Source organism: Macaca fascicularis, chromosome 15, assembly GCF_037993035.2.
Source record: "Macaca fascicularis isolate 582-1 chromosome 15, T2T-MFA8v1.1".
NCBI classification, from domain to species: Eukaryota; Metazoa; Chordata; class Mammalia; order Primates; family Cercopithecidae; genus Macaca; species Macaca fascicularis.
Window position 1 is genome coordinate 113,314,590 of NC_088389.1, and position 269,398 is coordinate 113,583,987.

Below are 269,398 nucleotides of genomic sequence, written 5' to 3' on the forward strand. Positions count from 1 at the left end.
ACTTGACCTATCTTGGACCCTTGCTGTTGCCATGGGAGTATGCCCAAGCCAACTTTCAAGAAGACAAGAAACATGGAACAGCTCATCTGCCCTAGTTGCCCCAACCAAGGCCAGAGAGAACTGCTGACCACCACCTGACCCCCTAAATACATGAGTTAGTCCAGTCTAGGTCAGCAGCGCCACATAGCCTGCTGGTCACCCCAGCTGCCCCCAGGCATGTAAAGCTTGTCTATTATTTATTATTATAAGGTTTTGTGACAAGAAGGTGTCACATAAATAACAGACTTAATATCCCACCAAGAAATTATTACTTTCCTTTTTTCACCTCTCCCATCACACCTCACCATAGTAGATTTTGTTTGCTTTGATTTTTCATTTTTCTTTGGTTTCTTTTATTTACTCCACTTACCATTAAGTACATATCACTGTACTAGACAACATGGTTAATACAGAGACTGGTGAATCAGAGAACTTTCTCTCAAAGAGTTCTCATTCTAACACAGTAATTCTCAATATTTTTTATCTTGACACTTAATGGATGGCATTAATATGTGCAACACATTCTCAAGAGCAAACTCAGAGTTATGAACAATTTCTGATGCATTTGCTTTTTCTGTATCCATGTCTCCAGTGCCTAAGAAATTGCACTTGAATGCCAGTGAATGAAAGCAGCATTAAGGAGTTTGAAACATATCATAGCTGTCACCCTGAATCATTTGTATGTTGTTATTTTACCTCCTATTAGTTATAAATTACTTACAACCCACTTCACTGCTGATTACCACATCCTGGGTTTTGATGTCCCAGATGAGAACAACTGGCCTAGTGAAAGGAGAATGCTGACATCCAAGGCATTACCTGCAATCCAAAGCAGAGTGAAAGAAGGGTGTAGCAGAGATACTGAGAGGGGGCACAAAAAGGCGTAACACATTCCAACTTGGGCAAACAGGGTGGCTTTCCGGAAGACTTGACATCCCTCCGACCTAAACCCAGGGTTTCAATGGAGATTAACTCACTTCATTAGTAAAAGAGCACTCTTTCTCCTGTCTCCTCCAAACCCAGATGTTCCCCAGTTCTTTGACTGAACTCAGTGGAGGCTGACATTTCAATTAGAGCAAGGAAATTCCATGTGATTGCCACACCTTCCTGAAACAGGTGATAGAAAGGTAACCCTTCAGAATTCAGCTTCCGTGACGCTGTCACTGTGTCTCCCGCAAAAGGATATTCAAAGAGTCAGCCTCCCTCTCTTGCGTTTCTAGACAAAAGAGTAAGTCAGGCCAGATTCACCAGTTCTCTATCATCTGTCAAATGGCAGACCTGGGACAAACATGGTTTTCTTCTCCCTGGCCTAATGTTCCTTCAACTTTATTGAGTGTGCGATGACCTTTAGAGGTTCCTTTTAACCCTGGCTTCTGAACCATGTTTTCTTTTGAGGTCTTGCCTGCCAGTCTAAAGGAAGGATTTATAGACACCATCCCTCCCATCTCTGCTTCTGAGTCAAAGCCGTTCTTTACAGAGGACTTACAGACTCCAGAAGACTCTATTTTAAGCAAAGCTCCTTCCCTGTTTCCTCCTCTCCTGTCTATTCTGGCACAGTGTGATCACTGGGTTTCATTCTACTGCACGGTTTTCCCAAGTGGCTTTTCCATTCTGTGATAGCAGAGGAGTAGGAAACAGCTCCCCACTGGAAGTAGGTGCCACAGCGAGAGCAATAAAGTTCTACAGAACAGTATTGCATAAAGAAGATGGCTTGCAAAGGTGTGTTCTTTCATGTATGCTGAAAAAAGGGAGCTTCACTGGCAGATCGGGAAGTTGTGTGGGGCCTTTGCTCCTGTCTAGGAAAATCACAGTGAAGACTTTCAAGATTTAGAAATAAAGTTAGGCCATCCTCTGCAGTTAACTATTCTTTTAGAAACAGCTGCTGGCTGGCTACTCAGCCCTAATAGGGATTAAATGCTTGATTAGAGGCTGTAATCTGCAGATTTACAGAATACTTTGTTACCATTATGGCATTGCACACAGCAGTGCTTCTGACCAGGGAACTCATGAGCAGAATGCAGTCTGACACTCCAATATATCGTTGGAGAGGCATCTTATCATCGAGGGGAAATGATGTACGTGAAACTCTTCATCAGCACATGACTCAGATTATCACGGTTCCTACTCTTGCTGCATTCCCTCTTTTCTCTTAACCCACCCCTATGGCTTTATTCCAAGTTCGCTATGACCATCTGATAGCGAAAGAAGAAAAAAAGTCCCAGGCCTGGTTTATAGATGGTTCTGCAGGATAAGCTGGCAGAATCTAAAAGTAGATGGCTGTCACACTGCAGTCTCACTTAGGGGGATCCTGAAGGCAGTGGTACCAAACAATGCACCTGATTATTCATTTTTGCCTGGAATAAGATAGAACAAGGTATAGAACCAAACTGATGAATGGTAAGTGACTAATGGTCTGGTTGGAATGCCAGGGACTTGAAGGAATACCACTTAAAAATTGGTAACAAGAAGGTCTGAGGATATGTATGTGAATAGATCTCTCATATTAGACACGATGTGAAAAGATGTTTGTATCTCACAAAAGAGGAACCTCAGCAGAAAAGGAATTTAATAATCAGATGGGCAAGATGACCTATTCTTGCAGGTCTTAGATGATCCATGTGTTGGTAGATGTCTGTCAGCCTCTTTTCTGAGCCACCCTGTCCTTGTCCAATGGGCTGAAAAACATAGTGGTCATATCAGCAGACGTAGAGGTTATGCATGGACTCGACAATGGACTTCCACCGACCAAGGCTACAGCCCTCGCTCCAAGCCCTCTCCCCATTGCTGGCTATGCACCACAGAGGCAGTAGCCATGCAGGGACAACAGTTCTCCATACAAGTTACTGGAGCTCCCTTCAGTGTCCCACTGGGATGGTAGGATGTGTGGGCTTCTTGTATTTCTCTCTAAGTTCCGACTTCAGGAGCTTGCCAGTGTGCATCACATATATTAACAATCTGATCCTTCAACTTTCATTTCCAGATCTTCGCTTCCCCAGCAGGGGGCCACGTTTGTATAATGTCTAATTCCTAAAATGAATCTCCTAGTCCCCTAATACTAGTGGGGGCTTTGTTTCCCTGACTGAATCCTGGCTGATAAAAGGGAACTAGGAAACGAAAGTAACATGCATTTCATCCAGCTGAGGTCAGTTACGATTGCTGGCTTTTCCATTGGCAACTGTTTGTGTAGTTGGTCCACACTCTTGAAAGGGAGGAGTAGGATGGAATGGGATTCCTATGCATAGAATGAAAAATAAACACTGTAAGGAAATGCCTCAAATCCAACATGATAATAATAATAATAATAATAATGACTTTCTTTTGGTGGTGAGATTGTGCATAATTTATTTTTTCCTTTTTTCTTATGCTATAGAATTTCCAAACTTTTATAATAAATATACTTTATTATTGGAAAAAATGACAAGCTTCATTTTGAAAAAAAAAATTTAAATGTATAGATTACTTGATGACATATACATACACTAGATCATAACACAACATCTATTTGTTTTCTAGGGTTGAATTAATAACTTTGCATCCAGTGTATACTGACAACAAGGTTACCAGTTCAAAAAAAAATTTAGTTTTCAGTATCTTAAGCAATAAATAAAACTAAATGGCTAGTGAGGCTCCTTCAGCTACAAGAAGAGGCTTTCTAAGTCTCAAAGTATGGTGACTTATTGTAAGGACACATATAACATTAAGATTGCTGGAATTTTTAATTGCCCCAAGTTTAAAGGGGGTTAAGAGTACAGAGGGGGCATCTTAGAGCCTGGGTCTGACTTAGGGGTCACTCTGACTCTGAAATATCTCTTGGGAACTTAAGAGAAAGTTGGGGGTCTTTACTCAAATACTGTACTAATTATGTACTAATTAATAGATGATTTGGCTTTCCCCATGTATTTCTGTGTGTGTGTGTGTGTGTGTGTGTGTGTGTGTGTGTGTGTGGTTGCTAATAAGGAAAATTAGATCATTTCTTAGAATACCTTAATCCTTCGCATATTGCCAGTACTTTATGATAGACAATGGGGAGCTATGGTGGAGTTTGAAGCAGGAAAGTTATTCAAGTCTGAGGTCGGGATTAATTGTTAAAAACTCGGGTAGCAGTGTAAAAAGAGAAAAACTCCATAGGCAGAAAGGCCAACTAAGACGTTGTTGTGACAATCTAGGCAAAGGAATAATAGCTAACTGACTCAAGGAACCTGCAAGAAAAACTAAGAATTATGTTGGAGAAACTAATGAAAGTATCATATTAGCATAGTTAAAATCTATCTGTTTGACTTTAATAAAAGGCTACATTGTTCTGGAGAAGAGCAAAGAAAGATTTGCCTTGCTTTTAGCTGGGCTAAGAACAGATTTCTTCTTACCTATCTGACAAAGCAACTTGGTGATACATGATAATATGATTACTACCCCTGGATGAGGGGAAAACATTAATTGGCTGAATGCATTAATCACCCTAGACTGGGTTGTGCTGCAGTAGCAAATAACCACCGAATCAAGGCTGAAAACCACAAGGCTAATTTCTCTCTCATATTATAGTGCATCATGGGTCAGCTGGGGGCACTGCTCTTCGGCAGCCCTGTGCTCCAGGATCAGAGCAGCTACCATCTGCCATCATTTGCCTTTCACTATGGTAGTTGGAAAGAGAGAGTGACCAGTAACACACCAGTTTTTTAAGCATCCATCTGGAGTGGAATACACCACTTCCACTCACATTCCATTGGCCAAAGTAAATTATATGGCCACACCCGTCTTCAAGGTGCAGAGCAGTGCAGCACCCTAAGCCCAGTTCGAGCCAGAAATCTTTCTGTGAACTGATGCTAATGTCTATTCCCATTGGATATGGCTTCATCATTAGTAGTGTTATATTGGCTGCCTTGAATCTCTTCAACTTCTCAGAGATAAGGAAAAATATTTTAAAGTAAGACACCACCCACAGCATCAGGCAGTGATGCTATTAATTCCCGCAAACTTACTGAGGAAGCCCCAAGGTCTTAACTATTTATAGTTGCAAACCCCCAAGACATTTCCTGATAGATTATGGATATACCGTACACTAATAGCCTTAGTAGAATTTCCGTTCTGGCTTCTGTCTTGTCAGAAATCTTCCCTGCGGTCTACCCAGGGCCTCCCAAGCCATACCGAGGGCTTGTTCTTTACCTTCTGCCCTGCTGTGCACAACGAGTATTAAGCAGCTGTCCTCTCCCACCTCAGGGAGTGCTGTGCATCCACAAGGCGTTGTTAGTGCAGCAGCATATGCTAGTGGAGCACTTGGGATGCAGGCTGGATGGAAAACAGGGGCTTAATTGAATTAGACGCACACACTCTGGATATTTTTGTCTGCAATCTTTATAGCCCCCTCTCTGTTTGCCGGGGAAAATCTGTCTCCTTTCACATGATCTGCTGGCATTTGGGATTTGTTCCCCGCACCTTCTACTAATTCCAATAGCCATGTCTTATTCCCTTGCATTCTCACATTCTATAAACCCAGGCAAAGAAAGCCTTTAACAATAGTTCTGCGCTCCTCATTAGAAACAGACATAAGTAGTAGTGCTGAGTATGAAGAAGGGCCTGAGGGCATCCTGCATGCTGCGTTCCACCTTGCTTTGCACCTGCCAGCCTGGTAAGCAAGCAGTCTCACACTTTCCTGGTGATAGGAGCAGTCACAGTGTCATTTAAAATACAGATCACCCAGCCTATCCTGGGGAAAATATAAATCAGAAAGTCTCGATAGGGTTCAGAAATTTATAAACACTTGAAATGAGTCTTATTGTTAAGTGAATTTAAGAAACAATGGCCAGTGTTTGTTCCTTCCTCTTAGAACACTTGAAAGTCTTTCAACTTCAAAACTGGAGAATGATACCACAAAACTCTACTTGAATAACCTCAACTCAATATACTTTCTCCTGTTATAAAACTTTTTCAGCCTCTGTGCATATCTGGTATACTTTCATATACTTTTATATTGTGAAATATGGAGCTATTGTCTCCAGCTGTTTCACTGTGTATGTTTAGTTTCTCCCTAAAAGGGCAAATTCCCTAAGGTCACGCCTGGGGCCTCTTCTTGATTTGTCTTCCTTTTCCCTCCTCCCACATCTACTTCCATATCTGTCTTATCCATCTATCTATAGCTACATGCATATTTGTATCTATGTCTAGAACTGCAGCTATATCCATCTTCCTTTTAGAATGTAAATTCCATGAAATCACAAGTCTTGACTTGTGGGTCCAATTAGAAATAAAGTTTTGAACATGTCTGAGACATCTCAATGTCTGTTGAGTTACTTTAAAAGATGCAATTGTTGCTGCCTTCTTTCATTGTGCTTTACCAACGAGATTATTCCATTTCCTTCTTTTCATCCTCTTTCCAGTCCCTGCTCTCTGGCCCTTGTCTAGACTCTCCTAAAGAGCATTTATCTAGTCCAGTGGATAGAAAACAGACGCTGAGAGCTCATGACAAATAGTGTACAGTTTTTATTTTTGGCTGTCCATATCTATTCCTCCAAATTTTGTTAACAGCAGCAAAGAACCATCTCAGCATCTGTGTGGAGGTGAGACTGACCCAGAATTGACCGATGAGCATATTCCTTTGCCTCAAGGATTTTTTTCAGGACTGAGGATACAACCCTGATTCTAATCAGGGTTTGGGATTTTTGCCGGAACTTCAGGTAAAACTGGCTTTTGTGTTGCTGAGGTTGCTAGCTGGAGAATATGAGAGTAGGCTAGAGTTTCTGGGAGCTCTCATGTGGAGACAGCCTGCCTGGTAATAACAGAAACATAGAGAACAGGGCAACATGCTGGCCAGAGATGCAGGCAGGTACGGAGAGTCAGGGCAACATTGCTGAACTATGGGACAGGGCCATGTGATGCATGTTCTTTTTTATCCAAACATTGACTGTGGACAAGACTGAACTCCGGCAGTCATCGCAGACTGAGTTTAAAAATGAAAGTGGTGGGGGTGGTTTTCTCTGCAGGAAATATGCTTCCCTGGTTTTCCCCACACACATGGCCAGGTAACCTCTTGTTTCCCTTTACTGATATCACTCAGAGGCTTTCCTAAATGCCATCGCATTCTCTTTTTATACACTGCACTCACGTTACTATGCTGTCTGCAATAGACTTGCATTCACCTATAGTCCGTGAGCTCCTTGAGAGCCAAGGTCAGATTTTCCATGTCTTGTACCCCCTATAACTAACACCATACCTGGAGGTGCTCAATGCTCAATACACAAGGGCTGCATGAGGCAGTGAATGCATATAGTAGATTAGAGAGTTCAACTCAAGATTTCTTGACCTGCAAATCCAAGGCACATGTCTCCAACAAAAATTGGAGCTACTAAGGCAAAAATGTTTCTTGCTTTCTTGACATTGCTCGTGCAGGGAAGAGCCTAATATGAACTGAAGTTGTTGGCCCTGCTCCCTCTCCACTCAGATGGGAGCCTCTGGCCAATTTGTGAGGAGACTTGCCGCTGAGAGGCAGACAGCAGCTCTCAAGCTCCTGCCAGCTGGGCCATTTCTCCCCAGGTCTCTAAGAGGCTGGGAGAGATGGGGCATGACATTGAGCCAGGCCCGCTGCTCTGTTCATTGGAGGATACTGAAGGCAGCTCCAATGCCCCACTGCACCCTGTGGGAGGCAGAAGGAGAGCATTTTTGTCCCCGAGGGGAGAGGACAAGGGGATGAGTGAAACAGAAAGCAGAGAAGGCTTTTGTTTTTATTTTTAGCATTGACCCCCAAGGAAACTGGCAGCAGCCATCTGTCTGTAAGTATATGGAATCACTGGATGGAAATGCAGGCTGAGGCACCAGTACCTGGCTTCTTTCTTTTTCTTTTCTTCTTTTTCTCCTCATGTAATAATACTTCCCTCCAATTCCTAGAAAAAGTTGGTAAAATAACTGTTTTCATTTGAGAAATATTTTGACGAGAACAATCAAAAGGCCAGTTTCCTCCAGTAACCAATTTCTATTACAAAGTAAGATTTCCACAAGGTTTTTCTTCCCAAGGGGTGAGGCTGACCTTACACTACTTCACAGAAACCCAATTGGCTCCTGTGAAGTCACCACATTACCTTGTATCTTCTTTTTACCTAGGCTACCTTTCATCTTTCAACTTCTGTTGAAATTGCATCCAAAGTATATATAACCTGTTGCAAACAGGATTGTGGTCATGAAACAAACGTTGTACCTAAAAATAAATGCCAGTGAACACAATTCAGACAAGTGGATGCAAGTTTCTTTCCTTTCAGTAAGGATTTTGATGAATAAGACCTCTTCTTGGGTAAATATCACTCACTTTCCCCGTGTCATCTTCTCAGCTTTACTAGGCTTACTTCCTTTTACTGCCTTCCTTGAGGGCAAAGTCTAATAAAAGTTTATATGTAGCAAATCAAAATGGAAAAAGTTCATAGGATATGGAGAAAGCCCAACTCCATGGCACTAAAGAAAGTGGTAACACTTGTGCAAATACAGTGCATGATCAACTCCTCTGATCCAGCTCTTGAGGAAGAGAAGATAAATAGGATTCCTATCAGGTGTGCCCAATTGTTAACGATCTAGCATCTCATTCTATTCTCTGGAAAGTATGCTTACAAAATACAAGCTAATCTCCAAGGGGCACTTGCATGCACTTCACGAATGTTAAGAATTTTCTAATCACTGCTATGATGTTCATATAATGGCTTCCATTAACAAAACAACAAATTTTGCAACAGTGCCCTACAATTGTTTGATGCCTCTTGGTATTTCCATCTCATGACAGTGATGAAAAAGGATTGCATATATTACTTGATATTTTGAGGTAATTATAGTCAGTTGCTATAATACAAACTGAGTTTGCTTTAATGGAAATTCCATTAATAGTGATAACACTTTGTATCATTTGATCTCAGAAACAAGAATGCTGTTTTATATGTCTATGTTAAAGTAAAATTTGCAAAGTGGCATTGACATTTGCTAAGACATGCATTTCAGAGACATACGGAATTAAGCTAGGTGAGACTCTGAAACAAATGGCCAGTTTAGATAATATACTCAAGACTCACAACTTGAGTGGAAAACAAATGGAAGGTGTTGCTATTGCTGATCATGCGTATCTTCCTTTCCTTCTCCTACATAAAATGTACCTCAAATGGGTAAGTTGTATCATTGGCTAAAATTTATACTTCACAATCCAACCAATACAAATATCAATGGTAAACTGTACATTTATCTCACTTTTGCCAAGTTTTAATTTTTAACTTTCCTTGTTATTAATGATGATAATAACTAGTTTTAGGCAATTATGTAGCAAAATATTAATACTCATGACGTGATTAAGTAGGTATCATTATATCAATATAATGAATGAGGACATAGAAACAAAAAGGATTAGAAAGAAGGCACAGACAGAGATATATTGTCTAACTCACACCAGCCTGCAAGAGTGAATTGTATATATCCCTCTCAACTTTGCATTCGGTGAAATCACATTGGTAGTTTGAAACAGGCCACCGTGAAAGTATTTATAGCACAAAAATTGGCAAGTGCTTTAAATCAGCATGTCCCCTGTATTAGTCCACTCTCATGCTGCTACAAAGAACTGCCTAAGACTGGGTAATTTATAGAGCAAAGAGGTTTAATTGACTCACAGTTCTGCATGGCTGGGGAGGCCTCAGGAAACTTACAATCATGGCAGAAGGGAAAGCAAACATGTCCTTCTTCCCATGATGGCAGAAGAGAGAAGTTCAGAGTGAAGTGGGGAAAAGCCACTCACTCACTATCTCAAAAACAGCACGGGGGAGCCTGACAAAAGCTGACATCTCTCTTTCTCATCTTTTCTTCTCTAATCCTCCTTCTCATAGTCCCTTTGGTAAGATTCTCCCAGAAACAGACTGAGACAAGGATTGACAAGCAATTGATTTATTAGGAAAGTACTCCCCAGAAGTTATGGGAAGCAGGATAAGAATGAGGAAGAAGCCAAGAAATAATGCTATTTCAGGGGAATCCCAAAGGAGCTCAGGAGCATATATTACATCACAGAGTTTGTCTTGTCTAGCCTCAAATTGAGGAAGCTGGACTTTTGTGCTCCCCACTACACAGCTATCATCTATAGGGGAAGAGAGTTAACAAACTCCCAGGCACTACTTTGCTTTCTCTGCTTATCAGCTTATCAGGTGGGCTCCAGTGCCCACCTCTGAAAGTCACAGGTGTCAGCCATTGGCAGCAAAGCCTTGCAAAGAGGAGCTATGGATGCACAGAGCTGGAAAAAAGAATGGGCCAACAAAGCCCACTATACTTCCACAAATTATGTTTTACTGAAGACCCTGCTTCATCCAGGCTGGCCAATGGTATATGTCTTTTCTCAGAAAACCTAACATGATTTGCCTATTCTCCTCTGGTCTAATGAGAATATATTAGGAAACTCGACTTCTCTGGAAATCTAGAAAGGAAGAAAACAGTCTTTCAGGATAGAGGCACCCACTTCTATTTCATAGAGAGAGAATGGAGGCAAGTGGGGGATATCATAGCCTGTGCTCTGTATAGTCTGTGCTCTGTGCTGAACTGACCCCAAAGGAGGAGGAAAATTATCTCGCTGGGGAGACACCAGATGTTACCCTTTCTCAGTGAGCCTATAAATATGGACCTTTTTCTGTTATGGCATGTCACATTAGGTGGTAGTTTCCTTTACCACTCTTTCCACAGCCTAAGTGTGAATGAAAAGTACATGTCCAGTACACTTGAATATAAGATGTATATACCACTCTTGGTATGTTCAGCAGATTGTGCCAGGTTTCTGGATGAACATTGAGGCCAAGTATAATGCAACACTGTCTGTTTAATCACATAAATCACTGGTGCCACGGGAAACCATGACACATTGAGAAATTTCTTTATCACTCAGCATTATTTCCATGAAATCTTAATGTGCTACAGAACTCTAAATGTTTCCCCTTCTGCATGTAGGAGTTATTACCTCATTATATCTACTGGGAAAGGGAGGCATCAATTAAGTGACAGGTCCATTAATGGTCACTATATCACCTCATGCTTTAAAATAATACCTCGTTGCGAGGAGACAAGAGTTGATTATAAATATTTTCAAATATTACTTTGTGTTGTATCCAAAGAACCACACTCCATACACTGCCCACCAGGTTTTGGATTTTGGGGTTTTTATCTCCTATATCATGCAGGCCTATATTTTTTAAAAATAATTTTTCTATTTGCTTCTTATATTTTAAAATGTAATCCTAGTTATCTTAAGGAACAGGTAGCCGGGAGCAGTGGCTCATGCCTGTAATCCCAGCACTTTGGGAGGCCGAGGCAGGTGGATCACCTGAGGTCGGGAGTTCAAGACCAGCCTGATCAACATGGAGAAATCCCATCTCTACTAAAAAGACAAAATTAGCCAGACATGGTGGTGCATGCCTGTAGTCATAGCTACTTGGGAGGCTGAGGCAGGATAATCACTTGAACCCGGGAGGCAGAGGTTGCAGTGAGCCGAGATCGTGCCATTGCACTCCAGCCTGGGCAACAAGATTGAAACTCTGTCTCAAAAAAATAAAAAATAAAAATAAAAAAAGGAACAGGTAATCCTAGCATGAAATAGTTAATAGCAGTTTTAATAATCATTACTCATAAAATCCCAACTGGTTTTGGTTGCAACTGGTCATCATTAGAGAGTTGAATTTATCAGACAAAAAATTTTGCTTAATTAGGTGACTAACTGGCAGAGCCTTTCTTACTGGGAAACCATTAAAATCATCAAGAAAATTCTCAAGAAGATCTTGATTAAACTATTTTGTCATTGTTTTACTGGGTATCATTAAATTCCCACTTGCAAACCCTAGAAGTTAATTCAAGTTCCAAGACCTTATACAAAAGTATAACCAGCTAGCCAATGTAAACTGAGGGAAATTTGACTAAAAGTAATAGAGCAAGTCTACATCCCAGGCATTATTTTACATAGGGGAATTCCATATTTTTAGTATAATGCTTCTTTAAATATGGTCAACTCCTCATTTCTGTAAGTCTCGATCTTACAAGTATGGTCTAATAACGTAAGAATTCCCATCTAATAAATGTACTGCAAGTCATCCCTAGATAGAGAAGAGGCCTCAGAGATTATAACTGAATTTTTAATTGAATGAATACCCACTGTTCTTTCATGCAGAAACTAATAAGCTACAATTCAGTGGCATGTTCATGTTTTCATGTTATATTAAAAGCAAAAAGAATGTAGCATCCTTAGTCTCAAAGTTTTAAAAAATGAACAAGTCATCCAAAATATTTACAAAGGTATTAGCCCTAGAGTAAATGAGCAAGGTAAATGATTGATTTAGTGGAAAATGCTAGGGCAGAAATCTGGAATGCAATATCTTACTCCACAAATACTAGGGGTCCTGATATTTTAATAGGCAGTTCAAAACTTTCTCTTCTGGTAATGTCCTTTTACCTTATGCCTGGATAAGAAGCTGAATTCTGGTCTCTGAATTCAAATATTCCCCAAGAATCCTGTGGAGGCTGCCCATGGTTCATAGGTCTAACAACTCTATCAGGGAGGAAGAAACAGTAATAATTGGCTCCCGTGAGCCTCTACTTGCAAGAGTCAAGGAATGGGAGATAAACTGATTAAGCTGCGGGCAAGGCAACCAGATTTGGGAACACAGTTTGGCAGAAAACAACTGGAGAGAAAAGAAAGAGAGTCAGCCCCAGAGACTTCCTAACACATGGCTATGAGTATGTGGGCACACACACGATACGTCATGGAAAAATTTCAGGTAGAGAACTTTCAACACACTAATGCTTGCTTACAATGAAGAAAGATGTTATAACTCAAACTTTAGAGAGACTTCTTCTTAAGCCCTGCAGCCTGCTGCAGTCACAAGCTGGCCTGTCCTCATATCACACTATTTAACACCAGCAACCTTGTCTTCTACATAGATGAATTTTTTAAATGTTGTTATTTCCCTCACCAGCCCCTCCTCCAATAAATAAATGAAGTTGACTAGAATCTTGCAGTGTCAAATTCTAAAGCCTATCTTTATGTGCAAAAGCAACATTATCCTGGAAGAATGGGAGATTTTCATGGATTTTACCAAATCATAATAACCTGATTTATCTTTCAATGGCAGGTAGATTAACAAGATACCCTTTGGCACATCACAATCTTATTTTAAAAAAGAAGTCATGAAACTTATGGATCTTGATCCAAAATGCCCTCTGTGTCTTATTAGTTTTATGTCAGCAGATCCGAAGAGATTGGGCGAAGAGCCCTAGTCTCTCGTTCAAACTTCCACCAACTTATTGTGTATTTGGGCACCTTGGAAGTATTCTGATCTTCAGGTTTCTTGATTTATAAAATGTGGGGATTGGAATACAAAGGAGTTCATTCTGCTGCAACATCTATTTTTTTATTGGTCATAGTTTGTAATACATTAAAAAGTCCCCCATAGCTGGAGGTGATTTTGTTTAAGTATAAACTTAGAAAGATAAATTTGGTAGCCTTGTTAAATACCAACCACAGAAGAATGGTTATGAAGTGTGATTCAGATAAATCATCATCATAAGTGCCAATTACTAAGCACTTCCCATCATGGGCTTCCATGAGCTTTATTGTATAATAGAGAAAAGGACTATCATTTAAAAACCATACTGACGTCACCACTGTGCTTTCTCAGATGAGTGGTTTCATTCATATCATGAGGTGGTGAATCTATCTATTGTGGCTTTCCTCTTTCAGACACTGGTAGAGGAAAGGACACGAGAAGGCTGACATTTCAAAGTCTCTTCCAGGGCTAAAAAAGTGAGACTAGTTTAGAAGTATTAGTGGATTGTTAGGTAAGTATTTTTTAGATTTGCCTTTTTCTTAACTGATACACAATATGTGTATATATTTATGGAGTACATGTGAAATTTTGTTACATGCATAGAATATATAATGATAACATCAGAGTATTTGAGGTATATGTCACTGAGTGTGTATTTATTTATTTAAATTTGTTTGATTTTTTAGAGGCACAGTCTCACTCTGTCACCCAGGCTGCAGTGCAGTGGTGTGATCAGAGCTCACTGTGACCTCAAACTTCTAGACTCAAATGATACTCCTTCCTCTGCCTTCCGAGTAGCTAGGACTACAGATACACAACACACCTTGCTTATTTAAAAAAAAAAAAAAATTGTAGAGACAGGGCTCACTCTGTTGCCCAGACTGGTCTTGAACTCCTGGCCTCAAACAATCCTCCCCCTTCGGCTACACAAAGCACTGGGATTATAGGGATGAGCCACAATGCCTGGCCAAGTACCATTTCTATGTGTTGGAAACACTTCAAGTCCTCTTCTAGCTCTTTTGAAAATATAATACATTGTTATCCTACATTGCTAGGAAATGTTAGATAATATTCCTTCTATTTAGCTATATGTTTGTATCCATTAACCAACCTCCTTTCATCCTCCCCACTCCCACACCCTTCCCAGCCTCTGGTATCTACCACTCTACTCTCTTACCTCTATGAGATCAACTTTCTTAGCTCCCACATATGAGTGAAAATGTGATATTTGTCTTTCTGTGCCTGGCTTATTTCATTTAATATAATGACCTCTAGTTCCATCCACATTGCTGAAAATGACATGATTTCATTCTATTTTTAGTGGCTGAATAGTATTCTGTTGTGTATATATACCACATTATCCATTTGTTCATCAGTGAACACTTAGATTGATTCTGTATCTTGGCTATTGTGAACAGTGCTGCAATGAACATGGGGATTTGGGTATCTTTTTAAATGCTAATTTATTTTCCTGTGGATAGATACCCCTTAGTGGGATTGCTGGGTCATATGATAATTCTACGTTTAGGTTTTTGAGAAATCTCCATACTGTTTTCCATAGTGGCTAGTTAACATTCCCATCAACAGTATATGAGTTCCCTTTTTCTCCACATACTCTCCAGCATCTGTTACTTTTTTGTCTTTTTAGTAACAGCCCTCTAGTTTATTATTTTTGATGACAGACTGATTTTGTCTGTCATCAAAAATACAACTTTTTGTTTCTTTTATCCTTTGTATTTTTTTTTAGTTTCTATTTAGTTCTGTTGTACCCGTCATTATTTTTTTCTACTAATTTGGGGTTTTGTTTGTTCTTACTTTTCTAGTTCTTTGAGGTCCATTATTATGTTGTTTATTTGAAATCTTTCTACTTTTTTCATAATCTGTGATTTTGTTTTTAATTATCTTAAGTCTTATAATCACACATAATTTTTAAATTTGTGTATATCTCTTCTATGTTAATCCTTTCAAGTTGGCTATAGCACCATTCCCAATCACAAATACACAGCAGTTCTACAGTTTTATGTTTCTGAATGGCTGTTTAAAGACAATGCTAAATTATACCTTAGTCTGACTTAGAGAGTAAATAATTCAAGAGTGAAGTTTAACTTGCTACTATTTAAAAGCATCTGACCTCATCTATAAAATGTGAGAAGTGTTAAATAATCTTATGAAATCTTTCTACTTTTTTGATGTGGGTGTTAATTACTACACAATTCCCTCTTAGCACTGTTTTTGAATCATCTCATAGGTTTTGGTATGTTTTGTTTTGATTTTTTGGGTCATTTCAACAATGTTAATTCTTTTAATCCATGAGTGTGAAATGTCTTTCCACTTGTTTGTATCCTCTTCAGTTTCTTTTATCAGAGTTTTGTAGCTCTACTTTCAAAGGTCTTTCACCTCCTTGATTGAATTTTTCCTAGGTTTTTTATTTTGATAGCTATTATAATTGAGATTTTTAAAAATTACTTTCTCAATTAGTTTATTATTGGGGTATAAAAACACCATTAATTTTTATATTTTGCATTCTGCAACTTTACTAAGTTTATTTATTAGATCGAAGAGATTTTTGTCAGAGTATAGGTTTATCTAGATGTAAGATCATGTGATCTGCAAAGAGGAACGATTTTACTTCTTCTTTTCCAAATTGGATGCCTTTTATGTCGTTCCATTGCCTAGCTGAAATTAGCTGTGGGTTTGTCATATATGGCTTATATTATGTTGAGGCATGTTCCTTCATGACTAGTTTGTTGTGTTTTCATCATGAAGAGGTGTTGAATTTTATCAAGTGCTTTTTCTGCATATATTGAGATGATGATATGGCCTTTTCCCTTTATTCTGTTGACCTGATATATCACATTCATTTATTTGGATATGTTGAACTATCCTTGCATCCCTGAAATAAACCCCACTTGATTATGGTGTAGGAACATTTTAGTGTTTTTTGTATGGTTGGTCTAGTATTGATTAATACCCTCAGCTTTTACTTGTCTGGGAAAAACTTTATTTCTCCTTTATTTATAAGGGATAATTCTGCTAGGTATAGCATCCTTAGCTGGCAAGTTTTTTCTTGTAGCATTTTGAATGTATCATTTCATGCTCCCTAGCCTATAAGGTTTCTGCTGAGAAATCCTGTTGGTTTAATGGGAGTTCCTTCATAAGTAACTAGGCACTTTTCTTTTGCTTTTTGAAGAATGTGTTATTTGTCTTCAACTTTTGACAGTTGAGAGAAGATATTTTTGAACTGTGTCATTTGGGGATCCCTGAGCCTTCTGTATCTAGAAGTCTACATTTTTTATTAGAGTTCTAATATTTTCATTTATTATTTTGTTAAATAGGTTTTCTATTCCTTTGTTTATTTTTCTCTTTGCCTTCTGGGTCATCAAAAATTTGAATATTTGATTCTGAAATTCTATCTTCTGCTAGATCTAGTTTATTGTTGAAGCTTTTGAATGAATTTTGTATTTCATTCAATTAACTCTTCAGTTCTGAAATTCTGTTTGGTTCCTTTTTAAAAATAATATCTAGCTCTTTGGTAAATTTCTCATTCTTATTCTGAATTGTTTTTATAATTTCTTTGTGTTCTTTAACTGAATTCTCTTGTATCTCATTAAGCTTCAGTATTATTAGTTTGAATTCTTTTTCCAAGATTTCATAAATTTCCTTTTCATTGGAGTCTGCTGCTGGAGAATTACTGTGTTCCTTTGGATGTGTCATATTTTCTTGGGTTTTTTTTTCCATGTTTTCCATGTCTTTACATTGATATCTGCCCATGTGGTGTAACAGCCCCTTTTTCTTTTCAGAATTCACTTTCATAGGAGAGAACTTCTCCTTGAAGACTTGTCTATGGTGCTGATTGGGTAGCACACTTTGGCTTTGCTTCTGGGTATGTTTCTGTATTATTTATTTGACAATAAACAGCATCAATAGTTTTTGTGACATCCTCAGTGGCTCAGAGTGTGGTGGTTATTAGAGGCTATGGTGAAGTTTTGTGGGGACAAAGACATCAGGTGGGCCAGTCCTCAATACCCAGCGGTGGCAGTGGTGAGCCAAGCATTCCTGTCCTTAGGCCTTACGGTGGTATACACTGGTCTTAGTGTTAATGAGTCCAGGCAGGTCAATTCTTGGGCCTCCAGGCAGCTTGTTTCAGCGCTGACTGTGGCAGCAATGGGCCAGTTAGGTGGGCAGATTCTCAGGCCCCAGGGCAGTGAATGCCATGTGGATGATGGCAGTAGCACTGGTGGGACAATTTTCTGGCTCCCAAGTGGTTTGCACTGATAGCGACTGACTATGACAGGTTAAGCAGGCCAGACCCCAGGCCTGCAGGCAGTGCATGTAGGTAAGTGCCAGCTGTGGTGGTAGTGACAGCTTGTGTGGGCCTGACCTCATGCTTCCCAAGAGGAGTGCTCAGGTGCCAATGGTGGTGGACAGCACAGGTCCCTGGATGGTGCGTGTGGGCATTGGCTGTGGTAGGTAGAGGCAAGGTGAGCCTCAAGCCCTTAGCAGAATGCTCAGGTAGAGGTGTCACCAGCTATACTAACTACATAGCCCTGTGCTAGGTAGGGTGGAGTTGCTTTCAGTAACAGCAGCTATAAACAAGAAGCTGGGGAGTCCACACTTTAGCCTCAAGCGACAGCTGCAATCACAGTTGTCTTTTTTGAGTGTGCTTGAAATGCATGGTGGCCTTGCCACTAAGGGTAGTAGGGTCACTGCCAACGGTTCACATTTTGGCCCTAGTGGCAGCAGCCAGCGGTGGCATCTGACTGCAGGTAGGGATGTACCCCGCATTCAGTGGGGTACCAGGAATGCAGAAATGAATAACCTGTTGGGCCACATGGCAGGATGCAGTCTGGTGGGGACTGGGCTCTCAGAATGGCAACTTGCTGCAGCTGCTTAGGATTCAGGGAGGGTATAGAGCCTAGGGCAAATTCTCTCTCAGGAGCAGTGCTGTCATGCAGTCTCCAGGAAGCTCTAACAAGTCTCAGGGCACACATAGGTTGAGGAGCTCTTCTATGGTAGGATTACAGGAGTCCCCATTGGGAATAGGGACCCCTGAGAGTCACTCACTTACCCTTTCCCCACATTGAGGAGATTCTCCAGGATCCCAGCTGATCCCAGCTGAATAGGCTGTCTTGTTTCATTCTCCTTCATTGCTCTAGGTATTTCCTGTCGCTTTTCTATTGAATTCCAGCATTCTCTTTTAGGGGATGTATTAAAAGTATGATTATCTACTCATTATTTTGGTTCATCGTCGTGGAGGAGGTGAGTACCAGATGCCTCCAGTCAGCCATCCTGAAGCCTCTCAAACCTGTTAGGTAAATTTTTGATAGGCCTTTAGTCCAATGGAGGGAAACAGAGTAAGCTAAGCTAAGGTGTTTTCCCAGAGAAATCAAGCTTGAGGGCTCAGATAACTTAAGTGAGAGGGTGATGTAAGGGATCATAAAAAGCTAGAGAGTTTACAAAGCCACACAGATATGTAAGACTCTCTCATCTTCTCAACTGTTTAATGGAGTTTGCTGCATATAAATGTCTTGTGTGAGCAGAAGGGCTCACATTCTACAAGTCGGAATGGAGTCAGGATAGAGGGAAGACACCAGACATGAGAAATAACTAGAATTCAACAGACAGTGTGAATTCCAGACACAGAATTGACATATATCGTAGCAGCCCATGGAATTCACAAGATTCTTGAGGAAGTCTTTGACTTTGACACACAAGGAATTGAAAAATAGCCCTGTGTGTAAATCTAAAAATGCAAGAAGACTTCAAACAACCTCAAGATATTTTATTCCCAAATCCTACAGCAAATCCTGTAAAGTCCATATCATAATTCCCATTTTACATCTTTCTATTCCACAATTGTTCAAATAAGAGACTAACACTGTGGTTTAGGAAGAAAAGCAAATAGCAGTTGGAACTTTTAATTCTTTTTCATGATGTCAACCAAAAAGCCACAATCTTGGCATCTAGGATTATCATTTTGGGAGACAGTTGACATGATGGTGGTGCCCACCTTTGACTTCTCAAGTTGAAGGATATTAATAGAAGCGGATAAGATGCTCTGTCTTTACCTAAGTGGGAGCTAGGGAGTTGGATTTCCAATTACCATTTTTATGCTGTTTTCCACCCCTATGACTTTGTGACCTGAGAAGCACAATTCTACTTGTGGTTGCAGTGTGCAGAGTATTGGTGACGTACCTTTTAATCATACCAGGGCTCCACAAACATCTGGAGAGGGGAGCTTTGTGGTTGATTATAAAACAAAAACAACATTCAAAAAAATAACTTTTCAGGCCAGGTGCAGTGGCTCACGTCTGTAATTCCATCACTTTAGGAAGCTGAGGTGGGAGCACTCCTTGAGGCCAGGAATTTGAGACCAGCCTGGGCAACATAGCAAGACCCCTGTCTCCACAAAAAAAAAATGTTAAAATTTAGTCAGGCACGGTGGGTGACACCTGTAGTCCCATCTACTCAGGAGCTTGAGGTGAGAGTATTGCTTGAGCCTAGGAAGTTGAGGCTGCAATGAACTACGATTGCACCACTGTACTCCAGCCTGGGCAACAGAGTGAGACCCTGTCTCTTGAAAACACACACACACACACACACACATACACACACACAGAGAGAGAAAGTTCTTCTCCAAATTTTTTTAGGATTCTTTTTTACTTACTCTGCTTTTACACCAAATAAAAAATAAGTGATTTTGCCCTTCCATAGGATTCATGATCCCATCAGGTAAATTTTCCCTCCAACAGTGTCAGTACTAAATGTCACCCTGGTAACTTTAAATTTATTATATTTCATATGGAGAATGAAAGCAAACCTTCAAATTAGTTCCTTACAGTGGTTCTGCATAGTGTCAATTCTAACATTGAAGTGTGTGTTTATTAAACTCTTTACCATGTACAAGGATAAAACTGCTCAGAAAAGGAAAAAGTTTGTGTCGATCCACACACATTTTTGCTTTTCCCCCTTCTGACTACTTGGTCAGCATTCAGGATGAATTCTGTGTCCTTGGGATGAAATAAAACTAAGCAACACATTATGAACTCAAAGCTGCCATTTAGCATTAATGATTTTTATCCACTCGGTTCTCTGCTTTCTAAGACCTAAGAATATCTGATGAAGCAGAGTTGATGAATAAAAACCACATACTCTTGTGAAAAGATACATGCAAAATGAAGCCAGTTTCATTTATCTTAGACTCCTAGGGTGATAGATGAAATTAAGAGTTTTCTCTAACCAAAAAAGTATTAGAAGCTCACCACAGAAAATTTGAGAAGTTTTTAATAATTGAAAACCACCTACTATACAATACCACTTGACATGTTTTTCTATGTGTTTTTAATATATCTGAGGTCGTGATTTATGAGCAGTTGAATATACTGTTTTTTAACATATAATTTAAGAGTCGCATTATGGTGATTGCCAGGGGCTGCAGGGTTGGGGAAATGGGGAGAGGTTGATCAAATGCTACAAAGTTTTAGATACGGAGGATGAATAAGTTCTGGAGATCTAATTACAGCAAGCAAACTATAGTTAATAATACTGTATTGTATACTTGAGATTTACTAAGAGAGTAGATCTTAAAAGTTCTCGCCACAAAAAACTTAAAATGATAACTATGTGAGGTGAAGGATATGATAATTAGCTTGATTGTGGTAATCATTTCACCTTGTACACATATGTCAAAACATCATGCTGTACATCATAAACACATAAAATTTTTATTTGTCAATTACTCAGTAAATCCAGAAAGAATAATTTTTAAAAATGGAGTCATGTTAGAAGCTCCCATAAAGATAATTTTAAGTGACAAAATCAATTCTTTATTGTGAAGGTAAACCATGATTTATGAATGGCCTACATAGAATATTTAAGCAATTTTAATTATTTTGTCTAAGTAATACTGTGATAATGTGGGTGATATTTAATAGTGTCAAGTGTAAAATCTGGTGTTTCTTTTAATGTGGTGATAAAAACTACTTACGATAGTTATATTGCACTTTCCACAGAAATACTGGGAGGAAAGCCGACAGAAATGGCACTGCTTTCGAGGCATGGCAATCAAATCTTTTGAATATGTATGTCTGCACTTTGCATTTGACCCTGGTTGGAACAAGTAAAACAAAAACCGTGTTTCTTATGCTATAAACAATAAAGGTGACCCAGAGGTGAGAAGAAGATCCAGTTCTGAAAACACACTGCTATTACTGGCCTCTGAGCTCATAAATAGTCTCTTTTTTTGCTATGTTCTAACTTTTACTGTTTCCAACTGAATTCTAGTATAGTTATTACAGCTATTGCCCAGATATTTGTATTTCTTTTGGCCTGCCCAGTTCTTGTTGAAAGATCATCCATCGCACTTTGATTTTTTTGAGAAGAGACCTCAACCAACTTCCTACTTCGGCAGCTGTGGAAGTTGGTAGTTGATTTTATTTTTCTTATACACTACAAAATCTTTTCTTCTGTTTCATTTTTCCTTTCTCTCTTTGTTTTTTTCCATGCAACTTTCCAGTTGAGGGTTAATTTCCCATCCAAACCCCCAATGTTGTTTCAGTGCTCCATTTTCTCCTTTTCCGATCCTTTTATCAATATTTTAATGGATTCACTATGAAAGAAGGCCTTTGCATTGCTGCTGACTCCATCAGAATCTCAGAAGCGTTCCTGGATCACAGAGGGGGACCCAGACAATTAGAACCTGGAAGGCCTGCTACTCATAGGCATGAGGCCAGAAAATTTGCCCTAGTGCCGAAATGTGGTTCTGTTAATGTGTGTCTCATGCCCAGTATTTCTTATTAATAAGGCCCTAAATAAGGGACAATCCAGTGTTTCCATTGCCAAAAGGAAACATCTCCCTTTTAATTAATCAATGTAAATGGCCTCTTACTGGAAAATAGAAGTAAAGTATTTCTAGGACATAGGATATAATGTTACATTGGGGAATATCATGCCCTCTTTTTATTTTAAAGTGGAGATTTTTTTTTTAATGCAGAGACACTAGGTCTGGACAAGCTGAGAGAGAGTTCATTCACAAATTATTGCAGAACATGTGCTATTTGGGTAAACTCAGGACTTTTGTTTCCCAGTTCATTTTTGCTATACTCGTTTGCTTTCAATCCAGTGGGAGCTCAGATCAGGAAAATTATCTGGATGGAGCAATTTATAAAATAAAAAATAACATATTCAAAATTCACTTCTTTCCAGTTCTATGTATATTTCCCTCAAGGACCAATGCAATTAATGTTCAGCCAGGGACTGACATAAATATTGATCAGAACAGAAGCACCACAAGATTACTGCTTGACTTGGCTTCACTTCAACTTACTTCTCCTTAGTGTCTTTGCTAACGCAAAGGTTAACTCTTCTTTCATTTCTCAGTTCCTTTTTGCTTCAGTTTTTCTCTGAGGACAACCTACCTTAAAATTGATCCAATTGGATTGATCCAAAGCTACCTAATTTTCCCTCCAATGTCACATAATCTATTATTTGATGTAGACGTTTATATACTATTATACACTACGTAAACCAAAGGACATGACTTAATTATGGAAAATCAGGAGAAGCTAGTATTTCAAAATGTCAGCATTTGTCTCCTTTTCCCCCCTAAACTCATATTAGCAACTGCTAAGAGTGAAAGGAGCCAGAATAAAGAAGTTGGCAGATATGACAGCAAAGGAATTCTTGAAGAATGGGATCTCTAGAAATGTAAATCAGATTGCCATCAGATTTTTAAAAATCAGAATCAGTATATACTAAAAGGTGGATTCCATGCCTCAAACTTTGGAGGTAAAAATGATTTAGAACCTAAAATTCTAAACCTGGCCAATTTTTACATTGATTGTGAGGGCAAAATAAAGTTCTTTTCAGAAAGACAACATCTTAAAATGTCGCTTCTCTGGAACCCTTTTTGAAGAAGATACTTAGAGTTGTTGAACTCCAGGAAAATAAATATGAGCACCAAAAATAAGAAATGAGACCAAGAAGCAAACGAGATAGCCCACAGGCCCCATGAAGAGAAATCCCAAGAAAGTGGGCTGAAAGTAGAAACAGACGAAATCACCAGAGGGATAATTTGCCGAACAACTGAGAATTTCTTTGAAGCTTTTAATGTGCTCCAACCACTGACTCTTTACTTGATTGGGTGTAATCTCCCTTAAATACAATTCACTGGGGGTGCTTTTGCTGACTTACGTTCTTCCCCTCTGATGCCTTGGTCTGAAAGGGGCAGGACATAAGTTCACACAAATAGAAAGGCCAGTAAATAGTGTTAATGGGAAAGTCCATTTATTTATTCCTTTATAAAATGTTAAGAGTGAAAGCAAGGCCAAGATGGGCAAGACAAGAACAAATATTAAGCCTTAAGAGAAGGAACAAAATTCCCTGAATATCGGCTATTCAATAATTTGAATATTTGGCGAGTTGACCAGGGCATGAGATCAGTAAATCAGTAGGCTCCAACTAAAATATCTTCAGGAAGAAGAAAAGGATTTTACAAAAATACAAAATAAACCGGAAATTGCATTATTAGGAATAGGATGGGAAAAGTCTATGTTTTATCTCCTGAGTGGAAAGGCAAAGCAATCAGAAACTCCAGGGGAGGAAAATGCTATAGAAGAAAACTATGAATCTGATGAATATGAATCTAAAATTCAGCATGGTTTTAACCATCTGAACAGTTTTCTTTAAAAAAGAAAATCCATTTGAACTTCACATAAGGAATGGTCTTGATTGAGTGGCATGAAGTGAGGAATGGGGCAGCACTGGGACCATCAGGGAAGGAAATTATATCACAGCACACGGTTGAAAATGCAGAAAGCAGAGGGAGTGAGCTTCAAATATGATCAGGACATGACTCCACGTTTCTGTAATTTCCTGCTGCTTTTCCTTCTTCTGCCAGCTGAGCTTTAAGGCCGGCTTCCTTCTCAATTCAGAGATGGCTGCCTGTAGCAGTGTAGCCTCATGCTCCTTGTTCCTAATTGGGAGAGAGGGGTAGTTGCGTCCCGCAAGCAATGAGCTTAATGCTCATTGGGTCATTCCTGAATCAATCCTCATGACCAGGGTGCTATGTTCTGATTGGCTTAGGGATGGATGATCTTAGAAAAAGAATGTTACTTGGGTGAGGGCAGTTCTACCCAAGCCACAGGCTGCTATGCGATAAGGGAGGTTTTTGGAGAGACAAACACAACATGCAACATAATTAATTTCCTGGCTTTTTAAAACTTTCTAAAGAAATTTGCCCTCCTTTCAATTTACCTTCAGGGTTTAGAACTGCACTATGCAATACAATAGAACTAACCACGCATGTCTATTCATATGTAAATTTTAATTAATTACAATAAAACTTTAGTTTCCCATTGCATTGGCCACATTTCAAGTGCTCAATAGCAATGCATGGTTAGTGGCTACCATATAGGACAACACAGATTATACAAATGTTCATCATCACAGAAAGTTCTATTGGAGCGCTAGGCTACAGGATAAAATGCTTTGATTTGAGGATACATGTGTTCGATGAAGCATCCTTCTTTTCGGATGTACTTTAACCATGGCAACAATGCCTGTCTTCTCCCAAAGCTTGCAGTATAAATAACAGACACAGAGGATTTTTATCTTATGTGAATATTTCTTCTTGTCATACTTACTTCAAGGGAAAGCTTCCACAGATGACTAAACAAAGATTATGGAGCAGACTAAGTTTTTAGCCCCTTAGCATCCTTTTATGCTTTTCCTTTATCCAGATCTTTCCTTGCATGCTCCTCATCCTAGATTGTGCTTTATTTCATATTTCCCCTACTCAAGCAGTAGCTGAAGCTTCGTGTGGCAGTTATCATATCACTTGGTTTTTAGGGTGCCTACTCTCATGATATTGACATTGGTCTTAATGTGCTGGGGTGTGTAGTAAGGGAGGGCTAGCATAAGCAGGGATGCAAAACTCAGCTGTTAGCAAAGAAATAACTCAACAGTAATTGAGTTAGCTAAATTTAGTAACTGATTGCTAATATAATTTTTTTCCTGATTAGGCACAAATTATCTTGGGGTTTTAGAAAAATCTCATCCTTACAGAATACACAAGAGGGAGCTAAAGATGGTATGGAGTAAACTGAGTTCTTCATTGTTTCTATTTCTACAGGCATAAAGAAAAAGCTTTAAGATAGTGAGTAATGGGGGTGGAATATTAAAGGTTTACCAGCATTAACAAATCAGCTAAGACTTAATAAGATAACATGACTAGCATTTACTGAGCACTTAATATACACCAGACACTATTTTAACTGTAATATTCCATTTATTATTCCCAACAGCTCTATGAGATAACTACTACTGTTATCCCCCATTTCACTGATAAGGAAATTGAAGGGCTGAGAGGTTAATAACTTACTCTAGGTTCACAAGGCCATTAAGTGATCCTATATCAGAGAGCCAGAGTTGTGATTCAAACCAAGGCAGACAATCTCTGTGGTTTAATCATGATGCACTAGCTTCAGGAAGCCAGCGACAGTTTGCAGCACCAGCAGTGGGGTCGCATCTTACTATAGGCTTTGGATCTTTGCCATACCTGTTCATCAGGAAGCAAACACAGACAGGAGCTCTAAGGTTTGTTGGTTAGTTTTATGACTTCCCCAAAGCTGAAAAGGTTCTAAATAGTAGGGAGTAGGAAATCAAAGTCAAGTTAAGCAGCAATAAAGTGAAATTTAGTGGTAAAATGTATTCAGCATTTACTTATGCCCTCATTCATTTAAATCTTGCCGTATGTTGACTTAAATTTATTTTATGTCAGTAATTAGAGATTGTTAATTATTTTCACATAGTCCTAACTTTCTAAGAAAAAAAAATTGACTGAATCATATGCTTGTCTTGGTGTCTACTAACACAGTGGTTCTCAGTCGTGGCCACCTGGCAGAATCACCTGAAAGAGCTTTAAAACATCCACCTCTCTCTCTGAAGGACTTGACTTGGGAATCAGTATTTTTGAAGTTCCTCAGGTGATTCAATATATAGCTACATAGCTAAGTTAACTATGGTTCTAACCAAAAGCTACTCTTCACCTAGAACAATTAAGAGAATGGCAGGTACAGTTTCCAGAAGCAAGTAACAAGAATTCATAGTTGGAGTTTTTAATTTTTTAAAATTGTGGTACACATTTGGATACTAAATATTTAGGCAGCACACTTGAAGTAAAGTGGAATAGTTATAGTGCTGTTCATTTGCTTTTTCCTTCAATGTTGTCTCACAGTTTGAGTCAGTTTACTTCTATAATCTCATATACATAGAAGACAAAATATGTATTTCATTAGACATGTCATTTTGAACATATCCCTTAAACAAGTTGTATTCTGCACTGTAACATTTCTCATAACTAACTCAGCTCTAACTCAGCTTAACATCTATCTAAGAGGGAACTCCATTCATGTCTTTCTTTGAGTATGATGTGAACTGACTTCAGCCCATTTAGTCATTCACAATTATCAGGTGCTTTTGGTAAAGTCTGGTTATTAGAGGTCGATGGTAAACTCATTAGAGGTAGATGGAGACTATTTGCAGACTATCCATTTCTTTCCCAAACCTTGTTACCAGGAATTCTTACTCCAAATTCTGACAAACATACTGATTTTGTTAGCAAATGTATGAATATAGTTATACAGTCTATGTTTTAAGCTCAGAAAAGCCTCCCTCTCAGTTTCTGCAAGATTCTTTACAGAGAGTTTCACTCCCACACAGACTCAGGATCAGAGCCAACACTCTACAGTTTATAGAAAGTGATGGAATTTACACAAGTGAACCTATAATCATAAATGGCTCTAAACCTAGAAGGCTGAAGACTGGACTGGCAGGCTTCTTGGACTGTGCATCACAACCACTATGTGGATTTCTTGTATGCTGGTATGCATGCCTCGGGGTGCAGATTTGGATAAAAATGTTTGAAATGTTTAATTAGATGGTTTGGGGTGGCTTCCTGAATGGAGAACTTCAACCTCTGTCACTAAGACATAGATTAAAATTAATTCACATGTACAAACTGAAGACAAATGATAATATGTGCATTTCTATCATCATGAGTAGCAACATTGAATTTTGCAAATTGACACAATTTTGGAAATACAGGTTAGAAGAGATTCTTCGTATCCTGGTTTGGCATGGCACACTCAGTAAGAACCATACTGCTGAAAATGAAAATTAATCTTGAATCTCTTCACTTACAGCAAATTGTGTGTGTGTGTGTGTGTGTGTGTGTGTGTGTGTGTGTGTGTGGTGTGTGTGTGTATTCCCCCCAAACTCAACTTGGTAAACATTATGGATTTTATTCTCTCTGAACCAATAGCCATTAACTGATTATATTAACTACTCAAATTCAGCCATAGTCCCACTGAATATTCCTCATCTAAAGACTGAACTTTAAATTTAACCTCCAGCAGCTTGTATATAAAACTGTAAGAGAGAAAAATGGTTACTATATACAATGAAGACATACATACAACCAGCAAAAATAAAATATGCAAGTCTATTATAGTTGTCATTTCTGTAATTGACCACAAGATCATAAACGATATCAATTGCTTCCTACTTCCACTAATTATTCTCCAATTCTTTACCCTCAGCCAGAGCCTCAGCTTGTCAGATTTCTTTACTGATGTGGAATTTCATTTACAGAGAGTTTGAGTCCTCAACTACCCTTTTTTTGGCATTGTATTTTTTGCATTAACATTCACTATTGAGCATCAAATACAGAGACACATCAGAAAATTCACTGGGTTAGAGATATAGTTCAGTGGCAAACCAGTTTCTTTTTATCAATCAAGATCAAATCAAGATCAATCTCTCTAGCTAATAGAGTAATTGTCTTATTTTGTGGGAGGACAGGGGCTGTTGGTTAGGCAGCATCAAGAGCCCAAGGTAACCAGGTGACTGTCTTGTCTCCCCATGCAGTAGAAACATTTTTGTATCTTTGGGTAGAGGCATTCCCCCCGTGGGAACTAAGACTTCTAAACCAACAGAGTTCCAAGTTTCCAGGACAAAAAGCAAAAATTTTGTGAGTAGGGTGTGTGGTGTAACAGTGGGATTTGCCCCTCTGCTGCCACATCTCAATTCCTGGAGCCATACATAATGGCCTCTGATTTAAACCATGCACTTTATCCTGTAAATCCCATTCTTTCAGGGCATTTTCTCTCAAGTGGCACCATAACTGAGTCTTCAGTAAGTCTTATATTTTGGCAAGCCCTTCAACTTTTAATTAGGTGAGCTGCTTCCAGGTGATGGGATAAGTTAATTTCATAGACATAAGTACATGGCTTCTCTTACTTTGCAAATAAATTTTTTTATCATATGCTATGCTGTACAGAATGCCATGATGGTAGAGAAGGCATTTTTTGAATCAATAGGTAGTAGTTCTGAAAAAAGCATTATGGCAAGGGAAGACACTCCACTGAGGACCAATCTCTGTTCCCCTCACAATGAAAGAGATCTACTATACTCATCATTGTGCCACAGGGGCTGACTGGCGCCTCTGCTGACTGGAGCCTCTGGGGTTTGTGCTATGTCTGTGGATGAATGTTGGTCACTGCTCTTGGCTGAGTTCCAATTAACCAGGTCAGCCTTGGTGAAGGTAAGTCCATGCATATCTTCCATACCTGTCATGATGGCCACTTTGTTCATGGACCCTTGTGGAAGCACTGGGTGGCTGTTACAAGAGGCTGACTGATATTTACTCAGCATGTCATTTTATCCACCTGGCTATTAAAAGCCTCCTCTGCATTGACTGTCATTTGGTAGACATTCTTATAGAGTACAAATATGGACCACAGTCTGTAAAAACTGTATTTTGTAATCCATTTTGTAAAATCATAACTGTTTATTGGAGCAACTCAAGACAGGTTTTTGACTACCAGAGTTAGAATTCGTCCCGTTATGTGGATTCAGCAATACTCTAGTAGCTTGCCCATCTAGTTTCTCAATTATCCACTACCAAATATGGCTAAGAAAGCCTGATTGCTGATGTCTTCCTGCTGTCCCCCTACTAACACATTTTTTAAATTCTGAAGGGATGGGCATACTTTCTGGGCTCTCTCATGAAACATAATTGGGGAGTAAATATGTAGGTCACACATAACAAATCCAGTCCATCAATTCAATTATCTCCCAAGTCTTTGAGTTCTCTTCTCCACGACATTTCAGGGAAGCTCTGGAATCTCAATCGTATTAAATGTAGATTACCATTGCATTCGAGTTTCGGTAAATCTGTTAGAGCTACCCACAACTGCAGAAGCTAAAACATAAATCTAAAGTCTCTAGTAAGCGCATCATATCAAAGAAATTCAGCCAAAGCTAGTGTTATATTTTGCCATCTTTGTTCTAAGACCCTTAGAAATGTTCCCACGCAGTTTCTACAGATTTTTACTGATATGTATTAGAAAAGTCCTGCAATCCCTTCACAATGTAAGCTATCCTTTCCTGGGCTGTTGTGTGTTCACTGTCTCCTTCAGCTTGGTGATATCTCATGTAGCCATAGGTCTAGTAGCAACAGGAAGTGGCTGTGGTATGTCTTCAGGAGGTTATGGTGTCATCCCCTGGTGAAGTTATCACAGGTTTTTCATGGAGAGGAAGGCTAGTTTCCTTAAATCTTGGAGAGCAAGTTACTTCCACTGATAAGAGAAGCACAAAATGACTTATGTGGCCCAAATTACCAGTTGTTGTTGTTGTTGTTTTTCTGAGCTTAGCCATATGTCCAAATTCTAAGATTCAGGATCTCATTATTTTCCAATCAATGTTCTAACGTTCACATGAGACAACTGACGAGACTGTGAATTCAACTGTTAATGTAATTCAGCAACCTGAAAACTAAGTTTCATGTTTGATTTTTGGCAATATTCTCTCTGAGGCTACAGAAAATTAGACAAATTTTAGGGCCATTATGGAAGCTCTTTAGTTCTCAAACTGTGAGTTAAGCTGAGTGCTAAGGTACCTAAAATTATCTTTTTCCTTCCTTAGGTACTCAGGTACAATCAAAATTAGCCACATCACACCACAGTCTTTGAAGTTGCCATTATTATCATCATTGTCAACTGGACTCTAGCCACTTGAGCTCCCAAGGCACTCACTACAGTTCACATTTCATGGCAATCTACCACTGATTATATTTTGATTGATTCTGATATCCCTGCATGCCATAAATTACCAGCATCCCATTTTCTATTGGCAAAGAGCTCAGCTTTGTGCTCAAGTTCAAGGGCAAAACCAAACCAATTTCAAAACCCCATCTGTGCAGGTCTATAACCTGGGACAACTCTCCCTCTCGATACCAATTCTATATCAGTCAGGGTGGCCAAACAAAAAGTTGAAATTGCAATTGTAATTTAACAGGAAAAGTTTAATATAAACCATTATTATCTATAGCAGGTAAGTAACTATACAGGAGTAAAGAAAACTAAGGAACATCCTAGGCTGAGGGAGAGTACCCAAGAAAAGAACAAATTTGGAAGGAGGGCCCCACTCCAAGTCTGGAGTTCAGATCTTGTTGGAGAAGATACAGTTGCAGCTGACTGGATGGTGAAGAATTGCATTCGTGTTCCTGGGCCAGAACTGGTTCACAATCACAGGGCAAACAGGAAATGCTCTTCTAGGATACAGGTTGGCGAAGACTGGTGGGTAGTATGTGCATGGAGTTAGAGCATGGGGAGCTCACTTACCTGCACGATGGTGTGAGACCTGCGGTACAGTACACAATGTCTCATGAGGGCCATGAGAAAGAATCTCTTGGGGTGTAAGTGGGTTGAGGAAGGGGAGCATTGGGGGTATCAGTAGCTCACTTATTGGCTGGATGGCATGAAGCCTGGAGAACATGTGTTCACCTTGGAAAGGTCTCAGAAAGCAGACTACCAGGATAGGGCTGATATTTCAAACTCGCTTCAGGCACACAATTGGGCAGAGCACTCCTGGCTGTCTCCATCAAACATGCCACTGTCTGCCATGCAGTGAGAAAAAAACACAAATGGAGCCAAGAAGAGGAGTCGTCCCATCCTCGTTCACTGTCCCTCCACTCCCCTCTCCTGACAAAGCTTAACACCATGCTCACAGAAAAGTAAAATGCTTGAAGGGTCAAGCTCCATTATTACAAAGCAGGTAACAAGGATGAATTTGGAACTGAGAATAAATTAATGAGTGACACAGTTAGTCATATACTGTTGTATTGAAAAGAAAAATCATTATAATTGTTTAGTTCAAGAGAATACCTAAAACCTAGGCCAAAAAACGTTAAACCCAGAATCCTCTCAAATTTTCAAACTAAGCTATTTGCAAAACGCTGCCTGTAAAAAAACAGCTGATGAAATAGACAGTCAGACAAATTTCCTTTCTTCTTTGTTAGGGGAAAATTGTCTACATTTCAAAATACTTGTAAAAGCCTTCTAATTCTTGTGCTGTGACATTACCTTCAGTCAAACCTGAAGCGTTTTTTGTTTGTGTTTTGGGGTGTGACTGTATAAATCTGTGCATTTCATACAGAGAAGAAAGAAGGCTTGATCACGGACAAGGAAACCTTTGATTCCATGCTAATTTCCTGATTACCAATGTGGTCTGCTCACTTGCTGACCTCTGTAACCCCTGGACACATGTATAAATATATCAATTGCCTCTCAAATTTGTGTTTATAATGATATACATTTCACAAACTGGTGGGAAATGGTGGTTCTATGACTAGCTGGTGAGGAAGATATTTTGGGGAAAGGAGAAAGCTTTCTCCCCTTCAGTCTACTCCTCTATTTTACTAATGGATAAGATGAAATTGAGAGTCATAGAATTGGGGTCTGATGTAGGCTGGGGAGGGTGACTAGGCTGACAGACTAATGTAATTATTCCAGTTTTGTTCAAGACATTTCCCTTAGGAAATACATCACGATGCACATTTGGTCTTTATCAAATACTTTTTAAACACTTTAAATGACTAAATTTTTAAGAAATTTTTAGAAATAAGAAAAATATTCTTGTGAGAAATGTTTATCACAGATGCAAAAATGAATACCAACATATCAGTTATAAGAGCTTTCACCTGTATTGTATCCTTTAGTCCTGAACAACCCCGAGTAACAGGTGTATTATTATTCCTATTTTAGAGATGAGAAAACTGAGGTTCAGGCAGGTTAAATGACTTACCCAAGTTAGTAGGTGCAGAACTCAGTCAAAAAGCCAGGTTTACTTCCTTTGAGGCTAATATGTTTTTTTCTCTTTTTTTGGCTTCTTTTTGTTGTATTTTTGTAGTTGGTGGTGGTGGTAGTGGGTTTTTTTATTTTTTATTTCCAACTTAATTTAAGTTCCATGTGCAGGATGTGCAGATTTGTTACATACATAAACATGCGCCATGGTGGTTTGCTGTACAGATCATCCCATTACCTAGGTTTTTTTCCTCTTAATAACAATAAATCTTATTAAAATTTCATCACCTTAATAAAGTCTTCTCAGAATCTACAGAGGGAAACTAAATCAATGATGGAGGATACTGGAACAAATAAGACCTATAGTAGGAGAGGGGTTTGTAGTTATTTAGGTAATTAATTGATTGCCTATTTTACCCAACATATTCTAACAACTCTATGTTTCCTTGTTTTTTCTTTCCTTTGGTTGGAAAAATCTAAGTACATAATGCCCCAAAATACAATTTCTCTCACAATATTTATGGCCTCTTTCCTTCTGTGTAGTTTTATAATTGTAACAGGGTCAGCTTCAATTTGCCATATGGAAACTTAATTGAAAATGAGTGGATAATTCAGTCCACTAAAAGGTCAATCCTGTAAGGAGAGAAAAATAGGTCAACTTAATAATTTAGCATCATATAAGATTTATTGCCTTTCTTATTTTCTACACATTTATACTAGGCTTTCATGAGTACTGGCTGTGACTTTGAGAACTGCAAAAATCTTGCTTTTCAACTGTTCTATAGAGTAAACTGCTGGAGAACTCCGAGGCTATCTGCTTTTCTTCTAGGAAAATGTTAATTAAATTTGATGGTATAATTAAGAATAATATTAGTTGAAAAAGGCATTATTATGGATGACCCTAATATATTTAAAAAGTTTTAATGAAGACTGGTGTTTTTGTGAGTTTCCTCCCTGTTTTAGTTGTACAATATTAATTTAGAAAAAATCTTACACATTATCAACTCCTGTGATTTACAACTTTTAAAGAAATGTTTTTCCAGCAACAGATACCTTAAAAGCAAAAATTGGAGACCCAGTGCCTTGAATGCCCCCTCCACATCCTCTTCATCCCCTCAAACAATCGCTAAGGAGTTTTTACACACACACATACACACGCACGCACACACACACACCTCCAGTCCCCAGGCTTCAAGAAACAGCTCTAAAATCATGAAGTGATTCAGACGAGGAAAAGTACAGGGATGTGAAAGCCTGAAAATCAGTTTTGTGACTGGCAGAAAGGAGCACGGGGCATAGACTGAATGCTTAAACTGCCATTCGTTGGACTACACTGCAGTGACTCCATCAAAGTGTACTATTTAGGGGCACAAAGTTACTTTAATATTGTCAAAACTATCTCACTTTAAGAAAACGTTGCAGAATCACCTTGCCTGAAGAACGAAACCTGTTAATTGGATGGCCATCTGCTCAGGGCCAGAAAATAGCTATCAACTCTTCAGAACTTGCTTCCTCCCCTGTGTCAACAACATTCTCCATCTCACCTGCTTTTATGTAGATGCCATTTAGATGAGGCTTCCAAGTAATTCTTCACTGAAGAATCTTATTTTGATTGGGAGGTGCGTCCACCAGACTTATAACTCATTTTAAACAGCCAACTTATTACAGATAATGTGTGGCAATAAGTCGCATTCATTTAAGGTAGATTTGATGAGTTGTGACGGTTTGAACCACCACCATTGTCATAAGGCAGAGCACTTCCATCACCCCCAAAAGACTCCTTGGGCTCCTTTGTACTTCCTTCTTCCATTTGTTCACAGTCCCAGACAATCCTTGGTCTGCTCTTTGCCACTACAGATCAGTTTGCATGTTCTAGAATCTCATACACTCTCAAGTCTTTTGTGTCTAGTTTTTTTTTTTTTTTTAATCCATGTTGACAGTTGTTAGTTCTGCTTTTCCCACAGAGAAGTATTTCATTGTTGTATGGAGATACCACATCAGGTTTATCAATTCAATTGTTAATGGGCATTTGGCTTGCTTATAGTTTGGGGTCATTACTAATAAAGCTGCCTAAACAGTCATGTACACTTAAGTGTTTGTCTGAACAAGTATTTCATTACTCTCCTGTAAATATCTAGGAGTAGAATGACTGGGTTGTATGGTAGATGTATGCTTATCACATTAAAAAAAAAAAAGAAAAATAAAAAAACCTCTCAAATGTTTTCCATGTTTGTATTCTCATCAGTGGTATATGAGCATTCTAAATTTTTGCCAGCAGCTTGGTATTGTCAGTCTTTTTAATTTTGACAAGTCTAACGGGTATCAGTTTTTTATGATGGTTTAAGTCATAATTTCCTCAATTACTAATGATGTTAAGCATCTTCATGCATTTGCTGGTTATTTATACCTCTCATTTTTTGGCGTGTCTGTTCAACTCTTTAATTGAGTTGGATGTCTTCTTGTTATTAAGTTGTAGGAGTTCTTTATAAACTTATGATACAACTTCCTATTTTAGGTATATATTTTGTGAATCTTTTCTCTCTCAGAGTCCTTGCCATTTACTCCATGGAACCACTGATGGTTCTTATAACACATTTTGGAGAGAGACTATGTTGATGGCAAAGTAAAAAGAGTTAACAGTACATTATTCCAAAATAAAATTTCAAAAGATGCATTATTCACTTAGTAGTGATTGTCTTCTCTTCAGCCCAGGTTGTAAACCATGTACTTCACAGCCTTATTCTTTTTATCTGAAGAGCAGTGTATTAAAGTTAATGTACTGGGCTTTTCTTGACACAAATATCCCTGCTGTTTTAGTATCTAGTTTAACACACACACTCATGTACATACATACACACACACACACAGACACACACACACACACACACACACAATGCAATTAAATGACCCCAAAGTCATAATTGCCTGTTAAGTATTTGTCTTATTCTATAAATCGATCTTTTTTCAGATGTGGAAATACCTGCTTAATAATAGTCATGTCAGCCCACAAAACAGCCCCGAACATTTATTAGAAAAATGAAACAGAGTCAGCTCATCCCCAGCTTGAGATGCTGAGCATCCAGTTGAACCCAGAAGAGATTTTACAACCAACTGATACAGCCCTGAAAATGGAGTTTTCCACTGGTAACGCTGAGAGACCCTTGAGTATAGAGCCAGGCACTGCGGTGATAAACATCTGACATTTTCATTTGCAAGTATTCATGTTTCATTTTAGATAATGTTCCCCCTATTTACTTCTTCAGCAGCAATGCATCAAATATCCTACAGTGTAATCCTTCTCTCAGCACTTATCAATGAACTATGAAATAGTATTAAATAGAATTAATTAGAAGTTTTAATGAATCATGTCTGTCGTCATTTATTATACAATGTAATTTTCAAGGAGTGATTAATTACAAGTTACAGATGAGTGAATGGTTAATGTAGTTTGTTAACCTTACTAAGAAGCGACTGTACACAGCAAGCTGCTTCTCCTCTGTTTATTAGCACGTGGTTATGTACCATCATCAGTTTAAGTGAATGAAAAGGTTTTAGTAACTTTCCAATTAATGTGCACTGTAAGCTAATAATTTACTCCCTGGTTTTCTTTCCTGTGCATCATGTGAACATTATGTATTCATAGTGGGATTCAAATGTAGAATTTCGCCATCTTCATTTTGGTGTGTTTCTATATAGCTATTATTTTGCAGCTATGATGTCTACCTGTGCTGCAGAATTATTTTAAGTAGATCCCATTTAATACAAGGTGGCTTGTTTGAAATGAATCTCCCTGCATATTTCCTTGAAGAATATACCAATTTACCATATCATTACTGTCATTATCTAAAAAGTGGCAGCTGGCTGCCCTTCATTTTCAATTTTCTTACATATACCTTTCAGAAGTCAAATAATGTCCATGCTGACAAAATCTAGTGGCCAAATGCAAAATAATTCAGTGGACAGAAAGTTGAGATGGGAGTATGGGAATTCCAAAAGCATTTTTGCCTCACCAACAGACACACAAAAGACCATGGAGTCCTTGGGGATGAGTCACCATCTTACGACATCTTAGTCTCTGCTCCCTCCATATACAACCAATTACTATGGTTCTTGCAGGTGCACATTTTTGCTGTTCAAAGCAGTAACTGAGTTTTCTGAAGCTAGGGGAGTTAGATAGCTCTTTGGAGGTCCAGATAACCTTATAAAAAATAACCATACTTATATTGTATGATACATAGAAATTTTTAATTTTTTACAGATATTATCTCACTAAATCTATTTAAAACTCCCATAAGTGAAGGAACTATTATTATAAGACGTTATCTGACTTATTCAGGCTCTGCTGGCAGTGAATGGATAGACAAGCAAAACATCCATTAATTCAACAAATATTTATTGAGTACAGCTGTGGTCTGACTGTTTTTGTTCCCCTACCCCAAATTCATGTAAAAACTTAATCAAGGTGATGATATTTAAAAAAAAAGTGGGACCTTTGGGAGGTGATTAGGCCATAAAGGTAGAGGCAGAAATTTGTGCTTTTATTTAAAAAACCCTAGAGAACAAGCCAGTTCTTTCAACTATTTGAGGACACAGTGAGAAGGTGCCATCTGTGAAGAAGAGAGAGATCTCTCACCAACAGTGAATATGCTGTTGCTTTGATCTTGGACTTCCCAACTTCTAGAAGGATAAGAAATAAATTTCCATTGTCTATAAGTTACCCAGTCCAAGGTATTTTGTTATAGTAGCTCAGATGCACTAAGACAAGCAGCTAATATGAGGAACCTGCTATTTTGCAGGGAACTGAGATTATAGTCTGGATGTATTAGTCCATTTTTATGCTGCTGATAAAGACATACCTGAGACTGGGCAATTTACAAAAGAAAGAAGTTTATTGGACTCACAGTTCCACGTGCCTGGGGAGACCTCACAATCATAGTGGAAGGTGAAAGGTAAGTCTTACATGGCAGCATACAAGAAAAGAGAGCTTGTGCAGGGAAACTTCTCTTTTTAAAACCATCAGATCTTGTGAGACTTATTCACTATCATGAGAACAACATGGGAAAGACTCACCCCCATGATTCAATTACCTCCCACTAGGTCCCTCCCACAACATGTGGGAATTCAAGATGAGATTTCGGGTGGGGACACAGTCAAACCACATCACCGGATGTGACAAAGTCCTTTCCATCATGACCCTTAGATACCAGTAGGGGAAGCAATAAACAAATAGAGACAGTGATAAGTCCTGTAAAGAAAATAAAAAAGAAAGAGGCTAGAGACAAACTGGAGATGAGGGAAGTTATTTTAGACAAGGTGGTCAGAGAAAGCATCTTTGCTTTTTTTGACAAAAAGAAAGAGAAGAGATGTCATATTGTATCAACTGACTGATGAAAAGCAATCGGCTGTGTAAAGAGGACATTCTAGGCAGAGAGAACAGCAAAAAATGCAAAGGTCATAGCCTTTGGTGTGTTTGAGGAAGTGCAAGAGACTGATGTAGCTGGAGAGAAATGAAGTTGAAGAGATAGCCAAGGACGAGATTGTGTAGTTCCTTCGGAGGTCCTGGAAAAGACTTTCAATTTAAATTCAAGAGATAACGGATGCTGACAGGGCTTTTCCAATCCAATTCTACCCGGAACATTTAGGACATGTGAAGTAGAAGATAATGTGCTAGAACATCAAGTAGTATTTTAGTTCTCATTTCTCATTATAAGGAAGAAAAGCAAAAACAGACAAACAAACAAAATAGTTTCCCCTAGAGCCTAGAATTTGAAGCTATTAGTATAAAAGTATACTTATAATGTCCTGTCTTCATTAGGGGACTCATCTTTCAGACAAGCGATGCTCTTTGAAGTCAAGGGCTATGTGTTATGTACTTTTTGTTCTGTACCGCACACATATCAGTGTCTTAGGTTTCCAATCAGTGCTTTGTGAAATGAACTGAATAGTCTGATATCTACTGCTGTGTCCAACTCAAGTCTGCAAAATCCTGATAGGAGATGCCGTGGTATTTGAAATCACTGTAACAGAACAGAAGGACCCAGAAAGAAGCCCTCACAAGCACTTGGCTTCACAGTGCCTGTGCTATAGATCCAGGCATCCAATTTGTCCGTAGTGGGGTATTGCTAATCCCTGAAGCAAGTGTGTGATAATGCAGTTATTTTACAATGCATTCTCTTTTTTAAATCTACATTTTTCCCTCCGACTTCTCCAAGTAAAACTATAAGGGGTCACTTATGCTAATCCTCTAAGGAATGCTAAAGAAAATCCTTTTCTACTTCTCTAATCAGACTCTGAGAGGTGACAAACTCAGATTAGTGAGCAACATCATTTTTTGATACAGGAGTTGAATTTTACCCAGAAATCTCAACTATAAGCTCCTAAGAGAGAACCTTTTTTTATTAAGGATTTTTTTTTAAATGATCCATATCAAAGTGCATGCCTGTGTAATCACAAAAGCCAATTTGCTCTAGAATGCTGCATGAAGTAATGGTGTCATCTGAAATGCTAATGAATCTTTGCTGACTTCACCATGGCCCAATTTGACAGGAAGGTGGGAGTCCCAGTGAATGAGTCACTGCAAATACAGAAGCTCAAATGGTAACAGTTATTTATTGTTCATATGACTTAGCACATTAAAAAATTTTGTAAATCCTTGTTATATAAATCACTTGTAAATTCATAGACTGAGAAGAGAAAAAATTGTCCACAAGATGTTGGAGCTGAGATAATTTTTCTGTTTTTCAGTCTTTATAATATGTTAATCTGTATGTCCAATATGATAGTCCTAACCATGTGTAGCTAATGTCCATTTTGTGTTGCTATAAAGGAATACCTGAGGCTGGGTAATATATTTTAAAAAGAGGTTTATTTGGCTCACAGGTCTGCAGGCTGTACAAGCATGGTGCCAGTATCTACTGGGCTTCTGTTTAGGGCCTCATGTAGCTTTTACTGGTGGCAGAAGGAAAGAAGAGCCAGCTTGTCACATGGTGAGAGGGGGAGCGAGAAAGAGGGGAGGAGGTGCCAAGTTCTTTTTAGCAATCAGTTCTCTCAGAAACACTAGAGTGAGAATTCACACATTACTGTGTGGAGGGTACAAAACCATTCATGGGAAATCCATCCCCATGACCCAAATACCTCCCATTAGGCTCCACCACCAACATTGGGGATCACATTTCAACATGAGATTTGGAGGGGACAAGTATCGAACCCATATCAGCTAATGAGCACTTTACTGTGGCTAGTCAAATGGAGAAACGGAATTTTAATTGTATTTAATTTCATTAATTTAAATCTAACAACATATGCCCAGTTTCATGATTGTAAGACTGTAGATATGTTTGGAACAGCTTGGTTATGTGAATCTACTTTATTCCACCATTCAGCAGACATTTATTGAGACCTATTCTGTCTACTAAACCTTCCAGTTACTAATTCAAGCAAGATTTAATCTCTGCCTTGGAACTGCTTAAAGCCTAGGAGGAAGACAGAGAGATAAACAAATAATTACACACAGATTAAGCGTGGTTTATGAACACAGGCTATGAAACAAGATTCTGGCCTTGGCTTTGAGGAGTTTACACAGTAGATGACAAGACTTAAAGAGAAGAAAGAATTTTCAAAATCAAAAGATATTATGCAAACTCTAGACCATATGCTGCATTATCAAACATTATTAAGTTTCTCAGAAGTTATAATGTTAGAATGGAAGTTTGAGGAGAAATTTCACTAGTCAGTTCATAATTTAATTTTTTAATAGACCTTATCTTTTAGAACAGTTTTTAGGTTCACAGCAAAATCGAGTAGAAAGTACGAGAATTTGCCCTCTGCCTCCACTCCCCTGTGGTGGAATGGTACATTTGTTACAATTTATGAGACTACACTGACATATCAATCAAAGTTCATAATTTACATTAATGTTCATTCTTGCTGTTGAACATTCCACAGGTTTGGACAAATGTATAATGACACATATTCACCATTACAGTATCATGCTATGGTTAAATACATAGAATCATCTCTCTGTCCTAAAAATCCTCTGAGCTCTGCCTATTCATCCCTCTGTTCTCCCAATCTTTGGTCTTTTTAGTTTCTCCATATGAATCTACTTTTTCAACTGTATCTTTCATGAAATCTAAAAACAGATTAAGTAGTTACGATGGACATTCAGCATTCAGTTTACTATTTGTTGTAAGTGTAATATACAGATCAGATTTTGAAGACAGTACGGAGAAATGTAAAATGTCTCAATAATTTTTCATGTTGATTATATGCTGAAATGATAACAGTTTGGCTATATTAAGTGAAATAAAACATGCCCTTAAAATTAATTTCATCTATTTATTCTTCCTTTTTAAATGTGGCTACAAAAAATTTAAATTATATGTGTGATTTACATTATATTATTGGACAGTGTTGCTTTAGAGTTATGATTACTAAACTCCAGAAATATCATTAATAGGAAGATCAGTCATTTTCCAGACATTATGAATAAACTGTCTTCCACCCTATTGCATTAAGTTAATATTAGATAGAATTTAAGAAATGTGCCTGAGTAAACGCAATTAACTATTGACTAACATTAAATCATCATGGATTGATGTGTGCATTCAGTGAAGTGATATAGGGAAATTCAAAATTTTAAGCGTAAAGCTATACCATGGGTTCCTGTTTTTATGTGATATCCATGGACCTTATAATCACATGACCCCATTTTACCGATAAACATCACCCCTCATACTGTCCCCAGCACTTTGGTGTTCATCTTCTTCCATGCGGGTCCTCATTCTAATACAAATGCCACAATTTCCCCCCCAAAATGAAAGTAGGCAGACATGAACTAGTTTATTTTTATCCTGAGCTGACAGCATTTTCTCTTCTTTCTACCTTGTCAAATATTAAATATGAAATCAGAAGGGAGGAGGGAGGAGAAGACACTGTAAAGGGTTTTTGGAGAGCGAACAAGTGGAAGGTTGTACACCTGCACTGTCTCCCTTCCTCAGTTCTTAGATTCACTGATGCTTCAAGGGGGAAATAACACTTAAAAGTGTTGTATTGGTACTCACGCTCAATCCATAACTCTCCTCTCTCGTCTGTGCTTCTACAGTGCTTGGGGCTGGAGGGAGAGGCGGTAATGGAGACTCTAAAAGTGATATTTTCATGCTTAGTCAGCTGTCTCCCAGTTCCTGTATTCTGCATGTGATGTGCAGAAGGACATGAGGAAGCTTTGACTGAATTCTGAACAGTACATTATTATTCTGCTCCAACACACGCTCTCAGATCAGCTTTGTTTTGGCCTCCAAGTCAGATGATTTTCATTAGATATTTGAAGTAATCCACAACAAAATAGCAAACCTATATTTAAGTGGGTACAAATGGTTTGCCCACAAAAGAAGAGCTAGGGCATGTACCCATAGTATCTATAAGTGCTGAGAGGGATACCTGACATGTATCGTTTAACATCACTTATCTACCACCTCCTTTCCTATCTGAGTGGAAAGATGGCATGATTTTCTTTAACTTGCAAGTCCTATTTTTAAGAAATTAAATAACGGAAGAATTGTGAAGAACACTTGAAGGATGAAGTAAACATAACTCTGATTGTAAAGTTCCGTTAAGATGCAGGGTCAATTTCTGATCTTCCAATGCACCATGCTAGTTCTTGCTTTATGATGGCTTCTTGTCTGGGATACTCTTCCCATCTCATGCTTACATCTCCTCATCTAACTCCTCTTCATTCTTCAAGTCTAAATGCCATTTTCTCAGGGAGGTTAAATATAGTAAAATATAAAGTCAAAATTAAAATAATGATTGAAATTATCATTTCTTAAAACCAGTGAAAGCAGTAAGATGTTGAGAGCAGTAAGATGTTTAGCTCTGGGTGACAGAGCTAAAATGATAAAGGGTTGAGTTATCTATAAGTACCCTGATCTTCAGGGCAACTGGAGGTACTCTTCTAGTGTACCTTAAGACACATTTGCAGATTTGCCTATGCTTCTTCATAGCACACAGCACAATTATAATTACCTGTTCAACACCTGTCTGTCTCATTGGACAGACTACAGACAAAAAACCAAAGACGCTTTCAGCTCAGAGCAAAAATAGGCTCCGTGAGGGAATATATTGATCAGGACTACTATTCCCAATGCCCAGCATAGTACCTAAGTATTGAATAAAGATTTATTGAGTAAATGAATAAATAAATGCAAGAATGAAGAAATTACATGTCATATTCATCAGTATTGCTTTACTGAAAAGGATATTTTGGGAAACAGGCCACCTACCATGTATATATGGAAGGACAGAAATCAATAAATAGGGTATCTCATTCACTTTTCAATATAAAGCACTTCAATATAAAAAGTCTGAACTTGTTATTTAACCAACTGTTAGATATGGTATTTTAAGTGAGCTTTGTCATTATCTATAGAGCAGGAAGTAATTTTAAAATTTCAAAGTTAATAAATCAATCATCTGCATGTGTATGTAAGCAGGAGGTACTATTATCACTAGGAAAAAAGAAGCAGGCCGGGCGTGGTGGCTCACACCTGTAATCCCAGCACTCTGGGAGGCCAAGGTGGGTGGATCTCTTTAGGCCAGGAGTTCAAGACCAGCCTGGCCAATATGGCAAAACCCATCTCTACTAAAAATACAAAAAATTAGCCAGGCATGGTGGCACATGCCTGTAGTCCCACCTCCTTGGGAGGCTGAGGCAGGAGGATTGCTTGAATCTGGGAGGCAGAAGTTGCAGTGAGACACGGTTGTGCCATTGCACTCCAGGCTGGGTGACAGAGCTAGACCCTGTCTCAAAAAAAAAAAAAGGAAAGAAAGCAGAGGTGGTTAAAAGCAACTGACTCTGGAGAGTGGATCGTGGAGTGCTTCAAACGTCTTTTGCTTAATTTGTAAGTCCTTCTATATTATTTAGGTTTTTAGAAATCATGTGAGTATTTCTTTCATTAAAAAACAAAACTTGTTTCTTTTCCATTTGCTAATGACTAAATCTCAGTGGTCAGTCACTCATTTCCCACTCCACAGCCTCTGCTTTATTATGCTAAATATATTTTTCAAAGTAATTTCAAGTTTCCCAACACTACATCCATGCCACATAAACCTTTATACTCCTGGTGATGTATAGTGCAACATGTTCTACGTAGTATATATCATCTGTTGACTGATTAATGTAGGTTGAAGGTTATCACTATTAACTGAAATTGTTACCAGAAAGGAGTCCTGATCCAGACCCTACGAGTTGCTTCTTGAAGCTCATGCAAGAAAGAATCTGGGGTCAGTCCACAGAGTAAAGTGAAAGCAAGTTTATTAGAGAACCAAAGAAACAAAAGAGTGGCTACTCCACAGTATACTCATGGTTACCTCTTGGATTATACGCTAAACGAGGGGTAGATTATTCATGAGTTTTCCAGGAAAGGGATGGGGATTTCCTAGAACTGAGGGTTCCTCTCCTTTTTAGATTATTTAAAGTAACTTCCAGATGATGCCATGCCCTTTGTAAACTGTCACGGCACTGATGGGAGTTTTTTTTTTTTTTGCATACTAATGCATTATAATTGGCACATTATGAGCAGTGAGGACTACCAATGGTCGCTTCAATTGCCACCTTGGTTTTAGTGGGTTTTGGCTGGCTTCTTTACCCCATGTCATTTTATCAGCGGGGACTTTGTGACCTGTATCTTGTGAAACCAGTAATGCTGACTTCCTATCTCATCCTGTGACTAAAAATGCCTAACCCCCTGGGAATGTAGCCCAGCAGATCTCAGCTTCATTTTCATCAGCCCTTATTCAAGATGGAGTCACTCTGATTCAATCACCTCTGACAAAATGAGCCTTTTCTAATTTAATTTTTTCATTTATCTTTCACACCAATTCTCTGAAGAACACATTATTGTAAACAACCTCCCAGCTTTGGTTATTGTCCTATTTTCTAATTAAGTGAATATCTTAAGAACATATCTTGAAGATACAAGAGTTACCTAATAATCCTCCATATAGAAACAGCCTTAAGGATATGGTGTTCCACCCCAACACCATGACTATGACTCCCTTTGAACATCCAAGGAGCCTACATGATAACCCAATGCAATAATAATAATAATAATAATAATATTATAGAACTTTTGAGGCTATCTCAATGTTTATCCATAACATTGAGCCATACTGTATAATACTATAGTCATACTGTATAATACTATAAAGTCAAAATTAAAATAATGATTGAAATTCTTTTCATTTTTTAAAACTAATGAGAACAAGAAGAGGCTGGGAGAAAGTAATAAAGGTTTAATTATCTATAAATTCAATGAAATGTCTGAGTGATCAGACTAGTTGTTGCCTATTAGAATCATAGTATCATATAATCATATAATCCCAGAGTTGAAGAGAACAGAAATGAGTCATTTTTTCCAATTTCTCATCCAGTGCTTCTGTTTGCTAAAACATACCAATAAATAATCATCCTGCCTGGGTTGAACACTCTTTCCCAACGAGATTCATGGTGACCCTAAAATGTCCTAACTTTCAGAAAATTTTCCCTTGTATTGAGACAAAACTATTAAGACTACCCAGAATGAATCCAATACTCATTTCCTATTGGATACTTTCTAACATTTGAAGAGTGTTTTTGTCCTTCGGAGTCTTCTCCTTCCTCTTTACTCAATAGGGTTGTGAATATCCTCCAGTAAGGAAATCTGCCTCTAGAAACCACATCCACCTATTCATATTCTCATAAGTACTCTAGCATTTATGTCTTCAGGAATGCCTATTACGTTGGGTTAAGTTTTAAAAATATGGGAAGAGCTGGAATGTCAGACATAGAAATCCTTGTCATAGAAGGAAGCCTAAGAAGCCTAAGAAAAAAAATCCAAACATTTGTGCTTGGAAGGAAGTCCCTATGTGAGGTGACGGCTTCCAAGGTAAGAGTTTGGAACAAATCCAAGGAAACTTACCCTTTCTCTACCTACACGAATTTTTCTGGAGAAGGAAGTTAATTTTTAAATGTCACTGCATAGAAGCTCTGAATTACCTTCTAGAGCCATGAATATGGAACCTAAGTAGCAGAAGACAGAGCAGACAGAATTTATACATACTTTTTACAAAATCTTTGTCATTTTAATAGCTTAATTTTTGTTTCCCTTATTGCATGACTTAGTTCTGAGGCACCATTTAGTCCTGCTCATTTTTATTCTACATGGATTCAATTGTTGACCTTCCATGACTGTTTCCCCAGGCTTTGAATGGCAATGACCCTGTCAGCAACATCACCTTTACCACCTGTCTGACACCTTTGCATATCCACTGGGCTGGGGTCTTATTCATAAGTTCTCCTCCCATTATTTCATTAATAGCTTGCCTTCATTAAACTACTCTCCTCAGTTCAAGATAAAGCGCTTTCTCATTGGGAAAAGAACAATATTTTGAGTGCTCATAGAAAACTTAGTTTTAAAATTCCATGCAAATTACATTTTTTTTTTTTTTTTTTTTTTACTTAGCTCATATCACTATTTTTACCCTGAAGGTAATCAGTGTGAAAACTGTCAAAATCTTTGCTTTCCAACTTCTAATTTTCAGAAACAATGGTCTTCCAGTAAGGGCATTTTAAAGCAAAGGATTCAAATTTAGAGTCTTGTCATTTTAAAGAATGCAAAGGATTGTATGCAAAAGTCAGTCATTCCTTGGACTTCTATTTCTTATTTTGTTTAAAGCATTTCAGATGTCTTCTCAGAACTGAAAGGATACAGGGACTATTCAAATGTAAGAAAAAATTCATGAGCACTCACAGAAACTTTGGGGTAAACCAAAAGTGGGACTCAAATTGAAAGATGACATTAATGTCTTTCTTGAAATGACTAAATTAAGCTCTAAAATTTAATTATTCCCAAGTCATCATCTATGTTCACATCCATTTTATTATAGCCATATTCTAGGTAATTGTCAAATTCCAGTTTGCTTTAATTTTTAAGCTGGAGGGGGGCTAATATAAAATTTCAACCTAACAGAAAGTAGTTGGGAAAAGCAGAGCTATCTTTGTCTAGATTGTATTGTCTGTTGATAAAGAGAAAAGTATGGAGCTTAACAAACTACACAAGTCATGTGATTGTTGGCAGCACTGACATCATCGATAAAGAGATCACAACTGTTAAGTCTCAGATGTGGCCCAAATCACATGCACCCGTCTCTCTGGGGAAGCTTGTTAAAAATCCAGATTCTGGCAAGGCACAGTGGCTCACGCCTGTAATCCCAGCACTTTGGGTGGCTGAGGCAGGTGGATCACCTGAGGTCACGAGTTTGAGACCAGCCTGACCAACATGGAGAAACCTCGTCTCTATTAAAAATACAAAATTAGATGGGCGTGGTGGCGCATATCTGTAATCCCAGCTACTCGGGAGGCTGAGGCAGGAGAATCAATTGAACTCAAGAGGCGGAGGTTGCCATGAGCTGAGATCGCGCATTGCACTCCAGCCTGGGTAACAAGAGCTAAACTCCCTCTCAAAAAAAAAAAAAAAAAAAAAAAATTCCAGATTCCTAGGTCCACCTCAACTACATCTGAGAAGGAATCCATTCAAAACAAAACCAAAAACTTTCAGATGTCTGACAACATGAAAAATTTTGCCATGAAACCCCAGTCTTGTAATTCCCTTTATGAGGTGGTCATCTACTGAATCTTTCTCTTTTTACACTTTATTTCCGATATTTCAGGAAGTGGTCTATCCACACTCCCCTCACACACGTGTCTCAAAGTCCCCCCACAGGTTGCTCTGCAGATGATAATGCAGATGTCAGTGACTTCCCTTAAAAGATCTCAGAATGCATTTTATCGAAAGGCACATGCCCTGGGTTTTAGAAAGGGTGTTTCATTTCAGGCAATGGGAAATCATACACTATAATTTCTGACTCAGATTAGCATCACAAAGTCCAGGATCTATTTCTTCCTACTCTCATCTTTGGCACGTTCAAGTGTTTTCCACTTACTTTGCAATCTGCAGTCTACCCCCTCTCCATTGCATCTTATTGTTTGCTTCTTGCTGTTTCTTGAAAATGAAAAGAACAATTGTTGATTGAAGTAATAAAGCTCCCGTAAAATGAGGACTTACTGACTGGTTCTCTCCATTAGCATTATAATTCTGACTTGTGATTCAACACTACTGCTTAAGAATCACTTCTATCAGTTTCTAGGATAGCACAATTCAGCATTTGAGTTCTCAGGAATTCATAAATTACTCAGAAGAACTTAACATCTATAGATCTGAACAGTGTCTGAAATTGTGCTTTTTCAGACTGATCAAAAAAGCTAAGTCTAATGACTTCCCTAAGCCTGGGTCATCCTACTTTGCAACTCAAAGTCTGCCTGGCATATAAGCAGTGAAGTCAGGATTTGAAAGCTATCCGTTTGCTCAAAAATGTCCTTTTTATTTTTTTTTTTTTAGCAAGCCTGCCGATAACCCTGCCAGCAACTTGGAATTAGGACATTAGCGCAGTTTATTCAGGCTCCTATTACACAGCAAGTAAAAAGAGAAGATGGCACAGAAAACTCCACGTATTAGCATGTTATCAGATTAGCTTGTTGTCACCTTGGGGTAAAGAGGACAAGAGGCAGAGGCCTTGGCAATTTTAACAAGGTACCAAGGTGCAGAACTTCAGTTTATAAACTCCTTGAGGAAGTGAACATTTAGCTTTGTAATTTTCAACATAGCTAGCATATCATTCGGATTTAATGAGTATCTGTTGAACCATACTTGGTGCAGAGAGCACCAAGAGGCAAACAAATTATTTGAGGTGCTTACTTCTTACCTTGGCTTCTGCCACTAGAACTCAGTTACCTTGACCTAAACTTATTGCTTGTTTATGTTTTATTATCCTGACATTTCTTCCTGTGTGTGTGAGTTTAGATTTCCAAAAGTTTTGTTTCTGACCATCTTATCCTGGAGACAAGGAATAAAAGAACAGATGCTAGCCTTTGTGTGTTTGTGACAGGGTAGGGTGGGGAAATTCTAGAAATACTATTTGTGATCATTTCCCTTTGGAAAAAAAAAGAAAAAGTCATTCATAATATGCTGAGGTTGAGACTGAGTATGTTGTGATTTAGCATGTATGATACTTCGTAGAGGCAGCAGCAGTAAAGCCTGCGCTTTTAGTGTAATGGCCACCCAAATCATGTACATTGTACCCAGTAAGTAATTTTTCATCCCTTATCCCCCTCCCACTCTCCTACCCTTCAGAGTCCTCAGTGTCTATTATTCCACACTCTATATCCATGTGGACACATTATTTAGCTGTCACTTACAAGTGAGAACATGTGGTATTCAATTTTCTGTTACTGGGTTTTTAGACTTAAAATAATGGCAACCGTGTTGCTGCAAAGACATGATTTCATTCTTTTTTTATGACAGAATAATATTCCATTATGTTGGATAAAGAAAATGTAGTGTGTACACACACACACGTATGTATAGCAGAATGTATATATATAATAGCAGAATAATATCACATTATATATATTATCCATATATAAATATATATTATGTATGGAATATATATCATCTATAGAATATATAGAAGAGTAATATATATATGGAATATTATTCTTCCATCATATATATTTTATATGTGTGTGTGTGTATATATATATATAGTGCCACACACACACACACTACATTTTCTTTATCCAATTATTTGTTGATGGACACTTAGATTGATTCCATATTTTTGCTATTGTGAATAGTGCCATGATAAACATATGAGTGCAGGTATCTTTTGATGTAATAATTTCTCTTCCTTTGGGCAGATACCCAGAAGTGGGATTGCTGGATCGAATGGTAGTTCCATTTTTAGTTTCTTTGGAAGTCTCCGTACTGATTTCCATAGAGGCTGCACTAATTTACATTCCCACCAACAGTGTATACATGCTCCCTTTTTTCCACATCATCACTAACATTTGTTATATTTTGACTTTTTAATAATAGCCATTCTGACTGGTGTAAGGTGATGTTTTGTTGTGGTGCTGAGCATTTCTTATATGTTTGTTGGCCACTTGTATATCTTCTTTTGAACAATGTCTATTCATGCTTTGGGGGAGCTTTAGGAATAAATAAACTGTTACAAATGAAGCTCCATTTCCAATGTAGCGGTGGGGAGCTGACTGTGTTTTGGTTAGGAAGAGTGGGGAGTGGGTCTAAAGGGAGAGGAGGAACCGACATGGCTTACCATAGCAGGAGAATGATGTCCTGCCCGGGATCCCATAGAGGGAACTGCGGCAGGCAGCATGGCTCTCTCAGAGAATGTGTTGAGTCCTCTATCCCCCATTTGTGTTTGAATGAATAGAGCTGTGGGATTGGATCAGCCTAGCCAGAAAATGGCCCAAGGGATATCTCCCCACAGTAGTCCTCCTGTTAGCCACACTTTTCTAGGGGCGAGAATGAATGCTAGGTGTCTGCAATTATCCTGGCCTGGGTTAGACAGTGAGAGAACATCAACTGGGTAAATTTTTGCCATTTCCTTCTTTGCGCACAATAACACCACTACCGACAATAAGCAAGTGTGTTATTGAGTGGTTTATTTGTGGTAGACACAATACTAATCATTTACGTGGATTACCTCTTTGACTACTCCACAGGCAATAAAGGAGATGCTATTTTTACCCTGTACAGATGAGGGAACTGAGGCTTAGAGAGAGATTAAGTGTGTTGTACAAGACCACCAAGCTACTAAGTGCTGGGACCAATATTTGAATTCATTTACTCCTGAATCCGGGGGCTGAACACTAATGCCTGTACAGCATAGATAGACCCTCCCTCTTCCGTGTGTTAAATCCTAGGTCTTGTGTGCTTTATTTGCAGAAGTGGACCATGGAAAACTGGAATGGCTGTTCATTTCTGGAAGCTGTCTCAACAGCCATCTGGAATCAATATGTCCCTAAAGAAGGAAATCACTCAATCTATACATCTTAGAGGAGATAAGCAAACCTGGACACATCAGGTTTTCAGAATGTGTGTGGAGCCCTTCTTAGATCTCATCAATACACCACAATTTCCACACAGGAGAAAGAATCATAACCAGCCCAATTTTGACTAGAGAATGGAAAGGCATGCTTATTGTATTATCCGTCTCAGATTTCCTTATCTCAGATAGTTTTTGACTAGTGCTAGAAAGCAATCAATGGGAGATTGAGTTCTTTGGTGACCTTTAAAAATCAACGTGTTTTGTATTGACATTCAACCTATATGTGTTGATTCCTTGCCAAGGAATAGTAGGTAACGATTTTGCTTTTGTTGGGGGAGTTCTTGCTCTAAGAACAGGATCCTGCATGTTTCCAGAGTGTCTTTCTAAAAGGTCTTGTCTCTAATCTGCTTTAAACATTTCCATGCCTTCTGATTTTGGTGAAAATTCCATGCCAAGGCTCACAAAGCCTTTTTTTTTTTTTTGAGACGGAGTCTCGCTCTGTCACCCAGGTTGGAATGCAGTGGTGCAATCTTGGCTCACTGCAACCTCCGCCCCCAGGTTCAAGCGATTCTCCTACCTCAGCTTCCTGAGTAGCTAGGATTACAGGTGCGTACCACCACACCAGCTAATTTTTGTATTTTTAGTAGAGACAGGGTTTCACCGTGTTGGTCAGGCTGGTCTCGAACTTTTGACCTCGTAATCTGCCTGCCTTGGCCTCCCAAAGTGGTGGGATTACAGGCGTGAGCCACTGAGTCTGGCCACAACCTTTTTTTTTTTTTTGAGACGGAGTCTCGCTCTGTCACCCAGGTTGGAATGCAGTGGTGCAATCTTGGCTCACTGCAACTTCCGCCCCCAGGTTCAAGCGATTCTCCTACCTCAGCTTCCTGAGTAGCTAGGATTACAGGTGCGTACCACCACACCAGCTAATTTTTGTGTTTTTAGTAGAGACAGGGTTTCACCGTGTTGGTCAGGCTGGTCTTGAACTTTTGACCTCGTAATCTGCCTGCCTTGGCCTCCCAAAGTGGTGGGATTACAGGCGTGAGCCACTGAGTCTGGCCACAACCTTTTTTTTTTTTTGAGACGGAGTCTCACTCTGAGCCCAGGCTGGAGTACAGTGGCCAGATCTCAGCTCACTGCAAGCTCCGCCTCCCAGGTTTACGCCATTCTCCTGCCTCAGCCTCTGGAGTAGCTGGGACTACAAGCACCCGCCACCACGCCCGGCTAGTTTTTTGTATTTTTTTAGTAGAGACGGGATTTCACCACGTTAGCCAGGATGGTCTCGATCTCCTGACCTCGTGATCCGCCCATCTCGGCCTCCCAAAGTGCTGGGATTACAGGCTTGAGCCACCACGCCTGGCCCTTTTTTTTTTTTTTAACCACACTTTGTGTTATCCAGAACTATTTGCAAGTCCCAAAATGTACCTACCCTCTCACCCTTTTAGGTCTGATGCATACTGATCCTTCTGCACCAAAATGGTCCCCTACTTGTCTACCTGGCCAATTCCATTTAACTCCACCCGAAATGTTCATTTGCATTTGCTTATTCTGAGTCAAGTCTCTAAATCATCTTCCCCATGCTGAATGAAAACTATGGGCTCATGCTTTCACTTGTGTCTACAGCCTTGCAGGTGGCCAAGAGCTCAGTCCTGCTGTCTTGCAGTGGGGTTCCAACCATCCTTCAGCTACTTACTGAGTCACCTTCAAGTAAGTTATTGATTTCTATGTGTCTCAGATGGGATGTGTAAAATGGAATATGAATAGTATCATATGCAAAGATTATTTTAAGGATTAAATAACACCATAAGTAAAGGACTTAGCATAGCACTTGACTCATTATAAGTTCCCCGTAAATATTAACTGATAATCATAGATTTGTAAAACTAAATTGCTTTGTCATATTAATTATCATTATCTCTCTAAACTACACTGAGCAGTTTGAGATCAGGAACTGATGTTTTGTCTTTATTTCTCGTACACTGAGCACATAGTAGGTGCTTCATAAATATGTGTTAAGTGAGTGAGAATTAACCATCATAAAGGTGATAAATGAATGAACAAGATCCTCATGCATAAATATAGCAATTGTTTAATTATTACATTAAACAGGCCTTAGGGTTTAAAACTCTCCTAAGGACTGTTCACCTGCTGGAAGTTTGACTTGCTGCACTAAGTATGGGCACACTCATAACATGTAAGCGTGAAATGTCCTCTTTATTACACACTGTAAATCCATCAGACACGGAAGCAGAGGACAGCTTCAAGATTAGAGCCTCTAGGTGGAAAGAGATTGTACAAACTTGGTCCTCAACTCTTTCCCTCTCTTCACTGTGTGAGATGGTTTCTGCTGCCACCAACCAGCGTGCAGGGCACCAGAAAAGACTCCACTCCCCTTTGTTAAAACTCTGCGTCAGATGTGAACTACAATTCCATTCCTTGCACACTTACAATAGCTGTCCTAAACTTTCAAGAACACAAAAATGACCACGTTTCTCAAGTACAAGTTTATGGCAGTGAAACTAAGGAGCCCTAATATCCTGGTACCCCTTCATCCACACATGGAAGCTATGGTCGATTGGTCCATTCCTTCCACAACTGCTCTAGGTTCTGTCTGTACTACAGAAGTTAGAAAGATACCAACTACATTTCCCAAATGTTCTTGCAGCTGGGTTACAGATGTGACTTGGGTTCTCCAATGACTTGCACTGAGTTAAGTGGGGGAGAGAGGGAAGTGAGAGCAAGAGAATAGGGCAGCATCCATTGTGCCAGTGGGGTTCTCATGAGCATGTGTGTCCTCCCTCAATCCTGGACTGCACGTGGAGTGCTGCTGTCCTTAGAGTCAGCACTGGGGTCAGTGGTGTTCTGAGTCCCAGGCTCTCATGACAGCAGAGGCAGCTACCACCCATCTATGCTATTTCTGTGACGTTGTGTTTAGCGTTATTACTAGAACACCCAGTCTGAAACCCACTTCCTCCAGCATAACCACAATTTTGTAAGCACCTGAATCCTGGTATTAAATTTTTTTTCGGCTGAAAAAAGCTGGATTAGTATTTCGCAATCCTTTTCCAGTCCTTCTTTGCAGCTTTGTTGTTGTGCTATGGTTGTTTTGTTCTCTAGCCAATATCTCCCTCTTCTTGGCTCCCCTTTCTTGTCCCTTCAAATCTACCCAGGCTGCTCCGGAAAATGACTAAATCATGTTGCCTTTCTCCACACAGGAAGTCCAGGGCCATACTTCTTGGCTCTCAATTCCATATTGAGGTTTTAAACCCCACTCAATTTGCTTGTAAGCCCAAATGTTCAGCTCCTTAACATGAGGTACACTGCTCTTTACAAGTGATTTCAGATGTGATTCAAATGACCTCAGACACCTGTTGAGTCCCAGTGAATCACTGTTTCAAATGAGGGCTTCTGGGTCTACTGTATTAGAAAAAAAAATTTCCGTCTTTCCCTAGTGTCAAATGGCTTCACCCACTACAAGTCTTTCACAGAAGAATACCCCAAGAATACCAACCTGAAAGACAGCCAAGAACACAAACTCAATAACAAATAGATCTTGAAAACTGGCACACATAAAACCTTGGAATAGCCACAGAAATGGAGCCCCAGCTTTCACATATTGCAATGTACTTTAAACAATAAAACCAAAGACCTGTGCTTCTGTGTTACATCTTACTCCTTTCCTTTCCTTTTTTTTCATTCAATTGCTATTTTTAGATTTTTCCTATTTAAAAAAAAAAAAAAAAAAAAAAAAAAAAAAACCAGCCTGGGCGCGGTGGCTCACGCCTGTAATCCCAGCACTTTAGGAGGCCAAGGCGGGCAGATCATGAGGTCAGGAGATCAAGACTATCCTGGCTAACGTGGCGAACCCCCGTCTCTACCCAAAACACAAAAAAATTAGCTGGGCCTTGTGGCAGGCGCCTGTAGTCCCAGCTACTCGGGAGGCTGAGCAGGAGAATGGAGTGAACCTGGGAGGCGGAGTTTGCAGTGAGTTGAGATGGCACCACTGCACTCCAGCCTGGGCAACAGATTGAGACTCCATCTCAAAACAAAACAAAACAAAACAAACAAAAAAAACCTTTTTAAAACAGAGACGGTCTCAGTACATTGGCTAGGCTGGTCCTGAACTCCTGGGCTTAAGCAATCCTCCTACCTTGGCCTCCCAAAGTGCTGGAATTACAAATGTGAGCCACCATGCTCAGCCATTTTTCCTCTTCATAAGAGAGGAATTTTACCATCTTATGCTAAGATCACATTTTCAAAATGCTAGCAAGTTACATGACCAGGTCTTGAGCCCTTTGAGAATAAGAACTGTCTTACCTATCTATCTCTCTTTTTCATTGAGACAGAGTCTCATCAGTTGCTCACGCTGGAGCCTCCACCTCCTGGGTTCAATCAATTCTCCTGCCTCAGCCTCCCCAGTAGCTGGGATCACAGGCATGCGCCACCACACCCAGCTAATTTTTGTATTTTTAGGAGAGTCGGGGTTTCACCATGTTAGCCAGGTTGGTCTCGAACACCTGACCTCAAGTGATCCACCCTCCTCAACCTTCCAAAGTGCTGGGATTACAGATGTGAGTCACTGCACCCGGTCTGTTTTACCCATCTCTCTATTCTCAGTACCTAGCATTGGGCCTGGCCCACAGTTACTATATACACAATTCTGTGATACCAAATGGGTGTCCTATAATTCAATTCCATTCTGACTAACCTCCTGGAGTTAGCACAGTCCCCACAGGGTAAGGGGCTTAGTCTCATAAGAGTGCCTCCTTTTCAGATGCCAACTACAAGTCTCAGATGTCCCCAAGCTTCTTTTACTTCTGCCCAGTCCGCTACAACTTTGGGGATTCTCACAACTTCCTTCAGGTTTGATAATTCACTAGAATGATTCATCTAGTGCTAACTGAAAGCACTATACTTACAATTACTGTTTATTATAAAAGATATAACTCAGTAATAGCCATATGGAAGATATAACAGGCTAAAGTCTGGGGAAAGAAAAGTGCAAAGGTTCCACACCTATGGAGTCAAGGTATGCCACCCTCCTGGTATATTGATATGTTCACCAACCTGGAAACTCTCTGAGCCTTGTGTTTCATTACATAGATTTCACTACATAGGCATGACTGATTAACTCACTGGCAGTGTGTTTGAATTCACTCTCTGCCTTCCTCCATTCCCTGAAGGTCAGGGGTGGGTCTGAAAATTCCAGCCCTCGAATCACCTGCTTGGTCTTTATGACATGGCCAGACCCTCCCTTGAGACTATCTAAGGGCCCACCATGAGTCATCTCATTAGCATAAATTTATGGTAGAAAGGAGCTCATTATGTAAAACAGAAGACGCTCCTATCAGGAAAATTCCAAGGGTTTTTGAAGCTCTGTGCCAGGAGCCAGGGACAAAGACCAGATATATTCTTTATTATATCACACCATCTGAGACACATTTGCCAAACTGAGTTGAGTTGGCTACCTCTAGGTTCCCATTAGTCATTTTATGAAAATTAAATTAAAGGATCTTCTGCAATTCTAGCCTCAAAGTGCTCCCACTGGAAGTAATGTTCTTTAAGCCCTTCCTTGAATATTCATTTAAAACACAGCTTAAATAACCCCCCAAGCTGAAAGCCAGAATTTAAGTACCTTTTTAACTACAGGTGATAGGAAATGAATCTCACCACCCCAGATGGGCGTTTAAGGCTTGAGTATATTTACTACTAACGTGTTTATATCACCTTTGAAGTTGCTATTGTAGGGATATCAGATACCATTATGGCCCAGGCTCTGGGTGAATATACTGCCCTGCCAGCTGGAGTAAATGTCGAACACTTTACGTTTTATCAAGGTAAGCACACAGTAGAAAAAAACACTTCTTTGTGCATCTGACTGGTGGTGTTTTTTACTATGAAAACTGAGTAAGAGAATAGAGATGTACAGATACTATGCTTCAGTGTTTTCATAACCTTGCTTAAGAGAAGAAAACATGCCAGGAAAAGGTTTGCCTTTGCATGAAAGGAAAATTTTAAATAGATAGATACAGATATTTACATATATGTATACATATGTACACATATACACATAAGAATTTGTACAAATACACATATTCTTATGTACAAATGCATATATTCTTATGTGTACATATGTGTGTGTGTATATATATATATATATGCATGTATTTTAATAGAGAGTCAGAAAGCTTTTTTCTGGAAAGGAATAAATAGCAAATATTTTAGGCATTGGGGTCTCTATGGCAACTAATCAACTCTGCTATTGTAGTGCAAAAGCATCCATAGACACGTAAAGGAATGACCATGTCTGTGTTCTAATAAAACTTTATTTATGAACACCAAAATTTGAACTTTAATTATTTTTATGTGTCACAATATTCTTTTGATATTTTTTAACTATTTAAAAATGTAAAAACCATTCTTCACTTAACTCATACAAAGAAAGGCAGCAGCCATAGTTTGCTGACCCTTGACCAGTAAGGTTAATCTCGTGATGACGTCTCTGCTCAGGCCACGTAATCTGAATGAACCTGAACTCGCTGGGGATTCCAACAAGTAAGTTATCTGAACTGCATTGGTTGTAAAAAGAAATCCTTATAAATAGTATCCTTCCATCTCTCAGCCCACTCTCACCTTTCTCCCCTGTTTCCCTCCTCTGTCTCTATCTCATTCCTGATAGACAAGAAGGATTTAATGGAAAATGTGCTCCAGCTACTTCCAACATTGACTGCTTATGCTATTAATATCAAGGTAACATGGCTGGTGACAGCTTCTTTCATTGATTCATAATTCATGTCCCTGTTAAAAGGTATCTGATCCTATAAGTTATACATATTTCACTCCGAATATGCTAATCTTGTCAGTTTAAATAAAAATAAGACCACAACTTATTTCTTCCCTGATTGGGGAACTAAGGGAGAAAATGCCTCTGTTGGTGGGGGGGGAATCCCAAGACCTGGAAAATACCTCTGACTCTGAAAGATCAAATCCTATTGAAACCACAGTGAAAGCACCTCTTAGAGATTCTGCCCAATTCAATGGTGTGCGTCCTATGGCAGCATGGCAGTATTTCAGATGTACTAGCTTTATAGAGTTTCTAGAGATAGCTATTCTTGGCAAATATATTTCAAGAAGTAGTCATATTTTTTAAAGTGTTTTTTAAAAGTCTCTGTTTAAATGAATAGGTTCATCAATCAGAAAACCCAGAGGCAGGTGGGGTAAAAAAAAAAAAAAAGGGCAACGATTTTTTTATTGTTATTAAAGGAGAAATTATATCTGAGGCCTGAAGCTCAATTTGTGAAGAGCATGATCCACAGGACTCCTGTTAAAGTTAGGCTGCTGCTGAGACACTTCAAAAGATCATCTTTATTACAGAACAATTGCCTGACCCAGTTTCCTGGTCAGCAACATACTTTTGTAGAAACTTCAGGAGCTGATGAAAAAGCTCGGCAAAGTTAGCAAGGGTACTTTCATCTGTGGCTCTCGGGAGGGGAAATATGAAAAGGTTTCTAGGTCTCTTGGATTTAGCACTGCCAGGTCTACTGGCATAGAAGCAAAGAATGAAACAAAAGATATGGACATGTTATAAAAGGCAGTGTCTAACTTCTTGGCAAATGTGCTTGCTATTATGGTTTGTAGAACACAGAGGTCTTTCTGTATTCATAGTCTTTTGCCTGTCAAAATATTTTGATATTGTAATAAAACCCTACAGTAAAATACATCTTGCCCATTGAGTAAGGATTCACTGCTTCGGTATAAAAAGATATTCTCTGCCCATTCTTAGGTCTCCTTGAGAAAAAACTCTTGGTGCCCAAGCATCTAAACAATATTTAATTTGGAATTCCGACATGCATCATAAAACTAGCATAAAGAGCAACAATGTATGTTTTAATGATTTCAAAGGGGAAAACACATTTCCACAAATGGCTCTAAGTTAAGTTCCCTTCATTGCTTGCTGGAAAATATGACATCTTTAAACAAAGCGCTCTTCAGCTTTTTATTTTAAGCATCTGTGCACTTATATTTATCAATAAAAATAATCTTTCAAAAGAACTATTCCGTTTTATAATTTCCTCTTCCAGTTTGATTTTTTTCTTTAGATTTAATTTTTAGAATGTCTTCTTAATTCATTTTTAAACTTCCTGCTTGTATTAGTTTCCTAGGGCTATTGTAACAAGCTACTAAAACCTAGGGGGCTTAAAACAAGAATCTATAGTCTCACAGTCCTGGAGGCTAGACCTCTGAAATTAAGGTGTTGTCGGGGCCATGCTCTCTCTGAGAGTCTAGAGGAAACCCTTTCTTGCCTTTGCCAGCAAAATCCTTGGCATTTCTGGACTTGTAGATGGATCACTACAGTCACAAAGCCATCTTCTCCCTGTGGGTCTTCACGTCATCTTCCCTCTATGTGCCTGTCTGTGTCCGGATTTCCTCTTTTTTATAAGGATATCAGTCATATCAGATCAGGGCCCAGTCGAATGATCTAATCTCAACTTGATTACTTTTATAAACACCTTATTTTGAAATAAGGTCATATTCTGAGCTACTGGGGGTTAGGATTTTAACATATCTGTTTTAGGGAGACAAACCCATAAACATTTATACTGTTATGCATTTAATAGAATAAAAATGAAATTATTTATACAGTAAGTAAATAATGCCATTGGCTAAGAACATTCAACAGCACCAAAGAAGGCAGTATGATCGCTGGACGCGGTGGCTCACACCTGTAATCCCAGCACTTTGGGAGGCCAAGGCGGGTGGATCACCTAAAGATGGGAGTTTGAGACCACCCTGGCCAACATGGAGAAACCCCATCTCTACTAAAAATACAAAATTAGCCGGGTGTGGTGGCACATTCCTGTAATCCCAGCTACTCAGGAGCCTGAGGCAGGAGAATAGCTTGAACCCAGCAGGTGGAGGTTGCGGTGAGCCGGGATTGCACCATTGCACTCCAGCCTGGGCAACAAGAGCGAAACTCTGTCTCAAAAAAAAAAAAAAAATGACAAAGAAGGTAGTTTGATCCTAAAGTTATTTCCAGGCATCTTAGGCCTTCACAGCCTGGGGTGTTTTCCCACTCATTCCAGCTTGATCTGGCCCATGCCAGTGTAACTGTAGGACAGAGACAGGTCTGAATCTCCTCTGGCAGGGCTTTTCCTGAAGATTCCTAATAAATGTCTGGGCACTATTTCTGACCATCTATTAATATTCACTTCACTTCAAGAACCTCCAGGTGCCACCAGCCATAGTTTCTTTACAAATGAGGCAGCACCAAGGCAGTAGAGAAGCCCCAGCTGCAATCACTGTGTAACTTTTCTGATGTAACATCACTCCTGGCTGGTATGATGGCACTGGGCAACAGCAAGGCTCAAAGACCTCTCAAGCCCTTCACATTTGCATGCTGGGAACAAGGGCTACAAACGGAGATACATGTTAGAGCCTAGAGCAGTGGTTCTCAATCTGAATCACCAAAGAGATCTAAAAAACATCCTGGCTCCTGGTGCTCACCCCCGTGGTTGTGACTGAGTGGAGTTTGCCGTGCAGCCAAGAGCACCAGCATTTTCAAAGCTCCCCAGACGTTACTAACGTGCAGGCAAAGGTAAGAACAGCTGGTCTAGCTCAGAGCTCCTCAAACATTAATGTGGATAGGAATCACCCAGGGAGCTTGATGAAACAGATTCTGATTCTGCAGGTCTGGGGTGGGGCTTGAGATTCTGCATTTCTGACAAGCTCCCAGGGATGGCTATGCTGTTGATCACTAACCGTGCTTGGAGTAGCCAGGAACTTCTCAAACTTTACTGCACTATGGAATAATCAGCAGAGCTCTTAAAAATACTGATGCCAACCCCAGGCAACAGAGCAAGACCACATCTCTACAAAACAAAGGTTTTGTAATAAGCCAGGTGTGGTGGTGAGTGCCTCTAGTCATAGCTACTTGGGAGGCAGAAGCAAAAGGATCACTTGAGCCCAGCAGTTGGAGGCTGCAGTGAGCTATTATCATGCCACTACACACTAGCCTGGGGGACAGAGCAAGACCCTATCTCAAAAAACAAAAACAAAAACAATTTAAATAAATACTGATACCTAGATCTCATCTTCAATAGTTCTAATCAGCCAGGAGTGTTACTTGAGTGTCAGGATTTTTGAAAGCTCTCCATGTGACCACATGATCTAAAGTGCAGCCCAGGTTGATAGTCACTGTTACTAAGAAAAGGGAAAAAAATCTTCAGTGGTTCTGACAATCCTACAATATGGGCACTGGGTATTATCTTTCATGACAGCATCAGCAACCAGCCACACATCTGCTCATGCTATAAACACAGGTGTACCCACATGCAACAAGGAAAGGTTGCACCAGAGAGTCATTTGGCGCCTCATATACTCCTGATGTTCTAGCTTTAGGTGTCTAGCCAATATTCATTCTGCTGTTGCCACTGCTGTGTGATCAGCGATACACTGAGAAGCATCCTAGTGATGTCAAACCTTCCTCTTGAGTCATTCCCAGGATCTAAAAATGATTGCCTTTCTTGTTCATGTCTCAGTTGCCCCCATAGAAGGAAGCCTGGCTGGTTTTACAGGTTCTCTGCAAGACAAGAAAGACTGGACTAAATGTCCAATGGGGGTGCTACTCAAGAAAGTTCAGCTGGGCGCAGGGGCTCACTCCTGTAATCCGAGCACTTTGGGAGGTCGAGGCAGGCAGATCACCTGAGGTCAGGGGTTTTAGACCACCTTGACCAACATGGCAAAACCCTGTCTCTACTAAAAATACAAAAATTAGCCGGGCGTGGTGGCGGGCACCTGTAATCCCAGCTATGTGCGAAGGAAGCTGAGGCAGGAGAATCGCTTGAACCCAGGAGGTGGAGGTTGCCGTGATCAGAGATAGCGCCATTGCACTCCAGCTTGGGCAACAAGAGTGAAATTCTGTCTCAAAAAAAAAAAAAAAAAGAAAAGAAAGAATGTTCACTTGATATCTGAATATACGAATGTGTCAAAGTACAAGAGGTGGAAACAGTAAGAAATGAGGGAAAAGAATTATTTATTGTGATTTTAAAAATTAGATTATGTTCATTGGTGGTGAGTGAGGGGAACATTCTCATTCTCCATGAAAAATTGTTAACAGACTCCGTAGAGCACATGAATGTGACTAAGTATTCATGGGAAATGCAAAGTGCTACTGAGTCTGACTTCAAGGTTTGTGCAGCATAAACACAAAGGCTGCCCAAGGGACCAGGTCTATGTGCACAACAAACTTTTGAGGAGAGGTGAGAGAGGATCACCTGGCAGAAGGGAGAAAGCAGATAAGGGGTGATATTTAAGGAGGTTAATTAAATCCTTTTTCACTTTGGTCAGCCGCAGCCGTCCTGAGTCAGCCTGAGAACTGAAACAAGCTTTTATAACAGTGGTCGAAACAGTTGGAGCAGAACTGCGTCCCCAGTGAAGGAGGCTGAATATACCCCTATCACCAGCACCACCAGATGGTATGGACAGACATTCAGTCCTAGGTTACACTGGTTATCCCAGCATCTGAAGTGGTTCAACATTTTAGTACTTTTAGTGTGTCTGGGTTCAGACAAAAAATGGTCACCCTAGTCAAATATAACCTGTGTATTAGGGACTGAATTGTGTCCCTCTCAAAATCCATGTTGAAGCCCTAACTTCCATATCTCAGAATGGGACTATGTTTGGAGATAAGTTCTTTAAAGAAGTGACTAAGTTAAAATGAAGTTCTTAAGGTGGGTCCTAATTCAGTCTGACTGGTGTCCTTACAAGCAGAGGAAATTTGGACAGAGAGACACCAGGGATGTGTGTACACAGAGGAGAGATTGTGAGCACACAGGAGGAGGTGGCCATCTGCAAGCCAAGAAGAGAGGCCTCAGGAGAACTAACCCTGCCAACACCTTGATCATGGACATCTAGCCTCAAGAACTGTGAGAAAATAAATTTCTGTTGTTTAAGCCACCCCATCTGTGGTATGTTGCTATATATCTTGCACTGGGGAAGTGGTAATTGGAGTTTCATTAAGGATGTAAATTTCCTCTGGGTTGGATAGGAGCAGAATTCTATGTGTATTTATTCATCAGTTCTCACTACATAACAAACAACCACAAAATCCCAGCAGCACAGAAAAATAAGCCGCATCTCATGCTCATCAGCAGACTAGCTGGGATTCTGTTAATTTTGCCTGAATGCCATTTGACTTTTCTCCAGGTTGCAAGTCAGGTCCAGGTGCCACTTGTCCTGATATTAGCATTTCCATGGGGCGTGTTCTCCTCATGGTGATGGCAGAAGAGGGCAAGACCAATCATGCTAGCACATTTCAAGTCTTGGCTTGAGTTGCATCTGCTAATGTCCCATTAACCACAGGTCAATCCCAAAGTCAAGGATGGGCAAATATGCTCCACCCACCACAAGGCCATGGTAAGGGCATGGATATAATTATAATGTGATTGAAAAGGGCGTGAGATTAATTATTTGATCTACCACACCTTGGTTCATCAGTATATCTGTAGTGGTTGAGTGGCCATGGACTTGGTCCTAATAAATGAACTTTAGGGCCCTACCATACAGAACAATTGTCTATCTAGAACAATTGTCTCCAACAACTTTCTGGGTAACTGTCATTTCTCATTGCCAAGACTCTGCTTCCTTTAAAAAGAAAACAAAACAGAAAAGGCATATTAACTAGATTGGCAATTGTAACACACAACCACTTGGTACTTCTGTTTGTTTAATCGGTTGCAAATATTTAAAAAGATTTCATATGAAAATCCAGTTTATCTTAACACACTGGAGAAACTGACAACATTGAGCATCAAGGCAACACTCATCAGAAGTGGATTTGCCTCTGTCCTTTTAGATGTCTGTGCTCTGCTGATGCCATGGTCCCCTCCAGGTGACTTCTCTCACCTAGGTTCTGTGCTTGCCTGCTACTGACATTTGAGTTTGAGCCTCCAAACTAGACTATCAAGCTGTAACATTCTGAGGTTCTTTACAGACAGAATATACTTCCAATATAAACTAATTCCCAATATTGTTCTTCAGACAGTCTCTGGGTTTGATGATGTTCAAGTTTGGGGAGAATTTCTCACAGCAACTATGTTCTTGACATAGAGATTATTCCTCAAACTCTTGATTCACAATCAGAAGGGAGTGCCTTCTGTGATGCTGTATTAGTCAGGGTTCTCTAGAGAAACAGAACCAACAGCTATATAGAGATACAGTATAAGGGGATTTATTATAAGGCATTGGCTCACCCTGATTATGAAGGCTGAGAAGTTCTATCATCTTCCATCTGCAATCTGGAGAACTGGGAAAGTCAGTGTTGTAACTCAGTCCAAGTATGAAAGTCTGAGGACCAGAGGAACTGAAGTGGTAAGTCCAAAGACCCAAGTTCTAATATCTAAGGGAGGAGAAGATGGATGTCCCAGCTCAAGAAGAAAGAGAAGAAACAAAAAGACAAAGAAAAAGGTAGAATTCACCCTTCTTCTGCCATTTTGTTCCACTCACATTGGTGAGAGTGAATCTTTTTGACTCAGCCCACTGATTGAAAGGCTAATCTGTTCCAGGAACACCCGTGCAGACACACCCAGAAATAATGTTTTACCAGCTGTCTAAGTATCCCTTATCGCAGCAAAGTTGACACATAAAATTAATCATCACAGGTGCTAAAGTCTCCTGCACTGAGATTAGTTGGAAGTTCATCCTGAACAGAAACACAGAGAGAGTTTTTCAGAGCTCTTCCCTGCCTCCTCAGGTCATTGGCAGTCTTGTCAAAAGATTCATGTCCAGAAGCCCTAATTGAAAGCAGCTTGCTTTGGGGACCAGCTACAGCCATGAATGGGCTCTCAGGCCTACTCTGCTACCCCGCACTTCCTCACAGTGAACGCAGTTCTAGGAGGTGTGTCTCTCACAGAGGAGAACCCGAGAGAAAAAACGCTGGAAGCCAGAAATAGCATAGCAGACAGGAGCAAGAGCGATTTAAAAACAAATGATTTTTTTTGTTGTTGTTATTGTTGTTTATTGGTTTGGGTTGGGCAGCTGCCCTAGGTAAGACAAAAGAGAGGAAGTGGAGGGTGCCAGGAGCAATACATGAGAGAGGCATGAGAACTAGAGAAAGTCAGAGAAACCCAGTCAAGCCAGAGGTACCATGAGAAGCAGATTAAAAGAAGATTCCATCCCTCTTTCCTTGTTTAACTCATTCAAACACTGATGAGCCTTATGTGAGAGCATGATTCTCAGAACTAGAATTAACATTTGCAAAACCTTTTGTAGGTAAATGTAGTCATAGATTTTTTTGTCTCATTTAATCTTTTTTTTTTTTTTTGAAGTCTGATCTTATTTATTGGTTACTCTTAGAACATCTTATTTTCGACTGGACTCAGAAGCTCTCAGAGAAGACAGCCCCCATCTCTTGGCAATCTGTTCCTATTGTTCTGTTTTTCTTTGGCCTTCTTTGGTCTCTTGGGCAAAAGTTTATCATATTCTGCTGCCTAGTCCTTATTTTTTTCAAGTATGTTGGTTGTTTAGAACAATGTGCTCACATCTGCATTGCAGGACATGCTGAGTAACAAGACACTGAATCTCTAGCACTTTGGTCCCGAGTTTCTTACCGTCTTTGTTCAGGGGCTTTCTCATAGTAAACTGGTGGACATCATCTTGTTTAGAGAGATGGAAAATTTGCAGACACCACTAGCTCTTTCAGGCCCCAGGCGACAAGGCACAGTAGTAAGGCAGTCCAAGAATATCTTCCTCCTTAAAAAAAAAAAATTAACCAAGGTGAGAACACACAGATTGGCATCCCTAATAAACCCAGAACAGATTAGCACCTCCTTTCCCGAGTCTTCCTTGGTCTGTTGCAGGAATGGCCCTGCTCAGGAGCAGGCAGACATGGCCCTGGTCAAGATACCCTGGTTCATGAGGAAAAATTGTTTGCTGTTCCCACTACTGATTTTATACACATACTCCCTTCTACTCTTCACTCAGAGTGTCAGCAGCAATTTCTGTGGCCATACGCTTCTCACAAAGGTGTGAGGTTTGCCGTCATTATCTACTTCAGTGAACGTCTGGCAGCCAGTAGCTGGGAAGGAAATATGCAGCTTCCTCCTGAAACAGCTGATCACCCCCAAGGTGCCACGAAAAAGAGCTTGCCTCATTAATCTTTACCACAATCCTCTGTGCATTATTTTCCCAATTTTATATATGAGGAAACAGAAACAGAAGGACAGTGAGATTTTTCTCCAAATTATTCATTCTATTAACAGTAGAGGCAAGATCTGAATCTACATGTCCAATGTCCCAGACCATTCTGTAACTCCACAAGGAAACTGCTACTGTTAGATAAATAGATGGATTTGAAACTAAGACTCGAAACTGTTAAAATGCCCCAAATTCACACAGCTACTGAAAAACAAAGCCAGGATTTGAAGGCCAGTCTCTCTGACTCCAGGTCCTAAAATCCTAAGCTCTTGGATGCCTCAGATTTCTCAGTCCTTCCAAACAGGTAATATTAAATATATTATGGGGAGGTTATTTTATATATTTATAACTACTGAGAGAAAATGGAGGAAGAATTGTTGATCTTCTTCTTCTTCTTCTTCTTCTTCTTTTTTTTTTGAGATGGAGTCTGGCTCTGTCCCCCAGGCTGGAGTGCGGTGGCGCCATCTTGGCTCACTGCAAGCTCCGCCTCCCGGGTTCACGCCATTCTCCTGCCTCAGTCTCCCGAGTAGCTGGGACTACAGGCGCCCGCCACCACGCCCAGCTAATTTTTTTGTATTTTTAGTAGAGATGGTGTTTCACCGTGTTAGCCAGAATGGGCTCAATCTCCTGACCTCGTGATTCACCCGCCTCGGCCTCCCAAAGTGCTGGGATTACAAGCATGAGCCACCGCGCCCGGCCCAACCTTCTTAATTAAAATAAATTCTCCTGGCATCCAGGGTCCCTGGTGTGCATAGTACAAATTACAAAAGAGCCCAGACCCTCTGTGATCACTCCAACCCTGCGTGTATTGGGGGTTGGGGGTGGAGCACAGATGCTCTGATGGGGACAGGAATGCTGACATCAGGAGACACATCTGGTTCTAACACCTGATGGATGAACACAGGCAGGTCATCCCAGTGCAGCACAGTAGAGGGTTGGGTCCAGTAAGATGAGAAATCAAGAAATGGGTTAAAAATAAGGCAGAAGTTATGGCAATAGCCAAAGTTAGGAAGAATGCTCTATATACCTTTATATACTATGGAGTAAACATCACAGCCTCTAGTTTATGGATGAAGAAACTAGAGTTGAGAGAATTCAGACACCTTATCCAATGCCATAGAATCAGGATGTGAGAGCCAAGGTTCAAACAAAATGCCTGGGTCCTACAGTGGGAAGAGGAGCTTCCATGCATGGGAGGGTTCATGTGTATCTAGGCTATTTGGAAATAAACCAAAGTTCAGTGAAGGCCAGTTGCCTTTAGCATGGCCTGAAAGAGGAAATGAGGCAGTAAAGGGAAGAAATTTGATCCTGGCAGAGACACAACTAGCAAAAATCCCAGTGGGCTTTACATGTCCCGACATATTCCCTACCCTACCTTTCTGCCTCCTTTGACAAACTGACCCAAATCACAAAGCAGAAAGTGGGGTCCCCTCCTAACTTAGTGGAGCAGGTCAAATTTCTAACCATAAAAGGTAAAACAAACCGCTTATGTCCTTGAGTAACGCCTTCCCAGGCGATTGAAGTGAGACTCTGGCATGACCCAATATGGACCTGACCAGATCCAGCTGCCAGGCAACAAGAGGCACTCCAGGGCAGACCTTTCACCAACTTTTTCCTCATTATACTGTCATTGTAATACTAAAATCGCCGCCCAAGGAGGGGCTTATCTGCCATCTTCTGTACATGGGATGCATATTAGGACATAACACCTCACTGCACAGGCACAGAGAAGACCCCACCCAAACATGCTTGCACTTTACTCCTTTTTCCTACCTCTGCTTCCTTAAAATGACAGGAGCTGAGCCCCTCCAGGAGCAAGCACCAGGATCCCTTTCCTGCATGCAGCTCCCTGGTGCTGCTCCAGCCACAAGCCTATTAAACCTTGCCTGAGAAGACCTCTGCTTGGCCTGGTGTTAATTTACTACTTACAGGAGGGTCAAAGGGCTCAGGACTCAGGTTATGGTAAGAGAAGTACTCAAAGCCCAGCATCCAGCAGTCATATTATTGACTTGTTTTTTTTTGAGTTGGAATCTCGCTCTGTTGCCGAGGCTGAAGTGCAGCGTCGCAATCTCTGCTCACTGTGGCCTCCGCCTCCTGGGTTCAAGCAAATCTCCTGCCCCAGCCTCCCGAGTAGCTGGGACTGCAGATGTGTGAATTTTTGTATGTTTTAGTAGAGATGGGGTTTCACTGTGTTGACCAGGATAGTCTTGATCTCCTGACCTCGTGATCTACCCACCTGGGCCTCCCAAAGTGCTAGTAGTACAGGTGTGAGTGACTGCGCCCCAGCCGAGATCATTTCCTTTTAAATGAAGCCATTTAGCTTTCATGATGTGAAGAAAGGGAAAACAAAACAATAAATTAAAAGCTTTAATATCTGAAGGGAAATGCTTAAAAAAAGAGTTGCAGGCAAAAAAAAAAAAAAAAAAAGCAAATGAAAGGTAGAAAGGAAGGGAAAAAGGGAGGGTGAAAGGGAGGGAGAAATGGGAAAAAATTAAAAAAGAAAAAGAAGGGAGAGAGAAAAGAAGGGAAGGAGGAAGACTGGAATGAAAGAAAAGAAAGAATTTTAAAGCACATGTGAGCCACCACAAATTAGATCTCCCAGCAGTGAAGCCATAGACAGCTGTGATTAAAGATTATTTTCGGATAATGAAATTAAATGCACCCAATCTTCTGCACCCCTGCGGATCATGGGTTCTGGGAGACCATGGTCTATAGTGTATGTAATTTTGATTATTGTCCAAAAACTTAGAACAATACTGTGCATACAGTGGGTGTTGCATAAATAAAAGGTTGACATTGATTGATAGTCCCTTCCCTAAAGGAAATTGATCTCCAATTCAAAGCTCTAACATAACACTGAGTAAGGTTAATCTTCATATCCCCACAGATGGAGACTAATGGGATGGGTCTAAGTAGGCAGAAGTGCATCAGGAAACCAAATTGGAAAATGATAGCTATTGTCACCCAGGGAATTGCCAAAGGTGGATATCACTTATGGCTCCCAACTCCAATGGCTGACCTTTTTTTCCCCCAGAGTTATCAATAGACTAGTGACAGAAGACTGACAAAAATGAAAAATGCATGTAAATAAGTTTTTATTATTTAAAAATGGCTGTGAACAACCCTTAATTACTTGCTTTTAAAAAATAGTAGCTGCTGACATGCTTAAGGTAGGCGAAGGACAGTTACTTCTCTATGTCCTCAGACCAAGCCTCAGACAAAATGCTGCCACATATGCAGACATGCTTAAACAAACATGCCCTAGCAGAATGGCCCAGTAACCAAACATCCATTAGCAAGCTGACACTAAGAAGTTATAAAACCTGTTCTGTAAAACTGAAGAAGTCCCAGCTGTCTGGCTTTTGAGGTGCTCCTGAATATTTTAGCCAGCCCATATCTCTTAAATACCATTAATTTTACCAACGACAGCCCATTTTGAATGCCGATTATAGAAGTTACCAGTTTTGGCCGGGCGCGGGTGGCTCACACCTGTAATCCCAACACTTTGAGAGGCCGAGGCGGGCAGATCACGAGGTCAGGAGACCGAGACCATCCTGGCTAACATGGTGAAACCCCATCTCTACTAAAAAATATAACAAATTAGCCGGGCGTGGTGGCGGGCGCCTGTAGTCCCAGCTACTCGGGAGACTGAGGCAGGAGAATGGCGTGAACCCTGGAGGCAGAGCTTGCAGTGAGCCGAGATCCGGCCACTGCACTCCAGCCTGGGTGACAGAGCGAGACTCCGACTCAAAAAAAAAAAAAAAAAAAAGAAGTTATAAGTTTCTACAGTAAAAATCTATTTCTAGTATTCATTATGCTGATTAACAAAACTACTGATGTAAATAAGAGATACGGAAAAAAACATGCCTTCAATAGTTACCTCTGAAGAGTGGTCTTTCTCATATCATGCTAGATAACTACTCCTGAAGTGTGAATTTCTATGTATAACAACTTCCTGCTGCTTTGTAGTAAAACCAGCACATCCATTTATCTTATACTAGTTATATGTGGGTATTATAAAGTATATAACAAGCATCATAACATGAATGATGAACCATATTTAAATACTTTTCTCTTTTAAAATAATGATTTTAATAGTTGACAAATAAAATGCATTTCTTTATATAAAATGCATTCAATAGCCTCTTTTTACTGAATATGAGAGAATATAAAAGACATAGTTACTGATTTTTTCATACAAACATAAGAAAAACCGGTCACTCTGAAACAATTTCATACCCTGCAATATGATTGGTGTACTATTTTGAGCTGCGACTATCATGCTTGTCTTTTCAGTCAAGGAAACACAGCAGCTGGTCACCCTGCTCTCTAGTTTCTAGGTGTTTGGCTCAAACTCCAATTCCTTAAGTCTTTTGTTCTCCAGATGAGTGCTAGCAAATCCCAGAAGGCCTAAGAGTCACATGTCCACTCAGGTAGAAGGCACATGAAGCTCTAATCCTGGGCTCATCATAGTGTGGTTTATGGTCTTACCCTCCCGTGGGCCCAACCCTTTTTCTCATCTCCTTAAACCTAACCTGGAATTTATTTCCTTTCACTGGGTTTTCAAAACTTGCACCCACATTCACTCACTCACCCATTAACTCATTCACTCACTCATTCAAGGTGCGGCAAAATTGAGCACTTTATATTTCCAAATACAAAAATATAAAGACCTAAAATTTATCAGAAAGTGACCTATTTTGTCCATTCTGCCTCACAGGCAGTGGTCCTCCTGGCTGCTTGATCATCCTCTGCCCCAATGGAGTTATTGGCTTCTTGACGTATTAGTCACATTACTTTGTAGAGCGCGTTAGTTACTTTCCTTCATCATCCCTTCTTCCTTGCCCCCAATGCTTTCAAAAATTGCGCGATTGGATGATTTCATTTTTTCCAGCTACACAGGCATTTCAGAACTGGGAGGAACAACAAATGGCAAAGATAATAAATATAATAACCACTTTAAAGCCTATTATATGAAAGAAAGAAAGAGCAGAAGCACTCAGATCCCAGCACCATTAGCTAAAAATTTCCAACACTCCTTTTCCAACTTTTGATTTCTGAGTCATTAACATATAAGAACTATTATCAGCAAGAGTCATTTCTCCATTCTTCCCTTCTAATGGAACAGTATATTATTATTTGTCCTACATCTAGTTTTGTGATATATGGCCTTTCTTCAGTTTTCTAGAGAAGAAAACATGGTTTTATTTCCTCTCTGATGGAGATCTTATTCTCCCAGAGACAACTTTTCTCATTCTATTTGACTCTCTGAAGATGAAAAACTGACCCTTTGAGATTATAAAAATAATCCATGGATATGTTTATATTCCCCCTGAGGTCTGAATTGTAAGGTGCCAGAGAAAGAGGCTGGCATATTTATGACCAATAAGCTTCCCATGTTTGTTCCCTTTATTATTATAACAAAGATAAATCTGGAGTCCATTTTGCCCATGCAAATGCAAATTAAGGAAATGTGGGCCCCAGAGTCTCCTGATGCCTTACTACTGCCGAAACCAGAGAGCTTTAACCAGAGTGTTCACGTATATTTGCTTTCAGAGAGTGACATGAGGAGTTTGGGAAGTGTGGATTGTCAAGGGTTGAATTTTTGACCAGGTAAGTATGTATAAGGTATGCCAAGGACAAGAAGCAGTGATATAGCAAATCCATACTTTAATGTGTAAAAAAATTGCCTGGGATTTTATTAAAATACAGTTTCTAATTCAATACATAGGGACTGAGATTCTTTGTCTCCAACGAGTTCCCAGTTGATGTCAATGCTGCTGGTGCAAGATGAGTAGCAAGACGTTGGAGACAAGCGGCGGTTATTGTATGGATTCTAGAGGACATTTCAAATACAAGATGTTTTGAATTTTAGATTCAATGTTACTTAGGACCTCTAAATTATATATTTTTAGAGTGCTGAATAAAGTCATGTCACTTTAAATTTCTTTTTTTGAAGTATATAGTACACATGAAAACTGAGTAAATCATGCTTCATAGATTTTTCACAAAGCCATTTAGCCACCTAAGAAAGTAGACTAAGAAATAGAATATTACCAGCATCACAGAAGCCTCCTCACTCCTGTTCTAAATTACTATGCTTTTCTGTCGCTTTCTTAAAGGCAACCGCTGTGCAGACTCCTGTAAGCAGAAATTAGTTTTTCCCTGTTAAAAATTGGCATTTGTTTTGTTTCTGGTTTCCTTTATTGTTGTGTTTTCTGATATTCAGCCACATTATTGTGGGTACCAGTCATTTGTTTTTTACTCTTCTATAGCAAAAGTTACCAAACTTTTTCTTTAAAGAGCAAGATAGTAAATATTTCCAGCTTTGGATGCCATAAGGACTCTGTGGCAACTACTCAACTTAGCTCACATAGTTGAAAGCAGCCACAGACAATACATAAATGAATAGTCATGGCTGTGTTCCAATAAATCTTTATTTACAAAAGCAAGTGTAGGTCAAAGTGTAGGTCAAACTGTGAGCCATAGTTTGCTGACCTCTGTTCCACAGTAGTGCATTATAAAGATGTATCATAATTTGCTTGTCCATTTTACTTTTAATAAGCATATTTTTTTCTATTACTGCCGTAACAAATTACCACAAATTTAATAGCTACAAACAACACACATTTATTATCTCACAACTCTGTAGGCCAGAAGTCTGGGTAGGCTCAACTAGTTTCTCTACTCTGGGTCTCACAAGGCTGAAATCAGTGTTAACTGTCTTGGGATTTTATCCAGAGGCTTTGGGAAAGAAATTGCTTCCTGGCTCGTTCTGGTAACTGGCAGAAGTTAGTTCCTTGTGGTTGTGGGACTGAACGTTCTATTTCTTTGCTGGCTGTCAACTGGAGGCTGCCTTTAGCTCATAGAGGTCTTTCTTGGTTCTTATATATGGTTCCTTCCATCTCAGAGCCAGCAAAGGCACATCAAATCCCTCTCACACTTGGACTCTGTCTTCTAGAAGTGTCATTGTTTTACATTTAAATATACAGTCCTCCTCAAGTGATTCAGGGTATGGTTAAAGGGAAAGATGAAACATCATTCTTTTTTCTTTTTTTCTTTTCTTTTGAGATGGAGTCTCACTCTGTCGCCCAGGCTGTAGTGCAATGGTGCAATCTTGGCTCACTGAAACCTCTGCCTCCCAGATTCAAGTGATTCTCCCACCTCAGCCTCCAAGTAGCTGGGATTACAGGCACCCACCATCATGCCCGGCTAATTTTTGTATTTTTAGTAGAGACGGGGTTTCGCTATGTTGGCCAGGCTGGTCTCGAACTCTTGACCTCAGGTAATCCACCTGCCTCAGCCTCCCAAAGTACTAGGATTACAGGCGTGAGCCACCGTGCCTGGCCTATTCTTTTTCCATGCAAATATTCAATTGACCCAGCACTGTTCATTAAGGTCAGTTTTTCTCTACTATGCAGTGTCTAATTATCACCAATCAGTGTGAGATATATATGTGTGTATATACACACACACACACACACACATACACACACATGGGTTTATGTTTGGACTCTACTTATTCCATTGGCCTAGTTCTCTACTTTTACGTATTTTACTAATAATGACTACAGCTCTATTATAAGCCGTCTGATAGTGTAAGTCTTTGAATTTTCCTCTTTAAGATTGTGAGTCTGGCAGAGTTTGACCTGAGATCAATTTTGAATGTGATGCATCACATGGTAGGGAGGTTACAAGAATGGAAAATATAGCTTCCATCTGCCTCCAGCTACTGAAACTACCAATGCTCTTAAAAAAAAAAAAAAATCCAGTCTCACTGAATGACTCAATTGGCTAAGGTCAGTTTGCTATGTATTGCTAAATAATTTTGAACTTTATCCTGAAGGGAAATAGGAGATGTTGAAACAATTTAAGCCAGCAACTAAATTTTTGTATCCCTTTTCAATGAAGAAACCAGGTGGAAACAACATAAACAAGTTTTATGGTTAAATCTTGTTTTAAACCAACATATCACAATCATGAAGAAATGAGTTGTATATCTGGAGTGTATTGAGGTGGTCAAGGCTAGAGATGGCAGTGCCTTGAGATAGACCTGTGATGATGGAGTTGTAGAACAGGCGGTAGATTTGAGAAAGATTTAATGGACACTACTTGGAGATTGATTATACCTGGAGTCAGTGATGAGTGGCTTAATATCTAGCATGGCTACTGATGAAGAATTCAGGAGGAGTTAAGTGTAAAGATGATGAGTTCACTATTCAGATTAAGGTGCCTGCAACCTATCTAATTGGAAATGTTAATCAGAAAGATAGAGGTAGAGACTGGTGCTCAGCAGAGGAATCAGTGGTATAGATAGATCTGGAGGAGTTTTCTGTAAATAGATAATGGCAGCTATGACTGGATCTGTTCATTCAGGGAATGTGTACAAAGCAAGAAGAAAAGAGTACTAGTGATAGAATCTTGGTGAATTTCACAAAGATATGCGAAAGAGAGAGAGAAAAAGAAAGAGAGAGAGAGAGAAAGAGAGAACGAGAGAGAATAAAGAGAATGACTTGTTGTAGCAATAGGAAAGGAACCAGGGACAAAAAATAATCTTTCTTAGCTCTACCTCAGGCTATAATTTACTCTGCAATAATAGAATTGTTACTATCCCCAAATAGCATTTGCTCTACTTAAAATATATAATGTTGCACAGAAAAAAAAATTTACCTTGTCTTTGTCCTTTTCTATAAGAATCCATCAAAATTGTCTTTTCTATAGTTGAAGCATTACTTATAACGATAATCAAATGATATGACCACACCAGAGATTGAAGTAATAAGAAAGGCCTTCATAAATGATAATTTTCATGATGCAGTGAGGTAGCCTCATTTTATTTTAATTAAAAACAGGTAATGACAGAGAAGTGGAAAGGAGAACCTCTCAGCTAGAATCACGTGCTCAGGATTATGAAGAATAAGGGGAACTTTCCTTGCAGCATGGAGATGGTTATGGCGAAGCGGTTAGATTGAGAGGAAGCTGGTGTATCTCCATCTTTAATCCGGGATTCCATTTGTGTGTGTTGGTAGTTGCTGGATATTACCAGCTTCTGATTGCAAGGTTGGGAAGTCCTAGTGATCTTTCTGCAATTTTCTAGCAGGGTCCATACAGTGAAATGCCTTCAATGTGGATAAAAGTGAAAAGCAAGGCACACTGGGACAGGAAAGCTTGGATCCACTGTCAGCCCAGCTGTCCTCATCCTGTGAAGAGCCTGTTGCCCTCTGGGCTCTTGAACACAACAACCAAAAGCCATCCGTTCATGGCTTCCATGTTCATTTCATCCAGTAAGAGAGTTGCTTCATCCACAGGGCAGCAAAACAATATAAAATTAGAGGCGGGAATCAAATCAATAGCCAGTCCAGCAGGAGACAGTGTGTGTTCTCCTTTGAGCTGTTAGCAGGTGCACCGGGTGAATACAGATAAGTTGATAAATGGCTGATTCGATAGACTGGTAGCAAACACATGCTTTGCCAGAGATGACTTTTTAAGTCACCATACATCAAACAGACAGTGTCAGCCTTTGAGGATAAACCTGTGAAGCCTTGTTGTGCTCTTTGAACTACCTCTGAGACCCAGAGACTGAAAAGGGGTCTGAGTGTTCCTCTGAATCCATTGGGAGGACTGAAAGCTTCAAAGAGGAGCGCTATCATATCCAAGGGGAAATACATTGATTGAAGGAACCAGTGTGAAATAGTCTTTAATAATTACCAGAAAGCTGGAATCGACTGGTGTTTTGCTGAGCTATATTTTATCTTTATTGGATTAACTGTGACACAGTAGGTTATGTCAAAGGGAATCTGCATGAATATTAAAAGTAAATGTGGTGTGAATAATAGATAACTTACATTAGATGCACCAGCATGCAGTAATTTTTATTCACCTACATAATTAGATTAAAACAAATCTGCTGAATAAAATACATTGTCTTATTATAATCTGGTTTGGAAACACCCAAAAGTTATGGCCATAAGGGTGTTTGCTGGTGCTTTACATATAAATACATAATTCACCCTAAGAAATGTTTTCCAGCAGGTTTCTGGTAGTTACAAGAGAGGATGATTATGCATATTAACAGCCCAAAGCCAGTAGGAAATAGCCTTAAGGTCAAGTAAGACCCTACAATGTTGATACCATCAACATGTAACTTTTATGTTCAACTCATGGAAATTATGAGGGACAGTGAATGACCTAGGGAAAACTTACCCACAACCTGAAAGCACACGTGATTCTTTTCATGTGTCTATTTTCTTTTGTCTATTTCAGTTCTACAAAATAAACTCACTTTTAAGATAAGCTATATTGCTCTTTTAGGCTGGGAAGATCTCAAAGCCTCTCTGTCTTTAAACTAGTATCTTCCCACCTCCCACCATCACCTCCCCAGCTGCTGCTGTTTCCCATTGCTGAAGAAATTCAGCTAGAATCTGTTACATCAGGAGGTGGGTTCCAACACAGTCTAATTCCATCCAAGTGTGGATGCTGGGGACTCCCCCATCCATATGTCTCTCTCCTCCTGGAGGCTTCTGAATGTCCTGGGCCATTGACAGAATGTCCATGTGGGGAAATTTGAATGTGGCTCAGCAAAGTCTATGGGACGAGTGGCCACCATGACTGCTAGATGAATCACAGGCAATATGCTGGCAGATACAGGTGGATGGCTCTCCCCAGAGGGCTACATGGCTCATCAGGCAGGTGACAAGTGGGGTTAACTCTAGTGTTGATGGATGCCCTGCTGGTCCTTTGTGGTCTCCCACAGCCCTCTGGTGCTGGCAAGAGATGGTGCTGGGCCTGGGCTCTTTCTACTGATCCTGCTGTCCTCCAAGTCGTGCTCCAGATTTCATTCCTCCCCCACATCCAGCTCCTGTTCCCGTTTCCCAGCCCAATGCACCTTGACTAGATGACCACATGTCCTAATGTGCCTAGGTCAGTCCTATTCTGCCTGTTTGGACCCAGTAAAATGATGTATAATGGCCGCTTTTACTCTCAAGAGTGGCCCATTTGGACCTTAGGCTCTGTTGTCACCCTAATCTTGTCTGTCCATTCTTGGCAGGCAGGGCATTGTCTGAATCTCCCAGTCTTCTTTTGTAATCTGTTGCTACAGCACAAACTTGCCGCCTTCTCCCCTAGAGGGCTTTATGCTTGGATTCTTAAGAGCACTCCCCTTTTTTTTCTCCACGAAGTCACTCTTGCAAATGAAAAGTTTTGGCTATCAAAGCTGGTTTGCTAGTTTCTGAGGCTGGCATCCCAAGCTTATTTTGGAAGCCCAAGATAGAACATTAGCTGCTTTGCTCTCTCACCTTATGTCTCTGCCTGTCCTCAGGGCAGTGTAGATGACTGATCTATGGAAGGTATCCTGTACAGTGATGTCTAGAAAGTAACCCCAAGGATTTGTATTCAATGCCATTTCCTCACCATTCTCTCACTTTCAAGTCCCCATTTGCAACTTGCAAATCTCAAGACATTGTCTTCACACCTTCTGTGCCTAGTGTAAGTTTTGTAGAAGGAAAAATGATTGCTATTAATCATTGTTATTTAGTGGCACACAGGTTATCTCCTATATCCTTCATTCTCCACAGTTAGCAGATATGGTTCTGGATGCATAGAGAAGTTAACTCACCTGTACAAGATTACAAAAAGTGCCTGAGCCAGAATTTGACTCCAGAGTTCCTGTACATAAAACAAAAATAGCTCCTAAAGACACAAAGCTTGCAGATCTGTAATTTGGCAGAATAATCAAAATGCAGTAGAAATTTTGTCCCGAGAGAGTGGAAGGTATGGTAAATCCAATCAGAAATGTTTCATCATTTCTGTACTTTTCTTCAAATGACTCCAGATCTTCCCCAAAGCAGCTTCCAAAGCACCTTTGCATCTCTCCCACTGACAGGATGGGCCTAAAGCCTCCTCTCAAGAATAGCTCTGTCTTCATACTTATTCACATCTGCCTGAGTTTCAACACCCAGGCAAGTTCTCTGCATAGAAAGGATCACCTAAAAGCAGCCCCACATCCTTCTAAACGGCAGAGTGTGAAGCAGTACCTGAGCTCCACCTACCGTGCTCCTCGAGGTTGCTTTAAATCAGGGAGCCCAGCTGGCCCAGAACCCAGATTGCTCTCCACTCCCCGTGTGGCAGCCATCAGCTCTGAGACCCCAGCTCAGTGACCAGGCCATCAAAGAGGTTGCCAAGATCAGACAGGCTGTATTCTCTCACAGCTCTACACAGGAAGCAAAGGAGTTAAAGGGAATAATGACAGAGGTAGCCTGCAAATGTAACCAGAGGTATGTATTTTAAAGGATGAATAAAAACAAATGACTATGTTATAGAAATCTATTTCAGCATGTATGTGCATCAGAGTAGAAATCATTTATTTTCCTGGTCTCTCATGAGAGTTGATATTACAGTGCCTACATAGAATAACTAGCCATTATAAATGTAGAGTGCTTTAGGACTGTCAAAGCAATCACACCGAAATTACCCCAGTGATATCTAATCTCCGTCATGTACTCAATATGTGCATGGACCTATACTGATAAGATGGAATTAATATCTCAAAGGCAAGAAATTTTTTTCCCTGATGGAGTCAGGTGTTTTGCAGTGATGGATGAGGTCAAACAGAATTTGTCAGAATTAACACAGATGTTTCCGCATGTGGTGTTTGTGTTGCAATTCTCATTCCTGGCTTTTATTGTTCCCTTCTCCACATTTCAGCGCAATGGCAGATGTTTCCTAAGTGTATACCGCTCGTGTTATTTTACATCCCCTTGCAGGATGATACTGGGCCATGTCCTCCCATGGGGTTACAGCTAGTGAATCTTGTATAAAATATTTTTCCTTGATCAATGTAATGTATGCATGTGGTAGAAAATCAAATAGAATAGACTGGCTTATAAAATAAAGTGAGAGTCTGTCACCTCCCCACTTTCTAATCTCCAAGGGCAATCATGTTTAACTATTTCTGTGTCTAGATTTTTTGAGTGTTAGATACAGATCTGGGTGATCTATCTTTAGGGCTAATATACAGGCTTTAGCGATTCTCAGTTTAATGTCTTGCTGATTGAAAATAATGCTTTTTAATATCTTCTTGCTCTCTTCTCAATTTTTGATGGCTATATCACTATTTTTTTTTGCCTCAAGTAGTTACTTTTGTAACTAAAAGTGAAATCCATAAGCCCTCATTTTGTGTTCCATACATTTTTAAAAATATAGACTGAATTCCCAACTTGTAAAACAAGAATTTTAAGCACATCTATCCTTCCATTTCCCTCCCATCTTCCAATCTATTTTAAACATTTAAGTGTGGCTCTTGTTTTAACTACATGTTGATTATAAAGGCTGACATACACTAAATATCTTAGCAGGATTATAACTATATAAATATTGCTCATTGGGAAGTCAAAGACTATGTCACAGTCACATTTCATTGTCTGCGGTTCCCATACCACCACCCTTCCTTCTGTCATTTAAATCACAATGTTCCTAGTGTCAGTTACTGTCTCTAGTAAAAATTACAGTCCCTGATGAAATCGCTTTTTTCTTTCCCTGTACATGCATTAAAATCGTTCCATATTTTGGTTTGGTTTGTATTTGGGCCATGACTGTATATTTGTTTCCTGGAATTTCTTACTTTCTTTTCTTACAGTTGAAAGAGTTATAACCTTTCATGGTATATCATTGTATGCCTAATGCTTCTGCAGGCTCTTCTGATTCTGTTTTACTTAACAAACATCTCCATCTTTTGAACATATTTTACTCGCATCCCACTAACCTCACATTCTAATTCAGACTCGTTTTGTGAGCCTACTGCTTAGCTGCTGTTTGGGGATTTCATCTTATGGATTCATAATTTCCACGTTTCCCCCTTTTAGTGATGGACTATATGCTTGAGTAATATCCTCAGAAAGAGTGAATAGGAAGTAAGCTTCCCAAATTTTGTTTGAATTTGGTTTGCTCAAAATATGACTCTGTGCATGTGTATGTTCATGGGTGCATGTGTGTATGTTTCGTAAATTCATCCTTAGTTCTTATTGATTTTTTTTTTTTTTTTTTTTTTTGGACAGAGTTTTGCTCTTGTTGCCCAGGCTGGAGTGCAATGGGGTGATCTTGGCTCACTGCAACCTCCACTTCCCAGGTTCAAGCGATTCTCCTGCCTCAGCCTCCTTCCTGAGTAGCTGTGATTACAGGCGTGTGCCACCACACCCAGCTAATTTTGTATTTTTAGTAGAGACAGGGTTTCAACATGCTGGCCAGGCTGGTTTCAAACTCCTGACCTCAGATGATCCACCCATCTCAGTCTCCCAAAGTGTTGGGATTACAGGAGTGAGCCACTGCGCCTGGCATTGGGGTTTTGATCCTGTTATTTATTTCTCTAATAGTTTCCTCATCTGCATTCTCTTTGCTTGCTCTCTCTCTGGACTGATCTTCTATATTTTTTTCATTTTTTTCTAACTATTTTCTTTACCTTTATTTTTACTCCACATTCTGAAATTTACCAAACCTTTAAATATTGTTATAGCAATCATGTTTTCAGATTCTAAGAATATTTATGTCTTGTCTGTTCATTTCTTAACAATCTGTTCTTGTTTTATAGGTGATATACCCCTTTGGCTTTCCGAGAATCCCAATCACATTCTTTTCAATAACTTTTAAAAATTAAAATGTTTGGAAATAATTTGGATTCATCTGCAATTGTAAGAAATGACACAAAGAGATCCTGAGCACCTTTGCCCCCAAAATATTTGCAAAACTATAGTTTAATATCACAACCAGGACACTGACAATTCACTCATCCATATTTTCTCCATTTTAAGTGAACGTATGCATGTATCTTTAGTGTGCCTTTAGTTCTGTACAATTTTATCACACATGTGGGTTTGTGTATCCACTACTACAGTCACGTACTGAATCACCACAAGGATCCCTCATGGTGCCCTTTTACAATATCCTACCTTCGTCCAAATGCCTTCCAGCCCTACCTGACAACCCCTATCTGTTCTCCATTTTTTATAATTTTGTCATTTTAAAATGTTATGTGAACAAAACTGTACATTTGTACATCATGTTACATTTTTGGATGTGTTATTTTTTCCCGCTCAGTATGAATTTTCTAGGAATGTATTCAAATTGTAATGTATATTAATATTTTGTTCCTTCTTATTGTCTAGTGGTATTCCATGGTATGGATGGAACAGTGTGTTCCTTTTTATTGCTGAGTACTATTCCACAATCTGTATGTAGCACAGTTTATTTATCCATTCAGCAGCTGAAGAACATCTAGGCTGTTTCCCATTTTTGTTATTGTGAGTAAAGCTGGTATGAACATTCATGTACAGGTTTTGTGTGAGCGTGTTTATTTCTGGAACAGACACCCAAGAGTGCAATTGCTGGGTCATGTGGTAATTTCATGTTTAGTTCTATAAGAAACTGCCAAACTATTATGAGTGATCTGGTTTCTTCACATCCTCATCAGCATTCTGTGTTATTACTATTTTTTTTATAGATGTGCCATAATATCTCATTGTACTTTTTTTTATTTTTTATTTTTTGAGACGGAGTCTCGCTCTGTCACCCAGGCTGGAGTGCGGTGGAGCGATCTCGGCTCACTGCAACCTCCGCCTCCCGGGTTCTTGCCATTCTCCTGCCTCAGCCTCCCCAGTAGCTGGCACTACAGGCGCCCACCACTGCGCTAGGCTATTTTTTTCTTTTTCGTATTTTTAGTAGAGACGTGGTTTCACCATATCAGCCAGGATGCTCTCGATCTCCTGACCTTGTGATCGGCCAGCCTCGGCCTCCCAAAGTGCTGAGATTACAAGCGTAAGCTACCGCGCCCGGCCCATTGTACTTTTAATTTGCATTTCCTTTGTGTCTAAAATGATGCTGAACATCTTTTCCTGTGCATATTTGTCATCTGCATATCTTCTTTGGCAAAATGTCTCTACATGATTTTTGCTCATTTTCTAATTGGATTGTTGGTTTTTAACTGCTGAGTTTGAGAGTTCTTTAGATTTTCTAGATATTAGTCTTTTATTGGATAGGTGGTTTGCAAATGTTTTCTCCGTTGGCAGCTTTCCTTTTAGCCTCTTTCTAGGGGCTTTAGAGAGCAAAGGTTTAAATACTGATAAAGTCCAAATTATTAGTTTTTTTCTTTTTTCCTTTTAATTCATGCTTTTGGTGTCAAGTCTAAGAAATTATTGCTAGCCATAGGTCTGGAAGACTTTCTCCTATGTTTTTATTTTCTGAGAGTTGTATATGTCTACATTTTACATTTAAATCCACCATCCATTTCAAGTTAATTTTTGTTTAATGTGTGAGGTTTCAGTTGAGGCGCTTTTTTTTTTTTTTTTTTTTGCCTATGAATGTCCAGTTGCTCCAGTACCAATTGTGGAAAAGACCATACTTCTTTTAGTGCATTGCTTTTGGACCTTTGCCAAAGCCAGTTGGACATTATTTCCGGGTACTCTATTCTGTCTGACTCATCTATGGGTCTCTCCCTCGGCCAATGTAATACTGTCTTGATTACTGTAGCTGTATAGTAAACTTTAATATGTGGTAGAGTGACTCCTCCTACTTTATTCTTTTTTGTCAAGGTTGTTTTAATTATTCTAGGGCTTGTACCTTTCCATATAAATTTTAGAATAAGCTCGTCTATGTCCATAGAAATCCTTGCTTGGATTTTGCTAGCAATTATATTAAACATATAGACCACTACAGGGGAGAACTGACATCCGTACTGTAACTAGTCTACCAATTCATGCACACCACATGTATCTCCATTTATCTAGGTCTTCCTTGATTTCTTTTATCAGCATTTTGTAATTGTCAGCATACATATCCTATATGTGTTTTGTTAAGTGTATTTCATTTTCTTTGGAGTGATTGTAAATGGTATTGTACTCTCCATTTTGATTCCCACATGTTCATTGTTAGAATATAGAAATATGTTTGTTTTTTTGTGTGTTTGTTTTGTATACTATGACCTTACTGAACTTACTAGTTCTAGGTATTCTTTTGTGGATTCCTTGGAATTTTATACATAGACAATCATGTCATCTGCAAATAGGGACAGTTTTACTGCTTCCTTTCCAATCTGTATGTCTTTTACTTCATTTTCTTGATTCATTTCATTATCTAGAACTGTCAACACTATTTTGAATAAGAGTGGTGAAAATGAACATTCTCGCCTTATACATGATGTTGGAGTAAAGCATTTAGTCTCTTGCCATTAAGTCTGATGTTAGTTGTAGGATTTTGGTAGATGTTATTTTTCAAGATGAGGAAATTCCCCTCCGCTCTTAACTTACTGAATTTTTTTTATATCATTACTCTGTTGGATTTTGTCTAATAATTTTCTGCCTCAATTGGTATGATCATATACCTTTTCTTTTCTAGCTTATTGATATGGTAAATTACACTGATTAATTTTTTAATGTTGAACAAGCTATGCATACCTTCAATTGAAAGTATTAGAATAAATTCAATATTCAATTGAATGAGTTCATGTTGGTCATGGTGTACAATTCTTATTATATATATTGTTGGATTCAGTTTGTTAAGTTTTTCTCTTTATAGAGAGATTGAGAAGCATGTTCCTTCTTTTTAAAAATTTATTATTATTGTTTTTATTATTTAAATAAAGATGAGTTCTTGCCATGTTGCCCAGGCTAGTCTCAAGCTCTTGGGGTCAAGTAGTTCTCACACCTTGGCCTCCCAAAGTACTGGGATTACAAGTGTGAGCTACTGCTCTCAGCCTTCCTTCTTTTTAAAGCACTAATTGGTAAACTCTTCTACTACTTCATTTATAAACAACATGACACTTAAAACTTTACCTTTATCAACATCCGTGCACAACTACACCAGGATTCTGTGTTCACAATTCCTAGGGAAATTTGGGAAATTTACAGTAGGGGGATTTGTGGGATAAACTACAGGATATGGTAGTCCTAAAAGGTCCTGATTAAACTACCAGGACCCAAGACCCAAAACCATAGTTGGACCCAAGACCGTGGTTGATATTGTTATTTCCATTCCCTATCACCTATTCTAGGTTTCTCTCTTGGCTCAGGCTTCAGCTGTTCTAGCTCACCTTTTTTGGTGGGATGATCCAGCTGTTCATCACTGAGGGGGTCTCAGGCCCTTAAAGGCCATGGTTTCTACACTTGACCATTTACAGGTAAAAGTGCACATAGTAGTACCAAGAGATGGCCTAGTTGATTATTTTAATGCCAAACATACTCTTCTCTGCCCCATTATTTAGCAGCATGTCTACTACTTATGCTAATCAGAGACAATAATCCCTGCCTATGTGGTAACTCTTTTCTGTGTCTCCTAGCACCGTGACCTCATAGTGAACAAGCAGCAGATTTCATTTTAAATTGAGTTAGACTCTGACTGTGTCCTCTAGTAGAAGTGTCTCCCCATCTGGGAAGTGGCACCATCAGACTGACAGTCTGTAAGTTCTGAGAATGAGAAGCACAAATTTCCCCCAAAAAGGTCTCTTGAAATCATAAAGAGCAGGACGACTTCTACTTCCACTCTTTGGTTCACGAACTCGCATAATCTATCTACTTGGGACTCAGATCCACGTAGGAGCCCCCTCCATCTGTGCTTTGACATTCTGAGAGGCAATGGAATGCAGATGCAGTGCTGGGGAAATTGGGAGTGAGTGTCTTGGGCTGGTCCCTGAGATAAGGATCTGAGTGTAAGAGGCTTATGTAGGTGGCAATTACAGGAAGCTCTCATAGAGGAGAGGGGAAATGAAACAGGGAAGAGGAAACCAATACACAGGCATTAATGAACAGGTTCATGCTGTGGGCAACTTTCAACCAATCCCAATAAGGACCTATGGAGAAAATGTGGATATACCTTGGAGTTTCCCACCTGAGGGGCCAGTAAACTGGAGTATTTAATGCCCAATCCCACCCAAAATTTGTTCAGGGCTATTCTTTAGCACCTCCATTTTGCCCTGCATGAAGGTGAGAGAGAGCAAGCCCTCAGGTAGAGTTGTAGAAGTTGGCCGTAAGACACTATTGGTAGATGTGGGCATGGTGAATGCCAAGGGGATGTGGTGGAGGCACTTGCAGCACCTACTATAGGTAGGTACTGTAAATGCAATGAAATTATGTTTCTATCACCCTATGCAACAGGAGCTTGTAAGATATTTTGCTGGAGTTATTCAAGGAGAAAGAAAGTTATGTTTCTTATGTACTGAATTTTGTGGATGGATATTTATATACCTTACATTGGATTCATAGTTCACTTCCCATTTTCATCTGGGAAAATCAGTTCAGAACGTTGCTATGTACACCATCAGAGCCATGCAGAGAACAACTGGTCTGGTGTTGAAGAGCCACAATACAGCTCCCAGTGGGCCTTGTTTTCCTTCTTGGTAAAAAGGCAAATACCTAATTCCAAGTTCAGTTTCTGTGAAAAGCATTAAAGTTCTAGGGTAAGAGGAACTATAAAATGACACCATAAAAGTTGACAGATCTCAGTTTACCGGTAAAGAAGGACAAATGGCACATATCAGAACAGTATTAGCTAAGATCATATAATTACAGATATCTAATAAAATTAATTTAATGACCAATAATTTGAAATGTTAAAAGCACATGTGAGGATCAAATAAAATGGAATAAATTCAAAGAGTGTTTTAGACTTTTAAGGAAATTATGGACAAATGATTTCTGCAGCAACCATGCACCAAACAACCCCAGACCTCATAAACACTCTAAACTGAGTCTGAAACTCTAAGGCAAACCAGACACGGAATATTCCATGTTTAAGGGCACAATAGTAATTTTAGTTTACTTATTTTAGAGGAATAATCACAAAGAGCTTCAACAAAGACAGTGATATGGCATAGTGAAATAAATATAATACTTAGAAGATCTGGGTTTTTGGTCCTATCTTCAGCACTTACATAGCTGGGAAAACTTGAGGAGGTTTCCAAATCACTGAACCTATTTCCTGAAAATAACAGTGATACTTTTCTTCATACACATGTTAGTCCATTCTTGCATTGTTATAAAGAAATACCCAAGCCTAGTGCAGTGGGTGGTTCATGCCTGTAATCGCAGCATTTTGGGAGGCAGAGGTGGGCGGATCACTAGAGGTCAGGAGCTCAAGATCAGCCTGGCCAACACAGTGAGACCCCATCTCTATAAAAAAATATAAAAACTAGCTGAATGTGGTGATGGGTCCCTGTAGTCTCAGCTACTTGGGAGGCTGAAGCAGGAGAATTGCTTGAGCCTAGGAGACGGAGATTGTGGAGATTGCACCACGGCACTCCAGCCTGGGCAACAGAGCAAGATTCCATCTCAAAGAAAAAAAGAGGTTTAATCGGTTCATGGGTCTGTAGGCTTTGCAGGAAGCATAGCAGCATCTGCTCCTTGGGTGGGGGGGGGGACAGGAAGTTTACAATCATGGCAGAAGATAAACAGGGATCAGGCACATCACATGGAGAAAGCAAGAGCAAGAGAACGAGGCGGGGAGGTGCTATATACTTTTAAAAGACCAGATCTCATGAGAACTCACTCACTATCATGAGAATGGTACCAAGTGGAATGGTGCTAGACCATTCATGAGAAACCTACCTCCATAATCCAATCATCTCCCACCAGGCCCCACCTCCAACATTGGGGATTACATTTTAATATGAGATTTGGGCTGGAAATCTCCAAACTGTATCAATGCATTCTTGCAAAGTTATATAAACTGAGATAATATATGTAATAGTACTTCATAAACCATGTACGTTCAACATGATTAAAGCCTGTTTATGTTTCAACGATAAAAGTATGAAGTGGAGAAAATTCACCCAGAAACAACAAATGAAATTTTATATCATGCAATTAGAAAGCAAAGATGGGTTCTAAGTAGTAAAGGCAATTTTGTGTAGACTATTAATAAAAGGAAGTTTTGTCTGAATCACTGTGGTAGAGACTTCCAGTGCTTACATTTATCCTGTCTCTTCTTCTTCTAGCCATGTGGGAAGATTACATTTCTCTGGTATCTTGGGATTGAACTGAGCTATATGGCTAGTTATAGGCCAATAGGCTGTTAGCAGATGTGACATCTAACACAACTAGGCTGCAGTTTGAAATACCAGTGCACAGCCTCCAGAATTCCTCCCCTACTAAGGTGACTGAGAAGACCTCAGCTGAGATGGTGGGGGAAAAAAAAAGATTCAAGCAGCTTTGATAACTGAGTTCCTAAATAGAAGAAAATTGCCCCAGAGAGTCACTTGAAACCACAATAGATTCACATGATCAGAAAATAAACCTCCATGACACCCTGAGTTTATTTTGTTTTTTGATTTTGTTACTGCAGCAGAACTCAACCTACCGTAACTAGTATAGTCACGGAGATTATCATCAGGATCTCCCAGGCTCCTACATGTGACACAGCCACAGACTTCTGCAGACATTTAACTTTGGGCATCCAAATATCATAAATGCTGCTAATCAACATGACTTTTTTTTGTATTATTCAATTATCAATTCACTAGCTTGTCTTTAGGCTATATCTTCACAATGCTAGAAAAATTGGTCGGTTTAGTCAATTCATTAAACAAGAAAAAAAGTTACTTTTCTTCACTCCCTCATGTGCTTCCACAGATGCATTCACAGTCACTACCAAATGTTTCCACTTTCCAAAATTTATTTTAAATTATTTATTAAATATGTATGCGGTAAAATGCACCTGGCTAAATTGCGGTGTGGTTTTCCAAGACAAGATGGCAATGACTTTGTCATTATTTATTTATGACCCCATGTTCTTCCAAAAGAATTTGGAACACAAATGATGAATTATCCTCCAATTTCCTTAGCTGGTCTTATTCCACAGCAAACCACATTGCTATGAAACCATCACGAAAATATGGGAGTTAAGTATAATACATTGGATCGGTCCTTTTATAAATATTATAACATAATGAATTATATGTCAGTGGAATAAGAACCCAGAAAGATATCTCTACCATTATCACAAAATATCCATGACTTTGGGCAGATTGTTTACATTCTATGAACATTTCTGTATCTTTATCATTGGGAATGTGTTGGTCATTTCAAGCATACTATATTGGGAAAGACAGGTAGCACCGGGAAAGGGGAATTTATACAGGGATCCTAAGAAACCCCAAAGGGCATTAAGCTCATTAGAAAAAAGAAAATAGAGACTTGCAAAATGAAATAAAGACTATATCATTTTTAAATTGCACTGGTGCATCAAAAATCTACATTTGATTTTTAATATATTACCTTTTCAAAGAACTGACTCAGAAAGAATAACCACCGTGTGGAGAGAGTTCACCTGGTCGGTATCTGAAGGGGACACTGTTTCCTGTATGGCTTCGGATCCCCTCTTTTAAATAAAAAGCACTATCACTAACTTTTGAGACACAGGTCTGTGGTTTGGAGTTTTGTTTTTGATCCCTGTTCGCAATAAGGACTAAGGGAGTTGTCAAAATGTGGTACCCATACCACCAGCAGCAGCATCACCTGGGAACGTTTTAGAAACATAAACTCAACCCTCTCTGGCCTATTGAATCAGAAACTTGGGGTGGAGCAAGGCACGAGGCCATCTGTCACAACAAGCCCTGCCTGCTGTCTTAACACATGCTAAAGTTTGAGAAATACTAGACAAACACTCTTGCCTTAGAAATCTGCAAAAAAAATAATAATAATAATAACAAACAAAGAACAGAAACAAAAACACCACCACCTTGATCCATTAAAATGTAAACTTAACATTCAAAGATCGGATATAAACAGAACACTTGCAAGACCTTTCCTAACATTGAAAATTTATATTTTCTGACTCTCTTAGATTGAGATGACACCCTAAGTCTCAAAATGGAGCCAGTTTTTATATGCAAGTAATAAACCCTTGAAAATATGCAATTTGTATTGAAAGCACTGGCACAATCTTAACGATAGCATTGCAAATGGCGATGCTATAATTAAGCTTCGATCTCCTTTGGAAAAAAAAGGGAGAGAGAACGTGAAGAAGGAGGTTACTGTTCAATGAACTGCTCTGTCATTTGCCGCGGTGATTCTTAATTGTGTCTCATTACAGCAAGATGATCATTACTCTACTTGTCTGTCTGATTTAGAGACCACTAAAAGTGTCTTGTAACACACAGACGTCTCCCTTGCAACAGTCCTTTGGCTCTCACCCTCATTACTCAGAATCTGTCCAATTATTTGTCATTAAAGTAATAAAAAGGACTGCAGCAGAAAATGTGGGAGGTAACTGTTGGAGGTCTGCCCGGAGAGGGAAAAAAAAAAAAAAAAAGCAAACTGTTTTCAAGGCACTGGGAAGGTGACATCGTTAATTAGGTGTTAGGGAATATGCAAATCAGTCCCACTCTCAAGAGACTGTAATAAAACTGAGAAAACATTATTATCAGTGCAAGTAAGAGAAGGCCACATTACCCCATCTGGAAGACTGTCATTTTCTGGTGGTGACTTCAGCAAGGAGGGGAGGGAGCTGGGAAAGAGATAAAGAAGGTGGAGTTTTTCAGGGCCATTGAGTGTGCTCAGGCTGTTAGGAGTTCAGAATTCAGGTGTCAACATGGAGGGCCAATGGATTACTACTTTTAATGAGGGATGTTTGTCTAATCTCAGGATTTGCACACCCAATTTCCTCTGCAAGTGCCTTACAACTCATCAGCAGGCAGTGTTTTCGTAGGTTAAAGGAAGGGGAGAGGAAGTAAGGGGGAGGCTGGCAGCTGGCGTAGTAGGCATCTTGGGTGTTGTTTTAAAGGCGGTAATGAAGCAAAGCACTTAGAGGGATGTGGACGCTTGTTTATTGATTACAAATGTCCCAAGCACAAACAGAGACCTCCAGGTCTTTGCTCAAGCTAAAACTTCTGCATGGAATGCCTTTCCCCACTCCTTCTCTATCTCGTCAACCTGACCAACTCATTTCTCATCTTTTGAAGTTTATAGTGTCAATTCCTCATTAAAACTATCCCCGATTCCCACCCCGGATAAGTATATCAGAAGAAAAATAGTGTGCTTTCTATACAAACTCAGCTTCAAAGCAAGTTCTCTTGCTTTCTTATTCTATCTAGGTTGCAGATATTTATACGTAACCTTCCTACATAAAAATAGTGAAGCCATACCCAATCCTGAAGCTTCTCAGACAGACTTTCTTTTGATCACAAGAAAATTAGTCTTCCTCAATAACCTGCAGAAAAAGTCATCTTGCATACTGCATCAGCTAACGATTGGTACTAAGCAAACTTCCCAGGAGCTAGATCCTCAAAATAATAGGGATTTATTATTACCCGGAAGTCCGTTTGTTCACTGGGCTTGCCTATGAACTTTGGTCACCTAGAGGTAAGCTTAGGTAACTCTGCTATTGGGTAGGCTGGGCTTGGGCACATATTTGGGTTTTTACTGGCTCACAGATGGCCTGGGAAGGCCTTGGTTTGTACATCTGGGCTTTCCTTCATGGGGTCTTAAGTTCTCCAGTAGGCTAGCGTAGGCTTGTGCACGGGCTGGTGACAGGGTTCTAAGAGAGAATGGAAGCATGTAAATCCTTTTAAGACAACTTTTACAAACAGGATATGCTGAGAACTTTCCAAACCATTGATTGCTGGTTTCTTTTTGCTTAAGTTTCCTTCTCAATTCCTTTCCCTCTTGTAATTTACTATAAGAAGCAAGAAGAAACCAGGCCACACTTTAGCACTTTGCTTGGAAACCTCCTCAGCTAAGCATCCAAATTCATTGCTTAAAAGTTCTATATTTCACACAACTGTAGAACATAATTCAGCCATGTTTTCTGTTACTATGTAACAAGCATTTCCTTTTTTCCAGTTTCCAATACCACATTTCTCATTTCCCTCTGAGACCTCACTAACGGAGTCTTGACATCCAGATTTCTACCAACAGCCTATTCAAGACAATCTAGGCATTTTTCTGTCATGTATCTCCAAATTTTTCCAGCTTCTACCATTATCCGATTCCAAAGTCACTTTTGCACTTTTTGGTATTTGCTGTAGCATGACCCCACTTCCAGTACCAAAATCTGTATTAGTTTCCTGAGGCTGCACTAACAAATCAGCACACACTCCGTGGTTTAAAACAACAGAAGTTTACTTTCTCACTGTTCCGGAGGTGAGAAGTTCAGAATCTAGCAGGGCCATGCTCCCTCTGTGGCCTTTTGGGAAGAACTCATTCTTTGTGGCTTTGAGCTTCTGGTGGCTCCAGGCATCTCTTAGCTTGAGGTCACATCACTCCAATCTCTGCCTCCATGATCACAATGCCTCCTCTTCTTTGCCTTGTAAGGACACTTGTCATTGGATTTAGGGCCTACCCAGATAATCCAGGATGAAATCCTCATCTCCAGATCTTAGTTTAATTACATTTGCAAAGACTTTTTTTTTCCTTCCAAATAAGATGACATTCATGGGTTCTGGGGATTAGGATGTGGAAATATCTTTTTTAGGGCCATCATTTATCCCAAAACAGTCGCCATCACCTCATGGTTGTAGCTGACTCAGCTCTTATGCTAGTAATAGCTCTGATCCTCCCTTTATGCAGATGGAAAAGCATAAGCCTGGGAGAATGATAAATGGCAGGACTCCAAACCAGGACTGCAAAGCATAGCAGTTTGGTTGCTCATTTCTTGCTCTCTCCCATTCCTGCCCTACTTCAGTCAATGGCTTGAACTGGGAAAGTGTATAAGAAAGCTGCACTTTACTGCAGTGTTCTGAGAACTCAAAAAATATGGGCACTGAGTGACTTTGAAATCATTAAATCTTGTCCCACATGGCCCGGCCCACACTAATTCATGTAACTTCCTGTTTAGTTATCTTCTGTTGCATAACAAAGCAAACCAAAACTTAATGTCTTAAACAACAATTTATTATTTCCCACAAATTGTTGACTATGCATTCTTCTATTGCACTTGGTATCAATAGGCTGGCAGTTGACACTGGGTGCTCTCTGGGAGCTCAACTAGGGCTATGGCTGGTGGCCACAGTTCTTCCTTTGGTGGGCGTCTTCTTGTAGCTTCCTTACAGCAGAGTGACTTGGTTGCAAGAAGGAGCATCTCAAGAGGAAGGAAGTAGAAGCTGATGGTTCTATTAAGGCCTGGCTTAGACATATTAGACTATTAGTTCACAGCATTCTACAGGTCAAAATGGTCAGAAGACCAACCCAGATTTAAAGAGAGGAGAAGTAAACTAACTCCAATTCTCAGCAAAAGAACAATATGAATATATAGAGATTGGAAGAATTGTTGACAGGTATCTTTGAGGGCCATTTACCACAGGTTTCCTATCTCTACTCTACCAATAGAGCTACCGTTATGGCTGCACAAGGATATATGGCTGGTTGAAATCCAGCTCATGCTCCACTTACAAGCCATTTGTTTGACTGGGGCAGGAGTGGTTCTATTCAGAGGAAGGAATGCCTTTTCCACATTTTCCCTGTAGAGTCATCGTAGCTCTGTCTACCAGTAGACCCATAAGTTGGCACTGCAGCATCCACTATTGTCATTCAGTGAAACTGAGATTGCTAGCACAAGGAATTTGTAAAAGGGATGCTGGCCTTGAGCCCAGAACTCCTTTGTTTCAGACCTTCATGTACTACTTAATAGCCAAGGAGATCTGGGTAACTCACTTAACTCTTTGCAATGGAATTTATTCAACTATAGAATAGAGAATAATTCTTGCCCATTATCACTCCCACAGTATGGTGAGGGTCAAATTAAATACATGTAAGACTACTGTGTAAGATATAGGGTACCATAGAAATGTGAGTCTTTATCTATAAAATATGCTCACTCCCACCTTCTTTTGCTGGTGCCAGCTCCTATCTTCACTTGGGAACTGAAGCACAGATCAAGGCCCATGACACATTGGCCCAAAGAAATCTCCCTGCCAGGAACTACTCTACTAGAGGAAATTAGTAAGAATAAGGCATCTTTTTGTGATGACAAGAACTTCAAGTTGAAATAAAGATCATAAGACACTATTACTTCTGTACCACATTTACTGGGTCCTCTTAACTATCAAACATGAGGAGTTAAGAATCTGTTCTTGTTCCTACACTATTCTATATTTATTTTCCAAAGCTCTCCAGGGGGAAGAATATCACCTGCCCACTCCAAATGACTGCAATGCATGTTGAAAACACAAGGCACAGGGTAAATGACAGATAATTACCAAGTGCACATTGACATTCTGGCATATTTTGGTGCTACACTCTGGCATCTTTTTTTGTGCTACAGTCCATTGAACTGCATCACTCTGATGAACAAATAATGAATTACAGTCCATTTATGAAAGCATCATGTGTTTAATGCTAACCTCCTACATCTCCTCAACACCCTGACCATGACAACATGTGCAAGCCAAGGTGGGGCTGAATAAATACAATTTCCCATTTTTATAGCTAATAAATATGCTTTGTAGAATGATGCCTCCAAGAATAGTTTTATTTTATTTTTCCATGCAAAAAGAATTCATCAGCAGAGTGGCCTTGTCATGCATTTGTGTGGTAGAGAATGAACATAGGTGCCAACAGAGAGCTACGTTTACCCTTGTGGAGTAGGCACAGAATCTATTGTTCAGCATCACATTAATGCAACATGATAGGACCTGAAATACTGCAGTATTGTACTTATTGTCTTTTGTTATTAATAATAAGGTGCTACTTACTATTTGCCAGAACTTGTGATAAGTGCCCTCTATTTATTTATTTATTTAATCCTCGCCTTAGCCCCTACAAGGTAGTTATTTCCATACCTGTTTGATAGATGAGAAATTTAAGGCTAGAGAGGACACCTAGCCTATCTAATGTGACTCAGAAAATAAGTGCTGGAACTCAGGTCAAACTATCTCCAAATCACATGCTCTTATATAGCTCATTATATAGTATTGGCTTCTGGAAAAACAATGTCAGTTGTTCCAGTAAGCTTTTTTATGGATTTGCAAACTCCATGATCTTTGGGCCAAAGGAAGTAACAAATCCCATCAGTCCTATCACTCTGCACTCCATCTCCAGAGGAGTTCTGGCTTTTACCTCTCATCTGAATTTCAGTAAGTAAGCACCTGTGACTTAGACTTTCTAATCTCAAAAGTGCGGAAAATTATTCAGAGAAGTGGCAGATGTCTAAAACGTGCCAGCCCATTGGAGTTGTCTTTGTTTAGACCACTCAAGCCCACTTTCAAACAGATTCTGTAGTATGTAATATACCAGAATACACCAGAACAAGCAAATACAACTCCAAAAGTATAAGCAAGTTGATGCTAATTTTACTAATTTTTGTGGTGATATAAAATTCACATCACACACCAGATGGCAATAACACAAAAAAATTATTAGACATCTTTGTTTCCTCCTTATCATCCAATTTATGCCTACCTGCTCTTTTCTCCTCTATAATCTCTTCATATACTCTTTATCAAGTTGATTCTTCTCACAGTTTGAATACCCAGCTCAGTAAAACAAGACTTCATTAGAAAGGAGAGCTGGCTAATAAATAACAATTTTGATTTGTTCTCTCATATAAGTTAGTGACAGTCTCAAGGAGTTCCAGAAGGCACATTCATATTTATTGAGTGAGTGCTACATGTGTAGATGCTTTTGTATAAATCAACAACTAAAAACTAAGACACAAGATCAATACTGTATTACTAGCCTCATTTTTACGTGGGATGAAATTGAGTCTCACAGAAGTTAATTTGTCCATGTTGACACAGTTAATCAGTTGCAAAACCAGACTAGGCTCCATCAACATACATTTTTGGGTTAGCACAAAGTCCCCTATAGATAATCAAAATATTTATTGACTAAATTTATACTTGTTACAAATGAAGTTAAACCTGTGATAGAGTATTGCAATCAAGATCATCATCTCAGTAACTAGGTGAGTACTTAAGGATAATTAAAAAAACTGCAGTTGGGCTGGTTGCAGTGGTTCATGCCTATAATCCCAGCACTTTGGGAGGCTGAGACAGGCAGATTACCTGAAGTCAGGAGTTCTAGACTAGCCTGGCCAACATAGCAAAACCTTGTCTCTACTAAAAATACAAAAAATAAAATAAAATAGCCAGGCGTGGTGGCACACACTTGTAATCAGTTACTCAGGAGGCTGAGACATGAGAATCACTTGAACCCAGGAGGCAGAGGTTGCAGTGAGCCAAGATTGCGCCACTGCACTCCAGCCTGGGTGACGGAGCAAGACTCCGTCTCAATACACACACACACACACACACACACACACACACACACACACACAGAAAAACTGCAATCGTAAGGGATAAGTTGTATGATATTTGGTAAATGTAAACTCCTTCAAAAGAATTTGGAGGCAAAAATTTCAAAGGGAAAGAAGTAGAGCAAGTTTTACACGTGCAGAATAAAGTAAAAACCATAGCCCTAGTTTTGAACACTTTGAGTCACAGTAGTTATCTTTGGCCTTTCCTCATCACTGACAAAAGGGACAAGTTCTGTTTCCCTTCTGACGACACTGCTGTAAAGAACTGCCTGGGCCTGGCGCAGTGGCTCACTCCTGTAATTCCAGCACTTTGGGAGGCTGAGGTGTGCAGATCATGAGGTCAAGAGATTGAGACCATCCTGGCCATCATGGTGAAACCCCATCTCTACTAAAAATACAAAACTTAGCCAGTGTGGTGGCACATGCCTGTAGTCCCAGCTACTGGGAAACTGAGGCAGGAGAATTGCTTGAACTCGGAAGGTGGAGGTTGCAGTGAGCCGAGATCACACCACTGCACTCCAGCCTGGCAACAGAATGAGGCTCCATCTCAAAACAAAACAAAACAAAACAAAACAAAACAAAACAAACAAAGAACTGCCTGAGACTGGGTAATTTATAAAAAAAAAAAAAAAAAAAAGAAAAAGAGCTTTAATTGACTCACAGTTCTGCATGGCTGGGAAGGCCTCAGGAAACTTTCAATCATGGCAGAAGAGGAAGCAGGCACATCTTATATGGTGGCAACTGAGAAAGAAAGAGTGCATGAAGAAGGGATATCTCCACATTTATCCAACCACCAGATCTCATGAGAATTCACTCACTATCAGGAGAACAACATGGAACCACCCCTATGATCCAATCCCCTCCCACCAGGTCCCCTCGACACATGAGGATTATGGGGATTGCAATTTGACATGAGATTTGGGTGGGGACACACAGCCAAATCTTATCCCTCCTCCATCCCTGTTTCCTTTTCTTTATGTCTGTACAACTAGGCAGTAGTTCTCAGACTCTCACACGATTGGTAGAGGGCAGCAGTGATATCTGCCACTTCTGGGTCTGCCCCATTGACATCTCCCTTTCAGTCCTTCACACCTTCTCACCACACTTGCACCTTCTCACGGAGGATTTAGAGGATCGAAAAGCAGTGAGATGGAGAGAACCTGTATCTCTGGATATCTTAGCTTAGGTTCCCTGAAAGCATAGCCTCTGAAAGGGACTTTGGTACAGGTTGTTTGAACAGTGATTTATTTCAGCGAGCAGAATGAGGAAGCAGAGATGGTTAGCATGTGGATGAAGGAAGCTACTATTAGGGTGAGTTATTCAAGTTGCTGCTGTGAGCTAGGAAAGCATAGTGCCTGAAATTCCCTGAGAGACATGATGAATACCCCGGGAGGGTCGTCCTAAAGATGGAAAAGGTCTGAGCATCTGTGCATCAGCTGTCATTAGCAAAGGGCTGCCTTCAAGGGTGTTAATCCTCCTGTCCTTCTAAGCTACACAAGCACTAGGATTGCATGGACACCACCCATGCCTCCCTGAAGGACTGTGGAGTCCAAGGTGACCCAGGGGGAGAACAAGGAAGAGGAGCACTGTGTGGCCGAAGGTGAGATGTTGCCAGCAAGAATTGTTTATACCTGTCATAGTTGGAAATCAGAGACCAGGTCCAAAGGATGTGGATTAGGACCTACAATGTGTCTGCTGAAAAACAGTGTGAGCAGAGCTCTCCACTCACCGCCTACTCACCAACCGAACCCACAATGGACCATGACGTGAGTGAAAGACAAGCTTTTATAGCAGCTAGTCAGAATTTTAGGACTGTTGTTTTGTCTTGCTGTTGAAATGTCTAAGTTAGCCTGATTAATGTTAATGGAGAGTCGACAACCCAGAACCTATACACTTTTTTTGTTTTTGTCTTAACCATGATAGATGTTTAATGATCATCATTAGTTGGATATTAGCTATTCAGAACCTTAGAGGTAAACTATGATAAAGTAAAAATTATTTTTCTAAACTCATTGGCAAATTGTAAATACAATATAAATTTCAATTATGCTGAAATTTTTATTTTTCAAATAACCAAGATTTTAAAAGATGAATAATATTCATGATACTGAAAGAAGGATGACAAAGTAGTTGTATACAACAGATGTTATGGGAAGGATAAACTGGTAAACTTTTCTATAAATTAATTTGGAAATATATGTCAAAAAATTCTAAAAAATCATGTTGATATTCTTAGATCTTGAAGATACTTAATCTATTTAAGTCTTGTGTTAGCCAGGAAAGTGTTCAAAATTACTCCTTTGAGCCTTTCAGTAAGCATTTCCTAAGAAAATAGTCATAAATTCAGGCAAAGATTAAGGCATAAGGAAATAATGCACCATTATTTATAATAGTATACTACTGGAAATGAACTAAATGTCCCACAATTGGAGATTCATTAAATTATAGCACATCCATATAACGGACTATTATGGGCTCATCATAATTCATGACTTCAAAAATACTTAATGTCCTTGGGAAGTGTTCATGCATAATGTTAAATGAAAAAAGATACAAATTTGCATATGCAATACAGTATGTAATGCAAAATATATATACAAAAATTAACAATTGGAGAAAAATGTAATAAAACATTAACACTATATCAACATTGTAACAATATACCTGCTAGCAATAGAATTAAGGCTAATTTTAATTTTATTGGTTTACTTTATTTTCTAAAGTTGCTATTGTTAGTATTTATTTCCATTACTATTATAAAATTATTAAAATGTTTTAAATTGCATTTCCTAAATATATTTTATATGTAATGATGCATCTACTTTGGGTATAAGTTAGGTGTGTTAAAAGAGTGTGCCTGAGACACCTGGAACTTTTTGCTAGCAAAGCTTGCCACTGGGGTACAAGGTTGTTTAGGCCTCCTCTCCAGCCACAGTGATTCTCTGGCGATTTTATGCATGCATAGCACTACCTCCTTGCCTTCAGACAGCTGTTTCCTGTGCTTAGAAGGGAACAGGAGTAAGTGAGCAAGAAGCATGAGAGAAAGGAGGAAGAAAAGCCAACATCTGGGTGCATCATCGTTACTGTCCTAAGCCAAGACAGTTGGTCCCGGGGACCTCCTGGGAAGCCTGCAGGAGGTCCCCCAGATTTCTCTACCCAAAGGACAAGAGTCAAGAGCATTTAGCCTTCATTCTCCATCTTCTATACTCCCTTGCATGTCTAAAGTGCACACCCACTGGAGCTGCCTCCCTTCCCTCTGAATCCCCTGAACTTATTCCTATTTACCATCCAGGATTCACTTCATTGTTTCTTTGGGAAGATTCCCCTGATCATCCTTCACACCACCCTCCAAACACTCTCTTAGGTACCCCTATTCCAAACACCCTTAGCATAATCCCTCCTGTAATAAAAATAGCATTGATCACTCATCCTGTAAGTACTGGTTTCCTAACCTTTCTCTCCCACTATCAGCACTGCAAAGGAAGGGAATAGGTCTTTGGTGTTTGTTCGTTTGTTGGTTTCTTTTTTCATTTCTGTATTCATGACTGTATTCTGTATCCACATAGGACCTGGCAATGATACGCACTTAATAGATAAATGTCAGTTGAATGAATGCAGCAGGCAGTGATATTCTTTTAACTAAACATAAACATTATGTCAATATCCCTTATATTGTCTTCAGATGGCTGACTGAGTCATTGCTGTCCTCCTGAGCCACGTCTTTACAACCTCTACTCCCACGCGACATCTCGTTGAAGTGTCAGATAAGCTGCAGAAAGCAGAACTATATGAAAGCCTGTGTCATCTGTTATTTCTGTGCCAAGGTGGACCAAACCCTAAAGAGAACTTAAGCAGCAGAGCATATAATTACTATAAATTCATTGCAAATCTGCCCCTCTTCTTTGCTTTACAATTGTACGTATATATGTGAGATATATATATGTGTGTGTGTGTGTATATATACACATACATACATACATCCTTCTTTTTACCAGCGTAAATTTGCTCTCCGTCAGTCCTGCTCTCTGACCTCATCAGTAATAATCCTTTTGGATCCCCAACTCCTCAATTCTGACTTCTAAAAGCGACTTTTTTCTTTTTTCTGACCTGCTGGCCCTCCCTAAAAACCCCTACTCAAAACAGTCTAAGATTCACTTTTACTTTCTCAATATGCTTTACATATTTTTTTAATTAAAAATCCGAAAAGGTATTTTTCAAAGTCATATCAATTTTTATTTGTACAATGACAGAAAGACAACAGTATACTTGATGTTCTTGATTTTGACCCACAGTTATTCCGTCATATTCATAGCAAAATTTGTTAAGTATCTTTCAAGAATTCTTAACAGGGTCCTCCTGTTCTCCTCCTCCGCCACATGGTACTCATTCTTTCTGCACAAAACATATTGAAAACATAGCTAAAGAATATTAATTTGAAAAGACAACAGATTCTTAGCTTTTTCAGAATACCCACAGTTGTAGGTCTGACGGAACAGTCTAGCTATACTACGTTTTGATTATGTTTTCAGTTTGTTTCTGCTTCCTCTACATAGACAGAGGCATGACCAGCTATCCTTGCAATCTCAGACATCTTATCGGTAGTCAGTTATGACTTACAGAGAGACAATTGTGAGTATCCAATGGCTTCAGATCTTTGAGAAAATCAGACCAGTATTGGAACCATTGAACGCTAATGATTTTCTTAATCCACTAAACATTCTTTGCTCATAAACACACTACTACAAGTGACGTTCTGTAGTCTAGAACAGGGGTCAGCAAAGTTTTTGTGTAAAGGGTCAGATAGTAAATATTTCAGGCTTTGTGGGCCATAGAGTCTGTTGTAACTACTCAACTTCGCTGTTGTAGTGCAAAAGCTACCACAACAAATGAAAGGGTCTGTGTTTCAATAAAACTTTATTTACAAAAAAGATAGTGGGCTGAATTTGGTCCATAGACTACAGTTTGCCAATGCCTAGTCTAGACAAATAACTATTATTCTAAAAAAACCTAAAAGTTCAAAGCAAGACTGTACTGTTTTCAATAATTAAACTTATTTACAAGGATGATATTAGCATGGCTATTTCTTTCATCAAAGCCACTGTATCGAATTAACTTGACCTCCTGCTCTAATACAGAAAGGCCATCAAAATGCAGCATCCAGGCTGCTTGGCTCTACTGCAGTTTTACTGATAGAGCTCCAGGGGTTGTGTGTGTGTGTGTGTGTGTGTGTGTGTGTGTGTGTGTGTTTTCCAGCAAAACCCAGCAACCCGCAGCAAAATTTATGCTAAGTGAGGAAATTTAATTATGTTCAAATAATCAGAATCTGTATATTTTGATTAAAAGTAACAGGAAAAACTAATTTGATTTCCTAATGTGATACACAAAGACAAACTTCCTGTGTCAGGGACTCCGTAGTAATCCTGCTGAAAGGCTGAGCCACTCCAAGTTGGCATCTGCTTAAAGTAGAAGGAAATGATCCTCCTGGAAAAATACAGCCAGCAGATTGTATAAGTATCTGCCCACCTGTACCTTCTCTTGTTCAGGTCATTTCTTGCTGAAACTGGATTTGTACTGATTAGAGGATTATAGGATTATATGTTATAGTTTTCAGAGAAATCAGGATAGAGGCTACTATGCAACCTTACAGGGAAAAAAGCTATTTCCTATTCAGGGTTTAGTTTCACTCAAAGAAAAGAAAATTCAACTATGGCTCAGAGGAACTTGAGTGCATGAAAAAAAAATATACCAAAAGATGGTAGACCTAGGGTATAACAAAGTGTTTGAAGACTTAGTTACTCAGAAGTCAACCCCAATCATGACAGGTGGGCTCCCCTATGCCAGGTGCTTTCACCTGTCAAAATTCATGGAAATCAGTCCTATTTACACTCTTTTCCAAACAGTGGTAAGGAAGAATTAATCTTTCGTATCAACTCACACTGATAACCAGTTTGCAAGCATAGTTTACTTTAAACAGAAGTAATGCATCTGATTCTATTAGGGTAATTCAATTTTGGATTTGTATTCTAAGTTAGAGGTTTTTAACCATATTAGTAGTCTGATGATGACTGTGGATCCTTATCAGAATAAGGTTTTTAAATTCATAAAGTAAAATACATTAAAAAATACATGTGAATATAAAGGGAACCAAATTTACTGAAATTCTAAGTGTGTTAGCATCTTTTTTCCACTCTGCTATCTCCAGTTCTTCATCTCTACTTTTTCACTCTTTGTCACTCATTGTTCTCTAATTAAATAGAGATTGGATAACTAAAAATAATCTTTTAAAGAAACCAAGAGCCTTTGCCTTTCTATGATTCCAAGTAGCTTTGAAGTAAAACTGCCAGTAACAGAAGAATGCTAATGAGGCGAGTCCATGTTTTACCTAGAACTAGATTAGGTGGAAGACATTTAGCATTTTCTCACCTCACATTCTTGGCATAGGATGCATCTCTCTAGTGTAGACTAGTATGTATTATTTTCTGATTCTTCCAACCAACACACCGTACCTGAGGACCCCTGCCCACAATTTGCATCCCAGCTCAGATAATTCAACACTTCTTCTGGGAACCATCACTGGCTCCTAGGATTTTGGGCAAGATTGCCATCCTCTGTATGCCAATTGTACATTGAACATCAGAGAACTCTTCAGGCTTTATAGTAATTCCCTATTTGCGTGTAAACCTGTCTGCCCCCATACATGGTTTTCTCCCAAATCCTTAACATGTGCCAAAACCTTGAACAAAAAAACTATTTGTTGAAAAAAAAATTCTAAAAAGGCAGCCCCCAGCCACCGCCACCTCTTCATTATCATTCCTTGCTGTTATATCAAACCTGGATATTCCTCCCAAAACTCTGCAAGGTGGGTGGTATAAGATGTCTTTTTTTAGGATGAGAAAGAATTCAGATTAATGACTAAAATTACTACTTGAAGCCCCAAGATTTTCTTTTATAGTATCTTATTATAATGTACTTGGCCTTATACTAAAGCTGGAGTATAAGATAGATTTCAAGCACCCAACAATTCATGACCCCATGAATATTCATGTCAGCAGAACTCATAATACCTCCAAACTAGACACTGTCTAAATGTCCAGTGAAAATAGAATGTGTGAATAGATTATAATACATTCATTTAGCAGAATACTAGAGAGCCATGAGAATAAAGAAATTACTTGCAAAGATATGGATGAATGTCACAATAACATTTGAGTGTAAAAAGACAGCAAAATATATACATGCTAGATGAGTTAATTAAAAATAAGTTAAGTGGGAAAGAATAGTTTTTCCAACAAATGGTGCTCGGATTACTGGATATTTACATGCAAAAATGTAAAATAAAATAAATTTGGACTCCTGCCTCACACCATATGCAAAAATTACAATGAAATGAACCACAGATCAAAATATAGGTATAAATATTTATGACCTTGGATTAGGTGATTTTTATGTGATACCAAAAACACACACACAAAAAAATAGATCAACTGGACATTATCAAAATTGTTTCAAAGAAAACCATCAAAAAAGTGAAAAGACAATCCAAAGAATGGAATTTTGCAAATTATGTATCTGATAAAAGACTTGCATCTAGAACACACAACAAATTATTGCAATTCAATAATAAAATGGCAAATAATCCAAATTAGAAGTGGACAAAGTATCTGAATAGATGGTTTTCCAAAGAAGATATACAAATTGCCAACAAGCACATGAAAGTATGTTCCACATCTTTTCATTAGCCATCAGGGAAATGCAAATAAAAACCACAATGAGATACCACTTCACACCCACTAAGATGGCTATAATTAAAAAGACAGACAATAATAAGTGTGGGCAAGGATGTGGAGAAATCTAAATTTTTATACACTTCTGGTTGAAATATAAAATGGTGCCATTGCTTTGGAAAACATTTTGGAAGTTCTTCAAACATTTACACATATAGCAACTATATGATCAGCAACTATATGATTCTACTCCTAGGAATATGCCTAAGAGAAATGAAGACAACAAGAAAATACATGTCCACAAAATTTATTAATGGGTATTTATAGCAGCACTATTCATAAAATTCAAAATGTGAGAACAGCCCAAATATTCATTGATAGATGAATGTCTAAATAAAAATGATATCTCCGTACAATGCAATATTGTTCAGCAACAAAAATAACTGAAGCATGCTATGACATGAATGAACCTTGAAAATACTATGCTAAGTAAAAGATGCCAGTCATAAACAGCACATATTTTATTATCTTATTTATATGAATTGTCGTAGGCAACTATGATATAGAACAGGCAACTAAATAGAAAATGGAGAAGAGATAAGTGGTAACCTAGGGCTGAATGTAGGGTTGAAGAAGGGGTTGAAGAGTAATGGCTAAGGGGTATGCGGTTTTTGTGGGGATAACGAAAATGTAAAATTGATTGCATTGATGATTGTGTAACTCTTTGAATGTACTAAAAGCCATTGGATTGTACACCTTAAATTGGTAAATTGCATACTATGCAAATTTTATATCAATAAAGCTGTTTTTTTAAATGGTTGAAACTAATCCATATGTTAAAAGTCAAGAGAGTGGTTACCCTTTAAGGAGGGCAGTGGTGACTTGAAGGAAGCTCAAGAGAGATTTCTGGGATGACAGTGATGTTCTGTTTCTTGAACTGAGTCCTTGTTTAAAAGTACATGAGTATGTTCACTTTGTGAAAATCCATTGATCTGTACCCTTACCACTTGTGTGCCTTTTAACGTTGGTGTTTTCACTCAACATTGTTTCAATCTGAAAAAATCTAGCCAGATGCGGCAGCCAGGAAAAGAGTCCCCCAAACTGTCCACATCCTAATCTCAGGAACATGTGACTCTGTTATCTTATATGGCAAAGAAAAATTTAGGTTGTTGATGGAGTTAAGGTTGTTAATGAGCTGATATTGAAATAGACAAAGATCCTGGATTATTTGTATGATTCCTATGTAATCACAAGATTCATGAAAGTAAAAGAGGAAATCAAAAGAGAGATGAGAGTGACGTGATGTGATGTGAGAAGTACTAAACCTACCACTGCTGGCTTTGAGAATGGAGGAAGGTGCCACAAGAGAGGAATACGGCAGCCTCTGGAAGCTGGAAAGGCAAGCAAACAATCCTCTCCAGAGCCTAAAGAAAGGAACACATCCCTGCCAACACCTGACACCTTGATTGTAGCCCAAAGAGACCCAAGTTAGAGTTCAGGTAAGCGAATAAATTTGTGTTGTGAAAGCCACTAAGTTTCCGGTAACGTGTGAGGGCAGCCACGTATGCACTGGTAGACATCAATTTCTGAATACCTATTAAACCAGAATGGGGTAGAACTAAAAAAAATAGACTTTAAGCAATATAGAAGAATTGCAGACAAAAATCATATCCCCTAACTATGCAGAATAAACATGCAAATGGGCACAGACCCAGCACTGATGCAGAACTCTCATGTGTCCAATCCATGATCAGTGACAGCAGATTCCACTAAAGCAAAGAGGCAATGGCTAATGTGTCCCCAGATGACCCAAACCTTGGCAGGTGGCCAGCTTAACAAGGTGTTAATGAGTAGGCAGATAAATCTGGAGAGCTATAAAAAGAAGGAATGGCAGTGAGAAAGGCAAATGAATGCAAAACTCTTGAAAGTTCTTGAACTCACAGCTTATGACAATGGGTTGCTTGTGTTCTCTAACTTCGTTCAAAATTTCAAAGCTGAAATCCCTGGAGTCATCTTTAAGCAATAGCCAGACTCTGGTCTACAACACAAAAGGAAAATTGGAGGTACGATTCTTTGGGTAAAAGTATATTGAAACCTTGACCCTATTTCCACTTTACATATGCGAAGATAGTGACTTGAATACAAAATGAGCCCGAAAACATGGTAAGAAAAGATAGAAAAGGACAGTTATGAAAAATGAAAATGATTCTGTGACCACAATTTTAAGTGTATCAAACAATGCTCCTAAAATCCGAAGGTTTAGAAAATCCTAAGACTCACCTCTGCATCATTTTCCTTTCTCTTTAAATAGGAAATATTCAAGTTATCCAATAAAGTAGAACTCCTCTCATTCTCTCTCACCCACAAAACTCGAAAAGGAAATGTGTGAGTGCATTCATGGGCACAGTCTCCTCCTTGATTTTAATGTCTAACATTAGACCTAGAAATTAAATAGGATCTCTTATCATATACTCACTATTAGGAGTAACATTACTGTTTCTCTCCTCCTCAAATTAGAATACTCCTCTTCACATTATGAAAGTGCTCTTCTGTTTCAGAACATGGTATTCCATGGTAAAATGAATTTCTAGATCCAGGGTATAAAGTTTATTCTTATCACTACCACTCTATGATTCCACAAGAGAACAATTCAGTTCCATCTTGAGACTTTTGGTGGGGACCAAAGCAAAGCCCTGGAACCATAAACATTCCATCAGGGTCAAACCACAAAACTACAAGGGATTTGTAGAAACTACAAGGAAGAAACGCCTCTGTGTTTTTTTCTGAAGCATGTAAGAGTCTCTTCTTGGTTGGAGGTATAAATTACCTCCCTCTGTGCACTCTTTAATTTTCTATCCTCATATATGCAGCATGAGGAAAGACTTGAGAAGGTTAACTGAAGAAGGTTAACCCACACACAATATGCATTACCCGTTGCCCTTTTCTGATTTCAAATTAAGTATATAATTAGTAAAAAAGGAAATCCATGCCTTCTGGTGATGAAAAATTAGGAAATCAATAGGTGGTTGCCTCAGTGGAGACTCCAGGGAATTTTGGGTCGTCATTTGGGGCTGCCAGTTATAATATCTAAAATGGCAACACGGGCATCTTCTTCGGGCCTCAAAGCACTGAGCACATGCCCCAGTTCTAGGCTGGCTGGCTCTGAAGATTTGCAAAGAGAAGTGCAAAGATGACATTGATCTGTTAAAATGTTAGTAATAATGCAGAAGCAATAAAATTGCCTTTTTTTTTTTTTACTGCCAGAAAGCTTGGTAAACAAAAGATTTTGATGCATTTTTTAAAGATTCAAATTAAGAGAATTTTTTTCTCTGATTTTTTTCTCCAACCACTACAGATGATGCATTTCTACCATTGTCTCTACTTCGTACCCCACAAGGCATGTCTAGGAAGTTGCTGTGTGGCTGCCCTCTTAGGTGTTGGAGGATATATGGCAGTTTTTACCCTTAATTGTGTGTTGCATTGATTTTTATGGCCCGCTTGCACAACCCAGCATTCTTTTAGTGCTGTTTGGGGGATGGATGCATTTATTGATGTGCAGAGCTTTCTGTGTTCATAAACTCCTACATATGGGGACTTGAATCAACCTTTTTGTGTAAATTTCTTCAGTGACGCTATCCTTTTCCAAACACTGGAAACCCACAGCCAACTGAAGAAATAAACAGTTGGGTTCGTGTGTTTGTATTCAGACTATCCCCTGTGTTGTAGGTTCTGTGTAGCGTACGGTTTCAGCGCTACATAAATAAACCATTGTTGTATTCATTCTCTTAGGTTTATGAACAGCAAAATACCAGAATTGTTTTGTTTAAATCCAAGCCTCAATTATTGCTTTTAGAGAAATACACTGTTTAATTAGCACCGCTGGATTTCCTCCCCAAGATAGATGTAATGTCTCATGTAGCAATTAGTATTTTGGAATTGTGTTATAATTTGTGCTATACAATATTAACCTGGATTGAGATCACAGGTGTTCTTTTGAGGTATTTTTAACCTGATTTTTTTAAAGTTAAACATAAACTGCTGTTCCTTTCAAAAAGCCTACCAAGAAAGTCTCCTCCTTCAACTCTAGCTGAGCGTTTAAAAGCAGCAGCTCTGGAGGAAGCAGGGCTTGGATTCTACTCCTGGTTCACTCTGTATGACTCTCTGAGCATCAATTTCACCACGTATAAAAGAGGCTTATTTATTCCTACATTTTAGGGTAGTTGTGAGGATTAAATATAATATCCTTTGCCAATAGACTGACTTATACTATCCCTCACATGTCAGATTTATCTAGAAGCCTTTCATGACCTTATGCATGGGCAAGGTCCCAACCTATGTGCTCTCATTAGATATTCTGTTTCCTTCATCATACTGCTCTGTATTGTTTATATACGTGTCTGAATCTACTGTCCACCACTTACCCTTCCCTTCCCTTCACCCCTCCACACACTACTGACTGTAAACTTGCTGAGAACAGAATGAGATCTAGATCTGGTTTGTAATAGTCATTCATGCGAGTGACCAAATGTGTCCATTTATTCACCCTTCTGAGCACGTGTTGGAATTACACTCCCTGACACCTTGTGTGTGGAGTGGACCATGTGGCCATTGGACTAACGAATTGTCAACAGAAATACTAGGTGATGCTTTCAGGGCAGAGTATGTGGTTGCTGGTTTGATATATTACAAGGTCTTTTTCCTTCCATGACTGGAAACTCTCAAGATGGCAACCACTCAGCCTGAAAGATGACAATGAGCAGAGCCCTCCATGTGTGCCTGATAAATACATAAAATGAATGAGAACTACACCTATGTTGATTGAGCTACCTCAATTTTAAGATTGTTTATTACTGTAGCATATCTCAGCCCATCTTGACAGATAAACAGATATGTATCCAGTCCTTAACACAGTGACTAGCCATGGTAGATTCCTCATAAGCTATTAGTACACATTGTTCCTCATCAAACGTGGTGCATCAAGCAGAGTGTACACTCATTAGCATGGTTCATGATACAACATCCTTGCTTTCTTTGTATTGCAAGTTCTCTGGAATTTAGGAGATTTTTATAGCTGCAAGAATGAAAGGCCCATCCTCCATTATTTAGGATATGGCCAGTTCTCCAGTAATCATTGTCTATAGAAAATATCTTGAGTGTCCTGTCTTTAACCTTGCAGCAACAAGTCAAATTAGGCAAAAAGTGGTGCTAAGGCAGCTATGAGATGAATCCCCAACTACCTCTTGTAAAATAAACTGATATTGCCTAAACTTTATGCAGCAAAAGGGAAAACCCTAGCAATAGTTAAGAAACAAATTCACTAGTGTCTCACCACCAAAATCTGAATAATGCATTTTCTTCAAAAACCCAACCTATCAGCCAGGCATGGTGGCTCACACCTGTAATCTCAGCACTTTGGGAGGTGGAGGCAGGAGGATTGCTTGAGGCCAGGAGTTTGAGGCCAGCCTGGACAACACAGAGAGGCCCTATCTCTACAAAAAATAAAAATAAAAATAAGAAAAAATATTTAGCCAGTCCTGATGGTACATGCCTGTAGTTTCAAGTACTTGGGAGGCTGAGACAAGGAGATCTCTTGAGTTCCGGAAGTTTAGGTTGCAGTGAGCCATGATTGCACCACTGCACTCCATCCTGGGTGACAGAGCTAGATTCTGTCTCAAAACAAAAACAAAAACAAAAACAAAACAAAACAAAACAACAAAAAACTAACCCCTCATGATGGGTATAAAACTATTTTTTTCTCGATTGCCTGTTGTTTTGAGGACCTTCATGGGTCTTTAAGCTGCTTGAACAGTTGACATACTCAAGTATATTATTGCTAATGATAGAGACTTTAATTAACAATAATGATTTTTCTTCATCTTATTTCGAAGGTTTTATAAACCAACAGACATACAGATAGATGGAGCACTAAATCCATGCAAGAGGCCTTGGGACTGTGGTCCTGGTGGTCCTGTATAGATGACCGAAGAACAAAAGTTCAGGAAGAAGAAAAGAGAGCAAGAAAAAGAAAATAATATGATATAAGAAAAAATAATGGCTTTGGGAAACCAAAGCAGAAAACAGAAAATCTGGTGATGAAATTATTAAACAAGTGAGCAATGAGATGGAGCAGGAAATGAGCCATATCCCCTGGATCCTTAAAGTGAACTCTGTTGAAGGTATCAGTTCACGGTGGTCAAGTAGGTCAAGCGAGTACAGAAAAGAAAGCTGTACAACTGAAGGTCAAAACTCAATGATAAAGTAAAGCATAAAAAGAAGGTAAGTATTGCATCCCAGTTAGAATGGTAATTAAGGCAAGAGACGAGAGATTTTTGCATGAGTTTGTATTGAGAATTTGCTTAATTATTAGGTTTTACCCATGTAAACCTATCCCAGGATATACTTATCCCCTCCTCTCTCTTTCCCTCAACACCCACAGTCATGGAATTATATGAATGTATCTCTGTTATTTTCTACTGGGGACACATTCTTTGCCTGAGAGCTTGGACTTCTGAAGCTCAGTGCTTACTGACAGTCCCAAACTCTAGCTCAGTTAAAGAATCAATTGAGAAAAAAAGAGGAAAAAAAAAAATGGCAGGATACAAGGAGGACCACATGCCTTTTTGGCTGCCAGATCTTGCTTCCCACTTCCTCCCCTTTTTAAGATCCACAGGCAGTTTTAGAAAAATAAACTGCCAGGATATTTTGGAAATTCCCAAACTCATGAAGTTCACTAGGAAAGTGAGGTGGAAGAAGAGAAACAAGACAAGCTAAGGATGGTATCAGTTATGTAGATTTCCCTCGAGGTGCTCCAGGAGTGAATGCTGTTTGGCTGTGAAACAAAGACAGTTCATCTTTATGCATGACTACACCTGAACAGAGCAGAGTATTTTTCAAAATCTTTTGAAAAGCTTCAAAAAAAGGAAGAAAAGTTGTTAGAAAACTCAGTCACATTGAATCAGAAAATATATGAGACTGAGATAGAACAAAAAAAGGCTTTGATGCCACAAAAAAAGATGTTGAGAATAAAGTACTAAGCAGAGCCAGCAGTCTCAGACCCTAAATGGTAGAAGATTAGGTTGGCTCAACCATCCCCATATTGTGGTACTTTAACAAGAAATTAAGACTAAATCTGTTTCTGTTTTTTTTTTCATAATAGTGTGTGTGTGGGCACGTGTGTGTGCATGTATGTGTGTGCACGTGTGTGTGTGTGTGTGTGTATATATATACACGTGTGTGTGTGTGTGTGTGTGTGTATATATATATATGCAAAGTTTAGTACCCAATAGGTGCACGATAAGGTGAAAATAATTGGATTGCAAGTTTATGAAGCGGGGGAGTGGTTACAGTTATTAGCTGCATATGCAGTGAAGGACTTAAGTGTCTTCGGAAGTCTTTATTTGCTATTTTCATGATCTTCTATTAAAAAAAATTGTCATAATATCCAGTTTAAAAAGAAAAAAATGAAGAAACAGGTAGAAGAGAAAAAGTCACCAATTCAAAATTCTCTAGTAGTGATAAAACCCAGAGGTGTGTGATATTTGTATATTTGTCCCTACCCAAATCTCATGTTGAATTGTAATCCCCAGTGCTGGAGGTGGGACCTGGTGGAAGGTTTATGGATCATGGGGGCGGATCCCTCATGGCTTTGTACTGTCTTCATGATAGTGAGTTCTCATGAGATATGATTATTTAAAGGTGTGTGGCACCTCCCCCTCCACTCTCTCTCTTGCTCCTGCTTTCACCATGTGCCATACCTGCTCCCACGTCACCTTCTGCCATGACTGTAAGCCTCCTGAGGCCTCCTAGAAGCCGAGCAGATGCCAACACCATGATTCCTGTAAAGCCTGCAGAACCATGAGCCAATTGAACCTCTTTTCTTATAAACTACCCAGTCTTGGGTATTTCTTATGGCAATGCAAAACAGTATAATTTCTGTCCTAATACAGTATAATTTCTGATCCCTGTAAGTATATTCTTTGTTCTATTCTTCTCCTGATTCTTGTTTGGCACAAGAGCAGCTTGTAACCTCACTGAACTTGACTTCTTACCTGCAAAGTAAAATCGGTGACTCCTCTTCACTTTCACCCCAGTCACCTGATAGAAATGTCAGAAGAGGGAATTAGAGGGATTGGAGCTCAGAACACAGGAATTGAGCAAGCTGACTCTACTCCATTTCCTCCAGCCAAAACCTGCTAACCGAATCTCCAACAGGCTGTCAATGGTCACAGCGTCCCATTACATACTAGATATTGGGAAGTAGGCACAAATTCATGGGGGAAGCAAAAGAAGGACCTCACAGAAATACCAAAAGGGAACTCCTTTTTCCACCTTTTTGGGTGAAAAGCAGAGTATTTCTGCTTTAAAGGAACAAATCAATGGGTCTAGTATAATCTCTGCAATAAAATGATAAGGGGACATTAGACTTATTTGTGAATAAAAAATTGGGGCTAGTTTGTACCCAAGAATCAATGACAATGTGTCCCTGCATTCTTGTCAGAGAGAGATCACAGCCTGCAGGATGGGCAGGGAAAAATGAGAACAAGAATCAGGGAATCTGGGATCCATCCTGCACCTTGAAAGGTAGCCAGGCTTCTAAGATGCAAATGGGGGCTAAGGATGATATTCCTGATGGAACAGGCAGAGTAAGAAAAGGCAATACAGTGTGGGCTGCCTCTGTCACGTGTCAAAAGCGGCACGTGAATTATCCACCGGGTTAGAACTGGCAGACCTTCTGAGAATGGAGTAGGCAGATACAAGGCTAGAAAAGCAGTGTCTTATAGGGATGATATCAATGTGAAGGTGATTAATTTATTTTTAATTGGCAGAGAGAAAGTCAAGCCATGGAAATTTCTCACAGACAAACTCCTAGTCCTTATGCCAATAACTAGACTGAGAGTAATATACCCAGGATCCAGCTAAATTAGTTTTACCTATATCATTACCTTGAACTACTCTCACCTAAAGGTGTGAAATTTGGAATTAACCAAAGATAATGTATGATGGCTTGATCCTGAGCGATGAAAGTAAATTCATGGACTATAATACACATACACACCATTTTTTAAATGGATTAATTTTCATTGCAAGTGCACATGTGTCATAGTACTGCCATTCATCAAAATTCTACAAGTTATTTTAATATAATGGAAACTAATTGACCCTAGTGTACTGTGCAGGTAGAAATGGGCACAGGGAGTGGCAATGTCACAGGTGTGTCATCTTCTCTTCCCCCTTGGAAGAAGGTATCATTTACACTGCTAAGTGAATGATAGGAAAGAATGAATGGCTTCTCCAGGAAGATAAACCAAATGTTAATTTTATATAGTCTAAAATGTATGAGCCTCTTAAAGTGTTTTCGTTTTCTCAAAATAGAGCTCTTAAAGTCAAATCCAGGGAGGGTGAGATCTAAAGCTGCTTAGAGCGCTGATGCCCTCATGTGGGAAAAGAAAAACACAGTTAACACAAATCTCAACCTCTAAGAAGTCTGCGACACCAGGGGAAATTCTACATGCTAACACTAGAGAAATAAAAGGATAGCTTATGAAACGATGATCAAATGTACAACTGGAATTTTCTTTTTTCACTAATGTTCTGTAAACACCTTTTTTGAGCAGTAAAGACTGCTAGAAATTACCTGGAATTACATGGGCTGGTAATACATCCTTCTTATAATCATATGTATAAGAACGTTTCAGCTAATTTCCAGTTAACAAAAAGTATACTATATCAAAGCTTTTGAAAAACAGTACTAAATGTGTACCGTGAGGTACTCTATTCATTATCTCTGCCTAATAATATCAGTTCCAAAATGCTAATTTATTGATGCAGGACTGTATGGAAGCTCAAAAGCTTTGAAAACCTCAAGCTGTGTTACAGTCTAGAGTTTCTGTAGCCTAACGCCCTGAAAGAAAATCCACCTAAAATTATGAAAATTCACCCTAAAATTCAGCCTGTTCTCTTCACTGTGCAAAAGTACTATCCCAATTTGTTTCATTGATGAATATTCACATTTAGGGAGCCTGGAAAAAAATGGGGTAGCAAGGGGGCCAAAAAAGGGGAGGTTGGAGGAGTAGAAGGAAATCCCGACTACTTTTAGTAACCCTGTTTAGTTATAGATACTCCCACCCAGTAATATGCCCCAGTGTGGAAAGACCCAGAATATCATGCTGATGTTGCAGGTAGACACTACCTTTCCTAGGCCTGCCCTCACAGATGCAGACAGGACTTTGGAACTGTCATCAGAGAGGGAGAACAGCAACTGGATGTTCTCTCTCCAGAGCCCAGGGCAGCCTCTGCCAAGAGTGCGTCTTTGTTTTGATCATAGGATTGTTCTAAAACCACACATTGAATTGTCATATATCAGTGTTGTCAGTTTCCCTGTCTTGAATTGTTTTCCTTGCTTCGTCATCTCCCTTTCTAGCCTCTTTCAGTTACGTATGCCCCTCATCATGTAAAACATACTATCCACCCATGATACACTGGTGTAAAGAGAGCAGAGGGCTTTATTTCATAGTGCAACCACTAGTCAAGTAGGAACAGATGTCAGTGGCCCTGTGTCGAGAAGGATTCTGAGGTTGCATCCAGGCTTATTTGAAAGGTATACTGGAACTGAATTGTAATGCCTCTTATGAGTATACATGTGTGTGGATGTGTAGGGTAGGCCAGGGTAGGGCCTGCAGCACTGATGCAGTTCAGATTTTGTTCTTCTCCAATATGCATGCAAGGCTACACCATTCTCTGATGTTGCCATAGTCTTTCTGTTTTCTAGTAACTTCCCTTCTTTAACTGATTTTTAACCCTTCAAGACGCAGCCCAAATGCCCCTGCATCAGTTATTCCTTTCTCTTTGTTCTCATAGCATACTGTTTATATAAGTCTACTTTTGCTCAAAATTATAACTTTTGACATATTTGTACTTATATGTCTTATTAAAGTGTGCCTTATTAACGTTTTTATCTCTCGAGCTTAAAACAGTGTGTTGAATAATAGGCACCAAATCTTCTAGGAAGAAAGGAATAGAAAGAATGAAGAAGATACAGGTGTTCTCTCTCCCAGGAATATGTGCTACTTTGCTTGGTATCTGAGGGACCGAACTTTCATTTCCCATGAAAGGGATTCCAAACATCAGAGAAGGTGGGGTAGTTCAAGAAAGAAGCACTTTCTCGCCATGGGGTATAACACTCAAGTCCCTTGATCAAAGTGATGTGGTCTGGCTCTGTGTTTCGACAAAATCTCATCTTAAATTGTAATCTAAACTGTCATACCCACAAGTTGGGGGAGGAACCTCGTGGGAGGGGATTAGATCATCGGGGTGGTTCCCCCATGCTGTTTTCATGATAGTGAGTGAGTTCTCATGAGATCTGATGGTTTTATAAGGGGCTTTTCCCCCCTTTGCTCTGCACTTCTCTCTCCTGCCACCACGTGAAGAAGGACATGTTTTCTTCCCCTTCTGCCATGATTGTAAATTTCCTGAGGCCTCCCAGGTCATGCTGAGCTATGAGTCAAACCTCTTTCCTTTATAAATTACCCAGTCTAGGGTACGTCTTTATAGCAGGGTGAAAACAAACTAATACACAAAGCAAGACTGTCTTTCGTTTTAAATTATTCTCAAAATTTTGGCGATCCTGTGTTTACATGAAATCATTGATATATATCTTATTTGCTTCTTTACCCTCAGATCATTCACTGCTTTCCCTTGCTCTGGTCGGAACTCCAGAGAGCTGACACCCATAAAATCATATTTTCAGTAGCGTTTCAGCCAGTGAGAGACACTAGCAAGAGACCAAAGAAAGAGAAAAGAAAATGCCAGATGCTATGGTCTGAATGTTTGTGTCTCCCCAAAATTCACACGCTGAAATCCCAACCAAGGTGTTGGTGTTGAGAGATTGTTAGTTCATGAGCGTGGAGCCCTCATGAATGGGATTTGTAATGAAAGCAGCCAGCAGGAGCTCATTCACCCTTCCCCCATGTCAGGACACAACAAGAAGGCACCATTCTATCAACCAGGAAATGGTACCTTAGCAGATGCTGAATCTGTGTTTATCTTGATTTTAGACTTCTCGGGCTCCAGAACTGTGAGAAATAATTTTCTTTTGCTTATAAGCTACCCAATTTAAGGAATTGTTTGTAGCAGCCTAAATGACTCAGACACCAGCGTATTTCTCTCTCTCCCTTTCTCTCTGCCTTGGACAGTGTATCCAGTAGTGGCTGTGGCTCCGCATGGTCCCTACTGGCTCTGAGCAATGCCCGCTGTGTGTCTACCTCTCCATGAATGGGCTTTTCCTGCCTCCTGGACTCTAATCATCCCACTTTGAGGGTTCTGTCCAGGGACCAAGGAAACAAAAAAGGAAAAGATGTAATTTTGACAGGATTAAGAGTAAGACATAAGGAAAATATGGCACTGTAAATACATATTTATAAAAATCTTCCTGTGCTCTATAGGACAACAAGTTGGGAGAATGGGACAGAGAGAAAGGGCAGGAAAAAAAAAAAAACAACAAAACTTGATTTATGTAAAAGTTTCTCAAGACCCCATCCTCCTTCTACTTTTGAGAAGATTGGCTTATTACAACCCAAAGTGGATCAAATAGGGGAAACTCCGGAAGCATCACAGACCTTTCTCACTTCATTGCACAGTGCTCTGGTACACAAAACAAATTCCAGAAGGAAGTCCTTGATGTGTCTCAAGTTCGCCTGCTTGCCTCCAGATCTCTGGGCAGAGAGTCCCTTGGTTGGAAATGGGACAGAGACGGCACATCTTGCTGTGTAGAATTTGCATAAGGAGTGGGGGAAAACCGACTTAGAGTTTCTGCCAGCCAATTGCATCCCAATTGACAGTTAAGAAAGGGAAGGAGAGAAACCCCGCAGCAGACAGCCTGAGCCCTATTTGATTGCTCACACTGGGTTTCTAGCTGAAGGGGCAGGGTCTGGGAACAAATGTAATTTGCAGCTGCATACTAGAGGTGACTGAAAGGCTCATGCATAAAATGAAAAGCTCAAAAGCTTTGGGACCTCATTCTAACTGAAATTATCATCAAAATTGCCAACCAATTCAGGAGGAATGCAACCATACAAAATCAGAATAACAGAATTTTGTTTTCTTTCGAATAAAATCTCAACATCCCATTCCATAATTTTTATTTTTCCTGTATAATAGTATTATTATTATTTCTAACATGCTTATCTGAAGATTCATTCTTTCATCTTTAAAGCAACATTTTTTCTCATTTCTTAAATTTTTTTGGGAGGTGAATTCCTTCACTGCTCCTCTTTTTCTTTTCCAGACACACCCAGTATACATATTTTGGTTTTCTGTATGGTTTGTTATAATCTACAATTTCCTCCAAAATTTCTTATATTTCTTTATTCTCTTCTGCCTCTTTTTTTCTAATTCTCTTAAGCCTGTCATCCACTTTGTTTATTTAAGTTTTTTGCCATATAGTTTCCTTACTGCTTCTAATTCATACCTAACTTCTGTCAAGCAACTATTTTCTCTCTTTTTTCTCTCTCTTTCAGTTTCCTTCATGCCTCATTTTGCTGTATTTTTGCTGTAGGAAGTTTTATATTGTCTCTTTGTTATTTTCTGATTAGCCATCTTTGAAGGAATTATATTTTTCTGGACCTGCTATCTGCTATCAAAAACTTTAAGAAAATAGGAAAATGAGAATATTTATTTAAGCTGGTATACCTCAACCAGGATCCATTAACAGCAAAAATAGGGGAAGAATGTTATCACCATTATTATTTTACCTTTTTGTTTTACAATTACTAATTAGTTAAGAAAGACAAAATATTATTTAATTTTGAAAAAGACAAGGCAAGTATTGTGTTATTTTTAAATTACTTTTTTTTTTTTTTTTTTTTTTTTTTGAGATGGAGCCTTGCTCTGGACAGCCCAGGCTGGAGTGCAGTGGCCGGATCTCAGCTCACTGCAAGCTCCGCCTCCCGAGTTTACGCCATTCTCCTGCCTCAGCCTCCTGAGTAGCTGGGACAACAGGCGCCCCGCCACCTCGCCCGGCTAGTTATTTTGTATTTTTTAGTAAAGACGGGTTTTCACGGTGTTAGCCAGGATGGTCTCGATCTCCTGACCTCGTGATCCACCCGTCTCAGCCTCCCAAAGTGCTGGGATTACAGGCTTGAGCCACCGCGCCCGGCCTGGTTTCCTTTTTCTTTTATTCCCTACAGGAAACATAATCGTTCCTTTACCCACTAAACAAATTATTTGCCAGATATTTGCCTATTTGCCAGAATTTAAAATTTGCCCTCCCTCCTTGCTCATCTCAGCCTCCCTCTCTTCTGTCTGACATCACTCCTTAAACATTTCCCCTTTCCTTTTTCTGTATTCCTTCCATATATAGGAAGTTTTCAGTGAAAATTGGCTGGAGAAATTTAAACAAGGGATCTGACCTGTTTTGTTTGGATCTGATGTAAAACTAACCACTGCACTTTTCTTGTTCTTTTCTTTAACTTGAATTTTAACTTTTCTTTAACTTGGGTTCTCTGTCATTGCTCACCTTGGGTCACAGACTTAGCAACAAGTCATAGTGAATGAGGGAATTCCATGTTTTAATTGGCTTTGACTTGGATTACATGCCCATCCTGAACCTGTCATTGTAGCCTTTGGGTAGAATTATCCTCTTTTGGAGTCAGGGAGCAAACCCAACCAAACCCACTCCTTCATGATGGGATAAGGTGGAAGGGATATTAAGGAGGCAACTGCAATTGAGCATGGTGATGGTAGTAATGATGATTCTGATGGTCATGATGATAATGATAATATGAAGAGCATGATGTTGATGTTAACAGTACCAATAGCAATGACACTGAAGCTATATTGAGTACATAACATAAGCTATTGTGCTAACAACATTTTTATCAGATTTAAATTCACTAATTTCATTTGGTTCTTGTATAAACTAAATAATAATATCCACATAAGGTGCTTTCTACCTAATAATAATAATAATGATAATAATATAAATATTATTATCACATAATATTAATAAGATAGTAGTCATAATAGGAAAAGGAATAATAGTGGCAATAATATTAGCAGCAGCAATAGTGATAATATTGGGTAGATGGGTACTTTTCTCCAAATTTTATAGATGCGGGAATTGAGAATTAAAGAGGTTATATAACTTTTTCGAGGTAAGTAGAGATTACATTAGTTTAAGACAAATAGAAGAGCTAAAATTCTAATACTGGTCTTCCTAGCTGAAAAGTCAGCTCTAAAAGAAATATACAGAATTCGGATTTAGAAAAATCAATAAACATGGCTTAGAAACAAAGGAATGCTGGAATATATGGGAAGTTATACCTTGTACTTGAACAGGAAGACCCTATGTTTAAAAGATTAAGCAATCCTAAGTAAAAAGAGCAAAGCTGAAGGTATCACATTACCAGACTTCAAACTACACTGCAAGGCTACAGCAACCAACATATAAGAGGCATGTGAACCAGAACAACTCCATCTTGAATAGGAGCTGGGTAAAATGAGGCTGAAACCTGTTGGGCTGCATTCCCAGACAGTTAAGGCATTCTAAGTCACAGAATGAGATAGGAGGTCAGCACAATATACGGGTTATAAAGACCATGCTGATAAAACAGGTTGCGGTAAAGAAGTGGGCTAAAACCCACCGAAACCAAGATGGCCACGAGACTGACCTCTGGTCATCCTCACTACTACACTCTCGTCAGCGCCATGACAGTTTACAAATGCCATGGCAAGCCCAGGAAGTGACCCTATATGCTCTAAAAAGGGGAGGCATGAATAATCCACCCCTTGTTTAGCATATCATTAAGAAATAACCATAAAAATGGGCAACCAGCAGCACTCGGAGCTGCTCTGTCTATGGAGTAACCATTCTTTTGTTCCTTTACTTTCTTAATAAACTTGCTTTCACTTTGCCCTGCACACTCGCCCTGAATTCTTTCTTGCGTGAAATCCAAGAACCTTCTCTTGGGGTCTGTTTGGATCGGGACCCCTTTCCTGTAACATATTTATCTGTCTTGTAACAAAAACAGCCTGGTACTGGTGCAAAAGCAGACGCCTGAACAAAAGGAACAGAATAGAGAGCCCAGAAATAAAGCTGAATACCTCTAACTATCTGATCTTCAATAAATTTGATGAAAAAAGCAGTGGGGAAAGGACTTTCTATTCAACAAATGGTGCTGGGATAACTGGCTAGCCATATGCAGCAGATCGAATCCAGATGCCCCGCTTACACCATATACAAAAATCAACTCAGGATTAACGGAAGACTTACATGTAAAACCTAAAACTATAAAAGCCCTGGAAGATAACCTAGGAAATACCATTCTGGGCATAGGTCCTGGCAAAGATTTCATGACAAAGACACCAAAAGTAATTGCGACAACAAACAAAAATTGACAAGTAGAATCTAATTAAACTAAAGAGCTTCTGCACAGCGAAAGAAAGTATCAACAGAGTAAACAGATAACCTACAAATGGGAGAAAATATTTGCAAACCATGCATCTGATAAAGGTCTAATATCCAGAATCTATAAGGAACTTAAAGCAACAAGCAAAAAACAAACAACCTCATTAAAAAGTGGGCAAAGGACATGAACAGACCTTTTCAAAAGAAGATATACATGTGGCCAACAGCATATGAAAAAATACACAACATCACTAATCATCAGAGAAATGCAAATTAAAACCACAATGAGATAATACCTCACACCAGCCAAAATGGCTATTATTAAAAGTCAAAAATAACAGATTCTGGTGAGGCTGTGGAGAAAAGGGAATGCTTATACACTGCTAATGGGAGTGTAAATTCATCCACTGTGGAAAGCAGTTTGGAGATTTCTCAAACAATTTAAAACAGAACTACCCTTCAACCCAGCAATCCCATTACTGGGTATGTACCCAAAGGAATATAAATCGTTCTACCATAAAGACACATGCACACGTTATGTTCATTGCAGCATTATTCACAATAGCAAAGACATGGAATCAACCTACATGCCCGTCAGTGATAGATTGAATAAAGAAAAAGTGGTACATATACACCATGGAATACTACACAGCCATACAAAAGAAAAAGATCAAGTCCTTTGCAAAGCATGAATGGAGCTGGAGGTCATTATCCTAAGCAAACTAATGCAGGAACAGAAAACCAAATACTGCATGTTCTCACGTAAAAGTGGGAGCCAAACATTGAGTACACATGGCCACAAAGAAAGGAACAACAGACACTGGGGCCTACTTGTGGATGGAAGCTGGGAGGAGGTGAGGACTAAAAACCTATTTAACGGGTACTATGCTTATTACCTAGGTTATGAAATAATTTGCACACCAAACCCCGTGACCTGAAAATTACCTATGTAACAAATCTGGACACATGCTCCTGAACCTAAAGTTAAAGTTTTTTTTAAAAAAAACACAATATCTAAGATAAAAATTTTAAAACTTATGATGGCCATAAAAAGGAATCGGCCCCTGGCAAAGATTTCATGACAAAGACACCAAAAGTAATTGCAACAATAAACAAAATTTGACAAGTATAACCTAATTAAACCAAAGTATTAAGTTATGCTACAACTTGGTTGAACCCTGAAGACATTATGGTAAGTAAAAGAACCTTAAAGACATTATGCTAAGTAAAGTCCACATATATGATTTTATTTATATAAAATATCCAGTACAGGAAAATCTAGAGACAAAGTAGGTAACTGATTATTTAGGTCTGGAGGAGAGGGTGGGGGAAAATAGGAGGGTAACAGCTTAAGGATACAAGGTTGCTTTTTGAGGTGATAAAAACATTCTAAAATTGACTCTGATGTTGCCTTCATGTACCTGTGAGTATATTCCAAAATTGTATCATTCACTTGGAGTACGCAAATTGTAAGATATGTGAATTACATCTTAATATATTTTATTTAAAAATTAAAAACTTAAAAAAAGATTAAGTATGATTTTGCTAAAATCACAATGAAATTCCCAGTGGGAATGTGTGTGCACATGTACATGTGTGTTTGGTGTTTTGTTCTGGGAGTCTAGGAGGAAATAATAAAGCTCCTCAAAAACACCGTTTACTCCCCTCCACTCCTAGATCCCCCGAGGTGAGGGATGAGTAGGTGACAAGTTCTAGACCTATGCTCCCCCATAAGGTAGCCACTAGCCACATGTGGTTATTTATTTTGAAAATTAAATTAATATTTTCCCCAAATTCAAAATTCATCAGTCACATTAGCCACATTCCAAGCATTCAATAGCCACACATAACAAATGGCTACCATACCGTAGAGTGCAGATTCTATTAACATTTCCATTATGGTAGACAATACCTGTGTCTCTTTAACCCACACACAGTTCTCCAGCTGCTCTCCCACTATTCTGGTGACTAGGGCACTGAGAAGGTGACATGTCCTAGGTGGTGGCGCTATAAAGTTTTGAAGCCCAGGTCAGCCTGCTGAGTAATTCTGTGGAGAAATCCTCTTTCCTGCCCCACTCACACCCACCCACATGGGGCATAGACTGTGAGAAAAAAATTAACTTCCGTTGTGTGAACCTGCTTAGATTTGGGAGTTGTTTGCTACCACAGTTTAACCTACCCGTTCATGACTAAGACAGGCAGTCAAGTGGTCAAACAGATATTATGAAGAGGTCAGGATATTTGATGAAGTGATTCAAAAACGCAAGTATAAGCATAAGAAATAATTCAGTAAAATTCTGGAAAAGAAGAATAAAGAGCAAGACTCTGATATTTTAGATCTTGAAATACACTGTAAAGTTACAATAGGAAAGAGTGGAGGAAGAGACAGACAGATCAATGAAAAAGAAGGGATGCGAGAATAAATGAAAATTTAGTGTCACATAAAGGTGCCATGTCTAAGTACCTGTCTTCCTATATGCTAACCAGAGTCTTAGAGTGTAAGATGAAGCACTTTCTCTATTCTCTCCCAGAAGACTTGCCCTGATAGAGCCATCTAGGAACTGGGTCCACCAACACAAGGCACCTTTATAATTTTGTAATCCCTTGGTCCCCTGCTCAACGAAGTCTATCTCCACCCTGTTTTCTCCTTAATTGTAATTGCCCCAGGCATTCTATTAACTTATTGTCTGTTATCATTTTAATTCCTCAGAGCGCTACCCACAAGGCCAATCCTATCTCATCAGTCTCACAGTTGATAGCTTTTGAATGAAGCTGGAACTTAATGCCTCACTTAGCACACACTGAACTTGTATTTTATCTTCTTAAACCTAGATCTTCCTGTCTGTGGTTGCTCGCTTCTCTATACTGCTGAAATAGTTACCATAGTCCATAGATAACATGCTCTATAGTTTATTAATCTCGTTAACAATTTGTAAAATCTAAATTTGATCTGTTCTTTCCAGCTATTTCTCATGATCACACACATCTAATAATAAATATTATATACTAATAAAGTCTCCATTACCAGGTAAAATTATGTTCACAATCCCAGTAATGATGTGGGTCTCCAATTTGCTCAGGCATAGTCTACTCAAATCTGGCATCATCTTCTAGTTTAATGATATTTTTCAGTGCAAATAATACCTGAATGTGCACAAGTCTGCTTTTCCAGTGTTCTTTGGAGATAAACAAAACAACGAGACTTTGGGTGAAAAACTTTGAATTTTCACATTATTCAGTATACCCAAACAAGTACTAGATATATTAATTCGAATGTTAGAAAATAATAACACTAGAGTTATTAAAAGAGTAAATGAGATAATATTTTTATAATCTAGAGAAAGATCTTGCTGTCACACTGACACTAAAAACAGTCAAGGAAAATCTTAATAAATTTGACTGTGTGCATTTAAAATATGAAGAACACCAGCAAAAACAATACAACCAAAAAACTCCATAAAGATGTAATATGTTTTAGTATTTAAAAATTAAATCGTCATGAATAAAAATGAGAAAAAATTTAAATACATACGATTAAGTTTAGATATTTTGTAAAAACAAAACAAAAACTCAAAACAAGATGATAATTTCAGTAGATGTCTGGACAAAGGACATAAATAGCCAAGACACAAAAGAAGACTTATAATGACAAATATAGATAGATAGATAGATAGATAGATAGATAGATAGATAGATAGACAGATAGACAGATACTCAAATACCCAAACAATCAAGGAAATGCAAATTTTAAAAATGATGAGGCATTTTTTTTCACCTTTCCACAGAACACTGTAGAATGTTAAATGGATAGGACTAAGACCTAAGGTTGAGGAGGGTTTGGTAAAAAGGACTGTCACAGTGGTAATAGGAGGGTAAAATATTACAACTTTGAAAAGGTCAGTTTTAAAAATATGTTTGAAAGTTTAAAAGAGCCTCTGAATTAATAGGATCATAATAATAGTTGAAATGTACCCCAGGGAGATAATTCCAGAAGTGTGTAGCAGTATTGTTTACACTGGCAGGAATTTGGACCCATTCTATCTGTACATCAGAAGGGGGCTGAAACATTAGTGCTGAAAACTTAGAATGTACCATTTTTTCCATCACCTAACATGATGATACATGTCTATTTTCATTCACATGGAAAAATGTCCAGAACATATTATTGAGATAAAAAATATTGGTTATATATCCACATATGTATACAAACCCCTTTATGTAAAATTATATATTGAAAGATATGTGTGTGTGTGTGCATAGGAAGATGAATAAAGGAATGTTAGATGAACTTATAATTATTATCTCTAGATGGTGGGAGTTCAGATGAACTTCACATTCTCCTTTCTACTTTTCTGTACTGTTTTTAAAACTCTACAATGTATCTGTATCTGCTGTAACAAAAATAATTTCACATAAATAAAAATTTTAAATGACAATGACAAATATTACTAATGTATAGCAAACTGGGAAAATATTTATAATACTTTACAGGAAAAAAATCACAAAATTATTACATAGACACTATGCTTGCATCTCCAAAATAGATAGGCTTACTGGCAAGGAATGAAAAAACAAAAATAAAAGGAAATAGCTGATATGCTGTTGAATAGACACAGTTGATTTTTCTTTGCTTATAAAAGTGTCAGCTATTGTTCTGTTACTTGCTCAATAAACATATTTTAATGAAATGTAAGTACCTTAATAGGATAGTGTTAGAGACCAAAATATGTCACCCCAAAATATGCCACTTTGGTATCTTGATTGTCTTAAGCCAAAGGCACTTCAAAAACAGCAAATGCAGAGAGAGGCTTTCTCTGGACTTCTCTATCTGCCTAGAGACAGATCCTTCAAAAGAAATCAACTCCTCAGGAGTTTCATCAACTAGGGAAAATTAACTCGTATTACAAGAGAGGAGACTAGAAGTTGACACCACACCCAGACTTTGTTACAAACGATGACATCTCCCACTTATTCTTCTAAGGGTCAATTTCTCTTCCCTAAAAAATCATTTATTCTTCCCTAAGTGCCCTGCTTTCCTTTTCCTTTCCCTAATTAAAATGCTCTATAAGCTCTAAAACCTTATTCTTTTTGGGGGGAGTACTCATTTTTCCCCTGTGATGTCCCTCTAAATGTACTATTAAAATTAGTAAGTTCTAATACATTTTCTCCTGTTAATCTGCCTATTGTCAGTTCACTCTATGGACCCAGATGTCAAATCTATGAGAGTAGAGGGAAAACGCTTTCCTACAACAGGTAGAACCAATAAAGGAAGAAAAGTAGACTAAGAGCAGGAATTGGTGGTTCGGTTGTTGAAAAGGAAAAGCTATCAGAAGAGAGTTGCAAACTTCCAGAAATTTGGAAGAAAGATGTGGCATAGTTACAAACTGTAATGCTCTCACCCCACCCCCAAATCAGTCTACAGGGAAATTTCATCCTGGGAATATTTTGAATACCACTGATATAGAGCAGAAATGGTAAAGGAAAATCCAAGTTTGTGACCGTTGTCTCAGGCTCTTAGTAGAAAATATTCCCAGTAATGGGTCAGGCACAGTGGCTCATGCCTGTAATCCCAGCCCTTTGGGAGGCTGAGATGGGTGGATCATTTGAGGTCAGGAGTTCGAGACCAACCTGGGCAACACGGTGAAACCCCATCTCTACTAAAAATACAAAAAAAAATTAGCCAGACGCGGTGGCGGGCGTCTGTAGTCCCAGCTACTCAGGAGGCTGAGGCAGGAGAATGGTGTGAACCTGGTAGGCGGAGCTTTCAGTGAGCCGAGATCGGGGCACTGCACTCCAGCCTAGGCGACAGAGCGAGACTCCGTCTCAAAAAAAAAAAAAAATACAAAAATTAGCTTGGCATGGTGACACATGCCTGTAATCCCAGCTACTCAGGAGGTTGAGGCAGGAGAATCGCTTGAACCGGGGAGGCGGAGGTTGCAGTGAGCCAAGATGGCACCACCGCATTTCAGCCTAGGTGACAGTGAGACTCAGTCTCAAAAAAAAAATTCCCAATAATGATCAGATGCCTGAACACAGAATAAACACTGCATGTACTCCTTTAAGTTTAGGTCAACATGAAGCTCTTCAACAAAGCCTTGATCTCACAGTTTCCTACAAATTAGTTAAAACTCACTATGGATTTTTCCAGTCCAATTAAACAAGCCCTGCCAGGCTAGCCCCGTCTATGTCCACACTGGGTAACTTTGTTAAGGAATTATCCACAGAATGTCCTTACATTATCTAGTAGCGTTATGAATTCCTTATGCTCAAAGGCCCCTTGGGATGGGAGGAAGAGCTTTCAGGTTCTCACTGAAAAGATTATCTTGAAGTTTTAAAGGCGTAGCCTTCAGAAAAGGGTTTGTCCTGGGTATAATAATTTCTACAGATGCAACAGAAAGAATTCCAGGTTCCTAACCCAGAAAGATGCTCCTAGTGTCATGGGAACCCAGTGAATTGGTGCGGTGAAATGCTAGCAAAATGCATTCATCTCTGACAGCTTTGTCTTTTGCCTCCAAATGTGAGAAGCAGAAAATTGCAGGATGTTAGCTGTGGAAGCGAGGAAAGATCATATAGCCAGTACAGCCCTAGGAGCTGCCTCAAGGGCAGCTGTGCGGGACCTTTTTTGGAATTTTTTGATGGGTCATTGAAGCAAACTGACAGGAGCTCTCTGCCCTCCCACTGCTCCCACTGCTGCCATCAAAGCAGTCACACTTTACCTGTTTTATACATTGAACTTCCTGTGGGACTTGGTTTGAGGTATGAGGGAAAATTGTGAAAGACTGAATTAGACCAAAAGATTTCTGAGTATTTCCAATGGGAAACAAGGCATTGTTTAAAACACCCTTTGAGTTATCTGATTCTGTGGGGATTCTGGGCCTTTACTTATCTTTCCAATTTTGTAGGCTGTGATGCAAATGACATTTGTACACAGAGATGCAAATTCTATCCAGTGGAGGGACAACTGAACAGACTTTCCCCCCAAAGAAAAATCCATTTCTGCATTCCTAATTTGACTATACAAATGTGATACTTTCAATTATTTGAACTAGTTGTAACATCTTACTAGTTTTCTCATAATTTAATGAGTTAAATAAAATCTTGGACAAATATTCATTTTATACTTGTATGGCAGTCATGATTTTACAATTAAAAAATCCTTTGAAAGAAAAAATGAATATATTGAAACTGAGTCTCACCCAAATCCCCTAATTTGACAGATGAGAGAACTGAGGTCCAGAGGGGTGAAGTGATGAACCCAGATAGCAACTAAACTTTTCTCACAAAAAATATACTCCCTGTTAAATGAACATGAGTGCTGTGTACTCACTCATGCTGTCAAGGGGTAAGCTGATCACATCGATCCGTATTTTATGATGTAGTTATACTACACTAACATTGAGGCTTACATACCAGTGAAAGATTCTGAACTCACTTGTACTGAGTTTAATTCCCAGCTCTCCTATTTCCAAGTATATGATTTAGGCAAGTTACCTTTTCTTTGTCTGATTTTCATTACTTGGAAAATGGAAACAATAATAGTCTCCATTTTATACTCTTAGGATGAGTATAGCATTAAATTGCATAATACTTATTCAGCTCTTTTTTTTTTTTTTTTTTTTTTTTTTTTTTGAGACGGAGTCTTGCTCTGTCACCCAGGCTGGAGTGCAGTGGCCGGATCTCAGCTCACTGCAAGCTCCGCCTCCCGAGTTTACGCCGTTCTCCTACCTCAGCCTCCCGAGTAGCTGGGACTACAGGCGCCCGCCACCTCGCCTGGCTAGTTTTTTTGTATTTTTTAGTAGAGACGGACTTATTCAGCTCTTATGAGAGTGCCTGGCACATAAGAAGTGTCTACAAACATTATAAATGTTAAAAGATAAACTTGGGCACATTGAAATGTTGAAGAGTTTATTTGAGCAGACAATGATTCATGAATTGGGCAGCACCAGACTGCAAGTGGTTCAGTGCTACACTGGGGGAAGAGGCAAGAAAGAAATTTTTATAAGATGTTCATGGAAGCAAGATAAAGAAAATATATTCGATTGGTTAATGTGGAAAGTTCCTAGTTAGAGATGAGTTGGTAGTTTCTGATTGGTTAAACTTAAGTTTCATTTTACTGTTTACATTGGGCTTTGGTTTGATTAGGCAGGAGCCCAAGGCACTATACTTGCTCCAGCCTAACGATCTCCATTAGGCCATTAAATTAACTAATTTCAAAAGATATATATGCTATTACCATATTGCAGCTTTATTATCTATGCTAGTCTAAGGCACAGTTTGCTTATAGAGAAGTTATATCTTGAAATGTACTAATATAAAATGCAGTGTTTCTAAGAATGTCTACATATGGCTAATATTATGGATTATGTGACTACATAGCCAGATTCTAGTGTAATTTCATAACAATTTAGTGAGATCTAGAATATTTCATTAATTTTCATCATAAAAATTTATTTAATAAATAAGGAATAATATACCCTCACCTTTCACATATGACTGTGATATTTAATCACTATATATTTTACTCCATATTTCACTCTTTAGTATTCCCTACAAGCATCCACCGGTATTAGTACAGAGTAGGTGTTCAATAAATATTGTTAAACAACCTAGAAACTGTACATGGCATTTTAATACCTACCATATGCAACTGTGACCTTAAAATGAAAACAGAAGCTGAGCCTTTTTTCTTCATGTGCACAGGGATGCCTAGTGTTCACTTTTAGTTCTTTCATTATTGTTCCTCTTCCCTAAACTCTCTTTGACTCTGCAATTCTAGGATGTTCTATAATTAGAAGCCAGCGAGGCATCAACTACTTCCTCTGGGCAAGTTTGTGCCTTAACACCTCTCAGTGACCTTCTGTGCTAATTAAACTACGTGTGAGAATAAAGAACATTGGTACTTAACTGAAATAAAAAGCAATTAAGTGGAAACATTTGGAGATGATTGTATGTTAATAAGAAATCTTAATCAATGTGTATACCTATGAGACTAACTGAAGCACCTTTAAAGAATTCACATTTTCTAATCAAACAAAATATAAACTTCGTTGTTTCCTAAGACGTGCACAAGCTCACGAAAGTCTTTGATTGTTTCACAGACAGAAGAGAAAATTGCTGTCTTCTGTTGTTCTCTTTGTAGCTTTCTGGAAATCAGTGAGACATCCCTGAAGCAATTTATTTTCTCTAACATACAAATTAAGAATACTCTAAATTTTATCCAACAAATCTAGGCTTGGTTTATATCTTTCTAAATCTTCAAAGCACATTAGTAATTTGTATATGTGAAGAAAAAAATACATTAAACACAGGAAGTTTAGATCTGAGGTGCAATCACAAGCCAAATTTGACACTCCCTCTTTCTTTACAGCCCAAGAGCTAGGAATGTTTTTCACAGTTTTAAAGTTCTGTTTTTAAAATAAACTTAGAGGAAAAAAAAAAAAAACAGAAAAATATGTTATAGGGACCATATGCAGCCCCAAAAGCCTAAACTATTTACCGTCTAGCTCTTTTTAGAAAAAGTTTGCTAATCTCTCATTTAATTGATAGTTCAATCTGATAATATTAGTACTATCCAGCTGGGTACAGTGGCTCATGCCTGTAATCCCAGCACTTTGGGAGGCCAAGGCAGGCAGATTGCAAGGTCAGGAGTTGGAAACCAGGCTGGCCAACAAAAAAATACAAAAAAATTAGTTGGGCGTGGTGAAGGGGGCCTGTAATCCCTGTTACTTGAGGGGCTGAGGGAAGGAAAATTGCTTGAACCTGGGAGGCAGAGGTTGCAGTGAACCGAGATTATATCACTGCACTCCAGCCTGGGTGACAGTGCGAGACTCCATCTCAAAAAAAAAAAAAAATTGCACTATCCAAATTCATAAAACCATCCTAATTCCAAAAAAAAGTTAAATAAAAATGAAGTTAACTAAAGAAGTTAAAATTTAATTTAATTTACTCATTAAATAATGAATAAATTCAATTACTTATTTCATTCCAATCATGTGCCAAGGAATTTCCACAAAGTTAAGTCATTTACTTCTCACAAATGCCTTAAAAGCTACTCCTTATTACTATTTTTATGTGAGACAACTACAACCAAGACTAGTTAAGTAAGCTGCCCTATGTCACCCCATGCTTGTGTTACCAGATGGAAAGTCTTGACTGTGAATTGTCCAGGTTCATGGTGCATTGAAGAAATAGTTGAACAAAATGCACTAAGCAACAAAAGAACGAAGCAATGAAATTACAGATTTATTAAAGCAAAAGTACACTTCACAGAGTGAAAGCGGGCTCAAGCAAGCAGCCCAAGACCCCCAGCTGTAATGTTCTTTAGGGTTTTTATCAAGCTAAAATAACTTGGTACCCTTTAGAGGCTGCCAATTGGTTACACTCTATGTAACCATAGTTACCCTTTAGAGGCTGCCAATTGATTACACTCTATGCAAATGAAGGCTTGGTTCATGAGCAATCAGAAGCTGAAGTGAGGCGTGGCCCATGATCAACTAGAGGCATTTCTCATTTGTGATGTAGGGGAGAAGGGATTTTGTAGAGGGAGGAGACTCTGGTCCCTTGTCACTTGGGCATGCAGAGGTGGGGTTTTCCTTTTGGTCCACTTCCAAGAAGTAAGCCATGGGTTGGCCTTAGCCTGTCTCCAGACCCTATTCTCCTGCCTCAGCTGAAGCTGATGTGTCTCTGATTCCAAAGCCTGGGAAATTTTCTTTACAGCAGCTTTGTTACTGAAAAGAACTTTCAGGAATGTAGTTAATAACCACTGGTGTTCAAGGACCTATTTTAATTAATAAAAATGATTTACATTAAACATTAAATTTTAATTTATAATAAATGCATTTGAGGCACTGAAAATAATTTGTTTCCTAAATACGACATTCCCACAAGTTTTATACATTATAAATTGCCTTCAAATATTCTCCCTCTTCTAGCCCTTAGACATTGAGGGGTATATGTCAACACATTTTACGAGGTTCAAATTAATGCATTTCCTGAATTATCCAATCTAAATTAATGAGGTTGTTCGTATGGACCACAATAATTTCAGCAATTTCTTCTATTTTTTTTTTAATCTGTGCTTTGGTTTAAATCTTTTCTCTTGACCTGTCTTTTAATTCACTACCCCTGTTTTCTGGTGTGTTTAATCTGCTGTTAAATCCATTTATTGAGTTCTTAATTGTGGATATTGTATTTTTCAAGTCAATAACTGCCATTTGATTATTCCATATAGATTTCAGCTCTCCAGTAAAATAATTTATCTTCTGCTCTATTTTCTTCAACATAGTAATCACAGTTATTCTAAAGTCATTGTCTAATAATTCTAATACCTACCTCACCAGTGAGTTTGTTTACATTATCTTTTTTATTTTTGGTCTTGGGTTTTGGTTGTATAGTCCTATCAAATTACAAGACTAGTCACTTTTGATTGGATAATGGACATTATTTACAACAATTGTAAAAGCTCTGGATGATGTTATCATTTTCATCCAAGTTCATTCTTTTCTTTGCTAGACAAAGTGAGAGCAAATCCTCTTAATTCAAGGATTGAACCAAGTCAAGGCTGGATGACTTTTAGCCAATGCTCAATCCATTTCTAGTTTGCTATTTTACCGATGGTTTCGTGCCCCAGGGCTTTCAGCTGAGAACAGAATTTGTTCACCATGACCCCAAACCCTGGAAGGTCCTGAAATCTAACTTCTGTGTTCTGTGAAGCTGAAAAATTCTGATCTGTATTTCAGATATTTACAGATTTGATTTGTGGTCTTCTGCACAGTGAAAATTTCAAATGTGGAAAATGTCTTGGGAAGAAAAATGATGCGATTTTGAAAATCCTCAAGAGTCTGATTTTGTCTCTTCATCCAGCTCAGATTGACAAATGGTATGATGCCTTTGTCCTCCAGAAAGGCCCTTATCCTGGGCAAAGCTTACCTGTTCTCAGGCCCCTTGTCTGTGCCCAGAACCAGCAAGTTCTGGGAACACTGGTTACAGGTTGTCATCTGCTGACCTCTCTATAGCTAGATCCTCTCTGGAATCTTAGACCCTATATCCTGATTTCTTCAGTAGCTCACTGATGCCTTTAAATTCAGAAGTTTTACATTTTGTCTGGATTTTTCTTTTTATTTTGAAAAAGATCATTAGCCTACAGAAAACTACTCCATCTTATCCAGGTTCAGAATCTCACATCTTTGGGCTCATAAACGGGAGATTGATAGAAAAAAATTTCTATTTGCCAGATGGATAAAAGAAAGGAAATAAACTGGGCAAGATGGGACAGACATTAACCATGTTGGCAGACGCAGGAATTAACAGAAACATAGAACTCTGATAATGTTATTTTCAATCTTTATAATCTAAATCTACCTCCAAGGTAGATATTCTTGGCCTCACTTTACAAATTAATTAGCAAGATGTGTATTATTGTATTCACTATCCCCAAAGCCTAGGTATCTTCTGCGTGGTATAGTAGAGCTTTGTCCAAAGTGACTGTGACATCACTAAGCCTCAGTTACTCACTCTGTCAAATGAGAATAATAATATTTATTTTATAATTCTGACCATTGAAATAAATACATACGAAAGCAACTCATTAATTACAAAGAGATATATATTTTAAGGGCAACTGGGATACATAAAAATGAATTTTATAAAGGGAGGCATTTTGTTGTTTTTCTTTTTCTTTTAAAAAAGAGATAGGGTCTCCCTCTGTTAACTAGGCTGGTCGCAAACTCCTGACCTCAAGCCATCCTCTTGCCTTGGCCTCCCAAAGCACTGGGATTATAGAGGGAAGAAGGGTCTTTAAAAAAAAAAATTCACAGATCCCTGAAAACAAGAGGCACACCACACCACACAGGGCTACCCAGGGAATTACCAGCATCAGTCAGGAGACAGAGGGAGCCAGGGGAAAATGTAGTTAACAGCCTTTATTGTGATTTCCCAGGGAAGGAACAAGCAATGCAGGGTTAACAGACTTAGGATTGGCAAGTTTGGATAATTTTAGCAGGCCCTAGGGGCATTGGGCCCTTTCCTAGTTGTCAGGAACCTGGCCTTGGGATGATTAGGGCAGCGGTGTGAGACCCCAGTAAACTAGGTGGTTGGGGGTATGGACTCTGGGTGGTGTGGTTTACAAATGACAGATGCATTTGCTGGAAAACTGTTTGCCATCTCTAGGAATTAGCTAACTCTAGAGGAGGTAGTCCCTCCAGGGTCAACTAGCCTCCAAGATGCCCAAGCATCAAAACACAGCAAAAAAAGACATGATTAAGACAGTATAGAAATGTAAGTGGCAGTTATCTTCCTTAAGTACCAATATTCTACTAATTCTGAGCTCATGGAGAATAGTAAAAGATTCTAAAATGTTTAAACCCTGCCTTTGTTGCCTGTGATGAGATATGTAGATAGACCCTTAGCTTCTTATGGAGACATCCATAGCTCAGGGGGGAAAGAAAGAAATCTTTGTGTCTCCTTGCTTAAACATTGTATGTATAATAGTATCAGTGACATTTCATCCACTAATTCAGTGCTGCTTATAAAATCTCTAGAATGTGATGTTAAAGGCAATGATAGTTCAATTAATAATTTAAAAATTCCAAATGTAGATATTTCTAAGCAGCTGTTGCTTATTATATGAGTAATTATTTTCAGATTAAAAAGCCATACCAGAAGCATATTTTTAAATATACCACATTGTACAGATTATCTCCATTGTTTCTCACTGAATTCTCTACCCAAACTGTAAATGCACTTGTCATTTGGGCAATACTTAATAGTGTCCAGAACTAGCACATTAACTTGCTTCTCAAATATGGGTGCTTGTGAGGGCAGGAGTTTTGGCAGTGTGGGAATCTGTTAGTTCCAGATCTCTTAAGAGAAGGAAAGTCCTCATGCTGTACAATCTCTTTTCCTAAAAAGTGAGCAATTAAACTAAACAATTTCAGAAATGTATAATTAATTTCATGCAAAACCAAAGTATATTATAACGAATTCTGTTCAAATTATTGGATTCATTTTTGCAAAGACCATAACATATTTCCATAGTGAATTAAGCTATTCTTGCATTGCTATAAAGAATTACCCAAGGCTGATTATTTTATGAAGAAAAGAGGTTTATCTGTCTCACAGTTCTGCAGGCTATACAGGCAAGGTGCTGGCATCTGCTTGGTTTCTGGGGAGGCCTCAGGGAGCTTATACTTGTGGCAGGAGCAGGCAAGTCACATGACAGGAACAGGAGCAAGAGAGTGAAGGTAAGGGTGAGGGCGAGTTGCCACACACTTTTAACTGACCAGATAGCACAAGGACTCACTCACTATCACAAAGACAGCACCAAGCTATGGGTATCCGCCCCCGTGATCCAAACACCTCACACACAGTCCCACCTTCAGCATTGGGGATTACATCTCAACATGAGATGTGGAGGGGACATTCAAACTATATCACATGATACACAAATGCATCCTTCTGGCAGGAGGAGTAGAGGATGAGCACCCATTAATACCCCTTATTTCACAAATCCTCCTTTTAAATCTGTGTACTGAGGGGAAATATTTCTTCCACATCTTCTCTGTTTCTTTCACATAAAGAGAGGTTACTTAGTAGAACCCCTGGCTTCCCTCTGCACCTTTCCTTATTCTACCCTCTGGGGATGTTGAGAACTGCTACACTGATGAGTAAATTTGGAAATAATACTTGGGTATTATAAGCTCAGTGCTGCTCTTTCTCCTACTTGGTCCTTTAGCCTCTGACAGACAGCCCAGTTTTGCCCTCCTCCTTACCAAGAGTGTCACCTGGGTCAGCCCCTTCACCAGGGAGACCTGCAACTGGGTGTACGCACTGCAGGTTCTGGTTTATTTATCAAGTTAGACTGGCCATGGCTAGTAATAATGATGGATCCTCAAATTTATTCATTATTTCTCAAATTCTTTGGAGCCGGACAGGGAAGCAGGGCACTATTCCCTTGGAGACCTCTGTATGACACAATCCACTATAATATGGTTTGTCTGTGTCTCCATTCAAATCCCACCTTGAATTGTAGTTTCCATAATCTCCATGTGTCATGGGAGGGACCTGATGGGAGGTAATTGAATTGTGGAGGCAGGTTTTTCCCATGCTGTTTTTGTGACAGTGAATAAATCTCATGAGATCTGATGGTTTTATAAAGGGCAGTTCCCCTGCACATGCTCTCTCCTGCCACCATGTAAGGTGTGCCTTTCCTCCTCCTTCACCTTCTGCCATGACTGTGAGGCCTCCCAGCCATGTGAGTCCATTAAACCTCTTTTTCTTTATAAATTACCCAGTCTTGGGTATTTCTTCATAGCAGTATGAAAATGGACGAATACACACTACTTCTCCATTGCCCTTGCGTTATACAATGCACATACTTTTCCATGGTCCAGGTTTCTTTTGTGCTCTGGAATTTAAATTTAAACAAAGAAAACAATTTGTTCCATTTTCTTTCCATGGACTATTCGTTAGCTTGAATAATAAACTAAGAATGTGTATTTATAGCAGTAGTTTCCTACCAGGGGGTCTTGGAAGGCCTCAGGTCCTCCAGAGTTTTCAGATGTGCTTTAAAAAACTGTGCTGAGTGGAGTGTGGGGTGGGGTTGGGGGGTTGGGAGTATAAGAGGAAGTAAAGTGAGAAGATCAAGACTCCAGGAACCCCATCTCAGTTTCCAAAATAACACTTCAACTTTCGTGTGTTTATTATGCTGGGCTGCCATAAAAGCATACATTTAAAGAAAGGGTTTCCACTATTTAAAAAAATAAAACTGGTAGGTTAAAAATTACTATTTCCTGTCATCTTTCCTGATTAGGCAAATATTTAGCAAGTTTATTATTGTACAAATTATTTTATTGGTGACAAAAAGCTGTTTTCTCTGGAGAATTTTCTCTCTTCCTAGCATGAAAGCCACAATCTAAAAAAGCACGATTCAGGGTTATAAGAAGTCAAGTTTGGAACTAGCATCTTGGGGTTAGAGAACTTCTTCACATAGATTCTCAGTTTAGAAATTCTACTATCCCTTTTAGTGCCCATTCCTTTGGTTATTTTAGAACTTCTAAAGTGTGGTCAGACAACATGGGAGTGAGTCTCCTTTTCCTGAATTGTAATGCACAAGATTTCCAAAGTCTTAAATAGGATCCAGTGATATCTAAATAATTATGGGTGAAATGCTAAGTGAAAATCTGGATGATAAAAAGTCTTCTATTAGCAGGAAAACATTTGCTCCACCTGATCCTTCTCAGAAGTTGCTTTCACCAGCTTCAGAAACGATCAACCCCAGTTGCTCATCTGCTGACTACAACCTGTCGTGCCTATCTTGTACTCTCCTGTAGGTCATTACGTCTTAAATCCTACTTTCCTGCACCACTCACAGCAAACAAACATCCTTTTGGCTTCTTACCGGAAGCCCAAATTGCAATGTCTACAAGTTTACTCTCTTGTAGAACCAATGAGGCAGTTGGAAAAGAAGAGATAAAGTTCCTGGCCAAAGAAGCTGGTTAAAAGAAACGGTAATTACTAAGAGACTTTGTCTCAATAGCAAGGAAAGGCTAAATTTCAGTTGATAAACGTAGCTTCTTCCTGGAATCCACTTGTATCACATGAAACCAATTTCTAAGAATTCAGCAGTATTTTTGTTTCAATATTCTGTCAGGAGCAGTACTCAACAAAAATCAAGCCGAAGCATAGTATACCTCAGGGCTGGCTGTGTAATTTGCAGGGGTTAGTGCAAGATGAAAATAAGGGGCCCCTTGTTCAAAATTATTTAAAATTCCAAGAACATGACAGCAGAACAGTAAACCAAGCACGGGTCCTTCTTCTGAGTGTGACTGCACAGGTGGAGCACTGCGAAGACAGTCCTTCCTATGCTTGCACCTATGCCGAAAATATCAGAGGCCACCGTCAATCTGCACAGACATGATGGAACTTTCCCGCTCATCTTCTTCCATATCTGCCGTTTGGTGAACTCTTTCACATTCTCCATCTCAGCCACTGCCAAAGTAGAAGTTTTATCCTTTATTTGTCCAAAAGTTTCTATTTTGTATGTAAGAAAAGCATTTTTGTTGGTCTCATCATGTTGGTCATGAGAACTAGCAGTCAGTTCACTTTTCAGGGCCCACCACAAAAGCGGGTGGATGGAAGGTTCATTCTTCTCCTGGACACCTTGGTGGGTTTGGGGAAGCAGGAATGAGGGCCAAACTGGGGGTGAGCACAACTGCTCTGTGTAAAAAGGGGGAAGAATTTGACATCTGCGGGATGACCTAGGAAGGACAGATCATGGAGAAGACAAGGGGGAGAAGAAGCAGGAAACAAGCTCTGTGATGTGCATGTGATACTTTTCCTTAACCCCCAGAATGACTAGTAAAATCCGTGACTGGTTGTTTGGAGAAAATCGGAGTGCCACCCTGGGTCTCTGGCCCAGAAGAGCAGCTTCAAATGCAAAAGGAACGGAAGGAGGCAGAGGGAGGCAGAGGGAGGCAGAGGAGGCAGATGGAACCTCAGAAATTAGAATCTTAGGGCAAAGTGGAGACCTTGAACTTCACAGGCCATGGAATTGGAGAACCAAAGTCATATTTCCTAGTTCTGGAGGCAAGAGGTGTTCCTAACTCCCAAGCGATTCCTACATTAAGAATAACGAGAGTCGGCCGGGCACAGTGGCTCAAGCCTGTAATCCTAGCACTTTGGGAGGCCGAGACGGGCGGATCATGAGGTCAGGAGATCGAGACCATCCTGGCTAACACGGTGAAACCCTGTCTCTACTAAAAAATACAAAAAAAAAAAAAAAACTAGCTGGGCGTAGTGACGGGCGCCTGTAGTCCCAGCTACTCGGGAGGCTGAGGCAGGAGAATGGCATGAACCTGGTAGGCGGAGCTTGCAGTGAGCCAAGATCTGGCCACTACAGGCCAACTACTGTGGTCACTATTCCCCACATATCAGCTCATCTGATTATCCCAATAACACTATAAAATAGGTATTGCTTTGCAGATAGTCAAAATAAGATACTAAAAGGTTTCAGGATTTTCCCAGGCTCATATATACTAAGGTACTGAAGCTGGGACTGGAAATTAAACAATTTCCAAGACCAGTGATCTTGAGCACTCTAAATTCTATCTTCCTAGATTATCTCATGTAACCCTGTGGTCTAGGAGAAGTAAATGCTGTTATTCAGGCTTTACACCGAGAGAACTGAAGGTCAGAAACATTAAGCAGTTGATACAAAGGGAAACTAGTAAGTGGCAGAACAAGGATCCAAACAGAATAGAACCAATTCCACATCTTTGCTTTGCCTCTAACCCTTATTGCCTCCTCCGAAAATGGAGCTAGATTCAGATTCTAGCTCTGCCCTCCACTATCTGTATTACCCGAGCAAATCACTTAACCTGCTGGCTTCTTCGTTTCCTCATCTGCAATATTGCAATTATAACTACTTTGAAGTGTGGTTCTAATGAAATATGAGATAACACACAGGTGAGCTGGAATGCATTATGCAAATATAAGGTATATTTACTGCTGTTATTTTGGAATACAAGGACTGTACTTCCCATGATGCTTTTCACTCTCCTATTTCTTAATATTCACCAAGGAGAGAAGGAAGAGATGTATCTTTGGAACAATGTTAATTTCATCCTACGGCTTTTGATTATTCATCCCTCTGAGTGATCCAGTCTCATTACATTCAGTCATTTGCTCTAAATGCTTGGCAGGCATCCAAACAGTTATTTGTTCAACTCAATAATCTAAGTTTATTGTCTTAAATAAATCACACCTGACAAATAACTCATGCTTCAAAATGATCTTTAAAAGTGGATGCTAAAGTGACACTGTCAATTCCAAAAATCATGGGTGATGTTCAGGCTTTTAACAAAACAACTTAAAAGCCTAACATTTTAATTTATTGCTGTACTGCTTTCTGTAACTGTACTTTGATTGGTTTCCACTCCTTCCTAAGCAGTAATTTTTTTCATGTGAAATATAATTTACACTTTAAAAGAGATCAGCTATGAGCAGTGCATATATGAGCAACATAAATATAAAACTCTTCTTGAAGGACCAATGCCTTGCTTCATTAAATTTTCACATTTTAAAAATATTAATATCAGTGGCCACAAACATATAAAAAGCTAGATGTACTTAATTTCCATAAAGTTATATTGGAAATTCATTTGTAAAATTTTGGAAGCACATTAAGGAATGTAAAAAATAAATTTCTCGTATATTGTAAAAATGAAAGAAAAGCAGATTAATAATATGATCCCAATTATCATTAAGTTCTGAACTTCAGAAGCTATACTGGGAGGATGTAAAATAGTAAAATAATGTCTGATCAATATACTTGAATAATGGAAGATTAAAATCAGTCAATAAGTGTTCAGGAAATGTTTATCGCTTCAATCAAGTCAAAGTTATATGTTTTAATGGAAAAAGTATTAGCATGAGTAACCAAAAAGAGTACATTTTCAAAACAATTTATATTACATTTATTAATGTACACATAAATTTAAGTTTAATTAAGACAAGAGATTTCTGAGAGCAATTAAATTTTGTGTATATATTATATTACAACTAAAGAATGAATATGTGCCAAAAATGTCCAGTTAAGGAGAACTTGTAAAACTGAAGCAATTTCCCATTTTATTTCCCAGCTCACTGCTCAGCTTCCTCTATAATAGGACAGAGAGCAGGATATGGTTAAGCCAAGGTACTAGTCTGAAACAAGCCTCGCTTCTCCCCTAGATTTCATGCTAACCACCTCCTTACCTGATTAGAAGAGGTCAATATAAAGCTCGGTAAGTTAGTTTAAAAGGTTCTTCCTTTGATCTTTCCTCAAATGATCATTACCTTCATGCTAGGAAAAGACAGAAATAAAGCAGATTTAGTAGCAATGTAAAGACATTGAAAATAAGATATGCTGTAGCTTATATACCAGCAGATAATTGGGAACAGAATGTATTGTAATTAAACATAATACCTTCCATATAAAGTGTTATGTTTCAGTAACCATACTTTTGGAATACACCAACTTGATACAAAGTGGTACCCATTAAGTTACTTAGATAGCAACCTACTAACAATATTGACCTTTTCTGTTAGGATTCAGATAGCGATAAATTGACTTATACTTTATATTATATTAAAAAATCAAACATTAACAAAAAATTTTTTCAATACTTTTCCCCATCAACATTTAATTCTAATAACTAACTTATCAAATACTTAAGTGTTCATATAATAAAAGTAATTCATTGCTATTTTAATATCTCATATATATCGACTATTTGGTTGTTCATATGCAATCACCAACAGGAAAGTGTGTATTCCCTTCAAAGTCATAAATGCACTTCTGCCACTCAGGGATTATTTCAGTTCACCCTTAAAAAGTCAGATTTCAGCAGATGACACAGTTACCTGGTACTTTGGGGACTATCTACCCAGAAAATTGAGGTAACGTAGACAAAGACATGGATTTCTTCTTTACTTTTAAATTTTTTTTTAGCTTGAAATTATCAGGTCAGCTAAGTGCAAGGTTCTAAAGGCATCAGCTAATTAAGCAATGTTCTGCTTCCCTGGGGCTGTCTAGAGATTGCATTTAAAAAGTAACCCATGGATCAAATCACATAAAACTATACACACACGCACATGAACGCACACGCACACACACACATTCACATTTGGGTAAATGAGTACATGTAAAGAGAAGTGAAAATGAATAAGATCTAGAGTCTAGTTAACAATATTCTATTAATGTCAGTTTCCTCATATTGATATTATACGGCGGTTATATAAGACATCACCATTTGGGAGAAGGTGGTTGAAGGACACATGGGACTCTATGTACTATTTTTGTGACTCCCTGTTGGTCCATAATTATTTCAAAATAAAAAGATTTTTTTTAAAAAAAGTAACCCCATAGACAATTATGCCTCAAGGAAACGATGCATTGCTATGTGTAAAATGCTGAATCAGTACCACAGAAGGAAGTTCACAATAGAAATTATTTTAAAATAATGAGGCATTAATTTGTTGTAATTTCCACCAGAATTTGATCCAAAAACATAAAAAAAAATAAGTTTAGGTTAGGGTAAGGGTTATAATTAGTGGTGTGCTGACAAACATTTCACAACCAGCTGTTGAGTGTGGAGCTCTGATTGTAGTATTGGCAACTTTGCGTACTGTAAATCTTCCCACCATGGCAAATTTCAAACTGTAAATGTAACATTGACATCTCAGTAAATTCCTGAAAATTTGGCAACGAGTTTTCACATGGGATCCATTTCATGAAGAAAGTGAACAGACTCTGAGTGGGCATACTTACTTGCATGGCCCACCCCATAAGGAGGGGCCCAGCAGGACAAGGCCCAGAGTTAGGTCTCTAGGGTTTAGGTCCCCTCTTGCCTGGCTCTAAACCCTCATCCCATATGTCAGCCTCATCCATGTAGCCCTCTTTCGTCCATTCACTTTCTATCTGAACCATAATTCAGCCAAGGTCAGAAGGAGCTGGAAAGGGCATGCTCATTAAGCATTTGTTTTTGGGATAATTCTCATTTCAGTAGTTTTCCCTCCACATCATATACCCAAATCATGCCATAATGTACCAACTTGTTTACCACTGATTTTAGAGCAGCAAAATATCTTCTTTTATTAGCACACAATATATTCCAATAATAACTCCCACAAATGGATGATGGGAGCTTATTTGGAGAGTTTGTGCTCTTAACTAAAAATCCCTTTCTCTTCTCTCAGAGAGGATCATGCTCTTTGATAAAGCACGTGTCTTTTTGGGGTAGAACAGCAATGGAGCAATGGAGCAGAATAAGAATGCTTAACTGGGGAGCCAGATTCTTGTTCATGTTGATAAATGGTGATTGGTGTCATCTTATAACCTAGTCACAGCTGACTGGTCCAGTATATTATGTTCAATACAAAATAGAATAACATAGCTTAAAAGATAATACAGTTCACAATGATTAACTTGATACCACATTTTAAACAATGACTCTGAATTATAAGATAGCAAATTTTAGGATAACTGAGAAAGATGGGATTAATTTTATTTGGACACCTGATTTGCTTGCAGTCATTCCAAACAATATATATTAGACAAACTTGAGTGGCCTTATTCTTAAGGTGATCCCATTTGATATAGTTGGAATATTTGTCTTCTCCAGATTACATGTTGAAATTTGAACCCCAGTGTTGGAGGTGGGGCCTGGTGGGAGGTGTTTGGGTCATGGGGGTGGATCCCTCACTGATGACTTGCTGCCATCCTCACGGTAATGAATGAGTTTGCGCTCTATTAGTTCCCATAAGAACTTATTGTCAAAAAGATCATGGCACCTCCCTTCTCTCTTTCTTCCTCTCTTGCCATGTGACACCTGTTCCCTTTTGCATTGCATCATAAGTGGAAGCTTCCTGAGGCCTCACCAGAAGCAGATGTTGGCATTATGCTTCTTGTACAGCCTGCAGAACCATAAGCCAAATAAACCTCTTTTCTTTATAAAGTAACAGGCTCAGGTATTTCTTTTTTTCTTTGTTTTTCTTTTTTCTTTTCTTTTCTTTTTTCTTTTTTCTTTTTTTTCCTTTTCTTTTTTTGAGATGGAGTCTCCCTCTATTGCTCAGGCTGGAGGGATCTTGGCTCACTGCAATCTCCACCGCCTGGGTTCAAGCAATTCTCTGCCTGGGCCTTCCAAGTAGCTGGGATTACGGGCACCCACCACCATGCCCGGCTAATTGTTTTTTGTATTTTTAGTAGAGACGGGGTTTCACCATCTTGACCAGGCTGGTCTTGAACTCCTGACCTTGTGATCCACTCGCCTTGGCCTCCCAAAGTGCTGGGATTACAGGCATGAACCACTGCACCTGGCCAGGTATTTCTTCATAACAACACAAGCAGATTCAGACAGCATGCCTATCCATAACCTGCCTAATTATTTTGGAATTACCTTAATCAAGCTCCCCAACAGTGTATGAACCTTGCTTATATCACTATGGTGGTTTTATGTCACTCATTACTGATTCAGTTCCAGTTGCCTTTGGTTTCCGATGAGATTGAAATAAAATTTAAAGTCATTTTCATGGTAAGATCATAGATTTTTTCGTTCAGACTTTGGATAAAATTAATTTAGTGAATTACAACTGACATTGCATTTTAGAATGGAGTTGAGTGGAATGGAATGGAATGGAAGAAAATAAAAAAAAATTAGAATGTCCATTTATTAATACTAAGTATTGTATAGGAAGCTGTCACTCAGACTTGCAATCTAAAAGGTTTATTTTTTTACTACTATTAAGAATAAAAAAAAAAAAATTAAGTTCCACAGCCCTAATGGCCCTACCCTGCTCTCCGCCCTCATCAGTTTCAATTCTGTCCCTCACTCACGAAGGTCTGCCACACTTGCTTCTACTTCTTAAGCACATCAGGCTCACTTTGGCCTCAGGATATTTGCCCTTACGACTTTGTATTTCTGGAGAGCTCTAGGTGCAGAGGTATCTCATCCCATTTTAGTTTATTTTCCTTGATAGTTAATGATATTGGGTACTTTTTCATGTTATGCTTGTTGCTCATTTGGATATCCTCTGCAGATAAGTGCCCCTGCAAGTCTTTTGCCCATTTTGTTTTTAAGCTGTTTTCTTCTCTAATGAATTTGTGGGAACTCTATATATTTTGTATATGAATCCTTTGTTGTATATGAATCCTTTACTTATTTACTTTGGTTTGTACATTAGCATCTTCTTTTAGAAATTTTCATCTGCCTAAAGTTACGATAATTTTAACCTATGTTTTCTTTCAAAAGCCTTATTGTTTGCCCTTTAATTTTAGCTCAACGATGCACTTCAATTTTAATTTTTATGTGAAGTTTGACGTAAGGGTCAAGTTACATTTGTGTTCTCCCCACGAGGATATTCCACTGCTCTATTCTTTCCTTTGTTAGCAGTGGCATCTCTTTCTGATCCGAAGTGTCTGTATATGTGTGGGTCTATTTCTGGGCCTTCTATTCTGTTCCATTGGTCTACTTTTCTGTCACTTTCCTAAATATTGTAACTTTATGGTCATTCTTAACAATGTCATTTTTCAGCAATAAAAAGAAATGAACTATTAATATATTCAACAACTTGGATGGATCTCAAGAAAATTATGCTGAGTGAAAAAAAGTCAATCCCAAAAGATTGCACACTGTATGATTCTGTTAATATAACATTCTTGAAATGACAAAATTATAGTCAGGAAGAATGAATTCAATCACTATAAGTTAGTGATTGCCAGAGGTTAGAGATGGGGGAGGAGGCGCAGGAGGTAGATGTTGTTAGAAAAAGGCAGACAAATATATGGGATCCTTGTGGAAATGAAACTACTCTGGATCTTTACTGTGGTGGTGATTACATAAATCTCTACGTGTTAAAATCACATCGAATTAAATACATATACAGACATACATATAGACGTACACACACACATGAGTACACTTTAAACAGGGGAGATCTGAATAAGATTAATGAATTCTACAAATGTCAATGTCCTGATTGTGATATTGTACTAGATTCATATGATATACTACAATTAGGGGAAACTGGTTGAACACTATATAGAGTATCTATAATATTTCTTACAAATGCATGTGAATGAACTCAAATGAAAAAATGTGGATCTTTCAAATGAATGTAGGATAGCACCCCATTTAGTTAGCTCTTTAAAACTTTCGCTCAGACATATTTTATAGTTTTCACTGTAGAGATGTTGCACATTTTTGTTAGATTTCTAGGAATTTGAAGTTTTTGATGTTATTGTAAAGAATACCATTTAAAAATTTTATTTTCCAATTGTTCATTGCAAGTATATGAAATACAACTGATTTTGTATGTTGGTTTCTATATCCAGTAATCATGCTACATTCACTTAAGTATAACAGTTTATTTTTGCGTTTTTTTAGATTTTTAACCTAATCATATCTATCATCTATGAATAATGACAATTTTATTTTTTCTTTCCAAAGCTTATCAGTTTTTATTTTGTTTTTTGATTTATTGAACTAGCTAAGATCTTCAGTACAATATTGGTTAGAACTGGTAATAGTGGATATCTTTGTCTTGTTCACAAACTCATGGGAACATGTTCAATATTTCAAAATAGAAAAAATACTTGCTATATGTTTTATCAAATGTTTTTATCTCCCTCTTTAGATGAGTATATTATTTTCCTCATTTATTTTATTAGTGTGGAGTGTTGCAAAAGTCTCTTATACAGTCATGTGCCACACAACAGCATTTTGGGCAACAATAAACCACATATACAATGGTGATTCCATGATATTATAATGGAGCGTATATAGAAACCTGATCTAAGACACATGAAATTGGCATTGCAGATGAAGTAGGGGAAATGATTAATATTCGATCATGGTAATGGGGCATTTGGTTTTTCCATATGAACTGTATTATGTGAATACGCTCTATGATTTTCACACTATGATGAAATCATCTAACAATGCGTTGCTCAGAACATATCCTGGTCATTAAGTGACATAACTGTATTTTGTTCTGCTCTTTCCATTCTTTTTTTCTCAGTGTAATTCAGTTTGGACATTTCCTGTTGATTAGTTTTTGAGTTTGCTCAACCTATTTTCTGTTATGTCCAGTCTGCTCTTAATTAATCTAATAAGTTCTTAATTTCACAATTAAGATTTTCCAATTGTTGATATGCATTTGATTCTTTTTAAAGCAGATTCCAATTCTCTTCCAAGGTTCTCCAAATTTTCATTCGTTTTGTTCAAGTTTTCCTCTATTTTAATATACACTTAATAGTTATATTGAAATACTTATCCCCTCACTCCAAGATTTTAATTATCTTCTATTGATTGTGTTTTTCTTTTATCAGTCATATTATCCTCCCTTTTTAAGTACCTGGCAATTTTTTACTGTATGCCAGAAACTGTGAATGAAAGAATCATGGAAATTGAAGGTGATGTTATTTTCCCACAGGGAGGGTTCACTCTTCTCTCTGTTGGGCAGATTGAGTGAGGAGCTACATTACCTTAATCCAGCAAGGAGCTGAGCTGAATAAGATGGGGGCTGAAGCTTCAGGCGGACTCCCTCCACTTCTGGTCTCATGTGTCTTCAGCATGTACAGAGTCTCTGTTCTGGGTCTCGCTATCTAGTGGACTGGAGACTGTGAGGTAGTTGATGATGCCTTTCAAACTTCTATCTAGCACCCCACCAGGCTTTAAAACTAAACAAATTTTTTCACAGAAAAAAATCAGCCAAATGCTGAGGAATCCTGTCTAGTTCATAATGTCAGTCAACACAAAAGTCCCTGCTGGTCTTACTTTCTCCTATTGGAGTCTCTATTTTTATGGCAATGTCAATCCTCAGCCTGTGCTCAGACCTGCAAATGCCTCTAGGTATGCAAGTCCCAGCTTATCAAAGGAGGGCTCTTCAAACAACTGGACTAAATGGGCAAAGAGCTTCAATAGACATTTCTCCAAGTAAGATATACAAAAGCCAACAAGCTCATGAAAAGATGCCCCCAATATCACTAGTCATTAGAGAAATGCAAATCAAATCTACTTCACACCATTAGGATGGCTGTAATTTAGAAAAAGGAAAATAACAAGTGGCAAGGATGTTAAGAATTTAGAACCCCCTTCCATTGCTGGTGGGAATGTAAAATGGTTTAGCCACACCGAAAGGAATTAAATGTGGATGCTTAAACAAATACATGTATATACATGTATATATGTACACAGCAGCACTACTCACCCATGCCAAAATATGGAAACAGCTTAAATGTCTATCAGCTGATGAATGGATGAACAAATTGTCATATATGCATACAATGGAATATTATTCAGCCTTAAATAGCAAGGAATATTTACATGCTATAATGAAGATGAACCTCAAAGCATTATGTTAAGTGAAAGAAGACAAATAAGGACAAATTGTTCCATTTATATAACATATCCAGAATGGGTAAATTCATAGAGACAGAACACAACAGATTGATGGTTTCCAAGGGCTGGGAAAATAAAGGGATGGAGAATAACTGCTTAATGGGCATGAGGTTTTCTTTTGGAGCGATAAAAATGTTTTGGAACTAGATAGAGGTGGTGGTTGCAAAACATTGTGACTATACTAAACACCATTGAATTGTTCACTTTTAAAAGGTAAATTTTTGTTTGGTGAATGTTACCTCATTTAAAAAAGAAAGGATTTTTTTACCCAGGAATATCTTGCTTATATACCCTTCTGTGTTTCCGTAACTCTACAATGTCTTAAATGATTTTAAAATTTATCCACTTCTTTCTCACTGTTGCAGTGAAAATAATGGCCTACCCAGAAGTAAGCTTCTACACATTACATTTTTGAATATTTTAAATCATGTATTACTCTCTAAAGTTATATTGTTGATTTAACTCATTTCCTTCTTTGTTGTCTGTCTATAGTGATTCTCAGCCTATGCTCAGATTCTGCTGTGGAATCCGCTATAAAATGCTCCAAAGAGCAAGGACTTGGTCTTTCTTCCTCACTGCTATATCCACAGCATCTAGCACTGGCCCAATTCACAGCAGGCTCTCAACAAATACTTCCTGAATATATATGAAATCAAATGTTTTTAGGAGAAGCAGTGCACTTGTTCTCTTTTAATAGTAGTTCATGGAAAACTTATATCTTTGTCCTTCAGTTTATCGGTAAGTCTGTGGTTGCTGAGGGTTTATTCCTTTATTATCTGTTAAGTAACAACCAAGGGCAGGGAAGGGGAATAATTTTTCAAGTCTAGGACACAAAATGGGTCATAAAGGGAAATTCGTTAACAACAAAGATTCACACACAAACCAAGTATGCTAAATAGCTACCAAATGCAGCAGTGGCAAAGGTAATTTGCTATTGTGATCCTAAAGTATCAGAAGATCCTTGAAACTTGTGAATCCTTATTTTTTTTAAAAAAATACTGCTCTGTTTACTAGACCTCAGCATAAATTAAAGAAGTCCAATCAGGTGGCATCTTTACCAAACAGTTCTTAACATCAGAGGGTGATAGGCAATATTTACTTACTTGCTCTCAATGGACTGACCAAAGTCTGAAGTACCAAAAAAAAAAAAAAAAAAAGACCATCTCAGTCAATGAATCTGCTCTAAGCAGTGGATTTCAAGGACTTCCCAGCTCTCCTTTAGATCAAACTGCAAAATGAAAACAGCGCCAATGATATTCACCCAGCTCTCCTGCACTAAATTTTATCGCCAAATTTAGGTCTCACTTCCAGTGTGTGGCCTCTTAGGTTCTGAACCAACCTTGACAATGTTAGAATTCATATAACAAAGTTTCATTGACTTGGTGGGAAATAGCACTTAATATTTTAAATTAAGTAAGACTTAGCGGGCAAGAAAATGGCTAAGGAGTCTTCTCAGAACTCAAATTGCTCTTTTAAAAAATGAAAACAGCTTGCATGAATTTAAGTCACCCTTGAAAATGTGGCTGTAATATAAAATCTTGGTTTTTCCCCAAATCAAGATTCAAGTTTCTGATCTTTATTCATTTTTCTCTTATGCATTCCATGAAAGCTTAACCAAAGAAGCAAAGGCTTTGAAATCTCTTATCTTCCAAGATTTGATTTCCATGTAGCTCACACTAAATACACTTTTCTTTATTTTCTCATGCTTTTAGGAATATATTTTACCATTCTCTATGCCAGATTCACTCATTCTAGGTCTTTTGTACCACAAATATCCAGCAACACAAATATATGTGCCTTCAGAACAATAGAAGTAGATTTCATGCGATTATTTCAATGTATATCAGTAACTATTCTTTTAGAAGGTATGTTGCTTTATATGTAACATTTTATACATGAAATACAGTAGGTCAAACAAAAATGTATATTAAGCATGGCAATAATATATTTACCTTACTATTTTGATATCACTCCTTTCTTCGTAGAGTTTTTATTTATTTTGATAAAGCCAAGATTATGGCACATTGATAATAGGCATAAAAATTATATCTGTTTTAATTCAATAGACCAAGTTCTATTTCTTCACAGGCTAAGGACCTGACATTCAATAAAACCTTGGAATCCAAAAATAATGATAATCATAGAAAATAGTAAAATGTTTCAGCTTGTTTCTTTCCTTTTCTTAAGAGAGCCACATCTAATTGCTTCCCCGAATGACCCCAGTGTCTTGGAATCAATATATCTGATTTACAGATCATCTCAAAACCATATCCTTCAAAATACGAAAGCACTTTCCTAACACTGGTGCAATTATTTTCTCTTTAACTCCCATGTTTTCCCAGTAATCTTCACTGCGTTAGAAAAAGAGGTATTGATCTTATCTGCAGCTTCAAAAAGAAGTACTTGTAGAGTCCCTCAATTTAACCCCTTTTGGCATACATTTCTCATTTTAATTTCTCAGTGGCCTTTGCATGTGTATATGCATTGGAAGAAACTAGTCACAAACTTTGATTATTCCTGGTGGCACCATCCTGGTGGAAACAGACAACATATAATATAAAATATTATACAGATTATTTATAAAATGTCTATTTTATAAATCATATAAAATAGATAACAATATTATTCCTTTCATTCTTTACAGGACGTGACGTCCAGGACCAAGGGTCTACATAGTCCCAGTTTATAGCTCAGATTGAAATCAGCTCCCAGTGAATTTTGGGTGGGCTTCTAGAAGACTTCCTCAGATGTCTAGGGGCTTTGAAGAACAATGATCAAGAGGAGTATTTTTCACTTCAGGGTGTCCTTAGGTGGGCAGGTACTGCAGGACAGGAGTTAGTGAATACACCATCCACCCAGAGGGCCACCAAGAGGCCACTGAGAGAGAAGGAATAACCATTTCTACAAAACAGCATGGCTTGGATGGAAAGGCTTCACTAATTTAATGCACTAATTTTCTCTGTTGAACCTGGTAGTCTGTAAAAGGCACTGTGTCCCCTCTAGTAAACAGCAAACTTGCTTCTCACGCACAGGGGCAGTGGGTGCTGAAAATCATGGAATGCGGTCCCTGAGCCTGTCAGTCATGAGCCTTTTTATGGCATAAGTTGCTGGAAATTGCCCCCGTTTAAACACATGTTGATTTTCTTTGTACCTTTATTTCATTCATGGAGACAGATCCTCTCTGTTTGCTTATTTTTTTCTCAATGGGTTGATCCAGAAAAACATTTGCTCCTCCTCCAGAGTTCAAATTTTTATTCTAATTTCTCTTCCAGGAGCTCTTTTTCTCATTTCTGATTATCTATTTCTTGTGACTCTTCTGTTCTTTCAGTGCAGAAATAGCAATACATTTGATAATAGGGGACCTCCCAGACTTCCCTAGAGGTGCCAGGTAATATATCTTTTATTACCTTTCTAAAATTGGAAAAATTATTATTTCCAAGAACTTAGGATTTGTGGAGCCTTCGGTCTGGTCTTCTGCTGGTCTGTTTTAGCCTTTTGCCTGAGCAATAAGAAAACCTGTGCTGTGTTCACGTAGAGTTACGTGTTGTTCCCAACCTAACAGATGTGGTTCCCAATCCAAAATCTTAATTTATCAAAAACACTTGTTTTTTTCATACATTATTAACTTGTATCAACTAAATGGCATGTGCTAACTTTGTTGAACAGGCTAAGTTTAAAACTATTTGTTGCTCTTATTAAACATTTATTAAATAAACCTTAAAATGAATTATTTAAAATACACGGATCCAAAATACTTTTAATTAAAATAGTCTAATTTAAAAGGGGATTTATACATTGTGTATTACTGGGAAAGGAGTTGAAAGGTGAGTTGATGGTCCCAAATGTTCCTTGCAACCTTGGTAGTCTAGATGCTGCTCTTTGAAGAATGCCCTGGGTACAGTCTGCCCTTGGCTGCCACAAGTGGCCCTTAATCTAAGAAGCTTGTAAAGGAAGGCCAGTCGGGAGCTCCGAGCATCAGTTTTGTTGCACCCTAGTAATTCACACTTCGGTGATCTGCCAATGTTATACAGCAATTCTCAAGAAAATTACTCCCTGCCTTAGCTTATAGCACACAGGAAATTTAGTGGTGGAAGGATTCAAAGAGGATTCTCTATGTAGAAATGTCAGTGCTGGCATAAGAAGTATTTATTAAGAAACATCATTGTTCAAATTTAACTACTTCCTTTTAAAAGTGATTATCCTGAGTTAAGCTTCCAGCCTCAAACTGTCTGATCAATGAGACAAGGTAGGTGGAAAGGTTTTTTGCAGAAACAGAGTAACTATGAGATCAAAGGGGTATTTCAATGCTAACGTATATTGGCCCACTGATTTGCTTTCCCCTGAAATCCTCACTACTGAGCTATGTCAAGTTCACAAGTATTGAGTCAGCTCCTACTACTTGCCCAGCCTTATAGTATTGTTTTGAGAACTCCCAAAAAATATTTGGAGGGCGAATTTTAATTAGATAGCAATAATCATAAACTATTCATAACTATACAACTTTATGACTAGGACATTTATTCAAAATAAGCATAGATGTATGCAAAGATTTTTCTATCAAAATTTTAATCACAGTCTTGTTTTCTTTTTAATAACAGCAGTGAAAAAATTAGTGTAACTTAAATATCCAAGAATAAGAAATTGCTTAAATTAATTTTAAAATGACGCAAATGGAGTCAATGATAACAGTTAAATGCGAGGCTTTGGAGCAAAATTTAGTAGGACTGCAGTTGCAACTCTGCTATTGACTAGTTTTACAATCCTGGGCAAGATACTTAAATTCTCTAACAGTTGTTTCCTCATCTGTAAAACAGATAATACCTACTTCATACGATGACAGTTTGAAAAAAAAAATCAAACTATGTAATTTAGGTACACTATGTAGCACAGAATCTGTCATATAATAAGTATTCATCATATGATGAATGGTTATCATGGTAACAATAAAACCATATGCAAGTATTACATTTATGTTGCAGAATATTTTGTTATGAGTAAATGCTCACGATTTATTGTTAAATCAGAGAAAGTAGTAATGAAGTAGAAAACAGTGAATAATCTTAGTTTAAAAAAAAAAAGTTATGTAGGTGCCTGTAGAGGGGTCAGGGGGAGGGAGAGCATTAGGATAAATAGTTAATGCACGCAGGGCTTAATCCCTAGGTGATGGGTTGATAGGTGCGGCAAACTACCATGACACATGTTTACCTATGTAACAAATCTGCACGTCCTGTGCATGTATCCTGGAACTTAAAATAGAATAAAATTTAAAATAAAAATAAAGAGCAAAGATCACTCTAAAAAAATAAATTACAGGAAACAGAGAACAAACTTTAATAATATATACTTCTGGTGACAGAATTATGAATAATAACTGGTTTTTTTCTTCATGCTTTGCTTCAATGATTATATTATATATTGAAAACTAAATAGTCATATTTTACAAACATGTAAAAAGGTGACTGCTTCCATAAAAATAAAAACAAAATAATTTGCTCTAAAAGGCAGGAGAGAGCTAAGCACTGTGGCTCATGCCTGTAGTACCAGCTCTTTGAGAAGCTGAAGCAGGAAGATCACTTGAGGCCATGACTTCATGACCAACCTGGGCAAACTGGTGAGACCTTACCTCTAGGAAAGATTTTTTTTAGTTAGCTGGGCATGGTGGTATGCACCTGTAGTCCTAGCTACTTGGGAGGCTGAAGTGGGAGGACAACCTGAGACCAGGATTGTAGGTTATAGTGACTTTGATTGCACCACTGTACTCCAGTCTAGGCAACAGAGCAAGACCCTGTGTAAAAAAATAAAACAAAAAATAAGCAGGAGGTATTCCTTCCAGCTGTGTGGATTAGGGAAATCTGCATAGAAGATATGGCACATGAAATGAACCCCAAAATATATGCAAGATTTGGTCACACATGGATAAGAAGGGCAAATCTGAGGACAAGGATAGACAGAGCAAAATGCAAAGATATAAATGTTTGAAACTTGTTTAGGGAACAACACATAGAAGTTCAATTTCCTTGAAATGCAAGGAAGGATTTTATGCATCCAGATCAGAGACAATATGAAGGCCAAGAATAAACATTTGGACATTGTTCTAAGCCCAGCAGCATGTTAATAAAGCTCCTGGGAAAAAAATTTTTTTTAAGGATTTATAGTCAAATAAGAAAAAGTTTCACGTTTTACCCCCTTCAGAGATTCTCCATGTGATTTAGTATATTTAAAGCTTTGTGAAATTGTGCTTTTAAAAATTATTTTTTTAATTTTATTAAATTTTATTTTTAATTGACATAATTATATACATTTATGGGGTACATAGTGATGTTTTGATACATAATGTATAGTAATCAGATCAGGGTAATTAGCATATTTATCATCTTGAACATTTATCATTTGTTTGTGTTGGAAAAATTCAATATCCTCTTTCTAGCTCTTTCAAACTATATAATATACTATTGTTAACTATAGCTATCCTATAGTTATAGTTATATAACATATAGTGTTATAGAACATTATAATTTATTCCTCCTATCCAGATATACTTTTTTAATCCTTTAACAGATTGTACTTTCAAAGACAGAGAAACAAACCATATTTAACATTGGTTAACCTGGTATTTTTATATAGATCAAAACATTATATCTCTATGCTACCTTAAGAATGGTACAAAGGACAGATGAGCTTTATTATTTATTCTTTTTGTAACTTGTATTTTTAGTTCAGGGGTACATGTGCAGGATGTGCAGGTTTGCTACATAGGTAAACGTGTGTCATGGGTGTTTGTTGTACAGATTATTTTGTCGCTCAGGTATTAAGCCAAGTACCCATTAGTTATTTTTCCTGATCCTTTCTTTCCTCCCACCGACCACCCTTCAGTAGGTCCCAGTGTGCTGTTCCCCTCCGTGTGTCCAGGTGTTCTCAGATGAACTATGACAGAGAGAAGGGAAGGGGAGGAGATTCAGAGCATGGGAATCCTGTCCCTGGAGGAAAATCGTGACTGAAATATTTCGGGAAGGTGTTGGGAACCCAAGAAGCAGAATGTGGAAAGGAACATGCCAAAGAATGGAAGGGAGAGTGCAAGACCCACTTTTCCTCCTTCTCAATGCTACCTGGGCTGATCTTGTCTGCAATACCATGACCCAAAGACTCAGTGGTGAGGAACCAAGTGGGAAACCTTCGTGGAATAAGGCACAATGGAAGGCTTCGAGGCAGTGAGTCTAGGACGAGGCCGCACACATCCTGTCCCCATCTCAACCCCTCATTTATAGGCACCCACGAAAGACAATGAACGAAAGCAAGGTCAACAGCCCTTCCGCTGCTGAGCAAGTGCTAAGGAGAAGCTGTGGCGGCTGCAGCCCACAGAGCTCTTGGTGCCCCTTTCCCATTGGGCCCTCTTTATACTATTACCTTTATTTGCATGGCAGTTTTCACACATGTGTTAATTCATTTAATAAACATAACTCCATTGAACCAGGTAGAGCAGGTATCCCCAGTTTACAAATGAAGTTTATTGAAGTTATAACTATAATGAACATAGTCCTAAGGAGACCTCTATCATGTATGACCACAAGGCCCCAATGTAGATCATGAAATACTAGAAGTATTTCCTAATTATAATTAATAAATAATAGCAAGCATAAACATCCAACATGAAAATACGAACTTAAATGCTAGAAAGTATAAATATTACTTTGAAGAGTGACTATGTTTAACACTAAGATGAGAAAGCTGGGTTTGCATATATAAGATGTTTAGAAATAGCATATAAAAAGTATAGAAAAGTTTGGCACACATTAGGAGTAATCAGAAAAACATGTGTGCATTGATCACATCAAAATCAAATAATTTCAAAAATATGCTTAGCTATATCTTAAATTAAAAAAACATAGTAAAAATGACTATTCTGTAATTACCTCAAATTATAGAAACACTATGCATTTTAGCTTTTTAAATTATAGCAACGACCAATGTTCTAACAAATCTTCCTGGTTTATTTCTCATTGCATGATTCAACAAGGTCAAAATCTATTTTGGAGACAAAAGAGAGACCTGAGAAACATAACAGTCTTTATCCCATGCACTATCCTTCTCTAGAGATAAACAACAACTTACCAGTTTAGTATGTAAATTATAAAACTGTATAAGTACTCAAAGAATCTTTGTTGAACATCTTTGTGGAAAGAAGCTAAGTCAATATTTTGATTAAGACATAGGAGAAAAGAGAATTTAGAATTTGAATTTCGATTTGTTAAACGATTAGAGAATTGCTCATTGTTCCACAGAAGTTATGAAGTTGAATTGCAGCCAATTAAAAACTAAATTTTGCCAAATCCACTTCTAAAACATTATACATGCTAATGCAGGGCAAGTGACTACAGACTAGAAACACTTCAGTAATGCTTAAAGTTAGGGAAACCAAATTTATTAGGCCTCATCATAAGCACATTTTGTAATAACTTTTATAAAGAGCCCACTACAGTTTAATGGGCACTTTAGGATCAGATTAATGATCTAACTTCAGGTATCTGTGACAAAGAAAATGGAAAGCTCTCCACAGCCAAAAATGAAATTCAGATTTCTAGACTTTATTCTCTGGATGCATGTGTATGCATGCATGCATGTGTACATTAAAAGAGACAGACAGTAAGAGAGAGATGAAGAGGGAGAAGAAAAGAGAAGAGAAAATTGAAAAATTGGTGGGAGCAATAAAGATGACATAGTTCTTTTTCTTCAAGACACTATCAAAAATCAGTTCAGAAATATATTTAACAGTTCATTTATTACTTCTAAATTTACTCCATCAGTACTTGAAAATAATTCCTTAAACCCGAATATTACAGTATCCATTTTTGTCAGAGTTCATAGAATCTCAGGAGGTTTTAAAAACTCATTAGCTAATAGAGTTGCACTAAATCAGGAGGCTCACTAATAAAATAAAATTCTCTAGTGTTTAACTAGCAAATTGTATTTGATAATTGGTTCTTTGTAAATTGCACTTTCATGGCCCTTGTCCATAGCTTATTTGATGGAGGGGGAAATATATGTGTGTGTGTGTGTGTGTGTGTGTGTGTGTGTGTGTGTGTGTGTAAATTAAAAATCCAGTATCTATGTACTTATACCATGAAGTTGTTAAAATACTGTGTCTTCTAGACATGGCAACATTTTAAGTAAAATAGAAATATACAGCACTCAAGTTTGCTTATACAGAAGTGTGTCTTTTAAGTATTTTTATGCCAAGTATTTCTTCTCTTAATTTGTATTTTGGACAATTTACATCTCTTATCCAAGTGATGTAAATTTGTCTTGGTAAGGACAAAGGCCTGGGTCATCTTGAGTGAAGTGGACCTGATTTGATTCTCCCCATTGTACCCCCAATTCTCTCATGTAATCAAGAGATGATTCCTAGACATTTAAAAACTTTCATTGACTTGGAAGAATTAAAGGTACCCTTTTGCTACTCAAGAAAATTTGATGTAGTCAAAACAATCCCCACCCACCTAGCCAGATTGACTCTTCAACCTTGACTGCTTGAGAGATAAACATGCCATTTCTGTTTCTGTACTTTCTCACAACACATTCTATTTAACTTGAGTAACAAATTCTTGTTAATTTTGTAATGAAGAATAAATTCTTTTCATCATAAAAAGGGAGAGAGTGTTCTTCCAGATCAACATTTAACAAACTTTATTTTCATAATTTCCAAGTGATTCAAGGGAATCCATATGTAGAGAACCATTTAAATCACGAGAAAATCCTATACTTAGGAAACTCTAACAGGATGGTTTTCCCTCAGATATTGATATGTGTCAATATTTATACTTTAGTAGTTATATATATGCACATACATAAAAATACATATATAGATTCATTATATGTGTACATGCATATTTACATTTATTATATATGTGCATATAAAAATCACATGCTCATTCACTGATTAGCAATAAAATATAAGTTTATTTTTGAAACTGGAAACTGAAAACCTTTTTCAGAGAAATTGACTAGCCAACAGTGACATTCGGTTTTTGTTTTTTTGTTATTTCCTGTATGCAGGCAGGAGTAGCAGGTACATACTGGGAAAGGGAAGCTGAGGAGATGTAGGTATTTGATATGTATATTTAAGTTCATTCCACAAGTATTTATTAAATGCCACCCACAACCAATGTAGCAATAAGCTTTGTTGTTGCAGAATATATGAAGGAGATAATATAAATATTGGTCATGCAAAAATACTTAGGAGAATAAATCATTCTTGACACTTAAGATGACTATGGTTTTACCTATTAAAGCCCTCAAATACATTAACTTTGATCTTTTTCTTTTTAAAATGCAAACAAAATGTAGGATTTTGGCCATTATAAACATGCTATGTTGTAATTAAAGTGATATTTTCAGGATTTATTGATACATTCAGGAACCATCTGGCTTTAAATTAAATAGTCCAGGACCTCTAAAATATTGTGTGTGTGTGTGTGTGTGCACACTTCTTATAGTTTTTCTGTCTCCCTTCTTACTTTCAGCCTGTTAATTATCATCTTTTACTGTTGCGAGTATGCTTGCCTGTAGCAGTCTTTTTCCTGCCTTTTACTTTACTTCTTTTAACCTAAGTGGCTTTGGAGACCAGGTAATAAGACTTGCTAAATATGTTTCTAAAATAAAGGTAAACTAGGCTCAAAAGAAGCACCCAAGGATCTGTTTTGTGACTAGTGTGTGAGCCTAAGTTTATGGGCTTTGAATCATCTATTTTGATTGGTCATCACATCTTTTTCACCTACTTCATGGCTCTTAACTATCTTCTAGAAAAGCAAGATTGCCAATGGCTGGAGTTCTAGTCCCAGTGAAAACAAGTCCCAAAGTCTTACTGCCGTTTTAGGCTTTAATAATTTAAGAATGATAAATACTGCAATCTGTAAAATTATTTAAAGGTTTAATTATTTATTTTCTTTTATATTTTGGGGGTTCTGAGAATTTTGAAAAATAAACTTTTTTAGATTTCAATCATGTGCCATCTTCCATCAGAGGGATTAAAACTAAAATACAAATATAAATATATTATTATAAATTTCCAAAATTATAGTGGAAAATAATTTAAATAAACCATTTTTAAAATGATTTTTGAAGGATCTAGCAGTTATACTTCTAAACTTATTAAAGTTCAAGTCTGACTAAAACTTTTGGGGCACTTTATTACATACCGCAATAACATTGATTTAGAGAAAATTATAGTCTTCACTTTTTTCTGGTGGGAGACGTGAGTTTCAGAAGGCATTTTAATCAAATCCATCTACTGGAATGTTTTAGAAAAGGGTGACACCTAATGAGTAGGAGAAAAGTTACTGTTTTGAATGCTCGCTATGGTAGCTTGATTACAAAAAGGACCCAAATTCTCTACCCCATTACACATACAACAAAATCTCATATATACATAAGTGTGGATCATTTAGTCTGCTCCTATTTCTCTATCCTTGCACCAATATAATGTTGGGTTATTTACTATAGTTTTATACTAACATCTGAACATTTGATAGGGTAGGTCTCATCTAATTCAAAGCGATCTTATATGGCTGGGCATAGTGGCTCACACCTGTAATCCCAGCACTTTTAGAGGTCAAGGCAGGAGGGTTGCCTGAGGCCAGGAGTTCAAGATCAGCCTGAGGAACATAGTGGGACCCAGTCTCAAAAGGAAAGTAAGAAAGGAAAGGAAAGGAAAGGAAAGGAAAGGAAAGGAAAGGAAAGGAAAGGAAAGGAAGGAAGAAAGGAGGGAAGAAAGGAGGGAAGAATGGAAGAAAACATTTTTTAAAAAAAGAAAAAATTAGACTGGCATGGTGGTGCACACCTGTAGTCCCAGCTACTTTGGAGGCTGAGGCAGGAAGATCGCATGAGCTCATGAGGTCAAGAATGTAGTAAGCTATGATTTTACCACTGCACTCCACCTTGGGTGACAGAGTGAGACCCTCTCTCTAGGGGGAATAATGGTCTTATGAATTATTAAATATTTACTCTCTCATATGACTATTAAAATTATTGTTACAAATCTTTTGAGAATTTTGATTGGAATTGCTTAGACTCTATAGACTAATATGTGTAGAGCAGATATCTATTAATATTGTTTTTCATCCAAAGGATGAAAAACAGGAGAATTGTATAATCCTCCTGTTAGACATTAAGGTATTGAGGTAAAAGCTTAGTCTTGAATCTACCAATGCACAGAGTGTCTCACACACTTCTATTTTAAGTAAATAAATGTTTAGTGTGTTTAGTAAAGTAATAGATTGTAGAAAACATAGATTAGATTCAACTGGAATATAATTAAGAAGAACCTCAAGGAGTCCATCTAGTTAATTTGTAGCAAAAACAAGCAACAAACAAACAAACAAACAAAAAAAACCAAGTTGCTGCAAACTAAAGATCCCATTAACACCATACAGAATATATTACTATGGATGCTCTAAAAGAGAAAAGGTAACATTACCACCCAGTTACACAAACAGATTGTTCAGTAAAATTAAACTTTAAATAGCATTTGCTATTTATGGGCTAAAAAACTGAATGCAATTAATTACATTTTCTTCTAATCAGCAGCACAGCAAGCACCTCTATGGACTGTAGACTGAGCATCACCAATATCCCTACAGTAAACCTTAAAATGATGCTACATCCTTTATGAATGTATTGATGATTCTCTTTATGTCAAATTTAAAAAGTCTTGCTACCCAGCTGGCTACCAAATGTTATTGTAGCAAAACATTGCAGAGAGAAAGATGGCTCTTAGCCACAAAGTCTAAATCTTCATCATTTGCTCATAGACCTACCGGATAAACAAAAACAATAACAGAAATGTTTTGCATTACTTTTCTTGTATCCTATTTTATTCAATTTAAGACTTTTAATTATGGGCCATTAAAATTACGGCTTGGGGCTTAATTTCTCCAAGTGTAGCCTCCCTTCTCTGGAACAAGCTCACATATGCTTTGCTTACTGAGCCACTTCAATTGGTTGAATATAAGTAATTTTATGTTGCTGGAAAATTCCTATTTCAATAAACTGAAATGAATGTGGGTTAACAACAAACAGATACAAATATAGTACCACTTCCAGACATGAATGAAAGTTTGTATTGTTCTAGTCCTCTGACCATTGTGAAAGAAAATAAATCTTGGGACCCCAACATCCCTAAGCCAAGGCAAAAGTCAAGCTGGGAACTACCATCAGGCAACCTGCTTACCATTTTATTCCTAAATAAGATAGCTACAAATATTTTTTAAAAAAGAAAGCACTGCATACCTCCACAATTTGCACACAAGGAAATTCCTTGTCAACATCAAGATCTTTACCCTAAAACAGTTCTGTTGAATTTCACCTGGCAATGGAAATGGTAGCTTATCGTCACAGGTGTGAGACAGAAAGTCATCCTTCTGCTCACCTGAGACAAAGGCATATCTGCTTGTTTCCTCTGCTCTATTGTTTATGTAAAAATGCAGATTCATTGAGTCAGTCTAAATTGTATATTCAGTGCAAGGCTGATCAGATACTCAAAGAATGCAACCTTTTATCTCTACTATGACCTGGAAACTCCCCTGCCTCCCTGCCCTCACCACCCTTCCTCTCACCTTTCCAAAATGAACCAATGTACATCTTACACATATTGATTGACGTCTCAAGTCTCCCTAAACATATAAAAGCAAGCTGCACTCTGATCACCTTGGGCACATGTCAGAACCTCCTGAGGCTGTGTCACGGGCACATCCTTAACCTTGGCAAAATAAGCTTGCTAAACGGATTGAGACCTCAATCCCAAAGCTTAGATACTTTGGGATCACACAATAAACAACTAAAAAACTGGATAAAATATGAAGCAGCTATTTTCTGTTGTTTGATGATAGGCAGTAAAGGACTTAAATTTTTGAGAAAAGGTAAACTAACAAGGTATCCCCAAGGTCTCCCAATTCTCTGCCCGAGAGCAATTTCCTAACCATAGCATGAAGATCTGTAGCTAAGTAGAGCATAATGGTTCCATGTAACTGAAAAATAAGAGAACAGGGTCTAAAGGTACTGAAGTGACTGTTGTCTACTGAACAGGGCCCTGAAGAGAAAGAGCTGTGTGGGAAAGTGAAATTCAGGCTTCCAAGTAAGGTTTTCCTATGAGTCCATGACTGAGGACTGAGCTGGCATGTACAGGGCACGAACGCACCTGTTGGACTTACCTGAGATCTGTCACCATGAGACCTAGAATAGAACACTGATACTAAAGGCCAATCAGCGCCAGGAGATACTGGAGTTCTAGTACAGCCAGAGTTGATAGATCTCATTAACACCTTTGGCATCCAACTAAGACACCTGGAAGGCTATTCCTTAGAAATAAAACGGTAACTGACTGTAAGTTCTACTCTATACCTGCCCTAAAAACTCTTATAACCAATTTCAACATAATCCACATCGGAGACAGAATTAGGAGGTTGAGACCCACCAAGGTAGAAGAACTTGAGAAGTGTCTTGAACTTTATGCAGATCCATTCTAATAAAATATAAAAGTACACCTTAACTTCACAGTTATAACACAGCAATTTAACTGGCTACCAGAACAAAAACTAACACACTTCAGAAGGAAATAACAAAACACAATCCAGTGTATACATAAAAAATTACTAAGGAGGCAAAGAAATAGAAAATAAGCAAGCAGAAACAATTAGCTAAAAGATACCGACACCAAAAAATTAGATTTAGTAAATAAAGACTGAAGAACCTGTTATAAATGCAATCTAGAACTTAAAATTAAATATGGCATTAATGAATTAATAGCAGACAAATAGAAAAAGATGGATTACATAAAGGGAATAATATCAATTATACTTGACTTCCTATCAAAATAGAGGCATACCTTGGAGATACTGTGGGTGTAGTCCCTACCACTGCAATAAAGTAAGTATCACAATAAGGCAAATGACATAAATATTTTTGTTTGCCACTACATATAGAAGTTATGTTTGTACTATATTGTAGTCTATTAAGTATGCAAAAGCATTGTCTTTAAAAAGTACATACTTTAAAAATACTCTATTGCTTAAGAAAGTTCTAACAATCATCTGAGCTCTCAGCAACTTGTAATCTTTTTGCTGATGGAGGTTCTTGCCTTCATGTTGATAGCTGCTAACTGATCACCATGGTGGTTGCTGAAGATACAGGTGATTGTGACAATTTTTTTTCTTTTCTTAAAGTAAAAGCAAGTTTACTAGAGAAGTAAAGAAACAAAAGAATGGCTACTATATAAGCACAGCATCCCAGCTGTGGCAATTTCTTAAAATAAGACAACAAAAAAGTTTGCCACACTGAATAATCCTTCCATTCATAAAAGCTTTCTCTGTAGCACACAATGCTGTTTGATAGCATTTTACCCACAATAGAACTTCTTTCAAAATTGGAGTCAATTCTCTCAGAACCTGCTGCTGCTTTATCAACTAAGTGTATGTAATATTCCAAATTTTTGGTTGTCATTTCAGCAGAATTCACAGGATCTTCAACAGGAATAGATTCCATCTGAAGGAACCACTTAGGTCATCCATAAGAAGCAGCTCCTCACCCATTCAAGTTTTATCACAAGATAACAGCAATTCAGTCACATCGTCAGCCTCCACTCCTAATTCTAATTTCTTCCTGGCATCTGCAGTTACTTCCTCCACTAAAGTGTTTAACTTCTCTCAAAGTTATTCATGAGGTTGGAATCAAATTCTTCCAAACTCCTTTTCATGTTGATATTTTGACCTCATTCTATGATTTAGAAATGTTTTTAATGGCATCTAGAATGGTGAATTCTTTCCAGAAGGTTTCCAATTTGCTTTGCCCAAATCCAACATGTATTTATCAACTAATAAGACTTGAAAGTTTAAATTACTTATTAATTCATAGGCTGGATTTATTAGCAGGCATGAAATCAATATTAATCTCCTTGTATACCTCTATCAGATCTCTTGAGTGACTAGGTGCATTGACAATGAGCAATAATATTTTGAAAGGATTATTTTTTCCTGAGCAGTAAATCTCAACAATGGGCTTAAAATATTCACTAAGCCATGCTGAACACAGATGTGCTCTCATCTAGGCTTTTTATGCAATTTATAGAGCACAGGCAGAGTAGATTTAGCGTGATTCTTAAGTGCCCTAGGATTATTGGAATAACAAATGAGCATTGACTCCAACATAGTCACCAGTTGCATTAGCCCCTAACAGAGAATCAGGCTTTCCCTTGAAGCTTTGAAGCCAGGCATTGACTTCTCCTCCCTAGCGGTGAAAGTCCTAGATGGCATCTTCCAACAGAAGGCTGTTTTACCTACATTGAAAATCTGTTGTTCAGTGTAACCACTTTCATCAGTGATCTTTGCTAGATCTTCTGGATAACTCGCTGGAGCTTCTACATCAGCACCTGCTGCTTCACCTTGCGCTTTTATGTTACGCAGACAGCTTCTTTCCTTAAACCTCATGAGCCAACCTCTGCTAGTTTCAAACTCTTCTTCTTCAGCTTCTTCACCTCCCTCAGCCTTCGTAGAATCAAAAGAATTAGGGCCTTGCTCTGGATTACGTTTGGCTCAAGGGAATGTGGTAGTTGGTTTGATTTTCTATCCAGACCACTTAAACTTTCTCCATATCAGCAAGACTGTTTTGCTTTCTCATCCTTTGTGTGTTCACTGGAGTAGCACTTTAAATTTCCTTCAAGAACTTTTTCTTTGCATTCACACCTTGGCTAAATGTTTGGCATTAGAGGCCTGCTTTTCGGCTTATTTCAACTTTCAACATGCCTTCCTTCCTATATTTAGTCATTTCTAGCTTTTGATTTAAAGTCAGAGATGCACAACTCCCCCTTTCACTTGGACACTTAGAGACCATTAACTGGTCTAATTTCAATATTGTGTCTCACGAAATAGGGAAGCCCAAGGAAAGGGGAAAGACAGAGGAATGGCCAGTCAGTGGAGTAAGCAGAACACACACCCATTTGTCAATTAAAGTTGCCATCCTATAGGGCAAGATTGTGGTGCCTCTAAACAATGATAATATCAAAGATCACTGATCACAGATACATAACAGATACAATATAATAACAATGAAGAGGTCTGAAATAGTGCAGGAATTACCCAAGTGTGACACAGAGACACAAAATGAGCACATGTTTTTGGGAAAATGGCATTGATAGACTTCTTCAACACAGGGTGGTCACAAACCTTCAATTTGGAAGAAGCATAATATCCGTAAAGAACAATAAAATGAGCTATGCCTGTACATCGAGGGACAGAAGACAATGAAGCAACTTCTTTAAAATTCTCAAAGAAAAAAGTATCAGTCCAGAATACTATATAGAGGTAAAACATTATTTATTTGTTACCAGCCCATCTACACTGCAAAAAAAAAAAAAAATTGCTAAAAGAGGTTTTTCCAGCTGAAGAAAATAAATTCCAGATGAAATGTGAACATATGGGAAGTAATGAAGAATAAAAGAAATGCTAAATAAATGAGTGAATTAAAAAGACAGTGTTATTTTATTTTTGAAATTTCCTTAAAATATTGTTTAAAGCAAAAGTAATAATATTTTAAGTTGTAACTGATAATACACATAGAAATATAAGACATAACAAGAGAATAAAAGAAGAAGCAATTAAATAGAATTATGCTATGGTTGAGATACTACAGCATGATTTTGGAAGTAAAAGTGGAAACTGAAAGGCCTGTAACATAAAATGATACAACATGAACACTCATTAGGCTGTGATAGATTAAGGATGTGTATTGTTAGTACTAGCTCAACCAGTAAAGAAAATAATCAAAACAGTTATACCTATAAAGCCAATAGAGAACATAAATGTACATATAAAAATTGATAAACCCAAAGATGACAAGAAAAGATGACCACAGAAACCAAAACAAAAATGGGTAAATGGAAAACAAATAGTATGATGGTACATTTAAACACGACTTTGTAAAAAATTACATTAAATGTATATATAAGAAACATCCCTATTGAGATAGACAGATTGTCAAACTGAATGCAAACCAAGACCTAACTACTGAAACACAACTATGTCAAAAATTATGTTAGATGAATATATAAGAAACATCCCTATTGAGATAGAGAGATTGTCAAACTGGATAGCAAACCAAGACCCAACTACAAGTTTCCTACAAAAAAAAATTAAATATAAAGATACAGATAGGGTGAAAGTAAAAGATGAGAAAAGATGTAGCATGAAACCAAGAGATATAAGAAAGCTGGTGCAGCTATATTTGTATAGGATGGATTAGACTTCAAAATCAATAGTATGACTAGAATTCAGGAAGAATATTTCACAGTGAGGAAAAGCAAAATCTATCAGTAAGAAATAACAGTTCTAAATGTGTATACAACCAAAAAATTGGGTTCAACATACATGAAACAAAAGCTGACAGAACTAAAAGGAAACATCAAAATATTCAAAATCATACCTACAGATATTTTAAAGCCTTCTTTTAGTAATTGATAGAACAATGAAACAGCAAATCAGTAACAATGTAGACAATCTGAACTGTATCAACTAACTTGACCTAACTGACATTTATAGAACATAGCATTCACCACCGGCAAAACACATATTTCTTTCAAGTGCACATAAAATGTTCATCAAGATAGACCATATGCTAGCCTATAAAATATGTCTCAATAAATTTCAAGGATGGAAATCTTTCAGAGTATGTTCTCTAACTGCAATGGAATTAAATTCAAAATCAGTAACAAGGTATATATAGTAATTCCCAAAATATTTTGAAATTAAATAGCAGATCTATAAATGGAAAATCATTACAAAAATGAGAAGATATTTTATACAAAATATGAATAAGAATATGACATATCAAAATGTGAAGGATACAGATAAAACATTGTATAAGAGGACGTTTATAGTCTTATGAGAGTATATTCGAAAGGAAAAGTTTAAAGTAAGTGACTTATATTTACACATTAGAAAACAAAAAGCAAATTAAAGAAAAAATAATTAGAAAGATCACATAATAAATATCGGAAAATATATCAGAATCAGCAATATACCAGCAATAGGGGAAATAACAAAGGCAAAGTTGATTCTTTTAAAATGTTAAGAAAATTGATAAAACCTTTAAAATACTCATCAAGTAAAAAGGGAAGCCACAAGTTTTCAAAATTGGTATGAGAGATGTGATATCAATCATTATAGATCCTAAAGATACCAAAAGTATAATAAATGAATAAAATAAAGAATGTTATACCAATAAACTTGATAACTTAAATGAAATGGACCAATCTCTTGAAAACATTTAGTAAAACTAACTGAAGAAAAAACAAAATGGCAAATAGTCACATATTTATTAAGGATAATAAAGAGAAATCCTTCTGACAGATACAACTCGAGGGTTAGATGGTTTTTCTAGTGAATTTTATCAAACACTTAAGGAAATAACACTAATTTTACAAAAAATCTTTTAAATATTAGAGAAGGTAATACTTTTCAATTCTTTTTATGAGGACAACATAACCCTGATAAGAAAACCAAAGACATTACAAGAAAATAAAACTATAGATCATTGTTCATCATGAATATAGATGCAAAAATCCTCAAAAAAAACATTAGCAAATAGAGGTCAGCAATATATATCAAAGAAAATACTTCATGATGCAGAAATGCAAGGTTATTTAAACATTCAGAAATGAATCAATGTGTTTCACCATATTAATAGAACAAAGGAGAACAACCAAATGAACATCTTGGTACTTCCTGAAAAACCATTGGATAAATATTAAACACTTTGATATATGAACTCAGGAAACTAGAAATAGAAGGGAATTTTTTCTAACTTGATACAGCACATACATTAGAAAAAAAAAAAACTTAGTGCTTCTCATACTTAGTGATCAGAAACTGAACACTAAGAGCAAGAATCTGGCAATAATAACCACTCTTGTGAATTATACTTTATATTGTACTGGAGATCTGGTCTGGCCAGTACAATGAGCCAAGAAATAAAAGTCATAAATATTGAAAAGAAGTAACACTATTGGTATTCTTAGACAACATGCTTACCTTGTTGAAAATATCAAGGAATCAAAAAACATTAGAATTAATAAGTGAACTTAACAAGATCACAGAATATAAGATAAAGTGTGATAATCACTTGTAAATTGGATATCATCACAATCTAAAACTTATCTTCAAGAATAATAATTAAGAAAATGAAATCATGCCATACCTACTGTAAGAAGATATTTTGAAATCATATATGTATGTAAGACAAACAACCAAGAGACTTCTACAGATACTTCAGAAAAAAAAGATATGACTAATAAGAATATGAATTGAAATAGTATTTCAGGTTTGGTTCTAATGTGTGTTTTCATGATGAAACATTGATTCATCAATTCTGGTTCTAGTGTGCCAAAATTATATGGCTCTAATGTGGTTCAATAAAACATTGTTTCATTTGATTTTAGTCCCTTTTTTATATACTGGTAAGTAGCTTTCATTTTTAGTATCTTTTTTTTTCATACTTTAAGTTCTGGGATATATGTGCAGAATGTGCAGGTTTGTTACACGGGTATACACGTGCCATGGTGGTTTGCTTTACCCATCAACCTGTCATCTACATTAGGTATTGGTTCTAATGTGCATTTTCATCATAAAAATGTTTCGTTATGTTTTATGACGAAATTGCACATTAGAACCAAAATTGAAGTAACATGTAACATCCACTAGAGTAACAAAAATTAAAAGCATAACAATTCTAAGTTTTGACAAAGATGTAGAGCAAATTGAGCTCTCATGAAATTCTAGTGGGATTATAAAATTGTGCAACTACTTTGGAAAGGAATTTGGCAGTTTTTATAAAGATAAACATACACTTATCACATGATTTGGCAGTTCCACTCCTAAGTATTTACCCAAGAGAAATGAAAATACATGTCTACCAAAAAAATTCAAATGTGTTCATAACACCTTTATTTATACTAGCACCAAGGTGGAAATAAACTAAATGTATATCAACAGGGAAATGACTTTTTAAAAACTATAGAATGACCATAAAGTGTCATCGTACTCAACAACAAAAAGAAACAAAATAACTGCCATAAGCAGCAATGTGGATGATTATGTTAATCAAAAGAAATCAGACAAGTGCTAGCATAGGAAAACAAGTTCTAGAGAAAGAAAATCAGTGGTCTTTTGGTGCCAAGAGGGAGGTGGAGTCATAGATTGCAAAGGAACACAAGGGAAACTTCTGGAACAATAGAAATGTGTGTTTTGAGTGATGTAATGGTAATCCAGGGGAATGCATTTGTCAGAATTCATTCAACTATACACTTAAATGTATATATTGGTATAAAAATTATAGCTTAGCAAAGTTTATTTAAAAAGAAAGAATCATTCTAGCAGGTTTGTTGAAAATAAATAATCAGAGGGCAAGGGTAGAAAGAAACATGTCATGAGGCACACAATAATGAGATGGAACTTAGTTTACCTCTTTAAACTGTGGGGAACAGGAGAAAAATGTTTCTGTTACTGGAATTCTCCATCCCCAGATAACGAGTGATGAGAATGAAAGACACCTTCTAAGACCGCAGTCCAGTCCTCGGTAGAACAGATATTGTTAAGTTTCTCATTAGAAATAGGAAGCTCACATGGAAAGGGTAAAAAGTTCCCACACTCTTATTCTAGTAGGCACTCAAGTAGAAGCAGGGAAGAAGCAAATATTATTTAAAACATTAATATGGCCCATTGGGTTCATGAGAAGTAGAACGCTATTTCCTGCCTAAGTTATGAGGCCGTATGGATGTACTTCCTTTTTCTTTCTTTCTATCTTTTTTTTTTTTGCCAGGTCAAAAAAAAAATAGGGAAGACAGTCAGAGTCCCCCTCTGTCACCCAGACTGGAGTGCAGTGTTGCAGTCATGGCTCATTTCAGCTTCAGACTCCTGGGCTCAAGCAATCCTCCCACCTCCACCTCTCAGAGTAACTGGGACCACAAACACAAGCTACTGTGCCTGCTGGTCACGAGCACTTAGCCTCAAGCCATCTTCGCAAAGTGCTAGGATTACAGGCATGAGCCACTGTGCCCAGCCTCTTATATTTCCTTTTTCAATATGAATTTAGATTAAATTGTTCTGGAGAATGGGAGAGCTGTGAACCTACCTGTTTAATGTTAAAGAAACAGGTATTCCTGCATCTCAAGATGGAGGAGTGTGGCAGTCTTGAGAGACTTCCGACCTGGAGACCCCAGTAGTCCTGGAGGACCCCTAACCTGGGGGACTCCAGCAGCCCTGCATCGGAGTTTTCCCCACTCCTATTCATCCTTCTTCTATGGGTAGTAAGACTGTGTAGTCACCAGTGACCCTGTCTCCCAAAGTCCAGACCAAATAGCCTAGATTTGTACATTTAGTGTAGAAATGGGAATGTTACCAATTATTTAATTTCCTCTGAGCTTTGACATGAGGATTCTAGGGAAGTGGGTTAAGATTTGTCAGGAGATGAGAAGAGAATTCTTTAAAGAACCCTGATGCTCGGATCAGGGTTAACAAATGACCTGATACTTGGGGAGCTCCCTTTGGACTCCAGGGTAAGGCATATTTAGCAAGAACTTTAAATGTATCCTCCTGCCCTACAATTCCCATTGCAAACCACTGCAAATCTTCAGTGCATAACTATGCAAATTCCTGCAAAGTTTGTTGGGTGATCTTGGAGAAGCTGAAGGCACAAAGTCATAAAGAAGTCTATCCTTCTGAACTTCATGTGGCCTCTGTTAGGGGACTAGCATAGATCTAATAGGGTGTCTTGGATTACATGAGTATCATGGCTAGCTCAGCAAACCTGAAAGGAAAAGGATTAAAGAGAGACAAGTAGAAAGCATGAAAGCAAAGTGACAGAATGTAAAGAACAAAAAGAGGGAAGAAAGATATTCTCAGGTGATAAAAACCAAGGGTGATGAATATATATTGTGCACTACAATGCACCTGTACTGTTCCAAGGCTTCAGGGCATAAGGGCCCTTGTAGTTTTCACAATTGCCTTAGAAATAGGTATTATCATTCTACTGATAAGGAAACTGACGTTCAGAGGGTTCTAATAAATTGCCAAAGGCAATATAACTTGTGAATGGTTACATGGAATCAGAACTAAAATTCAAGCTTGAATGACTCTGAAATAATAATTAAAACAAGAGAGAAGGTTACAGAATTGGAAGGGGAAATGAACCGAAACTCAAAGCAGAAGAGAGGGGACAATTTCTGTGATATTAGCTCAGTATTACAATGAAACTTCAGAGAAGAGCAGCTGCTCACTCGTCATTGACATTGTATTTAGCTAGCTCTTCCACATAATCCTGATTTGATCACTATACCATGTGTACATGGGTCAAAATACTACATTGTACCCCATAACAGGTAGAATTATTAGGTTACAATTAAAAATAAAAATTTTTTAAAAGATCCTTCACTCTTAAATCTTCAGACTAGCTAAAGCATTCTTAAAAAAATATCTAGGTTTTCAAAGTGTGGTGCCAGATCAACAGCATAAGCATCATCCTTACCTGGGAATTTGTTAGAAATGGACATTCTTAGGTCCAATCTCAGACCAACCAAATCAGAAACTCTGGAATTGGGATTCCACAGGTATATTTTTTGTATTACTTAGTTTTTGTTTTGGCATAAAACAACACAGACTGCTTATCTTCCAGTTCTGTAGGTTAGCAGTCTGACGTGAGTCTCACTTGGCTAAAATCGAGGTGTCCACAGGGCTGCATTCCTTTCTAGAGGCTCTGGGTGATCATGTGTTTTCCTGTTTTTCTACGTCTAAAGGCCGGCCTGCTCTCCTTGTCTCATGGCCCTTCCCTCCATCTTCAGTGCCGGCACAGCAGGCCAAATCCTTTCCATATCTTATCGCTTTGACCAACGCCTTCCTCTTCCACTTTTGAGAACCCTTGAGATGACACTGGGCCCACTCAGCTAATCCAGAATAATCTCCCTATTTTAAGGTCAGCTGATTAGCAGCCTTCCATCTGCAACTTCAATATCCCTTTCATAAAAGAAAACATATCCTCTGGTTCTGCGTGTTGGGTTTCGGACAGCTTCAGCCACTGTGATTTCACAAGCCCTGCAGGTGCTGCTGGCAGCTCTAAAGTTTGAGAGCAAATGCAGTAGGCCACAGCATTTGCCATCAGTTTGGACTCCAGGTTTCCCCACATCACACACATTATTAAAATACCAGGTCCCCGGATCTGAAAGAAATTAGACCACTGCTAATAGCCCTGTGTACAGATGATAATTTTATTAGGGTAAAATCACAACCAACAGAGACTGCAACGAACTTTTCCAAGCTATTGAAGCTTGTCACCTTCAGAAATATCATCATTGAGAATCTGGATGGTGTTCAAGAGCTAATATAACTTACTAAGAACCTATTAAACAAGGCAGGCCTGTGGAGTTGCTCTGCCACAGGAGCGTTTTTTACTGTAATGATTAAGCTGAGAAAGAAAAGGAACCAGCTCTCCTATCCGAATAGTTTAGCTGAGAGAGGTCTTTTCTCAGATACTTCTACACCCATGACAAAAAGCTTACACCTACAATAATGGATCCTGGTTCTTGGGTTCCTGAATGTTCCTTTATTCTTCTGATCTTAGAAATCACAGAATTTGGATATAGGAGTAGCAGATTGAATTCACTGATGATGCTCCATCTCAGTGGAAATGTTTTGCCAGAGATGCTACGCACACATTTCCAACAATGAGATTTTCCTGATCTATTCCTTTATACTTTCCTTTCTTTCCCTTTTCCCCTCAAAACTTGCATCTGACCTTACATTCACCTTGATATTTAGTTGATGCCAGCTGGTTTTTTTCTTCCTTCCTTTCTTCCTTTTCTAATATACAGTGTTCATAAGAAAGTGTTTTAAGAGTTACACATGAGCAAAAAGGTTAGTAGAGCCAAATTAAACCAAATTACAAGTAACAAAAGAGGAAATAAAATATTTCATTAAAACGATACATTCTTATTATGTATGATCATGTATTTAATCTACGACTCACTATACATCAGAAGTGTGTTATTGCTATTCATATTTGGGGTAGGAGAATAATGAAAATAATATTTCATTCTGTAAAAGTAAAGTGGTTTTATGAACAAAATTTGAATGGAAAACAGTAAAATTGAAAAGCAAACCTGATAATCTCTAAAATAATGTTAGGCTGGGAGGGTTGAGGGGTGGTGATGCTTGAAAGAGATAAGAAAAGAAATAGGTACAAGCAAGAAAAAATAAATTCCCATTTTTCTGGCAGTGGGTCTGAGTTTGTGAGGGATCAATTCAGCCAGGGGCTTCGCATTATAGCAAAACAGGGTTTACTACAGTGGGGGAAGAAACAAACAATAGAACAGCCATAGTCAACACATTCACCATTGTGGAAGAAGGCAGCTACAGATAAAAAACGTGTTAAAATAAAGCAAGAAGGGAGGGATGACAGTCTTAAGGGGATTCAGAAGCATGGTAGACAGAAGCTGCAGACCAAATGAAGGTGCCACACTGAACTCACCCCAAACAAAGCAAAGGTGTCTTGACAAAGGCCATCACTCCTTCTCAAGCCCTGCGGGCTTCCTTTTCTCTGTGCACACTGAAATGGCCTGGAAAGTCTGTATTTCCGTAGTGTGCCTGCAGACTTCTTTTTACTCATAAATTGTAGCAAAAAGAGCACACACAATATAGTTAAAGAAACCATAATACAACCGTATTAAAGATGCTTAGGAGTTATGCGACGTGTGTAAGACACATAAACACACACAATGTCCACACACCTTGACTAAAATCGAGCTCTGCATGAATCACACCAAGCATGTTAAGCACAGGTAAGGTATATTGCCTTCATTTGTTCACTTTAAATGGCTAGAGTATAATTCACTCTGAAGTTGCGATGAAGAAAAAATGAGGATAGATTAACCTTTCGGTGCCACACCTGGTCTCTGGATTTCCCAACGTGTTAATGAATTTCCTGAGATGGGAGCGTCAGAGCTGCTGGCAGTACATTAATCTGGGGAAGCACGAAGCAATACATCCTCCAAACTCAAAGATGGGTGAACCAATTTAGAAAATGTTAAATCACATCCAAGCCATTCTCTAAAGACAGTTCCAACCTGTAAAGCCCAAAGACATCTGGAAAAGTCACTCTCGCACAGCTCACTCTAAGTCACTGCCGAGTGACTAACTTCATGTCTTTATCTGTGTCCAGGAAATAAGGTCTATGCCCCTGTACCTCCTGAAATTTCTTCTGGAGTAAAGACACTTGTCAGAAGACCTATAAAAATAACAACGAGCCATCTCTCAAATGCACCCACCCATAGCTCAACACCACCTATTCTCTTCCGTGTTTCTGCACAGATACATATGTTTGAAATGAAAGGACTGACACAATACAGAGGAATTTTTTTTTTGAGAGGAATATTTTTAAAGGAGATATTTTGTCATTAGGAGTAACATACTGAGGGTGAAAATCCACTGGGAAGTAAGCATATAAAATAATTTTAAGAGATCATTTTAGTGGTAGAGTTAACCAAATGTTTTAAAACAAGGTTGGTAAAAATGATGAGCAGATGAGAAGAAGAGTAGGGATATAGAGAGGACTTTCCCCAGCACTTTGGGAGGCCGAGATGGGCGGATCACGAGATCAGGAGATCGAGACCATCCTGACGAACACGGTGAAACCCCGTCTCTACTAAAAGAAATACAAAAAATTAGCCGGGAGAGGTGGCGGGCGCCTGTAGTCCCAGCTACTCGGGAGGCTGAGGCAGGAGAATGGCGTAAACCCGGGAGGCAAAGCTTGCAGTGAGCTGAGATCCGGCCACTGCACTCCAGCCTGGGCAACAGAGCAAGACTCTGTCTCAAAAATAAATAAATAAATAAATAAATAAATAAATAAATAAATAAATAAATAAAATAGAGGGGACTTTCATTCTAAAAATGTTTCCTGGATTCTTAGGGGTGACATTGGCAAGATGGCCAAGTAGAGTTGCATGACACTTGTCCTCCACACAAAAGAAATCAGAACAAAACTAAACAACTATAATTTGACTGGAGTAACTGAGGAAGTACGCTGAAGAGCACTAGGGAGTGGTGAATTTCCCATGGAGCCGGAAAACATTAAAAAATGAGGAATAGCCAGTGCTGTAACAGTGCTGCTATGTAAATCTCTCAGTCCTCTAGTATGAAGGTTAAATGTTTCAAAAATAGTCAAAACAACAACAGCTACAGTTAGAGGCTAAGGAACAGATAATTGATAAAGATGTAAATTAAGTAATAAAAATGTAAGTTGTGGGCTATAGGGGAAAAGTCTAGGGTAGTATTTTTATGTAACCAAAGTTAAGTTGTAATCAGCTTAAAATAGTCTATTGTACTACAAAACTCTTTTTACTAGCCCCTGGTAACCACAAAGCAAGAAATTAAAACACATACACAACCAAGAAAGAGAAAGGAAACGAAACTTAGCACCACAGAAAATCACCAAACCCAACAGTAAACAACAAGAAAGAAGGGAATAAAGGATCTATAAAACAGTCAGAAAACAATTAACAAAATGTCAGGAGTACATTTATACCTATCAACAATGTTCATTGTAAATAGATTAATTTTTTTCAATTAAAAGATAGAGTGGTTGACTGGATAAAAGAAAAAAAGAAGCAAGTCCACCTCTGTGCCACTTATAAGAGACTCACGTCATCACTAAAGATAAACATAGACTGAAAGTAAAAGGATATTCCATGCAAGACAAACCAAAAGCAAGCAGAAGTAGTCATACTTAAACTGGACTTTAAGTCAAAAACTGTAAAAATAAACAAATAGGGTCATTATATAATGATAAAGGAATCAATTTAACAAGAAGATAAAACAATTGTAACTATATATGCACTCAACACCAGAGCACCCAAATATATAAAAGAAATATTATTATATCTAAAGGAAGACATAGACTGTAATACAATACAGTCTATTTGTAGTAGGATACTTCAATGCCTCCACTTTCAACGATGGACAAATCATCCTAACAGAAAATCAACAAAGAAACGTTGGGCTTTAACTGCTCCATAGACCAAATGGACTTAACTGTCATTCCAACAGCTGCAGAATACACATCCTTCTTAACTACACATGGAACATTCTCTATGAAAAATTATATATTAGGCCACAAAACAAGCCTCAACTAATTTAAGAAGACAGAGATCATATCAAGTATCTTTTCTAACCACAATGGTATAAAATTGGATATTAACAATAATAAAACTTCAGAAATTTTACAAATACATGAACGTAAGGAACATGTTCCTAAATAACCAAAGGTTCAGTGAAGAAGCTAAAAGGAAAATTAATAGTTTTTTGAGACAAACAAAAATGGACATACTCAATGTTATAACTTATGAGATCCAGCAAAAGCAATTATAAGAGGGAATTTTATAGCAATAAGCATGTACATCAAAAAAGAAGAAAAATTTCTAATAAGTAACCTAATGTATGCCTCAAAGAACTGGAAAAACAAGAACAAACTAAACCTAAAATTGATAGAAGAAAGCTCAGAGCAGAAATAAAAGACATAGAGACTAGAAAAACAGCTCAAAAGATCAATGAAATGGAGAGTTGGTTTTCAGAAAGATAAACAAATTCACAAACCTTTAGCTAGATTAAGAAAAAATGAGAAGATGCAAATAAATAAAATGAGAGATGAAAAAACATTACAGCTGATGGAAATACAAAGATCATGAGAAATCATTATGAAGAACTATATACTAACAAATACGATATCCTAGAATAAATAAATTCCTGCACACAAACAACCTATCTGGGTTAAATTATAAATAAATAGAAAACCTGAATAGACCAATAATGAGGAACAAAATTGCATCTATAATAAAAAGTCTTCCAACAAAGAAAGCCAAGGACTTGATGCTTTCACTACTGAATTTTACCAAAACTTTAAAGAAGAATTAATACCAATTTTCCTCAAATTATTCCAGAAAATTGAAGAGGATAGAATACTTCCACACTCATTTTACCAGGCCAGCATTATCCTGATACCAAAACCATATAAGAATACAATCATTAAAAAGTCAGGAAACAACAGGGGCTGGAGAGGATGTGGAGAAATAGGAACACTTTTACACTGTTGGTGGGATTGTAAACTGGTTCAACCATTGTGAAAAACAGTATGGTGATTTCTTAAGGATCTAGAATTAGAAATACCATATGACCCAGCCATCCCATTACTGGGTATATACCCAAAGGATTATAAATCATGCTGCTATAAAGACACATGCACACGTATGTTTATTGCAGCACTATTCACAATAGCAAAGACTTGGAATCAACCCAAATGTCCATCGGTGACAGACTGGATTAAGAAAATGTGGCACATATACACCATGGAATACTATGCAGCCATAAAAAAGGATGAGTTCGTGTCCTTTGTAGGGACATGGATGCAGCTGGAAACCATCATTCTCAGCAAACTATCACAAGAACAGAAAACCAAACACTGCATGTTCTCATTCATAGGTGGGAATTGAACAATGAGAACACTTGGACTCAGGAAGCAGAACATGACACACCGGGGCCTATTATGGGGAGGGGGAGGGGGGAGGGATGGCATTGGGAGTTATACCTGATGTAAATGACGAGTTGATGGGTGCAGCACACCAACATGGCACAAGTATACATATGTAACAAACCTGCACATTGTGCACATGTACTAGAACTTAAAGTATAATAAAAAAAAAAAAAAGAAAAAGAAAAAAAAATAAAAGAAAATGAAGAACAGAATAGTTGTATGGGTACTCCCCCCCAAAAAAAAAGAAAATAAAGAAAACCACAAACTAGTACCCTTGATGAACATACATGCAAAAATGCTCAATAAAATACTGGCAAATTGAATTTATCATAAGCTTTTAAAGGTCATTCACTATTATCAGCAGGATTCATACCAGAGAAGCAAGGATGGTTCAATATATGCAAATTAATGAATGTGATACCCCATGTTAACAGAAAAAAGATTTTTAAAATATATAATCATTTCAGTAGATGCAAAAGTGCATTTGACAAAATCCAACATTCCTTCATGAAAAAAACTCTCAACAAATTAGGGCTAGAAGGTATGTACCTCAACACAATAAAGGCAATATATGGCAGACTTACAGCTAGCATCATACTAAATGAGGAAAAGCTGAAAGCTTTTCCTTTAAAATCAGAAACAAGACAAGCATTCCCATTTTCACCACTTTTATTCAACATAATACTGTAAGTCCTGGCCAGAGCAATAAGACAAGAAAAAGAAATGAAAGTATCCAAATTGGATAGGAAGAAGTCAAATTGTCCCTTTTTGCAGATTACATAATTTTACATATAGAAAACCCTAAAGTTTTTTTTTTAAAACCTGTTAAAACTAGTAAATGAGTTTAGTAAAGTTGCAAGACACAAAATCAACATACAAAAATCAGTAGTGTTTCTATACTAGCTAATAGTGAATTTATCTAAAAAGAAAATCAAGAAAACAATTCTACATACAGCTGCTAAAAAAGAAAATAAGATACCTAGGAATAAACTAACCAAGAAGACAAAAGATCTCTCTACACTGAAAACTGTGAAACACTGATGAAAGAAATTGAAGAGAACACAAATAAATTGAGAGACATTTCATGTTTATGAATTGGGAGAATTGATATTGTTTAAAGCTATGTTACCCAAAGCAACCTACGATTCAATGCAACTTGTATCAAAATACTAATGGCATTCTTCACAAAAATAGAAAAAATAATCCTAAATTTATACGGAACCACCAAAGACCTGGAATAGCCAAAGCCATTCTGAGCAAAAAGAACAAAACTGAAGAAATCACATTACCCTGACTTCAAATTATACTGCAAGTTTATAGTAACTAAAACAACATGATAGAGGCATAAAAACAGACACATAAACCAATGAAACAAAATAGAAAGTGCAGAAATAAATTCACACACCTAAAGCCAACTGATTTTCAACAAAGGCACCAAGAACACACATTGGGACAGTCTCCAATACATGTACTGGGAAAACTGGATGCAACATGCAGAAAAATAAAACTAGGCCCCTATTTCTCACCATATAAAAAAGCTAACTCAAAACATATTAAAACATGTAATGTAAGACTCAAAATTATGAATCCACTAAAAGAAAACATAGGGAATGTTTCATGACAATGGGCTGGGCGAGGATTTTTTAGGTAAGACCTCAAAAACGCAGACAACAAAAACAAAAATAAACAAATGGAATTACATGAAACTAAAAAGCTTTTGCATAGCAAAGTAAACAATTAAAAAAACAAACAAAGTAAAAGAGCTCAGAGACAACCTATAAAATGGGAGAAAATATTTGTAAACTATACATCTGACAAGGGGTTAATATCTAGAATATATAAGGAACTTAAAAATTGCAACAGTAAGAAAAAAAGAAACCCCCCAAAATATAACAATTCTATTACAAAATGTGCAAAAATTTTAATAGACATTTCTCAAAAAAAGACGTACAAATGGCCAAGAGGTATATTTGAAAAATCTTCAACATCACTAATCATCAGAACAATGCAAATCAAAAGCACTGTGAGATATACCTCATTCTAGTTACAGTGACTATTATCAAAAAGACAAAAAAAAGTGTTGTCAAAGATGTGTAGAAAAGGGAATTATTGCATTCTGTTGCTGGGAACACAAATTAGTATAACCATTATAAAGACAGTATGGAGGTTCCACACAAAATGAAAGAAGGAACTATAACATGGCCCAATAATGCCACTGCTGGGTATATATTCAAAGAAAAGGAAGCCAGTATATGGAAGAGATATCTGCACTCCCATGGAGATCATAGCACTATGCACAATAGCCAAGATATGGAATCAACCTAGTGTCCACTGATGGATGAACAGATAAAGAAAACATGGTATACATACACAATGGAATACTATTTAGCTATAAGAAAATAAAATCCTGTTATTTGCAATAATATAAATGACATTAGAGGACATTATGTTAAGTGGAATAAGGCAGACTCATGTGTAGATTCTACAAAACTTTGATCTCAAAGAAGAATAGAAAAGTGGTTACCAGAGACTGGAAAGGGGATGAGGGAAGGATGGGGAGAGGTTGGTCAACGAGTACAAAGTTACAATTACCTAGGAGGAATGAGTGCTGGTGTTCTATTGCACAATAGGGTAACTATGAATAACAGTAAGGAATTGTATATTACAAAATAGCCAGAAGAGAGGTTTTTTTGAATGTTCTCACCACAAAGAAGCAAGAAATACATGAGGTGATGAATATTCTAACTACCCTGATTTGATCATTAGGCAACATAAACATGTGCCAAAACATCAAACTGTACTCCATAAATATGCACAATTATAACGTGTCAATTTAAAAATTGTTTAAATAACATAAAAAATGTTTCACCGAATTTAAGTATCTGAGGTCAAGTCCCTTGTGATAAAACTGAAGGCCCAGTCGGGCTGTGCTGGAAAAGGGTTGGGCTGGGGAACCCTCACAGAAACCCAGAGGTGTCTGATGCGGAAGATGCCTGTCAGATTGGAAATGGGAAGGCGGACAGGATCCTTGGGATTCAGGATTCAGATCTAAGTGTATACACCCAGAGAATGAAAAGTGTGGGAAAAAAAATGCAAATGGTCCAGAGAAGAACAATCAGAAATGTAGCTCTCCCAGGCACTGCTGCAGACCCTGGACAGCAAGCCAGGTGGTGAACAGCCCATCAGAACAGACTTTTTAGCCATATCACTTCCTTTCCACCCCCATTCCCCTATAGCCTCTGTCAACCATTAATCTGTTCTGTATTACTATAATTTTATCATATCCAGAATGTCTTTCAAGTGGAATTACATAATACTGATAGAGGCAAGAGGCAGAGACATTCTAGGCAGACAGGGGCAGGTCCTGACGAAACCCCACCTTCAGGCAAAAAAGCCTGAAACCCGTGGCCCAAAGTGAGAACTTCTCTCCCTGTTTGCCTCACTCTCTCCTGATTGGTTCTTTCTGAATAATGTCTTTTTACCAATCGAATGCTGCCTTTTCCAAAACTACCTAAGGCCTGCCTCATCCTCCATCCTCTGACTGTAAAGACCCCAGATTCAATAGGTAGAGACAGAGAAGCAGCTTGACTGGAGAGAGGTGACTTGACTTTAGAGGGACAGCTGGACTTCGGAGGAGAGATGGCTTAACTTCAGAGAGACAACTTAACAACAGAGAGATGGCCGGACTTCAGGGGAAGATTACCTTCCTGTCCCATTCCCTATCCAGCTCCCTTCTCCACTGAGAGCCATTTCCTCTCGCTTAATAAAATTCTCTGCCTTCACCATTGTTCAAGTGTCCGGCTGACCTCTTTCTTCTTGCACGCCAGACAAGAGCTAGGGACCCACCCAGTGCAGGTACCCATACTGACCCTTTGCTCTTGCTAGCAGGAGGCAGCCACCCCATGTGACGAGGCAAGGGGCCCACTGAGCTGATAACACACCACTGTCCATGGACATTAGTGCTAAGAAAGCATTGTAACATGCCCTCTGGGCTTCGGGGGTCACAGGCACCCCAACCTGGGCTCTGCTGCAGGCCCACACAGCACCTGCTCCTGCTGGCATTCAAAGCAGCTGGCCAGATACCACACTTACTCACTCACGTGCTCCCTCCAGCAAGGGGTTGAGCACCACGGGCCAAGTAAATGGGGCACCCCAGTCACAAGTCCAATGAAGGGGTCGAGAAAAATCCTGCATCAGTATGTACCCTTTTGTGCCTGGCTTTTTTCACTCAGCACAATTCTCTGGAGATTCATCAAGGTTGTTATTTGTTTCTGCTGCTTATTCTGTTTTGTGGCTGAGTAGTATTTCCACGGTACGATGGTACCACAAATAGTTTAATTTATTCACTTATTGAAAGACATCTGGAGTTTTTCCAGTTTGGGGCTACTACAACATACAACTACAATGTGACATGGCAATTGCACTCCTAGTCATCTATCCCCCCAAATGAAGGCTTATTGTTCACATAAAACTTATTGTTCACATACAAAAGTGTTTATGGAAGTTCTATTTGTAGTAGCCCCAACAATCCTGATGTCCTTCAAGAGGTGAATTTTACTTCCAATTATTTCTTTATTCTTATAATATCTTTTTATCAATGCTCTGTTCTGCAAGGTTTTTTTTTTTTAATTACTCATGATTAAATGAGTTGGAATTTTATGGACCAATATTTGCAAAGAATTTCCATAGGTGGGGAGGAACAAGGGTAGTGCTCCAGGCTAGCTGGGTTTTGCATTGCAGAGATTCTCTTTTCTTCAGCTGCCACAAAGCAAGACGGTTTTTACAAATAATACTGGTCTGTGGGATTTTGTATGTGGCAGAGTCTCTTCTGCTTCTGTGAACCTAATTGCTTCTCTTAGGTGTTCTCTCTCTCTCTCTCTCTCTCTCTCCCTCTCCCCCTGCCCTGCTACCCCTACCCCAAATCCCCTGGCTTCTCTTGCCTTACTCCTAATGTTTCTTACATGAAATTAAACTTGCTACTGCATCCTTTACAAATTATTTTACATTCTCTTTTCTAGTTCTCAGAAAGTGAAGTTTGTGTTTTTGTTTTCCCGTCTCTTCGTTGCTTGCTTTTGGTTGGTTTCTTGGAGAAGATGGGGATTAATAAATTCATAGTCATCATCCTGGAAGTTCTCCACTAGAAATTATGCATCTTACTGTTAAAAGAGACCATATTGATTGCATAAGACGGCCACTCAACTGATGCTTGAATCCAGCACTGTTTTTCCATAACTTGGGCACTGCAGAAATGTGGTAGCCTAGGGTACAATTAAGCTGGGTGCCACTGAAAAAGCTCTGGGCCAAGAAAATGACAGACCTGGTTTTTAGTCTTAGCTCTACTACTGTATGAAGAAGAGAAAGACAGTTATCTCTGTGAGCCTTCAATTCTCCAACTGAATTGGTTGAGATGATCACCACCAGTTCCCCTCTTTTGAAAGGCCAGCAGTTTTTGTAAATATTATGACAGATTTGAAGCACAACAGACTTCAGGAAATACCAACCTAGATTGTACAGATTACACTATATGTAAAAATAAATGATTTATGCTAAGCCAAACTTCTGAAAGAGTCCTCAATCATTACCCTTTATGCCCTTCATTCTATATCTCGTTAGGCCCAAATTTTCAATTTGGGTTTTTCAACAAACATAATTTGAAACTGTGGGGAAACGTTTTCCTTTTTGCCCATACTTGGCATTTTAATTATTAAATGCTTTTTTCAGTTAAATTTTGAGTGCACAAGTCATGCCACTGTCTAATAATTTAATTTGGAAAACATATTACATGTAATTTCCTTGACAATCTGAAATCTGTAGACCACTAAAAGGAGGCCAACTCATTGAACAGCGTGATTATTAACGCTTATAAAAAACAATTATATTTTCCAATGGAAATGTCTAAAACTCCATGATGATTCTTCATCTCTCTTTCTGCTTACTGACATTAGGAAGACAGGACAAGTTTGCTTCACTTAAAAAAAAAAAAAAAACTAATAATTTTTCTAGTGATTAAATCCTGTTGAAAAACTGAAGGTTCTAAAATCAAATCTATTAAAAGAATTGTCCTTCTTTTTTTATTATTATACATTAAGTTCTGGGATACTTGTTCAGGTGTGTGACATAGGTATACAAGTGCCATGGTGGTTTGCTGCACCCATCAACCCATCATCTACATTAGGTATTTCTCCTAATGCTATCCCTCCCCTAGTCTCCCACTCCCTGACAGGCCCCGGTGTGTGATGTTCCACTCCCTGTGCCCATGTATTCTCATTGTTCAACTCCCACTTCTGAGTGAGAACATGTGGTGTTTGGTTTTCTCTTCTTGTGTTAGTTTTCTGAGAATGATGGTTTCCAGCTTCATCCATGTTGCTGCAAAGGACATGAACTTGTCCTTTTTATGGCTGCACAGTCATTTTCTTTATATCCAGTCTATCATTGATGGGTATTTGGGTTGGTTCCAAGTCTTTGCTATTGTCAAGAGTGCTGCAATAAACATATGTATGCATGTGTCTTTACAGGGAGAATTATTTATAATCCTTTGGGTATATACCCAGTAATGGGATTACTGGGTCAAATGGTATTTCTGGTTATAGATCCTTGAGGAATTGCCATATTGTCTTCCACAATGGTTGAACTAGTTTACAGTCCCACCAACAGTGTAAAAGTGTTCCTATTTCTCCACATCGTCTCCAGCACCTGTTGTTTCCTGACTTTTTAATGATTGTCATTCTAACTGGCATGAGGTGGTATCTCATTGTGGTTTTGATTTGCATTTCTCTAATGACCAGTGATGATGAGCTTTTTTCATGTTTGTTGGCCACATAAATGTCTTCTTTTGAGAAGTGTCTGTTCGTATCCTTTGCCCACTTCTTGATGGGGTCGTTAGTTTTTTCTTGTAAATTTGTTTAAGTTCTTTGTAGGTTCTGGATGTCAGCCCTTTGTCAGATGGATAGATTGCAAAAATTTTCTCCCATTCTGTAGGTTGCCTGTTCACTTTGATGATAGTTTCTTTTGCTGTGCAGAAACTCTTTAGTTTAATTAGATCCCATTTGTCAATTTTGGCTTTTGCTGCCATTGCTTCTGGTGTTTTAATCATGAAGTATTTGCCCAATTGTCCTTAATAAAACTGCTAAAGTTAAGACATAGAGTTGTAAATGTTCTAGATAAAAATGTGACTCTCCCAATGTAACTTAGAGATTTGGGGAAGTGGTAAGCTTAGTTACTAGGGACAACTAAATTTTAGTATATATAACCTGAACATTAGTTACTAAATCCTATTAGTATCTAGTTTCTATTTGGTTATCAGCTTATTGGCATCAAATATGACTTGTTATGAAATAAAAGACTGCTTACTTTCATTTTACTTTTGATAAATAAAATGCTATGTCAGATTCTCTTTGCTAATAAAAGGCCTCATATAAATTTTTAAAATGGAAATATTCTTGGTAAATATTCTTATCATGATAAATAAGTTACCCTAAAATTAAAAAAATGTAAAATTTAGCAGCCTGCTAATCTGATGGTTCGTTTTTAAAATTCAACTCTGATTTATCTGTTTGACCAGTTTGCTTGATAAAGCAGGTATGTAGTGTAAACTACTGGGTAAGTGTCCCCCAATGTTGTTTCTGCTACTTGAAACAACCTTCCAAAATAGATATATTATAGGTTGAACATTCTTAATCTGGAAGTCTAAAATCCTGAATGTTCCATAATCCAAAACTTTCTGAGCACCAACATGATGCCACAAGTGGTAAGTTCCAGATCTGACTTCATGTAACTAGTTGAAATCAAAATGCAGACACACAATAAACAGCTTATTTGGCATCTCCAAGGAAAAAAGACCCTCCCAGCCTTGTTTATCTGTGATATATCTTTTCCTTGCATGCGCAGATTCCCTCAGACAAGCACACCACAAAGAGTGATAAAATGGCACATTTGCAGGCTGGACACACCAAGATCAGGGTCCTCACAATGCCTTGTGTGGAGCCAAAACCTGCATGCATTACTTACTGTGGGTTTTTTTCTGTGTGCATATTATCTGCTCTGTGCTGTAAAGATAGTGTTGAAAATATCTAAAACACCTTCAGATGCTGGAATAGGTAACAGTGATAAGAAAAAGAGAAGTATTTATATTTCTCTACTGCACAGAAAGCCAAGCTGTTGGAGAAACTGGATGGTAGTATAAGTGTGAAACATCTATGGTGTTGGAATTACCACCATGTATGACCTGAAGAAATAGAAGGATAAACTGTCGAAGTTCTATGAAACAGAAGTTAATGAAAAATGGAAAGTCACTGCATAAAGCTGACAATGAGGATCTTAATCATGTATTGAAAGGGTGGCTCCATCAACTTCTCAGTGAACACATACCACTTAATGGTATGCTGATCATGAAACATGCAAAGATCTATCACGAGGAACTAAAATTGAAGGGAACTGTGAATATTCAACAGGCTAGTTGCAGAAATTTAAGAAAAGACATGGCATTAAATTTTAAAATATTTGTTGTGATAAAGCTGATCACAACAATTTGCTGATCACAAAGCAGCAGAGAAATTCATTGACAAGTAAGCCAAGGACATTGCTGATGAAAATCTGATGCCAGAACAAGTCTATAATGCTGATAAAACATCACTGTTTCGGTGTTATTGCCCTGGAGCAACACTGACTATAGCTGAAGAGACAAGAATTAATTAAGCCCTACAAGAATTAAGGATGCCAAGGACAGAATAACTGTGTTGGGATGTGCTAATGCAGCAGGCACACATAGGTGATAGGCAAAAGCTTGCATCTTCACAGTTTTCAAGGAGTGAATTTCTTACCAATCCATTATTATGCTACTAAGAAGGCATGGATCACCAGGGACATTTTCTCCGAGAGACTTCACAAATATTTTGAACCAGTGGCTCATGCTTACTGCAGGGAAACGGGACTAAACAATGACTGCAAAATTTTGTTATTCTTTGACAACTGCTCTGCTCATCCTCCAACTGAAATTCTCATAAAAAATAATGTTTGTGCCATGTATTAATACTTTCTCCCAAATGCAACTTTGTTCATTCAACCATGTGACCAAGATATTCCTAGGTCAGTAAAGAGTAAATATAAAAGCACTGTCACTGTCTTGAGCAGCGTGCTACCAGCAGTGAACAATGTTGGTGTGGAAGGTTTTCAAAAGAAGTTTAACATGAAGGATGCCATTTATAAGGTTGCCAACACTTGGAATATAGTGACTGAAGACACAGTTGTGTATGCCTGGCACAACCTCTAATCTGTGACTATGTTCAATGATGATGAACAAGGTGGTGACTTTGAACGATTCCATATGTCAAATGAGAAAAAGTGAGGTTTGACTTGCTTACATATGCAAAAACTATATCTTCAGGGTTCATCAGTAAGCTGGAAGAAGTGAATATCAAAGAAGTTTTTACCATTGATAATGAGGCTCCAGTTGTTCATTCTCTGACCAACAGTAAAATAGCCAAAATGGTTCTGAATCAAGGTGATCATGATAATAGTTATGATGAAGATGGCATTGTTAACACTGCAGAAAAGGTGCCTATAGACGATGGGGTCGAAATGTGTGATGGGCTTATTGGAGGACTAGAGCATCATGCATTTATAATAGAACAAGAAATTATGTCAGTTTATCAAAGAGAGACTTATATGATAAAAAACTGTTTTTGTTTTGTTTTGTTTTGTTTTTTTGAGACAGGATCTTCCTTGTCCCTCAGGTTGAAGTGCAGTGGTATGATCATGATCATGGCTTACTGCAGCTTTGACCTCCCAAGTTTAAACAATTCTTCCACCCACACTCCACTATGCCAAGCTAATTTTTGTTTTTGTTTATTTGTTTGTTAGAGACAGGGCCTCCCTTTGTAGCCCAAGCTTTTCTTGTACTCCTGGGCTCAAGCAATCTTCCACCTTGGCCTCCTAAAGTACTGGGATTATAGGCATGAGCCACCACATGTAGCCCTTGCATAAACTGTTGTTAATGAGGCAGATGACTCTGGAGGAAACATTTTTTAAAGCCATCCAGCAGAATGCCTCCTCAAACCTGGAGGACTCACTTCCTGGTCACTCAAGGCTTCTAATGTGTTTCTCAGGCAAACAAAATAAAATTTACTGTACAGTAACTTTTTAATCAGAACATAGCATTGTAGATAGAGACTAGGGGCCTGCTGTTGCTCATTGTTGTTGTCGTTGAACAGCTGATGCAGGTATTCTGGTGATGCCACTGTTCTGCTTAGTTGCCTTGAACACACTAGCTCTTCACTGTATTTACGGCATGTTATGTTTTTCGCTGTTAAGTATTTGTGTGTGAAAAAGTGCAAGAAAATGATTGCCTATCAATAGCATATATATTCAGAGTCAGGAATGATGGTGATGCCAAACCACCACAGATTGTCCACGTGGGTGGCTGAGAGAGTGACACTTTGGTTTTCTGGCGGTTCAATGTAAATAAGCTTTGTTTCATGCAAAAAAAATAAAATAAAATATTTAAAATGTTTTATATAATTACCTTCTGGCTATGTTTTAAGGTATATAAAAACCATAAATGAATTTTCTGTTTAGACTTAGGCCCCATTACCTTATGTATATGAAAATATTCCAAAATCTGAAAAAATATGAAATTCAAAATACTTCTGGTCCCAAGCATTTTAGATAAGGGTTTTTCAACCTATATCCCATTTTACAGATGTGGTATTCAAAAGTCAAAGAGAAAAGACAGGAGCTAGAAGTAGTGGAGCTCAGATTTTAAACTAGAGCTGTCCAACTTACTCCAAGTCCCAGATCTTTCTTTTTACCTTGGTATGCACACATTTAAGCACTTCCCTAGGAGATCTTGGAAATGCCATTTCCCAAAGTGCAATTCTACAATTGGAATTCCATAATTAAACACACAATTGGAAAGGGAACCTAGGTAGGTTTTAAAATTTTCTGGCTGGGCGTGGTGGCTCATGCCTGTAATTCCAGCACTTTGGGAGGCTGAGGCGGGCGGATCACCTGAAGTCAGGAGATCGAGACCATCCTGGTCAACATGGTGAAACCCATCTCTACTAAAATACAAAAAGTTAGCTGGGTGGCGTGCACCTGTAGTCGCAGTTACTCAGGAGGCTGAGGCAGGAGAATTGCTTGAACCCAGGAGGCAGAGGATGCAGTGAGCCGAGATCATGCCATTGCATTCAGGCCTGGCAACAGAGGAAGACTTCGTCTCAAAAAAAAAAAAGTTTATGTCAGAAGTGACAGATGCCACCTCCTTGCATGTGTCATTCACCAAAGCAAGTCACATGAACACACCTAACTGCCATGTGTTCAGAAAAAGGAGGGATGGAAAGAGGTGGCTGGCAACACTGAGGCCTGTGGTGTTTAGTCTGGAGGTTGTGTCTGTGAGTTATGAGGCTCCTGAAGCCAGTTTGTACTTGATGTTGAAGGACTCTGAACTCCATGCTCTAGGACATCAGGAATCATTGAAGGTTTTGAGTCAGAACATAATACAATTAGTTGAGTCACAGTCTGAACTCACTAAACAGACATGGACTGCCAGAATTCCAGACTCATTCCTTGATTACTGTTGCAAACCAACACCATTCATGCTTTTTCTCACTTCCCAAAGCCGAACCTGCTGCCCGCTTTCTCAAGCCAGCTTCTCACTCCTAAGAACGCAGAAGGATATGCTTTTTTAAGACTAAAAAGAGAAACTATTATCTGACACTGGGTGAAGAGTCCTGCTGACACCACTTCAGGTGAATTGTAGTTGTATCTAGCAGGAGGGAGATCGAAGGCTCTCCAGAGGAGAGCAGCCTGCCCCAGGGAACAGCTACAATCACACAGCTGTGTAATTGAACTTGTTCCTTTTATTTAGTGGCAAAACTTTAGAAGCTCCCTGTCTAAAAAAGAAAATACATACAGACACACACACAGACAAAAAAAAATGGAAGCCTTTACTACAACTTACCTAGTTATTTTCAGGGCAAACTCCAAGATTTATGTTTATCACTGCAAAATGCAGTTGTGTCCATTTCCTTGAGTAGCCATGTGGCTGCTGCCACTTTATGTACTTGACAGGAACATTATTTAGAAACTGGTTGTACACACAGTTCTTATATAATGTCTAAGACAGCACCATGTCAAATGAGATGCTTAAGACTATGAGACTATATATATATATCTTCCAAAGGATTTGTATGTAGAATATATAGAGTCTTACAAGGAAAAAAACATTAATACAATAAAAATTGAAAAAAAAAAAAAAACTGAAACAGACCCTCCACCAAGGAAGATACATGGATAGCCAATAAGCATATGTGTGTGTGTGTGTGTGTGTGTGTGTGTGTGTGTGTGTGTGTGTGTGTATATATATATTTTTTTTTTTTTTTTTTGAGATGGAGTCTTGCTCTTGTTGCCCAGGCTGGAGTGCAATGTTACCATCTCAACCTCTGCCTCCTGGATTCAAGCAATTCCCCTGCCTTAGCCTCTGGAGTAGCTGGGATTACAAGTGCCCGCCACCACACCTAGCTAATTTTTATATTTTTAGTAGAGATGGGGTTTCGCCATATTGATCAGGTTGGCTCAAACTCCTGATCTTGTGATCCACCCGCCTCGGCCTCCCAAAGTGCTGAGATTACAGGTGTGAGCCATCGCGCCTGGTCACCAATAAGTATATTTTTTAAATGCTCAATATCAGTAGTCATCAGGGAAATGTAAATTAAAACTACAATGAGATTCAGGCATACCCATAGAATAGATTATAAGACTGGCAGTGTCAATTGTTGTCAAGGATGTGTAGCAACTAGAATTCTCATCCACTGCTGGTGGGAATACATAATTGTACAATTGCTCTGGAACTTTTGGCAGTTTTTAATAAAGTTATATACAGCCACACTATCATCAAGATATTCCACTCTTAAGTAAGTACACTAGACAAATTAAAACAAATATCTATAAAAAGACATACACAAGAATGTTCTACTGGGATCATTCAAAATAGCCCAAACTGGAAACAACCCAAATGTCCATGTCAGTTTTCACGCAGCTAATAAAGTCATACCCGAGACTGGGAAATTTACAAAAGAAAGAGATTCCACATGGCTACGGAGGCCTCACAATCATGGTGGAAGGCAAGGAGGAGCAAATCACATCTTACGTGGATGGCAGCAGGCAAAGAGAGAGCTTGCACAGAAAGCTCCTGCTTTTAAAACCATCAGATCTTGTGAGAGCCCTTCACTATCATGTAGAACCGCACAGGAAAGACCCGCCCCCATGATTCAGTTGTCTCCCACGGGGTGCCTCCCACAACACGTGGGAATTATGGGAATTACAAGATGAGATTTGGGTGAGACACAGAGCCAAATCATATTAGTCCATCAAGAGGTGAATGAATAAACAAATCATGGTATATTTAAACAATGGAAAACTACTTAGCAAAGTAAAAGAACAAACGGTGGCTTTTCCCAACAGCCTGGATGAACCTGAACTCAGAAACTTTCATACTGTATGATTCTATTTATACAAAGCCCTAAGACAGGCAGAGTTACTCTATGCTGATAGAACTCTGAATAATGGTTACCTATGGGGCAGATGAGTGCATGTTGACTGGAGGCAGTATAAGTGAATTTTCTGGGGTAATGGAAATGTTCAATATCTTGATCAGTGAGTCAGTTACACAGGAAATCTGCAAATGCAAAATTCATTGTACTCTACACTTAATAACATGTACATATCACTGTATAAATGTTCTTCAAAATATTAAAAATAGATGTTTAATAAAGGTGTCTGAATAATGACAGCTGGGATTTCTAAGAAAAGCAGAAACCTTGATACAACTGCTGTTCTTAGACCTGGTTATTTTGGAAATTTCCAACACACAATGTGGTGTAGTGCAGGAGTCACAAATTTGAAAACTGCAGTAGCCAATAAGCTAATATAAATCAGTGAAATGGCCTGGATACATGACAGGAAGGAGTGGCAGGGCCTCTGGTGAACTGCAGAGAGAATGCCACATCTTGTAAAAGCCGTCAGATAGTGCTCTAGTAATGTTTGCTTCCTGGAGCAGCTGACCCGAAGTAGCCAGATTTCCTGGTTTTTTAAAATACATTAGAAATGCATATATGTATGTAAAATACTTGATATTTATATTTTGGCAATTAATTTTTCTAATGTAAATGCTGAGCCAGCCAAGCAGTGTTATATATTTTTAAAATAACTTAAAGTGGCACTGGTTTCCTTAGCCCTACCTAGATTGCAGCTGTCTCACGGTGCATTGCTTTCCAAGAGCAAAGGGTACATGGGGAAATCATCATCAATCAGAAACTAAATGGCAGGGCACATCGTCAGGCACGTTTCCTTAACCCAGTTAATCCCAGGCCCTTTCTGGTTGGTAACGGAGGGAGAATATCAGCACAAAAACAACACATGGATCTCATTTCCAACTTTTATTATTCAACATTTTTTCTTCCTCTTGCTAATTTCTCCTGCCACCACCCCATGTCAGGCCAAGAAGCAAGAAGGCACTGGTTTCTTTTTTTTTTTTTTTGAGACAGAGTCTCGCTCTGCCGCCCAGGCTGGAGTGCAGTGGCCAGATCTCAGCTCACTGCAAGCTCCGCCTCCCGGGTTCACGCCATTCTCCTGCCTCAGCCTCCCAAGTAGCTGGGACTACAGATGCCCGCCACCACGCCCTGCTAATTTGTTGTAATTTTTAGTGGAGACGGGGTTTTACCGTGTTAGTCAGGATGGTCTCGATCTCCTGACCTCGTGATCCGCCCGTCTCGGCCTCCCAAAGTGCTGGGATTACAGGCTTGAGTCACTGCGCCCGGCCGAAGGCACTGGTTTCAAATGCAATTTCCGGCTACCTCTCTCTCTCTCTCTCTCTCTCTCACACACACACACACACACACACACACACACACACACACACACACACACAAATAGCTGAGGCCAGGCTGAAATCCTTGAACCAGGCCTCGCTAAAGAATATGAAGAAAAAAGCATATACAGAAGGACAATCTCGTGCTTGAGATTCAGTTAACCGAATGTATTCCATTATCTTTGACTTGTCCTACAGACCATCTTTGACTAGATCTTACACTGTCTCCCCAGCTCAAAAGTAGGATGACCTGACATCCAAGTTTTCTTGGGATAGTCCTAGTGTATGCCAGATTTCTTGGCGTAATTATTAATGGCTTCCCCTTTCACTCTCATAATTGCCCTAGTTTGAAAGATAAATTTTATGGTCACCCTAGTCAAAGGTATCCTTTTGCTTCAAGCATGGAATTACTATCAAATCCAGACCGGAAGCCTATAACTACGAGTGAAACAAAGTCTTTTCTCTACTGTCCAAGCCTCATCTTTTAAGTTCCACTTTATTATCCAATACATTTTCAGAAAACAATTCCGCTTTGTTTCCGAAAGGATTTAAAAATTCATAATAAAGTAGCGTTGAAAGTCAATGGACGTGTGCTTTTTCAAAGCTAGGCAAAGCTTGAGTGCCCAAATCCTTGATTTTAATATGAATAAAGTATGTAAAATCAATACTATAAATAATAAATTTGGGAAGAAGACTTGATATTGTAAAAGCAAGTTTTCTGACACAAAATGAAATGGAGTTGATAAAATGAAGGAGAAGGGCTGGGGAGAGGAAAGCATTGTGGTGGTTTTGAGGACAGATATTATGTTCCACCTGCAAAGTCACAGTCCTGGGTGAAGTTTGTTTAAGGTTAACCTATGTAAACATTATATAGGTTTAGGGAAATACCAGATCAGAGAGTGCCAGTGCCTCAGATCTCAGGGCATAGCCAATGGAGAGCTACAGGACTTAGAGAGAAACCTTGTATATCCACTGGTGTATCAGAGCTGTAGAGTATCAAAGGCTAAGTGAGAGTCCAAGCAGGCTGGTGTGGGCAAACTTCAAAGTCTGACGCAACCCAGGTAAAGCGCATAGAACATCAGAAAACCTCCAGGGCCCCACAAGAGAGGCTCACATACGGCTGAGAGATGGCTAGTGAACCAGCAACACCTCATGAGTGGCTCAAAGAAGAAACAGATGGTCTGACATGACCAGAGGCCAGGGCTATGGAGTCATCACGGTGGATATCAGTCATAGACAGAGGACAATGGGCAAATGACCAGCCAAGATGAGACATTCCTCTGTGGATACCAGCAGGGCACAGAGGACAATCATGAGTCAGGTGCCCCCTTTTCTCAATGCTGTGAGGCACTAAAGCCCCAGGAGCTTAGCTGCTATGCTGGGGAATAGGAGTGGGAGTGTAAGAACCCTGGTTTTGAGCATCTTTCTCTGAAAAAGTCTGAAAAATAAAGTTGACAGTGTGTCTTAAATCAGCAAGACCAAGTTTTCGGCTTTCAGCCAAAAAGAGGTATGAAATAGATGCTAAATTTCATTTTTTTGTCTGTAGCCTGTGATATTTGTACCCACTACATTTTATTTCCCCAGATGTTCTAAAGGCTGTTAGCTGTTGCTTTCTGTCTAATAACATGAAAAGCATAAAGATCTTAAAGAAAAGCAGATTAGCGACTAGATTTCACTGAATAAAAAAGTATTTCAATTCCATAGACCACCTAAAGAAGCCGTAAATCTGGGCTATGTGTAGCATTTCAAGCAGCTGACTCATTATCAATAACAATGCTCCCACAATCAGGAAATCGAATTTTTGCTATTTGTTTCTAACTCTGCCCCCACCAAAACTTTAACCTGAACTACCAAGAATAACATAATTGACAGATTTGTGATTCAACCCTCCATTTCCCTTTCTTGCTTTTTTGATGGATGTGTAGATTAGCAGTGAAATGGCCCAAGACTAGCAAGAAAATAGGGGAAAAAATCTGGCTGTGGTCTCATAACAGAACTTTGCCACTATACCTTGCCTGCCTCCTCCATCTTTATCTTTGCTTTAAACACACATGTTTACACAGGCACATACACACACACACACACACACACACACACACACCCTCTATAGAAAGAACTTGTCATGCTGTCTAACATTTTTAAAACCATTCCATTTTAAAATAGCAATAAATGATTTGTACTTTTAACTTTATTTACATCCACCCACTTATTGTTGTTGTTTTTTCATCTCAGGAAGATTCATCTAAAGAATTGTCTTTGGCCTCCAAAACTCTTTCGACCATGTGTCCACACTGTTCTCTTAGAGGCAACATACAGAACCACCTCTGAGCCCTTTACCTTCATGCAACAACTTTGCTAACCCTGTATAGATCTTCCACCCAGTCAGCCATCTTCTTTCTTTCCAAGCACCCACATCAAGTAACAGCCTCACACCTTTGCCATTGCCCTTTGCATGTCCTGGTGGGTCCTGGAATGCAAAGGCCTCCCATGGCTCAGTTCTAATCCATTTTCACAGATCAGATGCTCACATAACCAGACCTTAGTTACCATACCCCATGAACACTGCTTCCTCCAAGGCCTCCACGATTGGACATTCCTTTTCTCTGACCATAACTCCTTTCCTTCCATTTTGCTAATTCCTGCACTTCCAATGAAGGATGTTGTTTTTTATTATCATCATGACCTCTAGGTCTTTGAACTCTGCCATCTTTCCTAGGGACCCTCCTCCAGACTCACTTGACTCTCTGATTGCCCTCGAACCAAAGGCCAGTCATTTTTCCAATCCAATCATCACTATAATAAAATAATCCCTTTCTCTTCTGATATTCTATTGCCTTACCTTCAAAGATACCCCAATATTTTGCTTCCCCTCAAGATACAGCCCCACTACCTGCTGACAAGCATTTTATGAAATGCACTTCTACAAATGGAACTTGATTAACCTGAAGTGAGTTCTCAAAGCTGCCTGAAGATCCCTTTGTCCACTGTTGGATCTTTCACATGCTCCTTGGACAGGGATTTTAAAATTTCTTTATTCTTCTAAACACCCACATCCAACCCCATCAGAGACCCCTCAATTTCACCTTACCAAGATTAATTCAATCAAATAGGAGCTTCTTCAACTTCCCTTTACTTGGTCTCAAACTATTTCTCTATTATGCTATTTAATTCCATCCCCCCTGTTTTTCTCAAGAACTTTTTTCCCTCTCTGTATCTCATTTGCAACCTCTCTCCCAAAGCTCTTTGACATAGTTTAGCATTATGCTACATTTTTCCACCTCCTAAAACACTTTTCTCCACTCCAGTCAGACTAAGATTATCGTTTCTTGTCTTGATTGTTACTTTTTCTTTAGTTTCACCTTCTTTTTTAACTCTTTCTCCTCTTTCTTTTTACCTTCTCTTTTTTAATTATACACAATGTGAACCCAGAACATTTGAGACAGGTCTCAATTAATTTAGAAAGTTTATTTTGCCAAGGTTGAGGATGCGCCCATGACATAGCCTCAGGAAGTCCTGACCACGTGTGCCCAAGGTGGTGGGGCACAGCTTGGTTTTGTACACTTTAGGGAGACATGAGACATCAATCAATATATATAAGACGTACATTGGTTAGGTCTGGAAAGGTGGGACAACTTGAAGCAAAGGCAGGAAGACTGGAAGCCAGAGGGAGCTTCCAGGTCACCCATGGGTGAGACACAAACAGTTGCATTCTTTTGAGTCTCTGATTAGTTTTTCTAAAGGAAGCTATCAGATATGCATCTATCTCAGTGAGCAGAGGGGTGACTTCGGATAGAAAGGGAGGCAGGTTTGCTTTAAGCAGTTTCCAGCTTGAGTTTTCCTTGGTGATTCTGGGGGGCCCAAGATAGTTTCCTTTCATAACAAATTATTGAACAAGTATTCTAGTTGCTGCCTTGCCTTCCCACTCACTCCTGAACTCTTACAATCTGGCATCAGCCTTCTCTTTCAATGAGCTAATCTCACCACATGCCAACTATCCCTTCTCTGTAGTGTCTGACATTGTTGACCCCAGCTTCACTGAGACCTCTCTCTTTTTGCCACTGAAACTGGCTCTCCTCCTACCTCTCTGCTCAATCTGTCCCATTTTTAGTTCTACTTTCTTCTTCTGCTCCCTCAAGTGCAGACAGCTTCATGACTCTGTTCTCACCCCAGGACTTCCCTCTTTACAGCCTTTTCTTCTGTGATTGCAATAACCTCCTAGACATCATTTGAACATTCCATTTACACCTCAAGATCAGTAGTTGCAAAGTTGAATACATCTGCATTGCTCCATACATCCTCTTTCCCAGATTTTTCCATTGTGTTAATATTCCTTACCACCTTTTAAGCTATGCAAAGGTAAACCTCAAAGGAGTTGTCAAGCCATATATCATCCTTTACTTCCAGGTCCAGGCTTCATCTAACAGCGAATATCTTCCAAATTCTATGGCTCTGTCTGAAGTGACACTTGCAATCACTCCTTTCCATTTTAGTTCAAACTTACTCTCTAACTCTTGGAATTGCTATATTGCCTCCCCTCTCATTTCATCCTTCTCCAGGTAATCCCAGATACTTTTGTTGTATGAATCTTGCTAAAGCATAGCTCTAATAACGCAACTTCTCCTACTCAAAACATTCAGTGGTATCCCAATGTCTACCTCATTACCTGCAAACTCTCCCTTCAGCACTCAAGGACTCCTAAAATATGGCCCAGCCTGTTGTCTAGCCATCTGCTCTACTTATCCCATGTTCCAGTCATCTGAAGAAACTGGAAGGAAAATAGTGAGATGAGTTAAAACTGAAAAACACCTTTCTCTCCTTCTGTATTCCTCTTTCATAAAGGTTACTTTGCCACTTAAAGTTACCTACTTAAAATGTCTATCTACTCTAACAGATTGTTTTATATTTCAATCTCCTGTTTTGTGGGAGGAGGACACATAAACATATTTCTCAAGAAGCCAATACACTCAGTTCCTAAATAGTATTAGAGCAAAATTGTGTTACAGAAAAAAACTTAATTGCGTTAAAATTAATTGTGTTAAAATTATAAGACAATACCAGCTCTAAATAAAGGGAAATTATTATTATGCCTATTATTTAGTCTAACCTTTTTGTCCTCAAGGAGTCTCATGCTTTACCTTTTAGTAGGTTACCATCTTGTTGGGGTACAATGACTGGCACATGAATTAATTACAACCAGTTGCATTTTTCTTTTTTTTTTTTTTTTTTGTGTAGACCCTATATATTTTTTAACTGAAAGAATTTCCCTCCTTGTTTTGTCTACTAGGACACGCAGCCAAATTTATGGCTCAACTCAGCAACTGTATAGGACCCCATGTATTATATATTTGTCTTTATCTACATATTTATCACTTTCTTGGCCTTGTTTTTTACCTGATTCTTTCAATAATTTATTTAATCCTTTTATTTTATAAGTTGCTTCTAATTCTTTGCATATAAGTATTACTAAATACTGATAAACCAATCTATGAATAATCAAATTACAGTAGAGAGTTTGGCATTAAAGAACAGTGTCAGATAAAACAAATTCAGACTCAGGTAAGTAGAGATTTCATTTTAAAAGACGATTGCAATGGGAAGAGAGAAACTATTGTGATGAAGTGGTGGAGGCAATATCACAATAAGGAGAATGCTTCTATAGGAAGATGTGCAAGCAACTCAAAGGTTACAAGGAAAAGGTTTTCCTTATACAGGGAGGAATGAACAGGCTGGAAAGAATCAGGTGTGGGGGACTGAGGTGAGAAGGTGGCATTATCAGCAGTTGATATGAGAGTATTTTGTTCCTGAGGACAGTAGGAAGTAACAACTCTGGAGAGCTGTTAAGGAGAGGTTGTCCTGTGTCCCATGCTCAGGAATAAACCAAAGTTCGGGGTCCCAGGACAAAGAATGGCATTTACTCAAAGTTTGGTCAAGTCATATTAGTATTTTGTCCAGATTGGTCAATGGGGGCAAACAGTTCAGCTAATCATTTATGAGACAAAGAACAGGAATTTTAAGAGCCCGTCTGGCCTTGTCATGAGTAGACAAGGGGCTCATCTGCAAGTATTGTCCAAGTCATATGGGGAAGGGTGGTTCTTTGCAGTAAGTTATTTCCTGGAACACGAAAGATTAGGGAAATCTTTTAACCACTGCTGTTTTCCAAGAGCACAGGGCTCAGGTAAAGTTCAGCATTGTCAACAGATTGAAAGTAAAATAGGCATGCAGAAAAAAGGGATACTGGTGATGGAATCTTGGAAGAAATATTATCAGGGCCTTTTGCTTAAAAGGCTATTATGATTTCAGTGGTTGAAACTATAGCTTAAGAAAACTCAGGCTAGAGGGAGCACAGGCTAAAGCACAGAGAAAATGAGCGTGTGTGTAGAGAGGTAGGCACTTCAGGACAGAGTGACCAAAGCAGAGGTCTGGTTGAGGAGGATAGGGTAGAGTTCCCTTAGCAAGTGGATTCGGCATCAGGATTCCTGAGAGAGTACAGTGGTGTAGCTGCATGTGGTGTGTCCCATTATTTCCCAATCTAAAGAATCATAACTATATTAATCAAAGCATAACTGGATATCCTTTCAATGGAATGTCAGAACACTCCAGGGATTATCTAAACATACAAGGTAATGTGCCTTTGTTTTTGACTAGGCTCTTCATAGTTCTGTAGAGATTAAGTTTAACTTTTAGAAACTAATAGCAATGCAAACACTTCTAACCTATAGACATGCAAATTAATTTAAATACTCTCACTTCAGTTTTAAATGCATTTGCAAATTCATTTCAATATTCCTGATCTATAAATGCTTCTGTTCTCTGGATTTTCCTTTGAACTAGTCCTAACATCTTATTAGTTCCCTCATTTAACTAATGACTTAAAATCTTTGACATGTGTTCCTCTTTTATAGGAATGCTTTTTCCTCTCTTTTGAAAAGCATTCTTTTGTTAAAAGAATGTACTTTCATTACTCATACTGCAACTACCACCAAAGATAAAAGGTTTCAAATCTGCCTGCCACCAACAGAGAACACTGGCAGTCACTCTGAAATTATAGACAGAAAGCCTACCCCACTACTTAGCCTTCTAGCCCCCATGATGTTTGTAAGTAAAGGAGTTCCTGCACTCCTCTCTTTCCTTGGGAGTTATGGTGGGGTTACATCAAGTTACCCTGGGGGAAAATACAATATTTAGGAGGGACCCTAGCAATCCCCAAAGGCTATATCAATGTCCCAGGAATTAGCACACAGTGTTCCTGAAGCCTCCAAAATGTGTGAAAGGAATGACTTATACTCTGAGAAGAATCTGGCTCAATGTAAGGAAAGGTTTTACAGATAAGGAGGACTGAATTGCAAAAATAAAAATAGTGAGCCTTGCCAACACTAAAAAGTAAGTCAGTGTGAGAAATAGAGTGATATAGGTTTGTGGCTAGCGAGGCCCAGCACGAGGTGTGCAGGCCACGTGCTCCACCTGAGCCATCCCATAATCTTACTGAAGCTAGCAAAGACCAGAAGCACTTACATGGGAAATCCACCGGTCTTTCCAAAAATAGAAATCTGTTGGGAAGAGCTGTTGCTGCAGCTGACCAAAAAATAAGAAATCTTGCTCTACCAAGCCTGAGCAAAGGCTGATCTAGATGTAAGTGCTTCCCATTCACCAATCAATCCATTATCACTTCCATCCCTACCCTGGGAAGCTGGGGGACAGGAAGCATGTCTGCATTTGTCCCCTGTATGTCTCCAGCATTTTCTAAACATTGGGCCACAAATGGGCTGAAGAGAGTGCTGTGCACTGACCACTTAAGTGCCTTAATCTTTACCCTATCAGGATGACAGTGCTCTGGGTACAGCCCATACACATGCCCTCTTCTAGACTGGAAAGCTGCTAAGGATGCTATCAGCAAGTTCAATATTAGAAGTTACCCCAGAATGATAAAATTCTAGTCTTCTTGCATTGCATGTCTCTCAGAGTCACTTAATTTCCCCCTTTTCCTATTAATTCACATTATAAAAACATTGTTTTAGTTTAGGTAGAATTTTTTTTCCGCTTCATTACACTTGCCTTTTTTTTTTTCTTGGACTTCCCTCCCTGATATCTGCAATGAGTACACACCACCTCCCTTGCAGCCTCTCTGCTTTTAGCAATAATTTGCACATAATGGAACAGCCAGAGGGGGTTTGATCAATGACCTCTGTCTCAGAGATGCTGTTCCTAGGGAAACACATCTGCCAACATAAAGTATTGGAGCAATCACAGCTCAGTGAACGCCGTAATAAGCAACTGTTACTCTGGCGCCATCAGTCATGTTCAGTTACAGACCTGAAAGGAAATGGCACCTCAGGGAGCAATGTCCTTCCATAAATTTGGGCAACAATGAAGAATGATTTGCAATCAAGCAATAAAAGGCCCAAAAAAGGTCCACCATGCATACTAACATCCAGTACAGCTGACAAAGGAAATAAAAAACCTTGGCATTGTTTGCTCGTTATGTAAACTACACAGCTGTCCAAGCAATTAAGATATGATTTTGGGAATTCTCTCGTAAAAATTTGCTAACAGTGCTTCCACTTGTGAAAGTGACATTCTTCTTTATCAGTAAAGTGCATTTCATTAAGGTAATGCAATTTCATCAAGCTTAATAGTAGAAATTGCTTAACCTTATGGCAAGAGTATATAAACAATATAAAATTAATGTCGCTCCTCATGTGGGAGATAGATTTGCATTAGTGACAGTGCTGATCAAGTAATAAAGAAAGCCTATATAGATTGTTCAGGTCCAGGGGCAAATAGCTGCTCTCCAACTCACATGTTGGGAAGCTGTGCTGGCAATAAAACAGTTAAGCATTAACTTCCATGAAAAGCATTGCGTTATAAGGAAAAAGACAGATCTAATTACTGAAGATATGTTAGAAAAGTGTTTGACTTTGGGACAAAACAAGGCACCTCCCTTACTGAGAAGGAGCATGGGCTTGCTTAGCAAGCAAAAGAAAAGAAAAGGAAAGTTAACTCTTGACCTAAGCTCAAAACTGCACTGGCCCAAGACAAGTGGCCCTGTCAACTATTCTACACCCCATAACCATTCTCTTTAATACCAGAGATCTTCTCTGGAAATAGGGTTGTGGCTGGCAGAAGGAAGTGCTCTCTAAGCAGAGTTTCATTTGACCTCTTTTCTTTCCACCATTTCAAGCCAAGCCAAATTTTTCCTCACTAAAGCAAATGCTATTGTAGAGTTCTCATAGAAGAGTTAGTGTTTGAAAGCCACTGTCAGTGGAAGAAAGAACACTTCAACTTCTATCTCAACTCCAAAAACATCATTTATCCTTGAAAAGTTTTAGCCTTCTCAATATGTGCTTTCATCAGAATTGTTCATGATAAGTACAATTGGTCTATTTCAAATGCCCTCCTCTAATCTTGCATCCATAGCAAAGGAGTGGGTAAGGACAGCAAAACCACATAGTTTAGATTATCCCAGATTGAATTATTACCTCCAAACAATTGCATATTCATCTTGCAAGCAAGCCCATTCATCAGTTGAGCACACAGTCATTGTGGACTAATTCCAGACCTGAGTAAGATGGAAGCCCTGCCCTCAGGGAGCAACAGGCTAAGGAAGACAAGCATGCAAATAAGAGGAGAGAAAGTCAAGTGAAATAAGCAATGATTCAGCATTTAATCTGATATCAAGAGCAGTGAGGAAGGCAAGTTTAATTTTGACCATAGGGTGGGGTCATGAGTCTGCATGAACAAGGTAGCGTGTGTTGTCCTTGAATGATGAGAAGGACCATGAGTAGATCCTTTCAGAATATTACTCCATCATGAGGTCCTCTGAAGAGAGGGTGGAGAATGTGAATGAGGTTCACTGACAGATGTGGCTAGATTAAGAGTTTTGAACCATGTCATGGAGAGTCTTGAATGACACAGGGGCCTTAGAGAGCCAGATGACACATTCAAATGAAATAATCAAGGAAATTTGAATAAAGAAATATTTACAAATTTGTGGGCAGGATTAAGGGAAATTAACAAGGGATAGAGTACTGTAGGGCTAGCAACAACAGGGAACTTTATCATCCTGAAGATTGGGGAGGGAGAGGCTCAGAAACCTAGAGAAAAAATGGGAGCTATGGCTTTAAGATTGGGCCACCAATATGAGATAGGGCCTTAGGTGGAGGGATACAGTCTATACCAAGAGGGATACAGCCTAGCAAGGAGGGAGGCAAAGGAAAAAATACTTTGATATCTCTTTCCCAAAGAGCAAACCTAATCAGAAGGCAAGGGAACTCCTTGATCCAGTAGTAAATGTCAGCCCCAAGGGCACAAAGCTGGGGAGAGTGGGGAGGGGTAGAGGAGAGAATGGATGTCAAGGAGCAAACAGAAAATACCCAGCAAGGCTAAATCACCATGATAAGACGTTTGAACACGAGTTAACTTTTTTGGTTATAAACCTGGTAATAATTCTATGGAGTAGGACTGTAAGATTCCCCATTTAGATTCTGAACTACTTGAAAGCAGGGACTGGGTCTTCATCATTCCATTGTGTCTTGCCTATGCTAAATGTATCCCTTGTATCTAGCATAGATGAGGCAAAAGTAGCAATGTGAGAATTTAAGGGTCTAGCAGTTAAACAAGGTTGATACAGTTAGGCCTCAAATGTCATAAAAAAATTTTAGATTATGGTCTTTGGAAACCTACAACTGTCCCTTCAACAAGAATATCAGAAGATGGATGTCAAAGTGCATGATGTGCTAGTCTTGAGATCAATACAATTTTAGGTCAGCCCTGAGTATATGGACCAAACTACAGCCATAAGGCATCTAATGGCAAAAAGAAATCTCAAAACGTGTCACTGGGGCTCAAGGGCCACTGAAATTTTAAAATCTATTCTGTGGTGTGCTGGGCATAGGTTGGGTTTACCAAGAAAGTATAAAGCATACCATGCTGGCTTCCTCTGCCTGTAGACAGCTGGATGCTGGAGCAAATTTTTTAGGGGCACTTTACCCTGGGGATAAAAAGGAAAGAATTAGGGTGGCAGCTGGGTAAGAAAACAAGCCTTGGGCTTGGCATGTGCAGACCTGGGTTTGGGGCCCAGATACACTACGCATGGCCACTGCGATTGGTGACAAGTCTCTGAACCTCAGTGAGCCTGAGCTGTCCATGGGCTGGGGGGAGAGAATGTTTACACCTCAGGATTATCATAAGTGTAGATGAAATACTATATGAAGAAGTGGCTTATAAATGACAACACATACAAATATAAGGTGTTATTCTGGCTGCTACTTCCTGGCATTCAACAATCGTTCAGCCCGCAAAGCACACAGTAGCCTCTTTGAAAGTAAGCCCTGTATAATTCTCCTTTCCCTATAAGAAATAAAAAGGGTAAATTTGAGCAGTTTGAGGGATGAACAAGTTATTTTATGACACATTTTTCATGAATTTTACAGCACATAGGGAAGAGTAACCAGCTTTTTGAAAGTAAATTTAATTTTTAAATCTATAATAAAGCCAGGAAGAGCTTTTATTTGTTTATTTGCTTATTGTTTGCTTTATTCAAGTTACTGTGTCAGCTTTGCAAAAATTTTTTCATCAAATGCACACCGTCACTGAATAATCATCTCCTTTTAGTTGATATGTATCTCTACAGAAGGTGTGACATTAACATCCTATAGTAGTCTTCTCAAGGCAGTCAGAATGCTGGAGGTAGGCCATAAAAATTTAGCTGTGGGAGATAATTACACTGTAGAAATTTCATCAGGTATGCTGAATGATGAGGTGCACTAGAATGTTAAAGCTTTGGTAGTTCTTTGTCAGGAGTCTTCAGTCAACTGTTTTAAATTCTCTCCCCTTCATAAACTTCTATCTCCACCATGGTGATGGTAGTCAACCTTTGATAATGGCCAGATCTGTTGGATTCTCTTTCTTCTTGGCATCTGTCTTTGAGAGGCAGCATAATGCAGTTTTAATAACATGCTCCCTGGACAAAGACAGCCTGGGTCAAATCCTAGCTCTGCCATTACAAGTGATATGACCTAAGGGAAAAGTTACTTAACTTCTTTATGCTGTAGCTTTCTCAGGTGTAAAATGGAATAATGAGTACCAACTTCATAGGGTGTTACAATGCCTGGCACATGACTTTATAAGTTTTTTTTAATTAAAAAATTAATGATGATTTCAGAAAATAAACAAGTCTTCTATTTAACAGTGTTCTTGACCTCTATGAGCAATTCCTTTTTTTCCACATAAGAACTTGGAAACTACACCTTTTCTTTCTAAATCAGTGGTTTAATGCATAGTTCTCTAGATAATGTTGCTTTCAAGATCTTTTGCTTCTAAATCTCTCTGCAGATTTTAATAATCATCGTAAAATATTCTTTCACCAAACCTACAGACCACTCTATCAAAAGATCTAGACTTGAGTGCCAAGATCTCTGTAACAGGAAATTGGGCCACTAGCCATTTTGGATATATGAGAAATTCGTTTAGCTTCCTTATGTTTGAATGTCCCTAATGGAGCTGCAAGAGGACATGCTGGGATTTGGGAACACAACTCCAGTGTTTTAAGGCATTAGGACATCCATAAATGTGTCCAGGGAGGCCAATGGGATTTTGGAATTCCTTCATACACATTCAAGAAGATATTACTGCATTGCCGAAATCTGCTAGATAGAATCAGTAGTTCAGCCTTATCCCAGGAGCTCAAAAAGGAGTAAAGAACAGAGGTCTAGGAAAATGGCCTGAAGAGCAATTTTATTTCACGGCCCTCAGGTTCTTCTTTGGGCCTCAGCAAGCAATGAGAAATTATTCAATTATGAAATAGACATCATGACATCCCTCTCTGGAGATCCCTACACATTAAAAGGATAGAGAAGATCCCAAGGACACTATAACTGCTTTCAATGATGAAAGCACTAATGTGGAAGGATGCAAATGTCCAAAGCTGAGAATTAACAGTTAGATATCTTCAGCTTTGAGCTTTAGTATCTATCCACATTAGCACTTAAGACACCTCTCACCATAGACTCTTGTTTCCAGTTAACTTAACAAACAACCGTGATTTAAGAGAAAGGACACTGGACTAAGACTCAGAAGACCTGGATTTGAAGCCAGTTTCATAAATTCACATAGTGGAGAAAGTATTTGTTAGAAAACTGAACTGTAAAGAGTGTGAATAGATAGACTCAGATGTGAAGGTTATGCAGCTGCTTATCTCACAAATTTGCCTGAGGATCTGTGATCCTTGCTGGCTCAGTTTATTCAGAGGAATCCATGGTATTTCTAGTCCCACTCTTAATAAAAAATGAGAGAAGGAGACACAGAGGTAGGACAAACTACAAGCTCCCTATCACTGAAACCATGGCAGAGAGGTAAGAGACACTCATGGGCTTCTTGTGGCAAGGGAGATTTAGGCTTCCTTGGTTTCAAGGAGGCTTTGTGAATAAACGTCTTGCATCAAATAGGCCCTCCCTCTGGACAGAGGACTTAGATCTGTGCCTGCAGGTAGATTAGACGTCTTGAAGTTGCCCACACAGTGGCTACCCAGTTGTGTCAGTTTCCTATTGCTGCTGTAACCAACTACAACAAACACAGTAATTTAAAACAAAACAAGTGCACTCTCTAAGTTCCAGAGCTCAGAAGTCTAGGATCAAGGTGCTGGCAGGGCTGTGTTCCTTTTGGAGGCTTCAGGCAAGGAAGCAAGGCCTTCCCTGTTCCAAGAGGCTCCCTGCCTGCCTTGACTCATAGTCTCTTCCTCCATCTTCCAAGCGCTTCACTCCAACTACTGGCCTCATCACCCATCATATTTCTTTTCTGACTTAAACCCTCTTGCCTTTCTCTTACAGAGACCTTTGTGATTACACTGAGCGTGCCTGGATAAACCAGGATAACCTAGCAATCTCAAGAGCATTAATTTAATCACATCTGTGAATGTCCCTTTGCATTGGAAGTTATCATATTCACATGTTCTGAGGATTAGGATGTGGACACCCTTGGGGGACCATTATTCTATCATACCCATGGTGCTTTAGGGTGAGGGGGACGTTTAATTCTCTCTCACAGAAGATGTAAGAGCATCCCCAGTGGGGTTCTCTCCGCAAGTCAGGCTACCAGCAGGAAATGACTCTCCTGCACAAGGATCCACCAAGTGGCTCTCACATTCCCAGTCAGGACTCCCAGAACCCTACTCCAGGCAAGGAATACCAAATATTCCTAACAGAAGGATTCACAGAGATCAACATCCTGAAGGTGATAAATCGGGCCTCTAGCCTTAGGGGCACATATTGAGTTAGGTCCGTACAAACTGATTAACTTAAATGACACCTCCTAGGAAATGACACTAGACAAGATAATTGAGGAAGATAATCTAGCCCATAATGGACTAGATTAAAGACTATTCCGTTGGCCTTGTGGTGTCATTGTTAACACCTGCTTTCTTATTCAACAGAAACTATCAAGTGATATCAAATCAATGATATCCTATAGGGTCATCACAGAACCAGAACTCAATACCCAACATTTAATAGATTTTCAGCTAGCATGCAAAAGATGCTGAGTCAATGGATGAATGAATGAATGAGTGAATGGTATTCTGGAACCTTTTCTCTCATAATTAACCAAACTATGATAATATTTTATTTTATATAATATTTTTAAACTTCCAAAAGTGGAAACTTGATTTAAAATGGAGATCAGTGGCCATGTGATAAAACATATGCTATATACCAATGAAGTTATATGTTCACATCATGGGATAATGTATACATGTATGTGGGATGTGTGTGTGTACATATTTTTGGTATTTTATGGTATTATCAGGAACTGGGGAATGCCTAATTTCTGCTCTGCTCTATAATAAATGACAACTACATCTGCATATAGACCAGGAGTTTAAAATCACACACCTACAGAGGGCAGACAAGCAACAAATGCAGGAGTCAGGTAAAACGGAAAGTCAAATTGCTAAGTGATAATTTCACAACCAGGACCAAGCTGGTCTCAATAGTACTCACTTCACAGGCTTGTGGAAAGGATATGCAACCATTTATAATGCTCTGGCAGCCAACTAAAATAGCCAATAGAACATTTCCATGGACTAATGGAATAATAAACAACATTGCACTGTTTCCTTTATCCAGGTCAGGAGAGGGTTGATGTCTGGATCCTCCCCAGACATTCTGTGATTCTAAAAAGTAAAGAATTCTCTCCATGTGGAAGCCAGCAGAATTACAAGAGAAGCTATAAGACAGGTGATTAATTCTTTTAAAAGCAGTAAACCGACAAATCTAGGGGAAAACAATCCGATCTGTATTGCCTAATGGCCCACCGCTAAAATGGTAGTGATCTATTATATGGGAGTGGAAGTGGAAAATAATGAAACATTTTAATTATGACAGTATAATTTCTACAAGGTAATAAAGACCATCGGATAAAACAATTATCAAGGTGTGTGTGCACACACTTTTGGTGTCATTAATTTGTATAATGATGCAACACTAAGAATTATACTTGTTTTGAGGACAGAGATTTTTTTTTTCCCCCTATAATTTTGCAGTTCAGGATATTTACAATTTAGGTTCTGAGGTTAAGGTTTTAAATCATGGCCAATGCTACTGTAAATATTTCTAGGCCATATAAATCATAAAGTCATATATTGAATAGTTTTGTAAAATATGCAACTAGAGACCAAAATTTCCCAGGTCTGTGTGCCTAAATGAAGGAAGATAGCTGAAGGGTGGTGGGGGAACGATTACTGCAAATTTGCCCTCAAATTATTCATTCACTGACACTTAATTTTGAGCTCCTACTCGGCTTAAAGTATTGAATTTAACCAAAAGGTTGAAAGACTTTCTCCCAACAGTATGACCAATTTTCCTACACTATGTCTTTTTATTAAGGACAAATTAGACTATAGAAAAACAGAGTCCACTTTTACTTAAATATTTGATTCTTCAACAATGCAGATGAGTTTCTAGAGACCTCTCCTTTGGGTACAATGCAGCATTTTCAACCAATTTGGCATCGACGTAAATTGTGATATGGTTGGCTGTTTTCCCTATAACAAAATAGCAAAACTTGAAATCAGAAAGTTCTTTTGCTAAGACCCCATTTCAAATTGTAGCGCCCACCACTCCAGGGCCTTGTGCCATGAGCTCCTCTCCTCCAAACTCAAAGCTTTAGTCAAAGTAGAGCATTTTTAAATGTTTTAAATTATTATTTATATGTTTTTCACCAATAACCACTTATGACCCACCTTATGCATAAGAAAGGGCTTATCCTGAAAGTAAACAAAAGCAAAAATTAAAACAAAATTTAAAAAACCAAGAGTGGTGTGTTAGAAGAGGCAGTTTTAAACACAAATCTTAAACACACATGCACACACACACACACACACACGAAAGAAAACAATTAATACATCAGAGAATTCTGCCAGGGTTTTATAGCATTACAGGGCTTCTCAGCTATAAAGAAACATATTGAATGTTTAGAGCACGGCCCCTTCCTCGCTGCTTCAGTTGTTTCCTTTTGTTTACAAGTCCCTGCCATCCTTCTTTGTGAATTGAATGCTAAACTATCTCTGGAGAGATGTTATATTGCTTACAGAATGCTTCAGCAGATGCTGCTTCCTGTTGGAACAGAAGGCTGTGATTATACCTGAACTCTTCAAGAACTCTAACACTGAAAAACAAGATAAATGAAAGTCTTCAAAAGTTTTATATCTTCCCTTACCAGCCATCTAGATGCTCAGCCACCCACTGGTCCCACTCTGCCACTGCAGCCAATAGAGGTGGATCTCCCCACTTTATCCTATCTCCTCCCAACCAAGGACATTTTTTTTTTAACGGCTTACACATCCCATCAGCAGAGTTTGTTTAAGAATTATTGAGAGTATTGCTCATTCGGATGCCTGGTCACTGTGCATTCAGATATTCGAAAGCCCCATTATAAACAATAAAGAAAAGAGAATAGATCTTCATCAGGAAGTGTCTATAAAAACAAATTGAAACACGGAGCAGGCCACCTGGTGCCAAAAGTTCAGGGTTATAGAGAAATTTATCTCCACACATTTTGAGAGAAATTGTCCTTCTCAAAAGACCTTCCCACGCAGCATTGCCGTCATCTTTGAAGCTGAACAGCACTTCTTGGTGAGTCTCAAGCACTTGCCACTTTATCCTTGGAGCTCTTTTCATTTTTTGCTTCCTAAATGTCTTTCCTGCATTTCCTGCCATGATCTGTTTAGTTCACTGTCCAAAGCAAAGGGTAATTCCTCGTTTGTCTTATTTTCTCTCTGCATAGCAGGGAAACATACCATGGTATAACAGAAGAGAGGCCACAAAAAAAGAAAAAGAAAAAGAAAAAAAAAACACATACATATATAGTTACTTCATAAATACAAATGGGAAAATAGGCAAGGTTCCTCTTTACAGCCCCACCACCACACATGGCATCCAGAAGCTTTAAGCCCTTACTTTCTGTGATCCCCAAATCTGGCCCTCCAATATCCCAGTGATTATGCAGAGAGCCAAGAGCTCTGCCCTGTTTTAATACTCTCATCATATAACTACATAACATATAATACTCTCAGTCCTCTCATCATATAACAATGGGTGATAAAGCCTCAAGCAGTTAGTAGCCAAAGGGATATATGACCCTCAACCCTCTGATGAAATCCGCAGCATGGAATTTCAGAACCAGGCTATTCAAACAATCCTCTAGTTCAAATCCCTCATTTTTCTAGATAAAACTAAACTCAAAACTGTCCTTGATCTGCTTAAAACCATTGAGCCAAGAGAGCCCTAGCACTTGAGTCTAGTTATTAAACATATTATCAGCTCTGTTGTTAAATATGCAAATCTTACAAGCACTCAAATAAGTAAAACACTAAAAACTTCAGCTGGTCTCTGGATTTGATCTCAGTTGGTTGCATCACAATGTCTAGCCACAGTATAGCACACAGGTGCTTAGAAAATCAACCAGCGGCAGGTATTTATTAAGTGCTTTACGACCTGCCCTGCATCCATGGTCACCGTCAAGGTTAGGCACTGGGGATACAGTGATGATCAATTTAGATACTTCCGTTGTCCTCATGTGGCTTATATTCTAGTAGAAGAAAGAGAAAATAAACTAGCAAGCAAACAAGGTAATTTCTCGTAATTGTAAATGATCCAAAAAATGAAATTGTGAAAGAGAGTGACTGGGAAGTGGGCAGCATCGAGCTGGGGTCTACAGGGAAGTTTCTGTGAAGAGATGACCTTGAGCAGAGACAAGAATGACAAGATGGAGCCTCCCACACAAAGATCCAGAAGTGAAACAGGTCAAAGATCATTACTAGATTGCACTTTTCTTTTTAAACCCATGAGAAACTGTGTGTGTGATTTAAGAGGTGCAAAAATGAAATTCCTCTGTCATCGTTCCTCCAGAGAAATTGATTCCTGCATCGAACATGCAAACCAGCCCACCCAAACTCTCAGCTCTTTCTTAACATTTTATCTACGTAAATAACATTTTCTATATTTACATATGCATAAATAACAGCATAAATGGAACATACTCATATATAGATATAAACCATGTGATAGACATCAACTTTCAACTTTCGGAACTATCTCCACCAGCATTGTTCAAGAGAAAGAAAATGTGAGCTATACATGTAATTTAAAATATTTGAGTAGCCACATTAAAAACTCAGAGAAATCAGATGAAGCTAATATTAATAATATATTCTATTTAATCCAGTATATCCAGAATATTAATATTTCAACATGTAACAATATGAAAAATAATTGAGATATTTTACCTTTTCTTAACTAAGCCTTCAAAATCTAGTGTGACTTTAACACTTACAGCAAATCTCAGTTCAAACCAGCTCTCTTTTAAGGACAAAATAGCTGCATTTGACTAGTGACTACTGTATTAGACAGTTCAGGTATGTAGTTTGAATAGCATATTGCCTAAAAGTTACAGCATTTTCTTATAATACTTTTCTTAGTTAATAATAAAAAAACAAATATTTTTCTCATGCCTTTTCTTTTTTCTTTGCTTCTCCCAATATGTCCTGGCCTTATGCCACTTCATGTTTTAATACCATATTGAGAATATTTAGAAATCAAATCATTTATTATTTCTTGATACAAAAATGTTGCCCCTCTTTATCATTTTTATCATCTCAATAAAGTGAAAGGCTTTACATTTCTAATACCTTGTATTTGACACCTTCTATCCCCTACAAATGTAGAGGCCAAGTGTGCCTGTGTCGTCAAGCAGATTCTGTGCCATTACAGACAGAGTCAATAAAAAGGAAGTTTATTGAGAACAAAAGGCAACATGGTAGATGGTAGTCTGGGTTCATTCAACTTGGAAACTAAAGACCACAAGGAATGTCCTATGGGGCATATTGGAAAAATGTCTCCAAACTACACAAGCAGACTTCCTTCTGTTCCATGGCTCGCCTGTGCTGCTGACTGGATGAAAAAACTCTGGAGTTGTGCATTAGTGAGGAAGAGTTAAGCTAAACCGTCTGCACTCACCCAAACTGCAGCATTCTAGAACAAGATGCTGGTAAATATTTGTGTAGTGAAGAGGGAGCACGGGGGTGAAAAACACAACAAAGAGAAAGGGAGTGAGTAGGAGAGAAAGAAAGAAGGAGAAGTGGAGAGAAAAAGAGGAAAGAAAAGAAAAAGAAGAGATGTAGAAGGAATGATGGATTATGAAGCAGATACAACTCTAACTTAACCTAGAAAAAAAAAATTTGTTTCTAGTACTGCCACCAGGCAAGCGGGGGGCCTGCCCTAAGCCCCGATGTTTAGAGACCCTGATCTGTCACTCCTCCAAGCATGACATCCCTACAGGGTAAAAAGTCTGAGGGTCCAAAAGGGCAGCCCACCCCACATGAAGCCTGTGCCCTCTTTTCCCCTACAGAGCATGCTGTGGCTACTTGGGCCCCTAGAATTAATTCCTTGCCATTAGGATGCTCGCTGGCCTGTCAGGCTTGTGAGGACCTCTTCTCCTGTCCATACTTATGATAATATGCTGAGCCATCTGAAGAGTGTCCAAAGAGCAGGTGACTGTAGTGGGGGAATGTAAAGGGAAGTTGGCAACTGCTGACTCTCATGTCCATCAGCATACATGCAATGCCCCTCAAGGTCTGGGATAAAGTCAATGGTGGGAAAAGAAGGGGGACTGGACAGAGAGCCTCCTTGCATCTTCTTCTTCTGGGCTCCACAAATTTAGGGTCTAGTGGACTTTCTCATGGAAGGCAGTCAGTTCAGTCACAACGGCTATTCTACAGTTCACCGTGGGTGCCAACATGTTGGATTAGGACATCTGGTAACATCCTCCATGGAAGGGTCATTCTGTCATTATGGCACTTTATAATTAATGGTTGCCTAATTCATTGGGATTGCTAGTTTTAACTTTAATACACCATAGGAATAGTGGGCACCAACTTCCCTGCTTCTGTAGTCATTATTAGTGCTAGAGTTTATGCAGAAAGCGGGAGCTGAGCCAGGAAGCATTTCTGGCTTGAGAACCTGAAATCATAATCAAAGAGCTACCTGAAGTCCGGATGAGTCCAATCACAGTAGTCAATAGCTCCTTCAGAATGGAACTGGAGGGGAGTAAAAGTCAGAAGTCTGTGAGGCAAATCTGGAGAAACCACTTAAGAGATTCAAAAAGAGAAAGGACTTTCGGTATTAGACTGAGAAAACTTAAAGACACTTTTCACTTGGTGAGTTACTTTGACTCTGGTATACAAAGGTAATCAGAAAAAGAAGAAACCTTGGTGTTTTAAGCATAGGAAGTCCTGAGACATACATCCATTTTAGATTTCTTTTTTTTCCCCCGTATTTTTTGGAAAATTTAACCTAGCAATTGCTTGCTTGATGGAGGCATGAATTATGCTTGCTGAATAGTGATGAGTACATTTGAAAGGGTTCAGGACTGAATGCATGAATACTCAGACAGTCAGCTGCTTCTTCCTAACTCATAATTCCAGCTTTCCCAAACATTAAAATCAAATGAGTAGGCTTGAAAGAATAGGCATGCATAAAATAGAGTCAAGACTTCATTCCAATTTGCGTTAGGCCAGGTATTCCCAGAGTAGCATTGTAAAACAAAAGATCAAGGCAAAAGGGAACCTCAAAAATATCTCAGGTTAACCAAGTTAAGATCACTGGTTAATTTTTTTTAACAGGGCTCTTAATCCCTAAGAAATAGCAGATAATTTCATCTACAAACTATTTTGTATAAAACAACTAAAATATTGTTCTGTGACATTTTCACTCAGTTACTTTTTTTTCTCCTCTAAGTTTCATATGAATTAAAGAAAAACAGAGGTCAAAGGGAGTGAGAGATATCAATCTCTTTAAATGCCAACTTGAGCTTTTTAATCCAGTTGACATTCAGTCCAAATTGTCCTTACCTACAAAAGAAAATGAGTTTACCCCTTATTGGCAGCGTAAGAAAGAAGACAAAATTTTGAATGTCATTTGTTTCCTGTCTCTTTCATTTTCTGGCAATGTATGTTTGTGTGTGTGTGTGTGTGTGTGTGTGTGTGTGTGTGTGTGTGTGTTTTGTACATGTATCTCTGCAATCGCTTTTGTGTTTCCTTGTTTCCTTAAAGTCTCCAAGAAGGCAGGGATGCATCACTGCAATCAGAGAGCATTATAAATTCTTTTTGTGTGTGTGTGTTTTTAGTAGAGATGGGGGTTTCACCATGTTGGCCAGGCTGGTTTCGAACTCTTGACCTCAAGTGATCCACCTGTCTCTGCCTCCCAAAGTGCTAGGATTACATGTGTGAGCCACCACGGCCAGCCAAATTCTATTTCTTATCTTTACACTAATATAAAAGTTTTTTTCCCATTAATTACTAAGTGCCCCAACAATCTAACTGAACTCAAGTTCCATCTATACTAACTCCAGGCAACTAGATGTGGGCAAATGGGTATTACTGTATGTGTTAAATGACTGACTTGAGTCAGACAGGAAAGAGAAGTACTTGATTTAGAGAACAGGGACAGAATTAAGTAGGCACTACACACTTCATGGAGTTTATTTGGTTTCATTATACATATCTACAGTTAGTCACCCAGGGAGAAAAGAATAAAAGAGGAGTGTGAGTTAGGTGTTTAAATTTGTTCAAGTATTACATTAATGAGTTCCACAATTTATCTAAAAAAAGTACAGTAAAGCGCTGCTCTAATAGCACAGCAAGCCCCATTAGTCACTGTGAGGAAAGCAAAGTGTTTTAATTCCCTCTCAACTGTCAAGAAGACAGGGAAGAATGGAGCGGTAGAAAGTGCCTTTGTCAAGGGTGTGTTAACCCACCTGGTAATAAAGGTGGCCTTGGCTGGGGGGACATAAAATAAAATTTTCTTTTGTACGTCATATCACCACCCCCGACCCAGGCACACTTTGGGACATTATCCAGAAAGTCATCACTTACCACCATCCATAGGTTATTAGAAGCTGCAACTGTAAGCAAAACATCTATGGCAGGTCCCCAAAGTCCTTTTGTTCAGCATTGTTTAGATATAACATTGATGAGAAAGAGAAATGGTTTTATTATACATTGTTTTTGTTGAAGTTGCAGTTTCCAGGAACCCATCCAGATATTAAGTGAGGGCTTACTATATTAGTTTGCTACTGCTGCTGTGACAAAGTACCACAAGTCTTAAAACCACACACTTTTATTCTCTTACAGTTCTGGGGCCAGAAAAGTGTAATGGGTCTTACAGGGCTAAAACCAAGTTGTTCCCAGGGCTCCCTTCGGACACTCTAGGGGAGCATCCATTCCTTTTTCCTTGCACCTTGTAGGTGCTGCAGGTTTTCTGTGGGTAGCCACCTCACTCCCATCTCTGCCCCCTTTTCTCTTCTCTCCCAGTGAGGGTGTGTGTGTGTGTGTGTGTGTGTGTGTGTGTGTGTAATAAATCTCCCTCTGCCTCTGTCTTACATGCACTTGTGTGATTGCATTTAGGGCCTACCTGGATAATGCAGGATAATCTCCAGTCTCAAGATCCTTAACTGAATCATATTTGCAAAGACCCTTTATTTACCATATAATGTTTGATTCGCAGGATCCAGAGGTTAGAATCTGGATATCCTTTCTTTTTTTTTTCCTTTGGGGGGGGTGCCTTTTCAGCCTATGCAGACATGATTACAACGCATCAAAAATATCTCCTTTTTGAGATTAGTTTATGTCAATCATCATCAAAGTATTAAAGATAAATGGAAAACAATTACCTTATCACTGAACCACAATAATTTTACTGAAAGGATGACACAGGAGAGGGCAAAAACCCAAGTCCTTGCTCACGCTGTCCTACCCTGTGTGGCCCAGTGTGGTATCAACCCCGTCTAGAACTGTCTCATATTGCTCTATAGGGTTTCAAACAAGTTCAAGTTTTCATCAACTTATAAAACCACCTCTTGCAATGATGCTCCTTCATACCACCATTTTATTTCAATCCTCATTTTCAGGGTCTGTGTTTTGCCGTCACCCACACCTCCTGATTCTCTAAGCATGTCTCCCCGTTGCCTTCACCCCTGTACTGATATGGTTCCTTCTGTGCCTATGTCCATGAAGAGTGGCAGCTCTTCTCCCCTCTTCTTTGCACAGCCCTTGTCCCTCCTCATTTCTGAATGTTGCTCTTCCCTTTTCCCACACTCCTCTCTGGCTCACCTCTCCAGTGTGAGTTGAGATCTCACAATTCTCTTGCGCTACTGTTTTCCGTCTGACAACTCAACATTTTGTGGCTCTTGAATTGGCATCTCTGACTGCTGTCTCTAAAGTTCTCACCCAACAGTTTTTAAATAGTGACCCCCAGCCAGGCGTGGTGGGTGGTCCCTGTAATCCCAGCTACCCAGGGGGCTGAGACTGGAGGATCACTTGAGCCCAGGAGTGCAAGGTTACTGTGATCCTATCTCTAAAAACAAAACAAAACAAATAGTGACCCATGAGTATCAACTGGAAAGCATATTAAAATGCAGATTCCTGGGTCTCCCTTGAAATTTCTGGCTCAAGTGATTCTGATGTATGTGGTTCCAGAAATGCCGCTCTGGAACCACGTTACCAGTTATCTCGTGAAGCTGTTGAGATGTTTCACCACCACCAAAAACTAAACTTGCACAAATTCAAACACAGTCTTGCCAGACTGGGACTTTTCCATTTCCCTTGATGGCATTACCATACTTCCAGATATCTACAAGGACTCTTTGACACCTCCTACCCCACTGTGTCCAGGTTCCAATCCACATCTAAATTATCTCATTGAACACTCTGTAGGACAACTCTTGTGAATCAAAGAGTGAGGATTCTGGAGAAGAAAAAAATCTTAGAAGTAATCTAGCCCATAACCAGTCCATTCAATTCTTAAAAAAATTGAAGCCCTAGATACCTCTGGGAGCTGCTGGGAGGAGGCTGGTGAGAAGTTCATAAAACGGATTACAGTTCAATGTTTCTAAACAAGCAGGGACTATGGAGCCAGACTCCTTGGGTTTAAATCCCTCACTCTGCCACCATAAGCCTGTATGACCTTAGAAAAGTAAACTAACCTTTCTGTGCCACCATTGAAAAATAAGGATAATAGTAGTTTCTACTTCCAGACAATGGTTTGTTATGAGAATTAAGGAGTCAACATATGGAAAATGCATAGATCAATGCATCAGTAATACTATTTCAGTGTTGGCTCTAACAGTAATAATAATAATATAAAAGCCACCAGGAGTATCCCCTAGATTTAAGCATGACTTCTGTCCCTGATAGCTGTCTGCTAACTCTATCCGTTTAAGTCACATGCATACTGTCTTTAGCTCTAAAAGGTATCATTTGATTCCAGAAGTCTCCAGATTCTCAGGCATCACAAGTTTTATAGAAATGAAAAGCCACAGGTGTCAAAAACTGAGATGTATTTCCACCATTTGCCTGAAAATAAAGTTTACCCTATGACACATACTAGATAGCTGGCATGCAGCTATTATTATAAAATATTTATTGGCCACTACGAAGTGCTGTAGGCATTGCACAAAATATAGAAGAACAGTCTCTCCAGGCCCTAATTGATTATGGGTCATATATTTTTAAGGGAAGATGCTACTGAGTTACTTAACACAGAATGAAAGATTCCAGGCTTTTAGGCAAGGAAACAAATTATATAGTTTTAAGGGACGGTAATGATTTATGGTGTGTTTAGGGGTTCTAGCTGTGTTTCTTCTTCAGCAGTGCCACATCTGAATTTTCCACAGCATTTATACAAAGCACATGTGGTGTGGTCTTTACGCTGACCCAAGCACATCTTCCAATAGGAGGATTATTGCATAAAGATCTCTCTTATTTGAGAGCAGTCACAGACGTACGAGATGATGTTGTATGTTATAAATATCAGACCACAGTCACGGGGATCATAAAAGTTTCAATTATGTTAGCATGATAGGGATTTGAGAAGAAGAAAATTTGCAGTGGAAATGAAATGAAATAAAGTGTTTGAAAGAGCTATCATTTTTGGAATTTTAAAGTCAAATAGTTTTATACATTGCATCATTAATATCAGGTATAATGGAATACCTACCTTTCTTTTCTCCAAACAGTGGAAATGCCCTTAGGATGAAATTTTGTTTAAAGAATACAATAAGACTCAGGCTTTCAAGACATTCAAGGCTTAATTTTTTTAAATAAAATCTTACATCTATTAGACTTCCGAACACATGCAAAGAGAGCTTCTTTTAGCTATCCTGAAATGATAGTAATCCCCCAAATGAGAGAATAATTCTTATTTGGACAACACAGTCATTCAATAATGTATATATATATATGCTGTGTTCTATAATCTTAAAAATAGCTGATACAAAAAGAAAATAAATGAGGGGAGAATTGCTGAATATAAAACGGTGTCAGCAGATTAAAATATTCTTACCTTTCTTCTCTCTTCCTTTTTTATTCTTTCATTCAGTAGAAGTTCACACAGTGACACCTAGTGCAGCTGGCAAGGCTATGACAGCCTGGAAGAGTGAGTGAGATCAGCTGCCTGGCAAATTCCAGTTTTAATTTCAGTTAAAATAAGCCAATTCAGTAAAGCTGAATGCTCACATTTTGTCTCAGACCCCAATGTGCATGCATAACCTAATTATCATTTGAATCTATTTAAAAATGTATAATGCTTATAGACCATAATTCCAGCTCAGTTCATTTCCTAACAGTTAGAAATACTGGATCATTAATATCCATAATGAAGTAGAACTGCAATTAAGGGACTCAGTGAAATATCTGCCCCCTCCTTGCCAAGAGGCTTCCAGGATGGGTTCAGCAGTCTTGGAGCTACCCTTTCTAAATATTTCTCTGATGTTTCTACCTCTAATGTGACATCTAAAAGACTTCCTCTAGATTCTGTTACAAGAAACCTCCAGAGACCTACAGAAACTGCACATTACCTTCTGTAAAGCATCCTTCTTAAGATATGCTAGTCAAATGATCACCAACTCAAATGACTTCCTATTACAAAATGGTTCAGAAATTCCTCCAGCTAGATTAGATTAGCACATGCTTCCTAACCTTCCTAACAGGCTATTTGGGTGCTTCCCAAATAGCCACACACAGTTCCTCACATAGAGCAAGTGCTCAGTGAAGTTTTGTTGAGTGAATTTCGTTTTGTTCTTTTTCTATTAAGAGCTGCCTCTTTAACTTTTAATGTCTCCCTTTCCCATATGTCAATCTCATCCACAGTTTTCTAAAAATACTGCTTGGAGACTTGATCCAATGGTGAAGGTGTAGCCCCTCCAGAGACATATGTTCACGACTGAATGCTGAAATTCTGTAGTTAGGCAGGAACATTATTCAAGGTTGCAATATTCCTATGGGTCCAAGATGAGGCAGTCTTCCCGGTTCCTACTTGGAGTTTAGCAGGGAATACGGATTGGCTGAGGAAGATTTATTTTAAAAATATCACCACCTACAGCTCCCCAGCACCAGGCTCACAAGAGTTAGCCTGCTCTGGAAGATGAAAAGAGCCAAGCTTTGAAAGTCGAAGTATTAAAATCCAGCAGGAGTCACTCAGCCTTAAAATACCAAAAAACAGGACTGTTCTAGAAAGGGAAAGCTATGGGAAAACTGAGGACACTTACCAGGCTGTCACTAAGAGCCAACACCCCTGCAGGAAAGGAGAGTAAATGGAAAACAGTAATGGAACTAAAACCAGTTCACGTTTACACCGTCTACACTTCCCAAAACTAAGACGCTTCCGTAAACCAGAGACATTTATGAAAAACTTTCAAAGATATTGAAAATACTTATATTTATCAAAGCATAAAATACTAAGTGAAAAAAATATATTATCTAGATAGATGGATAGACAGATGATAGAAAGATAGGCAAGGAAGGAAATACACAATGTTAACCAAAGTTATCTCCAAGTGGTGGAATTCCTGGTGATTTTATTTTCTTCTCTATAATTCTCTGATGTCTATACATTTAAGGCGAGGATATATAACTCCTGAAATTAAAACAAGATGCTGCTTTAAAAAGATCAAAAAGCAAATAAAATAAATGGCAAGCTATGTTCTAATTTTAAAAATATAAACTTCAGCCCCTCCTCCTCACCCCACTTGCAAACTGGTCCCACTCAGCATGATGACTGACAAGCAGATGCCAGCACCCCTGAGAATCTCTCATCCTCTGTCCCTCTGCTTAAAACACCAGAAAAATAAAAATCTCACAAGGATGGCCCTTCTATCACTCAATGAAATGCATTAAATTAAATGTTAAGAATAATAAATTAATGGGGAAGGAGCATCAAAGGGAAATTTATTAAGTTTATATTGCATTTTATTAATCATGCTTTGTTAATAATGTAGCCAGTCCTGTGAGGGAGGAAGGAATTAGATAGCAGGCCATTTGGGGAAGGCATCCTTTGAACAAGATGTTTCAAACAATTGTGTTCCAAAGACACATTCCCCCTGTGTTTCTGAGAAAGCTTGGGAACCTTGAATCCCTCAATCCTAGACACAACAGAGGCAGAACAGCACAGTGGTTAATATGGACACAGCTCTGGAGCCAGCTCAGCCTGGGTGATTCAAGCTGTCACATCCTGATTGTATAACTTGAGGTAAATTGGCTAACGTCTCTGTGCCTCAGTTTCCCCACCTATAACATGGAACTAATAATGATGCTGTGTGCTCAGATTTATCTTGTGGTTGAAATGAGTCAACATATTCTTGGAAGAGTGTCTGACACTGAGTCACTGCTACAAATTATCCTCATGGGAATAATTGAACCAAGGACTCCTGATTAATAAAACACAGTATATTAGTCTGTTCTCATACTGCTAATAAAGACATACCCAAGACTGGATAATTTATAAAGGAAAGAGGTTTAATTGACTCACAGTTCGACATGGCAGGGGAGGTCTCACAATCATGGCAGAAAGTGAATGAGAAGCAAAGTCACGTCTTACATGGCAGCAGGTAAAAGAGCATGTGTAGGGGAACTGCCCTTTCTAAAACCATCAGATCTTAGGAGACTTATTCACTATCATGAGAACACCACAGGAAAAAAACCTCACCCCATGATTCAATTACCTCCCATTGGGTGGGACCCATGCACAACAAGTAGGAATTATGGGAGCTACAATTCAAGATGAGATTTGGGTGAGGACACAACCAAGCCATATTCTGCCCCTGGTCCCTCCAAAATCTCATGTCCTCACATTTCAGAACATGATCATGCCTTCCCAACAGTCCCCCAAAGTCTTAACTCATTCCAGAACTAACCCAGAAGTCCAAGTCCAAAGTCTCATCTGAGACTAGGCAAATCCCTTCGACCTATGAGCTGGTAAAATCAAAAGCAAGTTAGTTACTTCCTAGATACAATGGGGGCACAGGCATTGGATAAATACATACGTTCCAAATGGGAGAAACTGGCAAAAACAAAGGGCTACAGGCCCCATGCAATTCCAAAATCCAGTAAGTCAGTCATTAAACCTTAAAATTCCAAAATGATCTCCTTTGACCAAATGTCTCACATCCAGGGCGCACTGATGCAAGAGATAGGTTTGCATGGTCTTGGGCAGCTCCACCCCTGTAGATTTGCAGGGTACAGTCCCCATCCTGGCTGCTTCCACAGGCTGGTGTTGAGTATCTGCACTTTTTCCAGGCACATGGTGCAAGCTGTCAGCACATCTACCATTCTGGGGTCTGGAGGACAGTGACCCTCCTCTCACAGCTCCACTAGGCAGCACCCCAGTGGGGACTCTGTGGGGACACTTCCACCCACATTTCCCTTCCACGCTGCACTAGTAGAGGTTCTCCATGAGGGCTTTACCCCTATAGCACACCTCTGCCTGGACATCCAGACACTTCCATACATCCTCTGAAATCTAGCCAGAGGTTCTCAAACCTCAATTCTTGGCTTCTGTGCACCCATAGGCTCAACATGTGGAAGCTGCCAAGGCTTGGGGCTCGCACCCTGTGAAGCAAAGGCCTGAGCTGTACCTTGGTCCCTTTTGGCCATGGCTGGAGCAGCTGGAACACAGGGCACCAAGTCCCTAGGCTGCACACAGCAAGTAGGCCCTGCACCTAGCCCATGAAACCATTTTTTCCTCCTAGCCCTCTGGGCCTATGATGGGCGGGGCTGCTCTGAAGACCCCTGACATGCCCCAGAGACATTTTACCCATTTTCTTGGTGATTAACATTTGGCTCCTCATTACTTATGCAACTTTCTGCAGCCAGCTTGAATTTCTCCTCAGAAAAGTGATTTTCTTTTCCACTGCATCATCAGGCTGCAAATTTTCTGAACTTTGATGTTCTGCTTCCCTTTTAAACATAAGTTCTTATTCTAAACCATATCTTTGTGAATACATAAAGCTGAATGTGTTTAACAACACCCAAGTAACCTCTTGAATGCTTTGCTGCTTAGAAATTTCTTCCACCAGATGCCCTATGTCATCTCTCTCAAGTTCAAAGTTCCACAAATATCTAGGGCAGGGGCAAAATGCCACCAGTCTCTTTGCTAAAACATAGCAAGAGTCACCTTTGCTCCAGTTCCCAATAAGTTCCTCATCTCCATCCGAGACCATCTCAGCCTGGACTTTATTGTCCATATCACTATCAGCATTTTGGTCAAAACCATTCAGCAAGTCTCCAGGAAGTTCCCATATTTTCCTGTCTTCTTCTGAGCCTTCCAAACTCTTCCAGCCTCTGCCTGTTACCCAGTTCAAAAGTTTCCAGGTGTCTTTACAGGAGCACCCCACTCTACCAGTATCAATTTACTATATTAGTCTATTCTGTGTCACTAATAAAGACATACCCAAGACTGGTGGAAAATGTGGAGCACGTAATTTTCAGGTGTCTTTACACCCCACTCTACCAGTATCGATTTACCATATTAGTCCGTTCTCATGCTGCTAATAAAGACATACCCAAGATTGGGTAATTTATAAAGAAAAGAAGTTTAATTTACAGTTCTACATGGCTGGGGAGGCCTCACACTCATGGTGGAAGACAAAGGAAGAGCAAAGGGACATCTTACATGGTGGCAGGCAAGAGAGCATGTGTAGGGGAACTGCCCTTCATAAAACCATGAGTTCTTGTGAGACTTATTCACTATCACGAGAACAGCACAGGAAAAACCTGCCCCCATGATTCAATTACCTCCCACTGGGTCCCTCCCATGACAAGTAGGAATTATAGGAGCTACAACTCAAGATGAGATTTGAGTGGGGACACAGCCAAACCATATCAGACAGCTTCCCTTTATTTAGGCATGTATCATCCAAATAATGAACCTTCCCTGTTATTCTCTATTATTCACTTTAGGGAAGTTCAGTGACTTTAGCACATTTATCAGAGAGAAGAAATTCGGAAGTCATGGGTTCTAGTGCCATACAGTGCAGTGATTACTGTCATTGTCATACAAGTGACAGAGTCACCACTTAACTGTGCCTCAGTTTCCTCATCTCAAAAGAGTGAATAGAATATAGTCATCTGCCCCCCCAATCTCATAATGTTGTCAACAGTAGCAAATGAGAAACGTTTTGAAAAAGTACATAGCACTATATGATACAAGTGATTTGAAGTAGACCAATAATTAAAATATGGGATAAAACTCAAATTTGTCCTTCCTACTCTTGGGAAATACTCCTAAAAATGGTTAAACTCTAAATTATATCTGGATTTCTTTACTCCATGCTCTCCTAGGCCACTTTTGCTATTGATAATTCCAAGATGAATACACCTGCTTCAATGAAAGAAAGATATGAGATATAAAATATCTCATTAAAAAGTTTTATATAGGCTCCAGGTTGATTTTTTATGTTGATTACATTTTGAATTGATAACATATTGGATATATTGAGTTAAGTCAAATATATGATTTAAATTAATTTGATGTGTTCCTTTTTACTTAGGGACTTATCAATTTTATATGCTTCTTTTTAAACATAACTAATAGAAAATTTTGAATTATGTGCTTCAATGCCTTAGACCTGTGCTGTCCAATATGGTAGCCACTAGAAACATGTGGCCACTGAGCATTTGAAATATGACCTGCCCAAATTGAGATGTGCTGTATGTGTAAAACACACACCAGTCTTTGAAAATAGTATGAAATAAAGATATTGTCTCATTAAAAAGTTTTATACAGGCTACGTGTTGGATTTTTTTACTGTTGATTGCATGTTGTACTGATTACATATTGGATATATTGGGTTAAATCAAATGTATGATTTAAATTAATTTGATGTACTTCTTTTTACTTAAGTACCTATTAACTTGATATGTTTCTTAACATGGTTAATAAAAAATTTTAAATTACATATTGGTCTCACAGTATATTTCAGGCATTGCTGCTTTAGACCATAATAAATCTACTTTTAAGAAGGACTTGGAAACACGGTCTCTCCAAATGAAGTACCTGGAGGTATGTGAGATGGGAAACAGTAGGTTCCTTGCACTTACATTTTTCTACATTTTCCCATTGTTACAAATTGCCTCAGCCAACATTAAAGCAGACCAGTAAGGTGAATAAAAATTCTGGCCGACTGAAAAGAAACATTACATTATATGACCTTTGTATACAAAGAGTTGCTGGGAAAGAACCACAACTGGAAAAATGAGAGTGTACTTGTGGTTCTAGTTTATTTTCAGTGGGAGCCTAAATAAGACAGCAAAAAGCCCCCAGATGAGTCCAATTTTTGCCTCAACTGCTGAAAATCCTGCTTGAACAAACACAGGAGATTATTTGAACAAGACATTCACAGGCTTCTGAGAGATACCTGCTTCATACAACAGAATAAGAAAAATACATGCCATGTTTCAGTACTAAAAGAACACTTTGGAAAGAGGAGACAGAGAGTGGCAGGGGAGTCCTTTTCTTACTTTACTCTCTACCTGCACCATCTTTTCTGAGGTTTCGAACCACGAGTAAACAGAAAATAAAAATAAATTGGCATTAGTCAACCAAGATCCTATGGCCAAATAGCCAGCCATTTCTCAATTTACGGTTACAGTTTATGTTTTGTGCTGAGCCACCTGAGTTCAAGGCATGGCCAATAAATAAGCTGGGGAGGCCTTGGCTATTTGCAGTGGATGCATTTGATGCCATCTGCATGATACATTGATGAGAAGAAGAGAAAATGCTTCATTATAATATGAACCTGTTTTATAGTATTTAATGTTCTGTTGGTTTCCATAAAAGCAGCAGGGGGACCTAGAATTAGTAATGAATGTTGATTTTTGAATATTGGAGGTTCGAAGGGAAGAATTTAACAATTAAATGAGAAGGAAATATCACTTTTTACTCCAGCATAGACCTAGTCTGAACAGAAAAAATAATGCACACAGAGCAATTATAAATATAAATTCAGTGTATTTGAATTTCAGTGTGTTTTAAATGTTCACTCTTGACAGCCACTTTTTAAGTATTTATCAAGGCAACATCTTTCTTGCTCATAATGAAACAGGCAATAAAATTTGAATAGAATTTAATTATACCTTCAAATATTTAGAATGCAAACAAAAATAAGTGACTGTTGAGAAATATATCTGGCCTGAAAACACTGAGGATAAAAGTTTTAAGAGTATCTTTAGAAGAAAATCCAAATGAAGTTTCTTTCAATACTCTTCTATTTTAAATTCTTAGGTTTCCATGAAAAGCAGATGAAAATAAATTGCAAATACTAGAGTACACAGGATGCCAATGTTATAGAACTGGTGAGGGGATCGTTATGGGAAAAAGGTTATGGGAAAAGTATTTGAATTTGATAAGCTCTTCAGCAAGTTGAGCCAGTCTGTTTGTGAGTTTGCCACAATTTTTCTGAGAGTTTGCCTGCTCAGGATGCGTGCGGGAATAGTAAATAGATTTCTTCACAGAGGCTGTCTAAAGCTCTGTGTTGAGAAGGACTCTGAGGTCATGTCTGAGCTCAGCCTCAGCAGGGAGGTGCCATTGACTAGTGATGTCTGCCTATGAGTGGGAATGGCTATCTTTGTGCATGTCTTTGCTCTTCCCGTGATGGAAAGTATAGCTGTGGACACACTCTTTCCTATCATTCTGCTCAGGGGTCAGTTCATTCAAAAGATGTCATCTCACAAGTTATCAGTTGCAGTCAGACTGCTGTACTCAGACTAGTGTAGCAGACGTTACTTCCTGGGGTCACCCTTCTCTATGCCTCGAACCATCTCTTCTTCAAATTTGGGGTACTTGTAATTGCTCTTTATTACCCTCTTTTAAAGGCATATTAACCCCTTCCTTCCACCTACAACACAAAGGTTTCGTTCTTCAACATGTGAAAATTTCTCTGCCGTGCCTAAACTATGAATGACAGAAATTCTGCAAAAGCAAAGATCTTCATAAAAAACAAAAAGTCTCATTTACCACGAAAAAGAGTCCTATAATGTTCTCTCCTCAGATTATTCAGGATTAATTTTTTTGGACTTAATTAATGCCAACCCTGCCCTTTAGCTCATTGCCATCTGCCACAAGTCATCTCCCAGGCAGAAAGGTCACGATGCTGAGTTTCACGAAGGCACCAGGGAGCAAGCTAAATCCAGGATTCCCTCCTTGATGTCGTTCACCTCTCTTGCACCAGCACCAGCCAGCATCAACTATCGCTGTCAATGTCAGACAGTCGTGTATCATCAATTAGAGATGGCAAATGCTCAACAACTTCTGAGCTTGGCTTACAAAGAAAAGCGTCCAGATGCTTGTGCCCATTTGGCAAAAAGTTACTAAAATCTCTATGAAGGAAAGCACATTTTTTTGCAATTAAAATGGTATCTGTTAATGTACAGAGCAAAATAATAGGTTGAAAGATCATTAATTATCAGCAATTCCATATGGTTTGAACTACCAGAGTTTAGACGTTCATCTGCACCAGAACTGATATTTCCTTAACTAGGACATGAACCATGAGTTTGAAACTTGAGACATGTGTACCAAGATAACTGAATATTTCAGAAACATTTCAAACTGTCAACTTCCTTATGAAAGGAAATATATGTGTAAATGATATATTTCTATTCTTGTATTGCCTTTTGGCATCCATTTATTGAATACCTATATCAAAGTCTGCCACGGGCGTTCCATGTAACCCATATTCTGGTAAAACAGACAGACTTGCAACGAGGGCTATAAGAGAGGAAAACTGGCTTCACGGGTAACAACATATCAGAGGTCTGCCCAGCTATACTGGAGGGGTCCAGGCAGACTTTTGGATAGGATGGCATCTTGGATGTGTAGAGACAGTCAGACAGAAGTTCAAGGGTCTGTGGAATGAGGAGAGAGGATGGTGAAGACAGAATCACTTCTAGGTAGTCCTGGTTCCAAAAATGTTTGGCATAAAAAATTTCCACGTTCACCATCCCTGGCATGTTCCTGCTATTCTGATTTATTGTAACGCTGTCTTTTTCAACATTAACTAAGGTCAGTAGTTGCAATGAATAAATAGCAATATTAAAATATCATCGGGAAAGATTCATCATATTCAGCTTCTAATCGAGGAGGGAAAACATCTTAAAGCTTCATAGATGTTTCTATTTAGTCTTGGGACAAATGTCACAGGAATTGATTAGATACATCTTGAGGGGCTCAATCTTAATTCCTCATAGTTTCATGCACATTTTCCCCAATCTGTGGTCACTTAGAACAGTATAAAACAGATCTAAAATCCACCTTAGGAAAGAAAAAGATATGCAAGTCGTGAGGTTCAATCCTGCAATAACCTTCTTGTTGGGGAGACTGTCATTTAAGATTGCCCAAGGTGGCGTTTAATTCTCACAGCATGCAAAGTCCACTCTCTTGCTAATTTAGATGCCGGCTCAGCCCTCATTCTGCCTTACAACAGCATTAAGGGAGTTGTCTTCTCTGACTGAGAAAGACCATTGGAGTCTGAGTAAGAAAAGCAAAGGGTGTCCTCCTCAGAGAAGACACCAAATGCTTAGATCTTTCATGTTGAATTACACTTGTTGCCCTGAGATGTGTGTTGCTGACATTAACCACCCAATCTGCAACTGTAAAAGCCTCCCCACTCAGAATCCACTGTGAGCACTGAGCTGCTGCAACCCAGGAAGAACATCAAATACTTTTTCTACATCTCATGATCAAAGCAAAAGCTAAAGAGTAACTGCCCAATTCAGCTTATATATTCAATTTAAAAACATGACTGTTTTTAAAAAATGTACACATACATACAAAGAAGGGTGCAAATTATAAGTGCACTGTGAACTAGTCCTGTGGAACCAGCACCTAGAACCAGAAACAGAACATTATCCTAGAATGTTCTGTCCTGACTCCTAACACCAGGGATTTGTTTTAACTCAAATTAGGATACCTTTAAAAGTCCCAGTCGTTATGCTGGGAAAACAGGCCTACAGCAAAACTTTGTGGCAAATCCAGATCGATGCTATCCTACATATTAGTCGCTTTGGTCTGTTTCCCAAGACACTTCACGCTAACCCCCATTCCGACACTGACCACGTTCTGCCTAGTTGTTAAATTTGCAACAAACCGCCTGCTACTAGAGGTCCGTGTCAAGTCTGAGTCTTCATGCTTTTCTCCCAGTAACGTAGGGTAACTGTCTTAGGCTGCCAGGGGCTAGATGAAGGATCCAATGATCCTACTGGCCAACATTTATGTTTGCAAATTTCACATCCCTCATTTTCAGGCTGGGCAGAGAGTGCACCCCCCAGTCTCTATCCTGGTTTGATGATGAGATTCTCTGGAGGAAGGTTTGGCCTGAGGAAAGTCTCCCAACCGCCGAGAGTCTGTGCGGCCCCTTCCCACAGTCAAATCGTCACATGACCTGCAGTTTTCAGCCAGTCCTGCTAGTTCTCATGCACGTTTCCCCCACCCTTCTGCTTCTGTGCAGGGAGGGAGGCACATGTGCATACATGTATGTTTTATTCTGCTTCGTTTTGCTGCCACTGGTCTATGTTAAAACAGAAGTATTCCTTCCCAACTCCACCCCCTCCATTCCTTGTACTCACCATTTGACCCACAGGCAAATGAAGCCATTCAAATGTTTGTTCATCATGTCATCTGTTCCCATCCGACCTTGCAATTCCTGTCATGCCCCGCATGTCAGTTTAAAGCATAACGTCATTAATACCTCCGGTGCACTAATGGATGCTTCACACATGAACGCATTAATGAAATGTGTTATTGTTTTCCCTCACAGGACATTAACAATCTACCTCACGCTGTGTCTCCGAGGCCCCGCGGAGCTGCCGAAAACCACTAGCTATCAAATGAACCCTCAGTTCCGCCTCAGTAACTTTAAGTTCAAGTTTATCACTGAAGCGTCACTCATGTGAGAAGAAGATACAAGCCTCTGAGGGCTTTGGGGCCCAGCTTCAATTACCATAAAGAGTAACAGGAGGCAAGAGCTGCAGGAAGGGGGAGAGGGAGAGCGCAGCATTGAAACAAAACCCTGTCAAGATGAAATAGGAAAGAGCTGGGTGTCACCAGGATGATTTGTTTCTTGTTTCTCCCTTTGTCTACGGGCTGATGGTTTGAATAATGAAGACGGTATTGGTTTTCTTCTCAAGTACACCAGCACAGGAGGTCTGCTTGTCTGATGGCACAGCTGACATATTAAGAGGGATTAAAGTTTCTGTACACAGGCAATGTTTAAATTAGCTTCCTTAAGCCCCAAAGAAATCTTTCCAACTGATTTGCAAAATGAACCCCAGCACGGCCTTGCAGCCACCCTGCACAGGTTGCCTAAACAGAGCCGTGGTTCTCTGTTTGGCCAGCTGTTTTGCAAAATCAGAAGAAAAAGGGAAAGGTAATTCCTTTTCAACATTGCCTCAGCCAGTATTCCGTCTGTAATTAAAACTGAAAGCTTTCCCCAACAGGTTCTCAGAGGCTCTCCCGGAGAAACAGATTTCTCTTTTCCTGTGTAATTAAGCACAAATTGTTAAGGTGCTTGGCTTTACAGCCGAGGAGCAATGAATGGTCAAAGGTGTTCCATCCAAGGCCTGGGGAAGCTTTTGTGTTTGGTTAGCTGTTAGGAAATGCTAATTGCTTTTTCTCTTGCCATTAGGCACTAATCCCCACGGTGATGAAAATTTTTCACAGGTTGCGGCCAGAAAGGTGAAGGGAGATGTACAACAGAAATGCCGCGAACAAAATCACCTGTACCAGTGAATTGTAGCATCGCCAGGAAGGTGATTGTTTGCTCAGCATTTGTGCCAAGAATACACCCTGCAATTCCTTTTATTCATGTCTCAGAGAGCAGGCTTAAGAGTAGCTACTAATGTGTTCCTGAGTGTTTCAGGTCACTAAGCCTATACCCTAAACATAAGCTTCCAATCACAATTAAGCATCTAATCAAAAACTCCTGGCTTGGGGACAAAAGTCAGAGCTTAACTCTATCGTTGGCTGCTGATGGCAAGAAGCGCTTTGCTGCCTGCCTGTAGAAGCCACGGGCCCCAAATCGGCTCCTCTAAAGAGGACAAAACCCATCGCAATCTCCCCAACCTCAGTGACACAGCCTTCCTGAACAGCTCAGTGAGGCTGCTCCTTAAAGGGTGGCATTTCACTTCTCACAAGCACAAGGAAGTCAAATGGGGCTGGAGATACTTTGCCCTTGAACACCTCTGCCTGGGCAAGTTTCATCCCAGAAATGTCCCTCACTTTGGAAAGAAACGGGTGGCTGGAATTGTAACCACAAATGATAATTATTCTTCCATTTTTCTTTTTGCCCTGTGGCAAAGAAACCCTAGGGTGGCCCAGTGACTCTTGCCCTGCTGGTGTTCACAGCCTGTATAATCCTCCCCTCCCTTTGGGTGTGATAGGACCTATGACTTTTTCTAAACAATCAAGCATGGCAAAAGGTGAAGGGGTTTTGCAGGTGTAAATCCCAAAGCAGTTGATTTTGAGTAAATCAAAATAGACATCATCCTGGATGGCCCTGGCTTAGTCAAGTGAGAGTTCTGAAAAGAAGGACTGAGCCCTGTATGGTCAGAGATTCTCTGACTGGATGAGGAGCAGCCATGTGGAAGAGGCCACATGGTGAGGAGCTGAGGTGGCCTCCGACTGACAACCAGCAGAAAGCTGGGGCCCTTGGTCATGCAGAGGCAAAGAAATGAATCTGCCAACAACCTGAATAAATTTGGAAGTAGATTCTTCCCTAGCTCAGTGTCCTGATGAAAATGCTGTCTGGTGACTTGTTTATTGAAGCCTGGTGAGACCCTGAGTAGGGGACCCGGTTAAGCCATTCCTGGACTCCTGAATCGTGGAACCTGTGCGATAACAACAACCTGGGTGGTTGTATGCCACTATGTCTGTAATAATTTGTTACACAGCAGTAAGTTATACAATCCCTAAGCATTCAGATCCTCTATTTTGAAGTTAATGGTGATTCAGTTATGTTGCAGCCATGATCCTCACCAATGATATATTTGAATCATCAACCAATGAATCTGGCCCATCAGTGCATTGCCCCTGGAGTCCATGGTGAATATTTTTCTAGATAACTGGCTGAGATGTTCTGTCAATCATTTTATATTTCTTCTCAACCTTGTCTTTTTCGTCACTGTGGCAGCCCTTGTAACACAGAAAGATGTTAAAGTGAGTAGAAAGCTACACTAAACAGCTGTAAGTTCTATGCTCAACATACACGTTAGAAAGATGTATTATTTTTTCATCAGGCTAAGTGTTGCTTAAAAATGTATGTAAAGCCGGGCAAGATGGCTCACGCCTGTAATCCTAGGACTTTGGGAGGCCAAGGCGGGTGGATCACCAGAGGTCAGGTTTTTGAGACCAGCCTGGCCAACATGGTGAAACCCTGTCTCTACTATAAATACAAACATTAGTCCGGCAGGGTGGTGCATGTATGTAGTCCCAGCTACTCGGGATGCTGAAGCAGGAGAATCACTTGAACCCAAGAGGCGGATGTTGCAGTGAGCCAAGATTATGCCATTGCACTCCAGCCTGGGTGACAGACAAGACTTTGTCTTTAAAGAAAAAAATGAATGTAGAAATAAAAAGAAAATAATATTTCATTCCTGTTTGTCTCAAGCTTCAGTCTCATGCAGTCTTCAGGTTAGAAACTTCCAGAAAACTTTCAAAGTTCTCAAGAAATATGTCTTGCATTTCGGCTCCTTTTAGAAAGCAACTGCTGTACACCAACAGGATTTTGGAGGTTTTGTTTTCCCCCCTACTGAATTTGACAAACTGAATCTAAAATGGATATGGAAGAGCAAGCCAAGAAAGGCCAGGATACTTTTGAAAACTTCAAGCACCAAATATCAAAAACTGTTATAATGTTATACTAATTCAGACAGTGCAATATTAGCACACTGATTAAAAAAATAGTAAACCAACAGAATAAAAAGGGACGCCCAAAACAGACCCACTCCTGTACTGAAATACGCTATATAGAAGGCGTGACATTACACATCAGAGGGAAACAATGTTCTTTGCATTAAATGGTGCCCCATAAGAGCTTCCCGGTATGTTTTCTTGGGAAGGGTCAGGTAATTAAATTCCCAAATGAAAGTTTCTTTAGTTTTCTTTTATTTAACTAAAAAAGGAAATAAGAGAAAAACAGAGGTAAATAAAAATACAAGCCAGTATTTTTAAACTATAACAAAATAAATAGTTACATAGTGTCAGTTGATTGTATTTTGCAATCCCTTCATTTTTTTTTTTTTTTTTTTTTTTTTGAGACAGAGTCTTGCTCTGTCACCCAGGCTGGAGTGCAGTGGCATGATCTCAGCTCACTGTAAGCTCCGCCTCCCGGGTTCACTCCATTCTCCTGCCTCAGCCTCCAGAGTAGCTGGGACTACAGGCACCCGCCACCATGCCCGGCTAATTTTTTTGTATTTTTAGTAGAGACGGGGTTTCACGGTGTTAGCCAGTGTGGTCTCGATCTCCTGACCTTGTGATCTGCCCACCTTGGCCTCCCAAAGTGCTGGGATTACAGGCATGAGCCACCATGCCCAGCCCTGCAATCATTTATTTGTCATTTTTAAATATAGCCAAATAGGGCTGACTGATTTTTTAAAAAAATATATTAAATACTGCCAATGATTTAGCTCTTGTATGTCTATCCTTAATTTGTGATTGAGAGAGGTGGTTCATTACAAAATTATTTTAACATGCCTTTCAACTAACAAAAGCCAAATGTAAGAGGCTATGGTGTTTGGGATGTATTTCAAAGTAATAAGAGTGGAGAGATTAAATAGAGGTATGAAGGAAACACAATTGATCACGAATTGACAAGTGCTGAATCAAGATAATGGACATTTAGGGGGTTATTATACCATTCTCTCACTTGGGTATGTGTTTGAAACTTACCATAATAAATTAGCCAAGCGTGGTTGCAGGTGCCTGTAATCCCAGCTACTCAGGAGGCTGAGGCAGGAGAATCGCTTGAACCCGGGAGGCAGAGGTCGCAGTGAGCCGAGATTGCGCCATTACACTCCAGCCTGGGCGACAAGAGTGAAACACCATCTCAAAAAAAGAAAGTTTTTTCTTTTAAAGGAAAATATAGCTAAGCTTTTGATAAACTACAATGTTTGGTTCAAATGTCTCTGCAAGCATCTCAAGTAAGAAAGTAGTTATATAAAACTTGTGTGCTATTACTTTCAAAAAACAGACATGCATGCATATATATTTATGTATACATTAAATAGGTATGCACTTTATATATGCATATATATAAAATGTATTTGGAGCAGACAAATCTGTACCCCCCACACCTTCATGTTACAGCTGGAGAGTCAAGAGTGGGAGAGATTACAAAGTATATTGATCAGTTAGGGTGGGGCAGAAACAAATCACAATGGTGGAATGTCGTCAGTTAAGGCTATTTTCACTTCTTTTGTGGATCTTCAGTTGCTTCAGGCCATCTGGATGTATACATGCAGGTCACAGGGGATATGATGGCTTAGCTTGGGCTCAGAGGCCTGACATCCCTCTCTTCTTATGTTAATAAGGAAAGCAAAACAAAATAGTGGTGAAGTGTTATAGTGGTGAAAAATTTGGGGGTGATATGGAGAGATAATAGCGATGTTTCTCAGGGCTGCTTCGAGCAGGATTGGGGCGGCGTGAGAACCTGTAGTGGGAGAGATTCAACTGAAGAAAGATTTTGGGGTAAGGGGTGATATTGTGGGATTGTTAGAAGGAGGATTTGTCGTATAGAATTATTGGTGATGGCCTGGATGTGGTTTTGTATGAATTGAGAGACTAAATGAAACTAAACACAAGGTCTGAATAAGAGAAGGAGAAAAACGGGTATTAAAGGACTAAGAATTGGGAGGACCCAGGACATCCAATTAGAGAGTGCCCAACGGGGTTCAGCATAATTACTTGCTTGATTGGTGAGTTTTTGTGATTTCTCATTGATGGTTATCCTGTTTCTCTCTCTGGGTCCACTCTCCATCCCTCTGGTGACCTGCATGGATGCAGTCTACCGTGGTCTGGACAATAGAGAGCACCAGAGAGGAGATTTGAAGGAGAAAAGAGGAGAGTGGGGTCATGGCATTTGTTTTCTGGTTCTCTCTCTGTGAGACAGCCTGAATGTGGACCTGCCATGTCCCTCCGCTAGAAAGCCACTGTACCTCTCAAGGAGGTCAATTTTATAAGACATTCTTCTTCAAGGTTTCAGAAATTGATTGTTCTCTGTCTTCCTTCAGACTCAGAAGTTGTGTCAGCTCAGCTGCTACTATCCCCAGATTCCTATACAATCCCTTGCGTGGAGGTTATGCTCACACCTTTGTAAATAGTTTTGAGTGCCATCTGCTTTCTATTAGGATTCTAATTCACCACCCTCTTCACTAAACAATAAAGGACACATAGTTATTAGGAATAGCTATAAGGAGATTATTTTACTCTCTCTGTACATATAAATACTTCTGATGCTGCAGTTCCATCGGAGGTGAAATCTATACTAAACATAGCATATATAGGCAGAAAAGACAAGAGAGATACGGAATTGGGGTTATCAGTTGGCTAGTGGTCCACAAACCAGCTCCCCTTTGCTAATAGACATGGAGGAAGCTTAGAGAACAGTACTTTCTCTGAAAGGCCCAAATTTTGAGAGTAGCTCGGTTCCACACATCCAAAGCTAGACTCAGTGCAATATCACTATTATACAGCATATCAAACATTGCATTACAATTACCTGAGTACATGTACTTGTCTCTTCCACCAGGCTGTGAGCAATTCAAGAAAAGAGCTCTGTTTTATTCAACCTTATATCTCTACTATCTGGCATATGGGTTGTCACATACCAGACACACAAGGAATGCAGTTGAATTAATAAATGCCTGCTTGAATAAACAAATGCCAGTGGGTCCAGTATGTTCTATAGCAGGGGCTCTAAACCGAGAGCCTCTCACCTTCTAGTTACCATCTGGCTTCCAAAAGCAGCGCTTAATCCACATATGACCTTGGTACCCTCGAAAAGGAGTCTTTCTCATCTGAATCGCTCCCATCTGCCTGGCTACAACCAACATAAGGTCTTGAAGCTGAGACACACCTTCATTTGTTAAAGGGGGAATGGGGGAGCAGATGGTAAATTAAGGTACTAATGCTCATTAATTCCTAATGGAGGCTTCCTCATGGATGTAATTAGAACGAAAGGAAGGAAGAGCCAAAGGAGGAGTATTTGGGAAATAAAGTAGGCAGCTGGAAGAGGTTTATGAAAGGTATAAACCCTCAGGGAGCTTTCCATTAGAGAGGATAATAACATCCGCACTTCACAATTGCATCTTCCTTTACAATCATCAAAACATTTCTACACACAGTATTCCAGTGGAGCCTCAGAAAATAATTGTGATAGACGGAGGAGAGGTCTTTTTTTCTTTCATTTTTGTAATGATATAATCACTACATGACTGTAGTTGGAGAATAAAGATCAAGTGCCAGTCCACCTGGGTGAACTGTCACACACCACACTGTCCTTTCTGCTATTCCCGTTACAAATCAATTAAAGTCCCTCCCACGGCCTTCTATTCCTGACTGGCAAGTGGGGCATAGAGGTTCTTATGAGCCTAGGGTTTTTATTTCCTTATGTCCTCATGGAAAAGTGTGAGCTGGAAAGAAGAGAACTCTTCCCATAAGGCCTGGTTAATGTCATTCTATTTCTTTCCACTGTTCTCAACACAAAATAAATGTATTCACATATATAGTTCCATAGAAATTGAGAATTAAGTACTGTACTTTGATCTTCTAAGAAGTGTGCAGCATAAATCTGAGATATCAGCATTAAATGTGGAGACTTCATTATTAAGGACTTGCTAGTAAGCCTGGGTATTCATATGCAATGTCGATCTATCCAAAAAGAAGTAAATTACTTGAAAAGTGACTACATTAAAGTAAACTTACTCCTTGAAGCCTTCCTCCTCTCTCAAAGGCATATAGCTGACCTAGTTCTGAAGTGAGTGGAAAAAGAGTAAGGAGGATGTTCTGTTTAACCAGCATCAGTTGCTTGTAGCTATCTACTTCTCAGTATCTTTTTTCCCCCCAAGGAAGCATTCGGCTAACATTTTTATTGGACTCATGCCCAGATGTGTTCCATTAATTCATGCAACTACCTCTGTTGGAATGCTCCAGGCATTATCATCCATGAATCCATAGAGCACAAATATATTTCTAGAAATATTGTCATTTGCATTATATATGATACTAAAGTACCTTCATAAATAATACCTTCAAAGTGAACCAGAGAGTATTGGATGTCTCTTGCTATTTTAGTCACCTTAATTTCACCAGGTGCATTGTCTTTTACTTACATAGGTAATGTAACAAAATTGATCTTAGCAAACTGAGTTTTTCGGTTTTATCAACATCATCATAGGGCATTTTTGATGATGTATGAAATTTAAATCTGTATTGAGTGTCTTTCTAATCTGTGAGTTTCATTGTTTCAAACTTGTCTTCCAACTGTGCCTTCCTGGGATGTATTATGGCTATGATAGAGGCTTTTGGACTGCAGTTTATTTCTGGAAAGAGTCAAAAAAAAAAAAAAAACCTAATTCTAAATGTAGCATGAAACCTGTTCATTTTTAGATGTTTGGTATAGAAATATAGAGTACTTAATTATCAAATTAGTTACCTTTTCCTTAAAAAATTATCAGTACCCCAGCATGATAATAAGAAAATTATTTCTTAAAATACTACTTGATTTCAAACCAATTATAAAGTGAGCACTGTTTTCTACACAAAATTTCCAGGAAATCTTTTAGTAGAAATACATGTTTCAGAGAAGGAGTTTGAATGAATGAAGAGCTATTCTTAGAAAGAAAATAAATACTTTGATCTACTGCACTATTTTCGAAAGGAAAATAGAACCATAAGGCATATATTATGATATCCTGGACTGAAGATGGTCTGGGACACAGAAAATCACTATTATCTGTGAAACCATGAGCAAGACTCCTTTCTCTGTTGCCTGCAGACAGAAAGCAACAATGTTATTCAGCTATTAATATTTACTTATGGCCCAGATACTGGAACTGATTCCTGCTTTCTGTGAAGGAAAGGTGATCCATGAATAAATATCACTCTGGTCATTATCATCGGCACACACAGATAACAGATGGCTTCCAATGAAATAGCGTAAGAAGCAATATGGATCTGTAGAAAGAAAATTTGTCTTAAAGCATGATTGGGGTAGAAGATTAACCATGGATAAATATCCCCATAGCCCTGAAAAACTTGCCCAGTCCTAAGATCAGGAAAACTCTTACAAACAAATGTGAAGCTTTCCATGAGACTTCTAGAACCTTCAAACCTCAGAATGTATTTGGGCCATCCTCTTCTCTTCAAAGGTTAGACTGACACAATCTTGGAAACAGAAGCATGAAGACTACTCTTAGAGAGTAGTAGAGAAATCTTACAGATTTTCAGAGAAGCGGAATTTAAGTTTCCTGGGTTAATCATGTTGCTTCTATCTAATTTATTTTGCATGGCCACATTTATCATGCTGAAAATTCAGTCCATGTCCACCTGTTTTTCTTTTAGCAATAGTGCATTTATTCATTCAATAATTATTTATTCAGTGCCTCTTATATGACAGGCACTGTCTTGGGAGCTGGGATTTAACAAAGAACAAGAGGCAAAAATTCCTCCACTCATGGTGGAGGAATTCTAGCAATAAACTGTTTATTATTATTCTAGCAATAAACTGTTAAATTCTTAGTAACATCCTTAGTTCTTGTAAAAAAAAAAATGGGTCAGCTTCTTTGATCAAAGCTGGTTTTGTTTAAATTTAATTCCTTTTACAAAAAAAAAATCAGCTACATGAAAATCAACATTAGTTTCATTCTCACAATTTGACAGCATTATTGGCCGGTTTTTTTTTTTTTTTTTTTTTTTTGAGACGGAGTCTCGCTCTGTCGCCCAGGCTGGAGTGCAGTGGCCGGATCTCGGCTCACTGCAAGCTCCACCTCCCGGGTTTACGCCATTCTCCTGCCTCAGCCTCCCGAGTAGCTGGGACTACAGGCGCCCGCCACCTCGCCCAGCTAGTGTTTTGTATTTTTTTTTTTAGTAGAGATGGGGTTTCACCGGGTTAGCCAGGATAGTCTCGATCTCCTGACCTTGTGATCCGCCCGTCTCAGCTTCTTTTATACCATTTTTCATTCCCATGTTCCCTGGAAATGTGCCTTAAACTGAGGAACAGTTTTTCTCCATCCTGAGAGGATACCCTGTTCAACCACATATGCATCCCTGGAGGGGCACACCTGGAGTGTGGAGGAAGAAGGGGACCTAGCCAGCCATGTTACCCAATCAACCCTGGAAAACAACAGAATTGTCCTCACATCATGTTTCCTAGGAAGGAAATAGAGACCAGTCCTGCTAATTTTTCTTTTTTTGGTTGTTGTTGTTGTTGTTATTGTTGTTGTTGAGATGGAGTCTCCCTCTGTTGTCCAGGCTGGAGTGCAGTGGCGCCATCTCAGCTCACTGCAACCTCCACCTCCCGAGTTCAAGCGATTCTCCTGCCTCAGCCTCCCGAGTAGCTGGGATTACAGGCATGTGCCACCATGTCTGGCTAGTTTTGTATCTTTAGTAGAGACAGGGTTTCACCATGTTGGCCAGGCTGGTCTCAAACTCCTGACCTCAGGTGATCCACCCGCCTCAGCCTCCCAAAGTGCTGGGATTACAGGCGTGACCTACCGCACCTGGCCACTCCTGCTAATTTTTAACCACTGCCACCACCACCACTGTGCTTTTGCTTCCTAGTCATTAGAACATTTAGTCTTCACAGCAGTCCCACGGGGAACAGACGAGTAAGATGGAGCTGAAACAGAGTGGAACAGATGAGTAAGATGGAGCTGAAACAGAGTAAGTGGCTTGTCTACACTAACAGCTCTAGCAAATGATGATGCAGGAATTCTCATTTGGGTCTGTCTGATTCCAGCTGTCCTCTTCTTACGAAAAGCATATACTCTTATTTATCTAATGAAATCATAGAAAGGATTATTAAACATAAGCCATCATTATTTCATATACCACAGAATGGCATAATCTAAGATAAAGAGCATATAGATTTTGAATATCACCTGGGCATTTTCGGTTCCTTCTCTGAGTCTTACCTTTTGTAATAAAAGCATTTTTTTGTCCTCAAATATACATTCCTGTAAGAGGCAGACCTTCCCACTCATGCCTGTATTAATTAAAAGTTAAAAGAAAGAACTGTTCAATGCAAATATCTAGTTATATACTTTGGAGAAAGGAGCTTCAGCTGCTTCCACTTCAGAAAGACGGAGAAATAGCAGACAGGAAAGAAGTTCACTTTAGTTTGTTCCAGGAAGAAGAAAGACTCATATCTCCTGCGAGTGAAGAAAGAATCAGACCTTTTCAGTATATTTAATTTTAATTAACTATGAAAATGTTTTCACAATGCAACTATATAAAACTAGCTAGGAGTAACTGAGCTAAAGAATGTCAAAACAATGATTACAATCAAGATACGATTGTTATTGCACATATTTTTGATTTGTGGGAGCTATCTTTTTCTCCATGTTCTTTTCCTTATTAAACTTAGAATTTGATGATTCATAAGTGTGAGTTTGGTAAAAGAACAGGTTAATTTGACATTATTTGGATAATAAAGCATATTCTTTGCAAAAAATGTAAACTCCTGGAGCCTTAGTCTTCCAATTTCCCTTCTCCCATCCTAGTACAAAGCTGCCTCCGTCTAGTACTGAGCCCCAGAAATATTGCCTTGCTCTATAGAACAAAACAAAGCACAAATCATCTAGTGGCAGCAATTTGAGTGAGGACCCTGACTAGGGGACAAAAAAAATGCCATTTAACCCCAAAATGATAGGACCTCATGCTCTAAACCACTCATCCAATACCATCAGTCCCTGAGTAATATTGTCTTTTCATGTAAAGTTCCGTGAAAACTTCCTGAACATTTCCACATGCAAAGCACTTGTACTAGATATTTAAGAACAAGAAACTGAATAGATAACCAGGCTCTCTTCTCTGTAATCTGTCACAAAAGAAAAAGATATATGCAAATAATCCTGACATAAAGTAGTAAATTCTGGGATAGAGAGAAAAACAGGACATTGTGAAGAGTAATCCTAACTGGATATTATTATCTTTTATACTTTCTGCTTTTTATTGTAAACTCTTGGAAACCAGAAATGTATCTATTATCCAGAATCTTTGCATACAATGAGTATTTTAGTCAGTCGTCTTTTTTAGTAAGGGGCAGAAATTCAACTTCCATTAGGTTAAAAAATATTGTCTTGTATATTCTTAAGCCTAGGAGTAGCCTGATACCAGCGTCAGGCAAGTTGAATCAGGTTCTCTAAGGAAGACAGAAGAATTTCTCCCCCCATTCCCTGTCTCTGGTTTTCTCTGTATTCTCCAAAGACTTTCTTACAGTAGGATTAAAGGTGGCCCCAGAAATATTGCACTTGGTTAGTAACACCAGCAGATAAGTTATGGAGATATGTCTTCTCCATAATGTTAGCAAAACATCATGAATTTATTCTTAATGGCCTGTCATAGGTCGTGTGATCAGCTGATTTACTATATCCAGTCCACTGGAATATGAGTCACTGGAGCCAGAGGAAGAACAGGACGCAATGACTGGCTGGTCGAATTCGTGTGCCCAACAGTGGAGCAGATGGGACCAACTTATCTTTTGTTGAAATAAGTAAACAAAAATGAGCTGCTCTGGATTGCTTGCAAGGTTTGTGAAGAATTAGCTGAGTCAGTGATCAGTAAACAATCCCAGGAGCTTGCTCTGGTAAGGTCTGCATTTTTAAAAATGGTGTCATAGATATCAGAAAGTGAACATGGTTAACCATTTGTAATCATCAGAAAATAAGAAAGGAAAATAAATAAAATAAAATAGAAATGGTAGAAATCAGCACTTGAATCATAACACTTGCAGTTATGAAAACTAGACTAATAACATGTATCAATCAGAAATTCTTGTATTACAGTTTTTAAAACTTCCCTGAAAAGCCACAGGAAAAAGGCACCTTTTATTTGAACTATGGAATGATCTTTATTGCCAACAATATACTTAGCCTTCCAATGAAAATAAATTAGTCCTATGAAAACAATGTCTATGAAAACATGCTTAAACGTCATACATTATACCTTGATACATTATATTTTCAAGGTATAGGAACCTATAAAAATGTGCCAATATGGTTTTCCTTAAGTGTCATAATTTACATGATCTTATTTATTTAAGCAATTTCAATCAACTCATTGAAAGCTTTGAGTGGTTCTTACTTCACCAAACCAGAGGACAAGCATATGTTTCAAGAAGCCAGCGAGTGACAAGCCTCCAGGAAGATGTACCACAGCATCACAGGCAGCTGTCCTCACATGTCTGTCTTGGCATCTCACAATTCACATCACTTGCCCAACTCCTGGCAAAAGTCTACTTTTACGTGGAAACGAATCTCTATTTGCTCCTGATCACACAATTAAATAAGCTGGCCATTCCCAAATAGTTCTGAATGTTTTCTCAAAAAGGTTATGCTTTCCTAATTTTGACTCTTAGGAATTTCCTAATTGTACCAAAAGCAAAGATGGTGTTTTCTCTTTTAAAAAGTTGCTCCAGAACAATCATTTTCAGCTGAGTTACTATATCCGGTAGGAAACTACTTTTTGCCATAACATTGCCAGAACCTAAACATGTTTCCCACTATGAGAAGCAATAGCACTGAAATGAATGTCATCGTGAACAAACACAAAAAGATTGAATGGGAACAGTTTGTATAAAAGCATACACTGGACATTTCTAACCTAGTCATACAGATTAAGAGGATGCCCATCGATGTAAATCAATTCAAAGGTTGAATCTGACTTTCTCGTCCCTTGAGGAACGAGTTGCAGGTATTGGCTGGCCTTTTGTTTGAGTTTGACTGTTACTTCACACTGTACTTGTAATTTGTCTTTTGAAACACTAAAACATATTTCTTTTCCAGTCAGGTTTATTGAGGCATAATTTATAGCCAGTAAAATTCACCCTTCTAGTCCTAGAAGTTTTCACAATTAGATACAGTCATGCAGCAACCACCAAGGTCAAGATTAAGAATGGTTTCATCATACTGAAAAGTTTCCCAGGCTCCTCCAAAGTCAACCACTGGCCCCTGGCAACCATGACTATGTTTTCTGTCCCGATAGTTTTGTCTAGAAAGTCATATAAACATAATTAGAGAGTGTGTAACATTTTGAGTTTGGCATCTTTCACTTTAAGATTCATCTATGTCGGCTGGGCGCCGGCCAGGCACAGTGGCTCACACCTGTAATCCCAGCACTTTGGGAGGCCAAGGTGTTTTGGATTGCTTGAGGTCGAGAGTTCAAGACCAGCCTGGCCAACATGGTGAAACCCCCATCTCTACTAAAAACACAAAATTAGCCGGGTGTGGTGACAGGTGCCTGCAATCCCAGCTACTTGGGATGCTGAGGCAGGAGAATTGCTTGAACCTGGGAGGCAGAGGGTGCAGTGACTCCACTCCAGCCTGGGCTACAAAGTGAGACTCCTCCCCGCACCCCCCACCCCCAGAAAAAGATTTATCTATGTCCTTATGTGTATCAGTCATTCAAGAAGTGTGGATTAGGATATTTTCCTTTAGGGTCTCTCTTATTTTCTAAAGCCAAAGACAATACGAAAAACCTGAATCTGGCCATTTATAGTGTTATCTGTAGTTATGAAGATAAGGATGTAAGTATGGCTAGTTTCCTTGGCATGCCAGGGTAAGTAAGGATAAATACTCTTAGGGCATAATCATAATATGTGGTTATCACAGGCACTAAATCTCATGCTCATAAGATCTAAGCCTTGATGAGTCAAATGATTAGGCACTAAAATTAATCCGGAGACACCAGGCAGAGCTTGGATATGGTTTCCATTATTTTTTCTTTATTGTGATGATACTGTCATATATATTGACGACTTCAGAGTATAACACGTTAGATTTCTTATCTGACCTGTCTCTCACAAAATGAATTACTGTTGAAGCAAAGGAATTAGCAGACAGTCCTCTTAACAGGAGTAGGGGACAATGGATAGAGGCCCCTGTTTCTCAAACTTGAGTCATTCAAGTGCCACCTTCATGATTTGGGTTCTACCCACACATCAAATCAAATTATCATTATTTAGCATTTTATATTGTATGTTTCACAGTTTTACTAAAATAAATGTCTTTTTAAAAGGACTTTTTCTCCTACTATGGCTAATAGAAAGCCATTGTCAAATATATAAGGTAACTATGAAAAATACAACAATTTAAGAGCTCTACTTATGTGAGTCCATGTATCACCCCACATCCTGCTGAGTCCTTGAGTATGAGGAGGGGAGTGCACACACACACACACATATGGTTTTAGAAACACTGCAATTACAGTAGATGTTTTTGGCTGAGCAAGGCAAAGGCCAGTGAGATTCAGCCACATTCTCCCTCCATTAGGTTACAGTTGGCGTGTGGTCTATATCTCCTTACCTTAGATGAAAACATGAAATAAAACTTTGGCCCCAAAAGACTTAAAGAATTTATTCACCAAAGGACATATTCATATTTCATGCTAGTATAATCTTCTTATATAGCTGAGGGGTATTATAGAAATCTGTGCAGAGAAACATCATATTTTCTAAAAAAAATGCGTCATTGGAATCTCTTCTGACGCATGGTCACTGTGCCCTTTGACAACTAACCTTCACAATGTTAATCATCTCATCTGTTGGAAAGGGACTAAAATGCTTGTTCCATTTACTGTTTAATAATGCTATCAAAAGGATTAATGAGAGAAAACCTCTAGAATACTTTAAACTCTTTCCAAAAAGACAGCAGTAAAACAGCAGGTGCCTCTTGTGAACACACATTTGTCTTCTTCCCATAAACTCATCCTGAAGGACACCAGGCTTCCAGCTTATATTTAATTGGCTGATTATGTTGTCACTCTTGAAGCTCCTTGCCAAGTTACAGGGAAGAGTTTTCTTGGAAACTGTAGTTTCCAAACTTTCTCCAGCTATGCAGTTTAATTACATCAAGCAAAATGACAACAGAGCTCATAATTAGCCTGGAGATTAATTACTGCTGAATCAGTCCAAACATCACAGCTACCAAATTCAACACAGGTGCTTAGGCAAAGAGAAAAGAGTTTTCTCAATACCCAGCAGAAGGTGGACATGGAAGATGTGCTTTATGACTGTCTTCCCATGAGCTTAAACACACAACCTGTGCAAAATGCCTTGTGTCTTTGTAGCCGGGATGTCCCTAAGTATTTTTAAAAGAACCAGATCCAAAAACACTCCAAACAGTGACACCATCAATACTGTAATGCACAATGACTGAAACAAATCTTTTTTTCTATGCAAATTTCTCAAACCTAGAGCTCCCTTTCCCCCTCTCATTTCTTATCTGATTATTGAAGAGTCTAAAAATCCTACATCATTCTTCTACTGCTTTCAGAATTAAAAATGGAAGAGCAATAGGGAGATGTGGTTCAATTGGTATAAAGTTTCAGTTATGCAAGATGAGTAAGTTCTAGAGATCTGCTATACAACATACTGTCTGTAGTTAACAATACTAAATTGTGCGTGTTGTAATTTAAGAGGGTGGATCTCATGTCAAATACTCTTACCACTGAACAAAGGGACAGAAGGACATTTTTGGAAGTGATGAATATATCTGCTACTTTGATGGTGGCAATGGTTTCATGAGTGTATGCATATGTCCAAATTCATCAGATTGTATACATTAAATATGTGCAGCTTTTTGTTTGTTTATTTTTTGAGATGGAGTCTCGCACTATCTCCCAGGCTGGAGTACAGTGGCACGATCTTGGCTCACTGCAACCTCCACCTCCCGGGTTCAAGCAATTCTCCTTCCTCAGCCTCCCAAGTAGCTGGGATTACAAGCACCCGCCACAACGCCCAGCTAATTTTTTGTATTTTATTTTTTAGAGATGGGGTTTCGCTATGTTGGCTAGGCTGGTCTCAAACCCCTGACCTCGTGATCCCCCCACCTCGGCCTCCCAAAGGCAGTTTTTAAATATATCAATTATACCTCAGTAAAGCTGTTTTTTTTTAAAAAAAAAAAAAAAAAGAGAAAAACAAGTGAAAAACCTGTACCTTGTGTTCATCCTGTGGCTCCTGAAAGTGAGTAAGCTCTGGAGTGAGCCAGCACGCTCCCACACAGAGTGTTGAAGCACTGCCAGATCAAACACCCTCAAGTCAACAAACACCCACCTGGAGCCTTCTATTACCTCTCGGAGAACTACCGGAAGAAGAAAAGGTTGAGTTAGGAAGGCAGAAAAGAGGAAGCTGGTCTTATTTACAAATGCTGCCCTTTCTTATTTCCTTTTACCTACAAGTCATTTGAGATACCTTTAAATATATGTAAATCTGGGATACAACAAAGACAAACTATATCCCCAAGCGATTTTAAGGTGCAACTAGAGTTGATAACGGGTCTGGAGGAGCCTCAAAGAGATTGGCCACATTATATAACTGCTTTCGATTCGTAGGAACAGGCAGCCACATAGTGGAGAAGTAGGGGGGAAGAACGAGGCCAGAATACAGGAAACAGAGAGAATGAAGAGACACAAATCAGGATCCCAGAAGCTTGTCTACAAAAGAAATTAAAGATGTGTAGTAATACACAAATACGTGATTCTTAAACCATGTAAGAAACAAGCATATTTGTCTCTGAATTAGAAGTTGCTGAGGATTGTGAAGAAGCATTTTTAATGGGTTTATTGGATACAGGGGTTGTTGGTTTGATTTTCTGTTTGCTTATTTATTTGTGCATTCAGAGGACTGGGGATTTCTTTGTTATTTTTAAAAAACCTAATATTGACTAAAAAGAATAAACTGTGTTCATGCATCCCAAAGGGAAATCCATGGAAAGAAAAGAGGAAATGAAATGTGGAGCAGGCCTTGTGGAGTGATTCAAATAAATGAAATGTCTGCAAATGCATAGGTAGGCCTAATGCTTGTATCCTAACCTACACCGAGACGTGAGGGAAGCGGCTGCAAAGCCATTTGCTTGCACAAGACTGGAGGAGAGAGTACATGGCTGCCAGGAGAGGAATGTTGTCAGAGCGACTTCAAATGAGCACAGCCAAGCTCTTCAACGCTGAGAGGCCGACCGCTGTGCAACCAGCCGCACCACCATCTGCCCAGGATGCCTTCTCGGTGCTGGGCCAAGTCAAGAGCAGTTCCCCCACCCCACTTTGGAGGAACCAGGGCAGGTAAGGCTCTAGAACACAGTTCTGCTGAAGGAGTGCAGGGGTGGGAGGCCCCAGACACAAAGACCTCCTGAGATAGCCTCGGTGTGTGCGAGCACATATCCCCACATCCATGTGTGTCCTTGCTATGGTAGGAAATAGTGCTCGATGAGGATGTTTCTCCTGTCCCCTTCATACTCAGATCTCCGGATTTCCAGGTGGGATGGCTCAGGTCTGCTTGGTGTAGCTGTGATGTGAAATCTGAAGCGTATGCATTCAAAACTCAACTCTACATCTTACTTACTGGCTAATCACTGGTAAATCATTTCATTTTTGTGAGACCCAGTTTCCTCACTTGTAAAGAGGGCAGTGTAGAGTATTAGAGGCCTCTTTGTCTATCCATACCATTTTACAGCTAAAGAAATCGGGAACTAGAGAATACAACGTAAATTCCCAACTTCACCCAGCTAACTGACCGCTATGCAGAATCACCACCCAAATTTCCTGGCTTGAGTCATTTTCTTCCCCAACTGTACTCCTCTGCTTGAGTATCTCTCCTAACTCTTTTTCAAGAGATGATCTTAGGAGACAGTGAGAGCTTATGGTTCAAGATAGTCGACTGACTACACACATCATCCTCCACTGCCTCCCAAAAGCCTATTGGATTCATGGAAAAGATTTTTAAGAGGAGAAAGAGGATGGGAAGCGGGGAAAAGTCACCAGCTATAAACCATAAAGTCTGAACAAAATGTGGAAGGTAGAAGGAACATTGAGATTGGATTGAGGGAGAAAAAATTTCAAAAGCAACAATTTAAAAAACTGGTTTAAGTTAAAAGGGGTACCCTCAATAAGAACTTTATTAAATATATAGTATATAGATTATGCATTAAATAAGGTACATAATATTACACTTTAATATTAAATTTATTAAATACATGTAATTTGTATATATGTAATATGACATATATTAAAGTTTATAGACATGATAGACTACTGTGAAGCCTTTCTAATACATAGTGGTGAAAATCTTTATATATTGGCATGAAGGGATGTCAATATAATGTCAAAAGGAGAAACTCAACATTAAAACTGTGTGAATAGCCGGGCGCAGTGGTTCACGCCTGTAATCCCAGCACTCTGGGAGGCCAAGGCGGGCAGATCACAAGGTCAGGAGATTGAGACCATCCTGGCTAACACAGTGAAACCCCGTCTCTACTAAAAATACAGAAAATTAGCCAGGTATGGTGGCACGCACCTGTGGTCCCAGCTACTCAGGAGGCTGAAGCAGGAGAATCACTTGAACCCGGGAGGCAGAGGTTGCAGTGAGCCAAGATCGTGTCACTGTACTCCAGCCTAGGCGACAGAGTGAGACTCCATCTCAAAAAAAAAAAAAAAAAAAAAGGCTGTGTGAATTACATAAATCTACTTGATGTGTGCATGTAATACACATTTGTGTAGTAAAAATGCTAGCACTTACACAGTAAATGTAATGCCTATGTAAATGCCTACAACACTGCCATTAGCACCATTATAAACAGAAGGAAATTGAGACACAGAGAGGTTAAGCAATTTGCCCAAGGTCACAGAGCTACAGTAAATAAGTGGAAGGTCTAGGGCACAAATCAAGGCCACCTGCTCCTGAGTCAATGTCTCACAGGTGACTCTCAGCTTGTCAGCAGAACACAGAGAGCTCTGAAAGAGTACCCACCCAAGTCTGACTTCCCAGAGAGGTGATGGATGAAGCATTTCCATTTTATTTTTATATTTCCCTATTGTTTAATAGCCTTCAATAAGAGTCCTTTTTTTTTCATTTTGTTTTTAAAAGTATTGTACCATGAAATTGGCTTTTTTCAATGCACGACTCTATGAATTATTACACATGTATGGATTCATGTGAGCACCAGCGTAATCAGGATACAAGACTGATTCATTTTGCCCAAAAAACTCCTTCTTGTTCTCCTTTGTACTCACACACTCCCCTCATCCCGAACCCCTGGCAAACACATGACTTCTTGAGGAGATTATGCAGTATGTAGTCTTTTGAGATTGGCTTCTTTCACTCAGCATAATGCCTTTTACTTGAAAATTTATCCAAGTAGTTACATGAACTCATCATTTGTTTATTTTTTATTACTGAGTAGTATTCCATCATATGGCTGTACCAGTTTGTTTATTCATTCACCAGCTGAAGGACATTCGGGCCGTTTCTAAATTTGAGTGATTATGAATAGAGCTACTATCGGCATTGGTTTCTGTAGGAACACATATTTCCATTTCTCTTGGGTAAATACCTAAGAATGTGCTTGCAAGGTGTTATGATAAGTGAATATTTAACTTTATGCAAAACTGCCAAACTGTTTTCCAGAGTTGCTGTACCATTTTGCATATCCACCAGCAATGGATGAGAGTTCCAGTTGTTCTACATCTTCATCAACACTTGGAATCTTCAGTGTTTTTTTCATTATAGCCATTCATGTAGGTGTGTAGGAAGAATCTATGCCTTTTTAAATTAAAAAGAAATGTAAAAGAATTGTACACCATTGGCAAATGTAAGGCAAAGAGTTTATATCCTAAGCCACTAGTAGATGGAAATATAAATAAGAATTATATTACAAATTTTATTAGTTTATTAAATATTTTAAGCATCTAATATGTACCTGCTGTGCTCCTCATATGCATTAATTTCAAAGCCTTAGGGATGTTCATGTGCTTTATAATTTTTCTTTTAATTTGTCATTCCTACTTTCTATGTATTTACAACGTTCTCAGTTTGTTTTTATAATCCAACACTAAAATGTAATAAAAAAGAATAGAGAACAGAAAAGGTAATATATTTAATTCTAAATAATTATTATTTATATTAATAATTTGTTATTCAGGAAAATATTTTCCTCTATGGATATACAAGTTAAGATAAGAGGAAGCTCACACGGAGTTTACTCAGTTATAGAATTTCGGCTATTTGCTCCACCTTGAATCCTTATTTGTTTTGTCATATATCAAAAGCATTGTAACAGGCGGAAGAGTTCGTTTACTTCCTACAAATGTCTTGTGAATGCTTGACAATGAGAAATTAATTAGAGAAGATATAAAGGCCAATTGATTTTCTGGCTGCCAATTGTCCACTTCGCAGATTATTTATGGAGCCAGAAAGAAAATAGAAAAAAAGGTAAAGAAGTGTGCCTGGGCTAGAAGGCAGCAAAGGGGCTGCCCAGGAAATCAATTACAGTCATCCCTGCTGGTTCAGGATTTCCACTGAGTCTTTGCCATGTCCTCCTTGCCAAACCTGAGCCACACGGGCCAAGCAACTATGAGTGGAATGCATCAGCATCCAAGGACCTCTTTCTCCCAATTTTGTGTAGATTTCCAACAACATCTTCAATGATGTAGAGAGCAGATGCAGGAAATCACCTTTGCAAATCAAAACCCGTATTACAAACAGGCTGACCAACATGGCCCTTGTCTGAAGGAAAACGGGAAATACTCTCGGAAATTACATTCACCTAAGGAAAGTACTATATTCAAGGAAAGACTTGCACTTCTACCCTAGAGCAGTCTCATGATGGTTCCTGACCCCAGTTCTTCTAAACCACTTCAAATTAAACTAATTAGTTAGAAATGCTTTTCGTAATTCTTTTGTGCAGGGTCCTAATTTTTGAGGAGTAGAATTTTAAGTTTGGTTGGATATATGATTTTATATTTTAGTCTAGATTTCACAGATAAGATACTGAGGCCTAGGGAAGGGAAATGGACTTGCTTTAAGACAAAACAATGTCAGAGCAGAATCATGACAAGAAAAAAAAGCTTTCGCATAACCCCACAACACGGATCAAATTTATTTTTTCTGCGTATTTATTATGCCTCCTGAAGGAAAGTTATTAAAATACATTGCTTTGGGAGATTACTGTCATCATCTATGACAAATTGCATTTGTTAATGACGTTTCCTTGCAGAAATACCACTCAAGAAAGAAAAAGTGGGAAGAGAAGGACAAGGAGGAGATCAAGGAGGAGGAAGAAAAGGAGGAACAAGAGGAGGTAGAGAAAGAAAATCCTCAAAATGCACATTAAAAACTACTACAAAGTGATTGGGTCAGACTGCTTTTTGATTAAAGTTGTTTTTAAGAATAAGCTCTCATTCTTCATGAGTCCCAGCTGATTCTAAAATTTTTACAGTTTCATCATATCTTAATTGTATTCTAGTATTCATGTCATATGAAAAAGATGCATTATACAACTGCAAATTAATTTCAATTCCTCAATCAAATTTTAAAGAATGAAATTCAGCCACTCTACTTTGGCCATTATTATTTATCCAGGAACAACTAATGTGGAATTGGCCTTCAAAGTGAGTGAGAATGAAAAAGGATCCAAGAAAATGGCTGAGATTTCTGGAAGCAAAGATAAGTAATGGATTTTCTGTTTCCAAAGAGTTCATTTCTTGGCTCTATGAAAATACATTTAAGTTCGTTTATGAGTACTTAAATTCTATCTAATACCCGTAGTTAAGGTATCCCCAAAAATAATACATCCTGATGTGATCTGGCTTCCCTGGGTACCAGCAGAGTGACCTCAAATGCTGGTTAAATTGCCCTGGTTCAGCCACCTCTCTTTAAAACACCTAAATGGATACTTTTAGTTTAGGATTTCATAAGTAATAATCATAACTAGTAATTATTAAGCCTTAATGTTGTATCATGCACTCTTTTAAGTGAATAATGCATGCTAGTTCATTTAATCCTTGAACCCTATAAGGTAGGTACTACTGTTATCCCCATTTTACAGCTAAAGAAACTGAAGCAAAGGAGACTAAGATACAGATGGTAAAAGTCTCACAGCATATACAAGTGGAGCAGGCAAATAAGCCTGTGCTTGTGAAGAAACAAAACCCATTTATGGGTGAATTATGTAGGGTTTATTAAAGAGTTAATTTAAGGACATACATGAATAGATAAGGATTTTCAGTAAATTACAAAGTGTTAGCATGGCTAAGCATAGTCTGGGTTTGTTGTTAATTTCACTTCACTAGGCTTTTGTTAGAGCTATTAGCAAAAAGTGATTAGAAGCAGATCTTTATCCTGGGTGACACTCCTGTCTTCTTGCCTGGTGCTAATTCTCTCTCTCCAGCTTCTAGTAGTTCAACATCTGATACTCATTCATGTCACCATTGTTTGGACAGGTCTTTCATAACCAGTATCTATTGAGAAGCATTTTAACTCCTTTCTATTATTGCACAAATTTCAACCTTTAAAAGAGAGAGCTTTGTTGTCTTAAATCTAAAAATTTCATGTGAATTTCTATTGCACTAGCTCCAGGTTGGTGCAAAAGTTATTGCGGTTTTTGCCATTCCTTTCAATTTGCACTAACCTAATACATACTTCTGTCTTCACCAGCATTAAATGTATAATTCCTTTAACTGCCATGCCCTCTGCAAATGCCTGCTGAGAAACTGTGAATCTCTTCTGGGTTTTTTGGGTCTCCCTGGCTTTGGATACTCCCTGAGTATCACTTAGTTTAAGGGCCTTACATATACCAGAGCCTCTTAAACTCTAGCGTTTCTATATCTCACCTGCGGATTTCATTGAACTGCAGATTCTGGAACCTGGGATTCTGAATTTCTAACGAGCTCCCAGGGGAAGCTTATGCTACTTCACAGACCATACTTTGAGTGGCAATGACCTAAGAGATTTTTCATTCCTTCCTTTTTTTTTTTTTTTTTTTTTTTTTTTTTTTTTGACACGGAGTCTCGCTCTGTCGCCCAGGCTGGAGTGCAGTGGCCGGATCTCAGCTCACTGCAAGCTCCGCCTCCCGGGTTCACGCCATTCTCCTGCCTCAGCCTCCCGAGTAGCTGGGACTACAGGCGCCCGCCACCTCGCCCGGCTAGTTTTTTTTGTATTTTTTAGTAGAGACGGGGTTTCACCGTGTTAGCCAGGATGGTCTCGATCTCCTGACCTCGTGATCCGCCCGTCTCGGCCTCCCAAAGTGCTGGGATTACAGGCTTGAGCCACCGCGCCCGGCCTCATTCCTTCCTTAACAATTTCTTGTATCCTCCTCCCATTTCCTGCCCCAGCTACAATATCCGGGTTATATTATTTTCACATGCAACCAGTGTTTTCTTACCAGGTTTTTGGATTTTTTTCCCTCAATTTCTATGGTCACTAACATGTATGTTTCTATGTTCTCCTAAGGACCATATAATCTAGAAATTTTCTCAAGGTTGTAATTCGGGGTAAGGTATAAGAATAAAAAACCACCTCTGTTGCCCTTAGAAATATTTAATCTATAAATAGACAGGCTGTGAAGTTGCTCTCACCTCATTTTGTATTTATCCTCCTCTAGCAGCTGAAAGTAGAACTCAGAGGAAATGCAAAATAGATGAGGGGAGGGCATTGCCCGAGACAGCTTTCATCAGTAAAGTACCAAAGTAATTACTGCACCTGACAAATTTCTACTCCTTGTTTTAGCCCAGTTTTAATAAAAGAAAGATTCAACAATGGTTTATATTACCTGGCATTGCCTTTAATTTTATCAAGCTCCAGTATGAAGACTCTCCACGTTTACACTAAAACTGCTTTTTCTCCTGAAGTTCATTTGTGAAGGCAGCCACTGGGGCTTTAATCATCTTTTCTTCCATCTTTCATTTCTAACACACTGTGATTGATAATGGCTCTCCCAGGCGCCCCTGTGAACCAGGCAAATTCTCCATCATGTCAGACCCAGGTAGTCAGTGGTAGAGAAAGCATCCACTAATTAAGAACAGAAAGGCCATTTCAAATACTCTGGCTATAATGAGTTAGCATTTCACATTCACGGTGGGCTGCATTCAAAGGTAAGGTCCTCTGACCCGATAGACCTGGCTATATTTCACCAAGCTTGGGAACAGTAGGCAAACCCTTGGCATTTCAAAAGTTCTGTTGAAATCTAAGGTAATGAAATGCTTCTTGTGTCTGAGAGCTCAAAGCCCTTAAAATAACCTTGTCAGTATTAAGCAGATCACAGGAGTTCAAATCTCAATCACTAAGGTGCCATTGTCTCAAGGAGCACTTAGGAAGACCTTGAAAATGTTTTATACCTCCAGGATAACTCTTTTAACATTGATGCTACTTAAAAAGTTCATTTCCTATTACTTTCTATAAAAACCTATAGATGATCATTTTTTGGATCATTTTAACGGAGTCTGAAAACTCAGTCTAATTTGTAGGCAAGATATTTCAAAATCTATATTGCAGAAGTATGAGTCAGTAATTGAAATGCATTTGAAATGTGACTTCTATGATGTGTATGGCATAAAAATACTCAAATGCACCTCATTACAAAATGCTAGGACACAGTGGAAGTGTACCTAATATGTTCTTACAGTGCTGCTTTAAGAATTGTGGCTGATGACTGATGTAAATCTTCTAAACCAGGAACTGGCCAGATTCTAAGGCAATGCCTCAGACCTCTGCTCTCAAAGTATGAGGTTCAGAACTTTGCACACTAAGGATAGAAATGACCCCCACTAAGTGCTCACCTCCAACCAGGCAAAAAATAATCTCCCTATTCCTGAGGTCTGATAACAGGTGTTTTAGTGAAATACCGAAGAATGAGATAGGAACTAGACAGATCATCTCCAAAAAATCCTGCCCAGCAAGAAGAGCAGGAGCGTGGGATGGCCACAAACTAGAGAATCACCAGAACAAAGAACTGTAAGGATGTTAAGACAGAAGAGGCAACAAGGAGCTGCTTTCATGGGACTGATGATCGTACTTTAAACAAACACTCATTGGAGAACTATTTGGATAAGGCCCAGAAACTCAACAGTTGATATTCGACATATATACCTGGCCAAATACATCTAGCAATTTATGAGTGCCTTGAATTGCCTTTGGTTTCTGCTTGTGAGCATAAATTTAAAAATGTTGGTAAGCAAAAAATTGCTGATTGGTTATAGCTCTGTCTTCCTGCAGCACTTTATTCTCTCTATCTATGCACATGCTAAATCTTCCCAGTACTTTCTTGGGACCCTCAGAGACGTCTTGCCTGGGTTTCAAACACAGATTTCATTTGTTCTTCCACTTTGGCAGCCCCTGGCATGTCAGGTGTCAGCAAAGCTGTCTGAGGATGGCTCTGCAACCCGGAAGCTGCTACTGTGCCCTCCTTGAAGACAGCCACCTCCACTAGCTCTTAGTCTTCCAGGAAACCAAGAGTGGTTCATGCCCTGAAGATGACAGGACAGTCCTGCATGTCCTTTACTCTTGTTTGAGCCATGTTCCATGCAGAAATGCAGAGGTGCTCTCTCTTTCCTTAGGACACAAAGCTAGTGTCAGGGACTGAGCCGAGGAGCCAAACCTTCTGGCCACCTCCACCTCTGTATCTCTGCATTAAGGTATTTGAAGCAAAATCATTCCAGAATCCAAGTGCGTTTGTGAAATGCATATATGTAATGTTGAGCTTGAGATTAAGAAAGTGGCTTAAAATTTTCTTCTTAGAGCTTAAATTTTGGGAGAGATTACCAGAATGGAAACTAATATGCAGATCAATGGACATGTTTTCAAGGTTAGTGGACAGTTCTATTTTGAGTAGTTTGCCACATTAAAAAAAAACTAGTCTTCAGACAATGTAAAAATAAAATAAATAGAGTGCCATGGAGCAAGGAGTACAGCAACGCTTAGCAGGGCCACATGCAAACCAGACGAGAAGAACATATATGCTTTTGAATCCTATTTTCTTTCTTTTATAATAATGTAGAAAAATTTGCAAAAGAATGTGAATTTTGAAGTGTTCCTTGAGGCAAATGTACTGTACATTTTCATATTTGAATATAATGTTAAATGTATTCTGTACTTAAATTCTTTCCTAGGTAACAGAACACAAGTCCATACCTATGCAAAATGACAGCTCTCCCAAGACAGACACTATCTCTGGAGAGTGCCAGCACCCAGCCTTCAGCTGGGATTGCCCTGTACTGACTGGCAGGATATTCACGAGTGAGCAGGTAGTGAAGGATACTGGGGAAGCAGGTAAGAGTTCTCCCTCCTGCCCATGACAGAGAGGGCTCACCAATATGTGGGCTTTTCTACAACAAAAACACCTACCTATTTTCTAAAAGGTATTTAGTGACTGAGACAAAACCTAAACATTTCTTCTGACCTAATTATACATATTCATAAACAAATCCCCAAGAAAAAAGACCCTCTGTAAAGCAAATGCTCTCTCCCCTCTCCCCCAGCAAATTTTCTCATCTTCACTTGAAATGAATGTGGTATTAACAGTTGTATTGTTGTATGGAGAATCTGAGCATAAAGAGACCACAAAAATAAACAAAGTGTAGTCCAAGAATTCTCAAGAATGGACACCATGAGACTATTGACCTCTTGGTAGCTTGAATCATTATTTGCAATTATTACCCATAAATTTAATTCTATGTATCCACGCCTTTTGCCATGTGACTTAGAATTCTTGCCCTGCTGCAGTTGTGTTGAGCTTGACCATGTAATTGTCAATGGGTTGTGGGTGAGAGATAGTGAGAGAGTCCAAGGCTGAGGCCTCTGGTGGTGCTTTGTTTCCATTTGCTCTCTTGAACTCTTGCCATTTGCCATATGAAGGGGAGGCTCTGGATAGTTGCTGGTCCAAGGAGGATGAGAAACTCACGGAGCTGATCCAAACCCAACATGTGCCACAGCCTGGGTCCTGGAGCCTGGATCCCAGAGTCTAGACTCACCCAGAGTGCACAAGACCCATAGACCTGTGAGCAAATTTTAAGGATGTTCAAAATGCAACACTGTTGCAGAAATAGCTGAGTAATACATTCCACACACCTGCTCCTGGTATGGATGTATGTACATACACATGGTTCTTCACTACAAGTTGTTGAGTTCATAGAGTATAACTGGAATCTATTGATGATCTACCTAAAACAGTCTAGAAGCATCTTTCTAAATTTATGCAGCAGTGGGCAACATCTTGCTTCTTTAATTCTACAGCACAAACTTGCAAAGTAGTACAGAAATTTCCCATATAATTGTCTGTTTGTTTCCACTTTGTGCCAGGATACAAATTTTCTTCATCTCTCTCTTACTAGCTGATCATGAGATTACATGATCACTTAGCACATCAATTCTTCAAAGGGGGCAATTTCAATTACATGGAAGCCTCCCAACATTGTCATTAAGAAGGAAACGTAGTAGGCGGCAAAATCCCAGGCTAGACAAGCATATGGGAGAACTAATGATTACCTCCAAAGTCCACATTTCCTTAATTATAGCATCATGTTCAGTAAAGTTAAGGCTTTGTCAGTCGTCTGCTAGAATCTCTGAGCTTGAAAGGTTTATGCATTTATGGGGGATGGGAATCTGTATTATTTAAAATTGATATGTTGTACAAGGGGAGGCTACCATCAAAACAGAATGAAATAGATTACACTGCAGTCTTCTTTATTCAAATAACACATTCTTTTGAAAGAGAGAAAATAAATAGAAGAGCAAATCATCTCTTTCATCACACATTTCTAAATCCTGTGCTTTTATGGTACCCAAGCGGAATTCACTCTACAGAGTGTACATTCAAACATGACGCAGCTTGATTGCTAACCCTGACAATTGCGTAGATTAGTAACAACTCTCCACCAAAAAAAAAAAAAAAAAAAAAAAAGCAAACTCAATGATGTTTCAAAACAATGTCTAATTTTTTTTTCAGGGCCCAGATAAGATAAAATAAATAATTTCAGCAAGTGTTTCTTGAGCTAGATGTGAAAAGCTATGCCCTTAAATGGAAAGAAATACTCTTCTGTGATGATTTTTTTGTCTCTGAAGGATAAAATAAATCTAATCTAATCTTTTACAAAACTACTTTATTAAGCTGGGTTCAGTAGCTCTATAACAGAAAGGGCTGATGCCTGGGACTGGGGGATGGGAGGAGAGTGGGGGTGAAAGAAGAGAGGAAATGCATCCTACTGAGAATGATGGACATGAAAAAATTATTCGGTCTTTTTTTGTTAGTTCCAGGTGACCCTGTCACTCAAATGGTCCATATTTTCCTTCTATGTTTGTGAACGGAGTAGGAAATGGGAGAAATATTTGCCAGGGAAAGGATTCTAGCTAAAGCAATATTAGACAGTGCAGTTCAATGGAAAAGGATATCAGACTGGGGCGGAGACACCTTGGTTCTTATCCTAGTTTCACTCTTAATTTTCCCTGGAGCTTTGGAGATGTCAGAGCTTTTAGAATGACCAAGGTTATTAGAATGACAGAGATTCAAACCAGCTTCTGGGTCTCCATTTTATCACCTGTGAAATGAATAACACCTAAACTACCTACTTCCACTGGGTGTAGATAACCAGTACTAAAAAGACATGTAAGGCAATGCTATGCAAACAATATTATTCTTTCCACATCTCTATTTGTATTTATGATTTGATCATATATTTTATTACTAATATGGTATGTAATACTGGCCAAGAGGCGAATGAGTTACTCTAAATTGTTCTAACTAATGCTTACCAGAAACTATTTTTCAAAAACAGATGTCAAACAAGTTTTACAATCTGCCTCAATTTAGATTTCTGGAGTCATTCTCCCAAACCATTCACCATGTGTCTAGTTACCACAAATGGTTGTCATATCTCAACTATTTACCTTCTATATTGACTCATGCTAGTTTCCTTGCCTAAATCCCTTCCCCATCATAGTCCCTGACAAAAGGTCTTTGGAAGGTATCCTCTCTCCTAATACACACTTCTTGAATGCTTCCCTATGTCTTATATTCCCCTTGCTCCCCAAATCCTCTCAGCTTCTCCTGCAGTATCCTCTTTCAGTCTTCCCTATGAATGTCACCAGCCATCTATCAGGACATACCAAACTTACTCCCACCCTGCCACCCACCCACCCACAGAATAACAGAGGTTCAGACCAGCTCATTCCATGCCCCCTATACACGAGTGCTTTTGGCTTTACCTGGTACCAATGGAGGCTTCTGCAGACTCAGTCTGGGGAGAAAGAGTGGATTCTACTTGGGAAGAAGAGTGTGATTTAACTCCGTTCACCTCCCTCTACCAGCTTTACTAGAAGGGGTGAAGGGGTGCGTGTGGGGGGTGGCAGTTCTTTCTAAGAAACTCAGAGGCAAACATAGCTGGTCTCCATCCTAAGTCATCTTCTGGAGACCAGTTGGCCTGGTATATCTGAAGACTGCCCTCCCTACCCACATCCAACCCAGGCAGCAACTCATAGGACTGATCTTGTAAACCTAACTTCAACCCAACACCCAGTGACAATTCCTCCTGACCATATTATTCTGAAGGTTCACTTGCTGTCTTTCTGGGTCAGCTTTTGTTTGACAGAAATCAGTATAAACTCCTGGAGACAGCTAAGATGATGACTGATGCAAAGTTCATACCATCTCTCTGATTACCAGGTTTCTGCCCTGGGAGAGGGACTGGGGGATTCATTTCATGCCTCTAACAAGAAATCATTTAACACAAAGGTGTGTGTTTCATAGGAAGCACAAGACCACAATGAATTGCACATATAACCAAAGTTTCACAAAGAGAGAAAGAGAGAGAGAGAGAGAGAAAAAAAAGAGGAAAAATACCTGCTTGTGAATTCTAACAAGAGCCCTTGATGAATTGAGAGTCCCAGTAGATTCATCAAGGGTGTGAGTGTCTCAGAAGAGTCTGGATAATGTGATTCACCTTATCTGACTCTTTCCCATCGAATTAATGGAGGATTTAATTTAGATTGTGAATATGTAATCGAAATATTCTTATTCACAGAATGATCCCATAAAAATAAATTCATTGCTACATCATACAAATCTGAGATAGACAACTCTAAACCTTTTTATTGACCTTGTGCCCATCATCATAGGAACAAAGAAGGCAAAAAGAGTATTTCTGTATCTTTCTCAGAGAGTGGAAACACATGCTTTACGCACAGGCATTCCATAAGTACTACCGTCTTCACAGATATGTAAATATAGGCTCAATGGTGAAGGGGTTAATTATCTCTTTACTATCCCTGTTATATACTTACTTTGCCTTTCTAACTTTGTCATTTCATCTCTCTTTTTTTTCTACTACAAAAATTCAATCTTTGGAGTCCCGAAATACAAGAATCTGTGAGGCACTGGCAAGTGTCCTGGACTTTCAGGACTTGTTTTTAATGCTTTAGGATAGACTCCATCTGAGATAAAACTCTCCGATCCAGACTTGATTGTTAACCACCTTCAACATGTGACCCTGGGTACATCACTTACCCTCTTGCTGCTGTGTTTCTTCATCTGGAAAATGAAGGCACCGTAATGAGGCTCCCTGTCTCAGAGGGCTGTAAGGAAGGGTCATGATTAACTCATTTCCCAGACGCAAAACCAGAATCATACCGCACAGTAATAAAACAGAAGCAATGAAGACACAGATATTTTAGGATTCTTAAACTAATGAGATGTATGTATTTATTTAGCTTTCAAATGCGATGAAATACATATTTCAAAACTTGGGTATTACTAAACTTTAAACTGGGAGGCAGATACTCATGGAGAGAGCACAGGGTCGGGCATCCTAGGAGTCTTTTTTTTTTTTGAGATGTAGTCTTGCTCAGTCACCCAGGCTGGAGTGCTGTGGTGCGATCTCAGCTCACTACAAGCTCCGCCTCCCGGGTTCACGCCATTCTCCTGCCTCAGCCTCCTGAGTAACTGGGACTACAGGCGCCCGCCACCACACCCAGCTAATTTTTTTTTGTATTTTAGTAGAGACGGGGTTTCACCGTGTTAGCCAGGGTGGTCTCGATCTCCTGACCTCGTGATCCGCCCATCTCGGCCTCCCAAAGTGCTGGGATTACAGGCGTGAGCCACTGCGCCCAGCATCCTAGGAGTCTTGACCTCACTATTGCCTTCTCCTCACCAGCTGACTGCATGAGCTTGGGAAAGATGTTAACTCCATCAGTCTTTCATTCTCCCCATGTTCATTGGATATGCTGTCGCCAAGTTCCCTGCCATGCCAGCAGCTCACAAATTTCTATTGTGGTGAAGGGTCTTCTCCTTTCTTCCATAAACATCAGTAGACATTGCTTCCTTTTACCTTATGGCTCATATTTCAGTGGCCAGGTATGCAATGATAGACCAGAATTACATCTATATATGCCAAGTTGGGACCCTTTTTGAAATAAAACATTTTGTTTATCACATTATAAAATAAATTCCAAAATAAAATTATATGGAAATGTTTTTAGAAAGGAGGCAGTTTTTGACAAAAATTTGGTCGTTTCCTTCATAGTTTTATGAGAATACAAATTAATATATTCTTTTCACCATTCATATTTTAATAAATACAGGTTTATAGTATATATACCATATTAGTCTGTTCTCATGCTCCTCATAAAGATATATGTGAGACTGAGTAATGTATAAAGGAAAGAGGTTTAATTGACTCACAGTTCCACATTGCTGGGGAGGCCTCACAATCGTGGTGGAAGGCGAAGGAGGAGCAAAGTCACATCTTACATGGTGACAGGCAAGACAGCATGTGCTGGGGAACCGCCCTTTATAAAACCATCAGCTCTTGTGAGACCCAGTCACTATCACCAGAACAGCACAGACAAGACACGCCTCCATGATTCAATCACCTCCCACCAGCATCCCTCCCACAACATGTGGAAATCATGGGAGCTACAGTTCAAGATGAGATTTGGGTGGGGACACAGCCAAACCATATCACATACCTATTGCGAGACTGTCTTTGTTTTTAGAAATCCTTCCTGGCCAGCAAGTATAAATCTATTTTATTCATTTTTAGCAGCTGTATTATATTCCACTATGAGCTTCTACCATAATATGGGCAGCCTTTGGACACATTTTTGTGTCTAATTTTTCTCAATCAAAAATATTCTGTTCAGGGCCAGGCGCGGTAGCTCATGCCTGCAATCCCAGCACTTTGTGAGGCCGAGGCAGGCGGATCACCTGAGGTCTGGCTAATACAAAAATTAGCCTGGCGTGTTGGTGCATGCCTGTAGTCCCAGCTACTCAGGAGGCTGAGGCAGGAGAATCACTTGAACCCAGAAGGCATAGGTTACAGTGAGCCGAGATCGTGCCCCTGCACTCTAGCCTGGGTGACAGAGCGACACTCTACCTCAAAAAAAAAAAAAAAAAAAAAAAAAAAGTTCCTTTTAGATCATGGGCATAGAGGGTAGGAGGATAGTTACCAGAGGCTGGGAAGGGTAGTGGGGAGCTGGAGGGGAGGTGGGGATGGCTAACGGATACAATAAAATAGAAAGAATGAATAAGACCTACTATTTGATCACATAACAGGGTGACTACAGTCAATAATAATTTAATTATACATTTTGAAATAAAGACTGTAATCGGATGGTTTGTAACCCAAAGGATAAAAGCTTGAGAGGATGAAGGCCCCATTCCCCATGATGTGCTCATTTCACATTGCATGCCTCATGCAATGTATCCCATAAATTATCTCATGTACCCCATAAATATATACACTTACTATGTACCCACAACAATTTTTTTAATTAAAAAATCACTTTTAAAAAAAGTATTAGCCAGGCGCAGTGGCTCACACCTGTAATCCCAGCACTTTGGGAGGCCAAGGCGGGCAGATCATGAGGTCAGGAGCTCGAGACCATCCTGGCTAACACAGTGAAACCCCGTCTCTACTGAAAAAAATACAAAAATTAGCCAGGTGTGGTGGTGTGTGCCTGTAGTCCCAGCTGCTTGGGAGGCTGAGGCAGGAGAATCGCTTGAACCCAGGAGGCAGAGCTTGCAGTGAGCCGAGATCATGCCACTGCAGTCCAGCCTGGGTGACAGAAGCAAGACTCTGTCTCAAAAAAAAAAAAAAATTATCTGTTTAGAATATCCTTATACCTATATCTTTACACATGTAAATGACCATTGCAGAATAATTAACTCAAATTAGTAGCTTGAAATCATATTTTGGGATGTGTTTCAGTTTTTAATAAGCCTACATGTCAGTATGCACAACTTACTCAAATACGGCCCAACACCCCATCCTATAAGGCAAATGAAGAATGTATAAAACGTAAGTTATTGTAGATGATAAAAACTTAATTAGCCATTTGCCTCAAAACCATTATATCTTTCTAAAAATGTCTGCCTCCTTTGTTTGCTATAAATATTCATTTAAATACATAAAATATACGAAGTAGCATTTTGTCTGCATCCCATCAAGCAAATTCATTGAGGCGTAAGGGCTGTATAAGCAGTGGGGCGGAAGACCATGCTATTACATGGATAAATGCTCCAGAGTTACTGAAGCAAGACAGAAACAATTGCAGGAACATGGGGCTCAGAATACGCTGAGGCAACCATGTTTGTGGGCAGGGGGAAAAGGAAGGCGATTGCTCAGAAATAGGAAAACCAGGGATCCCGTGATATTCCATAAAATTAAGTTCCAGTATTTAGCTTGATTCAGATAAATCATTCCTGTTATGCCATCTGCCTATCAGATATTTTACATTCATCAGGAAGCCATGGCCATTTAACAGACGTATATAATGGGACGCTTTATAGGATGATTTTCTTTTAATCACCCAAAGGTCTAATAGGGTGGTTGGCCTGCTTCCCTAATAAAATTTAAATAGCTTTTGCCTCAGGTCAAAGTGAAGTCGTCTGTCCTAAGAGGAGTTCATCTGTGACATGCATAATAGCTGCCCAGTCTCAAGAGGCCATTTGAGATTACTGCTTCTGTCGGGAAAATAAATAATCACCACACACACACACACACGCACACATACACACACACACACACCAGAGGCATTGCAAGCAGCAGTTCACTAACCAAAGCAAATTGCGGCCTATAGTCGTGTCTTTGCCCTACTAAAGCCCCAGAGAGCAGCACAACCTCCTTGTACGTCCCCCTGGCTTGGCACACCTCCTGATTCTTCCGTCTCCCACTACAGAGGCAGCCCTGTGGAAGAGCCCCAGCCAGATTCCAGCAGTTCAGGGACTCTGCAGGCTCCGTTCTTAGCTCTCAAGCCCTCAGGCTGTGGCCTTATATCTCCAGTGTGGTTCTGTGGCTTCCCTCCCATTTCCTACCACGCTGCAGCTTCATCCATCCTTCTGTTGTATTTTCTGTTTGGCTTTTAGTGGTGGCTTCAACCTTAAAATCTGACTGGGGAATCACCCCTCAGGTCCATTCTCCAATGCTGAGCCCAGACCCCAGGTCCCAAGGCCCTTATCTGGAAGGAAATTGGGCCTACCAGGTGATGAGCATCTAACTGGTTAATCACATAATAGAAGTGTGTATGCACACATACACACAAGTTAATACATGTTTCCAACTATTTATGGTTGAGTCTGCCCAGTTACTTTTACAAGTAAAGCTCAAAAGACTTCCCCTGGACTTGCCTCCTCTGCCTCCACATCTTGGATCCATTTTCTCATCATGAATATCTTTCTATCCTTGTGGCATTAAAGTTTAATAGCTAAGGCTGCTCTAGTACATTTGAGTTCAAGTCCAGCACGAAAAAGTCTCTATGTCTGTTCCTAAATTCCAAGGAACATATTTGATTGTATTTTACTGACTTTAAATCTATCTCATGACATCATGTAAACCAATTGTTGTGGGCAGAAAATTTTTAAACAATGATACCTCCAAATTTCACCTGAAGCACATATATTTTAAGGATTGGAGAGAATCTCCGAGGAAACTCTACCTATGTTGCTGGAAGAAGAGAGAATAACTGACCAATTGCTTTATATTTTTGTGCCAATTATTTAGATTAAGAAGTAGTTCAATCCAACAGTTCCTAAACCCTCACAAAATCAGATAGTGAGAAGCCTTAGCAATTATCTAGCTCCTAGCTATTCAAAATGTTCCTCATGGACCAGCCACAATATCATCACCAGGAAGCTTGTTAGAACTGCAGCATCTCAGAAACCCTGGACCTACTGAATCAGAATCTGCATTTTACCAAGGTGTCTAATTTATATAGTAAAGTTGAAAGTTAATGATACAGACTTAAATCTCAACGTAGAGCTCTGGAAACTGGGGTGAAGCTAATGAACAGTCTTGCTCAAAGCCATACAACTATTAAGTGGGTGGAACTGGCACCAGAAATAGAATCTAGGTCTCCTGTCCTTTAGACATGGTTTCACTTCAAGTTGACATTACTTTGCATGATGAGCTTTCTTTCTTTCAATTATAATGTTTTTAATTATGTTTTAGTTATCAAGACATGCAAATCAGGGTATAAATCATTATGCATTTAGCATAGTGGTTCAGAAATACAATCAAAGAGGCCTGAATTTGAACCTCAGGTCTAGTATTTGCTACCTCACAAATTTGGGAATGTTATTCAACCTCTGAAAATACAGTTCCCTTATGCACCTGCCTCAAAGATTATTCTAAGAATTGAAAGAGACAAGGCATCTATGTATATTATATATGTTTGAAACTTCATTAGCATCAGAGCACATAGAGCTCAAAAACATTATTGTTATTATTTTCCATAGGATAACATTTTTCATCATTTCATTTTTCTTCATCCATGTCTTTTTAGGGATCAGCAATACAAAATAGATAAAACTGATTACCTCCCATCAAGGAGGATATACTCTATCAAAAGAGATAGAGGAGCTACAAATTGAGCTGTGACAAACCCAAAGCCATCAGCATGAACATAGCACCTCCAAAGCACAGAGAGGAAGCAATTAATTTTGTCTAGAAAAGGAGAATAAGACTTCACAGAAAAAATTACAAGAGCCTGCCCCTTGATGTGAGCCTGGGAGTTCTTCGAGGTATTCCATTTAATTTAGTTTTTGAGGAATTAACAAGCCATTTGGTGTTAACAGTTGGGAGCATTAAAAAGTTAATAAGATTGTCTCTCCATCAGGATCATAGAATCCTAAAATGCAGAAATGACAGTGATTTATGATGGAGGCTGAGATGTCTGCCGAATATTTCCCCACTCCCTTACAGTGAAGTGGGCACCTGTCATTGGTTGTCAGGGACGAGCTGGGGGCAGAAGTGATATGTATGGGTTCCAGAACAAAGTCCAGAAGAGAAAGTCCAAGAACCCTTAGTCCACGTGGTGCACTTACAAGATGGTAGCATTTCAGTGACTGTGAAGCAGAGTCACCCACGGCCCAAGTCAGACAGGCTGTACAAATGAGAAATACATTCTGGTGGTGTTAAGTCATCAGATTTGGGGCTCACTTGTTGCCATAGCATGATGCAGGCAATCCTGACTTAACATCTGATGTTAATGTTCATGGAAAGTGACTCTTCATTTTACAGTGGACGGAAGGATGGCCTAGAAGAAGGGGCAGGGAAAGAGACTGGCCTCAGATGAAGTGGAGGACCCGGGTTATCACTAAACCTATCTAAATTTTTTACTAAGTAGCAATGTATAATAATATTTTATCTACTCACACGACAGTATTTTTAGAATGTAATCTTGAAATCCTCATAAGGACATGCACTCTGGTGCGGCCCATGAAACCTCAGCCTGTCATTGGGTCATAATGCATTTCAGTATTACAAAAACAGTTATGAATTGCCTTAAGCAAAACAAACCCATCTGTGTGTCTTTGCATGCTACTTCAAAGCCACCCAACCATCTAAAACCAAACTTCTGAGGAATAAATAGGCAACAAGGTTGAGTCCCAGAGAGTGTCATTTTTAACCTCCAGCATATTTTTGCAGCTGAGTGGTAAACTCCTCCCAAACATTTCTAATGGGAGGCTGACAGACTTCTAACAAAAGCAGTTCCAATGTGCCACTATAATAACCTACTTCTTTTGATTGCATTTATTTTTAATGATTATTTTCCCTGTATGCCAATCCAACCTATGCTGCCAACCCAGAGAGAGGGGGAGGGGAGGAAGCCGAGGACCCAGTACGTTGTCTTGGGCTGCACTGCCACCTAGAGGTAGTAGGATAACCAACCAACTGCTGCCAGGCCAGCGGCAACTGTGGAGTTAACAGGGCACCTTTCTTCCACTGCATGGGGCTGGGTAAAAGAACCTACATTGTTCCCTCAGTTTCACTTAAACAAAGCCGATTATGAAATCAAAAAGCATGACCATGGGTATGTTCGTGAAAATTATGATTGGCCTGAAAGTGGGAGGTCCTTTAAGGAATGGTTGCGAGGGACAACTGGAAAACGGTTTTCTCTGCGGTTCTTTTTATTACAGAGGTTGGATTTGATTTGCAGCTTGAACTGAATTGGCAGAAAATCATTTAGAAATGGAATGTTACAAAAGTCTGAATAGGTCCATATGGTCAGAACTGCAATTCGATTGCAAAAATGGAATGTATTTGAAAGTTACTAGGGATCAACTCAGAGCACAAGAAGTATTGTGGGGACAGAAAAATGGACAAAGCCAATGACAACTTGTTGCATACTTAAGTTCTGGAAATGACAGAATTGGACAGATATATTCTTGATAACTGTCACTATCTTGAGGGCAAATTCAAAAGCCTTCTTGTTGATAAGGTCTTTATTTGGCTTTCTCCTCAGGCAATGTCAGTGTGTGCACAAATGCAAACCATTTTAAATAAACATGAGACATTTGTATTTGATGAAGTTATTGCAACAGTATTAATACAAACACAAGTTCAGGGAAAAGATAATTTCGGTAGGCTTTTGCAAAGATAATGATTTAGTCAACATTATTAATGATACTTGTGATAAGAAACAGGCAAAAAATGGAAACAAATCATTCCTGACCTCAGGGATTTTCAACTGCAACCTCTTCATGACATTTTAAGCCAGTAATAAAGGCTCCTCCTTGAACTTAAGGAGCATATGTACATCAGTAACGCATTCCAGGGACTACAGACCATGTGGCTGCCTTTGTTTGTATAAATTCTGTGAGAGTGAAAAATGATGTGGAAAGGACAGCAAAGCAAATCCACAGAAAAGGAAAAAAAGTATTTTGCAGTGCAAAAATTTCAGAGCACAAAATTCAAAACTAGGCAAATTAACAATCTCACTCCTTGGAAGACATGGTCGTTTTCAGAAGGGCAAAACTTGCCACAGTTAACTGTTTGTATTTTTGAGGACTCACTAGGGTTCTGGTGCCGGCTCAGTTATTTACTCATTTTGTCCTGAAACAAGCACATGTGATGAGTCCTATTGTATTTCCATCTTACAGATGAGGATTGGGAGGCACAGAGAGGCTAAGCAAACTTGGAGGTAAAGCCTGGATCCCCACCCAGGTAGGTAGTGTGTCTCCAGAGTATTTATTTGAGTCTTCAGTCTCCTAAGTTGCTAGGACTACAGATGGATGTCACCACGCCTGGCTTTTTTTTTTTTTTTTTGGTTTTTTTTTTTTTTTTTTAGATGAGTTCTCACTATATTGCCCAGGCTGGTCTCCAACTCCTGGCCTCAAGAAATTCTCCCACCTTGGCCTCTCAAAATGCTGACATTACAAGTGTGCGCCACCAAGCCCAGGCTCAAGTCTGTACTCTGAAATACTAAATTTAACACTGTCTCCTTAAAAGATATTTTCTATAGGACAAGTCAAGAGACTGTAATGCTTTTTTCTGTGCAGTTGTTCAAGATGGTGTCTCCAAAAGGTGATTTTATGAAGGTCATTGCTTGTATCTGCTGCCATTCTAAAGACTTTCTTTACTTCTTGGATTCTAGTTCAGGTCAGATCAACTAGCTAGTAACAAGGGCCATAAACCCTTATCAGTGTTCTTAGACCCAATGTTTGTTTCTCCTGGATCCTTCTCTGCTTGGACCTGAACGAAGCCATTTTTCAGTCAACCCATGAGGAATTTCCTTTTCTCAGCCAGCATTCCTGTATACTTCCCCCTCCCAGGCTTGGGCAAAGGGGACTTTTCTGAGGTCAATTCGTGTACCAGGTCTGAGGTAGGTGTTCGATAAATATTTGAATAGAATCAATGGAGGCGTTTCCGAAGCTTAATCAAGCCAGAGGCATTTTTCAATATTGATGGGGTCCCTAGCAGCACTTCTAACCTCTTCCTAGGTCCCAGGTGGTTGAAGACAGAAAGTGGTCAGTTGGCTACAGGCATTCATTGTTCCTCCCAAGGTGCCCTCTGAGAGAACTGAAACCCTGAAAAGACTCAATAATAAGATTTAAAAAAAAAAAATCAGCCAAGGGAAATAAGGCTCATCTGCAAATGTCACTAAACTGAATGCCTCTTTGTTGTACCTTGTAGATCCTTCTAGTTAGTGAGGGTGAAAGGGAGGTCCCTATCAATCCTCGAAGCTGCCACTGTTCATACAACATATTCAGTTGGCAATAGCTTTAATTATTGTCTCATGCTATCAGGATATAATAAAATCTAAATTATCCATTGGGTTGGAGAAAAGGAAAATGGAGGAATATGAAATCTGGAGGTATACTCCTAATACTAATCCCATTGGACGGTAGCTTTTGTTCCTCTCATTCAGAAGTATTGACTGAATGACTGAAAAAAGAACTAACAGATCAACCAATGAGGAAACAAGTAAATGAAGAAACCAACATGTCCCGGGCCAATCAAAGGTAAATGTTGACATACAGGTAGCCCTGCTTATACCTCTATGCAATGGACAACCAAGTAGTCCATTTTCTCCTTGTACATAGGCAGTGTCTGGAGCCAGGATGTATAAGCTAACTAGTGACCTAGCTGGCCTGATCAGGAGTGGGCAGCTCCAGCAAGCCTAACTGCACAGAGCCAGAGAGCATTCATAGCCTCGTGTCCAGGGGAGCGTGCCAGCGATGGAAGCCAGAGGTGTGCATCTGCAACGAGTTGTCAAGATAAATGAGGTGTCAAGATAAATAAGGTTGGTGGTAGGTATTGGAAATCAAAAGAAAGAGCCAAGGTGAAGATCCAAGAGGTTAGAGAGCCACAGAAGGTGAGCCAAGCAGATTAGAGTAGGTGGGCAGGAGGGCAGCCTGTGCCAGCACCGGAGACCACAAGTATTTTGCTTGGCTGGGCTTTCTTTTGGTTTTGTATTTCTTTTTTAAATGGGTAATACATGTACATGAAGCCAATCTCAGAAGGTTCCAAAACGGATACCAAGCAGTAATCTCATTCTCACTCTTGTCTCCCAATTCCCCAATTATCTTCTCCTGAATTTCTTCTTAGATAGCCTATGCATAAGTAAGCATATGTGTATTCACATCCTTTATACCATAAACCACATCATGGTATACATATCAGTCGGTAGCTTTCTTTTTCACTTGACAATACATCTTAGACATGGTTCCAGAGCAGTATATATAGAGCTGTTTCATTCTTCCTTGAGGCCTCATAGTACTCCATTGTATACATGTGCCATAATATATTTAACTCATTTTTAAATGAATATTTAGGTTGTATTCCAATAATGCTGTAATGATAAGGCATTTTGGATATGTGTAGACATATCTGTGAAAGTGAAGCTGCTGGGTTACAGAATATATGCACCTTAAATTGTGATAGATACTGCCAAATCACCCCCCAAATGGGTGATATCAGTTAATACTCCAAACTACGCATGTGCATAGAAATACTTCCCAATGCAATTTACTATCAAACTTTTTGCAATTGCCAAGTTAATCATTAGGAAAACTAATATATCATTATGGTTTTAATATGCACTTTTCTTATAATGTATGATATTGAGAAACTTCTTATGATAAAAATTGACAGAGATGAAAATGTATTAGGACCCCTTTGAGAGGCCTCCAGTCGAAGGGGCCAATATTCTGGGAACCAAGAGACCTGGGTTTGACGTTTGAGATACTGTCTCACTGATGAAGCACTTACAATGTGCAGATATATTTGCTCCTCAGGCAGAATTTTGCTGTTCCACAGTGCTGTTATTTATCAGAAACAAACCTGATTAAATGATTTTTCTAAAGCTACCTTTCTGATAAGGGGAAGAGCTAGATCCATGTCCCAGTCAATTGGACTGCACATCCTGTGCTTTTTCCAAGTCCTGGTTTTACTAACTGCTACCTTGGAACCAAAAGACCAGTGGATCTGAGATCAGAAAACCTGGGTGTGTACATCAGTCTGCTACTCACAAGCCATGTGACCTTGAGTAAATAACTTAACCTCTTTGGTGGGGTCTCAGTTTTCTCAACTGATTTATCATAAAAACTGTAGTTGTTACCTGAAAGTCCTTTCAGGTCTCAGACTTTTAAGACTTTGTAATACGGCAAAAATTCTGATGTCTTATTGGTAAAAGAAAAGCAAGTGTCCTGGATTATCCAAATGCATCATCACCTCATCTCCTAGAAATTGAGAGCTGATATATGTAAACACCTCATTTAGAAAATGACTACCACCTTAAGCTCCTTCCTAGACACCACCTGCATTGTGAAGGAAGCACTTTTCTGCTTTTGTTCATCTCTTTAGAACTATTCCTTTATCACTCCTTTTTCTCTCTTTTTTTTTTCCTTTTTCCCATTACCCATGTACAGAGTCACCTTAGGCTAAGGAAACACAACTGAAGAGAAATTAATTTTTTTCTATACTATGGTTCATCTGAGTGTTGTTTCTTTGTTTTTAACATTTTAAAGCAGTCTGCAGCCTCCTCTCCAGCGTAAGGACAGGCTGGTGAGAGGAAACAGAGACAGAGCTTCCCAATGGCCCAAGGCTCCCAGGTGAGCAAATCCCTTTAGAGAATACAGTTGTCATGCTCTTTATCTGTAAGATTCTTTACGAAGAAAAAACAAATCTCTGCAAATTAGTTGCTCACATTTGTATCACTCCTTGACCTAACTAGCACATACTTCACTTCATTTGGTGTTCGTTTAGTGTTCTATGCAGAGAGTGAGGAAAACAGCCTGGCAAATAACTAGAAAGAACATCCACTCTGATCATGGGCCAGGTGTCAAGCAATGTGCAAAACACTTAACTTTCTTTACTTTTTAATCTAAATAGTCTTTAATATAGATAAGACAGATGTGGAAACTAAAACTCAAGATATGTTTGTAAGTTGCCCAAGGTC

General features: G+C 38.8%; 1 long non-coding RNA gene across 1 annotated transcript; it reads right to left on the bottom strand.

Moving 5' to 3' along the window:
- Positions 1–63,715: 63,715 nt before the first annotated feature.
- LOC135967592 (uncharacterized) lies at positions 63,716–243,445 on the bottom strand. The gene is made up of 5 exons (XR_010581748.2): positions 243,401–243,445; positions 231,139–231,269; positions 138,725–138,812; positions 95,508–95,587; positions 63,716–65,176 (listed from the first exon to the last, which is right to left on the bottom strand). It is a non-coding gene; the product is annotated as an uncharacterized lncRNA (long non-coding RNA).
- Positions 243,446–269,398: the final 25,953 nt, after the last annotated feature.